This window comes from Euleptes europaea, chromosome 3 (assembly GCF_029931775.1).
Source record: "Euleptes europaea isolate rEulEur1 chromosome 3, rEulEur1.hap1, whole genome shotgun sequence".
Classification (NCBI taxonomy): Eukaryota; Metazoa; Chordata; class Lepidosauria; order Squamata; family Sphaerodactylidae; genus Euleptes; species Euleptes europaea.
In genome coordinates, this window is record NC_079314.1 from 100068444 (window position 1) to 100356801 (window position 288358).

Below are 288358 nucleotides of genomic sequence, written 5' to 3' on the forward strand. Positions count from 1 at the left end.
CTACTAATAATAATGTTTATGCAGTTTCATTTTCTGCTTTCAACCTATTTGGTATCAAGGAACAACATGTGGTGGGTTTTTTATTTTTGTTTTTTTGCACCGTGTTATCAGAAACAGGTACTCAGATAAATAAGGACAGGGTTAGGAGCACCACGCATACAAATTCCAGAGAGGTAGCCATGTTAAGTCTTTTGCTGGAACCTTGTGGCACATTAAAGACAAGTCCATTAAAAAGCTTATGCTTGAATAAAGATGTGTTTGTCTTTGAGGTGTCACAAGACTCATCTTTATTTTCCAATGCATATTTAAAAAAAACGGAGCAGAAAGACATCTGAAACTTTCCTAGAGCTGTGATCCTAGGCAAATTTACTGCAGGTAAATTACATTATCAACCTATAAATGTATTCAGAATTATCATATAACATGCATCCTCTTTTGGAATTCATCCTAATGTCTAAGATTTTGTAGTATTAGATGCATGCATTCGTTTTTTTCAGAAGCAGCATTTGGTTGTTTGATGATCACAACCCTAGTCATTTAAACTGGCTCCTCCACCTATTCTGCCTTATCTTGCTAATCCACACCCAGATTTGCATACATGGTTTATTTCCTGATTTGCCCTGGCATGAAATGAAAAAGCACCACTAAATAAAAATTGTGCTGTTTCAAATACCGTCGCCTTGTTTACTCTGGGACCATAGCCAAGAGAAGCTTGCCAGACAAGATTTCAAAAATCAGGGTTCTTTGGGGCTGCGATCCTAAGAATAGGGTTGCCAACCTCCAGGTGGTGGCTGGAGATATCCCGCTATGATAACTGATCTCCAGGTGACAGAGGTCAGTTCCCCTGGAGAAAATGGCCACTTCGGAAGGTATGGCGTTATACCTGATTGAAGTCCCCTCCCCTCCCCAAACTCAGCCATCCTCAGGCTCCACCCCCAAAATCACCAGGTATTTCCCAACCCAGAGCTGGCAAGTGGCAACCTGACCTAAGAATCTGTATCTGGGAGTAGGCCCCGTTCAATAAAATTAGACTCAGAGTAAACATACATGTACGCTAAGTCTTAGAGCTGATGAGTTAGATGGATGTATCCCAGTTACAAGTGTTAGAACATGGCTATTTAGAGGGGTGGGTGTGTTTTTTTAAACCTGTTTGTTTTACGTTATGGACAAGAAAGTTTGGTTTTCAAAAATGTCCATTTGTTAATGTGCGTAAATACAAAATGTCTAGGTTTTCGGTCTGCGTGATAAGAAGAAGTGGCATTTATTTATCTATTTAAAATGTTTATAATGCACCTAACTAAGAGTACAATCTTAAGGGCACTTTCCTGGGAGCAAGACCTGATGAGGATTCTGAATAGACCAGTTTAGGATTGCTCTCTAAATACAATAGGTATCAAATATATTAAAACCACATTAAAATAGCCAAGACACAGGAGTACCCTATTAACAGCTAGAATGATTGCAAAAAAGCTGGAAAGCAAACATGTGCCTCACAAACCCAAGGAGGTTTAAATCTTACTGGGGCTCACTCCTTTGTAAGTGTGCCTAAATTTGCAGCCGCCGTTACATCAATGGCCCCAACACTTCACTGTTCATGGTCTGGAAACCGACTAGTGCTGAAGACATTATGTAAGAAAGAGACACTTTTGGCCTGCAATGTGCCTGTTCATCCCATTATCATCTCTCTTCACAGGTTTTGCAGTGTGCCAAAAAGTAGTGATGGTCCTGAAATTCAAAACAGGGGAACTCACAACAACAAATGCATGAGAGTCTCTGCCCGTTAGCTTTTGATGCACTGAGCACAATGCCTTCCCTGCTTTTCTGTCACTGTCTCTAACCTAGGGTTGCCAGCCTCCAGATACTAGCTGGAGATTTCCTGCTATTACAACTGATCTGCAGCCAATAGAGATCAGTTCACCTGGAGAAAATGGCTGCTTTGGCAATTGGGGTGGAGGCTCCACCCCAAAAACCTCCCACCGGTGGCGAAGAGGGACCTGGCAACCCTACAAGGATGTGGGTGGCCAGCTTCTCACTGTACCTTGGTGGGGGAGAGGTAGGGTTGCCAACCTCCAGGTGGTGGTCAGAGATGTCTTACTATTACAACTGATCTCCAGGTGATAGAGATCAGTTCACCTGGAGAAAATGGGGGCTTTGGAAGGTGGCTTCTATGGCATTACACCCCATTGAAGTCTCTCTCCTACCCTCCCCAGACCCTTCCCTCCTCAGGCTCCTCCCCCAAAATCTCCAAGCATTTCCCAACCCAGAGCTGGCAACCCTAGGGCAGGGGAGCTGTTGTCGAGGGTGCCAGAAGTGCTTGTCCCGGCCCTGAGCCCAATTTGAAAAATCCAAATGCATTCTGAGGCCATTTTGGAAAATGGAGTCTGATGTGGAAAACCGGGTTTGATTCCCCACTCCTCCACATGAGCAGCGGAGGCTAATCTGGTGAACTGGATTTGTTTCCCCGCTCCTACACACGAAGCCAGCTGGGTGACCTTGAGCAAGTCACATTCTCTCAGCCCCACCTACCTCACAGGGTGTCTGTTGTGGGGAAAGGAAGGGAAGGTGATTGTAAGCCGGTTTGAGTCTCCCTTAAGTGGTAGAGAAAGTCGGCATATAAAATCCAACTCTTCTTCTTCCATCTGGGGAGTGGTGGCTATGTCCCTACAATACTCTTGGATTCAAAACATTTGCAACGCCAGGAAAAAAAGTTAGTCCAACACAATCTAATTCCAGCTTCCCATTCTGCAAAACCAATGTGGCCGTAAACAGCATCTGGTCTCGGGGAGCTGTCGCCCTCCTGAAGGCCAGGAGAGTGTTGGGCAGACAAGGGATCCTTTAAGATCCTGGAAGAAAGGACTGCTGAGGTGGGGTGTTTCCTCACAGTGCCATGGCAACCCGGGTGGAGCTGACACCGCCAAACCGGCTTGACTCACGATTTCAGCTATGTATCAACACGCTGCTTGCAACAGTCTACTCCGAGCTGGACCAAATCCCAGCCAGCCATGGCAGTTACAAAGTGCACGTTGACACATTTTGGGAGCACGGGATTGTTTCCAAGCAGCTCGGCAGAAAGCTAGCTCAGCGTGACTGACGACGGTTAAGGGCCATTGTTCCCCGCAAGTAATCTCGCGGATTTCGGTGGCATTTGCAAGAAATGCAGTCCGGTTGGGACTGCGGCTGAAGGGACAAAGCCTGGGTGTGTTGCTCGGAGAGGCCAAGAAGTAGGAAGACAAATAAAAGCTTCTTGAAGGCATTGTCAGCATTGGCCTTATAACCTTTTAGACATGCCTGTTCGGCACCACCGCATCTCATTTGGGCTACATACCTACGTCGGTGGTGTTGGGACAGAACTGATAATTTCAAGACATTCCCTTACGTTAGTCTAGTAGTGCGTTAACTTGAAGACCTTCCCGAAGGTCATATGTTCGAGTAGGCGGTTCAGTTAGTGGAGGGTGCTTGCCTGAACCTGTTGGAGTTGCTCCTTAGATTAAAACTGTTGGAACTACTCATGATTCTTCTGGTCCCTGTTTTGGAACCCAGAAACATTATGGATGGTTTCACGTGCAACTGATTTAAGGCCACCCAGCAAAGGGTTGTCAATAGGGCTGCCAGGTCCCTCTTCGCCATTGGTGGGAGGTTTTTGGGGTGGAGCCTGAGGAGGGCGTGGTTTGGGGAGGGGAGGGACTTCAATGCCATACAGTCCAATTGCCAGAGCAGCCATTTTCTCCAGGGGAACTGATCTCTAACGGCTGGAGATCAGTTGTAATAGCAAGGGATTTCCTGCTACTACCTGGAGGTTATATATGACTCTATGATAAGTGTATTTGAATGATCCACAAAGGCTACAAGGCCAATGTTACATGAAAATTACACTGGTACTACAAAAAGTACAGTCACATTCATTCCAAAAGTACAATCTTCTCTGAAGGATGGTGCACAGTGACGATGCCTAGGGAGACGATCGTTTCACAGTTCTTCATCAGTCCCGTTCCTGTACCAATAAACATATCTTACAATATTGTGCAATAAAATATCTAAACTTCTATATTAACAATATTATCAAATATCAAATCATGCTTATTTCAATATTTGAACTAAAAAATTGTATGTGGTTGCTGTTATACTTAATAAGAAGATTAATCATCATTGGAGACAGTATTGGAGCTACTGAGGCTAAAATTAAGGAATAAGTGTGCAAATATGATGACTGTATGAAATAAGCATGATTTGATATTTGATAATATTGTTAATATAGAAGTTTAGATATTTATTGCACAATATTGTAAGATATGTTTACTGGTACAGGAACAGGACTGATGAAGAACTGTGAAACGATCGTCTCCCTAGGCATCGTCACTGTGTACCATCCTTCAGAGAATATTGTATTTTTGGAATGAATGTGACTGTACTTTTCGTACTTTTTGTAGTACCAGTGTAATTTTCATGTAACATTGGCCTTGTAGCCTTTGTGGATCATTCAAATACACTTATCATAGAGTCATATATAGCCATAGTCTGTGCTTAGTTACTAACCTTAGGTATTGGTACAGAGGTGTCCTTTTGGATTGCTAACTACCTGGAGGTTGGCAACCCTAGATCTCAAGGCAAGTGGGAAGCAGAGGTGGTTTGCCATTGCCTTCCTCTGCAGTCTGAGAGCCAGCGTGGTATAGTGGTTAAGAGCGGCGGACTCTAATCTGGAGAACCAGATTAGATTCCCCACTCCTCCACATGCAGCCTGTTGGGTGACCTTGGACCAGTCCCAGTTCTCTCAGAACTCTCTTAGCCTCACCTACCTCACAAGGTGCCTGCTGTGGGGGGGGGGGGAGAATGGAAGGTGATTGCAAGCTTCTTTGAGACTCTTTTCTGTAGAGAAAAGTGGGGTATAAAAACCAACTCCTTCTTCTTCTTCCTTGGTGGTCTCCCATATGACTACCAACCTTGTTTAGCTTCCAAGATCTGATGAGATTGGGCTATACACTGCCACCTTCGCTCCTCATTTTGGCCCCAGCCCTCCTTTACAAAAACAGATTCATTTGCAGATGAACAAACAGCATTTTCCATCAACATTCTTGAAAATGATCCTACCTCTGCTCAGGTGATAACCGGTTGTGTTTCAGGGCAGAAAAGTTTCTAAATGAAGTAAGTGCAATTCTTCCTGCTCTGACCCAGATGGCCCAGGCTAGCCAGATCTCATCAGATTGCTAAAATCAGAAGCTAAGCAGGGTCAGCACTGATTAGTATGTGGATGGGAGACCACTAGGGTTGCCAACCTCCAAGTGGTGGCTGGAGATCGCTGGCTATTACAACTGATCTCCAGCTGATATAGATCAGTTCACCCAGGCAATTGAACTCTATGGCATTGAAGTCCCTCCCCTCTCCAAACCCTGCCCTCCTCAGGCTCCGCCCCCAAAATCTCCAGGTATTTCCCAACCTGGAGCTGGCAACCCTAGAGACCACCAAAGAAAACCAGGGCCGCTTTGCAGTGGAAGGCCATGGCAAACCACCTCTGTTGGTCTCTTGCCTTGAAAATCCTACTGAGTTACCATAAATCAGCTGTGACTTGACGGCACTTTACACACACACAATCCTTCCAAGATCACATAAATGTCTTAATACTCACTATGGGAGAAAACGTATGGTCTCTTTATCCTCCTTTAATCCCTGTTTCAACCAGGATTCAGCCAGGATCAAACGCATGCGTTTCTCCTAATGTGAGTTCGATCCTGGCTAAAACAGGGATGAAAGGAGGATAAAGCGACCATGAGTTTTCGCCCTGTGTTGCAAGAACAGCATGACAAAAGCAAGACCCTTCTCTGCTTCACTGTAACCATTTATTTACAAAACTATTTGGGAAAACAAGTGAAAAATACCAGTATCTGTTTCCAGCTTGTCCTTTTGGGGATTAGCTCTTCCTGTGTCCTATATATGAAAACAGCAAGCTGGATACAACTGAAAGCAGCCTGTCTGTTGCTGATTCGCTTTTGTACATTTGCCTTTTAGAGTGGCCATTATCGAAAAATTCAGCCCTTGGCAGCAGATTCAGCACTGCTTGTTTACTTTGTGGATTAAGGGGTCAAACCAGAGAAGACACTGTTTTCTTTCTTTTCTTTTCTTTTTAAAAAAAAGTGAAAATAGCAGCCAAGCAAGGCCTCAATTCAAATTGGAGCCAAAGTACATGGAAGAAAAAAGGGTTTTAATCCTTCCTTGCCTGTGCAGTTTCACTGATTGAAAATTATCTCTCCCCCAGAAATGCCAACCTCCAGGTGGTGCCTGGAGCTCTCCAGGAACTGCAACGCATCTCCAGGATACAGATCAGTTCCCTTGAAGGAACCATACAGTCTAGGAGAAATGGAGACCGAAAAGTGGCTACAGAGAGTGGATGCTCTATGACTTCCATTTTTTCTATGGTGTACGGCAGCAACCAAGAGAAACTGATGGGATTTCCCAAGTGGGAGTTGGCAGCCCTTCCCCATGTCTATTATTAACCCTGGGAAGGGGGAAGACATAGTGTTGGTGGTTGATTTCATTTAAAGAGCCAGCATGGTGTAGTGATTAAAAGCGGTGGTTTGGAGCAGTGGACTCTGATCTGGAGAACCTGGTTTGATTCCCCACTCCTCCACATGAAAGGTGGAGGCTAATCTGGTGAACTGGATTTGTTTCCCCACTCCTACACATGAAGCCAGCTGGGAGACCTTGGGCTAGGCTCAGCTCTCTTAGAGCTCTCTCAGCCCCAGATACCTGACAGAGTGTCTGTTGTGGGGAGGGGGAGGTGATTGTAAGCCAGTCTGAGTCTCCCTTAAGTGGCAGAGAAATCTTCTTCTTCTTCTGCAAAACTGAGTAGAGAGAGAAGGGTTAAATTTGCCCTCAACCCAGTATGGTTGTACTTTAAGTGAGGACCCTGTACTTAGGGTTTTCAACTCTGGCTTGGGAAATTCCCAGAGGTTTGGGGGCAGTACCTGGGGAGGGCAGAATTTGGGGAGAGAAGGGAGGTCATCAAGGGTGTGATACCATCGAGCCTGCCCTCCAAAGCTGACATTTCCTACAGGGGAACTAATTTTTGCAGTCTAGAGACCAGTTGTAATTCCAGGAGAAATCCAGGCCCCACCTGTAGGCTGGCAACCCTACCCACACCATTACTTTCCCAGAGGGATGCCAGCCTCCAGAAGGGACCTGAGGATCCCCTGGAATTACAGCTCATCTCCATTGTGGTGTAGTGGTTAAGAGTGTGGCTTGGACTCGGAGCAATGGACTCTGATCTGGAGAACCGGGTTTGATTCCCCAGTGGATGCTAATCTGGTGAACTGGATTTGTTTCCTCACTCCTCCACATGAAGCCATGTGGGTGACCTTGGGTTAGTCACTCTGTCTCAGCCCCACCTACCTCACAGGGTGTCTGTTGTGGGGAGGGAAAGGGAAGGTGATTGTAAGCCGGTTTGATTCTCCCTTAAGTGATAAAGTCGGCATATAAAAACCAACTCTTCCTCTTCTTGTTCCACACTACAGAGATCAGTTCCTCTGAAGAAAATGGATGCTTTGGAGGGTGGACTCTATGGCACTGTACTCCGCTGAGGTCCCTGTCCTCCCCAGGCTCCTGCCCCAAATCTCCAGGAGTTTCCTAACCTGGATCTGGCAACCCTACTTTCCCCCTTTCAAAAACCAACAACAAACACTATGAAGCTCTGTTTGTGGTAGGGTTGCCAACCTCCTGGTACTAGCTGGTGATCTTCTGCTATTACAGCTGATCTCCAGCCGATAGAGATCAGTTCACCTGGAGAAAATGGCCACTTTGGCAATAGGACTCTATGGCATTGAAGTCCCTCCCCTCCCCCAAATCCCACCCCTTAAGCTCCGCCCCAAAAACTTTCACCGATTATGAAGAGGGACCTGGAAACGCTAGTTTTTGGGTCATGGCATCATGCCTGACTTTGCCCTGGGCTCCATGTCTAGACTTTCTGGATTATGCATCCACCTCACCCAAATATGATTAAGAGTCTTGTTGAGTCACCTTTTTGCATTTGTTTTAAGATTGCTGGACTGAGGAGGAAGTCTCTTCTGGAAGTATCACAGCTTTCAAACCATCATTAAGTTTTATTTCAGGCACAGGCTGCTTCCACAAGGCAGAAAGCCCCCCCCCCCCATGTAAATATTCCGAGCCGGACTCCTGGGGCCATCAAGGGCTTCCCCCTGTGAAAAACCTCTTTTGATGCAGGTCAGAGAAGGAAGCACTGTGCGGCTGCAGGTGGAGCTGTTGCCACCTACTTCCATGCTACTTGCTGCTGTTTCCGTGGCAGACAGGGGAACTTGCCCCCGAGTGAGAGCAGCCCAGTCTCTACAGAATCCCTCCAGACTTTGGCAGGGGAACAGGATGTTGTTTTTAACTGGTTCTTTCCAGGAAACACAGTACTTCTGGCCTGCAACATCTTGCACATTTCCTGTTTTTAACCCCCTGAAATCTCTTACACAAATTTCTCAAAAGTAAGGCAGAATCATAACACCAGCCTGCCAAGTACTATCAGCTTCCCAGACCCTGCTCTCTGTGCAACCACCTGCAAAGGTAGGGTTGTTAACTTTATGTTAATTTGGCATTCCAAGCCAGGTGTAAATCATCAGCCCAGCATTGCCTCAGTATTGCTGTCAGGGATTTATCTATGCTGAGCCAGCAGTTTGCACGTCTCTGTCTCTCCTGGCGTTCTCTTCATAAATGCCTCCTCCTTTGGTGCAAAGACTCTGGCGACCCTAAAGGTGTGGCTGACGGTTGCTGGGTTTCAGGCACAGCTTGAGTTCATGATCTGAGAGCACAGTGCAACAGCTTGAGAGCAAGCGTGGTATAGTGGTTAAGAGCAGTGGTTTGGAGCAGTGGACTCTAATCTGGAGAACCAGGTTTGATTCCCCACATCTCCACATGAGCAGCGGATGCTAATCTGGTGAACCGGTAGGGTTGCCAGGTCCCTCTTCACCACCAGCAGGAGGTTTCTGGGGCAGAGCTTGAGGAGGGCGGGGTTTGGGAAGGGGAGGGAGTTCAATGCTATAGAGTCCAATTGCCAAAGCAGCCATTTTCTCCAGGTGAACTGATCTCTATCAGCTGGAGATCAGTTGTAATAGCAGGAGATCTCCAGCTAGAACCTGGAGGTTGGCATGAGTGATAATTTTCAGGTTGATTGACAATCCAGAAAGTTGCCACAGCCCAAACACTTTATTAGGAAGCAGTGCACATGAAGTCTCAACAATTAGTAATATATATACACAGGAAGATCCTGCAGGATTATTTTTGTGCATATGTATAAATCTGTGCATGTTTTATTTATTCATTCATTTACTTATACCCCACCTTTCCCCTCCCCAATGGTGATCCAAAGCAACCTGCATTGTTTATCATCACAACAACCTTGTGAGGTAGGTTAGGATGAGATCACGTGAGTTTCTCAAGGTTACCTAGCAAGCTCCATGGCAGAGCAGGGATTCGAACATGGGTCTCTCAGATCCTAGTGTGTAAATCATCGCCAAGAAGCCCTTTAGATCCATAAAAAATCTTTGGCTGCCATTGCCTTCACATGCTGTTTATTCCAGTATCCCATCTCTCCCTCTACGTTGTTTTGGGGTTTTTTGCTGTCGAGACACAGGTGACATGCTGACTTCATAGGGTTTTCATGGCAAGAGACATTCAGAGGTGGTTAGCCATTGTCTGCCTCTGTGTCGTGACCCTGGTATTCCTTGGTGGTCTCCCATCCAAATACTGGCCCTGCTTAGCTTCCAAGATCTGATGAAATTGGGCTAGCCTGGGCTATCCAGGTCAGGCCCCCTGCTACATACCTTAACTTAAATATTTCATCCCCCCCACCCTTTTGAATCATATTTGGTTCCACACTAAGACACGTTTGGCTCTAGAGCTATAGAAATTGGGGGTAGAACTAACAGATGACCTTCCTGATTCTTTACCAGTACAAAGGCTTCGGCAGCTCTAATGCATAAAGTTTCATTATGAATTCATAAAAGTAGCCAGAATGGAGTAGACCTGCATAGTCCTGAGTTCTTTAAAGAAAGAGGGGATACAAATAGAGTGGATGAATGGAGCTATCTACTGGTCTATCCGCACTAAAAACTGATATGGGGTTTGTATCAGTTATACCTTCCTCCAATGAATCCTGGACATAGTAGTTCGGTAACAGTGCTGAGAATCCTCTGTAATAAACCCCCCTCACTCCCAAAGGGGTTCCCTGGGGTAAGGGAATGTGTGTTTAAAGTGTGTAGTGGAGATAAGATCACTAAAAGTGATTAAGCCAAGCATGAGCAAGCTGATGGTGAACATGCAGAAGGCCTTTTATTAGTCATACAATTTGGAAAGAAAAGCTGTGACTTACAGAGCAGTCAAACCGCTGCATCTTTGGCTCACAGCATACTTTTCCAGGTCACTCTCAATGGCTGGTTACAAAAGGGGGTGGGGGAATGCAGGTCTCGCAGTAGCGCAAAGGATAACATTTAATTCCTAGTAACTGCTCAGATTACATTATTCTCCATTCAAAAAGTCTGTGAATGTGATTTATCCCTGGACTCAGCCCAAGCAAAAGGAACTCAGCCGGAGCGCCTCTCAGCCTCCCGCCCCACTTTAGCAGACAACAAGCTAACAAAGGGTTATTTTATGGCTCTGCAAATATCCCTGGCCTTCGAGGAACAAAAAGAACGCCAATCCGAAGAGAGGTAGTCTGCGTTTTTTATCTGACAAAGTGAGCTTTGACTCAGGAAAGCTTATACCCTTGAAAATTGCGCTGGTCTTTAAGGCGCTAACAGACTTGAATGTTGTTCTTCTATAGGCCAACACGGCTATCCACTTGATAAGGCATTTCAGGGGGAGGATCGAGATGTGCCCCATGGCAAGGGTGCCAAAGTAATCTGCATGATAATGTTCAGAGAGATATTAACAGGAAAGCTTCCGCGCAGCGGCCGGAGTAATGTGTAGCTTGCCTGTGAAGCTGCCGATGGAAGCTGATGAAAGCTCTACCAAGCCAGAGTTCCCCAGGCAAAGAATTCTAAATGGAGTTTTTCTTGGGTTTTTTTTTAAAAAAACGATTGCCAAGTTGGCGTGCCCCGTTTTGAGTTGCAGCCAACCTGCTCCTCTTTCAACTAACGTCTGCTCATCTGAGAGTGTGAAACTTCCCTTTGCCACTTGCGGAAGCTGCCTGTTGTTGTGATATTCTAAGTGTGCAAGCCCTACGCTCACTTCAAATGGTCTGAGAGAGAAAAGCAACACAGTTAGAGGGAAGGTAGGGACAAATGTCCCACTCCTGCCCTTCTTTATTTAATTCATGTATACCCCGCCTTTCTCCCCAAACGGGGATCCAACATGGCTTGCATCATTCTCTCCAGGATCAGAGGAGCATACCGAATATATTAGGTGCTGTGAAACACAGGCAGGTTGGTGCTGGTGCAGTCATCTTGTTTGGGGGCTTCCTGGAGGCACCTGGTTGGCCACTGTGTGAACAGGCTGCTGGACTTGATGGGCCTTGGTCTGATCCAGCACGGCTTTCCTTAGGTTCTTATGTTCTCCTCTCCTCCATTCTATCCTCACAACAACCCTATGAGGTAGGTTAGGCTGAGAGTGTGCGACTGGCCCAAAGTCACCCAGCGACTTTCCACTGCACAAATGGAATTCAAACCTCGGTCTCCCAAATACTAGTCCGACACTCTGGCTCCTGGTCCGATCTTGAGTGGGGCACCTGTGTGGGTGCAAAGTGTACAAGGAAAGGCTCCATTCCTCTGACTGTGAATGGTCGAAAAAGCCGTGTTCACAGTCACAAGGATGGAGCCTACAGTTAGTGCATGCCCCTAGGTGGAAGGGCCAGCATGCTAATTTATAATCCCCTGCTATGCATGTTATTTTCTCCCTACAGAGGACATCAGAAGAGGGCTTTAAAATTCTCTGGAGGAACTTCTTCTTTCTTTCCAGACCATTCCATTGGTGTAAAGCAGCCTATCTTGAGTCTAAATAATAGCCTAGCATTTCTTAAGCACTTTTCGAGAGCCAGCATGGTGTAGTGGTTAACAGCTGTGGTTTGGAGCGGTGGAGTCTGATCTGGAGAACCGGGTTTGATTCCCCACTCCTCCACATGAGTGGCGGAAGCTAATCTGGTGAACTGGATTTGTTTCCCCACTCCTACACACGAAGCCAGCTGGCTGATCTTGGGCTAGTCACACTCTCTCAGCCCCACCAACCTCACAGGGTGTCTGTTGTGGGGAGGGGAAGGGAAGGTGGTTGTAAGCCGGTTTGAGTCTCCCTTAAGTGGTAGAGAAAGTCGGCATATAAAAACCAACTCCTCCTCCTCCTCCAAGTGACCTCAGGTTTTACCCCATAATGCAGTTTCTACACCACATCTAACTGGGTACAGTCTTTTTACCCGCCCCCTTCCAGAGCCAGTGTGGTGTAGTGGTTAAGAGTGGTGGACTCTAATCTGGAGAACCAGGTTTGATTCCCTTCTCCTCCACGTGAAGCCTGCTGGGTGAACTAGTCACAGTTCTCTTAGAACTCTCTCAGCACCACCAACTTCACATGGAGTCTGTTGTGGGGAGAGGCAGAGAAGGCAATTGTAAGCCTCTTTGAAACTCCTTAAGTAGAGAAATGTGGGATATAACAACCAACTCCTTCTCCCACAGAAACCAGACTACTGGACCAAGAAATGGTGGACCCACCAAAACACATACTTACATTGAGAGGCCAGGCTTCCCGGTAAAATGGGAACAGCAGCTGTGTCTGCAGAATAGCTTACGCACACCCAGTGCCCACCCGCCATCCGCCCCTCAATCCAATCACATCCTCCATGGTGAAATGGATGAAGGAGTTAGGATATAATATTGACTTGGAAATATGGGAAAATTTGTGGAAAAAAGAATATAAATTTACAATTTCCAATGAAATAAGAGAAAATGTATATAAAATTGGTTCTTGTAGGTTATCCGGGCTGTGTGACCGTGGTCTTGGTTTTTTCTTTCCTGACGTTTCGCCAGCAGCTGTGGCAGGCATCTTCAGAGGAGTAACACTGAAGTGTTCCTCCTCTGAAGATGCCTGCCACAGCTGCTGGCGAAACATCAGGAAAGAAAAAACCAAGACCACGGTCACACAGCCCGGATAACCTACAAGAACCAATGAACTCTGACCGTGAAAGCCTTCGACAATATTTTTTATATAAAATATTCTATAGATGGTATATTACTCCTGTTATGATAAGTAAAATGAAAAAAGGCAATTCGGATTTATGTTGGAAATGTGAAAAAGATAAAGGAACATTTATGCATGTATGGTGGTTTTGGAAAAAAAATTAAATTTTTTTGGAGTAAAGTGTTAAAAGAAACAAATAATTTGATTAGCCCAAAGTGAAAATGGACCCTTCCTTTTGTTTACTGGGTATACCTGAAAATAAATTAGATAGAGGTGATAGAGACATATGTCAATATAGTTTTGCAGCAACAAGAATTACAATAGCTAAAACCTGGAAGCAAGTAAATAAACCTTCAATTAATACTTGGAGAGAGAAATTATGGACATATATGTGAATGGCCAAATTAACAGAGTCCTTACATGGTAAGGATATGGAAAATTAAAAAAAAAACATAGTCAGTGACCGTTGCGTATTGGGATAAACTGGCGAAAATGAACTTTACTAATTTAGTTAATGAGTTGTAGAAAATTGATTATGGTTTTTATAATGATTTTATTATAGTTACTCTTTTAAACTGTCATAACACTTCTCCGGAAGTCCAAGGTGGTGATGGGACACTATTTAGGGTGGGTGGTGGTTTTTCAGGGCACTATGAATCTTGTAATCTTTTATTATAATAAGTAGTTTTAATTGTTAAATAAGTGCTCTTTTGTATTTTCTTTTTCTTTTTATATGTATGTTATGTTTTTATGTTATAAAATAATAATAATAAAAATTAATAAAAAAAATTCCAATCACATCCTCTGTTCATGTGCAGAGACGCAGATAGGGATAAGAGGCAGAACAGGACCGATGGCTGGCAGAGCTGTTTGCCCCGCCCAGTCAAGGATGCCAGCAGTGGGGTTCTTCCTTACTGTGTCATATTTGTCTCAAGGTTATCATTCTGTTCTTCCAGTTTTCACCACAAAGTGAGCGTGAAGAAAGCCAAGCTAACCGGGACACCCAGAAGATAACAAGGAATGACTTATGCTGAGTCAGACCAACATCTGCTTGCATCCTGGGCAGCGGCAGGGGACGTGGAGTGCTGTCCATGGATGGTGGGTGCTGATCCATATGAAGAGTGAACACCTAAGGGTGGTTTCAGTGGCTAGGACAGACAGCTTTCTTGTTTAATAACCACTGACCAACAACAGATGGCAGAATGAGTCCGTGGTGACACTGCTGGGAATGTTCTTCGAGCAACCTTTACTCTGTTCTGGTTAGACCTCACCTAGAGTATTGAGTTCAGTTTTGGGCACCTCAATTTAAGAAAGAGGTAGACAAGCTGGAGCGTGTCCAGAGGAGGGCAACAAAGATGGTAAGGGGTCTGGAGACCAAGTTCTATGAGGAAAGGCTGAAGGAGCTGGGTATGTATAGCCTGAAGAGGAGAAGACTGAGAGGGGATATGATAACCATCTTCAAGTACTTGAAGGGCTGTCACATAGAGGATGGTGCCGAGTTGTTTTCTGTTGCCCCAGAAGGTTGGACCAGAACCAACGTGCTGAAATGAAATCCAAAGAGTTTCCGTCTAGACATTGGGAAGAATTTTCTAACGGTTAGAGCAGTTCCTCAGTGGAACAGGCTTTCTCGGGAGGTGGTGAGCTCTCCTTCCCTGGAGGTTTTTAAGAAGAGGCTGGATAGCCATCTGTCAGCAATACCATTTCTATGACCTTAGGCAGTTCATGAGAGGGAGGGCACCTTGGCCATCTTCTGGGCATGGAGTAGGAGTCACTGGGGGTGTGTGGGGAGGTAGTTGTGAATTTCCTACATTGTGCAGGGGGTTGGACTAGATGACTCTGGTGGTCCCTTCCAACTCTGTGATTCTATGATCTTTCTTATTTAATAACTGCTCACCAACAACAGATGGCAGAATGAGTCCATGATGACACTGCTGGGAATGTCCTTCCAGCAACCTCCTACATCTCAAGTCAAGTCGGCCTTGCGGCTAACAACTTCTTGATAGACACGTCTGCCCGGACCTGTCTGCTACATCCATCAGACAAAGTACCCGTAAAAGATTATGCTAGAATAAAAACAGGCTAGCTTTTAGGATGCTACAAGGCTACTGTTTATGATTGCCTGCATTCCCTTTGGAAGCAATTTTGCCCAAGAACGTAGTCCATTTTGACATGTCTCAATAAAGCAGCTCCTGGAAAGTCAGATTATCACTTGACAGCAAGCTTCTGTTCCTTGCCTCTGCACCTGGGGAAGTGATTCTTAACCATTCTCGCAGTGCATTTAAAGCACAGGCCCTGCCACCTTGATTGCAGCTGTGCCACGATCATAGCTGCCATCAGATACAATCCTGGATATGATTTCTTCATGTATGTGTGTGTGTTAAGTGCTGTCAAGTCGTTTTGACTTATGATGACCCTATGAGGAGCCCCGTGGCGCAGAGTGGCGAGCTGCAGTACTGCAGTCCAAGCTCTGCTCACGGCCTAAGTTCGATCCCGACGGAAGGAGGAAAAAAGGTTGACCCAGCCTTCCATCCTTCCGAGGTCGGTAAAACGAGTACCCAGCTTGCTTGGGGGTAAAGGGAAGATGACTGGGGAAGGCACTGGCAAACCACCCCGTAAACAGAGTCTGCCTAGGAAATGTTGGGATGTGACGTCACCCCATGGGTCAGGAATGACCCGGTGCATGCACAGGGGACTGTTACATTTTTTTTAAAATGAATTATTGGCCTCCAAAATGTTCTGTTGTGAACAGCCTTGCTCAGGTCATGCAAACGGAGTGCCGTGACTTCCTTGATTGAGTCAATCCATCTCTCTTTTTCTGCCGTGTTCATCTTTTTGTAGTATTATTGTGTTTTCCAGTGACTCCTGTGTTCCCATAATGCAGGGGTGGGGAAGGGCCATTTGGATATTTATATATTTCCACCAAGGGCCATTTGGATATTTATAACATCATTTGCGGGCCATACAAAATGATCAACTTAAAAATTAGCCGACCAAGCCCCAAGCAGGCAGCTGCCCCAAATGACCACCCCCCACATGGACAAGCAGGCAGGCATCCAACCAGTGGCGCACTTGACCACCTGGTGGCACAGGATGGTCTGTTGCACTAGCGAGGCATAGCTGTCCAGCCACACACCAGAGTTGCTCCTGCTCCGCATGGTCGGGGCTGAATTCTACAGCTGGCTCCTGCTACCTCCGCCTGCAGGGATGAAATCAGGACACACTGGCTAAGAATTCGCCACCGCTGCCCCCCCCCCCCCGTGCATTCTGTGTTGGTGTTTGGAAGAAGTATCAGACACCACAGCAGCGAGTGAATACAGCAGAGTCAGCACGTAGTATAGAAGTGCTATTTTATTATACAGTTACAAAATGATACGCAAAGCATCTACTTCTCACAACCCACAACCCAATACATATATGACACACCTATATACATATCTGGCATAGTCTCCCAGCCAATCAACTGTTGGCTGCCTTGTCTCCAGGACCATCTAGCTCAGTCCAGTACAAGCCAGTTTTTCTGCTCAGTCATTGAGCTGTCATGTGACACCACCAATCACCTGGCTGTCACTTAGATCTTTTACATCTTTTACATCTGCTTGCCATGTGCAGTCTTACATGTCAACATTCTGGCCCTGCCCCCTTTAACCCCTCCATTGTCGCCACTTCTGCCCCCAGCCCTCTTGTAGTACAGAGGGAATACGTTTCTCCACGGCCCAGGTGGGAAAGGGTTAACACAGTTTCTTGGGCTGTCCTAGCAGCTCCATAGCTAACGACTCTTCTGCAAGGGGGGAAAAGGTTCCTTTTCTCAACAAAACAAACTCACATCTGCCTTCAATAGAGGTTATTCCTGTCCGCAGGAGGGGGCGGATCGCCAGTCTTAGATCCTTCTGAGCTAGAGATCTGCCAGGACCCACAAAGAGCCAGACCAAATGATTTCATGGGCCTTATATGGCCCCCGGGCCTGACGTTCCCCACCCCTGCCATAATGTGACCAAAGTTAGATAGCCTCTGTCTAGTCATTTTAGCTTCTAGGGAGAGCTCAAGCTTGATTTGATCTAGAATCCACTTGTCGTCTTTTTGGTGGTCCACGATATCTGTAAAACTCTCCACAGCTGTGACCATTCTGCCTTGAGTGACCCTGCTAGGAATTTAGCTTCTTGACAGAGTTATGGTATTGCTTTCTTTAGTGGATGCCTAATTCAGCTAAGGATGGATGGATTTCCTTAACAAAAGATAAAGTGCTCTAATACTAGTAAGTATTGCTGTAGTTCATTCGCCTGGGGGGTAATTCTTGTTTAATCCTTGACGTTAACCGTTTTTGAAGTATACGAAATAAATCAAAGAGACAGCAGACCAATAACTTTATATCCACTGTATCAAGCAAAGAATAAATAAAACTTTCAAGACATATCATCAGCGTTTGTTCTCTACGGGGTTACAGCATGTCACACAAACATATTTCCACTTACAACTTTGACAACAGTTGTATTTTCCTAAAGTTTATGAACATTCCAAGAGCTTATTAATTTCCCAGAATCTTCCCAAATGTCAAACATGACTCTAGTTCTCCCCATCCAAGATCTAATTATAGTTGCTGATTCGCACCCTAGCATTCCATTCCATACTCTTCTAAGCCATTCTTCATATTAATCTTCCTGTTTTTCGCTATTAACATTTCAATCCAAATCAAAGCCCTTGTCCATTTACTCCGGTAGCAGCTCTACAGAGTTTCAGGAAGAGAAAAAAACTGCTCCTGACCACAGGAGATCCTTTGGCTGGAGACATAAGGAATTGAACCAGAGAGCTTCTACATCAGTGATATAAAATGTGGGAGTGCCCATGGACCCAACAGCATCTGCCAGTGCTCCGTGGTCAACGGAGAGGTAAAGGTAAAGGTCCCCTGTGCAAGCACCGGGTCATTCCTGACCCATGGGGTGATGTCACATCCCGACGTTTACTAGGCAGACTTTGTTTACTGGGTGGTTTGCCATTGCCTTCCCCAGTCATTTTCCCTTTACCCCCAGCAAGCTGGGTACTCATTTTACTGACCTAGGAAGGATGGAAGGCTGAGTCAACCCTGAGCCGGCTACCTGAAACCAACTTCCATCGGGATCAAACTCAGGTTGTGAGCAGAGCTTGGACTGCAGTACTGCAGCTTACCACTCTGTGCCACGGGGCTCTTAAAACCGAGCTCTTAAAACGGAGGCTACTATTAGCTATGTGTTTTTTAATGAACAAAAACAGGATACCTGATCACAGATCTGCCTTGATCATTCCTTAGGGTTTCCAGCTCTGGGTTGGAAAATGCTGGAGATTTTGAGGGTGGAGCCTGAGAAGGGAGGGGTTTGGGGAGGGACCTCAATGAGCTATAATGCCAGAGTCCACCTTCCGATGTGGCCATTTTATCCAGGTGAACTGATCTCTGTTGCCTGGAGATGTTGTAATCCCAGAAGGTTGTAATCACTGGAGGTTTTTAAGCAGAGGCTAGATGGCCATCTGTCAGCAATACTGATTTTATTACCTTAGGCAGATCATGAGGGCATCTTGGCCATCTTCTGGGCATGGAGTAGGGGTCACTGCCTGGGGGTGTGGGGGAGAGGTATGAGCTTCCTGCATTGTGCAGGGGGTTGGACTAGATGACCCTGGTAGTCCCTTCCAAATCTATGATTCTATGATATCCAGCCACCACCTGGAGGTTGGCAACCCTACTTTAGCTCTATAGGTGAGAAGGATGTTTAAAAAGCATGAGAGGCACAGCAGTTTTCAGAATGCAATAGGAATCAGAGATTTATATTTGGCTGAGCTCAAACGCAAAAATATGTTATAAAATTTTTATACACAGTTGATATACAATCAATGCAAATGACCAATGCTAGACCAGATGCGGTTCGGCCTGCAAAGGCCTACCACAGTGGTCATAAACACAGAAAGTTATAAAAAAAAAAACTCATCCGGAAATGAACCTTACATTTTTAGCTAATATTTTGTGTGGTTGGATGTAAACTCTTCACCCAAATTGTGGGTCTTGCCACATGGACAGTTGCTCACCCAATATGGTACAGAATTAGCCACGCTTCTCGATGTGTGGAAGAGCTCCATGGCGCAGAGGGGTGAGCTGCAGTACTGCAGTCCAAGCTCTGCTCACAACCTGAGCTCGATCCCGACGGAAGTCGGTTTCAGGTAGCCGGCTCAAGGTTGACTCAGCCTTCCATCCTTCCGAGGTCGGTAAAATGAGTACCCAGCTTGCTGGGGATAAAGGGAAGATGACTGGGGAAGGCACTGGCAAACCACCCCGCAAACAAAGTCTGCCTAGTAAACATCGTGATGTGACATCACTCCTTGGGTCAGGGGACCTTTACCTTTTACCTGGATGGGTGTACATCAACCTGTGGTCAAACTAACTAGCAATTGGTGCAATACCTTGCAATAAATGTAACTATTTTGTTATAGTGTATAGTTTGTAGCTCAACCTTTGGAGCTCTCTACATATTTGGTTGAGTCGTGTCCCCCCCCCTTTTTGTTGTTGTTCTATTGAGCTCAAACACAAGCCGAAACATTTGGACTTATTCTACTTGATGAACGAGCGTAGTCAGTGAAGTCCAAGGGCCAAAACCCTGAGCGTAATGCGTTAGAAAGGTCAAGCAGCTAAACAGTTCAAGGTACTCAGCAGAGACCCCCAAGAGATGGAATAGTACAATTACGGCTTTCCAAGAACAGGATTTACTGGCCCAACAGCTTCCTTTGCTACATACGGGAGCTCCCAGGGGTGTGAATATGTATCTCCCCAAGGCAAAATTCCCTCCCATTTTGTAAGTGTAGCTATATAAAAACAAATGCGATCAGCAAGATCGGCAATTAACTGACTAAAGGAAAAGTCTCTCGTTTGAGCCTGGAAAGTACGTGAGGCAGATGAACACCCGAGGAACAGCCTGCACTCAGTAATGAAAGGAACGGAGATGTCCAAGGGCAGATAAATGTGGGGAGCAGGTACAGGGGAGTATCAGATGTGTTCTGGCTGCATTATCAGAAGCCATTAATCACCGTGGCCTCGGCTCCTCAGGCAAAGCAACCTTATTGAGCAGATGGGAAACTTGCCAGACTTACAAGCCCTAAGATAATGATGGGAAAGGCAGGGGCTGGAGCCTGTCTGCCTCAGAGACGGCTCGAATCACAGCAAGAGCTTACCCATTGGTTCGAAATGCAGCTAAGATTTTTAGACTTTGTGGAATAATCCTGGCTCAAAGGCTAACAGGGTTGACAACTCCAGAGTGTGAAATTCCTGGTGATCTGAGGGGTGGAGCCAGGGGAGGGGAGGGTTTGAGGTGGAGGCTCAGCAAAGATGTGGTGCCACAGAGCCCACCCTCCAAACCAAACACTTCCTTCCAGGGGAACTGATCTCCATCATCTGGAGGTCAGCTGTAATTCTTGATCTCCAGGCCCCACCCAGAGGCTACTCCCAGATGAGACACACAACTTCAGACCTTAACACCATGGCCTGAAGAATCTGCTTTCCACTGTCCTCTGTTTTGACATGCTGTAACATCCAGTATGATGAAGAGTTACGGGGAGCTCGAAAGCTTACACGACGAGTTGTGTCCATTTGGTAGATCCTAATAAAAGGTATTACATGAATTTCATTGTTAATCAGCCGTATGCATTTCAGCCCGTGAAAATACAGAAGCAGAAAGACAGAGAGGTATCGAACAGAACCTGAACCTAACTGCTTTCAAGGCAGAGAACTCTTTTAGGTGTCTTACTAGGATTTATGACTCTCTCCTCCCCTGCTACTGCCACTCAAGACAATGCATACACATCTGCCCTCTCTCTCTCACACACACACACACTGAGTATCTGTCCTAAAACACAAGCTGCTTGCGAAAGCGTTTTACATTTCAAAAGCAACTTGTCCTCCCCCCAAATTGTAATCTCAAAGCCCTCTTGGGTCCATTTGGTGACTGGGCACTTTTGCTTAGAACATGGCTAGGGCAGGGTGAAAAGCACACATCAAGCACCACAGACAAAGTTTTCCCAGCACTCCTGGTGCTTCGGATGCTACCATAGTAGTGTTCTGGTGCTAGACATATGATGGACTACAAACAGGGCTCAGAATTAACCATACAGTTTCCTGATGGGGAGGGGGGGGAGAGAACAGCTCAGATTGTTGAGCCAAACCAGACAGAAGCCTTTTCCGCATTCTCTTTTTCCTTGTCTCGAAGTTCCTGATTCTTCGGCGGGTGTGTTTTTAAAGTTCCGCATGTGCTTTACTCCCTCTAGTGGTCCATTCAATATAGCAGAAGATTGAATCTAGTTTATTTCCCTGCTGATTTAAGCAGCAGCTTTTTACTCTTGATAAAATCAGGTGTGATATCGAATCAACCACTACAGGGAGCAAAACGTGTGCTGAACTTTTTAAAAACACCAACAAAACAAGAACTTGGAGATGAGGAAAAAGAGAATGCGGAAAAGCCCAGGAAGAGAGGGTAAGTACAGTCAGCTCATCACCACCAATATATGTTTAACTTGTAGAATTCTTGGTATCTTGTGGGGACGGGGAAGGTATTCTTCCAGCAACAACATACTGTTACTTGAGGAATGAAATACTGCTCCAGAGCACTTCTTAAAGAAAGGTAAATATACCTCTGGGATAAACAATATCTGTTGTTCTAGAAACCAATTATCTGGGAAGCATTCCTGACAGACCTCTTCCTGCTTCTCTCAATTGCCCTCACCAAGAAGAGGAGGAAGAAGAGCAAGAGTTGGTTTTTATATGGCGACTTTCTCTACCTTTTAAGGAGAATCAAACTGGCTTACAATCACTTTCCCTTCCTCTCCCCACAACAGACACCCTGTGAGGTAGGTGGGGCTGAGAGAGTTCTAAGAGAATCATGACTGGCCCAAGGACACCCAGCTGGCTTCATGTGTAGGAGTGGGGAATCAAACCCAGTTCTCCAGTCCACCGTTTGATCTCATTTATTTACTTGTGGTTCCTCCTTTTTAATTTCTACCTTATTTATGGAGAATATGCTATAAGATGCTGCCTCATCAATGGCACCTTTCTCCTGTGAGGGTTGCAGGAATTTATAGACATAGTAATGATTGCTGTTGGTTTTGTGAACACCCAAATGCTAACTTTTTGCATATGTAATGGCACTGTGATACAGCAGAGTTGTTTTGGGGAATGGGAATGAATTCATTGTCTTTGGCTTTTGATACAGATTTGAGAACAGTAGAACTTGTTTTGCTTAATCATACAGTGCCTATTCCAAAACAATATCAACTCATCCCTTTATACCTACTGGCTGCAGCAAGGCTAGCTTTTGCAAAAGTCTGGAAATCAAAGTTAAGACCACAATTTTTTTTAAAAAAAGGTGGGTTAAATAAAAGCAAAAGAAATGTATAAGCTATTAATTTTGATGCAGAAATACCAAGCTGTAGCAGGGGTTGCATGAATTTGGAATTATGTCCTGCTGAGAACTGAGACAAGTTCTTAAATTGTTCATTATATTTAAATGTGTAAGTAGCTAATAATGTGTAATATCAGTAGTAATGTAAAAATGGTTGAAATGAATGTAAAGAATTAAAAAAAAAAACTAACATATGCTGTGAGCTGGGGAGAGGGGATAAGCTGCTCTCTACCACAAACAGAAATCAAAACATCTGCATAGGGCAACTTTTATGGGTGTTTTCGTACGCCGGGTGTTTCACTATTACAAGGCACACAGTTTTCAGTGTCAACGAAGGCACAAGCAAAACCAAGCACACAGAGAATTTGTCAATTTGCCAAAAAATAATTTATTCATGTGAAACTAATTTGGGACAATCTCGTCAGAACCAAAGCATTTCCCCAACTACACAGAGCAGAAGATACTAAAAATGGGTAAAAAGGAGGAGTGCCTAACAGGCAGTTGTCAGTCATTGAATAAGGTAGGTTGGATCCTGTGGAGTTGTTCTGCTAACATCAGTCCTTTTCCAACAAGGAGCCTTTCTGCCAACACAAGAGACTCTTCCATTCTTGGAAGAGTCTCCTGCATTAGAGGAAGGCTCCTTGTGTGTGAAGGGGGCGGTGCTCGAAGATCTACAGGATCCAGTACGCTCCAAAGCACCCCCAGGACACAGTTTGCATTGCAAGTGGGAAACTCGGCAACCATTCTGAAGCAGTGTAAATTATTTCAGTCGAGACATTCGGACGGACTGAAACTTCTAACTTGGGATTCTGGAGCTGTAGGCCACGCAACTGCTTTTAGTGTGAGGAGCCGAGCTAAGCAAGTATTGGACCCTTTTTACAAGACCCAGTTCTGCACAGATTTCCTCCACTGAGTTACAAAACAGCGGGAGATTAAAAAAAGTGATTGTGCGCAGCATACCCTAAAACTCACAAAAAGCCTAAAACCTCTACAGTGTGTTGCTTCCCATTATGAAAAATCACACTGCTATAAGTGTTCTTTTGAACAGTACTTCAGTGGTAAAATGAAACCATCTGGCAAGCCAGTTTCTTTCTGGGACGAGCCACAGAAGAGCCGATATTGCCACAAAACGGGAAGGAGCAAGGGAAGAAGAGAAAAACCAATCGATGCCTTCTCTACCCCCTCACTGACTGGATGCCAGGTTAAAACCAAGAGAAGAGATCCAGCCTTTACAAAGACATCTAAAAATGAAGCAATTGCTTCTTGTGGAGATGGAGCAACACAACAGAGCAACACACAATTCAGAAAACAGTTCCAGCTATGTACAGTCAAACGGCAGCCACATGATTCAACATTTACATTCATAAATAAAAAGGTACCGCTGTACATTAAGTGTTTTTAAAAGGCATTTTTGGAATGAGAGGAAGAATCCCTTTTTTACCCCCTAAAATTTATAGCTAATTTAAGTGTTTCTTCCCCCCCTCAGTCACAGCAGCAAGAAGCCGCCGGGCCAAAAGATGGACTCTGGGAAAACTGAAACTGGTGAGGAGACGTCCAGTTCTTCCAAGGCCGCAGGTATGAGGTTCAGTTTTCCGAAGCAGACCAAGAATTGGCCCATCAGCCAAGTGACTCAAAATCCAACTCATGATGTATTTCTAGAACCTACTGACAGATGATCAACGCTGAATCTGGACCAGGAGGCTATGTGCCCCAGTTTTCTGAGGTAAGTTCACCCAAAGAGGTGAGGCAGCAACAGAGACCTATTACTCCCAACTTGATTTATAAGAAAGACCTATTAAAGTATGACATAACGCCCCCCCCTTTCAAAATGCAAGGCTGCTGCTGAAATAATCTTTCCCTTGTTCTCCATAATGTCTAGTTCAACTTGCTTCATGTCCCAACGTCACCCCACCAAGAGCTTCCCTCATCCCAGAGCACTGGTTGCCATTAGTGGGATAGGGAGACTCTCAGCATAATTTCAGGAGAGCGGCCATTTTGGTCTGCAGTAGAAGAGCTAGATTCAAGTCCGGTGGCACCTTAGAGACCAAGAAGATTTCTGAGATACTCGAAGAGCTTCGACTCTCGAAGGTTTATACCCCCCCAGTTCTTGTTGGTCTCTAAAGTGCTACTGGATACTCAGCATAATGATGCCATGGCAATGTTAATGCTACACTAGGGGAGAAGGGAGAAGCTGATAGTTCTGAGAGCATCTCCATCCTTTTTATAACTTCTTTCGCCCGCAGAAAATCTTTGGTGCAGAAGAAAGGACAATTCAGCCATATTCTCCTCCACCCGAAGGGACGCAACTTGGATAATTCCTCACTGAGAAAGTGGGCCTCTGAAGCTGCCAAAAAAAGGTGCCTCCAACGCAGACAGCAAATCGCTATTGCTGTTCAGAAATGGATAACACCTCAGGTAATTCAGAACCCCCTTTCTGTTCTACCAGCCTGTCAAGTGCATTGAAAATCGTATCATCAACGTCCACCTTAAAATTAAGGACCACGGTAAACAGGCTACTTTTTCTACGAAATACTCAGCTACACACATCTCCAGAGACACAGCCTCATCCTCACACTGCAGGCAGATCGACAGAAGAATTGATCAAGTATGGAATGTATCCACAGTGCGGGACAGAAACAGCTTGCGATATCTGAACAGGACAAATATTTAAAACCGAAATATAAAACACGACCTCTGTCTTTCTTGCGGCAGGGCAGTAAGGCCCTGGGGGGGCTGCTTCCGGAGGTCTAACATTTCCCGGCCAGGCAGGAAGCAGAAGGAAGGCAGCCGGCTTCAGTCAGCTTGAAAAAAGCCAACAACCAAGAGGCACAAAGTTGACAGAAAGTGATGCTTTAGAATCAAGTAGCAAAAAGGCCTTTTAAAAAAAAAAGCCTATTTGCCAAAGGAAGCAGCAAAGAGAGCTTTGGGTCAGTTTTGTGCCTTTGGTCACTGTCAGGTGTTCAGACACAGCAACAACAACAAAAAAAAAAAACCCCAGAAAAAAAGACAACAGTACGAAGCATTTAGGAGGGCCAATTCACACAGAAACAAGTGGTCAAAGCGCTTCCTAAACTGTACCGCTTGTGGCTTCATTTGGGGGAGGGGGGTTGTACACACAGATGCTTCCCAGCCACCAATAAAAGCTTCCTTTGCACAGACGCACCAAGCCCAACAGGAAGAAGGCAAATCTGAACTCCTCTCCAGGCCACGCCACTTTTCTGGGGGCTAGGAGATTTGTTTTGTGAGGAAACATTCACAACATATGTTCTCAGCCAGCGGCAGCCTGAAGCGCTCCAATCCAGGAATATCTTTACCATCTGATTCTGATGATTGCACAAGCCAGCCCGGAGAACATGAGGTACAGCTAAAATGAAAATAATCCTTTCTGGCCCATTCGACAAGCTCTTCAAGAATCAGACTCCGTAGAAGACCACAGTGCATCTTCAGATGGGTTTAAAACCATTCAGATGCCAACAACCGTCCTGCAGCAAATCCCCTCAGAGCAGTTTTCAACCAGCTCTGACCTCAGCGGATGGTTAAAAATAAAAAGGTATGCGCGAGCGGCTGGAAATTCCGATAACCACTCTCTCTTCGCTGGCCTTCCTTGAAGAGCTCCATTTAATGGTGACCGGGGGCAGTCAGGCAGCCAACCTGCGTGTGGACCTCTCTCTCAGGAGCGCACTTATTTCCCTCACGATCAATGGCGAGATGAATAGGACTGTCGAACTCGTCTGGGAAAAGAAAGGGGATTAAGGACCGTGAGACCAGCGCACAGTGCAGTTCAAAGCCATTCCGGCAGCTGCTCTGCGGTTATTTCACACATTAAGCTGAGGTAAATCCAGGGCTGCCGTTAGCGTATGTTCAACGAGGAGCTGCAGCCAACTGGAGCACTAACAAATGAACTGGTCCAGTACTGTGTGTGTATTCTCAATCTTTAGGTTTGCACCTTTCAGCTGTTTGAATGCATTTTTCAAGATCATGCACTGGGGCAGACCAATTACACGCTGCAGTTTCCATCTAATCCTTCACATAACTGATAGGTGGCTGCCCCAACACGAAGGTGGTGGTGCTTCTTCAGCTGTGCATGAAATTCATTTAAGAGTGCAACAACCCACAAGTGAAAAAGAAAACAAAGTCCTCACATCAAAAAATTAAAAGTTTCTACCCCAATAAGGTTAGTTGCCTTCCCCACCCCCTCAAAATGTTGAATACAACCAAGAAACTGAGATGGTACAATCTCTGTGTGAGATTTGCAGTACACTAAATGATAAAATGGTACTTTTGCACTTTAAAATATCATTCTAACTTGGAGTATAAAAGTGTATTTATTTAAAACATTTCTACAGGGCCTTTCCATCCAAATGAGAGAATGAACATTAAAATATTGCAACAATAAAAACATTTAAAATACAGTATATACACCGTAATTTAATAAAACCACGTAAGCACACATAATACCAGAACAAGGAAGGAGAGCAACAACAGTTCTTGGGGGTACGCCAAACAAAAAAAGTCTTCACCCTCTGGTGGTAGACAACAATAGAGGGAGACAGATGAATCTCCCTGGGGAGAGATTTCCAAAGTCTTGGCGCCACGACCAAGAAGGCCCTTTCTCAGGTTGCCACCTGTCAAGCCTCAGATGGCAGGGGCACCCGAAGTAGGAGCTCTAAAGATGACTGGGGTGGACGGTAGGCTCATATGGGAGAAGACAGTCTTTATGGTATGCTGGCCCCAAGCAGTACAGGGTTTTAAAGGTCCATACCAGCACCTTGAATTGGGCATGGAAGCAAACTGGGAGCTAGTGTAGAGGGAACAAGACTGGAGTGACAAGGCCCCTACAAACAATTTCGATCTACATTCTGGCCGCAGCGTTCCATACCGACTGTAGCATCTGGACAGTCTTCAAGGGCAGCCACATGTAGAACACACTGCAGTAATCTAATCTAGATGCCCCCTCAAGAAGGGCTGAAGCTGGTAAAAGACATCCCAACCACCACCACCTACTGTTTATCCAGCAAGAAAATCCTTACCATTAAAATGAAGAAATAGAAAACCCACATCCATCCCAAGTTCTCTTGGATCAAGGACACCAGGTACTGAAAGCAGAAACACAGCACGAGAGGAGTTAAAAGGCCATCAAGGGACGCATAACACACAAATGACACTTTTCCTTCCTTCTTATTGCCTTGCCACAGAGTTACCACCCCTGGTCTCCCACTCAATTTATTTATTTTTAAGCTTGCATTTATTTGTTTTAAATAATAACAAATACAGAAAGTGAAAAAAGTAAAGCAGAAAAAAGATGAGATTACTACTACACAGAAAAATATCTAGCAAATTCAAAACAAGGACTGATTTAACCAGAATATAATAAACACACTTAATACAATATACATTGAACCAATGCTGCTTAGAAAAAGTTGCAAAATTCAACAATAGCTTAGCTAATGGTTCTCGTAGGTTATCCGGGCTGTGTAACCGGGCTGTGTAACCGTGGTCTTGGTATTTTCTTTCCTGACGTTTCGCCAGCAGCTGTGGCCGGCATCTTCAGAGGAGTAACACTGAAGGACAGTGTCCTTCAGTGTTACTCCTCTGAAGATGCCTGCCACAGCTGCTGGCGAAACGTCAGGAAAGAAAATACCAAGACCACGGTTACACAGCCCGGATAACCTACGAGAACCAATGAACTCTGACCGTGAAAGCCTTGGACAGCTTAGCTAATAGTCAAATATATCGTACAGAAAATAATTAAACCGGCAAGTGAAGTATTGTAAGCCAATAGTATTATTTCTATGCTTTCTATAATTGTTTCTATTCATCTATCTCCCCCTCATTTAAAAAACTCAATACTTCATGAAAAGTTAATGCAACTGTGCAAACTAAAATTAAATTTAACATTTGGACAAGTCCAGCTCTTGTTTGCGGCTTCCTAGAGGCCCCTGGTTGGCCACTGTATGAACATACTGGTGGACTTGATGGGCCTTGTTCTGATCCAGCAGGGCCTTTCTTATGTTCATATGACAAAACCCAACAATCAGCTGCCTAAAGATGTGCAGCTTTGGAGGCAAACTCCAAAGAGTTCTGGAACACAGATATTTAAAGAACACAAATATGTTACATTTTATGTGGAAAGCATTTCTTGGCACTTTATCCCCCTTCCCTGCATCAAGTCAAAAACCTATCTAGAGATTCTGCCCTGAGGTTAGCTACACATTGTGTCACTTCCTTTTGTTCTCCAACAGTGCAAGCAGGTCAAACTGTGGGGGGAGTTACAGCTTCTCAGTATGCTTTATTTCTTGAGATTTTTCAACGCACTCCACCTGCTTGGTCCCCACCAGGGGAGACAGCCCAGCTCTTGCATCTCGGCTGGTTGCTATGGCAATGGATCGTCGCCCGAGAACTACAACCTCAGGTAAAGGAGGAAGCAATTTGTCAAACACAAAGCCCTGGTTTCTGTGGCAAGGGGGACGTGCAAAACCCGGAGAACGGGCAAGGTGAGCTTCCTCGATACGATTAATTCCACAGAGGATGTTTTCCATTGTGAGGGCCAAACAATGGCCGACGTGACAGCACTGAGAACCATCAAAGCTGCCTTCGCGCGAGGGAGAAATTGTTGGCTTCTCAAGGGAAAACCACTCCCGAGACGGTATAAAGCGAGAGGGGACTCTCCCCCCACATCACGTCCAAACAGAGAACACTACCAATAAAGTTTCTTGGTACAATTCCCGGGGCTTGTTCAAAACCTACCTGAAAACAAAGCAGCCAACTCTGTTACAGAAACCAGCAACTTCGCCAGAATCTTAATTACCCTCTTCAACCATCCAAGATTTCCCTCCAAAGTCAGTTTTCTATTCTCTGTTGGCTTGTGAGACAATGCCTTTGCACATTATGGCAATTGGTTGTCAGAAGGCTTTAAGGACACAGCTACGCAAACCATTAGTTCCTACACAAGTCCAGGGAGATTCATGGAAGGGAAGTGACATTAACCCTGCAAGCTGGAAATCCAGTACCGGGACAAGGAATCCAGCCTCATGAATCTGTGTGTTCTGAAAGTGTCATTTCAGAAAACAGCAGACAGTCAAAACCTTCCCAAGACACTAGCTCAGACTGTTGCAATAAAAAGAAATCAGAATTAACATCCAGGCTGGCATGTGATTCGAGAAAACTTAACCATACAAGTTTCAGCCCACTACTTAAACTGATTAAATTCACAGATGAGAACAAAGTACAGGATGTAAATCAAGGATGAGGCAGGCTCGTGTGTGGCAGACACCTTCAGAGGAAAGCCAGCGTGGTACGGTGGCTAGAGCAATGGAACTCATTCCGCTGCTCATGGAGAGCCACATTTCCCAATTACCATCAATGAGAAGAGCCAGAAGACAGTGCAGCTGGTAGATATCTCCCATTTTACGTGGTAAAATAGACAACGGCAATGCCTGAATTGGTAAGAAGGTGCTAAAATGAGTTTAGAAACACTCATCTCATGATTAAGTCAATCAGCACTGTACTGCATGTTACCCATTTCCAGGAAGGTCTTCAGTGGTCGTTTATGCATGGGTACTTTCATTCACATTCACCCCCGGTCTGAATTGGTTGCTCCTTGGAGTTATGCATGAGTTTTCCATCCATTAGAGGTGACCTCGTGCCCAGCCTTTGCAATGTCGGGGTCTTCCCATTCCTGTTAACCCGACTCTTCCATCTTCCCTGAGCAAAGCCGGGTGAAATCCCCATGCAGAAGGCAAAGTACGGGGCATGTAAGCTTGGTTTCGCTCACAGCCAATTACAAAGCAGCATGTCCAGAGGCGAGGATTCAAATACTTCCTGGTTCCTCGGAGCTATTTCTGAGCAGAAGAAAAGCTTTTTAAAACTGAGGCTTGGATTTCTCCTCCCCCCCTCTTTTCAGATTGCTCCATTTTTTTGTTGCTGCTGTTGTTCTTAAAATGCTTTTTATGTGGCAATTGGGTTTTTTGGGGGGTCTCTCTTCCCCAGTAAGCTCTACAAAGTAAGCCAATTACAAAGCAGCATTTAAAGGGACGGGGACTTGATCTGAGCTTGGAGACTGCTGGTGCATAAATTCCCAACAGGAAAATGTGGGCACAGCAAGCAACAAACCTCAGGTAAAACTCCCATGCATAAGTGACCTGTGAGACACAACTTTTTCTCTCAAAAGATTTGCATTCACTGCAGCTATATATACAGTTTTCAGCCTAGCAAACTGCATATGACCTAGAGAGAGCTGATCCTTCTTGGACTTTGATCCTTCCTTGGCAGAAACTGCACGGCTGCATTTTTAATCCCTCTGGATTCACCACTCTTTCTCACCTGACCCACAGCCGCTCCAATGCTGCCGGTCCCATCCACGATCCCCGTCACAGTCGCCAAAGCCTCGCTGCTTCCCTTCACCATTTCCTGACGTCCCAGGTCAGCAGAAATGGCTGAACTGATCATGTTGGAAGGACCGCCGATGAAGAAGCCTGGAGGACCGCGGAAGGGAAAGCAGAGGATGCTAGAACCGCATGGGATGGGCACGTCTTCGGATCCGACCCAAAATGTTCCTAAGTGTGAGCACGTAGCAGTGCCATGCTCCTCAGCAAATGCTTTGACGCTTGATGACACCCAGCTGAATGCGTGAACCAACCCATGTTGAAAGGGCTGGAGAGATTCCCTATGAGGAAAGACTGACGAACCACCCTCCTTCCAAGCCGCCCAACCCTCTAGCTAAGACCCCCTTCCCAAATCCTGCTCTTTGTTCCCTGACTGCAGGTGAGGTGTCAAATAGAGGCAGGGCTTTTTTAGTGGTGGCATTTCCCTTCGGAATGCCCTGCCCCTTTGGAATGCTCACCTGGTGCCTACCATATTGCCTTTCAGGCAGCAGCCAAAACATTTCTTTTTAACCAGGCTTTTAACAAAGGCATTTTATATTTTTAGCTGTGTAATGGTCTGCTTCTAGCCTGAGGAATGTGTGATGAATGTTTACACTGTTCAGTTGTTGTTTTATTCTGTCTTTATGCCCATGGCTTGTCTGTAAGATTGCTTATATTGTTGTTTTTATGATACTGTTTTTACTTGTGAGCCACCTTAAGCAGGTCTCTGGAGAGGCAGCATATAAATATCCTACATAAAGTGTCTGGGACTGGAGGGGGTGACAGAACATACTAAAGCTTCATAAAATTATGCTCAGTGGGAAGAAAGTGAACCAGGAGAACCTCAGAATACTAGAACTTGGGGACACCCAATGAAGCTGATGGGCAGCAGATTCTGGACAGCAAAAGAAAGTACTTCGTACAAGGCAAACCTCACCTGCGGATTTCACAGACACAGGATGGAGATAGTCACTAACTTAAATGACTTTCAAAGAAGATTAGATAAACGTATGGAGGACAGCTCCGTCAGTGGCTAAATAGGTCCATGATGATTAAACAAGACCAACCATGAAAGACAGTGTGATGTGGTGGTTATAGCACTGGACTAAGAAAATAGGTTCAAATCCCCACTCAGCCAAGAAGCAAAATGGCTGATGCTGGGCCAGTCACTCTCTCTCTAAGCTACTCTGCAAACATGATGTGATGACAAATGGGAGAGCAGAGAGCCATACTGCTCAGAGCTCCCTAGAGGAAAAATGGATAAAAATAAAAATATATAGATGTTCAAAGGTAATAAGCCTATGAATTCCAGCTGCTGGGGAAAACAGGGAAAGAAGAGTTGGCTTTTATATGCTGACTTTCTCTTAAGGAAGAGAAAGGAAGAATCACTTAAGGAAGAATCAAACCAGCTTACAATCAATCACCTTCCCTTCCCCTCCCCACAACAGACACCCTGTGAGGTAGGTGGGGCTGAGAGAGCTCTAAGAGAGCTGTGACTAGCCCAAGGTCACCCAGCTGGCTTCATGTGGAGGAGGGGGGAAACCAACCCAGTTCACCAGATTAGAGTCCACTGCTCCAAACCACCACTCTTAACCACTACACCATGCATGTCCATCCTGCAGACTTCCTGGAAGCATCCAGCTGGTGTGAGAGATGAACTGTTGAGTTTGAAGCTAAGAGCCTTCTAATGCTCTTGTCGGTGTTGCTCGCGAACTTACTTCTTTGACTTATCCAATCTCTCCCACTGATGTTTGGGGGCTCCAAATCTGACTGCAGCAGCCACACTAGCAAGAGGGGACGTTGGCTAGCCCAGAGCCTTGCGGGGTACTAGGATCTTACTGGGTTGCTCCATTACTAGGCCTACATTACAATGGTCCTGAGACCGCCAACACCAGTGTGTGTTAATACTGTTGGGACTAGACCTAGGGTGATGCTGAAATACCAGGGCCTGAATCTTACCTGTAACAGCCATGATAACTGCATTGATGACTTTGCTGTTTGGTGACCCTAGAGAGATGCGAGGGAAAAAGCAGAGACCCCTGAGAGTCAAAATTCATCACCGACAAAAGGAATCAGAAGCTGGTCCTTAAAACAGCTTTCCAAGGCTGTAACCTACATTACGAAGGTCTCTCTTCCCCATCCAACTCAGCCTGGACTTTACATGACAGGATATTGCAGAAAAGTTATCAAACCCTCCTAGATGGGAAAATTCACCTGTTTATTAAGGAGGTTGGTGTGGCAATAGAAATCAAGCAAGACATTAGGATGGACTGTTATGTTCAGCTGGCGCAGAACTGACCAGGAAGCAAAAGAAGAAAAGTCTTGCATTTTGAGATTTAATTTCCAAGGTTTACAGTTTCCCAAACTGTGTGAGTGAGGGTAGGAGACAGGAGATCCTCTATTGGCCCCTAAATCACTGAAGCTGTTATTTACCAGCCCAGGAAAATACTCCACTCCCAGCAGTCACAACCCCATAACCCTGGGAAAGAACAATAATGCCTTTTTCATGGATACTTGTGTGTGTGTGTGCGTGTAATGTGCCGTCAAGTCACAGCCGACTTATGGCGACCCCATTTTGGGGTTTTCATGGCAAGAGACTAACAGAGGTGGTTTGCCAGTGCCTTCCTCTGCCCAGCAACCCTGGTCTTCCTTGGTGGTCTCCCATCCAAATACTAACCAGGGCTGACCCTGCTTAGCTTTTGAGATCTGACGAGATCAGACTAACCCAGTTGTCTCCCTCCGGCTCTTCCTATCGCAGAAGCATGAAAATGTTTTACACAACATCCCTAACTTCTACTGGTGCATGAACATGGAAGCCTTCGTGGGACATGGAGGCTGTAATACAGGCTCCTTTCTTCTCTTGATTGCTCAAAAGAACGCATGTCGAGGAATGCACTTTTCTGGAAGCTTTTAACTAGTCACTGTCGGAAACAGGATGCTGGACTAGACAGACTGTGTGTCAGATCCAGCAAGGGTCTTTCTTCTTTCTTTATTAGCACACTGTCTCCCTCCCCGAGCCAAGTCTGGTTAAACGCAAAGCATGACCACCGTACAAGTTTCTCTTCTATCGCAGATTCAAAAGACTAACCTGGACAAAATGACGAGCAGTCTACACACACACACACACACAAAACCTCCCCTCCAATGCAGAGAAGCACTCACGGCTGTATCCAACGAGAGACCCAACAGCCAAGATGAGGCTAACAGCCAGCACCGGCGCTCTCTTCTGCAGCACGTCAGAGATTAAGCCTTGGATGGTGCCACCTGCAGAAACAAAGGGAACACAGAACACCTTCAGGTCAGGAACGCAGAAGGCGGCGGCAGGGTGGTGGGGGGGTGTCACGTAGAAGAAGAAGAAGGGTTGTTTTTTATATGCCGACTTCTACCATTTAAGGGAGACTCAAACCAGCTTACAATCACCTTCCCTTCCCCTCCCCACAACAGACACCCTGTGAGGTAGGTGGGGCTGAGAAGAGTGTAACTAGCCCAAGGTCACCCAGCTGGCTTCGTGTGCAGGAGTGGGGAAACAAATCCAGTTCACGAGATTAGCCTCCACCACTTATGTGGAAGAGTGGGGAATCAAACCTGGTTCTCCAGATCAGATTCCACCGCTCCAAGCCACTCTTAACCACTGTACCACGCGATCCTTAGCAGTCTCGCAATTTCACCTGGAATAAGAGACCATGGCTTTCTAGGAGGGTACACTAAGACGTCAGGAACAAACTCTGGTTTATTCTCAGGGTCATGCCCTGCCCTTCTCCCCCAGCTTCTTTTTTCCCCCTCCTTCTCCAGGCGGGACAGAGACTGAAGAGGTAGCCTTCAATCTGACCACAGTTCATTGCAACACACCAACATGGGCACTTCTAACACACTAAGGCTTGTTTCTTGCCGACAAACCAGGATTCTAGAGCAGGATTAAACCGTGGTTTAGAATTATGGTTTGAAGTTCAAAAAACCCCACACCCCTGTTAAAAGTTATACCTCTCCAGTATAAGTTATAAGCTGTAGCAAAACCAGGTTGGCCAAAATGAAGTTTGCTTCATGTACCTATAATCCCTCCGACGTCATACCAAATGGAGAGCTTGTCGGCTTCCGCCTCCTTCCATCCAAAGTTGCTGCTGAGGTAGAAGGGCAGCCAGAAGAAGAAGGAGTAGTTCACCAGTTTCAAGCAGGCGTAGGCCAAGGAATACTGAAACACACACAAAAAGGGGGGAAAGCGTGTCAGGGCAGGAGAAATGCAAGTGAGTAAAGAAGGGCGGACAGAGCACTGGCCTGGAAGCGGGGGGAGGGGCTAGTTCAAATCCCTGCCCTGCCATAAAACGTTGTAGGGTGGCTTTAGGAGGGTGGGGAGGTTAAAATGGGAAGCCCTGAACAAACTGATTGCCCTTCTACAGAAAATGTGGAGCACACTTTTTGTATGGAGAAAGGACTCTTCCCCTCCCCTAGCCCCCAGGTCAACCCTGGCCCCTCCAAGTTAAATACACAAGAACACAAGAAAAGTCATGCTGGATCAGACCAAGGCCCATCACGTCCAGCAGTCTATTCACACAGTGGCCAACCAGGTGCCTCTAGGAAGCCCACAAACAAGATGACTGCAGCAGCATTATCCTGCCTGTGTTTCACAGCACCTAATATAATAGGCATGCTCCTCTGATCCTGGAGAGAATAGGTATGCATCATGACCAGTATCCATTTTGACTAGTAGCCATGAATAGCCCTCTCCTCCATGAACATGTCCACTGCCCTCTGAAAGCCTTCCAAGTTGGTAGCCATCACCACACCCTGGAGAACGGAGTTCCACAATTTAACTATGAGTTGTGCGAAGAAATACTTCCTTTTATCAGTTTTGAATCTCTCACCCTCCAGCTTCAGCAGATGACCCAGTGTTCTAGTATTATGAGAGAAGGAGAAAAGCTTCTCCCTGTCCACGCTCTCCATACCATGCATAATTTTATAGACCTCTATCATGTCTCCCCTTAACTGTCATCTTTCCAAGCTAAACAGCCCTAAGCATTTTAACCGCTCCTCATAGGGCAGTTGCTCTAGTCTCCTGATCATTTTGGTTGCTCTTTTCTGCACGTTTCTCCAAGCATTAAGACAGACTGCCCCATTCGCATTACAACCCCCTCCATAGTAAAAAAAATCACAGTCCACTGTGTTCAGAAGAAGGTGGAGGAATTTCTTACCAATATCACACCAGGCAGGCAACAAGCCTGGAAAAACCCAATGGCCCTGGGCCGGGGGCCGCTGCTCGGATCAGCGGCCTGAATGGTATAATTCTGATCGTCTTCGTCATCATCATCGCTCCTGCCCATCAAAGGCTCGTTGGCATCTTCTTCGGCAGCCCCGCCACCAGCACCCTCTTCGCCAACCTCGGGGAGGCCTGGAACACACGGAAATGCCAAAATGAGAACGAAGGCCAACCAAAGCCCCTCTCCTCCCAGCGACAAGCCACGCTCGTTCTTTCAGGTCATCGCTCCTCCCTTCCGACCGACTCGCTCGCCCTACCGTACCTACGCCGTCCTCTTTGGCTTAGATACTCTTCTAGTTGCTGCTCTGCCGAGTCGCCAGTTTCTACCCCTGATCTTCTGGCGCTCGCGGAAGTATGTTTCTTGCTCATGCCGGCGTCGGCTCTGCCTTTTCTGAGTGTCTGGCCATTTGCGGGAAGACACAACGTATTAGTGGGTTCTCTAAGCTGGGGGTTGGATTTCCCAATGGCAAAGATCCACTTCACTGACTATATTAACTATTGGTCTGGATAACTATGGCTGCCGGCAACAGCACTAGCAGAAGAACCAAAGGGAATCTACTGTTCTCGTGAACATCGCTGGGGAACAGGATTCAAGCTAAGCGGGTGGCCAATCATAGCCAGCATTTTTAACCCAGAAGCTAGCAGAGAAAGCAAGCCAGTATGGGACCTGGTGATACTTAGAGGCTAAAAGAATGAACTGGGATCTGGGAGGCTGCCAGGTCAAGTCTCATTTCATCCACAAATTCATCAGACCTGACTGTAGGCCGGCCACTCTCTCCTCAGTGCTGGTTTCCCTTACAGGGCTGTTGTAAGCATTACGAAGCCCTCTCAGCACTAAGTGCTACGAAAACTGCTTATTCAATTGTTAATAGAGGCCATTTATGCGTGGGAGGTTTCTCCTTGGATTTGCCACAATTTCCCCATCCAAGTTCTCAAAACTCAGTAATAAGCCCCCATGCAGAGTTTTGAGAAATCGGATGGGGAAAATGTGCATCTCGAGAGCAGCAAATCCAAGGCAAAATCTCCCATGCATAAATGGCCAGAGTCTTCTTCCTGTGCACAAGGCATCCCAGCTGGCCCAGGGAAGGCATTTGCAGAGACCCTAATGTGGGCCTTGGGTCCCACGGCAGACCCTCTGGAAGTAGTTTCCACGACTGCAGAAACATTCTCCCCACCCACCCCCAATTGCTGCAATCACAGAAAAGTTCCTCTATAGCAGTTTGGCTGTAACCATGACAGGCTGTCTGTGCAAAGGCAGCTCTGGGGACAGCTTGGAGCACACAGGGCGAAAAAAACACACAGATGTCTGAACTGGCCCTATATCCTAGGCCAGGGAAAGGTTCCTGCTGCTCTGTGTGGCAAATAAAGAATGGGGCTTGATGTTGTTCACATTGGCACTGCACTGTTCCGCCAAGAACTTAAAAGCAGCCCCAGGTAGTGCTCACAAGAAGACTAGGTCCCGAGTCACTCTGCAGGGTGGCAACTTACCTAAGATCACCAGGTAAGTAGCCTAGCTTAGCAAAGATTTGAACCCGGGTCTCCCAAAGCCCTTGTCCTTCTCAGGAACTACTATGCTGCAAAGGTGCACAGCAAGCAGAGAAAAAGTGACGTATCGGAAGAGTGGCTTGTCGGGAAAGAAGCCGAGAGGGACCACGTCGTCTGCTTTCACTCACCTACTTCTTTGGGAGAAGTCACGAGGCCGAAGAAGACAACGACTCCGCCAGCAAACTGTACCGAGGACGTCACCAAGAAAGCATACTGGAGCAGGGAGAGAAGCACAGACACATCTCTTACGTGCGGCTCTTCAGAACCTCACGTTAATACAAGCCCCTGGTACCTCCTCTTTAAGTACTGTTAGGCAGATGCCAGGCTGTTGCACACAGCAAAAACCATGTTGTACAAACTCCTTCCAAACAGCCAACTGAGAAAAATCTCAAAAGCATCAGAAAAGAGAGGGCGCAATGTGCACCACGCAGCTTTTATTTTCGTGACACAACTTCTTAGCACATTTTTTTTCCTTAGCAAAGAACGCTAAGTGTGTGCAGCTGTCCTCAACCAGAGCCAGGGCTGTTTCAGCCCCGGCCCCGGCCTGGTGGAATAGTCTTCCTGGTGACATCAGGACCCTGTGGGACCTTAAGGAGTTCTACAGGGCCTGTAAAATGGAGCTATTCCGCCAGGCCTCTAACTGAGGGCAGCAGCAAGTTTATCCATCATTGCCGGCCTCCCCATCCCTCCCCCCCCCCACTCTTGCTACCTGTGGGGGGCTGTTCTGCTGAAACCCAGCCCCATGGTACCGTTTGGGATTGTTTAATGCCATCTTGTTTTGTAGTTGTGATATGATGTTTTAACTGATTTGAATGGTTTATGTACTTTTAAGAGGATGTAACCCACCCTGAGCCTGGCTTGGCTGGAAATGAGGGTGGATTATAAATTAATAAAATAAATAAAGTAACAACAGAATGCAACCAGTCCCGATCCACGCAGAAGGGACATGGCGGGCAGCTCCACCCACCTCATAGCCGTACTGCAGAACCGAGGACGCGAGGAACGCTCCCAGGATGTTGCCGACTGATGCGCAGGCGCTCCAGAGGCCAAACACAAACCCCCTCCTGGGCAGCAAAAGACAGAAACAGAAGCAAGTTTGTCCTGGTGCGGAGAAGTGAAGATTCCCATTTCATTCTCTCCTCCCTCCACAACAGGAGGTGCATGAAGAAAAAGAAGAGTTGGTTTTCATATGCCGACTTTCTCTACCACTTAAGGGAGACTCAAGGCAGCTTACAATCTCCTTCCCTTCCCCTCCCCACAACAGACACCCTGTGAGGTAGGTGGGGCTGAGACTCCCCACTCCTGATGTGGAGGAGTGGGGAATCAAACCCGGTTCTCCAGATCAGAGTCCACCGCAGTTAACACTTCATGTGTCTCTTTCCTCGACAAGAAAAACCAAAGCTGTTAGTTCAGGGCTGTTACCATTACTTATGCAAGGAGGAAATTTCAGGGGTCTGTTATCCACACAATCCCACTTGCTGTGGTGTAGTGGTTAAGAGCAGTGATTTGGAGCGGTGGACTGATCTGGACAACCGAGCTTGATTCCCCACTCCTTCACATGAGCAGTGGAGACTAATCTGGTGAACTGGATTTGTTTCCCCACTCCTATACATGGAGCCAGCTCGGTGACCTTGGGCTAGTCACCCTCTCTCAGTCCCGCCTACCCCACAGAGTGTCTGTTGTGGGGAGGGGAAGGGAAGATGATTGTAAGCCGGTCTGATTCTTCCTTAAGTGGTAGAGACAAGTCGGTACATAAAAACCAACTCTTCTTCTTCTAGGCCACACTGGTTACATTGTATGAAAAGATAAATTTTCTTTAAGCACCAATTTCCTCTCAGTCAATGAAGAAAGCAATCAGGGTGGGGGAGAATATGCTTGAAATTTTTTTGAAGAGTAAATATATACCTCTCTAGGCATGTTCTTGATAGTAAAAAGTTATACACGCTGCTAATAAACAGGCGGGGGCTGGCAATCCACATACCCAGCTTTGCCAAACCAGTTTCCCATGACAGCCACCACGCAGGGCCAGCCGGTGGACTGCAGCAAGCCATTCACGATCCACAGGCAGCAGTAAAACCATTTGTTGTAGAAGTGCAGCCATTCCGTGACAGTCCCAAAAACAAACACCTGGGTAGAAAGAAAGGGACGTTCGAGCAGCAGGTTTCGAAGCAGCCTTACAACACAAGCCCACGAGTTACTAGTCCTGCTCGTCTCAAGCATACCTACACTTGTCACTGGCATACCTACACTTGTCACTAGAGTACTAGGTAGTATGACTTTTTGTAAAAACTTCCTTGCCTGGTCAGCCGGAGGCAATTCCTGCCCAGCAAGGAAGTGATATCGATCGTAAGGATGAGATTCTGGGGAGGGGGGGGGATACTGAGTACAAACAAAAGGGAGGAATGAGAATTAACATGCTTTCAAACCTAAAAGGAAGGGATAATTTCTGGGACAGGGGTTGTCATACAGATGAGGATGAGCCCTGGCAGCTGGCTCCCAGAAGCTCTCTAGGCCATTTCTGAATGGCATACCACTACCTAGACACCTGGACAAGGGGAAAACCTGAACATTTTCTAGGTGCTTTGGCAAGCTGGCACCGGGATTTTCCCAGACAAGCTGTCGCCCACAAAGGGTTCTGATTTGCTGCATACAGAAAGGTGCAAACGGCCAGCTGAACCAGCTTCAAAGAGGTCTCACTGCACAGAGGAAAGGCCACTACAGATTTGCAAAACCTTCCTTATATTTCAAGCGCATCCGGCCAAACATCTTGAGTGCAGATTTGCAAAACACTGCTTGAACAAGAAGGTTGCTGTCAGTGGAATTAAAGGCAGTCTTCACTGTCTATATCGGGGGGTCGAACTCAATTGTTATGAGGGCCAGACATAACATAAATGTCACTTGCTTGGGCCAGGCCAGGCCTCACCAGCCCAGATTGAGAGTGGGGAAGGGAGGGCTGCCACAGCTGGCTCATGGGCCAGATAAGAGCTCTCAAGGGGCCGGATTCGACCCATGAGCCTTATGTTTGACACCCCTGATCTACAACAGGCTGTGTTTATTCCATTTTGTTCCTAATTCTGCGATCTGTGCTGTTACATGGTTTATTGTATGTAATACATTTTGCTGCATTGGCTCTCAAATCTCGAAACTGGTGCTACTGGACTCAATTCTAACTGTTCCACTGCAGACCAACACGGCTACCCTCGGAAACTACCCTGCTTTATTGTCTGTATTATAACGTGTTTCAGTACAACATCTGTTTCCAGTCACCATGGAGTGGTATGGATACGCATTTGCTGGCTGCGTGTATTATACGGTTCTTTCTGCATTGCTTTTAGCTGTAATCCTCTTTGGATCTCAGCGAGAAAGGTGAACTAGGAAAGAGAGTAACGGGAATGCCAAACTCAAGTAAAGCAGCCATCTTGTGTATCAGCTGGTTCCTTTTAACTAGCTCAAATGTTAAGGTGTCTGAAAACATGGAGTGTCAAGGGACGTTGTGCAAACTAAGGACTGCACTTAGCAACATACAAATCATAAAGCCTCTTAGGTGGGGGTCTATGCTTTCATGTAAGAATCCCGAGAATCACAGGTTTTTCTTTTAAAAGCACTGATTCCTAGTCCTCATTATTCAAATACAAAGCAAAGGCAATGCTCCCCCAAAACAAACAAGGGCGCTTAGGGGCTATGAATCTCTTCCCCTCTTGAACAGAGCCAAGGGCTCCCAACTTACCACCAACGCGGAGGAGCACATGCCGACCGACAGAACCCATCGCATATTCAGACGATCCCCAACGATCCCGCTGACAAAGAGCCCCTAAAAACAAAAATCACACAGCTGTATTTTAGAATTCAAGTGACTGACAAAACAGATTCTGGCTCAAGAAAGCTCACACAGCAATAAATTGCAGCCTTGAATTCTTTGGTGCCTTTGTTCCATAAAAACCAACACGAAGCAACTCGTTAAACTCACATTTTCTGTTTAGTGCTATCCAAAAAGGCCACATTTCATCTCAAACTTGGGACTGGGACTGAGAGACGCGGGCTGAAGTCCCTAAGCCATGGAAGTTTAATTGGAGACTTTGAGCCAGTCACACTCTCTTAGCACAGCCTACCTCACAGGGTTGCTGTGAGGGTAAAAATGGAGAAGGGAGACCGTGTGCTGCCGTCCCACGTTCACTGCAGGAGGGGTGCGATAAAAACATGCCAGATTTATCCCTGCCCAGTTATAAAGGTGGCTGGGCCAATCACTATTTCTCAGCCAAACCAACCTAAAAAAAGTGATTGCAAGGAGAAAATGGGGCATGGGAGAGGGAAGTGACCAGGTGATCCTGTGATAAAAGTGGTATAAAAATGGAAGAATTTAACACAGACAAAAATAAAATCTTACTGTCTCTAAAAACAAGAAGTGTTTCCCTTCTCTATTAACACTGAAGCGTATGATAAATTAACGATCACTCTCCCAAAATCCCAATTAAGGAAGAATACGATGCATAAGAAAAAATACAGGCTATTAAAAGAAGAAGAGTTGGTTTTTATAAGCCGACTTTGTCTACCACTTAAGGGAGAATCAAACCGGCTTACAATCACCTTCCCTTCCCCTCCCCCCAACAGACACCCTGTGAAGTAGGTGGGGCTGAGAGAGTTCTGTGAGGATTGTGACCAGCCCAAGGTCACCCAGCTGGCTCCGTGTAGGTGTGGGGAAACAAATCCAGTTCACCAGATTAGCCTCCACCGCTCATGTGGAGGAGTAGGGAATCAAACCTGGCTCTCCAGATTAGAGTCCGCCGCTCTTAACCACTACACCATGCTAAAAAGGGTATCTGAAGAACCCACAGCAAATTTTTATACAGAAAACCACATCGCAGGCAGAACTCGCACAACTTCCCTTCAAGCCCTTTCAGAACCAGGAACTTCCACATTGTCTTTGCATTCTGAGCTCACCCTTCCTCCAAGGAGCTCAGGACGGGATACTCAACCTCCTGCCCCCATTTTATCCACAACGTACGACAGGCAGAGACAGTGTGGTGAAGTGGTTAGAGCAGTGACACTCCCAGGGGCTCAGGAGCTGCGTGTGTCTTCTGGACATTCTACCTGTGGCTCTTCTGTGTCCCACTGGCCAGCACGGTACCTGCCCCATGTTTCAGGAAAGCGGGCAAGGCCCTTGCCCAGTGGAGCCTGTAGTTGGCAGGGGGTTCCCACCTTGAAACAGCTGCTGCTGGAGGAACAGGTGAGCTGCAAGCCACCCAGAGGGCCAGGCCTCATGCCAGGGACGGAAGCAAATGTGGCTCTTTTGGTTAGCAATAATTCCAAATGTGGCTCTCTGACAGCCATGGAGTGAGTACACTGGTTTAGAGTGTTGGATATGAGAGACCCAGATTCGAATCCCCTCTCTGCCACGGAAGCTTTCCGGGTGACTATGGGCCAGTCACCCACTCTCAGCCTACCTCTCAGAGTTGTGTGGATATAATGGAGAACAGGAGAATAATGTGAGTCACCTTAAATCGCCATTGGGGAGAAAGGCAGGGTATAAATGAAGTAAATAAACAGAGACAGAGTACCACGTGCCCAGTTGCATCAAGTGAGCTTTACAGTTGAATGGGAGTGACTACAACACCACACTGGCTCTACAGTTTTGGGCAACAGCTTAGATTTCAAGGCCATTCCGACCCCCTAAAGCTCTTTAGCATGGTATAGTGGTTAAGAGCAGTGGACTCTGATCTGGAGAACCAGGTTTGATTCCCCACTCCTCCACATGAGCTGTGGACGCTGATCTGGTGAACTGGATTTGTTTCCCCACTCCTACACACGAAGCTAGTTGGGTGACCTTGGGCTAGTCACACTCTCTCAGCCTCACCTACCTCACAGGGTATCTGTTGTGGGGAGGGGAAGGGAAGGTGATTGTAAGCCGGTTTGAGTCTCCCTTAAGTGGTAGAGAAAGTCGACATATTAAAACCAACTCTTCTTCTTCTTCCAACCTTCTGGTTTCCCCTACTGTGGCAGTTGACTCCAGACCCACTCCAAAATGGTGGTCACAGCAGTCCATTTCTGTTCAGCTATCCTACCAGAAGTTCTTCTACAGTCACAAAGGCTGCTTTGATAGACATGGATCTCAGACCAAGCCCACAGTGAATTCCATGTGGTTTCCTGGGCTCCACTGGTTGGAGATGCACAAAACCCCACATGCACCAAAATGAAGAATACTCTCCCCCCTTTGTGAGTTTGATCTTCACTCTTGTGTTCTGTATGGAAAGAACTTCTACCCACCACAGCGTACGAGAATAGGAAGATGGTGTCCAGCGTCCCAAGGAAGAGTGTGGCTTCTCCGGTGTCGGGAAATAAATGGCTGCTGTTCCACAGCTGCAGGAAGAACAAACATATAAAGCCATCGGAACACAAATTTGCTGGCAGGATAAGCTACCTTCACACTAGTGTACAAACTACTACGAAACCTGCAACTTAATTGCTTCAGTACTTGTGTGTGGGCCGTGCCAAGAAGCTAGCTGATCATCAAATACTGGTGGTGGCGGAAAGTGTGATTACGTTGCGCAGGGAGTTGGACTAGATGACCCTGGTGGTCCCTTCCAACTCTATGATTCTACGTTGCAGCAGACTTGTGGCACCCCTGTAGGATTTTCAAGGCAAGACACTTCAGATTTGCAATTGCCTGCCTCTGTGTCGCAACCCCGAACTTCCTTGGTGGTCTCCCATCCAAATACTAACCGGGGCCGACCATGCTTAGCTTCCGAGCTCAGATGAGATTGGGCTAGCCTGGGCCATCCAGGTCAGGGCACCATAAATGCTAGGCGTGTTCATTGGCAGAGATGCCATGGCTGCAACTCTGACTCCTGCCACTAGAGGGCAGGCCACTTTGCACTTTGGTTCAGAGCAGGCAGAGCTCAAAGGGCTGAGTTACGGAGTCCCTTGCTCATTTTTAAGACAAATGCTTTTGTCAATCTGAAAAGCCTGAATCAACTGCAGTTTCTTGTTGTGAGTACTCAAAACATGAGGCAACTGGCATGCAAATGCAGCAATAGCATGAAGCGTTTATAGAGCTGTTCGGTGAAAGGGATGCGGCTCAGTGGCGCAGCGCACACTTTACATGTGGGAAGTTCCCAAGTTCAAGCCCTGGCATGCCCACCTCAAGGGCCTCAATTAGCATGTGCTGGGAAAATATATACCTCTCCCCTTGCCGGAGACCCTGGAGAACCACTGCCAGCTGGAGCACAACATAGTGAGCTGGAGGGAGTAATGTTCTGACAGTACAAGTTCAAATTTGTAACCTAACCCAGGGAGAGGGGCCGGTATTCCTGCGGGAGTCCACCACCTAACCAAAGTGGATGCAGACAGAAGCAGTGCTACAAGTTCTTTTATTCCTCTTCACACCCTTCTCGGGAACCCCAACAGGCCCACAGCTGGCTCTATAGTGGAGCAGGGCTGTTTGCTTTTGCTCACATGAACGCATGAAGCTGGCTTATACTGAATCAGAACCTTGGTCCATCGCAGTCAGTCTTGTCTACTCTGACCGGCAGCAGCTCTCCAGGGCCTCAGGCAGAGAAATGACTTTCACATCACCACCTTGTCTAGTCCCTTTAACTGGAGATACCGGGGACTGAACCTGGGACCTTTTGCATGCCGAGCAGATGCTCTACCACTGAGCCACGGCCCCGCTCCATCGAGGGTGGGCTACTCAGCTTCTCTGCAGCTCCAGATTGGCCTGTGACCAAAGGCTGAGACACCCTCTCGCCTTCTGGCTCTGGGCCTTTCTGTGTTAGGGTTGCCCCCTCATTCGGTGCCCTCTCCCACGCCAGCCAGCCTTGCCCAGGCCTCATAAGCTTCCCTAGTTTCTTTTCAAAGACAATTCCAGTCCCTAGAAGGCTGAGAAGAATCCTACAAGGCACGATGCCCAGAAGGCAGCCAATATACAATCTCCTTTTCCCTTTGTCACAGCGACACACAGCCACTGTTTACCAGGGTAAATATTTAACTGGCTCAAGTTTACTTTCCCTAAGTTTGCCTATATCGAAGGTATTGTGAACTTGTCCCAATTCAGGGACAAGGGGCAAGATTATTGTGACTAGGAATAAGCAGGGTCTAGTCCACATTTGACACCCTCACTCCTTTGGCTGCAATCTCTGTGATGCAGACCACGACACATGTAGATTAGCCACTCAATCGGAAGCTGCCCTTAGAGTTGTAGTCGATGGATGAATGCCAATGTCACTGTGGCATCTGGAAACAGGGCTGGACTGAGACCAAACAAAGACTTGGGAACGATTTTGGCTCCACCACCCACTCTTTCTTTTAGACAACAGAGAAGGAAGCTCTGTCTACAAGTTGAAAAGGTAGCATCTCTACCTACCTGGACTAAAATAACTTGTGAAGGCAGGGAAGTGCCCTTTCCAGGCAAATCTACCCATGCTGCAAAATGACATGCTATGTAACTTTCCCAGGACTACACCCCATCAGGCTATGAGCCAAGGATCACATGGAAACAACTACCTGCATGCCAAAAACTAGCATGTCGAGCATCTAGGTTAGCCTTCTAGGCTAGCCTTCTTCTTGCTAGCTTTCTATGCACAGGGAGTTTTTTCACAAGGAAGCATTTAAAAATATAATCCCTCCTACCTGCAGTCTGACATGGTACAATCCAGGAACAGAGATAGATGATATAGTTTCTGTGATATGATTTCTGTAGATCACTTACCTTAGAGGTCAAAATAAACATACCACTACGTCCAGAGTCAAGAAAATATTACTCAGTTTATTAACTGTGTTAGTATATTTACCCCTTCATCCCATTGTTGGAAAACTGTCAGAGGATGTTAGGTATTGCAGAATTGTGGGGGAGAATATTGCTCCAACTAACACAGAAGGCCTTGTGCTGGCCTGGGCCCAATTTAGAAACATTTTTAACACTCCTTCCACTGACCTATTCCCCAGGCAGAGCACAACAAGGTCATAAAAGAATCCTCCACAGCTGTGGCGAGCAGTAATTATGGCTCTGATTGGCACACTGAGCACATGTGACATACATGAACACACATGTGAAGCTGCCTGATACTTAATCAAACCTTTGGCCCGTCGAGGTTAGTACTGTCTATGCAGACTGGCGATGGCTCTCCTGGGTCTCAAGGAGAGGTCTTTCACATCACCTGCTGCCTAGTTCTTTTTAACTGGAGATAGCAGGGGACTGAACCTGGGACCTTCTGCATGCCAAGGAGATGTTGTACCACTGAGCCAGGGCCCCTCCCCCAAAATAGCCTAGAACACAATACACATGAAGCTGCCTTCTACTGAATCAGAACATTGGTCCATCAAGGTCAGTACTGTCTATTCCAGTATTCCTTATGTCAGACATAAGTCCCGTAGGCTGGATCCAACTACATGAGGTTCTTACCTGGCCCGCAAGCCAGACGAGGCAGCCACTCCCACCAGTCCCGAACTGGGCTGGTGAGGCCTGGTGTGACCTGACCAAATGGCATTGAAGTCACATCCAGCCCTCGTAAATAATTGACTTCGACACCTCTGGTCTATTCAGACCAGCAGCGGCTCTCCGGGGTCTTAGGCTGAGGTATTTCTCAATGAGCGCTAACAGATCCTTTTAAGTGGAGATGCCAGGGACCTGGGACCTCGTGCGGGCAAAGCAGAGGCTCTTCCACTGAGCCACAGCATTCCACAGTCAATGGCCAAGATCAATTTCCCCCCCAAGGCTTCTGAGGCACGTTTAAGCAGAACAAGCTCCAGCTTTCCTGCAGGAGACAGCTCTGTGACCTTGACGCGCTACGTGAAAAAGCCGTCTCAGCTGTTGCCAGTCGCTTCACAGCCAGCGGCTCGTCAAGGCCCTTCCCTGGATTGCGCCCCTACACAAGGGACATCCACTGCTGGCTGGCTGGCTCCCCTCCCCCAAAAAAAGAAGGCCGCGGCTTCAGCTGTCCAATAAACCCGATGCCCTCACCTCATAGGGCTGAAGTTGTAGGGCGGTGTCATTAAGGCTGGAGGGGGTCCACTGGCTGGAGATGCTGATCTTGACATTGCTGAACGTCTTCCTGGAGGCGTGGAGGAGAGAGTAACTGGGAACAAAAAGAGAGATGGAGAAGAAAATCACACACAGGGTATTTCCTTGGGACTGCACAGAACACGGCTTGATTTTCTGAGGCACCCAGTGCTCTTTGTTTCTAGAAAATGGACTTTCAGGACAACTGGGTCCAGGAAAGACTACACACTGCCCCCTGCCCCCCGAATCTTGTCTCTTTCCACACAATGTATTAGAGAAAGGAGCTTCCTACCAAAGAAAAAATACCCAAATCATTCAGTCAGCCTAGATGAGAGAGTATTTCTATGATGTTTATAAGCCTTTCCTGTAATAAGAAGTCCAGGAGGATATTAGCACAGCAAAGGAGAAAGGATGCTCAGAGGGCAGAGGATAAGCTCCACCACAGAAGAAGAAGAGTTGGGTTTTTATATGCCGACTTTCTCCGCCACTTAAGGAAGAATCAAACCGGCTTACAATCACCTTCCCTTCCCCTCCCCACAACAGACACCCAGTGAGGTAGGTGAGGCTGAGAGTGTAACTAGCCCAAGGTCACTCAGCTGGCTTCATGTGTAGGAGTGGGGAATCAAACCCGGTTCTCCAGATTAGAGTCCACCGCTCCAAACCACTGCTCTTAACCACTACACCACGCTGGCTCACCACAGCGTCCTCACTTGCCTTTGCCCCCCTTCAGCCAGGCTTTTTTTCTATTGTTTCTTCTACCTGCATGCCAGCCTACACCACCCTTGACAAGAGTCAAGGTTGGTCTCCTTCCTTGAAATGACCAAAGCAAGAGCCAGATAAGGCAGATCACCAGCCATGCTCCAAGAGGCACCTCTTTGCCTGGCGGTGAGGGATTCTTTCCCTTCCCACAACCAAACACACCATCTGCTACTGCTAGGCAGCTGAATTCACTTCCCTTGGGCGCATTCCAGTTCAGCACGGACTATATCCTCCACATCAATCTCAGAAGAAGAAGAGTTGGTTTTTATATGCCAACTTTCTCTACCACTTAAGGAAGACTCAAACCGGCTTACAATCACCTTCCCTTCCCCTCCTCACAACAGACACCCTGTGAGGTAGGTGGGGCTGAGAGACTAGCCCAAGGTCATCCAACCGGCTTCGTGTGGAGGAGTGGGGAATCAAATCTGTTTCTCCAGATCAGCGCCCACCGCTCCAAACCACCGCTCTTAACCACTACCCCATGCTACACAGAGCAAATCAGAGATCCTAAGCACAGACCAGTACTCTCGCTCAGAATCACGGCCTACGTCTATTTGGGGCAGCCTTTCCCAGTAGTTTCCTGCTCAGCCGGGATTTCAGGATGCAATACAAAAGCAGCACTGTGTTCTGAACAGCTTACACACCTCACGGTCGTCACCACCTGCCCAGACAAGCTATTCTACTGCAAGGTTAACTGGGAGAGGAGTCCACACCGACACCAAGGCACTTGCAGAAAACATTTGTTCTGGATTAATACATACAAGAACCATTGAACAAAAGGCCAGGCAGATGCTAGAAAACTGTGTTTAGATATTTATACCCTGCTTTTCTCCCCAAACATCACTGTTCTGCCCTCTTCCATTTTAGAAGAAGAGTTAGTTATTATATGTTGACTTTCTCTACCACTTAAGGGAGAATCAAACCGGCTTACAATCACCTTCAGTCCCCCTCCCCACAACACACACCCTGTGAGATAGGTGGGGCTGAGAGAGCTCTAAGAGAACTGTGACTAGCCCAAGGTCACCCAGCTGGCTTCGTGTGTAGGAGTGGGGAAACAAATACAGTTCACCAGATTAGCATCCGTCGCTCTTGTGGAGGAGTGGGGAATCAAACCCAGTTCTCCAGATCAGAGTCCACCACTCCAAACCACTGCTCTTAACCACTACACCATGCTGGCTCTCACAACAATTTTATCCTCACAACAACTCTGTGAGGTGGGTTAAACTGAGAGAGTGACCCAAGGTCACCCTCCAACTTTCCATGGCAGATTGGGGACTCAAACCTGCCCCCTTCCCGATGCTAGCCCGCCACTCTAATCACTACACCACACTGGGGGCTTCGGACCTCCCTCCCCACCTTTCCCATCAATGTTGCCTCAAAGAAACTAACACAACGGCTATTGCACAGATTCAAACACACAGCCACCTACCTGAAGAATGTGAGCAGGAACACGGCAACATGGTGATGCGTGAACTGTGACACAAGGACCCTGTTTGCAGGCGGCCGCCTCAAAGATCCCGGCATAGCTTTCCTTCTGGTTTCCCCCCCCCAACTCCCCCCCCAGCCCGCTCTGCCCTTTAAGGCTGGAATGTGGCTTACGTCATCTTTCTTCTCTCTAAAGAAAAAAAAGGAAAGGGGACAATTCCAAGGGGGAACACATTCATCAAAGTGCTTAAGGTTGCGATCCTAAACATGCTTTCTAGAGAGGGAGCCTTAGCAAACAAAACAGAATTTACAGCCGAGGAAGTACGCTTAGGAACAGCTTGTAAGACCAAATACAGGTTGAGTATCCCTTACCCGGACATCTGATATCTGGACTGAGCCGAAAACTGGACCTTTCGAGCCCGCATGCAGTCATTACTCACAGGCCCTCAGCAGCGGGGTACAAAAACCAACTCTTCTTCTTCACTGCACTGATGGCAGGGAAAACCCCAAGAAAGCATCCCTAGGTGGCAAAGGCCTTTATCATGCTTGTCTCAGCCGTACAATAGGACACATTCAGCACATGAAAATTTTTAAAAGAGGCCACTTTTAAACCAGATGCTCAACTGCTGAGAACTCTGAAGCCTCTCCAGAGGCTGAGATAACAGGCAAACACACGAAGAAGCAGGAAGTTAAGTCGGTTCTCGCCTTCCCCTGTTTATCTATGCCTACTTTATCTCTGCTTTAGTGCCTTGTGTTTTCTAGGAGGGGGAAGGAGATTGGAACATCATTGCCTGTTTCTAAAAATGCATAGGCCTCCTTTCAACAATTCCAAAAGCGATGTACAGAATAAAAACAACATGGCAAAAAATAAAATAGTATTAGAGTAGCGGGCGACAAGATTCCCCCCAAAAAATCAAACCCCCGAAAGAATGTTCTGAAGAGAACACAGGTTCAAACTTTATGAAATGTTTGAAACAGTCAGAGCAAGGTGAATCTCATGGGAAACGGCACCATACTGCTCTGGGGCCACCATCCAAAAAGCCCTGCTAAGTGAAGGCAGAATGGAGCAGGGCCTTATTGGCTGTCCTCAAATCATAAGGAGGTTTTCACCGATAAGGAGAAAAGGCAGAGAACAGCACCCAGCAGCTCCTCCTTCGCCACATGTGCAATTTCCTGTCCTCTCCAGCTTTTTGTGTCTGCTGGTGAAGGAAACTTGAGAACTTCCAGCAGGTAGAAGTCTTCCCTAATAGGGCTGCACTCATACAAGAAGTGTAACATGTAGCCAGGCTCTCCTTTTCACATCACAGAAAGGCTGGGGAACAACCACTGCCTCTGCACACTCACACACTCTCCTCTCCCACTCGAGACTCAACCACCATACACTTGGTATCAAGAAATACCCCCCATTTGGCCATCAAGCCACAGCTGACTTATGATGACCCCGTAAGGTTTTCAAGGCAAGAGATGTTCGGAGGTGGTTTGCCATTGCCTGCCTCCACGTCATGACCCCGCTATTCCTTGGAGGTCTCCCATACAAATACTAGCCAGGGTCAAGGCTGAGTGTGTGTGACTGGCCCAAGGTCACCCAGCAAGCTTCCATAGTGTGAGTGGGGATTCGAACCTGGCTCTCCAAGGTACAAAAAAGGGGTTAACCTGAGATTCAGATCTCAGGTCGAATCACAGAGTTGGAAGGGACCACCAGGGTCATCTAATCCAACCCCCTGCACAATGCAAGAAATTCACAACTACATCCCCCCACACTCCATGCCCAGAAGATGACCAAGACGCTCTCATCATCTCCTTAAGTTCATAGAATCAGCATTGCTGACAGATGACCATCTAACCTCTTCTTAAAAACCTCCAGGGAAGGAGAGCTTACCACCTCCCGAGGAAGCCTATTCCACTGAGGAACCGCTCTAACTGTTAGAAAATTCTTTCTAATGGATGGAACAGGGGAAGCTCTTATGTGATATCAGCACAGGGTTAGACTATTGCCTGCAGTCTGGACAAGCCCAGCATCCTGACTGTGGGATCAGAAGAAAATTAGGCCTTCCCGATACAGAAAGCAGCTCTTAGCTTCCAGGAGTCAAGGCACCACTGGAACACCATTTTCCACAAAGGAACCCTGACTGCCAAAAAGAAAGCTGTCCTTACTGAAATAATATTTACACGGCACAAAAGCTGATTCTGGTGAACACAGGTGGAGCTGGAGAAAGCTTTGCATCTCAAAAGGGCAGATGGTCGCACTCGGTGAATGTCAGCGCCATGTGAGGAGTTCAACCTGAATCGCTCACCTTCTAGTCTAGCCCTTCAACCACTACACTGGCAAGAGTACCCAGTGAAACGGTGCAGCAGTAGACAAGTTAAACAAGAGTAACATGTCACACAACTGCAGTCTCTCAGGACACAGCTTTTGTTCATATAATTCTCTAAGCACTAAAGTCTACACTTGTTCAAACTTGCTGACCGAGGACTGGAAGCCCTGAAATAGTAATGGCAGTGCTGCCAGCACTTCCAGACATTTGCTTACGTGGAAACAGTTAGTTCCACGCAACTGGGGTACAGAAAGTCTTAGCGTCTGGTCACCGTAAGCCAGGCACCTAGAAGGCAAGTAAACAATCTAGGGTTCAAGTACACAGTTTTGCAGGAGGTAAAGGAGATTTGGTCAGGAATGAGCAATAGGAGGAGAAATCATCCTCTGTTTCGCTAGGCAACTATGGTATACACTGCCCTAAAATATACATCACCAGTAAAAGGACAGATTTACCACTGCATACACCTCCACACCAGGATGAAAGGCGGGGGGAGATAAAAGACATCCTCAAAGGTGTCCTCCCTCCTTCTCACAATGCCTGCTAACATGATCTGACATATTAGCTCAATTCAGACATCACACCAGAGATCACAAACACATGAAGCTTTCTTATACTTCATCAGACTTTTGGTCTATCAAAGTCAGTATTGTCTAATGGCTTTCAGACAGATATCATTTACAACACCTACTACCTGATCTTTTTAAGAAGAAGAGGAGTTGGTTTTTATATGCCGACTTTCTCTACCACTTAAGGGAGACTCAAACCGGCTTACAATCACCTTCCCTTCTCCTCTCCACAGTAGACACCCTGTGAGGTGGGTGGGGCTGAATGTGACTTGCCCAAGGTCATCCAGCTGGCTTCGTGTGCAGGAGTGGGGAATCAAACCCGGTTCTCCAGATCAGACTCCATCACTCCAAACCACTGCTCTTAACCACTACACCACGCTGGGACTGAACTAATGACCTTCTGTGTACAGAGCAGAAACTCTAACATAGGCCAGCCCTTCCCCATCATGAGTTTGCATGTTCATGGCTTGATACAAGCACAGTTTCGGTTATACAGGGTTAACTAAGGATAGCATTAGGAAGTATTGCTTCCAAGTCATTAATTGAAGTCAATCTGGGGCATATTTGATTAGCTGTAACGATAGTAATTCCCAGTACAGCTATAATGGTAAACCAACTGGGAACAAGTGAAGCTGCCTTATACCAAAGTAGGCCACTAATCCATTTAGTTCAGTCTTGTTTATTCTGACCGGCAGTGACTCTCCAGGGTCCTGAGCAGAGAAAGGTCTTCCGCAGCACCGGCTACCCAAGAGCTTTCAGCTAGCTATTCCAGGTATCAAACATGGGACCTTCAGCACACAAAAGATGCAATTCGGCACTGAGCCATGCCCACTCTCCATATGCCATAGTTATGGCAAGACACAAAAAGAACAGAAATCTCCTTACAAGAGAATGTGATGCTTCCATTGAGCGATCACCAGCTACAAAAGGCTGGGTACACAGCAGCTGCCAATGAAATTTACTAAAGGTTATCTTTCGTGTCCTGTGAATTGGCCAGACAGTTTATCAGGAAAGTGATACTGTTATCAGACTTGCAGAAGAGCCTCTTCTTCCCCACAAGGCTGCGGCACGTCAAAATAAGGTCATTCCTTCACAATAAAGGGCTGTTGCTAAGAATCAAGCTATTTATGAAGCTTTTTATCATCGTTCGCCCCTAACTTAACTTTTTTATGGCAGGTTTACTAAAGAACAACTCCGCAGTTGCCTACTTTTTGTTTGTTTTTTGCTTCCTCTGCTCTTTCAGTGGCATCAAACAGTATCTAAACACACATCAGTCTAGCAGATGACGTTTTATTTTTTTTTCCTGTCACGCAGATGTAACCATGGTAAACACTACAATTGCTGGTTTCCTACTTGGCAAACTACCGTTAACGCAACAGGCACAAGGTCAGTAGACCGGTTAAACAGTAATTGCCTTTGAACAGGGGAACAAAACATGAGTCGTGGCAGCTTTGAGGCCAACAAGCTTATACTCTCGATTAAGCTTGAACGGACTAGAAACGACTTCCTCCACCCGACTTCCAAGCAAACATGCAAAGGAACCAGCTGAAAATCTGCATCTACAACACCCAGAAGTCAAGGTAAAAATAAATAAACCGTCTTCATTTTTTAAAAAAATAAAATGCTCATTAAATAGACATGAGCTATCACATAAAACTAGAGACCTGCTGGGTCACACACATGAAGCTGCCTTATACCGAATCAGACCCTTGGTCCATCAAAGTCACTATTGTCTACTCAGGCCAGCAGCGGCTCTCCAGGGTCTCAGGCAGAGGTCTTTCACATCACCTACTCGGCTAGTCCCTTTGAGTGGAGATGCCGGGGACTGAACCTGGGACCTTCCGCATGCCAAGCAGATGCTCTACCGCTGAACCACAGCCTCTCCCAGTCACACGAAGCATCTATCCACCCCATCAGCCTGTTTCTTGCAGCTGGCCGACCTGTGGTTCCAAGAAGCCCACCCACATAGCAAAGCAATCACCTCCTCCCCATCGCTTCCCACCCAACGACTTCACCGTGGGTCGCCGGGTCAGTCTGTCTGCAGTAGTAGAAAAGGGCAAGAGTCCAGGAGCACCTTAAAGACTAACAAGAATATTTTCTGGCAGGGTAGGAGCTTTCGTGAGCCACAGCTCACTTCTTCAGATACCTGAAGGGTAGGAGCTTTCGTGAGCCACAGCTCCCTTCTTCAGATGCAGTTAGAATGTGAATCCATCTGTCTTTTAAGAATGGATTCACATTCACATTCTAGCTGTATCTGAAGCAGTGAGCTGTGGCTCCCGCAAGCTCCTACCCTGCCAGAAAATATTCTTGTTAGTCTTCAAGGTGCTCCTGGACTCTTGCCCTTTTCTACTACTGCAGACAGACTAACCCGGCTACCCACTGGGAATTAAAGACAGATGGATTCACATTCTAGCTGTATCTGAAGAAGTGAGCTGTGGCTCAGGAAAGCTCCTACCCTGCCGGAAAATATTCTTGTTAGTCTTCAAGGTGCTCCTGGACTCTGGCCCTTTTCTACTGCTGCACCCAACGACTGGCACTCAGAGGCAGATAGACTGCCCCTGGACACGCTCGGCCACCGCGGCTCACGGCTGCCTTCCCAATTCCCCACGCCTATGGACCCGGAGGGATCGCAGAACAAGAAGGAAAGGACGGCTGGCACCCACCCCCCGGCTCCACCCCCGGCCCCACCCCGCAAGCAGCGGCGCCCCTCGCCCCAACCCACCCGAGAGGATCCCGCCGCAGACGCCCGTCTCCTCCGCGGACCCTCACGGCTCACCTGCCCGCATCTCCACGGCAACTTCCCGGAAGTCACGTGAGCCGCCTTCCGCCGGCGCCGCTCGCCCGCCAGCCCTCCCTTTCTCCTGATGCACGCTGGGAGATGTAGTCCGCCCCCCAAAAAAATAACGCGGGCGTGTGTGTCGAGTGCCTCCAAGTCGCAGCCGACTTATGGCGACCCCTTTTGAGGTTTTCAAGGCAAGAGACTCACAGAGGTGGGTTTGCCAGGGCCTTCCTCTTCACGGCAACCCTGGTCTTCCTGGGTGGTCTCCCATCCAAAGACTAACCCAAAAATAATAAAGGGACATAAGTCTGACATCAGAAACCGCAATATTCAAAAACCAGTGGGAGAACATTTCAGCCTTCCAGGACATTCTGTTGCAGATTGAAGAGTAGCAGTTCTCTTACAAAGGAATTTCAAAGGGAGATTGGAAAGAGAAACTGCTGAATTACAGTGGATATTCAAACTAAAGTCAGTGCATTTACCTGGGCTGAATAAAGACCTTGCATTCATGGCTCATGACCAATGCTGATTTCTCCACCCCCATCTCTCCCCTGGACATCCCAGACTCTTCTGCATACCCCACCTCATCCCATCACGCCTGCTATTCACATTTACATACTGTTAACATTTACATACTAATGCTTGTCTGAATTCACTCTCCTCTACTTAAAAGACAGATGGATTCACATTCTAGCTGCATCTGAAGAAGTGAGCTGTGGCTCACAAAAGCTCACACCCTGCCAGAAAATATTCTTGTTAGTCTTTAAGGTGCTACTGGACTCTTGCCCTTTTCTACTACTGCAGACAGACTAACACGGCGACCCACTGCAAAAAATAATATTCCTGCTTATTTCCCCCCTCCACTAACAGGCCGATGGTGTGCGATGCGGCATTCCTAAAAGCCATATGCACGGGAGGTTTTGCCTTGGATTTGCTGCTCTCTAGATGCACATTTCCCCCCATCTGAATTCTCAGAACTCTGCACGTGGGGCTTATTTTGGAGTTTTGATAATTCGGATGGGAAAAATATGCATCTGGAGACTGGCAAACACAAGGCAAATTCTCTCATGCATAAATGGCCATCGATTGCAAAGAGCGGAGTTGCAGCGGGCCGCAAGGAGCCGTCATGGACGCAGAGCCGCGTTGACTTTCCAACTTTGTTGAAGTAGTAGAAAAGGGCAAGAGTCCAGGAGCACCTTAAAGACTAACAAAAATATTTTCTGGTAGGGTATGAGCTTTCGTGAGCCACAGCTCACTTCTTCAGATACCTACCAGAAAATATTTTTGTTAGTCTTTAAGGTGCTACTGGACTCTTGCCCTTTTCTACTACTGCAGACAGACTAACACGGCTGCCACTGTGAATCAACTTTGTTGAGGCTGAGAAAAGGATGGTCTGCGTTGTTCGCGTGATAGCGCGTTCACTAGGAAGTGAGCTCGGGCTTGTGTGTGCATGTGTACAGTGCGGTCAGTTCGAAGCCAACCCCCCACCCCACCCCAAAGCTGTCAAGGCAGTTGAGAAGCAGAGGTGGTCTGCCAGGGCCTTCCTTTGCAGAGTCTTCCTCGGAGGTCTATGCTTGGACATACTTCTGCATAAATATGATTAGATAGGACTTCAGTCGTAGTCTCTTAAAAAGGGGGGCTGCCATCCACACACACCCGATAGAGGCTCTGGTGGGTTGAAGGTTCAGAAATCCAGCAAGGAGCGGCGGGATCCCCGTTGCTCCAACCTGTTGTTATAGAAACGTGCAAGCTTTCGACTCTGGCAAAGCGGTCCATCCTCAACTTAGAGTGGGAAGGTTGCCACCATCTGAAAACACCGGTCAGGGTGACTGTGGCCGTTTATGCATGGGAGGTTTTGCCTTGGATTTGCTGCTCTCTAGATGCACATTTTCCCCCATCCAAATTTCCAAAACTCAACAATAAGCCCCCAATGCAGAGTTTTGAGAATTCGGATGGGGAAAATGTGCATCTAGAGAGTGGCAAATCCAAGGCAAAACCTCCTGGGCATAAATGGCCTGTGTGTATCTGGACAGCAGTTTGTAATTACCGCTCTCATGGAATTAAATGCCAGTGCCAATTTCACACTGTGTAATTAAAGGCATAGCACTGGCGCGTGCTTTGGAGTGGATTGGTTTGCTTCTGGCAGCAATGTTGCAGACAAACAAATCAGGCACAGCCAGATGCGGACTGGCCCGATGGCAAGTGGGCAAGTGGGCCCTGTGGGCTCCTGATGAAGTGGGTCCTCTTAAATATTAGACAATATGTTAAAAATAAAAATTAAATGATAGCCTTATAGTTGTGTGTGGCCCCCTTTGTCTCCTGGCAACCAATATTTTTAGACCCGATGCTTCCACCGCTGGATACAGCATCGAAGGCCTTATCTGCAGGATTTCTGCCTGCTATATATGGCTTGCAAAAAAGGGAGGAAATGGGTGCTTTTAAGATTGCAAGTCCCCCCCCCCTTTCCTGGCAGGTCTCCTTTTGCCTTTAACTGCTGGGTGATCAGCAGAAATTCCAGATCAGGTCTCTCTCCCGCCCCCGCCCAACATGCTCCTTCATATAAGAATATAAGAAAAGCCATGCTGGATCAGACCAAGGTCCATCAAGTCCAGCAGTCTGTTCACATAATGACCAACCAGGTTCCTTTGGGAAGCCCACAAACAAGACGACTGCAGCAGCATTATCCATCCTGTGTTCCACAGCACCTAATATAATATATAAGAAGCATGCTCCTGTGATCCTGGAGAGAATTACTAGTATCACATGAAGCTGCCTTATACTGAATCAGACAATTGGTCCATCAAAGTCAGTATTCATCCGTTCTTGTAGGTTATCTGGGCTGTGTGACCATGGTCTTGGTATTTTCTTTCCTGACATTTCGCCAGCAGCTGTGGCAGGCATCTTCAGAGGAGTAACACTGAAGGACAGTGTCTCGTTCAGTATTGTCTTCTCAGACTGGCAGTGGCTGTCCAGGGTCTCAGGCAGAGGTCTTTCACATCATCTACTTGCCTAGTCCCTTTAACTGGAGATGCTGGGGATTGAACCTGGGACCTTCTGCATGCCAAGCAGATGCTCTATCCATTTTTACTAGTAGTAGGAATACCAGGGTTGGTGTGCAGAGGAAGGCACTGGAAAACCACCTCTGTTAGTCTCTTGCCATGAAAACCCCAAAAAGGGGTCGCCATAAGTCAGCTGCGACTTGACGGCACTTTACACACACACACAGTATCCATTTTTACTCTATCCATTTTTATCTATTTTTACACGCCAAGCAGATGCTCTATCCATTTTTACTAGTAGCCAGGAATACTCCTCCTCCATGAACATGTCCACTCCCCTCTTAAAGTCTTCCAAGTTGGCAGCCATCACCACATCCTGGGGCAGGGAGTTCCACAATTTATATATGTTTTTTTCATATTAAAAAAAAACACCTTGCAAACAACGGGCATAGCAGGAGAAAGATTATAGTGTGTCTCTTTGCTTGTGGTGCTCATTTTCTGTTATTCAAAACTGATAAAAGGAAGTATTTCTTCACACAACGCATAATTAAATTGTGGAACTCCCTGTCCCAGGATGTGGTGATGGCTGCCAACTTGGAAGGCTTTAAGAGGGGAGTAGACATGTTCATGGAAGAGAGGGGTACTCATGGCTACTAGTTAAAATGGGTACTAGTCATGATGCATACCTATTCTCTACAGCATCAGAGGAGCATGCCTATTATATTAGGTGCTGTGAAACACAGGCAGGATGTTGCTGCAGTCGTCTTGTTTGTGGGCTTCCTAGAGGCACCTGGTTGGCCACTGTGTGAACAGACTGCTGGACTTGATGGGCCTTGGTCTGATCCAGCATGGCTTTTCCTATGTTCTTAAGAAGATTCTTTTCTTTTTTTAACCTAGAGAGAGCATTCCAAAAAATGACCCATCTCCCTGCCCATTCTATCAGCAATAGTTGCTGCCACCTTTTGCCCCTGGCCTGTCTCCGATGGGACCTGTCCTTGGGTGTGTATAAAATGACAGTCTTACTTAGGCAATACCACTCTCCTTCGAATCCTGGTGTATTCACATTCCCTATTTCTGCTGTGTCTACAGATGTCAGCAGTACAGGTGTTAGGCAAACTCGGACTGTGATCCACTGACCCCCTGCAAATCTGCTTGGGGAGCTTCTTCCACAAAACTGTGCCAGCACCCACCAAGTTCTGCAGCACACAGGAAAGAACCATGGTCCAAATCAACGAGAAATGATGCTCTGCTCTGGTGTTCTGCATGCTGGGTGACTTCGTTTCCTTCCAGGTATACAGGATGCGGTGTGCTTATCTGTGCAATTCTCACCACAGTGTCGCCTTTCTACGCCAAATGACTTCAACGCATTTCAAAGGGTGGGACCGCGCTCAGGATTGCCGTTTCAGGCAAATTTCGGGTTGCCATCTTCTTTTTTAAACAACCTCAGGTTCTACATCTTTGCAACTGCTGGAAGTCGGTAGATCGAGCGTGACTCGTCGCCCCTTAGCTAGGCCAGGTAAGTTTGCATGTGTTGATCTGCTGCCTGTGTCGCGTTGATCAAAATTCTCCGCTAAAGAAATGTGGCAGCTATATAGGGCATTTATGCATGGGCAGTTTTGCCTTGGATTTGCTACTCTTTAGAAGCGCATTTTCCCCATCCTTATTCTCAAAACTCAACAAGCCCCTGTGCAGAGTTTTGAGAATTCGGATGGGGGAAAATGTGCATCTAGAGAGCGGCAAACCCAAGGCAAAGCCTCCCGTGCATAAATGGCCTATGAAACTAGCAACTACAACGATTGACAGGGCAATCCTAAATAAATTAATGTGATCCTAAACAGATTGATGCCCTTCTAAAGCCACTTGCTTCAGTGGATTAGAAGGATGCAGCTCGACCTTTCCTCTATCAGTGCATTCCCATTCAAAGAGGAAATCTGCTGATAAATAGCCTGCGGTCCGAAGTGTCGCAAACCTGTCAGACCGCCTCGTCCTCTTGCATGTGTCAATAGGCCCAGGATCCAGGAACATGATTAGCAAAGCGACCAAGATTATTCTTTTATGCTCCTAGATATGCCTTATCTCCGTTCTCCTGCAGCATTGGGAAAACCTGTGCTGGGCTTTAGAAAGAGTTCTTTGTGAGTTTGCAAAACCTAAAAAAAACACACACTTCAAAGGCAGCCCATACAAAGAAACAGCACTTCCTTTACAGAAGCAATAAGGCTGGAAAGCAAGTGGAGTTTAATACTGGTTTAAATTGTGGGGGGGGGGGAGCTTCAATCGGAGCTTGGGTTACAATCACTTTTTGTGGGGGGGTTGCGTGGCTGGAGAACTACATTTCCCATCAGGCGGTAAGTGAGGCAGAAAAGGTGGGAGGGGACTGTGAAGAGAGCGTTACCTGTTCATGCAGGTAAGAGAAAGAGGTGAGCAACAGGTAAAGAAAGTCGGCCGGTGAGAGGAAGGGGAAGGGTTACACAGTTTTAAGGGTTCACCCATCTTGGTAATTGCTTGTGGGGTTCCCCCCCCCCCCGGGTCTCACCAAAGACAGGTAGATGGAAAACAAGAGCCCTCAAGGAGGAAAGTCATGGTGGCTCACGCGCTAAAGTGTGTTGATGGGGGAAACGGTTCACCCGGTGAGCACCTGTTGATTTTAAGCTGCAAACGGGGAGGGTGGGCGAAGAGGCAGGCAAGAGGAAAGGAGGGTGGGGGACTGAAAACCTCATTCCTTTGTGTCTACCTTGAAGTACTTCTGGGGATTCCTGTTAATGTGTTTATCTCCTGGTTGATTTTGAGTTTTAAAAGGTATTTCCTGAATTTTTTTTTGGGGGGGGGGATCAGGACGGGTCATTTTCTGCCATACAGCAGCTTTTTGCTGTAAAAAAAAAAAACCCAACAAAAAATGTTCCTGTTTATCTTGGTGCTGTGAATTGTCTCAGGCTTGTGTTTATCAGCGCTATTTTTGAGTGAGTTGATCTTGCCCTGTGATTGCCAATATGGTGCCTGCTAATGTTTTTTCTTGAGGCCCACTCGCTGCTTCTCCAAAGAAAGAGGCTGAGCTGTCTGGCCACAACCAGCTCGTGGTGACCCCCAGTCATAAGATGTTCCAAGCAAGGGATGAGCAGAGGTGGCTTGGGTTTGCCATGCCAGTGCCTTCCTTCACATACCACCTGTGGTCTTCCATCCAAGCACTGCCCATAACCGACCCTGCTTAGCTTGCAAGCCCTGATGAGCTGAGGCCAAAGTGGGCTAGAGCTAGGGTTGCCAGCTCTGGGTTGGGAAATACCTGGAGATTTTTGAGGCGGAGCCTGAGGAGGGCGGGGTTTGGGGAGGGGCGGGACGTCAATGCCATAGAGTCCAATTGCGAAAGCGGCCATTTTTTCCAGGGGAACTGATCTCTATTGGCTGGGCATCGCTTGTAATAGCAGGAGATCTCCAGCTAGTACCTGGAGGTTGGCAGCCCTAGCTAGAGCTAGTCCTGGCTTCCCTCCCCCTCTCTTCAGCACATGGTGTTCAGGAAGCATCAGGTTTTAGTTGATGGACACACCCATTCTGAAACTGTTGCCTCTGTCCTAGGAACATGGTCTGCCTCCCCACATTTTGCAATTGGCCCCTCTTCCCAAGACAATCCTTTTGTGGTAGCGCCCACTACCCTTTTTCAAAAGTGTTGGAAATAAAAAGATTTATTCCTTTAAACAGATTTAGATTTGAATAACAGAAACCCAACCTCAGGATTGAAAGCAAGAGATTTTTAAATTATTTTTGCAGCAAAAATAATGAGAGGAAAGATTTTAGCCAAAGGCCACAAAAGTGAAACTCTTCCTCTAACAAACTCCGCCTATTTCTCATATTTATACTTTTTCAGAGTTCTTTGTTCCAAGAGGATTTGAATATCTCCTCCTCTCAAATCCACCCTAACTCTGATCTCATTTCCGTGGTGACATACATATGATTTCACTTGTTATTGGGTGATACCCTGTTCCAGATACGAAAAATCACCTGCTTTGTTCAGTTTAAGTTAGACAGGACTATTTTCTACTGACTTATATAAATAACTACAGCTTACAAATATAATAGAAGAATAACATTTTTCTAATATGCTAGAATTAAATTAATTAAAATCTTACACATCCCACAAAAGTGCCCACAAGCTTGGGGACACCTCCCCCAAGACTATTCCAGTTAACCTTTCCTAATAAAAGTTGAATAAGGGGTTGAGGAAGTCTAGTTTCTGGGCCTATGATGTGCTTTCTTTAACCAGGGGCCCAAAGATTAAACCTTGGATCTTCTATGCGCAAAGCAAGCGCTCCACCCCTGAACCAGCCCCTGTAGTGTAGTGGTTAGAGGGCTGAACAAAGATGGGGGTGGCCCACATTCAAATCCCAGCTTTGTTGTGCAAGCTCAATGAATGACCATGTTATTCCTGGGGATTCCTTGGAGCAGCATTATGGGGGGCACTGTGGGCTGCAGCAGAAGGGGGGAGTCAGGGAAGTGAAACTCCATTGATAGAAATCCTTTGTGAAATTGATAGAAATATTTTAGCTGTGACTAAAACTTGCTTGCATCTGGGACCCTGTTCTGGCATGTAAAACACACACACAGTGTACTTTAGCAACGGCATGTCTGACTTTGCCAGCAGAATACAGGTCAGTTTAACTGGAGATCCTTATGAGGTCACTAATGTGCCAATAAGACCTACCTCTTAACCATATGAACGATGTTAATACAATATATTATTTCTGCATGTGTGTTTCAACTTGGGAATGGTTCCCTGCTTACAATATAACTCCTGTTGTGATTGTAATTAGATTTGAAACAACTCTCACCTTTCCTTTTCCTATGCAAATTTTATTACTGAATATTGAGTTTGCCATAAGTCAGCTGTGACTTGACGGCAAAAATGACATGTACACTTTTGGTACCCAGTGATAGTTGATGTCAATCTCTGTTTGGTTTGGGTGATTTTTACCATCCGTTTTCTACTGAAATCAAAATAGTTTGCTGAAATGCAGTGCAGTAGTGTTCATTGTCTGACAGTTGCCGTGCAGTTGGAATCTGCAAATAGACCAATTTTATATTATCCCGTTCCTCCGTTTCTCTAATTAGGAAACCTCACAGTCAGACCTCCAAATCTCAATTAATTCTTGCCAGGCTTGATCTTTTGACCGAAGTTTTCTGGCTTCTCCTCATCCAGAGCTGTAACGGCCAGGACAGGTTCTTGCTAAATGGAGATCAGAGGGGCTGTGGCTCAGTGGTAGAGCATCTGTTTGGCATGCAGAAGGTCCCAGGTTAAATCCCCGGCATGTCCAGTTAAAGGGACTAGGCAGGTAGGTGGTGTGAAAGACCTTTACCTGAGACCCTGGAGAGCCACTGCCGGTCTGAGTAGATAATACTGACTTTGATGGACCAAGGCTCTGATTCAGTATAAGGCAGCTTCATGTGTAGAAGGCAGGGAATTGGACTGCCACAGCCTAGACATTATAAAAGCCAGATCTGCTAGAGGAACAATAGAAGCCCTCTGGCAAGCTTCTGTTGCTGTTACTCGGCAATCCACTGAAATTTTTCCATTATAGTTAACAACAACTGACCTGGATAGCCCCAGGCTACCCTGATCTCATCAGATCTCAGAAGCTAAGTGCGGTTGGCCCTGGTTAGTATTTGGATGGGAGACCACCAAGGGACATCAGGGTCATGACAAGGAGGCAGGCAATAGCAAACCACCTCCCAATGTCTCTTGCCTTGAAAACCCTACAGGGTTACCATAAATCAGTTGTGACTTGATGGCACACAACACCCCCCCCCCCAAGAATGTATTATATTTTGAAAAGAAAAAGAGAAAACATTGGCTTGGCAGCAGAGAAGCGAGTGTGGTTCTTTTTGCTCAACAGGGCTTTCTCATTTTCTGCTGCAGCTCCTTTGCACCACTGGAAAAGCTGCTCCTGAGACCGTGTGTGTTGTAGAGTAGCATGGGGGGATTGGAGCTCTTTGTGGGGAGGGCATTGGTGGAAATGAGACACACACACACACACTCATTGCCTAAGTAGAAGGTATTTCTGTTCATGGAGTGGGCTCTCTGATTTCAAATGTGGTGGTGCACAATTATTTGGAGGAAGAGATCACACACACATGAAACTCCTTATACCGAATCAGACCCTTGGTCCATCCAAGTCAGTATTGTCTACTCAGACTGGCAGCGGCTCTCCAGGGTCTCAGGCAGAGGTTTTTCACATCACCAACTGCCTGCCTGGCCATTTCAGCAGGAGATATTAGGGTCTGAACCTGGGGCCTTTTGTGTGCAAAGCAGAGATTCTTCCACAGAGCTACAACAGCCCCTCCCCATATCCTAATAATTCAGTTGTATCCTTCTGATTATCTTTTGTCATCCCTTGAATTGAGTCTTCCCCTTCATGCATTCATCCAGGGCAAAGACGCTTGGAGGCAAAGAAGACCATGGCTTTCTCCACCTCTGAGATGGATGATGCCTTTGACTACTTGTTCAAGATCATTCTGATTGGAGATTCAAACGTTGGGAAAACATGCGTGGTGCATCGCTTCAAGTCAGGGAAATACAATGTGAAGCAGCAGAACACTATTGGGGTGGACTTCACAGTGCGCTCCTTGGAGATTGATGGCAAGAAGGTCAAGGTGAGTGGTGCGGTCCTCGGCCAGAAAAGCACACTATCTTTGAACTTATAGGATGTGCCATGTGGATGATGGAAACACAGTGAGATCAGAGATGGCTGTGTTATGAAGTGCAAACTAGGGGGAATTTTTCACTCCCATCCCTCGTAGGGTTGCCACTGCCAGCTCTGGGTTGGGAAAGACCTGGAGTGAAGCCTGAGGGGGCAGGGTTTGGGGAGTGGAGGGACTTCAATGCCGTAGAGTCCAATTCCCAAAGTGGTCATTTTCGCCAGGTGAACTGATCTCTATCGGCTAGAGATCCTTTGCACCACTGGAAAAGCTGCTCTCTATCGGCTAGAGATCAGTTGTAATAGCGGGAGATCTCCAGCTAGTAACTGCAGATTGGCAACCCTAATCACTCAACAGAGCCCAGCTTTCTGCTGGGGGGGGGGGGTCTGGCTTGATCCTGTGCTTTCCCTGGACAATCAGGTATCCACGGTGGCTAGAATGCCGTCTTTCCATCTTAGCCAGGCCTGGCTACTTCCCCCATATCTATCTCAGTCCGACCTTGCTACATTGATCCATGTGACAGTAACCTCTCGTTTAGATGACTGCAACTTGCAGCATGTGGGGCTATCAGAGGTTGCTTCAGAAACTTTGGGTGGTACGCAGTGTGGCTGTTCGGTGGCTGACCAAGTCATCGTGGTCAGCTCACATAATACCAATCTTGAAGCAGTTGCACTGGCTACCAATTAGTTTCTGTATCTAATTCAAGGCGTTGGTAGGACCATGTTATATCTGTCCAATATTACAAATCCTGAATATCGCAGAGCCTTTATGCTTCTTCGGCATAACACCCTGCCTTCCAAGTTCATAGATGGGATGTATAATAAATGCTATTTAAGTGTAAATTATATGATCATATCTGCACAGGTCCATTGATTCTATTATTAGTGGACTGCCCCTGATCTCTGAGAAAACAACGTCTAGCACTCCTTCTATCCCACACAATAGTTAACTTATCTGCTAGCATGGCCAGATTTGCTTGGCTAGCAATGAAAATAAGGCAAAGATCGCTTAACTCTATACAGTACCCGAGGAAATTGGGAATGTGTATTCTCAGTACTGTATTTATCTGTGTACTTATTAATGTATGTTCTTTCTGATAGACTTATTTTACCAAGCTTTTGCTATTATTAAGCATTCCAATTTTAACAATATACTGCTTTTGTTCTACTTGATATTAATTAGCTATATACCTCTCCATCCCCCCCATTTTTAAGCATCTAAATTTTAATTGTATTTTGTACTTGTTTTACTCTGTTATTCAGTTATGTAAATTCAATTTGTTTGATGGTCTATGACTGCAAATAAAATGATGATGACAAGGCGTTGGTACTTACCTTAAAAGCCCTTAGCAGTCTGGGACCCTCATTCCTACGGGACCACCTCTCTCTCTCTCACACACCCCCCCCCCCCCGTTCCCGTCATTTGTCTTCTTGGGCCTTGCTAGTGGTCCCGGGTCTCAGGGCAGCATGACTTTCTTCCGCCTTCGTGATTGTTGCACCCTCCCTCTGGAATGCACTGTTGGAAGTAGGGGTGCCAGCCTCCAGGCGGGACCTGGGGATCCCCCAGAATTACAGCATCTCTCCAGGCTACAGAAATCAGTTTCCCTGGAGAAAGTGGATGCTTTGGAGGCTGAAGCCTATGTCATTGTACCCCACTGAAGTCCCTGCCCTCCCCAGGCTCCATCCCCAAATCTCCAGGAGTTTCCCAACCTGGATCTGCAAACTGGATCTACCCTCCCCATCCCCCACCATTGGCCGGGAGGACCTGGCAATCCTAGTCGGAAGACATTTGTGCGCAACAGGACATGATGACGTTTCAGAGACTCTATAAGGCAAAATTATTCCGACGTGCTCTTGGTTCATAATATCTCCTTATTGTGAAGTATAGTTGGCTTGTGGATAATATTTGATAATATATTCCTTGCAGGGGTTCTTATGGTTTTAGGGAGGGGATTAGATTGGCTTTATGTATTTGTAATATTTTATATGATTCTATGTAATTGGATTTTTATTATATTACTTTTGTATTTATTTTGACGGATATAATTGATGCACCTGTTTTAAATGGTGTAATTGTTCATTGCTGTAAACCGCTTCAAGCTCGTAGCCGAAGATAAGTGGTATAAAAAGGAAATAAATAAATAAATAATAATAACTAAGGTGAGATGGCTATCTCAAGCTGTGGAACGGGAAGTAAAATCTGACCCCTAGAGCACAACCCGTTTGAAATTTCCTGACTCAAGTCCCGCTGAAATCATCTGGAGGTGATATTTTTTATTTAATTGATGTTTCTACAAGAGAACTTCCTATAGATTTTGCCCTATGTTAACTAGTACTAGGGCACATATTATTCAGATTCTCTACTGCAGACACTAAAATATCTTGGAATTGTCCTTGGAGATTTGTCCTGTCAAGGTGAATCTAACTTTATTTTGTGTGCAGGGAAACAATATACTCACAGATGAACAACTAGCTATCCAAAGAGTCACTGACTAATAGATAGGGTTGCCAGGTCCCTCTTTGCCACTGGGAGGAAGTTTTGGGGTTAGAGCTAGAGGAGGGCAGGGTTTAGGGAGGGGAGGGACTTCAATGCCATAGAGTCCAATTGCCAAAGCGGCCATTTTCTCCAGGTGGACTGATCCCTATCGGCTGAAAATCAGTTGTAATAGCAGTTCTCCAGCCACCACCTGGAGGTTGGCGACTCTACTAATAGAGGCCCCAAAGAGCAGCCCTTGTGTTCTCTTGGGAAAGGAAAATGGTGTGTCTTCTGTCCAACAGCAACTGTTCTTTTGTCCTTCTTTGAGCCCCAAAGGCACCAACAGGAGTGCCAGAGCAGAGCCTCTGCCGTCTCCTCCGGGCACCAACTCAACAGCATCAGGAAATAAATCTCCTCAGAGATTACCTCCAAGTGGGAGGAGTACTTCAAAGAGCTTAACAGTCACTCCGTTGTGCTTTTTTTATCCCCATGTAGGGTCACCAGCCATCAGGTGGGGCCTGGATCCAGAACAGAGATCAGTTCCCCGGGAGAAAAGGGCTGTTTTGGAGGGTGAACTCTATGGCATTATACGCCACTGAGTCCCCACCCCTCCCTAAACCTCTCCTTCCCTAGGCTCCACTCCAAAACCGCCAGGTATTTTCTGACCCAGAGCTGGCAACCCCACCCCCATGGCATTAATACAGTTAAAAATCTGTATAGGAAAATTATCTTCATTTCCTACGGTACTCGTCACCCCAGATAATGGGAGATTGCCCCAGTGGAGGCAACACAGAGCAGTTCTGTTCCCTCTGCTGACATCAGATCATTCTTCCATTAGAGTATCGGCCAAGCGTTGCCCCTCTGTAGATGCTCAACGGTTAGGGTTGCCAACTCTGGGTTGGGAAATTCCTGGAGGTTTGGGGATAGAGGCTTTGAAGTGACCTCAGCAGGGTGTAATGCCATAGAGAGCAATGCTAATTGTGTGGGGGGGCAAAAGGTGATAGGAGCCATTGTGATCGCTGCACCAGCATTAGTGCCACTTGTGCCAGCTAAACGGGCACGAACGCCAGCTCTGGGGAGCATCACGGCAGAGCAAGCCGTAGGCACCAGAGCAGCCTCGCAGGCAGTGTTCCCAGGGGCACAGCTGACTTTAGTCACCTCCCTAAGCCCTTTTGGCCCAGGAATACCACTTTTTACCCCTTTTTGCAGATGCCAAGTTAAGCCTGCAAAAAGGCAGGTGTAACCCCATGAAACTCTCCATTGAGTTCCATGGGGTTTTCTTGACAAAGTCATTTTTGGCTTGCTGCACTCGGCAGCAAGCCACTTAGGAGATGGTGTGGCTGCGCCGTCCCGGGGCGCTTCTTAACCACGACCCTTAGGATTGCACAGACAGAGTCCATCCTCCAAAGTAACCAGGGGCAATTATCTGTTTTGTCTGGAGATCAGTTATAATTTTGGGAGGTCTTCAGGCTAGATGATTTAGACATGTTTTACTGAAAGGGAACTGGCAAAGGTGAGCAGTTGGTAGTAATCCAAGTGCACAGATTTATTCCAAGTGTATTAAAACAATAGGGCAGGCTGCTGTTGTGTATATTTATTACTTATTGTGAAATTTCATGCATGCTTCTTCCTAATAAAGGACTCTCAACAGGCAGGGTTTGGGCCATGGATCATTTATGGATTATTAAACATGCCAAAGATCAATAGTGCTGCCTATGGCCTCTTTTATAATGGCTGTTCGTTGAACTCTTGCTCAGAATTGTGATATAGTTTGACTTTTTAATTATTAAAGGTTGCAAATCCTTGCACTCAGTGCAGTATTGCAACTTGCTACTTTTTTTTCTATTCCTTTCACTCCTTCTGGTCCTCTTAGATTTGGCTGTCTGACAGCTGGAATGTGGCTGTTTCATTAATTGGTGTTTCCCACCCTTCTCCCTTTCAGATCCAGGTGTGGGACACAGCAGGCCAAGAACGCTTCCGCACCATCACCCAGAGTTATTATCGCAGTGCCCACGGTGCTATTCTTGCCTACGATATGACAAGGAGGCCGACTTTTGAGTCTATCCCTAATTGGATTAATGAGATTGAAAAGTATGGTGCCGCTAACTTGGTCTTGATGTTGATTGGTGAGTGGTCAGCTTAGTCACCTTCTGCATGAGTTTCTTCCTTTCTATGTCATCTTGGTCCTTGACTTTGTGGCGATTACTAGGGTTGCCAGGTCCCTCTTTGCCACCGGTGAGAGGTTTTTGGGGCGGAGTCTGAGGAGGGTGGGGTTTGGAGAGGGGAGGGACTTCAATGCCATAGAGTCCAATTGCCAAAGCAGCCATTTTCTCCAGGGGAACTGACCTCTATTGGCTGGAGATCAGTTGTAATAGCAGATCTCCAGCTACTACCTGGAGGTTGGAAACTCTATGCTTTACCCTGTAACATTGGACAGCCCTTTTTTTCTGAAGTAGGGCAAACCAAACTGACCTAGGCTTACCAGGTCTCTTTTCTCCACCGGTGAGAGCTCTTCAGCAATTCGCGACCCGCACAATGCGCCCACGTCACTTCCGGTTTTACCTGGAAGTGACGCAGACGCTCTGTCAATCTCTGCTGAAACTCTATATATTTTCCATAGAGTTTCGGCGGAGGTTGCTAGAGCATCCACCTCACTTCCGGGTAAAACCAAAAATGATGTGGGCGCGTTGTGCAGGTGCACACGCACGCGTTGCCTGCCGGCCCTCAGGTTGTCGGCAGGCAGCCCGGTGGATTGGCGGGATTTTACCCACCACCACCAGGCACTTGGCAACCCTAATTACTGACCAAAGGAAGAATTGTTGAGACAGACTTAAGAGAAGCTTGCTAACAGCTCCCCCTTTCCCATTTCTTGGGGTAGGTTCAACATGTCACATTAAAACTGCAGTTCTAAATACCCATTGGAAAATACTGCAGAGGTCAGTGGGGTTTCATTCTAATCTGTTAGGGTTTGGCTCGTCTCCATATTTTCGGAATTTGAACAATCCGGTTAATTTTGGCTAACTGGAGCAAAATTCCAAGTGGTGAAGTATTTTTTTTGTAAACATGAAACGTCTGTCAGCAGGAGAGTAAAAACTGCATTTTGAGAAAATAAATCTCCTATTACTGTGGATTAGGGTTGCCAGGTCCCTCTTTGCCAACGGCAGGTGGTTTAGGGAGGCAGGATTGGGGGCGGAGATCAGTGTCATCTACGTGATGACGTATATCTAGCACCAACCGGGGATTAAAAAGCAGTCCCAGACGACCACCCCAACGCGTGAGCAAGGAAGGCAAAACAGGCTGGAAAACTGCACCCAGCAGATCAGCGGCGAGGCTCTGGGAGGAGTGGGGAGTGTAGTCGAGGGGAGGAAACAAGATGTGCCTTATTTCCTCCCCTCCAGCTAGGCTTCCTGCTCCTCCCAGAGCCTCGCCGTTGATCAGCTGTTTTTCCCAATCAGCTGTTTCGCACGAGGCAGGAGGACGGGGCGCAGCTTTCCAGCCTGTTTTGCTTTCCTTGCTCACATGTTGGAGTGGTTGTCTGGGGCTGCTTTTTTATCCGCAGCCCCAGTTGGGCTCCTGAGGATGGCTCCCCCTCCTTTTCCCCGACTACTTCCGCCCGCCCACAGTTGAGAGTGGGCAGGCAAGAGGAGCAATGGCCGGTGGATTACCCGCCATAAGCGGGCACTTGGGAACCCTACTGTGGATTCATGGTTATCCCATGGTTATCAAAGTGCCAGCTGTGGTTTATCAACATCACCCTGTTAGTTTATTTGTCCAAAATGTACTAAATCCTCTTTCTTTTTAAGGGAACAAGTCTGATGAAACAGAGAAGCGCCAAGTCCTGTTTGAAGATGCCTGCACGCTAGCTGAGAAGCACGGTCTGTTGGCGGTGTTGGAGACCTCGGCCAAAGAGGCCCAAAATGTCGACGAGGTCTTCATCCTAATGGCTAAAGAGCTCATGGCTAGAAATGCCTTGCAGCTAAGTGGGGAGAATGGGCCTGCAGGCAGCATTTATCTGGACACCAGGCCGGTGGTTCCCACTCAGCCTGACAAGGCTGAGTGCTCATGTTGATGGAGAAGCTTCAAGGAGAAGAAGCGACTGTGGTCATTCGGATGGTCCATATTGTTTGAGAGTTTTCTGTCAAGCCTTGGCTTGTTGTCCTGGTGTGTATATCAGCCATACAGTGCTGACCTGTTCTCCAGAGGTAGATGCCGCTCCTTGTTGCCATGGTCAAATCAGGCTGTGGTGATCAAAACGGGCAGTGCTACCCTGAAATGAAGGAAAGGGTCTCTTGGAAGCCACTAGATTACCAGAAAGGAACTGTGAAGAATTTTAACAAGAGAGGGGCAACATTTAACATAACCATCAAGATGGCAATCTGTTGAGTTGGTCTTAATTTCCAGTGGTAGCTGTGAGAAAACAGTATTGTCTACTCTAGCATCTGGTTTTTGTATGTGTATAACTCAGAGCTGCATACTTGCATTATGCATCACTCAGCTGACTCCTAAGAAGTCTTGTAATGTCATAGTAGTCTAGTAAGCCTGACTGATTTGCCAGATACCTTTGACTCTCCCAATTAATGTAACTAATTATTTAGTTTGTTTTAGAGTGTTTTCTTCACAGATAACTGTTGGGTGTGATTCGCTCCTTTCAACCAGTTGGCATGACTTCAGTCTATTTACTAGTTTTGGATTTAAAGGATTGCTAAAACTGTTGACCACTTCCCTGTCCCTTGTTTGCGAACGTTAAACTTCAAAGTTATTGCATCTGTGTTTTTTTCTCATTTCTATGTCTAAAAACTCCTTGGAACTTGTTCAGCACTTTGATCAGGATTGGTTTTTGAAAACTATGGCTGTTACCACACTAGGTATTCCCAGCAATGTATTAAGAGTTTGAAAATGTTATAAAAAGTACTGTTCGCACTTTCTATGTATTCCCACCGATGTATTGAGTTTGAAACTGTTATAAAAAATACTGTTCACACTTTGTTTGGCCCCTTTAGCTGTGAAGACATCTTCCAACCATTTTTTAGCCGTGGCATCCAAAAACCCTTTTAAAGCGATTTTTTAAATAACATTTCCAACTCTTGATACATCGCTGGGAATACCTAGTGCGGTAACAGCCTATCTATCACACAGTGAGCTGAAGCTACCAGGATTCTCTGCAATGGCGATATGAAAACGACTTTTCCACCCAGTAAATTCTGTTAGATTCAATTGCAGTAAATGGGTGTATGGAAGTTTCTTCTCGGGCTCCTGTTTGAAATTACTTGGATGCATGACATATGGACTTCCTTTAGGAGTGGTGGCTGATGGAGTTTGATTCTGTAACTTTTCCTCATTTTGATAATGAGAGGACTGCGTAAGAAGCTGATCTTTTTCTGAGCTGTTTTAATGATCAGTGGCCAAGGGAAACAGATATGCTGTTTCTAGATGTTTTGCTGATGTTTGTATCTTGCGGTCTTAGTTTGCTGGGGACTATGTCAAAGCAAAAGAGAAGAAGTGTCCTTTTTGATCAAGAAGAAAAGGGGCGGAGCAGTTGTTCTCAAAGCGGAGGACTATTCTGGATTGAAATGTAGCACTTGTAATATAGTGCTCCCCTTCTCTGTTACTTATCCCTCAAAAGGAATTTGTTACGCATAAAGGCTCTCTAATTGGTATCTAATTCTTACAATGGGTGCATATTGAAATCAAAATGACCCCCTTTCTTCAATACACACTATAACATTAGTTACATTAAAAGGGGGGGGGAGTTCTAACTTTACTATAGCTGCAGTTACAGTGAGGGAAAAAAGTATTTGATCCCCTGCTGAATTTGCCCATTTGCCCTCTGACAAAGAAATGACCAGTCCATAATTTTAATGGTAGGTTTATTGTAGCTGTGAGAGACAGAATAACAACAGGAAAACCCCCAGAAACCCAGAAGACAAAAGTCAGAGATTGATGTGCATTATAATGAGTGAAATAAGTATTTGATCCCATTGCAAAAGATGACTTAGTACTTGGTGGCAAAACCCTTGTTGGCAATTACAGAGGTCAGATGTTTCTTGTAGGTGGCCACCAGGTTTGCACACATCTCAGGAGGTATTTTGTCCCACTCCTCTTTGCAGATCCTCTCCAACTCAGTAAGATTTCGAGGCTGATGTGTAGCTACTCGAACCTTCAGCTCCCTCCACAGATTTTCAATGGGATTAAGATCTGGAGACTGGCTAGGCCACTCCAGGACCTTAATGTGCTTCTTCTTGAGCCACTCCTTTGTTGCCTTGGCCATGTGTTTTGGGTCATTGTCATGCTGGAATACCCATCCTCGACCCATTTTCAATGCCCTGGCTGAGGGAAGGAGGTGCTTACCCAAGATTTGACGATACATGGTCCCGTCCATCGTCCCTTCAATGCGGTGAAGGTGTCCTGTCCCCTTAGGAGAAAAACACCCCCAAAGCATAATATGTCCCCCTCCATGTTTGACGGTGGGGATGGTGTTCTTGGAGTCGTAGGCAGCATTCCTCCTCCTCCAAACACGGCGAGTTGAGTTGATGCCAAAGAGCTCGATTTTGGTCTCATCTGACCACAACACTTTCACCCAGTTCTCTTCTGGGTCATTCTGATGTGCATTGGCAAACTGCAGTCGGGCCTGTACATGTGCTGTCTTGAACAAGGGGACCTTGCGGGCTCTGCAAGATCTCAGTCCTTCACGGCGTAGTGTGTTACCAACTGTTTTCATGGTGACTATGGTCCCAGCTGCCCTGAGATCATTAACAAGTCCCCCCCGTGTAGTTCTGGGCTGCTTCATCACCTTTCTCATGATCATTGCAACTCCACGAGATGAGATCTGCATGGAGCCCCAGACTGAGGGAGGTTGACAGTTAGGGTTAGGGTTGTCACCTTCTCACCAAGCTGCTTGGCAATAGTCTTGTAGCCCAGTCCAGCCTTGTGCAGGTCTACAGTCTTGTCCCTGACATCCTTGGACAGCTCTTTGGTCTTGGTCATGGTGGCTAGTTTGGAATCTGATGGATTGATTGCTTCTGTCGACAGCAGAACCCTAACCCTAACCCTAATCTGGCTGGTTGATAGGAGATCAAATACTTATTTCACTCATTATAATGCACATCAATCTCTGACTTTTGTCTTCTGGGTTTCTGGGGGTTTTCCTGTTGTTATTCTGTCTCTCACAGCTACAATAAACCTACCATTAAAATTATGGACTGGTCATTTCTTCGTCAGAAGGCAAACGGGCAAATTTAGCAGGGGATCAAATACTTTTTTCCCTCACTGTATGGTATAAGGACTAATTGTGGAATATGGAGGAACCGTCAATAGCACAGATGTGTGCAGTTAGCAATTGTATGGCCCTTACAGCTAGAAACTACAATTGTCAAGTCGTCATTACAGTGAACAAGGAGTGGCTGGGTTTACAGTGTCTATCCTTTCTGTAAAAAAAAACCCATAAATACATGGGCTGAGTACTGTTTTGCTATTTGATTATCCTTACTACACTTTTATATTAAATCTTTATTGCTGTATAATATGATGGTACTTCAAACTAATGAATGACACAAACTGAGTTTTTGGCATGGCCTCTATGGTGAGGCCTGGTTGCTGCAACTTGCCATACAGGGAGGGAAAGGCCCACGGTGGGCTACCCACCATGCCTAGGCCTCACTGTGCATGCTGAGGCCTCTACTCCCTCCTTGTTCCCCAGCAATGAGGTACTAGGCGCACGTAATGAAGTCCAAGGACTTGTTGTGCTCTATTATTGTTGTTTAGCTTGAAATTCAAAACAAAAAGATTTCTTCACACAATGTTATATAGTTAAATTGTGGAACTCCCTGCCCCAGGATGTGGTGATGGCTGCCAACTTGGAAGGCTTTAAGAAGGGAGTGGACATGTTCATGGAGGAGAGCAGTATTCATGGCTACTAGTCAAAATGAATACTAGTAATGATGTATACCCATTCTCTCTAGTACCCAAGGGGCATGCCTATTATATTAGGTGCTGTGGAACATTGGCAGGATAATGCTGCTGGACTTGATAGGCCTTGGTCTGATCCAGCATGGCTTTTTTAATGTTCCTCGTGGGATGTTCTATCAGTGATCTAAAATTGACCCTGGCTACAGAGTCATTATCAAGTCAGTACATGCTCGGTCTTTCCTGAGACAATCTTGAGGGTTGAAATTGTCTGTTTGCTTCCAAGACTTTCTCCATGTTTTTTATGCAACTGGGGGTGGGGGTGGGAAACAATGACGACACACAACCACAATATAACAAGGCTTGCAGCATGCCAGTACTGCTTTCAGCTCTGTTGGACCCAGCCCATCTGCAAACTGAGCAAGTACACCGAGCAAGTTGCCCTCAAGCTTCTCAGTGCGGCCCACAAAAAGTCTTGAATGTTGTTCATGGAGAGGATGAGATGCTGCTTGTGGAAAGCAGCAAGAAGGGGAAATGGTAGAAAGCGCTGAAACTGAACTGAAGCAATTATGACCTTGGGTGGTGGCAGTTTTTGCAAATTTCCCCTTCTTGCTGCAACCCACACCGGTGCTATCCCTGGAGCTGTTTCGAAGCCAGAGGTGGTGGCAAAAACACCCTCCTTAAACCTCCTCCATTAGCAAAAGCCTTGGATCCAACCATGGTCCATACTCAGCGTCGAACCACATACTTGAAGATGGGAACTGCTCAAGAACCTTACAGTTCTAATTTGGATCATTGCATGCCCCTTCCACAGGCCAAGACAACTCAGTCAGCATCCTCTGATTCGAGACGCTGAGTCCCAATCACTACAAAGGCCAATGACCGTGGTCTGAAGTCTGGCTTTTAATCCAGCAGAACTGACTTTTCAGGCATGAGCCAAGCCAAAATTAAAAAACCCAGCAAGAATTTAAAAGGATTAAGTCCACCTAAAGTTAAGAAAAGAAACAGAAAAGATGTAATTAGTAAGCAGAGATAGGGGGAGAAACTAGCACTCATGCATGAACGAGGGAAGAGGATGTTCTCACAGGTACAATTAGCACATCAAAAAACAACTGACTAGGAAGGTATTCACCTCTTCCCTTGAGACATGTACAGAATTTAAAAAATCCTTCTTTCAGAGGTGGGAATTTCAGCACCAACTTTGGTAAAAGCCAAACGTTCCGAAGCTGTTTCTGCCCATAAGCACAAACCATCCACGGGCCTGTACAGAGATCCCAGGGAGATGATTCCTCATTCTATATAATGGCCAGAGTATAAATTTTAAACTGTGGCATGAAAAAAACAACGCATTGCATACTTCTCCTTCAAATAGTCATTGTCTTCTGAATAAGGAGGGATGGAATCCAAGTGCCCCAAGCAATCAGGGTTGGCATCTGGATTGCTACAGAGGGTAGGAAACAGTCTTTCCAGAAGCCAGATAAGAAACTTAAGGTCCTTTTTTTGGGGGGGGGGGTATACACCCTGCATCGAGTACACAGATTACTATAAGAAAATACAGGCACATATGTAAGATACAGAAGTTTCAAATGTGAATACCAATGTGCTTTTTATTTAATTTTTTTATTTGGGAAAAGTGCTTCTTACAAAAGGCAGCTGTAAAGTAACACAGACTTCAGCAAAAATTTCTGATTCCGATTAAAAGTGAAAGGAGACACAATCTGAAGGACCGAAGCAGCAGAAGAACAGATCAAGGACAATCCAGCAGCATTAAATATAATGGAAGGTTAAAATTCCATTAGAAAATTGGGGAAGAAGAGGAATTTGGTAGTATCTGGAGCTCTTCCTAACAGAACTAGAGCCTGGTTTATTGAGTGGTTCTAGAGGCAAAGTAGCATGCATATTGAATAGCCAATGAGTCCCACCTGCCCACACTAGACGTTCTGTGAGGCACCAAGGCCCCTTTTGAATTGAGATGCAGGAGTGACTGCCTAGATAAAAGTCTGTTCAATTAGCAATAGTCTACAACGTTGCAAAAACTAATGCAAAGAGATTCCAACATGGCCACGACCTACTGGACAATTGCTTAGTCTGAACCCTCTTTGGCTAACCATATTCCTACGCAGCCACCCACCAAAGGAGTGGGAGGGTGACTGGGAGGAGTGCGTGCATGTGCGCATATGCCGGTGTCATTAAGGTGCCCCTTACTACTTACATTATAGTAACTGGTTTAAAGACCATTTCCACAGATTTGGCTGAGACCACAATATTTGCTTCCCAGTCCAGTTGGATGCACCGGAGAAGAGTGTGTAGTGTGTATGAGAGAAGAATAAGGGGGGGGGGGAGTGAAAGGTTTTAATACACACACATATATAGATATATCAAGTTGCCCAGCCCTTGGGATACAACTTTGCATTTTATTTGTATATACATACATAGAAAGTTCTCCTTTCACATACAAACACGTTTGCCTTTCATGCCGAACAGTAAAAACCTGGAACATTCGTGCCTGGTTCTGGTTACACAGTAGTAAATAGTAATGTGCAAGTAAACAAGAGACCAAAACCACAAATGAACACATGTACATCGGGGGGAGTGAGGGGTGCTGGAATGGAGCTGAAGCCAGCCAAGGAAGTCGTTGCCGGCCTGAAATCTTGAAGTTTTGTAGTGTTTTTTAAAAAATTGTTTCCATAGTCCATAGCGGAAAGAGAGGCCCGTCGGCCGTATGCTGCCCTCCCCGTTCCCTGTCTACACCCCCCGCCCCCGCACGGCCACTGCTCTTATGTTTGTATCTGGGCTCTTTCAAGATGAGTGTGGAAGTCCTGTAAACATGTGAACCCTGGAACTGGATGAATCCTGTCAGGAACACAGATATGAAGCAACAAGTCTAAGCTAACTGTTTGACAGTTAAATTCATTTTTTTTACAAAAACTAACGTCTCAAAGGTTTATTTCATTTCATTTGTTTAACAGAAGGGGGGTGGGAGAAACACACTCCAGGGGCTGGGGGGAGTTGGGAGGTTGGGACAGTGCGGGGGGGAGGAGGAGACAGACCCCCGGGGTAAGTTTATCACAACAGCAGCACCTGGAATGGATAGGCCTGCCTAGGAGAAAAACACAGGCACTGCCACAACACCACAGGAAAAGAGCTACTGCCTGAAAAAATTGAGCTGCCGGTCCAAACTCCACAGAGGGGTGCTATAGATCCAGGTCGTAATAGTCTTCTAGCTCGTCGTGAAACAAGTCCCACTCGTCCTCGGAGTCTGTCAGGTCGTCCTCGCCCCCCGCCGCCAACAGCATGAGAAGCATTTCGCCCAGCTCAAAGGTCACCACCTCGTCCTCGTCGTTCTCAAAGGGATCACTGCCCTCCCGCTCCTCAATGAACTCCCAAAACCGGTTTCTCCGCTGGGCCTACAAAGGGGGGAAAACACAGTCATTGCCCTCAGGCGAGTGGTGCTGACCAAACAAGCCGGTCGGATAGCACCGCTCTCCTTTAAATGAAAAAAATTCTACTGTTCTGAGTTACCACATTTTTTCTTTTTTCTTTTTGGAATAATTTTATTCCTTTTTTAAAAGGGGTACAGGAAAGGAAAAAAAGGGAAGGGGCAGGTAGGGAAAAATTATACAATTCGTTTCGCGTCCATGCCCGTCAAAACCCGTCCACATTTCTTCTTTTATTATTATCGATTTTAATAATATTGGTCTTTTGGGGGTGCAGGAGGGAGAAGGGGAGGGGATGAGCGAGGGGAAGAGGGGGATGGGGGAATGGTGGGTGTGCTATGACCCTTCTACCCCCCGTCTAGGTCTGCACTTGGTAGTTCTCCGTGTGAACCTGCACAACTCATTGCTAAGTTTATGTTCTGAGGTGTTGTCTCTCAATAATCTGTGTTTAGTCCATCTCACAGTAAGGATCGTGGATTCTTCTTGAGGGGAAATGGGGAAATGCCAAAGACATGGGGGTGGGGAAGGGGAGTGTCCAGGGATCCTGATTTAGTGTGATTGATGCCCTCAACTGACACCCATGCCAATTCACAACAAGGAGCTAGAGGGATCATAAAGGGTTGTCTAGGTATCAGGTAGACGGTTGAGCGCAGTTCCCACACAACTGCCTTGGTACGAAACTGTAACTTAATGTGGGAAGCTGCAGTCTTGATATAGCAGGAAAAAAATGTCACATATTCCAACTAGCCTACACAACCTGTGATCCACCAAGTTGAAGACGTCTTACTGAGCCATGTGTTTATGGCTTCCCAGGTTCTGACTTTGTCCATGCTTTTTATTTTAGTTTCAAGAATGGAGCAGAACAGGAAATTTATTGAGCCTGCATGTGAACTGTGTTTGGCTTGGTGGATTGCAAGTTGTGCAGGTCCCTGTTGCATATTTCTAACTGAGGAATCCGGAAGAATTAGCTGTATTTCCAACTCCAAAAAGGAAGGCACACTGAAGATAATAGAATTACACAAAGGCAACAATATGTTATTTTTCTTCCACGATCAGGAAGGGATTTATGCCATTTCCTTTGTGCCATTTGCCCTGCACCATTTTATAAGCTGCTCACTGGGGAAGTGAAATCCAAACTGTTGGATAATATATGAGCTGAAACAAAGGGAAGACATTTCACAAAAAAAGCTCTCCCACACATTTTACTGATTGGAGGTGGCTGAGAGGGGGATGGGTACACGGGAAAAATTGTACATTCCAAGCGAGGGCAGTAAGGATTGCCCTCACTCTGACCTCTCTGGTGGTCAGTGTGTCCAGATCACGCAAAGTGATGGTATTGCTTTACTCTGCACTGGTTAGACCTAGAGTATTGTGTTCACTTTTGGGCACCACAATTTAAGAAGGATGTAGACAAGATGGAACATGTCCAGAGGAGGGCAACGAAGGTGGTGAGGGTCTGGAGACCAAGTTCTATGAGGAAAGGTTGAAGGAACTGGGTATGTTTAGCCTGAAGAGGAGAAGACTGAGAGGGGATATGATAACCATCTTCAAGTACTTGAAGGGCTGTCATATAGAGGATGGTGCCGAGTTGTTTTCTGTTGCCCAAGGTCGGGACCAGAACTAACGGGCTGAAATTAAATCAAAAGAGTTTCCGTTTAGACATTAGGAAGAATTTTCTAACAGAGCGGTTCCTCAGTGGAACAGGATTCCTCAGGAGGTGGTAAGCTCTCCTTCCCTGGAGGTTTTTAAGAAGAGGCTAGATGGCCATCTGTCAGCAATGCTGATTCTATGACCTTAGGCAGTTCATGAGAGGGAGGGCATCTTGGCTATCTTCTGGGCATGGAGTATGGGTCACTGGGTGTGTGTGGGGGAGGTAGTTGTGAATTTCCTGCATTGTGCAGGGGGTTGGACTAGATGTCCCTGGTGGTCCCTTCCAACTCTATGATTCTGTGGTTCCAGACTTTTAAATCCTAATGCATGGGTTATTGAATGCTCCATTGTGTTGACTGTACTGACTCACTATGTGTAATCCGCCTTGAGTCCCTATGAGAAAGGTAAAGGTAGTCTCCTGTGCAAGCACCGGGTCATTCCTGGCTCATGGGGTGACGTCACATCCCAACGTTCAGTAGGCAGATTTTGTTTTATAGGGTGGTTTGCCAGTGCCTTCCCCAGTCATCTTCCCTTTACCCCCAGCAAGCTGGGTACTCATTTTACCGACCTCGGAAGGATGGAAGGCTGAGTCAACCTTGAGCCGGCTACCTGAAGCTAACTTCCGTTGGGACTGAACTCAGGTCGTGAGCAGAGCTTGGCCTGCAGTACTGCAGCTTACTACTCTGTGCCACGGGGCTCCTCCCTGTGAGAAAGGCGGACTATAAATAACACGAATAATATAAAATAAACCTCCTGTAATCAAAGCTGATTAGCTATGTAACATCATGCCATTCATGTGGTTCCTGATTGGCTATGATCACTGTAAGGAGAAGCTCCTGTTTAAAAGGAGTGATGCAAAAATACAGACTGGGAAAAGAAGCAGCTGCAAGCAGCACACAGAAAAGGTAAGCAAGGCAGTCTGTGACACCCTTCACCCTTTCAAACCCACCCCATTTGTCCCCAAAAATTGTGTGCATAAAATAAGGCATAGCCCTAATTTTAGCTGACCATTGCCAAGAGCCGAGTTTAACACACACTCTACCTTTTAAAAAAGGAATCAACAAAAGCTGTGGGACTTACTCTGTATCTACTTGAAGTTCCCACTTTCTGCCTCTGGGGTTCTTCTCGGCGGCCATCGGGGTATGCGTGTTTGTAAAAACAGTTCCCTCCAAATGGGCAGCTCCCACGGCCTTCATCAAAATACCTGCATGGCTTGTTGCTGGAAAGGAAAATATCGCAACCCTTACTCACGGCATAGCCAATCAGAATTCAGTACTGCATTTGCTTTATAATCCAGACGATTTATTTTTTCCTCTTTGTTGGTCTGAAGCCATTTTAAAACCAGTTTAACAGACGTACATACAATGGACTATGTGGATGTGCATACTCGAGGAAGTGTGCACACATGGGTAGGTGCATGCAGACAGAAGACCGGCACAAGCCTGTACCATTAAGGCTAGGTGGTGGTTGGGCAGACAAGGGAGTAGCACATGAGGCTGTTTGGCACAAAGGAGAGACTGGCGCGGCTCGCATGCATCTACCGGCAGTTAGGTCGAGATGCGTTTCACACACAGAAGGAGGGTAGGAAGGAGGTATGAGAGGGCTTTATGCAACGCCTGGCTTTCGGTCCACGTATGCCCTTAATGTCTGCAGTCAAACTTGGCCCAGGGCTGCAGGGCTCATACCTCATTGCTTCCTTGTATTTCTGAATGAGTTTCTGCTTCTCTTCCTTCTCCTCCACCCAGTACTCACTTGGAATGACAAAGTTAGATGTGATCCGACATTCTGGGCAGGACCTGGGGAACGAACAGACTGCACTGCAAAATTCCACATGACCAGGTTATACACACACCACAGCATATGCCCACCACTCAAAAGCAGTCTATCGGACCTCAGACCTTTGCACTGCGCTCTTTTTCCTTTCTACGATCTAAGCTTTTCCCCTTCCCCCCTCCCCCACTCTTTTCTCAGGTTCTCAATTCTGTCGCTTTCCCATATCTGAAGAGCATCGGGGGTAAAAAACATTTCACACACAGACTCATTGTTCTTTAGATATAAATAAATTTATTTCTTTTTTTTTGTAACTTTGCTTCCTTGGATGTCCATATTGGTTTTTTCTTTTTCCTCCAAGCAGAGTTAAAAGAGGGATGGGTCACTGGCTCAATTATGAATTAGAAGAGTGAAGTCTTAAGAAATGCACATTTGGAGTTGTTCTGTCTTTCGTCTGAACCCAAATGATTGTGATTGTAACCAATAGGACAGTATGTTGCTACCATTTAACAAAAAAAAAGTATGACTTAACATTCAAACTAAGCGGATCGCGCTGACCAAGGTCAGAAAGCATATCCAAAAAAACCCCCCTCAATTCTGAATGACAACGTTACTATGTATTAAAATGCAGTCTTGGGATGAAAGAGGGGTTTTGTTGCCAGTTCACACAACATACTAAACTTCTCCCCAAGAAACAAAGCACAACGGACATGGAGAAGTGCCTCACTTTATAATCTTGCTCTCAAATTGCTTAGCGCTCCTCCACTTGCGGATGCACTTCAGACAGTAAGTGTGGTTGCAGTTGGAGAGGATCCCAAAACGGCGCTCGCTGGGGTTGGCTTTCTCGTACACCACCTCCATGCAGATCCCGCACACCATGTCTTTGCTACGCTGGACGGCGAACGAGAGCTCCATGTCCTTCTCGTGAGCCTCGATGCAAGACTGCGCCGGGAGAGAAAGGGACACACAGACAGGAAATAAGACGCTCGACTTCCCCCCCAAAAACACAAACTTAAAACTTGGAGGACGATTATCAGCATCTTCCATTAACCTTCCTTGCCTTGACCCCCCCCCCCCACCCTTTTGCCACTAAGATCTTTCTAAAGCATTTCCTCTTCTCAGATATTCTGAATTCTTAGTTCACCATCTGCAATTTTTTTCAAGGCTTTGTACTGGGTGGTGTAGCTGGGTTTTTTTGTAAGTGTAATAGCGTGTTTCCTTGTTTTAGGTTTTGCTGGCTTGCTACTTTGTTGATTTTAACTTGTTTGTGTATTTATTGTTGTAAGTTGCCTTGAACATCTTTGTAGAAATGTGGCCCCACTAAGATTAACAATTAAAAATATAACAGAACTACGAATTCTCAAAAAAAAAAGAAAAAGAAATAGTAGTCAGAGAAATTGCTTGAACATTCCCTCCCTGGAAATTAAGATTAATTAAAAAACATCAACAACAACCCCAGCTCCCTACACAGATATATCAAAAAATGAACATGTTGTACATAAGAACAGATTCCTTTCCTTACGGAAAATAAAGAGCATCTTTATAAAGGAAGGAGCAGCTCAGAGCAGCTACGTTGCACAGGAGCACTTTGGCCAATATACAATGCTGCGATCTACGGATGACAAGGCAGGCTAGGGAGATGCCAACTGAAACTCCGTATTACCAGCAGCCTTCGTTGGATTTTGTGCTAATTCTATGCCGGCAGAAATTTTGTCTTCTCCCCACAACTTACATTTCAGTGCTCCTCTTGCTCAGCTTGCCCCAAGGCCTTCCATACTATAAAGTTCATAAACACTCTCCTGCTTCTAATCAAGTGTGGCCTGCACAAGTTTCTCACTTGAATTTCAAATGCATGAGGGCAAGACATGCTTGCATCTTACCTTCCTATACCAATAAAATCTTATTCCAACATTAGCCATCACGGACTACAGCTTGCTTTTTCAGATACATCTGAGGAAGGGGGCTCTAGTCCACAAAAGCTTACACTGGAGCAAAACTGTTAATCTTCAAGGTATCACAGAACTCCTGTTTGCTTATGATACATCAGACTAACACAACTATTCCTCTGGAATTATCCTCTAACAAGTTCACCCCTCTATTTAACAAACAGAAAGTCAGTTGCCCATTCATGAGTATAATAAAAGGAATCACTACCTTCTGCCCCTTTTTTATTCCTTTCCTGCCCGACAGCCAAATCTGGAGCCAGAATTCTACTGGTCACGCACATAATGCATATTTCCCCCCCAATGACAGGCCATGGCACATAGTTGTTGCTGCCTTGCTATTTATTTATTAAAACATTCATTTATTGAAACATTTATATCCTGCCATTCTTCTTGGTTCAACAATAATAGTTAAAACATCCTCAGCTAAAACCAAAGGTAAAATAACAAGCCCCAAATCCTTCCCCACTTAAAAGATGCCTGCTATTCAAACCCCAGCCCTACTGTGGGGGGAACGCATTTCCAAAACTTACCTTAACCTTACTATTTAAATTCAAATTTGATAATAAAAGTTACTTTTTCAAAAAGCTCACTGGCTCTAGTCTCAGCCGTAGAGATGCTATGAAGTATGAATCAAGTAGAGATACCTCTACCATTCTTACAGCACAAGATCATGCTCTACAGAAAAGACTCCACATAAGTCACCCAGGACCAGTATGACACTGAAGCGCAAGGAGATCAGAATGCATCCAGTCCTACTGACCATCAGCCCTGCACAAAGCATCAGTCAATTTGCTATTTCCAAGACCCCCTAGACTCCCCCCCTCAAACCAGAAGAACTTTAGAGCACACAACCGAGTTATGCGTCTTCTTCCTCCCCACACCCCATCGCTCTTTGGTTTGATTTCCATCTTGGCTGGAGGATAAGAATGGCAAAATACATTCTCTATCCGGCTGCCTGGTAATTCCAGGGAACAGCTGTTTCCTTGAGGTTGAATGAAACAAATTGCAAACCCTGACAATAAAAGGAAGCCTAATCTCAAGCCATAGTAGGTTTTACATGCTTTCAGCACTACACACAGTTTCCAAACAGCAAATGAAGGCTGTGCCAACAGGCCATTTCTCCAGGCTAAGCCCAGCTACCAGCCCAAGCACTCTGAACAAGGTTATTAGAGAAGTATGCTTGGGCAGAGAGTTTAACTGTTGTAGGAGATGCTATTTCAAGACCCCATGAAGCCTGCAAAGGTTTCATAACAATTGACCAGCCCAACAAGAGACATGGTGCCTATGCCACTCGCCTTACCTTTATGTGCAAAGAGCGCTGGGCGGCATCAGCAGGATGGAGGACCTGCAGGCCGCACATGTCACAAACGTCACCGTGGATATAAACGCAGTTTTCTCCGTAACGGCATTCCCCTACAGCGGCGTAAGGGCAAAGTTGTTTCTTCATCTCCAGGTTTGTTTGCTGCTTCTCGTATTCTTCTTCAATTACCATTCCCTGCAAGGGGGCTTCAGTGCAGGACGGAGCAGCTGGGAAAGGCAGAATGAAGATGAGGAACCCATTATTCTCGAATGCCATTTTCCAACAACGTAACGATCTGTGTAAATAGATTTATCCAGCAGAAACAGTTCCAAATGAACAAAGCCCTTCATAATCTCTCTTCCCTCCGCCACCCCGGGAATAAAATCACCCCTGTCTGGTAATTCATTTCACGACAAACACAAATGTTTACTTCAAATCTGTTTTACTAAAAGTTGATTCATGAAGGCTCCATGTGGAAAACACCAAAAAGCATATATATGTATGTCAGCGTTCTATACAACAGGTGTCATATTTAAAAGACTCTTACTCTATGTACCAGCCCAAGTATGAACAGTGTCTTCGCACAGCCACACTGATGTGGAGATGCGGCATGTATACTGGCTGGTGCATGGGGTAAAAGAAACATTTAAATGTTATACCTGCCACATGGAGTTCAACCGAGGGTAAGCACAGTGTGGTACAGGGATAAGAGTGTTGCACTGGGATCTGGGAGACCCAGGTTCAAATTTCCAGTCTGCTGTGGAAGCTCGCTGGGATACCTTGGGCCAGTCATTCTCAGCCTACCACACAGGGTTGTGGTGAGGATGAACTAGAGAAGAGAACAATTAAAGCTGCTATGGGTTCCCCTTTGGGAGAACGGAGCCTTGACTACTTACCGTGAGGGCTCCTTCTCTTCTGAGGCGGAAGGCATCTTGTAGCTGTGGGTTGTTGTCATGCCCTATCCGGGAGGCAGGACCAAATCTAATATCCTATCGCCCCTATCGGGACAGCAGCCCCCTGGAGCTCAGTCACAGGCTTGCCTAGCTCTTAGACAGGAATAAACAAGGCATAACAGGACAAACTATAACATCAATCAACAGAACAGGAAGGAACTTTCCTATTATTTAACTGACAAGTATTAAGACCCTGCTTAGGTCTGAAATAGCTGTATTCTTGAACGTGTGGTCCATGGCATGTCGTCTTGAATCTTCGCCTGGGTGGGCAAGATGCCCTTCGCCTAAGAAGAGAAGGAGCCCTCAAGGTAAGTAGTCAAGGCTCCGTTCTCCTCTGAGGCAAGGGCATCTTGTAGCCGTGGGACCTATAAGAGCTCCCATCAGGGTGGGTTATATGCTTTCTCCCACTACATGCTGCAGCACTCTGCGGCTGAATGCTGCTTGCGCAGATGACCATGTACTGATCTTGTAGTGCTTGGCGAAAGTTGAAACAGTGGACCATGTGGCCGCCCGGCAAATTTCGTCAACCGGTGATTGCTTGTCAAATGCCGCCGTTGTAGAGGCGCTGCTGAGCAAATGGGCCATGATGCCCTGAGGGACAGGAACCTTGGAGGCCTCTGCTATGGTGTTCTTTAGGCCATAACTAATGGATGCCGCTGACATTCTGAGTCCCTTATTAGGGTTTGAAATGTTAATAAACAGGTAGTCTTTTTCTTAGATCTGCTGTTCTATTGGTGAAAATGTGCAAGGCCCGACGCAGATCCAATGAATGCCATGTCCGCTCCGTTGGACAAGAAGGCTTCGGACAGAATGAAGGCAGAGAAATGTCCTGGGTACAATGAAAAGGCGGGTTAACCTTTGGGATGAAGGTGGGGTCTGGTCTTAAAACCACCTTGTCCTTGTGGAAAGTACAGAGCCCCTGACAAATGGAAAGGGCCCGCAACTCCGAGACACGACGAGCCGACGTGATGGCCACCAGGAATAGAACCTTCATTCTAAGCAGCCTCAGAGGAACTGTTCGAAGGGGCTCGAAGGGTTCCTTCATTAGGGCCTTGAGTACAATGTTAAGGTTCCACATGGGGAAGCGGTGAACGACAGGAGGACGAGTCTGAGAGACTCCCTTGAGAAAGGAGATGATGTGTTGGTGTTTTGAGATCGTCGCTCCCTCCAACAGAGGGATCACAGTGGCTATTGCTGCAATCTGGCGACCCAGAGTAGAGGCAGACAGATTTAACCGCACTCCCTCCTATAAAAATCCCAAGATTTACCGACTCCTGGTTGCAGAGGGTTGAATTTCTTTCGACATGCCCATCTTACAAACGCCTTCCAAGAAGCCGAGTATATACGCCGGGTCTCAGGTCTGCGCGCCTCCAGGATGGTGTCCACTACCTCTTTTGAGTACCCCAGTTTGACTAGGTTCATCCTTTCAAGTGCCAGACGGTCAAACAAAACCATTGGGGGTCTGGATGGACTAGAGGCCCCCGACGAGGGATTCCCCACTCCGACGGAATCTGCCACGGCTCTTGAATTGCTAGTTGGCGTAGTGTGGCAAACCATGGCCTGCGTGGCCAAAAAGGAGCTACTAGGAGGACATTTGCCTTCTCCACTTGAATCTTGCAGATGACCTTTGGTAGAATCGGCAGTGGTGGGAAGGCGTATAGAAGATCCTTCAGCCATGGATTGAGAAGGGCATCTACTCTCTCTGCCCTTGGGTGGAAGTATCTCGAGTAAAATCTTGGAGGTTTGGAGTTGTCTGATGAGGCGAACAGATCGACCTCTGGAAGACCAAATCTTTGAGTAATGAGATGAAAGGAGTCTTGATCTAAGGACCACTCCCCTTCGTCTACTCGCTGTCGGCTCAGCCAGTCGGCTTCCACGTTGAGGGTGCCCTTTATGTGCTCTGCCCGTAGGGATAGGACCCTGAACTGAGCCAATTTGAATATTCTGACAGCCTCTTGACGCAGCACCATCGATCTTGTGCCCCCATTTGTTCAGGTGGGTGTTGGTCGTTGTATTGTCCGTCCTGACTAGGATGTGGTGATCGCGGAAGTCTGCCAAGAAGCATAGAAGTGCCAGTCTTACAGCCCTTAACTATAGCAGGTTGATGTGCTGTGTCGATTCCTGCATGGACCAGCATCCCTGGGAGATCTGACCATTGAGGGTGGCTCCCCAGCCCTCCAAGCTGGCATCTGTAAAAAGCTAGAGTGGATCCTCGTGCAAGTACTGGGTAGACTTGCTCAGATTGTCTCTGGTCGCCCACTAACATAGGCTCTTGCAGATCCTGGGAGGTAACGGAATAGCCTTGTCTCTCTTCCTTCTGATGTCCCCCACAAAGCGGACTAAGGAGCCATTGCAACAGTCTGGTGTGGAACCTGGCCCAAGGTACCACCGTTTTCAAGAGATCATATGCCCCAGCAGTTTTGCCAAGGACATTAACTTGGCCTGTTTGGACTTGGCGGCAGTTGAGGCCAGGATAGAAATCTTCTGTATTTGTTCCCGGGACAGCGTTAATGTATTTGTCCATGAGCCTATACGGACCCCCAGATGTACTAGTGTTTGTGAGGGGATAAGGGAGCTTTTCTCGAAGTTCACCAGATACCCGTGGGCCTGAAGGGTCTGAACCACTCTGGTGGTATGAGCCCTGGATTGTTCCCTGGATTGAGAGCAGATCAGGATGTCGTCCAGGTATGGGTGTACCTGGATGGATTCCTGTCTGAGGATGGCGATCACTGTCACCAGGGTCTTTGTAAATACCCGAGGGGCAGAAGCTAACCCAAAGGGGAGGGCCCTGAACTGATAATGGTCGTGGCCATGGGTGAATCGAAGGAACCTCCTGTGGGATGGGTAGATCAGGATGTGGAGGTAAGCCTCTGTCAGGTCCACTGCCGTCATGAAGGTCTGTGGTTGGAGGGACTCTACGATGGATCTTTACATTTCCATCTGGAAGTGCTTGCGCCTCATCCTCCTGTTTATATACTTTAAGTTGAGGATGGCCCTCCAGTCCCCGTTTTTCTTTGGGACAGTGAAGAAGATGGAGTAAACTCTTCATCCTCTCTCTGGTGAAGGAACCTTCTCCACGGCTCTGATTTGTAATAGATGGTGAATGGCCCTGGTGGTTCTGGCCCTCTTTTCCTTCTTTAGGGGGATATGGGATGAAAGGAAATGGTCCCGAGGACGGGAGGAGAACTCCAGGAGGTATCCCCGAGATATTATTTGGGATACCCATGAATCCGGGCTGGACCTGGCCCATATGGGACTGAATGCCTGAAGTCTCCCCCCCCCCACTCCCAGTGAGGTGGCGTCACTGGGAGTTGTTGTTCTTGGGGAACTGGCCCTATGGCCAGGCTCTGAGCCATAGGGTCCTCTGGATGGAGGTGATGGAAGCTATGGACCTGGCCGCAAAAGACATCGTGTCCAGGGATGCATCTGTCATAAGGGTGATGGCACTCAGCACTCTTTCCAGCCCTCCTACCACCCGGCAGTTATCTGCTGGAACCAACTGGATGAGTTTCTTAACCCACAAATATGACGCCCTCGCGAAGATGGATGTGGTGGTGCTTGCCTGGATGCCCAGTGCCGATGCTTCATGGGCCTTCCTGGCCAGGTGGTCTGTCTTTCTGTCCAACTGGTCACGAATGGACCCCACCCCATCAGGAATCAAACCAGGTGCTTGAAGGTCTGCCACCGGGGCATCCACTAAGTGGACCTTCAGCATCTGCATAGCATGGGGCGCCAGGCTATAATGCTTCTTAACGTGGGATGGCACTTGTTTACTGGTGGGTGGGTTGTCCCATTTATCCGTTAGAGCCCTAATAAAAAACTCTGCAAAAGGAACCAGGTTGCTCTGTGCCCTTTTCCTAGGGAAGCACTCTTTTGAACTTGGATTTGGGCTCCTCAGAGGACTGCAGTTCCTCATTGAGATCTAGGGCCAGCATAGCCTTTGCTAGCAGACCCTGGAACTCCTCCCCCGAGAACAACCTAGGTTGTTGATCATCTGGTCGGGGGGCCTCTTCGTCTGACTCGAACTCCCCTTCCTCGCGTCCTTCCCCCGCCTAATCCTGATCCGAAGAAAAGGAGTCCTGATGGCTGGGGGAAAGGGACTGGGATTGAGAGGCCGCCTGCGTTCAAGCCTTCACGGATGCCTTAGTTGGCCATGGACCGGAGGTTTCCCCTTTATTGGGACCCCCGGAGATAGTGGAACTCCCCTCCTCCCCTAGCGACTGGGACTGAGAGGTGGATGGTGACCCAGCAGTAGCCCCCCAGGGGGACTGAGGCAGGCGCAATTGAAATGCCTGAAAAGCTTTGCCTCTGCAAGGCTATATTGACCATATCGTTTGCCTGCTCGGCCGTCAAAACCCGCCCCGCAGACATTCCTGGTGTGGGAAAGGGGTTGGCAAAGAAATGAGCGGCAGCCGTCTGCTCCATAGGAATAAAGGGCCCCCCTGCAGGATCTAACAAAAAGGAAGGGAAATTAGGCGCAAACTGCCACGCTGCCTGTTTCGAAAGGGAAGGGGGTACGTTACCACCTCCTGTTGGGACTGCTTCCTTTGTCTCGTGATCCAGGGTCACGGGCAAGGCTGTAATGATTGAATCGGCTCGAGACTAGACATTGGGAACCTTCCCGCTGGCTTTCGCTCCGGCTGTGGCCTTGCCGCCGCGTCTCCTCCACTTCGAGCCGGAAAGACTCGTTGTGGCTTTTCGCGCCTTTTTTAATTTTGGCTGAGTGGCGGTCTCCCGGGCGCTCTGCTGCTCTCCTGCGTTCTCCTCTGCCACCAAGCGTCCGCTCTCGCGGCCACTGGGTGGACCGCCGTCCTCTTGGGCGAATTGAACCACCTTTTTTTATTTCAAAATCTACCAATTATTAAGGGAATCAAAATATTTAAAATTTGGAAAAAAGATATTTTAAATTTTTTATGGGGCAAAGGAAAGCATAGAATAGCATATAATAATTTGATTCAACTAAGAGAAACAGGAGGTCTAGGGTTACCAGATTTAAAATGTATTATGAAGCATCGTGTTTTGTATGGCTGAAGTCTTGGATAATGTTAGAAAATATTGAATTATTAAAATTAGAGGGTTATAATCTACGTTTTGGATGGCATGCCTATCTATGGTATGAGAAAGAAAAAATAAATAGAGAGTTTAATACTCATATTGTTAGAACTGGATTGTTCCAAATTTGGAAAAAGTATAGAAAGATCTTAGAAAATAAAACTCCGGGGTGGATTAACCCAGTAGAAGCCTTTATGAGAAGAGGAATCCATTTGAATTTAGAAATGGATATATATAGAAATTTGATTGATTGGAAAGAAGGGAAATGGGTTTTAAAAAGTAGGAAAGAACTTGACATAAAGGATTGGTTTTTATATTATAGGATATTATAGGATAAAGGATATATAAAGACAATCAACTTGGTTTTAATAAAAATAAATCAGAATTAGAGAGAATATTAATAAAAGGAAACAAAGGACTGATAGGCAGAATGTATAAATTATTAATGGTAACTAATTTAGAACATGAAAGAATTAAACCAGTTATGATTAAATGGATGAAGGAGTTAGGTTTTAATATTGATTTGGAATTATGGGAAAATTTATGGAAGAGAGAGTTTAAATTTACAATAACCAATGAAATTAGAGAAAACTTATATAAAATGTTTTATAGATGGCATATAACACCAATGATGATATCTAAAATGAATAAAGGAGACAGCGGATTATGTTGGAAATGTGGAAAGGAAAGAGGTACATACATGCATGTATGGTGGTTTTGAAAAAAAATTAAAAATTTTTGGATAAAAGTATTGAGGGAAACGAAAAATTTGATCAACAGTAGGGTAAAAAGAAAACCAATATTTTGTTTATTGGGAATACCACCAAATAATATGAGTGATAATGACAGGGTTATTTGTCAATATAGTTTTGCTGCTGCAAGAATTGTGATAGCTAAAGTTTGGAAGCAAGCGAATAAACCTTCAATTAATATCTGAAGAGAGAAATTATGGTTATATATGAGGATGGCCAAATTAACGGAATTCCTGCATGGGAATGATATGGAAGAATTTTAAAAAAAACATGGTCTAAGGCCGTCTTATATTGGGATAAGTTGGCAAAAATGGATTTCACAGTTATAATTAACGAGATATAGAAATTAGAGTAACTTTATATCTTTGTGTTATACTGTTTAGACACTTCTATGGAAGTCGGGTAAAGGGTCACTTTTTTGGTGGGTGGAGGGAGACGGGGTATCTTTTTTGAATATTTGATTAAATTGTATTAATTAAGGTATATAGATATCCTGATTTTGTATATATTTTTGTATTGTTTTTTGATTATTTTCTTTTTCTTTTATTTTTGTTACAAAATTCAATAAAATTTTATTTTAAAAAAAAGATGCCCTTGCCTCAGAGGAGAAAGACAGGATATCGGTAAAATAAATGAATAAACTTTTTTTAAAATATGTTTTTATTATTTTTCAATAATAACCAACATTTCATTTAGACATACATCCTCTATATCAATAAAGATAATCATTAACAATTCATAAAATTATTAGATGTATGTCCTCAAAATACAATCAAAAATAATTGACTTCCCCACCATCTTCCTCCCTCTCTAAAATATCTAAGATCTCCTTTGCATCCATGCATTCTAATTCATTTATAAGTCACCCTATTCATATTATACTTGCCCCTTATCCAATATATTTAATATTGATAATACTAAGGAGAGAAAAAAAGAATAAATAAGAACATTTAAAAAAACAGTGGGATAAAAATCCCATTTCCCTCCATATATTCATCTCAAAATACATGTGTAAATCTAAAAAGAAAATAAAAAAGAGGATGAAAAAAAAATAACCTTATACAAAAACAATGTTTATAGTATTTTCCTCTACCCCCCACCTTTCCCATGTTAAAAGTCAAATTAGTATGCTTCCTGCTTTCTCAGCCCTTCTTATTTTTTTTCTTCTGTCGGGAGTTTCTATCACCAATCACTTTTTTGCTTGAAGTGGTCTCCTGTCTGGAACAGTCAATGCCCTGTATTCTGTGGTATTCTTCTGCTTGTTTTCCAACAATTTGAGTTGATAGCTCACTGTTTCTTGTCAAAAAAATTTCCACGTCTTCCAATGAGTTGATAGCATATTTAGTCTCTTTATAGGTAAAGGTAAGACCTTGTGGTAGAAACCAGCTGTATTTTATTCCTTTATTTCTGAGTAATTCAGCAAAATCTTTGTATACAGGTCTCTTTTCCATCAGGTGAAGTGGGATATCTTTGAGAATTATCAATGGTATATTATCGAATCTCAGTTGATTCTCCAGTTGAAATTTTATGATAATATTTTTCATCCTGATGTCAAAGATTGAGATCAGAATTTCTTTGGCTTTTGTTTTCTGTACCCGTGTTGATAAAGGAATTCTATATATCTTGTTTATTGCTGCATTCAATTCTTGTACATTTAAATGGAATATTTCAGCCAGTGATTTGATGATGTCATCTCTGGTAGACCCAAGTCGTTCCGGTAGACTGCGTATGCGTAGATTATGTTCTCTTTGTTGTAGATCCAAAATAGCAAGTTGATCTTTCATTTGCTGTTCCTGGAATTGTATAGCATCAATTTGTTGTGCTTGGGATTTCATATCTTTTTTGAGTCTTTTCACATCTTCCGTGTTGTTATTAATTGAAAGTTCCATCTTATTCATACTCTCTTTCATTTGTGTAACTTGGTCTTTTATTGCCTTGCTCTCATTTATGACATCAGCAAACTGTTGAGTGATAATTAAAGTCATTTGTGTAACTGATTGCTCTTGCTGCTTGGAGACCTGTTCAAACTTCTTTACTAGTCCATTTATTAATTCATTTTGTTCAGCCAACATTTCCTGTATCTTCTGATAGTTTATTTCCATGATTGTCTGTGGCTTTTCTCCTTTTCCCCGACCAGAAATAAATGTAAGCAGGCAGACCGGTTCAGTGAAGTTGTGAAAAGAATCTATTAACTTTAGTGCTGTTGCTAGGCAGAACTGAAAGATACAAGGTTGTGAGCCTTCCGTGACTCTCACTCTGATTTAGGAAAGTATTTTGATGTTGCACTGAGTGAGGCACACCGGCACGACCCTCCTCTTTGGTTTCCAAGTCCTAGAGAGGTCTCTTCCTGAGTACATGCCTGGAGGACTCTTCCAAACGGGGAAAACGAAAGCTAAAAATACTCCTCCTCCCCTTCACACAGCAGCTGTCGATTGGAAGCTATCGATGCTACTCAAATCTTCCAGGTTGTTTTTGTTTGCCTGCTAATTCAGTTTGTGTTAATTAAACAGACTTTTTAGCCGGATGATCATTTAAAAGTCTGGGTGATGGGGTGTAAAGTCTTAGTTGTATTTTAAACAATTCCAGTTATTCAAATCCGTTATGATAAGCAAAAGGAGTTCACGTGACTTACATGGAGCTTGAAAGACGGGGTTCTCTGTCATTTGCTTGTACGATATTTAGTGTAATGTGAAGGAGACCACAGCTTCTGGGTCCTCGAAGCGTTTCGCGGCGATGAAAGTCCTCCTCAGCCGGCGGGACTCCGACCAACTCCTCCTCCTCAGCGAGGGGGGGGTTGGGAGTCAAACCGCTCTTCTTCGGCAGCAGGGGGTTACCTGCATTCCGATCCCCTGATTAGGATCGGAGACGGGGCTTTTGGAAAGAGCCCCAATTCAAAACGCCTCTCGGTTCCTCTGAGCGAACTCGGAGGACATGGCGCTGGGTCGGCGTCTTCACAGGAAGTCCAAATAAATGAATAAACTTTGATGACTTCCACATGGGTAAGACAACCCTTGAAGCTGCCAGGTCTTCGTAAGTGTGCTTTTCTGATGTTAGAGGATCATCTTGTGGAGTTTATTCTAGGCATCTCAGCCACTCCTTCCTAATAAATACATTGACTTGTTGCTCTAGATCAGACTGACGCAACCCAGATCTATAGACTCATTTGCATTAATTTCTCCTCACACTTATGCTTGCAGATTCATCAATGTATGACGAAAGACAGCCCATCATAATGTTTAGCTATGATGTCTTGTGGAGAAATTTAGTAATGTGAACTGTAATAGTTACAAGGATAAACAAGTTTACCAACACATGCTAAACACACCAGTAGACAAACCACCCTACTGATTTTATTGGAACTTAATTTTAAATCATACACTTGGAAAGATGCACAGGCACGGAGAGAACATGGGTCCCCCCACTTTTTTTCCCCTAATGAAAAATTTAATTTGTGGAAGAGCTGCAATAATCTAACCATTATACTGCATTAACATGAATAAGGTATAAATTATACATTTTAACTTCACAAAAATCTTACTGTTTGAAATATTTATGAACTGCATTAGCAAAATATGCAGCAAACTGCTTCATCTTATGAACATATATTTTAGTCATCAGAGGAAGGAGAGCAGTAATCCACAAGGAGGAATCACCCTGTATGCCCCTCTCATGAAGATATTGGCAGATTCTCTCTTGGATAGGGGTGTTAACAGCATAAAGCATACACAGAAACTGTTCTAATATTGTAGTTTTTAAAAAAAATGTAAAGCACTTTATGCCCCACATTCTTAGAGAGTAAAATATTGTCTTATAAACCGTTTAATTCATTCATTCCAAAACATAAGATTTCACAGGAATGTTATTTTTTCCCCCAGAGATACCCAACATTTCTAAAGTCTTGGTGAAAAATAAAACTGGGGGAAAGCTGCAGAATTTTTCCAAGCCTTCACATCAAGTGGTGAGAAGCCAAGCCACAATGGAACTAGTGAACCCGCTTGATGTATGCTGAGCCATCCCCAAGGTAATTCTTCAATGAGTCAGTAGTCAGCTGCGATACCAAGTGAAAGAACTCAAGGATAAAGAAGGCAATTAATTTCCTTTGAAACTGGTCCGCATACTTTCTTATCTGAATGCAGCCTACCAGCCCATGCATGACAACCCAACAAGCTGTTTGGAGCTTCTTTTTATGGGACAACCCCCCTCTCCCCGCTTATTAATATACCTAGTTCATCATAAGATAAATCCCAGCACAGATAACCAACAATGATAGAAAAATAGACAGTATTACTGGTGAAAATATGCAGAATAAACTTAGATACCACTTTAAAGGAAGGCACATTCAAAAGGAGGCGGATGATAGATTATTACATCTACTTACCGAGGAAGACTGGAAATATATTCAGATGTATCAGAGCATTTACTTTAGCACTCAGAGAGGGGCACAATGTGAGATCTTACACAAACGGCACCCAGTGCAAGAAGTGCTAAGCTTTACTGATACTTCCCTATTTGAACAACGCATGCTCAGTATGGTAAAACTCTTGCCAATAACCTTTGGTTATTAGCAGGATCACAACCAATAGTACCTACCTTCACTTCTCTCTCTGAGAGAGAGAAGGAAGATAACCTGCTGCTATGGCTTCCCTCGATATTAATATTACACTGTCAGGTATTCCATTGGTCTTTGAGGCAGCAGCGAGACTGAGATAAGATGTTGCCCGATCAAATGCAAACACACACACACACAAACACCCCTCTGCAAAAGACCAGAGGCATCTGCCTTGGTGGGTCACCAGGCAAGTCTCCAACACTCCAGAACAATGAATCCAGTTTCTTAATTAACACGATCTTTCCCATGAAACATTCCCGCAACAGTCCTAAAACCATGAACTGCCAGCTGACATTCATCACTATCATAGAATTGTAGAGTTGGGAGGGGCCATACAGGCCATCTAGTCCAGCCCCCTGCACAATGCAGGATCAGCCTAGAGCAGTGGTTCCCAAACTTTTCGGGCCGCCCCCCCTTGGTTCCACAAACTCAACCCCAGCGCCCCCTACCCTATCCAACAACACAGTTGAAGGGGCCCACTTCTAGCATCCCCCTGCTGCCCCCTTGACTCTTAGTGCCCCCCTAGGTAATCCCACTGCCCCCCAGCAGTTGGTACTGCCCACTTTGTGAACCATTGGCCTAAAGCATCTCTGATGAGTGTTTGTTCAGCCTCTGCTTAAAGACTGCCAGTGAAGGGGAGCTCACCACCACCCTAGGCAGCTGATTCCACTGAACTACTCTTATTGTAAAGCATTTTTTCCTGATGTCCAGCCTGTACCTTTCTGCACATAATTTATACTCATTATTGCGAGTCCTATCTGCTGCCATCACAGCCAGATGACTTACCACGGCCACAATACGGCTGACCGGGAACAAACTCCACAGCATTCACCCAATCTTCGGCTCCTCCTCCTGCAGCTGCCAGGTCTTTGTCTTCAACTTCGGTCTCACCGGTGCTCGCTTCAAGTGTTCCAGGGGGTGGGGTCACATCTGTGGAAGCTGAAGGATATGTTTTTGCAGCTGGACTTGCAGTAGTCACTTCGTCCCTTTTCAATGGCTTGGTATGTTCATATCTGAAGGGGAGCAAAAGCGAAATTTGATTTCTTTTACCCTCCCCATGAAACAAAGAAATGTATTACCGTGTTTTCCCGAAAATAAGACACTGTCTTATATTTATTTTTCCTCAAGAAGACACACTATGGCTTATTTTCAAGGGATGTCTTATTTTTATTAAGTATGGTACAACAATCTACATTTATTCAAAGATAGTTAAGTCTCCTTAACTTAACCTGCTCGATGGGAAACGGGGTTTAGTCCCCAAATCGAATCCATCTGGAAACCAACCCCGGAGGGGGACGCACTCCGATCCAGATGCAGGCGCATACACACCTCCATGCACAAGCAGAAAGAGGGAAGGCAAAGGGAGAAATGTTTTTATGTTTTACCTTGGAGGTTTTGAATTCGGATGTCGCTAATCTGCCCGATCAGCTCCTCCCGCTGAAACCAGTCCCACTCGTGGCAGGCCATGGAGCAGCAGGCAGCGGTGGGGATGGCAAGATCGCGGCTCCTGCTGCAAAAGGAGGGGAGCTCTTCGATGCTCCCCGCCCCCTCAAACAGAGAAGAGGGCGAAAAAGGCGGAGGAGAGAGCGATCGGGGGGGGGGGTGCAGGAACTGGCGGCCCGGCAGTGAGGGGAAAGAGTTGGGCGGGCAGGCGACACTGCAAGCCGCCGAGCACACAGAAGCAGCGCGGGAGGCTGGCTCAGCAAGCCCCAACACCTCACGCGCGGGAAGGTGGGTAGATGCACAAGGTAGGAAAAGCAGCCTGACACCTCTGAACGGGAGGGCCGGGCAGGCACTCTGCGAGCCGCCCTGTCGATCAAGTTTTTAAAGGGGCGAGGGAGCGGCCGAGGTTTCCCATTTGCACGCTGCGAGGTTGGCCATTGGAGTGATGCAGGCGCAGGTCCGGGTAAGAGCTGCGGCGAGGCAGGTGGGCGCACGCGGCACCTGCATAGCCACCCCTATCACCATGTCTTATTTTCGGGGTATGGCTTATATTGCGCAAATGCTTAGAAATCCTGCTACGGCTTATTTTATGGGTATGTCTTATTTTCGGGGAAACCCGCTATGTTGCACCAAGTTCAGTTATAAAAGTCCACTGGTGATAGATACACTGTATTGTTGTCTATTACTTATACTGGATGGGACAGGGGTGGTGGTGGGGGAATCCAGTAATATTTTTAAGCATCCTGGAAGATTAAGCTTATTTGATTCCCCACTCCTCCACATGAACAGTGGATTCTAATCTGGTGAACTGGGTTGGTTTCTCCACTCCTACACATGAAGCCAGCTGGGTGACCTTGGGCTAGTCACAGCTCTCTCCAAACTTTCTCAGCCCCACCTACCTCACAAGGTGCCTGCTGTGGGGAGGGGAAGGGAAGGAGATTGTAAGTTGTTGATTCTCCTTAGAAAGGTAGAGAAAGTAGGCATATAAAAACCAACTCTTCTTCTTCAAGATGCACTTTTGCCAGATTACAGAGTCTACAACATTTAACTGTTAAATGCATGGCTATCTATTAAATTGAACAATGAAAAGTATTTTGTCCCTCTTGTACCACCACCAGACCCTAAACACCCCCTTAAACAACACAGACTAATAGTTCCCTTTCTTCTTCTCTCCACACCTAGCCTCTTCATTTTAAGCATAACTTCACACACTTACATTTATAATTCAAACTTGCCTGTCAAATATTTTGTTTATTTTTCTATTGATGTACCCTATTCTACCCACAATGAGCTTTTTTGGGGGGGGGGGAGAGACACACACATATGGGTTTATTGCATTTTATCTGTACAACACACTTGTAAGGTAGGTTAGACAGCATGACGACCAAGTAGGGCTTTGACCCTCATCTCCCAACACTCCACCTGTGTGGATTCCCACTTCCCTCGCTGCAACGCCTCCATCCAATGAGAGGCATTCAGATCAAACTGGCAAAGACAAAATTAAACAGGAGTGTAGTTGCACCATGAATAACAACATTAATTCAAGCATAAGCTTTAAATGGGTATGCATGTTGTTAGTGTCAAGGCGCCAGTGGGCTCCTGTTTAATTTGGTTGAGGTCATAGAATCATAAAGTTGGGACCACCAGGGTAATCTAGTCCAACCCCCTGCACAATGCAGGAATTTAACAACTACCTCCCCCACAAACACCCAGTGACCCCTACTCCATGCCCAGAAGATGGCCAAGATGCCCTCCCTCTCATGAACTGCTTAAGGTCATAGAATCAGCACTGCTGACAAATGGCCATCTACAGATGGCCATCTAGCCCCCGTCTGGTATATGCAGTGGTGGCCACATTAGTCCAGAAAGAAAAGAAAATTGGTACTGGGATCAAGTCTCTTTTAGCTTATAGTGTGGAGGCTTTGAAGTCATACTGACCGTCACACAGAGCAGGGAAGACAGTGCTGAGAGCCACCCCAGGCCGCTCCCGGTGACCAGAAGCGGCGGCGCGGCCGGGCGAGGGCCGGGGCAGCCTCCCTGCAGCTGCAGGAGGCCGCCCCAGGCCGCTCTTGGAAGCAGGAAGCGGCGTGGGCCCGGCGGCGGCAGTAAGTTCCCCCCTCCCTCCTCCCCTACCCTACTGTATTGACCCGCGTATAAGCCGAGTTCGGCTTTTTCAGCCCTTTTTTGGGGCTGAAAAACTCGGCTTATACGCGAGTATATACGGTATGTCCCTTGCTAAATATAATCCTTTTTTTTCTTATTCAATTTTTTAAAAAAAACAGCAGTTGTAGCTTATCTAGTTAAAGCCAACACATTTTAGGGACAGCACATCTATGAAACAACTAATACTTTTGCTCCTATCCATGTAACAAGGCAACAGGCTCCTTTATATCAATGAAACAACTAATACTTTTGCTCCCATTCAGGTAACAATGCAACATCCACCAGGCTAATCCGCTTAACCAAGCTAACATTTCTTCTGCACTTCAAGGGATAAAAACAGAGGTAGGGGAATCTGCATGACAAACATTCTGGAATAACCATTCCAGGTGAGTAGGTGTGTCACAGAAAAATAAAACAGGAGTCCAGTGGTAAGCTCTGACTCTGCAAGCTGGAAGAAATTGTATTAGTCTTTAAGAAGAGTTGGTTTTTATATGCAGATTTATCTACCTTTTAAGGAGAATCAAACCAGTTTACAAACTCCTTCCCTTCCTTTCCCCACAACAGACACCTTATCAGGTAGGTGAGGCTGAGAGAGCTCTAAGAGAACTGTGACTAGCCCAAGGTCACCCAGCTGGCTTCATTTGTAGGAGTGGAGAAACCAATCTCGTTCACCAGGTTAGAGTCTGCCACTCATGTGGAGGAGCGGGGAATCAAACCTGGTTCTCCAGATTAGAGTCCACCGCTCTTAACAACTATACCACACTGGCTTTAAGGTGCCCTGTTTTATGGTAATGCTGGATTGGTATTATAATACTGTCTCAGCTGTGTTTGCAACAACTGCATTAGCATCAGTGAATACTTCAAAGAAGTTATTCCCGTGCCCATTATTCCATTTGTGGGTTTAAGGATACTAATGTATATAGCATACAAAGTTTTGGGAAGATGAAGCCATGTACAGCAAACTCGCGTTTAGCATGATGTCAGAAAAAGCCATTTGAGTAAGACTGCATCTTCTCTTGGACTCTCAGGGAAGTAATCTTTCATAAATTAGACCCTTCAATTTTTAGTTTTTTCTTTCATAGTAATTTTAGTTTCCTTCTTTGTCCTGAAGCAGAAAGTTTTTCACAGTGACACATGCAGCAAGATTTCTAGTGTTCATGGTTTCGTATGAAAGTCTAAATAATTACAGGCTGGGCTAATATTAATTTTATCCAGAACTTTCTGGCTGCAAAAGGCTTTACACTTTGTCTCTCGGTTTTGGAAACCTCTTCTTGAGCACCATGACAGCTTTCAGCAGGCGTTAACGCAATAGCGTGTCAAGGATGACTGAGACAGCATGTCATAAACACAGTTACCGCTAATCAAGCAATGGTGTAGATTCATCTAAGGGAATTTGGTTCAAGGACAAGGAACCTATTATCATGTCCATTCCAAGTAGGGCTCCATGTTTTACTCCTCCAGAATAAAGGTGGTGGTGCCGTGGTCATGAAAAGGGAGCCTTGGATACTCACAGTGAAGGCTCTTTCTCTTCCGAGGCGAAGGGCATTTTAGCTGTGGGTGTTTTCCCGCTCTTTCCAGGAGGCAGGACTAAATCAAACTTCCTGTCTCCTTGGCGGGAAGACCGCCCCTATTCTCCAGTTACAGGCTTGCCTAGCTACTTAGAGAAGTTCAAAAAAAAAAAAAACTGGAAACAGTACAAGGTAAGGTTAGGAAACAGGAACGTTAAAAACATTGTAATGAACCTGGCTGACCCTAATTGGTTAGTAGGCAAAGGTGAAAGCTAACAGAGTATGAACACATAACACTGAATCTGGCCCGCCCTGGTGTGACTTGATGTCCTATATTGGTGGTGCCCTATCCTGGTCCTTGTAATTGCACTTTTAGCCCGGGTGGGCAAGATGTCCTTCACCTCGGAAGAGAAAGCCTTCAGGGTGAGTATCCAAGGCTCCCTTCTCCTCCGAGGCAAGGGCATCTTTAGCTGTGGGACCTCCAAGAGCTCCCTATTTGGGTGGGTTACATATCATCCTCCACTATGTGCTGTAGCACTCTGCGGCCAAAGGCCGCCTGTGAAGAGGACCAGGTGTTAATTTTGTAATGTCTGGTAAAGATATTGACAGAAGACCATGTGGCAGCGCGGCAAATCTCGTCGACAGGAGCTTGCCTGTTGAAAGCTGTCGTTGTAGCCGAACTACGTAGTGAATGGGCTGTAATGCCCTGTGGGATCGGATCTTTAGAAGCCTTATAAACCTCCATGATACATTGGCGTAAGGTGTAGCTCAGGGGTCCTCAAACTAAGGCCCGAGGGCCGGATCCGGCCCCCGGAGGGCTTTTGTCCGGCCCGGGGACCAAGGAAGCCAGTCCCCCCTTGCCCCCCTCCCCAGAGCTTTTCTGGGCTTCCTGGCTGTGTACGCACAACTGGAAGCCTCCCTCCCGCCCCAGTCGCCCCTTCCCTGCTCCCTCTCCAGCCCCAAACCCCTTTCCTGGGCACACAAGGCATCTTGCTGCTTCGCGTGCCGCCCGGTCGCCCCCTTCCCCCTCTCCCTCCCAGGCCCAAAACCTCCTTTCCTGGGTGCGCGAGTCACCCCCTTCCTGTCCTGGCGTTCCTGTTTTGGCAACAGTTGGCAGCGTTCTCACGGCTCGGGGCTCTCTCTCCTCCTGGGGGTATCCTTGTGGCCTGGAGGTAATTGTAGGGGCCTCTTGGGGGGGAGGGCTGGGCATATCTCCAGGGAGAAGAAAAAGACTTGTGGCCATTTATGCACAGGAGGTTTTGCCTTGGATTTGCCGCTCTCCAGATGCACATTTTCCCCGTCCGAACTCTCAGAACTCAAAAGTAAATTCCCCACCCCCACCCCAGGGGAGAGTTTGGAGAATTTGGATGGGGAAAATGTGCATCTGGAGAGCGGCAAATCCAAGGCAAACCCTTCCATGAATAAATGGCCTTGGTTTTTACATGCCAACTTTCTCTACCACTAAAGGGAGACTCAAATTGCCTTACAATCCCCTTCCCATAGCCTCCCACAACAGACTCCCTGTGAGGCAGGTGGGGCTGAGAGAGCGCTAACAGAGCTGTAACTTGCCCAAGGTCAGCCAGCTGGCTTCGTGAGTAGGGGTGGGGAAACCAACCAGGTTCACCAGATTAGCCTCCGCTTCTCACGTGGAGGAGTGGGGAATCAAACCCGGTTCTCTAGAGTCCCCGCTCCAAACCGCCACTCTTAACCACTACAGGGGGAAGGACCGGGCTTGTAAGGAGGATGCTTTTCCGGAGAGCCCCCTCGTGCCGCCGCCTCCTCCCCCGCAACAGTCCGGCCCCCAACAGTGTTTGAGGGACAGTGAACTGGCCCCCTGTTTAAAAAGTTTGAGGACCCCTGGTGTAGCTGATGGAGGCTGCTGACATTCTTAGACCCTTGTTAGGTCTAGAAATGTTAATAAACATAGAGTCCGATTTTCTGAATTCCGTTGTTCTGGCTATGAAGATGTGCATGGCTCGGCGTAGATCCAGTGAATGCCAGGTTTTTTCCGTCTGGCATGATGGCTTCGGACAGAAGGATGGCAGAGAAATCTCTTGAGCTCTGTGAAATGTAGAGTTGACCGTCGGCAAGAAGGTGGGGTCCGGTCTTAACACCAACTTGTCCTTGTGAAAGATGCATAGGCCCTTGTTAATAGACAGAGCCCAGAGCTCTGAGACCCGTCGAGCTGATGTGATTGCGGTTAAGAACAGAACCTTCATTCTGAGAAACCTTAATGGAACAGTTCTTAGAGTTCAAAGGGGCTTGATGTAAGTGCTTTCAGGACTAGATTAAGTTTCCAGGTGGGGAAACAGTGAATTGTCGGTGGGCTGATCTGAGTGACACCTTTTAGAAAGGCAGCGATATCTCGATGCTGAGAAGTAGGAGCTCCCTCAGAGAATGGTATCACTGTGGCTATAGCTGCCACTTGACGTCTGAGGGTTGACGCCGACAGCTTTAGTTGTACTCCCTCTTGTAAGAAGTTGAAAATTTTGTTGATTCCCAGGTTGATGGGGTCAATCTTTTTTCTATGTCCCCATCTCACGAAGGCCTTCCAGGAAGCCGTGTAGATGCATCCTGTTGATGGCTTATGCGCTTCCAGGATGGTATTGACGACTTCCTCCGAATAGCCACAGTCTAGGAGTCTCCTCCGTTCAAGACCCATACGGTCAAACAGTACCACTGGGGGTTCGGATGTACTAGGGGACCCTGTTGAAGCACGTTCCATGTGGTTGGGATTCTCCAGGGATCCTGAAACGACAGTCTGCGCAGTGCTGTGAACCAGGGTCTGCATGGCCAGAAGGGTGCTACTAATAGAACCCTGGCTTTCTCCTGCTGGATCTTGCGAAGCAGTCTGGGGAGAATGGGAAGAGGTGGGAAGGCATATAGTAATCCCTGGGGCCAGGGATGAAGCAGGGCATCTGTCCCCTCTGCCCGCGGGTGGTAGTATCGTGTGAGGAAGCGTGGAGTCTTGTGTTTGGAGGCTGAAGCAAACAGGTCGATCGATGGAAAACCGAACTTGTGTGTGATCGATTGGAAGATCTGTTGACTTAGTGACCATTCGCCTTCTTCCATGGTCTGACGGCTTAGCCAGTCGGCCTGGGTGTTTAAGACTCCCCTGATGTGCTCCGCCTTTAGGGATAGAATGTTGATCTGCGCCCATTGGAAGATCTGCGATGCCTCTCTGTGGAGGGCCAATGATCTGGTGCCCCCCTGTTTGTTAAGGTATGCCTCGGTCGTCATGTTGTCTGAGCGGACTAGGGCGTGGTGGTGCTTGATGGACTTGGAGAAAGCTAGCAGAGCTAGTCTCACCGCACGGAGTTCTAGCAGGTTGATGTGAAGCTTCCTTTCCTGTGCGGACCATCGACCTTGAGCTACTTCTGAGTTGAAGGTGGCTCCCCATCCTTCAAGACTTGCATCTGTGAATACCTGGACGGGGTCGTCGTGGATGTACTGCTGGCTCTTTTTTAAGTTGAACGGTCTGGTCCACCAGCGTAGACTTAGTTTCACCCTGCAAGGTATCTTGATCAGTCTGTCCCGTTTGTGTGTGATGTCTGCCTGAAAGGGGTGAAGTAGCCACTGTAGTGGCTTTGAATGAAACCTTGCCCAAGGGACTATGGCTATGCAGGAGACCATGTGACCCATGAGCTTTGCTAATGACATTAGATGGGATCTCCTGTTCTGGATTATGGAGGAAGTCAGGTTGACTATTTTGGTCATCCTTACTTGTGGTAAAGACAGGGAGTTCTCTAAGGAATCTATGTGTACCCCCAGGTGTGTGATGGTCTGTGATGGTATCAGAGAGCTCTTTTCAAAATTGACGAGGTACCGTATATACTCGTGTATAAGCCGAGTTTTTCAGCCCAAAAAAAGGGCTGAAAAAGCCGAATTCGGCTTATACACGGGTCAATACGGTAGGAGAGGGAAGGGGGGAGGGGGGAGGAGGGAGGGAGGAACTTACCGCTCGCAGCCTCGCCTGGGCGCCTTTCTTCTGCCGGCATGGACCTTCCTGGGCCGGCAGGAGGCCCCTGCCGGCTGCGCCGCCGCCACCCACGCGCCCAAGCGCCTTCCTCCGGCCGGCAGGGGCCTGGAAAGGCCTCCTACCAGCCCAGGAAGGCCACGCTGCCGATTCGCCGCGTCTCCCGGTAAGTAGGGGGTTCAGGGGCTCTTCCCCCTCCCCCCCTTGGATGGCACTGGGGTTGGGGTGGGGTGGGGTGGGGCGGGAGGGCCTGGAAGGCCGGCGGGAGGGCGACCTGGGGCAGGGGCCCTGCGCTCTAAAATGGCGGCCGCCATTTTAGAGCGCAGCATTGCCAGTAAAGGGAATTTCTTATTGACCCTCGGCTTATATGCAGGTCAATAAGAAATTCCCTTTTCTGTCCTCAAATTTGGGGGGTCGGCTTATACTCGGGTCAGCTTATACCCGAGTATATACGGTACCCGTGATCCTGTAGTGAGTGAATGACCTTTGTTGTATGAGAGAGGGATAATTCCCGTGTTGGGGCACAGATCAGTATATCGTCCAGGTATGGGTGTACCTGGGTCGATTCCTGTCTGAGATTGGCTATTATGGTGACGAGGACCTTTGAGAAGATCCGGGGGGCAGAGGAGAGACCAAAACGGAGGCCTCTGAATTGGAAGTGTTCCTGTGCGTATGCAAAGCGGAGGAACCTTCAGTGAATGGGATGTATGGGTATGTGTAGGTAGGCCTCTTTGAGGTCATGAAGGTTCCAGGGAGGAGGGATTCTACAATGGAACGCAGGGTTTCCATCCGGAAATGTTTCTTCTGAATCCTGCGGTTTACATATTTCAAATCTAGGATCGCCCTCTAGTCCCCATTTCTTTTGGGGACTGTAAAAAATATTGAGTAAACTCCCTGGAATCTTTCCTGTGATGGTACCGGTTCTATTGCAGCCATCTGTTGCAAATGGGATATGGCTTGAAGTGTTCGAGCGTGCTTTTTCCTCTTTCTGGGAAGGGGGGAAGGTTGAAATCGATCGGGTGGTGGAAACATCATTTCCAATAGGTATCCTTTGGAAATTATCTGAAAGACCCAATTGTCTGGGTTGGATTCCTCCCACCTGTCTGTGAACGCCTGTAATCTTCCCCCCAGCCGTAGTGACTTGGAGTCACTGGTTGTTGCCCTTTGCGAACTTGTCAGGTTTATCAGATCTGGGTTATTGGCCTTGTCTGGTAAACCTATTGCCTTTGCGAAATGGCCTGGTGTTGCTATTATTACTCCAGGTTCCCTTTCTGGATTCGGTTCTATATCTGAAGGGGGTTCTGGAGTGATGAAAGGACTGAAACCCAGCTGAGCGGTTGTCCTTCTTAAGTTGCCTTGGCATAACGTGATTCTTATCCCTAGTTTCTACTAGGATCTTGTCAAGTTTCTCCCCAAACAGTCTGCCCTCCTGAATGGGGTAGGCCATTAGGGTTGTCTTGGCTTTAAAGTCTGCTGGTCAAGCCCTTAGCCATAGGGCTCTCCTAGAGGAGGTGACAGATGCCATGGATTTTGCAGTAAAGGATATAGAGTCCAGTGAGGCATCTGCCATTAGGGTGGTAGCTTTGAGGACCCTTTCTAGGCCCGCTGAAACCCGGTGGTTCTCTTCCGGAACAAGCTGAATAAGCTTCTTAATCCAGAGGTAAGAAGCCCTAGCGAAGATGGATATGGTGGCACTCGACTGGATTGCCAGTGCAGCTGCCTCGTGGGCCTTCCTGATAAGGGATTCTGTCTTCCTATCTAGTTGGTCCCTTATTGAACCAGCCCCGTCCTCTGGGACCAGGCCAGGGGACTGGAGGTCAATGACTGGTGCTTCCACTACTGGCACCTTAAGTAGGCTCATAGCGTGAGGTGCTAAGGTGTATAGTTTCTTTACAGCGCTGGGAATTTGCTTGCCTGAAGTGGGATTGTCCCACTCCTCCTTAACTGCCCGCAGGAAAAATTCAGGAAAAGGCACAGAGTTAGTTTGGGTTTGCTTCCTAGGGAAGCACTCCTTAACACCCTGTTTGCGCTTAGTGGTAGACTCATCTGATGGTTCCTGATCCTCATTCAGGTCTAGAGCTATAAGCGCCTTAGCCAACAGACCCTGGAAGTCTTCCCCTGAGAAGAGTCTGGGCTGTTGTTCTTCTGAGGGAATTAGTTCCTCCTCAGAGTCGAACTCGCCCTCCTCTCGCTCTTCTAACTCTGAGTCCTGATCAGAGGAATCAGACTCAGCCTGTATGACCGTGGCGTGTGTTGTGGCCTTTTTGGATGCTTTGGTGGGCCACTGGCTGATGGAGGGAATGGGAGTTTGTTCTTCCCGTCCCACCCTGAGGGGATGAGACGAGGAAGAGGAGGGAGAAGACTCGTGCACTGCTCAGGGGACGGGGGGAGTCTCATCTGGAAAGCCTGGAAGGCTTGCCATCGTCTTTGGTGTGCCAAATTCACCAGATCGTTGGCCTCCTTGCTAGTAAACACACGCCCACCCGTTGCTTGGTCAGAAGGGGGGGTTGCCACCTCCCGCCGGGAACATTCCTACCGGTATGCCGTCCCTGTTCAAAGGCTGCGTGGCGTTTGCAGGCTGAACCGGGGCCATGGGATTAGAAGGCGCCAAGTAGGTGGCAGATCGGGAAGAGCCGGCTCTCGGAAAGGCACTCGATTTACTGGAGCGCCTCTTTCTCTTGTGCCGCTGGCAGCGGCGCTCTCGGCGCGGCTTTTCGCACCTCTTTCTTGTGTGCCGGCGGCACAATTTCCTCCTCTACCGCTACAGTTGGTAGCGGGCCCGTCTTCTTCCCCGATGATTAGCCGGGGCGGCCATCGGGGGGGCTCTGGGCGGAGTGGACCAGCCTGCCCGACTGATAGTCTTCAACAGACAGGAGGTCGTCCTCCCGTCCCTTTGCTGCATCGGCCATCTTTGCTTCGAACAGCCAATGCCGGCCGCGTTAGAGTTTGGGAAGGGAGGGAACGGGCTAACAAAACACGGTACGAGGAACGGAGACAAAGACTCACGGAGGTAACTGACAGGGATCCAGACAAGCACGGAAGGTAGAAAGGGAATCCTAAATCTGTTGATAGCTGGAGCTGTGGTAAATCACTGCTCTCCTATAAAGGCAAGACAAAAAACTGGAGATCAGGGGCGGTCTTCCCGCCAAGGAGACAGGAAGTTTGATTTAGTCCTGCCTTCTGGAAAGAGTGGGAAAACACCCACAGCTAAAGATGCCCTTGCCTCGGAGGAGAATGGGGAATTAACTCTTTGCTTGGATCTAAATGTTCAGTAGCCATTCTGTACCTGCAACGATCTCCATAAGCACAGCATCCTCGCTGAAAATACCTGCACACCATAGCAGACTGGCTAGTGTAGAGGTCATGGGAGTAACGACAGTTGTCCCCTTCCTTGCAAACGCCATGCATGAAATACCTGAAAGACAGAGAGGTTCAAAGATGGGTCAAGTGGAAACATGGAAATGCTGCAGGGGGTTGAGGGATTCCATGACAGGTGACGCAACCAAATAAGGAGCCAGCAAAAACAATCCTATTAAAATATAGGGGGGGAAACCATCTGTTATCCGGCATTCATGGGAAATGAGGGTTTTTGGTTGCTCAAGGGGTCGTGGCTCAGTGGTAGAGCATCTACTTGGCATGCACAAGGTCCCAGGTTCAATCCCTGGCATATCCAGTTAAACAAACTGGGTGAGTAGGTGATGTGAAAGACCTCTGCCTGAGACCCTGGAGAGCCGCTGCCAGTCTGAGTAGATAATACTGACTTTGATGGACCAAGGGTCTGATTCAGTATAAGGCAGCTTCATGTGTTCAAGTGTGCTGGATACCCAAGCTCTGCCCTGCCCCCTAACGAGAGGAATCCACAGCAACCAAACCCCATCCCAGTGGAAATGCCATTGTGACAAGCCCCATGAGTGCTGGGACCCTCCCCTTTCCCCCTAAGCCCCAGAGCAGGCAAACTGCCCAGGAGTCTCCTACAGAACTGGCTCCCAACAACTCAAGGCAGGGTGAGGGGCAAGAAGGCACCCCAGGACTCACAACCCTTGCTGTCAGAAGTCCAGCAATGGCTGGAGGCATCACGCTGGCCAGCAGGTGAGATGGGAGTGGGGCGTGCATGCTCCTGGAGATGCAGTGGTACGGTGGCTGAAGAGGAAGAGCTTGTGCTCTTGGCAATGCTGGTTAGGGGAGTTTCCCGGATATCACAAGCCAGACAATGAATCTATTACTGTACTAGAATGAATGAGAAACCCCTTTGCCATGCACACTTTGTAAAAAAAAGACAGATAACATTTCCCGGGACGAAGGCCAATGGAGACAGCTGGCTGGGTTTAGACAATGTTTTTCTTCTCCATTCCCAACGCAGCAGTTAGGCACTGAGATTGCTGGTTGCCTCAAGCAAGAGCACACGTGGTATGGCCAGCTAATCGGTGCTCTTTTGCTTTCGCAGCTCAAAGGTGTCTGAAACAGGGGAGAGGGGCTGGATTATATCTGGGAGGGGAACGGAGGCAGGAGGCCACCTTCAAATTTGTAGAGAGGAGATCACTCACTAATCAGCACTCATCGAGCTCAACAGGGTGCTTGAAGCATCAACAGCTCCCTCTAGAGGAGCTGGTAGAGCCTCAGACCCATAGTACAAACTGGCCAGTCCCTACACAAAAAAACCAAAAGCATTTCAACAACTGCAGTATTCCAAAACCCACGAGAAAGAGCATTTCAATTTCCCATGGTATTCTATTCCTGACCTAGAAATAACCATTCTCCAACATAAGGCGAGATTCCAGTGAGAAGCCGCTGAGTAACAATTTATCAACAGCTTGACGCAATTGCCTCACCCCAAGGATGAACAAGATTCTTAGGATTCTTTAAACACTGTAAGTGTTAACTATCCTAGTGAAAGCTTGTTAACTGGTTTAGCAAAATTACAGTTATGGCCCATTACAGCTATTGTGAATGGTCTCGGTATTTGATCCACACTTTAATTTTACGTCATTAATCTTCATCCTGTACTTCCTGCAATTTACAGCCCATTGACCACACTATTTATTATTACTTTTAAAACAAATGTCTGCCTAGTGAGTTCCCACTACATTGTGCCTGAAAAAATGGGCTCAAGTGCACGTACGCTGGAATAAATTTGTTAGCCTTTAAGGCGGCACTACTATTTCATATTACTAAAGGCCATTCTGTTACTAGTGTGTCCCGGGTCGGGCCGGCTGGCCGGCTCCCGGGCCGATATCTCTCCCGGGCCCACAGCCCCAGGCCCGCGCTTACCCGCTGGAGAGGCAGAGGGGGTACAGCCGGTCGCCCAGCCCCCCCAGCCCCCCCCCAGAGAATCGGGGGAGGCCAGCGCTGCTCCTTCTCTCTCCCCCAGGTAGCCGACGAGACGGGGCCCAGCAACACAGGAGCGGCGCCGCAAATCCCAGGGCCCGGCGCGGCCGGAGTGACGTGGCCGCACAGACTCCGCCCCCCCTCAGCTGTTGAGCGGGCGGGCGCAGCTGGGGCGGGGGAGGGCGGCCGGCGCAGCTGAGGCGGATCGCCGCAAGACGCCGGCGACGCCCGGCTGTGAGGGGAGCACGGGGGCGGGACGGGGGTGTGGGGAGAAGGGGCGGGGCCTCTCTGGCTGGGAAAGGTGATAAGGCGAGAGGGGAGCCGCGGCCGGGGAGGAAGCCAAGAGAAGGTTGCGAGGAGGCTGAGAGAGAGGGAGCCGACAACCTGGCAACGTCCGAGAGGGGAGAAAGCTCTGACTCCCCCTCGGACTGGTCTGAGGCCGAGGAGGCTCCTCCGCCCCCACCCTTTGTCCAGGCAGAGACCCCGGGGGTCACAGAAGCCCAAAAGCGGCGTGACATAGTGTGTAACAGTAATAGGAAAGCCTTTCCCTCTAACTAATAACACTAACTTTTTTGCAGAATGTTAAATTTCCTTAAATTTCCTCCTGTATTTCAAAAAGGCATCCATATTGAGTTTGCAATACAATTTATTCAACTTCAAATCAGTCAGCTAACAATGTCGTTGACAGTCCTAATTTAGCACTAAGATAAATCTTGTATAAAAGTAAGCTCCTACTTTGTTGGGAAACAGTCTAGACTGAAATGAGGAATAAAAGATGTTTTAAAGGAAAGTAACTTGTTGTTCGCCTTAGAGAAACCTACACAAGTCCCTCTATGATCTGCTCAAAGTCTTATTCCAATTACAAACAAGAGGATTTGTTCATTTGTGGCTGGTAAGCATTTCATGAAATGGGGCTTCTTGGAAAACACTTTTTAAAGTAAAAGTTCATAAATCTCCTACTGAATATTCTTTAGACATCTACTAATCATTTCAGAATTAAGGCAATAGATCCTCAAAATTACAAACGTTAATTTAAATAGATATGCCATAACGTAAGAATTCCTATACCTTTTTTTTTCTAGCTGCACTATCTGGTTTTATTTTAAGCTATTAATCTGCCTCTCAAGCACAGCATGGAGAATGCTGCTATGCAATGAACTTGACATCTCCTATGTCAAGGAAGGAAGGGGCTGTAGCTCAGTGGTAGAGCATCTGCTTGGCATGCAGAAGGTCCCAGGTTAAATCCCCGGCATCTCCAGGAGGCAAGGGGGTGATGTGAAAGACCCTGGAGAGCCGCTGCCGGTCTGAGTAGGCAACACTGACTTTGATGAACCAAGGGTCTGATTCAGTATAAGGCAGTTTCATGTGTTCTTCATGTGTTTATGTGTCTGTGCATTAGACTGGGCTTAGATGTCAGCTCAGTTGAAACGGGAGTGCCAGGAGGCTCAGCTGGCATTATCTGCTTAGACTATATAAGCCTTCTGGGTAAGGACTGGAACACTTTAGTGTTATAATTGTGCCAAACCCAATGAGGGTGCCATGGCGGCTGTGATGGTGGTCAGTCCACAGACCATTCTAGCAGCACATACCAACATACAGTAAACATACAAAGCTGCCTTAACAAGGCATGGGCCTTAACCACAGACTCACTAATGAAGCCCACAAAGTTAGGTCACTGATCTATCTCATTTGTTTTTGTCTAACAGTGGCTGTTCAGGATCTCAGATCTCCACCTGAGATCATATGCTTTTAAGCAATGGCCCCTCCCTAACAAATATCCCATTTTTTACACAGAAAGACGCAACTGCTGTGATCCAGAAGAAAGAGTACTTCATATCCCACACACAAAACACAGAATCTCTAGTAGCCCTAGAAAGTAGGTCAAGTATTGCCCCCACACTGCAAATGTGGGGCTGAGAGAGGGTGGGCTTGCCAAAGACTACTGAGGAAGTTTGTGGTTGACATCACATTTGAGACAAGGATCAAGAAGATTAACTGAACAGAAACAGTCTCATACATTGATAATAGGGCTGGAAGCATTTGGGGATATAGAGTTCAACTTTATAACGTTGAAAACATTGACTCCTCAACAGTGCTGTCACACACATCAGAGAATATAAATTATGGGGGAAAGTCGCATTTAAACAATATATGCATGAAAATGTCTTTGTCCATGGTATACTCAAGATTATGTAATGCTACAAATTGTCAAACAAAAATAGTCATACTACACATTCTGAGTGACTAAAAACTTATCTTAAGAACAGCTTTCCGTTATGATAATTCCAGATGGTTGTGTTACTCCTCAGCAGATGCTTATCTTAAAGCATTTCACTCATCCCAAAAGAATTTTTTTTACAGGGCCTTCCCCTCCCTCCCAATACTTCTCCAAAATGCCTATTTCTCCTTTGGACAAATTGGGAGGAAAGCATCCAGGAATGGAACCTGCCTTTGATTCTGCCTAGAATTTCAGTGGGTGCAACGGGGGGGGGGGATTTTCACCAATCCCCCATCCTATGGAAGACCTGATTTCTCAGGAGAAAATACAAATTTACCACAATACAAAAATGCAGCACAGGTGTTTCACGCACTGTAATTCTACTAGTCATGCCAACCACTGAACTCAGCAGCTACTCAAACTACATTTTTGTAATGCAATCAAAAACAAAAAATCTAGTTTCGGCACTTCACAGACTATATAACATAAGAAGAGCCATGTTGGACCAGACCAAGGTCCCATCAAGTCCAGCATCCTGTTCACACAGTGGCCAACCAGTTACCTCCAGTAAGCCCACTAGCAGGATGACTGCTACAGCAACCTCCCGCCTGTACTCCCCAGCAACTGATACAAACAGGCATACTGCCTCAGGTACTGGAGGGAGTAGATATCCATCATGGCCAGCAGCCACAGTGAATCTCCACTGTCTTTTAAAGGTTATGATCTACCCTGTAACCAAAGGGGGTGGGGAGTCAGAACCTGAATGTATATTGGGGGATGAGATTGATATAGGGTTAAGAATGCACATTCAAGGTGGTAACACGTCAATAGTCCTAAAAAAAAACCAACAAAAAAGTTTATACTATCTCCAAACTCTGCAGTAAATTCCATGAAAAATAGGCCTAGCACCAGTGATATTTGAAGGGGGGGGGGGAGATTGAATTGGGTTATACCCATTCAGGCCACTGATCTATAAATATTGGCAATGTGTACTCTGACTGGCAGCAGCTCTGTAGAGTCACATGTGGAGAACACATTAATGGTGAATGGTGTTGGCCATCTTGATTTTGGGTTTTAGTTATCACTCTGCGTGTGTCTTAAATGTTACCTGTCTTGAGTTCTTTTGTAGGAGAAAGGCAGGCCCAGAATGTCTTAAATAAATATGGCACAAAGTGCGTCTTTTGTCCTATGCTATTTGACCTATGCAAATTTAATACCATGGTTCCCATACCAAACTCTGTATTGTATTCAATACAGACATTTAAAGCCAGGTGCCAGTCTGAGCCATTCCAATTCAGCAATAACCTGGGGCAAACACATAACACAGACCAGCCTGAAAATCTCAGGGTCAGAAAGATCTCCAGTCTGAGGCTGCATACCTTCATTAAGCCATATCTAAGCATATTTGCTTTGCCCATTCTGTTCACTTATCTACAGTTGCAGTTTAAAATAAACCAATAATGCATCTTCCAACTGCAATTACATTTCTAAAACAAGAACTGACGAATTTACACTATATAAATTAGATTCTACTGCACCCACATCTCTTTAATTAGTTGATACTGTTTTAGTTATCCTGACAGTTCTGTTTGAGTCCAGTTGTACCTTAGAAAGCATCAAGAGTTTCAAGAAGAAGGAGAGTTGGTTTTTATTTGCCGACTTTCTCTACCACTTAAGGGAGACTCAAACTGACTTACAATCACCTTCCCTTCCCCTCCCCACAACAGACACAGTGTGAGGTAGGTGGGGTTGAGAGAACTTAGTAGAACTGTGACTAGCCCAAGGCCACCCAACTGGCTTCATGTGCAGGAGTGGGGAAACAAATCCAGTTCACCAGATTAGCCTCCACCGCTCATGTGGAGAAGTGGGGAATCAAACCCAGTTCTCCAGATCAGAGTCCACCACTCCAAACCACCGCTCTTAACCACTACATCACGCTGAATCTCAGGGTGAAGCTTTCAAGAGTCAGAGCTTCCTTCATCAGACATATATGTAGAACAGAAGCTGAGATCCTGACAATCACCCATCATTTCACTCTTTGAGATAAGAAGAGCAGTGTGAAAACATCCCTTTCCACACAGGAAAGACTGCATAGCTATCTAGATCTGTACCCTGTTTTCTCTACTACAACAAATAAATGTGGGTTTCTGCTTAGGACTCATATGTTGTGACTTCATTGGTAATATCTGTACTTTACAAGTATTTATTCTTGATAAGCACTCCAGTTCAGACTATTCCTGGTTTACAAGCCTCTGGCAACCATTAGAGGAAGATTTGTCAGGATTCAACAGGTGAAGATAGGCACTCCATTGCTTAGTAGGTATTAACCCAGTACGATGCAGACAATAAATGCTCTACTTTTTTGTATTCCCACAATGAAACAAGCCAGGGCCAATGAAACGGACAGGCACAGACTTGGGAGCATCTACTTCCAGGAAGCAACTGCAAACTACATTGGAGGACCAGAGACCACCAGAAAATTCCCATATTTGTATTTACAGGTAAACTTGGACATGAGAGGCATCAGAGCATGCAATCTGTTATTTATCAGCTATGCAAAACAGGATTGTCATTGAAGTCCAACAGCAGGTTAGAACACTCACTAGAAAGAGGCCAGTATAATGAGTTCTGGACCTCAAGATTCCTACTTAAAGTCCCACCCTCAACCCTTTTTACAGCAAACTTTGTGTTCTGGAAGAGACCAAAGCCCTCTCATTTATTAGCATTTCCAAGCTTTCATTAAAAGTAATTAGGTAATTTATTCTCCTTCACCAAGACAGTCCAGATTTACCTCCTTCAGTTTTGCATAGAAACACATAAAACACATACAATTTGGCAGCATTTGTAGCTTACGAGCATTACTGGTTGACCAACAGAAATAAAGGAAGTGAAGAATTGCATGTTATTCAATGTACATATGATTATCATGCTGCCAGTGTGAGTGTTTAAGTGCCCGTCAAGTCACTTCATTCTTATGGTGACACTATGAATTAAAGATTTTCAAACCATCCTGTTAACATCCTTGCTCAGGTCTTGAAAACGGAGGGCCCCGACTTCCTTGAATTGTGTCAATCCACCCCATCACGATGCCAACACTAAAGTCAATTTTTAAAAATATGATCCTAGAAAACTAAGATGAGATTTCTGAATGCATTCTATGCCATGCTTGAAAACCTTTTTTATATAAAGGGAATATAGTCTATGCTACTGTGTGTTGTATGTATTATGTCATATGTATTCTCTTTGTCTTACTGCACTGTTTTCTACTTTTGCAATTCCACTTTTTGCATTGCTCGACATATCATGTCTCATACTTTTTTGCATTGTTTCTACCTTTTGTTAACCCATGAAGCTGCCTTGTACTGAACCAGACCCTTGGTCCATCAAAGTCAGTATTGTCTACTCAGACAAGCAGCAGCTCTCCAGGGTCTCAGGCAGAGGGGCCTTTCACATCTACTTGCCTAATCCCTTTAATTGGAGATGCCGGGGATTGAACCTGGGACCTTCTGCATGCCAAGCAGATGCTCTACCACTGAGTCACAGCCCCTCCAACCCTAGTCCTATTGCACTGTTTATTCAATCTCTGGTGCTAACTGACTGCATTGTTTTACACCATGTAATCCTCCTTGAGTATCAGTGTGAAAGGCTGACTATAAAGTAAACAAACAAGATGACTGTCATGTCCTGTAATCCTTTGCCGTAATTATTCAGCTGCTGTGAACATAATCCATTGCAAAACCAATTTCAAAACATAATTACTAAAACCTTTGGAAAGATTGCCTCTAATTTCAGTAGTTACACAACAGAAACACGTTAATCAGGAAGTGTTCCCTATCCACTTCCACCCCCAAGAACACCCCACAAAACAGAAGTTCATCACTTCCTGGGCTACTCTCTCCTCCTTGTCCCTCTTCTGTTCTTTGAGTTACAGATGACAACTCTAAAAAAGAGTTGCACTTACCTGTAACTGCTGTTCATTGAGGGACCAGGTGCAGACACACATTGGGATTGCGCCTGCGTGCAGGCCAACTGCTGGAAAATGTTCTTTAGTCTAAGCCCTATAAAGGGCGCTCCTCCCGAGGCACGCGCAAGCGGCTCCAGCCCAACCGTCATGCCTACCTTGGAGGTGCGCCCCTGCCCTACTCAGTTCCTACGTGCCGCCGCTAACTAATAAAATATATCAGTAAGATAGCTAGCAGCGGGGTAGGTGGGAGGGAATGTGTGTCTGCACCGGGTCCCTCGATGAACAGCAGTTACAGGTAAGTGCAACTCTGTTTTCATCTTCGGTCCCGGTGCAGCCCCACATTGGGATATTAGCAAGCTACTCACGTACCCAGGTGGAAGGGTGCGATCTTACTGGAACATAGAATGCAGTACAGCCTTTCCAACATTCGCTTCCCTTCTTTCTTGCAGGTCAATGGCATAGTGTTTCACGAAGGTTTCGTCTGATGACCACGTCGCTGATCGACAGATCTCCCCCAAAGGAACTTTTTGGAAAAAAGCTGCAGCGGAACTCTGAGCCCTAGTTGAGTGAGCCCTCAGTTCTAGAGGACAGGGAGTCTTACTGACCTCATAGGCCTTTCTGATAGTTGGAGATGGTTTGCGATGAGGCCGCTCTACCCTTTTTGGGGCCGGAGTGACAAAAAAGGCATTAGTGACTCTAAACTCTCTAGTTCTTTGCAGATAATAAAGTATTGCCCTCTTCAAATCGAGTGAGTGTAACTTCTTCTCTGTTTCTGAAGTGGGGTTCGGAAAAAATACAGGTAGTCTAATGTCCTGTTCTAAAAGGAACTTAGAAACCACCTTTGGACGGAAACTAAGTCTAGGATGGAGTACTACCTTCTCATTAAATATTTTTAGGAATGGAGGGTCAATGCGTAAAGCTGCAAGCTCACTCACCCTACACATAGAAGTGATTGCTACTAGGAAGGTAACCTTCACGGAAAGCAAATCCAAAGGGCAGGTTGCCAGTGGCTCGAATGGGTGACCTATCAGGTGAGTGAGGACCAGGGATAATGACCACTGTGGGGTTATTGTGGATAGGGGTGGGAACAGATTCAGAAGACCCTTGAGAAGCCTCTTTGAGAGTGGGTGAGAAAATACCGAATATCCCTCTATAGGCTCATGAAGAGAAGATATTGTGGCTAAATGTACTCTGATGGATGACACTGCTAATCCCCTGTGGGCTAGTGACACTAGGTAATCGAGGATCACAGAAATCGTGCATGTAAATGCGGAGAGGCTTTTCTCCGCACACCACTGATCGAATTTGTCCCACTTTTTTGAGTAAGAATACCTCGTAGAGGTCTTCCTAGAGTGTTTTAATGTCTGTATCACCCTATCTGAGAATCTATGGACTAAGGAGTTATTAGCTAGGCTGTAAGGTGAAGTCTGGTGATATCGTGATGTAACAAATCCTCCCCAACTAAGTAGGTCTTGCGTAGCTGGAAGCTGGATGTAGCGGTTGTGAGACATCTTCAGTTCTGTAAACCACACCTGGCGGGGCCAAAAGGGTGCTATTAGTATAGCGACCGAGCACTTAGCCTTCATCTTAGCTAATACCCTTGATAGCAGGGGAAAGGGGGGGAAGGCATAAAATAAGCATCCCTGCCAGCAGATCTGGAAGGCATCCCCTATAGACAGGGAGTCTTCCCCTGCCCTGGAGCAGAACGTCTTGACTCTCCTATTGTCCCTAGAGGCAAAAAGGTCTACCTGGGGTGTACCCCACATATGAAAAATGGGGTAGAGATATCTGAATTGGAGCGTCCATTCGTGGTTGGACAGGGTGATTCTGCTTAGTCGGTCCACCAACCGGTTCGAAACTCCTGCAATATGCATGGACCGAAGCGAGACACCCAAGGTAATAGCAGTGTCCCAGATCTTCTGGGATTCTCTGCAGAGGGGTAGCGATCCCGTCCCCCCTTGCTTGTTGAGGTAGAAGATTGTGGTGGTATTGTCCGACTGTATTAGGACATTGGAGTCCCTCAGGATATCTGAGAAGGCAATAAGGCCATAACATACAGCTCTAAGTTCTAAGAAATTAATGTGAGCACCAGACAGGGATAAGTCCCAATTACCCTGAGTGACTCTGCCCTTGCAATGAGCTCCCCATCCCATTATGGGGGAGTCCGTGGTCATTGTATGGTGTGCAATCCAATGTCCAAAGGAGGTACCCCATAGGAGATTGCACCTTCGTTTCCACCAATCCAATGCTGAAAGGATGGGTCTTGGAACTGAAAGGCAACGGAATTGACTGTCTAGGACAGGGTTAAATTTGCATATAAACCAATTCTGTAGGTCCCTCATGCGCAATCTTGCATGAGGTGTAACTGCTGTAGTGGAAGCCATGAGGCCCAACAGCCTCTGTATAAGGAGTGCTTGGTGTCTACGGGACCCCTGGAAGGAGGTGACTAGGGATGTGATACTGTGTGCTCGATCTGGCGGTAAGAATGCTCTAGCCTTCGATGAGTCAAGGATCCCACCTATAAACTGGACACGTTGAGACGGGATTAATTTTGACTTTTCCCGATTTATAAGTAGGCCTACTCTGGAGCAGGTGGTAGTGACCAGCTCAATATGGTCTAGTAGGTCCTGTTTCAATATTGCTGTAATCAGCCAGTCATCGAGATAAGGGAAAATCGAGAATTCTAGTGTCCTAAGATGTGCTACAATGACAGCCATACACTTAGTAAAAACTCTAGGGGCCGTGGCCAATCCAAATGGGAGGACTGTATACTGGTAGGTCTCCTGACCAAAGCGGAATCGTAAGTATTTGCGATGTGTCGGGTGTATAGCTATATGGAAATAGGCATCCTTGAGATCTAAAACACATAACCATACCTGTGGTGAGAGTAATTCCAGTACCATAGGAAGGGAGACCATCCTAAATTTTGAAACGAACAGATGTTTATTTAACTCTCTCAAATCAATAATGGGGCAAAAACCTCCCCCTTTCTTTTCTACAATGAAAATCCTTGAATAGAAACCAGAAATAGAAAACTCTGATATAACTAATTGGACTGCCCCTTTAGCGAGAAGCTCTTGGAGCAACACCTCAAATTGAGGGAATGGGTTATCCCTTGCCTTAGACGGGTGAGAACATACAGGTAAAGATTTAAATTCGAGGGAGTAACCCTCTAAAACAATCCTTAAAACCCAGGAGTCGGAACAGATCACTGTGTAGCAAATCTGCTTAGTCGGTCACCAAACTGGGGGTATTTTGTGATAGTCAAAATTTTTGAGTGTGGTGCTCCTTAGGCTGGTTAGGACCTGCTCTTGGTCTATTAGGGCCCCTACGTCTGCCCGGTTGTTGCTGGAAATTGGGCTGCTGGTATCTATTTGTAAGATACTGCTGTTGGTATCGTCGAGAATATCTAGGAGCCCGGAAGAATGATGAGTAGGATTGCTGTCTTTGTTGAAACCTTTCCCTTGGTTGATTCAGCATGACCCCTAGTGACTTCGCTGTCTGCCGATCTTTCTTCACATTCGTCAGAAACTCTGTTGTGTTTGCTGCAAACAGTGTAGGACCTTCGAAGGGGAGGTCCTCAACTTGGGCTCTCGTCTCAATAGGGAGGGCTGTTGTGCGTAGCCAAGCGTGTCTCCTTACCACGATCGCGGAAGCCATGGCCCGTGCTGCTACTTTCGCTGCATTCTTTCCAGCTGCAATTTCTTGTTTGGAGAACTTGTTGCCCTCTGACTGAATGAGGTTAACAGCGGTTCTAGCTTCATCTGGTAGGAGATGAAGGTGGGGGGCGATCTTCTCCCAGAGGAAGAGATGATATCCCCCCCATAATAGTGTGGTAATTAGCAATGCGGAAAATTAGTGGGGCTGAGGAGTAGAGCTTTCTTCCAAGGTAATCAATCCTGCGACTCTCTTTATCAGCTGGTGTAGAATGCTGCCCGTCTCTGTTTTGCTTGCATCTCACCGGCTACTATAGAGGATGGATGGGTGAGGGTGGGATTGAAGGCAGTCAAGGGTCCCCTATCTAATCCTGTATAGGTTCTCCAGTCTCTTGGTAGAGGCAGATGTAGAAGCCGCTTTTTGCCAGATAGTTGATGCTACATTAGCTAGACCCCCAAGGATGGGAAAAGCCACTGAAGATGGAGTCATTATGGAGCATTCTTAGGATCTTGTCTCTCAGTTTGTTATTGGACTCTGATATATCTATCTCTACTCGTGTGCCATGCAACGCATTTGCTCTGCATGAAGCAAAAATCTTCGTTAGATGAAAACGGTCCGGTGTCCTCTTCCCTATCCTCAGAGAAACCAGACTGTGTCTCTGAAGTCTCATCCGGAGGGGAGAGTATGTCATGTGACTCAGATGATTCTCCATATGGTACCTGGGTGTAATTTGGCTGTACCACGGTAGGTTGTGTATAGCCTGATGGCTGTACCCTATTAAGTTGTCCTTGTTGCCTGGAGCGGCAAAACTCCATCCATTCTCTCATCAGTTCAGGTGGGAAGTAAGGGAACGGTGGCTGTTGATTCCAAGGGAGGGAGGAATGGATCAAAAGGCATGTCCCCTGCTCCTTCAACGGGGGCGTTGCCCTCAAGATCAGATAAAGATCTGAGGGAGGACTCAGAGCCCCAGGATGGGGTGCCTTGAGAGGCCAGTAAAGTCTCTGGAACTGTGGCATAAAAGGGGGGGTCAAACGGCTGTTTATCCAGGTCCCTCCGAGTAGACCTCAGCTCCTTTGATTTGTCACAGTGCTTATTTTTGCGTTTATGCTTCTTTGGAGGAGGTTCGTCAGAAGCATCAGCGGCTCTCCCTGAAGGGGGGAGGGGCGGAGCCATCTGTGAGGGAGTCACTGGTATCGGATCCGTGAGCGGAACCGAGCTGGGGTCGCTTGAGCCCTGAGTGGTTTTTGGCAGTGGGGCATTAGGGAAACGTCTCGTTAGAAGATGTGGTAGATTGAGTGGGAGAAGTCTCTCTCGTACTCCCCGCACGGGTCGTTTCCGAAGGCGGAGTCAAAGCCTTTTTCCAAAGCGCTGCCTTTAAGCGTGTGGCTCTTTCAGACCGGGCTTTTGGGGTAAATTTCATGCACAAGTTGCACGCAGTCACCACATGTGACTCCCCCAGGCAGAGTAAGCAAAGCTCGTGTTCATCCGATTGTGTCATTTTGGTATTACATCGGGTACAGTGCTTAAAAAGAGGCTTGGAAGCCATCTGTTCTTTTGTGGTTGTTCCGAAAAGACGGAAAAAGGACTCGGTGGGACTAGGCCAGAGGATTCTGCCTCAGTCCTTACTCGTAGGTATTTGTAACTTTGATCTACTGTGTTAGAGCTGACTCTAAATGCTTCTTTTCCAGGCGGCAGCAGAAAAGGAACTGAGGAGGGCGGGGGCGCACCTCCGAGGTAGGCGTGACGGTTGGGCTGGAGCCGCTTGCACGCGCCTCGGAAGCAGCACCCCCTATAGGGCTTAGACTAAAGAAAATTTTCCAGCAGTTGGCCTGCGCGCAGGCGCAGTCCCAATGTGGGGCTGCACCGGGACCGAAGATGAACTTCAGGCTTCCTAAACTGGGAAAACAATTGTAAAAAGTCTCCAACTTGCCCAAACATAGCAAGTACAAAAGGAAAGATGACCAATTAGTTCTCAGGTTTGCCATGATCCTATGAAAACCCTAACAACAATGTATGAGAAGGATTTCAAGAGGTGAGCATTGTATCAATGTACAGTTCCAACTTGTAGTGATGCCACACACTACTCTTTTATGTTTTTCTTCAACTACGGTAGTTACTTAACAGTAGCAAAAGGAGAGAATACACCATGTACAAGCCTGACTAGACCCAGGAGCTAACTCCATTGTGACAGAGGCTGGGAGTCGTATTTTATTTTTCATTTCCTCCACGGGCAACTGAACTAAGTACTGGTGGTTGTCAATGGTCATTTATGCATGGGTACTTTCACTCATGTTCGCCCCCGGTCTGTCTCAGTTGTTCCTTGGAGTTATGCATTAGTTTTCCGTCCATTAGTGATGACCTCGTGCCCACCTTGCAATGTCTGGGTCTTCCCATTCTTCTGTTAACCCGACTCTTCCGTCTTCCCTGAGCAAAGCCCGGGTAAAATCCCCATGCAGAAGGCAAAGCGCTGGACACGCAAGCTTGGTTTTGCTCACAGCCAGTTACAAAGCAGCATGTCCAGAGGAGGGGACTGAAATGCTTCCTGCTTCTTTGGAGCTCTTTCTGAGCACAAGAAAGGTTTTTTAAAACCAAGGCTTGGATTTCTCCCGCTTTCAGATTGCTCCGTTGTTGTTGTTAAAATGCTTTTTATGTGGCAATTGGGTTGGGGGGATTTTCTCTCACAGTAAGCATTTCAAGTAAGCCAATTAAAAAGCAGCATTTAAAGGGGTGGGGTCTTGATTTGAGCTTGAGACTGCTGGTGCTTAGATTCCCAACCGGAAAGTGTGGGTCCATCAAGCAACGAACCTCAGGTAAAACTCCCATGCATAAATGACCAATGTTTAATATCCTACATTTAGCCTAACTAATTTGCAGCATAACATCTTCAACAACTATGGATAAACAGATTATATTTACATATGTGGGGTGGAAAATGTTCCATGAAAAATACAGAATTGAAATGTTGTCCTCAACACATCACTACCCACAACAAGTACCATTCATAAAATCTAAATCAATCCTGTTGCCAGTGGATATTAATCTAAAATACTTAAACCAGATTCTTGCAGAATAGCTTGATTACCTTAATCTCTTCTCAAAGCTACAACCCATTTTTAAGAAGACATATGCACCTTCTATCAAATCGTTGGGAATTTAAAAGCCATAAATGGAACACAACTCTCCCAACCAAGCACTATCCCCAGTTGTCTGGAATAATATTAATATACCTGAGCATCCTTAATTTCTGTTAATTAACTTATTTCAGCCACAACTACATGACATATTTTTTATCCAGAATTTTTTATCCACACAAACCCTTTGATCACAAGGGGCTCCTTTTTCTTTTATTTTTTGGCAACAGGCTAATAGATGTTCTTTTTGGACAACCCTCAAAACTAGTCTGTGAGTTTAAGGATTCAAATCACTATAAAGCTATTTTTCTTTAACTTTCTACGAGTGACACAAGCTTCACTCACTGTTACTGTGGATATTGTCCATTTAAAGAAAAGAGCTGAGTAGAATCAAGTGATTCCAAGACAGAAGAATTGAAATTAAAAAATGTACTGCTGTCGATTCATAATTAGGATAATTAAAACAGCAGCGGTTGCAAGTAGGCCTGGCCCAATGAGTCCTACATCAAAGACCAAAACGGCCCTGGACAGGGCATTGCCCCCTCCCCATCTTTTTACTGACACAAACCAAGGGCCACAGAAGGCATTTGTTTTTAAAACCTACAGCCATTACTTCTATTATTTTGGGAGGTTCTAACCCTGTTATTTTGTTTTGAGATTTCATATTTTCCTGCAAACCTGGGGCTTTCTTCAGGTTTGCAGAAAGATCTGCCTTCTCTGTTCATGGCTCCATTCTCAGGAGGTAAGTATCCACAGATCTGGCCATGCTGAGAATTAGATATGTCGATGATAAACCTCAAAACCCACAAAATAAATCATACTGCAATGGGACTGGGCAATTGATCAGAAATACCAAACATCTCTCAACAAGAACTATACCTCTCACACTTATAACAGTATCAAGCATTATTTCCTCCAGCACTGTATATGAAAAACAATCCTATCTCACTCACTAGATCAGTTTCATCCAACTAGCAGCCCACAAGCAATTATATCCACTCCCCAGTGCTTTCCTTAATTATAAGTCACAGCATGATACAATTTTGACTCCAGTTTCACAACTAAGGAAACTGTTCTCAAATTTTGTAGGAAACTTTTGAAAGAGTACACTTAAATGATGAATTTGGGTTTTGTGTGTAAACTCCACAGTTGGTTGAGCCCACTTACTCCTTATCAGTCAAACCTCTCAAGACAGATGACCCTAACTTTATATGTGGCACACACAAAGGGATCAGATATGAATGAATGGTCCCCAAATAGTACAGAAAAGCCCCGCTACTGAGCAGCATGCAAAGGATATTCTGCCCTCATACAGCAAGGAAGAAATCCGTTGGAGAAAAGCAAACAGCAACAGGACGGGACAACAACAAAGAGAAACAGTAGCCCATACCCTACTGCTCCAATGATCAAAGTTTGAATCCTCCCTTCAGACTACCGATGGATACATGTAGTAGAAAAGGGCAAGAGCCCAGTAGCACCTTAAAGACTAACAAAAATATTTTCTGGTAGGTATTAGCTTTTTGTATCTGAAGAAGTGAGCTGTGGCTCATGAAAGCGCATACCCTATCAGAAAATATTTTTGTTAGTCTTTAAGGTGCTACTGGACTCTTGCCCTTTTATACTACTGCAGACAGACCACGGCTACCCACTGTGAATTATCTTGATGGATGGCCACTGATAGTACAAGAGATCCCAGCCAGGTGGATCCTACCAGATCCTAAACAACGCCAGAGGAACAATTGTGACACCGAAGCAAAGCAATGACATCGTCCCGCTAGCCACCAGATAAGAAAATGTACCCAACTCCAAAAATAAAGAAGCAGGCAACAACGGACAGAGGCAATAGGCTGGCACTCATTCCGATCTATGCTACAGCCTTGGCCACCGGGTTTTTGTGGGGAGGTGGGGGGGGGGGTGAACAGCGGACTCGGAGGAGACCTGGCCATTCGCAAACTGACTTTAGCCCCAATTTAAAAACAAACACAGTGGGTAGCCGTGTTAGTCTGTCTGCAGTAGTAGAAAAGAGCAAGAGTCCAGTAGCACCTTAAAGACTAACAAAAATATTTTCTGGTAGGGTATGAGCTTTCTGAAGAAGTGAGCTGTGGCTCACGAAAGCTCCTACCCTACCAGAAAATATTCTTGTTAGTCTTTAAGGCGCTACTGGACTCTGGCCCTTTTCTAAAAACAAACAGGCAGCGTGACCTGCAAGCCCAGACAGAAGAATCTGTTTAAGAGAAGACAGACACAGCCAAACAATGCCTGGGATTATTATTATTATTATTATTTTTCTCCCTGCGAGGAAGATCCTAGAAAGGGCAAAAAGCCACCGAGGAAGGGGTCGGGAGGCTGGCAGCCGAGGAGCGCGAGGCGGGCCGGGGGGGGGGGCGACAGCCAGGGGAGACACGGGCGCCATCACCCGCCGCCGCCTCTGCACGTTACCTGCAGGCGACTTGCTTCGTCCAGCAGCCGCTGCTTCCTCCTCCGGCTCCGGCCTGCAGGGGCTGGGGTCCGGCTGCGGGGGGGCTGGAGGCCGTGGTGGTGATGGTGGCGGCGCCAGCGGCGGAGGGGCTGGAGGCCGTGACAGCCGCCCCTCCGGATGCCGCTCCCGCTGCTCCGCCGCCACCGGGGGCCACCCCAGCCTCCGCCATTACTGTTTACCCCACACAGCGATGGCCCCACCGGAACTTCCGGGAGCGCATCCTTCCGGCCGGCTGGACAGCGGGGCGGGGCAGAAGCCGAGGGGCGGGGCGAGAGGGGGGAGGGGCGGGGCTTGCCTGCCGGGAGCCGGCGGGGAACGGGCGAGCCGAAGGGAAGGGTGGACTCGGCAACAAGAGCTCTGATTGGTGCTGCCTGTAAGCGATGGGCGCCTATGGGGAGGGAGGGAGGCGTGGCGAATGGAGCGAGGACGTTTCTGGGGGAGGATGGGGATTGGTGGAGGAATGCCTGGGAAATGGGGGCGGGGCGGGGAGGCATGGAGACAAAGCCCCTCGGGAATTTACGGAGTTCGGCTATTTCCGTCACCGTCTGGAAGTGTTAATCTGGGCGCGTCGGAATGCTTGGAGGATCGGTCACGCGTTACTGGAAAGCGGTGCCTGTTTACGCAGGAAACACGCGTGCAATCACTTTGGCAAATCCTAGTACCCGGCGGTGCATACTTTTGTTGCTTGTTTAATGTTGTTTCGTTGTTTATGTAGACAAATATAATTCCTTACAACGCTGGAAAAAATAAATACTTTTTTTTTTTAATTATTTTTATAACAAAACGAAACAAACAAATACAATACTAAAAAGAAAATAAGAAAGAAATATAAAAGAGTATCAATTATATGCTCTGATTGTTACATTCAGGATTACAAAATAGTAGAATTGGGAAAAAAGAGAATACCCTTTTGACCCACCACCCACCATAAAAAGTGACCCATCACCAGACTTCCAAAGAAGTGTCTGAACAGTTTTAAAAATTACACTATTAACAATAAAATAGAAAAGCAATAAAACTTATTTCTATAACTCACTAACTAAATTAGTAAAATCCATTTTTGCCAGTTTATCCCAATATGTGACGGCCTTTGCCCAAAATAAATATGTTTTTAAAGTCCTGTTTGTCGCCACGAGTGTGGTATGTGTCAGCTATTATAATTTTCTGTGTAAATTATAATCTGTGCGTAAATTGCATTACAACCAGGAATGTATATGCATTGCATATAATGATGGGAGTTCTTTCACAATTGCAATGAACAATTACAATTTAATTACATTGAACAATTTGCTGCGTGTATTCAGTCATGCATACTTCCGCGCTGTGTATTTGGACGTTTCCACCACCAATGAACGAACATTTTACTGCCTCAAAAAGAAGTTTGCCACTAAGTATGCAAGGGAATTGGTTCTTGTAGGTTATCCGGGCTGTGTAACCGTGGTCTTGGAATTTTCTTTCCTGACGTTTCGCCAGCAGCTGTGGCAGGCATCTTCAGAGGAGTAACACGGAAGGACAGTGTCTCTCTGAAGACAGTGTTACTACTCTGAAGATGCCTGCCACAGTTGCTGGCGAAACGTCAGGAAAGAAAATACCAAGACCACGGTTACACAGCCCGGATAATCTACAAGAACCAATGAACTCTGACCGTGAAAGCCTTCGACAATATTATGCAAGGGAACTTCAGCAAATCCCAGCTGACAGATAGCTGCACCTTTAGTATGCATCTAATTTCAAGGTTACCAACTCTCTATTGGAAAATTCCTGGACATTTGTGGGTGGAGCCTATGGAGGGAGGGTAGAGTTTGGGGAGAGGAAGGACCTTAGTGGGGATGCCATGACAACCACCCTCCAACGCAGCCATTTTCTCTGGTTGTAATTCTGGGAGATCCCCAGGCACCAACTGGAAGTTGGCAAATCTTTTTCAAACATCTGTTTTGCCCATCACTTTTTTAGGTGTACACTTACAAAAAAAATGTGTAGGTGTACAAATAAATGTAATCTGCGAAGAGACCACACAGTGGCTCCCTCCTTACAATGCCATTCCTTGCCAGTAGGGTTTACATTGATCAAAGACATGTAATAATGAAAAACACAATCTGTTAGTTGATCATTAACTAAGGAGAGAAGGAACCCTCACACACACCAATTTGTTTCTGGCTATCTCAAAGCAGGAGTCTTGCATTATCAAACTAAAAGGATCTCTCGCTGCTGAAACAGACCAGAGAGGACACCTGTGAGGTGGGTGGAAAGATGCCGCAAACTTTAAAGAACTCTGGCTGCTGAAACGGACCAGAAAGGATGTGTATGAGGCATGAGGGCAGGAGAGAAACTCCGGGCTCCCTTTCCCCAAGATCTTAAAGCACGCTACTGAAAATCACCAAAATGGCTTCAAAGGGGAGGGGTTTGAAGGGGGAAGGACAAGTGGGAATGGGCCTGAGGAAAGAAACCCGAAGTTAACTCTATTCACAGGAATTGCCTCTATTAGCTTCACTTTGGGATCAGGGCAAAATTAAAATTCTTGTTAAAACAGATTCCTGAAAACCCAGGACAAGTGCGTGGCCGCCGCGAAGTCACTTCTGGAGCTCAGGAAATCATGAATAACTCCAACAGAGCCCTAAAGCAGTCCAGGGGAGAACGCAAGGCAAAGTAACCAAGCATAAATGGCCAATGCAGAGAAGTAGTAAAATGTACGACGGGGGAGTTCTGTCTTATTTTTATCCTGCCCTTCCTTCAAGGCACTCAGAGCACTATAGGTAGGATTCCTTGCCTTGCCTTTATCCTCATAGCAACTCAACAATGAAGGTTAGGTTGTGTTGTGATTGAGTAATCACGTTCAGACATACATGCAAGCTACATGTAGAAACTGCTGACAATAGAACTCACAGAGGCCCCCCCTTCTCTCTAGCACCAAGCACACACACACACACACACACACACACACGACAAAGGCTGGAATGTTCCCTCTCACATAAGGAGGAACAGCCTCCCTCCCACCTATTCCCCCCTTTCTGATACTTTCGCTTCAGCCTGCTAGGGAACAATAGAGGTCTATTGACTAGAAGTAGCAATGGTCACAAAGGCAGGGTAAAGACTATGACGGTGCAGTGACAAGCTACGTCGGATGTCACCGGAATGTGAATTCTCTATATAACCTCTTGCATTGCCCCCCCGCCTTGGGTGTGACCAGATAGCAGAGCTCATCATGTCTGCGTCTGTGATCACCCGGTTCGTTTCTTCCTTGGCCAGTAAAGAAAGCCGTGAAGCCCGACCCAACCTCCTGGTCTTCATTTACTCCATTGGACATCAGTTGAGAGATAGAAAATGGTCTATAAGGTCACCCAGTGAGCTTCATAACTCCATGGGGATTTAAACTTGAGTCTTTCCTGTTAACATCCAGTACAACAGCTGCTACACAGTATTGAGATTTTGTTTTTACGTTCCCATATACTCAAACACAGCATATATGGGCATTCTGACACATAACATTAAACCAGGCCAAAGTGAAGTCTCTCAGTATTTGGGGGATTCTAAGGCATAAAGATATTCTGTTTGAATAAAAGTTTTGCTGTGGTTCCATGCTGCCAGATAAATTTGAGCCTGTGCTCTATTGACTTGTAAGTCTGTATCCTAAATTGTTTGTTTAATTTTTTTTCACAGGTTTAATTTTTTGGTGTGAACCCATAAAATTGTAATTTCTCCTCAATGGTTTTCATCCATCCAGAACAAAAATTATCTGTAAGAATTAATGACATTAATCACATAGTCATCTTAATGCAGAAGACCAACACTTGGATAGCCCTGCTTATAGTGATTAAATATACAATTTACAGACATTCCCTTATATTTACTAATATCAAGAAACTGGTAATTTGTAAACTTGCCCTAAGATCACATGATCTTCATGATTTTATGATTTGAAGAAGCAAGGTGCTTTGAAGTGCATCGGGGAGTTCCTGGGATCCTGACAGCCCTTAATTTTCCCACGGAAGGAAGCCATAAAATGCACAAGGAGGTGAGCGAGAGCAGGAGATGTGTTTCTGCAAAGGGATAACTGATTGCATATCTGCCAGGGAGGCAGGATGGATAGCTGTTATAAAACATGATCTGGATGTGGAGATGTGTGAGATGTGCACTCCAGAATAATTGGACGGAGATTGAGGGCACATTTCGATGTGGACAAGTCCCTTAAATCTGGATTCTCGCCAACACCGGAAAGGAAGGATTAAAAAGGTAACATCCTTTAGTCTTTGGTCAAATGCTTTGTCCAAGCGCTTGGAGCCAGATTCTTCTGCAGAGAGCAGGAACATGGGTCTGGAAGTGCATTTGTTCCACAAACACCCAGGCAGTCTGTCGGAGGTACTGTTCTGCATTAAGTTAGCTTAGACTTATGTTTTATGTTCTTGTCATTAGATCTGTAACCTGTTTAAGAAAGCAGACTGTGATTTAGCTCCTCCTCATGAGTGCTTTAGATCACTTGCTTGCACTTAGACATGTAAAACATGCATGCATGGGAGAAGGGCTGGAATAGTTGGGAAACTCTGCCCTTTGTAATTGCTCAGAGGCAGCCTTTACCAGTGGTCCCCAAGTCACTGGCAATGTGGGGGGCTGGATTTTAACTTGGGGTGGTGGCACAATGAAGAGAAACACACTTTTACATGCATGTATGCATCCAACCTGCATGTAAGAACACATGGACCCAGAGCAGGTTAATGACACAGGGCATGGGACATTCTAAGCCCATGGTTCAGTTGATTTAGAAGTGTGTAGCTCTGCTTGTGCTGTTAGTTACTTCTCAAATTAAAGTTGTTATTAGATGTTCCCGATTCATTTACTATGCAATCCTGAAGGGGGGAACAGAGCTGCATAGGAGCCGGTGTGACCTTGCGCTGGCGTCCATGCCACTTTGCGCCGCAATAAGTGGCACCTACACTGGCATGGAGGCACTTATGCCTGCCCTGGGGAGTGATGCAGCAGCACAGGCTTCAGCTGCCAGCACTGCCTCCCTGGTGGCATACTCCTGACTAAACTCCCCGTGCTGGCATCCCGAGGGGGCGTTCCTGGGGTGGAGCTGCCTTTAGGCAGCTTCCAAGCCCCTTTTGTCCTGGGAATGCCCCTCTACTCTGCAGCATTGCTACGCCAGCAAAATAGCTGGCATAGCCCTATGAAAAATAATGGGCGAGTTTCACTGGTTTTTATTTTAAATGCTTTTTAATTTTTCATTTTCCAGCCAGGAAGCTTCTCAAGAGGCAGTGGGGCTATGTCATCCATTGCCGTCGACTGTCTACCCCCCCTTCAGAAATGGGCTGCCGTTTTTTATCTGTGGAACCAGAAATAGAGCTCTTCCTATTCCCTTATCTATCGAATGTGAGGCACTGGAATGTTCACAAATAGCGCATAATAACTCAGCGCTTGGTGAACCAGTGGCTGGGGTTCATTTCAATCCACTGAAGCTATCGCTCGCCACAACTGATATTTATAGAGAGACTGAAGACTGCAGCCTACAGTTTACTTCACATTTCTCCCCCTCTGCTGAAAAGTTTGTGTAATTTGCGGGCGGGGAGGCAAAATGTCCACACTGCTGTTTCCCTGCCAGTCAGTATGTGTTGGCGTTAATCTGATAACTTTCTACTACCTAGTAAATTTCCTAAAAGATTGTCCAAAGCCGGCTTTGACTTTCCCATGTAGATTCAAGATGTTGAAATGGAAAAGCGCAGAGGGCTCAAGAAATCACCGCTTTTCTTTTTTAGAGACTGATGTAACAACCTCCCCCCCGCCTTTCCCAAAGCAGAGAGCTGTTCCAGAGTCCCAGCTGCTTTATTCTGTTAATGATGAATGGACTTGCCCCACACGGACCCTTTGGCTGGAATGTCAGACGGCTGAAGCCAAGAACTCTGCCCTGCCTTGTTACGGCGGTGGTCATATGAAATATCCGGCCAGTGTATGGCTGACAAGACACACGCAGAGGTAAGAAGCTGACTCCTACTGATCACCTCCTTTGCTTATAAAAGGCTAAACAAAACGCTGACGAATGCGTGGAAAGCAAAACTGGGGAAAGGGTGGGAGGGAGAGAAGCAGTCAAACCTAAGAATATGTGAAAATGGCGCTGAAAATGTGGCATTTCTCATTACAAACATGGGTTTCCTGAGATGGGTGGAAAGGTTTAAAAGCCCCTTGTTAACCTGGTCTAATTTAAAAGAGGTATGGACAAGTTAAAGTGAGTAAATGCAAAAAAACAAACAAAAGGCTGCATTTGATCAAAACAAGGACCAGTTTGTTGAATTTTAGCATTTCCTTTTAGTGAGTGAATTGCTACTTAGGAATACCTATGGACTTGGTATTTTATAATGTGGAAACACAGAAAGCAAGGAATAATTTTTATACCTTTAAAAATGAAGTAGTCTCCATAGGGCTGAAATGTATAGTGAATTAGTTAATCAGATAGATAGACAGACAGACAGACAGACCTAACCATATAGGACTGTAACAATTATTGAAATAATGTATGTGAAATATTAGTAGAACTGTTTTATGTGCCTTAATAACATTTTTTTGGAATACTGAGGCTGCTTTCAATGTCCTAAGGTGGTCATTGCATTCTCATGATAGTATCCTGGGGGCTGGAAGTATATTTTACCTCACAAACTAATCTCATGATGAGTGGTCAGGCTCCCTCGCCACAATTCCATCATCTATCACAATTTATCTATTTTATAAATCATAAATTTATCAAAGAAACACACTCACAGCATTGCATGAAAAATCTAAAACTGAAAAGAAGCAAGGATACATTTTTTCCCCCGCATGTGCCACTGTGTGCTCAATTTTCACCACATCTAGATTAAACTTCGGTAGGGCCACCACCAGAGACAAGATAAAATGGGAGTTGTGACTTCTGTTAAATCTATTTATAGCTGCCATTTTATCTTTATCTACCTTCCTTTGTCGATTACGTTTTATGTATTTGCTGTTCAGTGCACAGATTGAAATCAGCCTCAGCATGAGACTGAAAGCTCTTGCAGGTCCCTCTTTACTAAGGCGAGTCAGGTGGGATAGGGGCTGCTTTGGGCAGCAACCCATTTGTGGAATGTCACTGTCAGGTATCACCTGTAGCATCCCAACAGTAAACACACTCAAGCAGGCGATCCTGAAGCAGTATACTTTATTAGGAGCAAAAAGGTGAATATAAGATCTGACTGTCTGGAAACAGGTTAAGGTTGCTAATGAGCACAATAGGGAAAGCTCTAGCTTAAAAGCACTTTAAGAATTCTCATGAAGCGTAGACCAAACAACTAGGCAGCTGCGGGAAGGGAAGTATACACAGTATTTACAGGCATGTGAACCAAGGTCACTTGACACGGAGGAGCCAGAACAGGTCAAGGGATCAGGCCTGAACCAGCAAAGGCCTGACAGTCACTGAACACCTGTTGCATATTAAATTTCAGATACCAGATAAAAATATTTTTTATTCTCCTGGGTTTGAATTTATTTTACTTCTGTCACCTCACAACAAGTTTCCCTGAGGTGGTGTGCACAAAGGAAGAAAAACAATATATAATTAAAATTAATCAGTGTAAAAAGTCATTATCAGTTTTAAAAAAAGGAAGATAGCGGTCTTCAGGAGGCAATGAAAAAGCAAGATGTTGAAAACAAATTGAAGGCAATGCATCTAGAGAGTGGTTAGTTTTTATGTGGCTGCAGTTGGTTTTCTTCCTTATTTTAATTGCCTCTTTTTGTAGATTGTACTGTTGCTAAATTGATTTTTATCAGCTGCTAAACGGAACTGTTTTAAAACTGTTAACTGCTTCCATTTTATTGTTGTTCTGCTGCTAGGATCATTATTTCCTCCAAACCTTTTTTTTTTTTTTTTGGTTCTCATGTACCTAGGATTGCCAACTTCATTTTGGGAAGTTCCTAAAGATTTGGGGGCAGTGCCTGGGGAAGTTTGGGGATGGTAAGGAATTCAGCTGGGACGTAGCTGTCATGTCTCCTGGGGAACTGCTCTCTGTAGTCTGGAGATCAGTTGTAATTGAACTCCCGGCTCCACCTGGAGGTTGGTAACCCTACTCAAGACATTTAGGTTATCCGGGCTGTGTAACCGTGGTCTTGGAATTTTCTTTCCTGACGTTTCGCCAGCAACTGTGGCAGGCATCTTCAGAGTAGTAACACTGAAGGACAGTGTCTCTCAGTTTCAAGGGTGTAGGAAGAGTAATATATAGTCAGAAAGGGGTTGGGTTTGAGCTGAGTACTGTCCTGCAAAAGTAATGTGCTAATCATTGTCCTGTAAGTATCAAGATAATGTGCTAATGAGAGTATGGTATGTTAATATGGAACCATTGTATCCTGAAGTGATCTGTTAATGTGTAATCCAAAGCTAATCTGCATGGCTATTGTTGAATGTTGTCTTTGTTAGTCTGGAGGTTTTCAGAACAGGAAGCCAAGCCTTATTCAACAATAGCCATGCAGATTAGCTTTGGATTACACATTAACAGATCACTTCAGGATACAATGGTTCCATATTAACATACCATACCCTCATTAGCACATTATCTTGATACTTACAGGACAATGATTAGCACATTACTTTTGCAGGACAGTACTCAGCTCAAATCCAACCCCTTTCTGACTATATATTACTCTTCCTACACCCTTGACACTGAGAGACACTGTCCTTCAGTGTTACTACTCTGAAGATGCCTGCCACAGTTGCTGGCGAAACGTCAGGAAAGAAAATTCCAAGACCACGGTTACACAGCCCGGATAACCTACAAGAACCAATGAACTTTGACCGTGAAAGCCTTCGACAATACCTACTCAAGACCATTATGGTTGTGCAGTGCCATATAAATTGAGTAATTTTAATTAAATAACTATAATTAGTTTGCAATCCAAAGATTTTGGGAAGTGATGATGAAAGATTGCTCTTTTCTGCCCTGCTTCTTTCAGTTTTCATGGTCTTGCTGTTTACTGGTTGATCCTATATTTTGACAAGGAATAATGGGGATGCCTATTTGTTTCTTGGGTGCCCATACAACTCTGATGGCTCGGTGTATCTTCCAAGTAAGAAGAGCTTTGCACAGTGAGTGTTTCCTGAAGAGGTCTCGGCTCTCATTTTGTTTGTCCCCACTTTCCTGCCCTTTAATCAACTGCTGTGAACCTTGGTAGAATTACCAGACATAAACCCCAGAACTTGGGGTGGGAGGTCTCCATTTAACTTGTGAAAGCAAGCATGTCTACATCAAGGGTCCCCAACCTTTTTGATCCTGCAGGCATATTTGGAATTTTAACAGCACGGTGGGTGCAGCAACAAAATGGCTTCCACAAAATGGCTGCCACAGGAGGCAGAGCCAGCCACAAAATGATTACCACAGCTTAACTTCAGTCACATAGTGTAAAACCTTGTGCAGTGGTAGCAGCTGTTGCCAAAGCAACATTAAAACAAACAAACCCTGAATAGCAAATCAAATCTCCAATAGTCAGTCAGAAGCCTTGCTGGGCAAAAGCCCTACTTGACCCCACCCACTTCCTAAAAACACTTGGCGAGCACCAGAAAAAGTGTCTGCAGTCGCCATGGTGCTTACAGGTACCACGTTGGGGACCCAACCTCTACATCAACCTCCTCCATTGTAAAGAAAAAGATTTCACATTGCAAGCAGAGTTACATTCTTCAGTGGACTTAAAAGGGTATAATTAGGGTTGTGCATATCGATATACCTAAACCGAAAATAAACCCAAAATTAGCTGTTTCGGCAGTATTTAGGTTTCGGGTTGACCAAATACCAAAACCTGGGAATCTGCTCCAAACTAAATAGGTGATTCCTGAAAAAGCCAAATTATTCAGCTTTTTCTGGTTTGGCTATTCGCCTTTGCTCAGATGCACGGCTCTGTGCTTTCTCCCATTTTTCTATCTTTTGACTGGTTTTGTTAGGGCCCCATAGTTAGGGCCCTTTTGAGGTAGGGGTTGTGTAATCAGAGCCAACTTGGGCTGACCAACCTGGCAGTGGGCTGATTTGCACTTAAAAGATGGGGCTCAGTCAGTCCCGTCCAGAGGGATATTCCCTCCAACTAAAAAACGGCCGTTTCTACAGCTATTTATTGGGCTTCTGAAGATGACTCCTCACACGTGCGGACAAGCAGTCTCCTTCACAAGAGCTGCCTTGGTCATGACTTTGGCTGGCTCCAATATCACAACCCCCTCCCCTAAGAAAACCTGTTTTCAAAAAGAAGGTTGCCCCGAGTCGTGGCTTCGTTTCCCTGTCCCGTGACCATATCTTGAAATCAGATTTTTGATGACGATAATAAAGGACTGTTCACAGGATGTCATTTGCCACCAAAAGAAATGTTTTCCATGCCTTATTTTTCTTGCATTTTAGCCTTTTTCCTCTGTTTGGAAGCTAATATGCATGGATATCATGCTATGCACCCTAGATTCGAAGAGAGCCCCCAGACTTTGAGGCGCCAGCCTGCCAATCGACTCTTTCCACCAGTCCTTGGCAATGCTGAACTTCTGAACCTAAAAATCGATGGACATCTCAGCTCACAAATGCCTAGAGCAGTGGTTCCCAAAGTGGGCAGTACCACCCCCTGGTGGGCAGTGGGATTACCTAGGGGAGCACTAAGAGGCAAGGGGGCAGCAGGAGGCGCTAGAGGTGGGCCCCTTCAACTGTGTTGTTGGATACGATAGGGGGCGCTGGGGCTGAGTTTATGGAACCAAGTGGGGCGGTGGCCTGAAAAGTTTGGGAACCACTGGCCTAGTAAACCTGGAAATAAAGCCAAAATACCACTTTACTGGTATGGGTATTCAGCTTATTCCGGGTTTACCGAAAAAACTTGGGCCCAATAAACCCAAACCCGAAATTTACATTATTTTTATTTATTTTTGCACCACCCTAGGTATAAAACTGCCTGGGAATTGCCCTGTCAGCATCTCCCCTTGTTATAAGTACTACCAGTATTTTATGCTTTATTCTAGGTGTTGGCGTCAAAGTTCACCCTTTCGTAAAGGAAGCTCTGGACAACAGGCGGCCTGTTGTTGCTTTGGAGAGTACTATTATTACCCATGGCATGCCGTATCCCCAGAATCTGAGGTTGTGGTCTTTGCTTTTCTGGGGCAGCAAAAGACTGAAGTCTGATGCATGCATGCCTATGCCACACAACATTTCATCATTTGAGGACTTATCACTTGGTGACTTGCAGCTGAATGTATGGGCTGCCTAGGCTGACAAGTGTTATTTCTGAACTGATGTCAGATAAAACATAACTGTGGTCAGTGGTATTTGCCAGCATTGGCTGCACTGTGCATTTAAGGCATTGGTTGATGCTGCAGTCCACCAACTGATGAGCATGTGTGTGTAAACTCACTTTTAAAGGGAAGGTCTTCAGTAGGGATTGTGTCTCAGTGGAGGGCATCTGCTTTGCATGCGGAAGGTCCTAGGTTCAGTCCCTGACATCTCCAGTTTTTTTAAAAAAAGGATCAGGTGGTAGGTGATGTGACAGGCTTCCACCTGAGACCCTAGAGAGCTGCTGCCAGCATGACCATGATAAAACAATGGACTCCTTCAATATAAGGCAGATTCATATATTCACATACCAAGCACTTTACAGTGCCATTTTGAGCAGAGTTGCACGCCTCTAAGTTACTTTTCTCATTTGTGATTCTCTCACCAGCAATCTGTGGCAGAACCATCTCAGGAAGTACACACACACACACACACACACACACACACACACACACACAAAGGATTTCTCTGACTGTATACATTGGCTTCTGGAATATCTAGAACTTGTGCAGAAGAAATAGCAGGTTGAGGATCTAGACATGAAAAGATTTAGGCTTTTGGAGGCCAGTACTCCTCAGATCTCTGTGTCCAGTAGATCAGCTCAAAACTGCTCATTGAAGAATCTTCATACCATACAAGAGTCTGAATACCAATAGTCTGTTCCTCAATTTTTATAGGGGCTGCATGCTGAAGTTGACAATAAGATGGCCATTCGGGTTGCCAGCTCTGGGTTGGGAAATGCCTGGAGATTTTTGGGGCGGAGCCTGAAAAGGGCGGGCTTTGGAGAGGGAGGTACTTCAATGCCATAGAGTCCAATTGTCGAAGCGGCCATTTTCTCCAGGTGAACTGATCACTATTGGCTGGAGATCAGTTGTAAAAGCAGGAGGTCTCCAGCTAGTACCTGGAGGCTGGCAACCCTAATGGCCATAGGTGCTATGGGTATCTCCCACCAATACAGTGAAAACTAGACCCATTAGATAAAAGGTTCTGTAGAGAAATTTCATAATAGTTGAAGGAAATTAAATGTATACTCTAGGTTAAGGAGGCCGATGGAATATAGATCTCAGAATAATAGGAGCTTAATTCCAGAAAGCTACCCACATTCATACTGGAATTTTTTCTAGTCTTTAAAGTGCCACAGGATACCTATTTTATTTTGCCAGGCTTAATTGATTTCTCTTATCTTGTATTGTGTTGCGTTCTGCTGAATTACTCCAGCACGGCCAGGGAGGTAGAAGAAATCATAAGAATGAATGGTGCTGTGCCTGCCACTATAGGCATTTTGAATGGCTGTATCCACGTGGGCCTCCAGGATGATGAACTTGAATGTCTGGCAAAGACCAAAAATGTAGTGAAGGTGTCCCGCAGAGACTTTCCCTATGTTCTCAGTCAGGTATTTATATCTCTCGTTGCTCTCTTTTGGTTCTACCAAACTTGTGGCTGGTGCACCTCATCTCTGCAAATGGTAGGGTTGCCAGCATTGCCTCAACAAATGCCTGAGGTGAATTGTGTTTGGAGAGGATATGACGTGACTTCCGGGTGACATTCTAGGAATTTTCCTTAATCTCTGACATAAATACCGTAGAGGAAATTCCTAGCTTAGAATGTCACTAGGGAGCCCATGTTTTTTTCTCCCGCTCTTCAGTGTCTAGAGGACCAGAGATTGAGGCCGAGGGTGGGGGATTATCTGCTGCATGCCGGCAAATGGCAAAGGAAGGCCTATATCCCCAAATAGCCAAAAGTTCTTAGACATTCCTAGGGTTCCCAGCTCCAAGGTGGGAAATACCTGAGATTTTGGGGGTGGAGCCTGAGGAGGGCGGGGTTTGGGAGGGGAGGGACTTCGATGCCATAGAAACCAATTGACACAGTGGCCATTTTCTCCAGGTGAATTAATCTCTATTGGCTGGAGATCAATTGTAATAGTAGGAGATCTCCAGCCACCACCAGGAGATTGGCAACCCGAATTCCTGCATATTTAATCTCTTTTGAAGGAAAGCATATAGAAGTCTATTTTTTTCAGTACAAATACATTCATGTACAAATTTGCAGACTGAGGGTAAACAATAATTACACAGCAGCAACCACAGGCAATTTTAGTCCCAGTGACAAATCACTAGGGTTGCCAACCTCCAGGTACTTATATAACAATAACCTGTGCTGAAACAACTATGTTTAATTAATAACAGCACGAAGGCTCAAGTCTAACAAAGTTTTACTAAGAAGAAAGTCTGCACAGTCTAAACAATTGGCAAATAAGTCTTCACAACAAATAATCCAAACTCAATACAAATAACGACGCAACGTAAAAGAGACTATCAATTGTCCAAAATAACAGAACACTGGTTACTTCACCAGAGTGTAGTGATTCAAGGACGAAGACACTTCCACTGGATAGGCAGAATTCAATCTTCAGTAAACAATGCAAAAGTTCAATTCAATCTTCAACAATCAAAACGGCCCCTCCGGATTGGTGTTCGTTTCGCAAAGACTTGCTTCATCAGTTGGTTTTCTTACAATTCATACAAATAAAGTTTCATCAGTTGATTGTTTTTTTTGGTGAGGGTACAATGACCTCTCTTGGGTGTATCCCCTCTGTAATAAATATAACATTCTTACTAATTCAGCATATCATGGACATTGAATGTACATTACAACATGCATCATAGTGGAAGCAACCCACATGTCTTACCACTTTCAAGATCTGCGGACCCATACGGGTGCTTCTGCTATTCCTGAAGTCTGATGCTAGCTATGTGACTCTCAAAGTTTAAGTTTATTTCTAACTCATCACAGCTGGGACTTGCATGAAGGAACAGTATCATTTTTAAAGAAACAGGTGCTATTTAAAGAAAACATGATAAATCAAAATGGTCTGAACAATGAATTCGTTCTTGAATCACTACACTCTGGTGAAGTAACCAGTGTTCTGTTATTTTGGACAATTGATAGTCTCTTTTACGTTGCGTCGTTATTTGTATTGAGTTTGGATTATTTGTTGTGAAGACTTATTTGCCAATTGTTAAGACTGTGCAGACTTTCTTCTTAGTAAAACTTTGCTAGACTTGAGCCTTCGTGCTGTTATTATTTAAACCTCCAGGTACTAGCTGGAGATCTCCTGTTATTACAACTGATCTCCAGCCGACAGAGATCAGTTCACCTGGAGAAAATGGCCACTTTAGCAATTGGACTCTATGGCATTGAAGTCCCTCCCCTTCCCAAACCCCTCCCTCCTCAGGCTCCGCCTCAAAAACTTCCCACCGGTGGCGAAGAGGGAACTGGCAACCCTACAAATCACCTCTAATCCAAGAAGTTTAGAGCAATCTAGGCTTCTTGTGCTTCCAGCATAGGCTGTTCAAAGTCTTCTAGGGAAACTGTACCTTCCAGCTGGCTAACTAGTTAAACATGTTATTAGGGCTTCCTGTATCAGTTCAATTGCTTTGTTTACAGCTTGCAAGTTACAAGCATTGTGTGGTTGCAAATACCTGAGCCGGTCTGATGTTGTCATAGTAGGCCTGAGAGGTGGGAGATGCCCTGGCCCTATTAGTTGCCGTTGGCTTAAGGGCACTGACGTGACAGAATATCTAACCATTCTTCTAGGGCTCGGCAGCTAATGAAGGAAATAAGGACTTTAGAACTTGAATTCTAAGATCCATGGGCAGTGTATTTATTTTTATTATTATGTTTAAAGGTTTGACACAGACAAAATATGCATTACATCAGAGAAGAGCAATTATAAACATCAATAGTCAGCCCAAGCTTTAAAAAGGTTGCCAACATTAAAAAAGAAAGGACCTTTCTGTACAACCTCTGTTAATCTAGATGCTTTTATCAGGTACCATACTTCTTGGATAATCAATTAATTAATCAATTTAACATTTCTCCATTTTTTGCAATTAACAATTTTGCAACCATTAATAGATCTTGTATTTATATTGCTTCCTGTCAAATATCTTATTTAGTTTGTGGGGAGTATTGTACCACAAATATATTGTTTTGTAAAAGTTCTCTACCATGTTAATAGTTACTGCTTTAGTAAAACCTGACCTATATTACAGACCATTTTCTCCTCATTTTCTTTGTTGCATTATTATGTAATATTTGTTCGGCCTTTTTTGCAACCATATGATGTCTCCACTGGATATTTTGAAACCATTTAATATCAGTATTTCTTTCCTTTGGATCTGCCATAGAAACACGTTGATCCATCCTAACAACATCCTAACACTTACTACTTATTGATTGACTTGTCTACTTGTCAAGCGTCAGTAGAAAAATCCCCGGGTTGACCTGGGTTAAAATCTCAGTTTACTGGGAACCCATTTTGCTCAAAGATGGAGACTGTAACCCAGGCCAGCCTGGGAATTTTCAGGACCAGATTACCAACCCCCAACCCCCAATCTTGCTTCAGTTTCCTTTTCCCGTAAAATGCTGTTTCATGCACTGCTGATTTGGTTATATTCTGCCTGGATTTTAACTGGCTGTTCTGTGACAGGGCTTGTCCGGTGGGACTACTGTGGCAGGAACTATGATTGTAGCACACAAAGCTGGCATCCCCTTGTTTGTGACAGGAGGAATCGGAGGAGTCCACCGTGATGGAGAGAAGAGTAAGAGGAACATTATACAGTATATTTTGAGCAGTCAGTTTCCACTGTTCTTTTATTCTGCTTTTCTGAGCTGTATATTTTGGGTATATAATCCACCATTTTGTCATCATTCTGCATGGCACTGGTTTGCTATTTAGCTAACAACCTCCCGGTGGGGCCTGGAGATTCTCCATTATTACAACTGATCTCCAGACTATGGAGATCAGTTCCTCTGGAGAAAATGGCAGCTGTGGAAGGTGGACGTAGGGTTGCCAACCTCCAGGTACTAGCTGGGGATCTCCTGCTATTACAACTGATCTCCAGCCGATAGTGATCAGTTCCCCTGGAGAAAATGTCTGCTTTGGCAATAGAACTCTATGGCATTGAAGTCCCTCCCCTCTCCAAACCCCACCCTTCTCAGGCTCCGGCCCAAAAATCTCCATGTATTTCTCAACCCCGGAGCTGGCAACCCTAGGTGGATTCTATGACACTATATCCTATTGAAGTCCCTTCCTTCCCCAAGCTCGCTCTCCCCAGGGTGCACCCCCGTATCTCCAGGAATTTCCCAACCTGGAGTTGGCAACCTTTGTTGTAGCAGTTTCCTCCTCTTTATAGCTTGTAGAAAATACTATTCAAAATAAATGCATGTATGAACATATGTAATATAGCTTTTCTTGGTTCGCTGCATAAGTTATATTAATTCAAGATTTTGATATTTATTTATTTAAAATATTTCTTTATTTACTTTCTGTCTTTCCCCTGAAGGGCTCATGGTGGCTCACAAAAGAATGCCCTGTGGCATCCAGCAAGAAAAGTAAAAATGCAAATAGAAAACCCTGATAACATACCACTTAATCCACACATGCATGAAAAGCAAGAGACCCCACGCTACGCCACGCACTCCAGTTCTTCTGACTCCTCCCAGAGGGCAATTCTCTAGCTCCCTTTTAAACCATTGCTGAAAAGCCCCACTCAATAACCCAGCCTTGTGCCTTTTTCAAGGAAGGAGAACTTTTGAAAGGTAGGGTTGTCAGCTCCGGTTTGGGAAATGCCTGGAGATTTTTGGGCTGGAGCCCGAGGAGGGCGGGATTTGGGGAGGGGAGGGACTTCAATGCCATAGAGTCGAATCGCCAAAACAGCTATTTTCTCCAGGTGAACTGATCTCTATCGGCTGGAGATCAGTTGTAATAGCAGGAGATCTCCAGCTAGTACCTGGAGGTTGGCAACCCTATCAATAGGTCAGCAGTGAAGATATCCTTACCTCCTGCGGTGGGCCACCCCACAGCAGTGGCTCTGCGCATGAGGGGGCTTGAGCAGAAGAGGGCTGAATCCTCCTAGAAGAAAGGGCATTTGTGTTCCTGGCTGGCTGTTTAGAGGCTATGAAAATGGATAATAGAACTGCATTCCAAACGGTGTGGTATATTCTGTCCTCTCCAGCTTTCGATGTGAGTGCTGATCTGACAGAGCTAGGTCGAACTCCTGTTGCTGTAATTTCTGCGGGTGTCAAGTCCATACTGGATATTGGTAGGACACTAGAATATCTGGTAAGCATGAACTGGAAGAAAGGAACGGGAAGTGGGAGCTGGCGATGCTGCCCAGTGTTGTCCTAACCTCGCTAACAGTGCAATCTTATGTGGAGTTACTCCAGTCTAGGTCCATTGAAATGAATGCGCTTAGACTGGAGTAACTCTCCTTGGTATGGCTGAGATCTCATCCTCTGATTCTGTGAGCTCTCAGAGACTTGTGTAGGCCATTTTTCTCATCTCCCTGTTATTTTCTTTTAACTGTGGGCCGAGTTACATATTATAGCTTTCCCCAGGTTGGGTGAAGAGGTGTGTTTTGACATTCCATGCTTCCCAGGTGCACATGAGCCCAGTTTGGAACTGTGGCATGCAGAAAGGGGTTAGGCCTTCTCCTCGCTCCATGTTCTTGACCTGTGGGCGCTATTTGCCCCACTGCAGGCTTCACATGTATTGATGAGTTACATATACACATTGCTTTCATTCAGTAATAGCACCCTCCCGGGGCTATTACGACTTGGGAAATGACACAGGAGGAGTCTAAGGGCCAAAATACATGTTATGTGTGGCACACGTCGAGTCGAGGGAAGGGTTGCCAGGTCCCTCTTAGCCACCGGTGGGAGGTTTTTGGGGCAGAGCCTGAGGAGGGCGGGGTTTGGGGAGGGGAGGGTCTTCAATGTCATAGAGTCCAATGGCCAAAGTGGCCATTTTCTCCAGGAGAACTGATCTCTATCGGCTGGAGATCAGTTGTAATAGCAGGAGATCTCCAGCTGGTACCTGGAGGTTGGCAACCCAAGTCGTGGGTGCCTAACACAACTCTCAGTCACACATTCATGTGGTTGCAGCCTTTAAAAACCTCTCCATTGCAATTCATTGCTGGGATGGAGGGTTTCAGGCTTCCCTCCTGCAGTAGAAATGGCCGCTGGGGGGTGGCCTGTTTGCCCCTTCCTCAGGCTCCCTGTATTCATCCCAGGGCACATAGAGCTTGAGGAAGCCAAGGAGTGAGGAAGCCAAGGAAAAACTGGAGCTCCTCACCCACCCCTCAGCATTTTGAACTACATGGAGAAACAGAGAAGTTTTATAAGTTAGTCCTGCGCCCCCCCCCCATTAACAAGTGATTGAGGCTGTGACCTGAATCGTGTCACATGTATTTTGGCCCCTAAGCCCCTTCTTTTCATGTGCCACGGAGGCAAGGAATCTCAGAGCATGCCTTTTCACTGAGGTGTACTTCTTAAAAAAAAACAAAAGCTGGGAATTCAGAGAACTCGGTACACATTGTTAAGTCCGCGTGGGGAGGACACATGAGGTCGAGATGGAGTTCCAACAACAACGCTTTATTGTAGAACAGAACAGAACTGAGAACTGTGTGCAACGGCCCCTCTTGTATTCCCCCTGGCCGCTTGCGGCCACTCCCCCCCGATCCGTGATGGGGGGTAACAACCCCCGGGTCGCCAACGGTGCGACCCGGCTTAGGGCCAATGGGTTGCGCTGGCTTGGCCAATAGCGCGAGCAGGGTTTAGGAGCCTTCGTCTGGGACTCAAGCTCCTAGCTCTTCCCCTGCTTACCCACCTAACTATTTACATACACAACACACATATTGTTATAATGTTATATCAATATAACAATAGTTATATAGTGCTGGGTTTTTTTTAAGCCCCCTGCTGGTGGGAGGAGGAAATGGCGGTGGCAGGGACAGAGTCACGGAAAATGCTCGTCAACGGGAAAATTGGAACTTTCCCTCTCAACACAACAGCCGTCCAGGATTTACTGAAATCTTTCCCAAAACTTTGGAGCAAAGCAGGTTTGAGAAAGATGGGAGAAAAACTGGGTAAACACTGGAAATTGCACAAATGTGGCATGATGCTGTGGGGAGGCAGCAACCCCCACCCCCCAGCATTTCCCAACAGCATTGAACCCAGGGCCCATAATCCATGTGGAAATAGCCTATATTCTCAGGGGGTTTAGCGGGCTGCTTTCGTCCTCTCTCTCCTTTTTCCTTTAACCGATTTCCAGCTGCTCATGTCCTTTTCTGGAGCATGATCAGTCTACATCAGGGTCTTTGGGTGGTATTTTTCCTTTTGGTTAATGTATCGAGGCATATTTTTCTGCACATCTGGAGAGACCTTCGAGCAGGCAGAGACTCCTTGCCTTGTCCATGGCTGGTCTGGTTTTGATGCTTTCATCATCCACACAGGGACCAGCTCATTTAGGATGCTTTTGATGGCTTTCGTTTGTTTCTCTTCCCTACTGACACCTGCAGGAAACCCAAGGGGTCTGCGTGGCCACCTTTGGAGAATCCACAGAGTTCCCAGCCTTCTTCTCCCATCAAAGTGGCTTCCAGGCACCCTATAAGGTACCAAACGAGGAGGATGCTGCTAAACTGATTGGTGAGTTACAGAAGCATAATGCGGTTGTTACATGACCGAAGTCTGGTCCTGGAGTTTGACTGGATAAAGCTTCTCAGTTTCCCTCTCAAAAGCTGCAGCAGTCTTAGCTACACCCAGTGTATCTGGGTGTAATTCCTATTGAAGTAGGGTTGCCAGCTGCAGGTTGGGCATTACCTGGAGATTTTGGAGGTGGAACCTGAGGAAGGCGGGGTTTGGAGAGGGGAGGGACTTCAGTGCCCTACAGTCCAATGGCCAAAGCAGCCAGTTTCTCCAGGGGAACTGATCTCTATCGGTTGGAGATCAGTTGTAATAGCAGGAGATCTCCAGCTAGTACCTGGAAGTTAAACCAGAAGAAAATGGGCTCTGTGCTGTGAGTTAATGATGGAGATCAAAAACCAGCATACACAATATAAATGCAATATAAATATAATGAAAAGTGCAACGTGAAAAAGTGATAATAATTAATACACAAACAACATATCATAAACAACATACAAACACACAAAGGGATCTCATTGAGGAACCTATCGGACTGTTGGCTACTTTTCCCTATTAGGGTTATGTTTGACATGATTTATTACTTGCTATGAGAATGAACAGCTGATGAAGCTTTTCTGCAAAACGGGGCTTATGATCTAGACAACGCGTCCCTGCTGTTTCCTGCTGTGCGTGCTGTGGATTCCATTCCCAGCCATTATCATCTGGACTGTGCAATTTTCCTTGTCTTGAAAAAAATTAATTTATTATTATTATATACCATAAGATTGTTACCATTTTGACTTACCTTGGATAATTGTAAATTCTTGTCCCTTCATGTGTTTTGTATGTTGTTTATGATATGTTGTTTGTGTATTAATTATTATCACTTTTTCACCCTGCACTTTTCATTATATTTATATTGCATTTATATTGTGTGTGCTGGTTTTTGATCTCCATCAGTACCTGGAGATTGGCAACCCTACGTTGAAGCCATCTGGGGTTTGCTTCTGAGTCAACACATATGTTACTGGATGGAAACTTTCCTAATTTCTCCTTTCTGTCCTCGACTTCCTTCTCCTGTTTTCAGCCAGGTCATTGGCCTTGCAGCTAGGCAGTGGAATGCTGATCGCAGTGCCCTGCCCAAAAGGAGAAGCTGCTTCGGGACAGCTGATTGAGGAAGCCATCCAGCAGGCTTTGCAGGAGTCTCAGTAAGGGCTGCTCCAGCTTCCCTCTCTTATTGTACACCCTGACCGAATCCTGAGCAGAAGACTGACAGAGCCAATTCACCACGGTACAACATTCTCACAGCTGCCAAAAGGACTGTGGATCACACATGAGCTGGAAGCAGGCTAGTTCCAGGTTTTGGGGGACCCACTTGGGAGTGCCCAGGTGTCCCCAAGTAACCCCTACCAGGCCCTTCTTGCCCACCTACTCACACAGACCCAGAACAGGTTTATGACACAAGGTATGGCAGCCTTTACCAGTGGTCCCCAAGTCACTGGCAATGTGGGGGGCTGGATTTTAACTTGGGGTGGTGGCACAATGAAGAGAAACACACTTTTACACACACACATGCATGCAACCTGCATGTAAGAACACATGGACCCAGAGCAGGTTTATGACACAAGGCATGGGACATTCTAAGCCCATAGTTCAGTTGATTTAGAAGTGTGTAGCTCTGATTGTGCTGTTAGTTACTTCTCAAATTAAAGTTGTTATTAGATGTTCCAGATTCACTTCCCATGCAATCCTGAAGGGGGGAACAGAGCTGCATAGGAGCCGGAGTGACCCTGCGCCGGCGTCCATGCCACTTTGTGCCTCAATAAATGGCACCTACACCGGCATGGGGGCTAGGGTTGCCAATCTCCAGGTACTAGCTGGAGATCACCTGCTGTTATAGTTGATCTCCAGCCGATAGGGATCAGTCCCCCTGAAGAAAATGGCCCCTTTGGCAATTGGATTCTATGGCATTTAAGTCCCTCCCCTCCACAAACTCCACCCTCCTTTGGCTTCACCCCAAAAACCTCCCGCCGGTAGCAAAGAGGGACCTGGCAACCCTACTCAACGTGCTTCTGCATTGTTCTTCTGCCCACTGTCAAGGTCTCCCACCAGCTTCAGTAACACCTGCCCACTTTACCTGAACAACCTTTCCCCCATGGTGTCACTCTTTGCTTTAGCAGCCAAGAAAATCTGGGCTAAAGCTGTTTTTAATCAAGGTGTTTAATATATTTAATTAGAATAATAGAATCATAGAATCATAGAGTTGGAAGGGACCACCAGGGCCATCAAGTCCAACCCCCTGCACAATGCAGGAAATTCACAACTACCTCCCCACTCCACACCCCTAGCTTCTTGGGGGTTAGACTGTTCTAATGTTATTTTAATGCTATTTTAATGTTTTGTATGATAGATTGTGATGGCCTTCGGCCACAATCAATAAACCTTTATCGTATTGTATCGATTAGCTTCTTGACGTACATATAGTTCTGTGACTGGGTCTTCTGTTGTCATCCAAAGCTGCCCTCAAGAATTCTTATTGTTGCATTGGCAGGGAACGAGGGATCACAGGGAAGGAGCTCACGCCCTTCTTGCTCCAGAGAGTGAACGAATTGTCTAGTGGGAAGTCCCTGAATTCTAGTATCCTTTTGTGGTTAATATCCCCCCAGACACACACCGTGACCTGCTGTATCCCCAAAAGCCAATGGCCCAATCTTCTCTCAAAGTACTCACACACTCTGGAAATCATAAAGAACCAGTATCCAGAAATCCTTCCCCCAAGTTGTTCTTTTTTAACGCAAAGATTTTAAACACACTTCTTTGATCTTTTTCCAGGAGAAGCAATGCATCATGCCACTGGGTACAAGCCATATTCTTCTTGGTTGGAACCCAATCATCCTTGGCTTCATTCTTAATTTTCGCTTGGGAGGGTTTTGAGCACAATAGTGTGGGGATCCTTAAACTAGTAGGATGCCATAGGAAGAGAACTGGGTTTGGGTATGGAAGATCCAGCTTCAAATCTCAACTCCATTGATAGTCTCAGGCACTCCAGACGTGTTACATGGCATCAAATGTACGTTGCCAGCATGTGCACACACAGTCGGGAACTGCAGACAGTTCTAGATCCTTGGCATGTTTACTGGAATGGAATGGCACAGACATTATAGTACAGTTTTGCATTTCACGTTGTGATTTTTGAGTTATTGTGAGATTTAACCATAGTTCTGGCATGGGAAGAAAGGCAGGCCAAAAAATGAAACGAACTGTTTCTTCACAGTTCCTAATTGCTTCTTGCAGTATCTTCACATCTGTCTGTCTGTCTAATATGTGTCCTGCTGTCCCTCCTAGGAGAGCCAGCATGGTGTAGGGGTTAAGAGCAGTGGTTTGGAGTGGTGGACTGATCTGGAGAACCGGGTTCGATTCCCCACTTCTCTACATGAGTGGTGGAGGCTAATCTGGTGAACCAGGTTGGTTTCCCCACTCCTACACATGAAGCCAGCTGAGTGACCTTGGGCTAGTCACAGCTCTCTTAGAGCCCTCTCAGCCCCACCTACCTCACAGGGTGTCTGTTGTGGGGAGAGGAAGGGAAGGTAAGCCCGTTTGAGTCTCCCTTAAGTGGTAGAGAAAGCGTATAAAAGCCAACTCTTCTTCTTCTCCTAGGGCAGTGGGAAGCTAGTGTTTCCTCACCATTGCTTCTTCACAGCAATCATTCGAGGTAGGCTAGACTGAATTACCTCCCTGAATCCACCCAGTGAAGTTCATGTCCAAGTGGGTGAAAATGTGGAGAGTGGAGAGCCAGCGTGGTGTCGTGGTTAGAGTGCTGGACTAGGATCTGGGAGAACCCGGTTCAAATCCCCACTCATGCCATGGAAGTTCTCTGGGGTGAGCTTGGGCCAGTCACACACTCTCAGCCTAACCAACCTCACAAGGTTGTTGTGAAGATGTAATGGAGGAGAGGAGAATGATGTCACTTTGGGTCCCCATTGAGGAGAAAGGTGGGGAAGGAAGGAAGGAAGGAAGGAAGGAAGGAAGGAAGGAAGAAAAAGAAAGAAAGAAAGAAAGAAAGAAAGAAAGAAAGAAAGAAAGAAAGAAAGAAAGAAAGAAAGAGCTTTTTTACTACATAGGTGTGGTGGCACAGATGTGACCATAGAGAAGAGGATAGCTTTGTACTTGTTCCTTCCATTTACTTTTCTGTTGGTTCCTGGGTATTTTTTTACTTTCCTTTCATCGATCTCCAATCGGACATCGCTTTAATTAAGAACAATGCCCACGTGGGCAGCCGAATAGCCATGGCCCTGAATAAGATCCAGAGGACCCAAAGGAGGAGAGATGGCCCATCTCCAAACAAAAAAGCATTTTCTGCTCCAAGACCAGTGAGTGCTGCTTCTGCCCTGTGAGGGGTGTCGCCTCTCCTAGTTGCTTACTTTGCATTAATCAACTGAGCCTAAAGCACATGGGCATGACTTTCCTGGAGGATTGGCTGAGTTGGCCTGATTTTGGGATGCATCTCAGATGTGATGCACTTCGGGGCTTGGATCGCATGAGTTGATCTCCAGGATGTGGTGCAGGTTTGGCCCTCTTTTTAGGAAGGGACTAGACTGGCTGGTCATTGGGTCTGTTCCAGCGCCACCATTTCTCATTTCTTTGCTTACGTTATTGCCCATTTAAAGTAGTTAGCATGTTAAGGCTGAACTTAGAGACAAACTGTTTGGAAGACAAAAATATCAGCTGAATCCGGGCTCTGCTTACTATGTGTAGGGGTCATTTCTGGTCATGGCTTTGGAAATGTAAGGAAGTTCTGCATGGTGATTCTATCTATATTCCCCTCCCCAATTTCAGGTGGTGATTGGTGGTATCAACGTTGATTTCATTGCCAAGGCAAAAGATTCAGCAATAGTGGTAAGCGTGTTCAGCAATATTTAGGCTGAATTATCCCTTCCCTGTTCGTGTCTATTGCATAAAAATGGGTTGGATACAAGCAGCTCTTCCACTGCCTCTCAACAAGTGAGGGAGTGTAAGGGCTAGCAATATAAAATAAAGCTCTGCAATCTTGCGGAGGCTTTGGGCACTTTTGGATTTTTGAGAACGGGGAGTGGGCTCCACCACAAACTAGGTTCCATGGGGAGTCAGTGCCCATGCACTTTCCCCCTTATAACTCTGCAACAAAAAGGTCTAGAGATTTGCTTTTAAAAAATGAAATCTGGCAATCAGTCATTATAACATCACAACACTATAGTGATCTATAGTTATATTTATTTATAAAGATATTTATATCTATATTAATTTTTAAAAAGTCCTCTGGTATGTGTGTGTTGGGGAACGGCAACTATGGGGACCTGAGGCAAGGAAAATGCGGGGGAAATCTCTGTGTGGATGAGCCATTGGCTCTGCAAATGCTTCTGCATTAATAAGAGCAATGAGAGCTACACAGAGAATTGTTCCTTGTGGAAGCAGCCTTTGTCCTGAGGAGCAGAGATGTGGAGCAGCCCGGCTCTCTGCCGCTTTAGGTCATAGATGTTATTATGATAAGAATTATGGTTGTTAGGACACCCCATGAAAAGGCAGACAGATAACAGATATCTGGACCCATGAGCTAAGAGTCAGTGATGAAACCCCAGGTGAGTGGAATGAGAAAAAGAGAAAATTTCCTACGATAAATAGAAAGAGTTGTTTGCATTACCTTGTGTCTAGGTGGAAAATGTTGGTACCGGGTGAGGTAACCTTGCTTTGGGAAAAGCAGGCTTTGTTCTGCAGCCTAATGGCTGGCCACGTTTGTGATTAGCTGACAGGTGGCTGAAAAGAGAAACGGGAGGGTGAAATGGCTGTTGCATTCAAAATGAACTAAGAAAACACATTTAAATCCTTTTAGGGAGAGGGATAAAGAGAGGGGAAGAAAGTCGAAATGGTGATGAACGTTAGCTCAGATGATCAGAGTTTATAAGTCATTTGTTTTCCAGAACATCGAAATGAAGAACCCTCCACCCCCCCGAACACACATCAATGCTGTAGAAAATTATTGATATTTGTATGGAACTGCTATAACACAGTTGTTTCCAGGTGCCATTCCGGGAGACAGCATAAATAATACGACCTTTTGATGGAATTAAAATTGAGGTGTCAATGCAGAAAAGTTTCTACTCAAAATGTATTGACCTTCTGCACCTCTTTATGACAACCTGTTTCTTGTTTTGTTGCTCCTTGGTACTTCCTCCCATTCTTAATTAATTTATTCTTTTCTAGTTTCGAACAGCAATTACCCTTTTCCCAACTCATTGTTTTGTTCTGCCTGGTTTTTCCTGTTCTTAAAAAAAAAAGTTCAAACCTGAGAGAATCCACTCCCATATTCCCATTTTAATTCCAGCCGGGACCAGAGACAATCAGGAAAGATCTACTTCTAGATCGTAAGTCAGTAAGGACACACGTCTTCCTACCAACCTTTTTTTAGTCAGCTGACTTCAGGTACTCAGGAGCCTAGCCTTGCTGCGGAGAGGTCGTTTGTTACTACTGTTTATAGAGATTCTTCTGTTTCATGGTGTAATACATTCTCCAAGGAGACCCATCTGCTTCCCCCTTCCTCCCTTTGCACACAGACAGAAGGTTGCCTGGTTTAGGACCAATCATAATTTGTTGCCACAGCCAAAGTGCAAACTTTAACCTCTGTTGGTTTTTAACCTATGAACCAAGATTCTAAGCTACTAGGAAACCAGAACCAGAACCCTGGTTTATAGGCAAGGAACAAACCCGAGGTTTGTTAAAGCACCTGATTCAAATATCGAAACAAATTGCAGATCCTTCTAAATCAGGACAATTTCAATCTTGGCATACAGCGTGAGGGGAGGGAGGACGTGTGTCAGCCTGAGGCGTGTTCTCTGTAGTGACAGAATGATGTGTTCTCTGTAGTGACAGAATGATTATTGAATGCCCTTCAATAAATGGTTAAATAAGTGATGGGGACTGCAGATTAAATGGCTACTATGGAGCAAGATGACATCTCTGGAGGGAGCACTTTGCAGCAGGAGTGGAGTATTTTTGCACCTCCTGAGAATGAAAAGGAAATTAAGCCTGTTTAAATGCAGTCCTATTGACTTCTCCTTTGCACTTGCAGGATGGAGGACAAACAAACCCGTCAACCGTGAGACAGTCTTTTGGTGGAGTGGGGAGAAATTTGGCAGGTAACGCGTTCTAATTATGCTCCTATGTAGGATCAGTTTTTAGTGGCTAGCCATTGAGAAAACCATAAGCAACATAACTGTGAGCCTGCATCTTTCTGTGGTCTGACTGAGATCTCCGCACTCAATTGTGAATGCGCCCCCCTCCCCTGGCATTGCACTTTCCATTCCATCCTGTGCTGAATCTACATGGGGGCAGGAAGATGGGCCTCTGCTGTGGCAGCTACAGCAAGTGACGTGGCAAGGGAGCAGCAACAGCATCTACACAGTCCATTCCCTCCCTGCTTGGTGCTGCCACAGACCCCTGTCCCCCTATTATTTTCTTGTTCCAACGCAACAACAATTGTACGACCCTTCTGGTCATCTGGAGTCCCCCCCCCCTTTCCCCTCTTTCATTGTCCCAGGTGAGCTGTGCTTTAAGAAGAAGAAGAAGAAGAAGAAGAGTTGGTTTTTATATGCCGACCTTCTCTACCACTTAAGGGAGAATCAAACCAGCTTACAATCACCTTCCCTTCCCTTCCCCTCCCCACAACAGACACCCTGTGAGGTAGGTGGGGGCTGAGAGAGTTCAAAGAGAGCTGTGATTAGCCCAAGGTCACCCAGCTGGCTTCATGTTCAGGAGTGGGGGGGGGGGGAATCCAGTTCACCAGATTAGCCTCTGCCGCTCATGTGGAGGAGTGGGGAATCAAACCTGGTTCTCCAGATCAGAGTCCACCGCTCCAAACCACTGCTCTTAACCAATACACCTCGCTGGCTCTTTAACTTCCACATGCAAGGATGGCTTTACCCACAGGGCATCCTGGGCAGACGTCCTGAGCTCCAGGCTGAGAAACTCCCCACCCCTGGCTCTCCCACAGCCTCGCCTCCCAATGGAGGGGGAATGAGGAGGAAGAGACTTCACCTGTGCAGCATGTCTTCCTGCCCCTTCAGGGGCTCAGGCAGTGGCCAGCTGCCACTCCCACCTGCCAACCTTACACAGGGTGAGAGATGACCCTTGCTTGACCCAGGAGTAGCCCTGGGCAATGGATCCATGAGGAAGGGGGCAGTGATTCAACATCTTTAGTGTCTTCATGGACCTCCTGGGATTTCACATGAACACATGAAGCTGCCTTATACTGAATCAGACCCTCGGTCCATCAAAGTCAGTATTGTCTACTGAAACCAGCAGTGGCTCTCCAGGGTCTCAGGCTGAGGTCTTTCATATCACCTACTTGCCTGGTCCCTTTAACTGGAGATGCCGGGGATTGAACCTGGGACCTTCTGCATGCCAAGCAGATGCTCTACCACTCAGCCACAGCCCCTACCCTTCCCTGGCCTTTCCCAAACCTGCTTTGCTGCATAGTTTTGAGAAAGATTCAACCAAAGCCTGGATGGTTGCTGTGCAGGTGGGAAAGTTCGGATTTTTCCTGTCCTGCCCACACAATTTCTTTTTTAAAAAATGAACAGTTGCTGCAAGGAGAAAAGCACCAATTAAGGGCTCCCACATCTCCTGCACAAAACCTCAGGAACAAGAACTAATAATTACCCACTGATTCCTGAGTGACATGGTCAGCCGTGAGTGAAAGAAAGTAATTAATTAAGGTTCAAATAAAGAAATACCCAGGAAAATTTCAGGGCAAACTGGAACTTTGGCTGAACAAGCCCTTACATTTGAGTAAGCATGTAGAAAGATCTGGCCAGTGGGGATGGTCACTGCTCGATTTTGATGGGTTTACATAGGGTTGCTGGATTTACATAGGCACTGGGTTTACATGGGCACTGCTGGATTTACATAGGGTTGCCAGGTCCCTCTTTGCCATCGGCAGGAGGTGTTGGGGCAGAGCCTGAGGGGTGCGGGGTTGGAGAGGGGAGGGACTTCAATGCCATAGAGTCCTATTGCCAAAGCAGCCATTTCCTTCAGGTGAATTGATCTCTATCAGCTGGAGATCAGTTGTAATATCGGGAGATCTCCAGTTAGTACCTGGAGGTTGGCAACCCTAGGGATGCAGCATTATATATTAAGTGCTGTATGGAACTCGGTTTCAGCTCCACTTGCAGCTGGCTGTGGAAAAGAAATTATTGAGCAGTTCTCTTTCTTGTTTTCAGATTGCTTAAGTCGCCTCGGGAAAACTCCTGCCTTCATCTCCGCAATGGGGAAGGATGAGCATTCTGAGTCGGTCCTACGCTACTGCAGGCATATGGTAGCCCTCAGAGTGATTATGAACTATTCTGCGTGGTTTTGGCTTTTTCGGAGGGCCACCTGATGGTCTGACGCTGTGCACGCTACCATAGTTTGGGTAGCAGACGATTGCACACGTCTCATTCACTTGATTGGGCTTGCACAGGAGAAATCCCCTAGTGTCTGTTGTCCAGAGCGTGACTGCATAGTTTGCAAATCAATTAAGTTCAAATTTCCAGCTGCCATGATGGGGGGGGGGGGGCAGGGGGTAAAGGAATGAAAATGTTGAAGGACTATTACATCTGTATTTTTGCTGTTTTGCTCAGCCACCAGGGTGCCAGTTCAAGGTTGGGGGAAGGGGAGGCAAGATTCACAGAAAAGTTGAAGGTCCATTCTTAGATCATTCACAGTGGTATCTGAAGAAGTGAGCTGTGGCTCACGAAAGCTCATACCCTACCAGAAAATATTTTTGTTAGTCTTTAAGGTGCTACTGGACTCTTGCCCTTTTTGACATTCTTAGATCAGTTGGAGATTAAATTGGGTGGGGGGGACGACAGTTAATGGAGACTTTTTTGTGCTTTTTATTTTCTGTATTAACCAGATAAGTAAGTTCTATGGAATAACCATATGTGGTCTGAAAAGCAGTGTAGTTTCGTGGTAGGGAGCTCTCCCTCCCTGACTTCTGTAAACAATGGGTTGGATCCAGCCGTCCATTAGTGAAATGCACAAATCTTTCCTGCACCCTCCCCCCCTCTTCAGAAGTCCATTCTGATCATGGGAAAGTTTTTTCCTGGGGGTCCCAGGACCATGTAGCCACGTGGGTCAGGAGAATGCAGTGGGGAGGGGGAGGGAATGAAATCATCCTTTCTTCCTCTTCCATGGGTCCATCAGCACAATGACAGGAGAGAAAGGATTGGGTGACTTTGCTACCTTCCCCTTCCTTGCTCCGGCTTTCCAACCCACGCAGCTTTAAGATAGGATTGCCAACTCTGGGTTTGGAAATTCCTGGAGATTTGGGGGTGGAGCCTGGGGAGGGTGGGGTTTGGGAAGGAGAGGGACCTCAGTGGGCAGACACATTGAGCCCACCCTCCAGAGGAGCCAGTTTCTCCAGGGGAACTGATCTATGTCATCTGGAGATCAGTTGCTGTTCCGGGAAATCTCCAGGTGTCACCTGAAGGTTAACAACCCCACTTTAAGACCATGTGGGTTTGTTGATGAAAGACACCAAAATCCATAGCAGTTGAATTCTTTATTGTACAATCCCAGGAGAAAGCAAAAGCAGAATCTTGGGGTGGGGGTGGGGGTGGGGGTGGGCGTTTACTTCTTCTGAGTACATTTAAATAGGAGCCCTGTGACACAGAGTGGTAAGCTGCAGTACTACAGTCAAAGTTGTGTTCACGACCTGAGTTCAATCCCAACGGAAGATGGTTTCAGGTAGACGACTCAAGGTTGACTCATCCTTCCATCCTTCAAAGCTCGGTAAAATGAGTACCTAGCTTGCTAGGGGTAAAGTGTAAACCAGGGGTATAAAACATAAGGCCGAGGGCCAGATCCGGCCCTTGATAACTTTTGTCTGGCCTATGAGCCAGCCGAGGCAGCCCCCCTTCAATCTGGGCTGGCGAGGCCTGGCCTGACCAAGTGACATTTATATCATATCTGGTCCTCGTAACTATTGAGTTCGACACCCCTGGTTTAGATGACTGGGGAAGGCACTGGCAAACCACCCCGTAAACAAAGTCTGCCTAGTAAACGCCGTGATGTGACATCACCCTATGGGTCAGTAATGACCCAGTGCTTGCACAGGGGGACTACCTTGACCTTTCACCTAAGTACATTTATGGTCCCTCTGATGAGCATGCACAACTAGAACTTAAAAGTAACATTTTCCATTCCTGACAGACTAAAGGCCTCTCTTTCTTGCTTTGAGGATATGAGTGGAGTCTCTCAGCTGGATGGACACAACACGGCCACTTATTGCGCTATAATCACAGGCAGCGGAGAGCTCAGACTTGGCTTGGGAGACATGGAGATTCACCAGCAGATAACAGAGCAATATGTAAGGCCCTGCTGTTTTTTGTTTTTGGTGCAAACCCCTGTTCTTGCTTCTGTTGTCCCCTCCCTTCCTATGGGGGAGGGGGTAGGTTTCCCAGAAGGGTGATTCAAAGGGAAACAAAGGGAGATCTGGAACTAGGCAGTGATGGAAGGGATTCCTGTGGAAACAGCAGAGATGTCCATTGGTTAGAGCTAGTTCATGTATCCTCTTGTTAGGCACGTCCTGCTTCTCCCAGCAGTGAGAAGTGCCAAGCGCTAGCCCTTGCCCAGGTAGGTCCCCTTTGGAGGAAAGAGCATTGGTCTTATGGCGCTTTATTTCCAAACATACAAGTAGAGCATGGGTTGAGGCAAAGAGGAACTCTTGCAGATCTGCTGCCCCACATGGGCGAGACCGTGGCTTAGTAGTAGAGCATCTGCTTGGCATGCAGAAGGTCCCAGGTTCAATCCCTGGCATCGCCAGCTAATTGGACCTGGTAGCAGGAGAGCCTCTGCCAGTCTGAGTATGCAATACTGATTTGATGGACCAAGGGTCTGATTCAGTGCAAGGCAGCTTTGTGCTTAAAATGTCAGGTAGTAGGTGATGTGAAAGACCTCGGCCTGGAGAGCTGCTGCCAGTCTGAGTAGGCAATACTGACCTTGATGGACTGATGGTCTGATTCTCTATAAGGCAGCTTCATGTGTGTTCATATCAGATCCCAGAGAGAGAGAGAGAGAGAGTGCTTGTGTCCCCATGGTGCTTCAGACAGTCCAAGCGGAGTCTGTTTGCCTCTTTGTATCCTGGGGCATCTGAACTGTGCTTTCATTTCACACACTCACAGCCCTACGCTTGGCCGCCTCCTTCAGCCAACAGGGAAAGTCACCTCCTCCAGTCCCTAGTGGCTGCTTGGCCAGAGCCATTAAAGTCACCGAATGGGATATCCACACTCCCGAAGAAACATTATCATCCCCCTTTTGTGATATAAAGATAGACTGAGCCACAGGTGAGCAGAACCCCAGTTCATTACCATGCTTTCCTACAGGAGAGTCACCCAATAAGCAATTTCATGATTTTGTAGCCAGGACCAGACAAGCTGTCATTCTAGGAAGCTTTTTTTTTTTTTTTTTTGAGCTGTCAGTGAGTTCATGGCTACCTACATCGAGTTTGTTCTTGCATTCTGGAAACCGAGGAGATGATGGAGTGCTGAAAACCATTTCTCCGTTTTCCATCGCCTCCTCCCACAGCTCTTGTGTTTCTGGAATGTGCCGCTCTGTAGAAACGAAGATAAACACTGTCTGGTTGATGGTTGGGGGGAACATTTTGGGAAACTAATGGAAGAGGTGATTAGGAGCGATTCAAGTGCAACCCCACCCTTTCCCCTATTAAGATGACTGTTGACAAAAATCAAGAGCTGATACTTAACAGCCAATGGTGTTTATTTAGGAAGACACATACAATTCAGTGACTCGTTTATCATCAATACTCTCGTTAAAGCTAAAGATTCATTCCTGGAGGGGAAAAAAGTGGTAATTTCTAACAAAATGTGGGTAGGAAAAGGGAGGAGAGGCTGTGACGGTAAAGAAAGGGAAAAAGAGGGCACAGCTATGTATTATTCCTTGGGATCCCTGTGAAACAGAACAGCCTCAGAATTTCCATCAGTCTGTACCTGTTGATAGATGCTCTGCTGTGATGTTGCCTTCAGTGATTTCTTGATGAAATACAAGATTCAAAAAGAAGAAAACCTATATAGCATAGGCCAGTAGTCTAGCCAAAATGGCAGCAAGGCTATGAAAGACCTTTTTGGACGAGCCCTTGGAGAGCAGCTTGCAGGCAGTGTAGTTTTAAACCTCTGTTATGTATCGAATTCACAACCTGAGTTTGATCCCGACGGAAGTCGGTTTCAGGTAGCCGGCTCAAGGTTGACTCAGCCTTCCATCCTTCCGAGGTTGGTAAAATGAGCACCCGGCTTGCTGGGGGTAAAGGGAAGATGACTGGGGAAGGCACTGGCAAACCACCTCGTAAAACAAACTCTGCCTAGTAAACGTCGGGATGTGATGTCACCCCATGGGTCAGTCATGATCCGGTGCTTGCACGTTTACCTGTATATGATACAAATACAAATGCCCTTCTTTAGAAGCCCTTTGGAGACAGCTGTACTCTCACGAGCCTTTTTGGAGACCTCCTGGTACTTGAGATGTTACAGTGATGCATGACAGTGGGTTTTTTCTTCTTCTTTTGGTCACTCTCCTAGATCGTCCTTGGGGAGGACAGAAATAAACAAACACACAGTAACACCTCACTGAAAGAATCTGATTACAGTACCAGGCACACTTCAGACCATGCAGAAGGGGCCACCGGATGATAGACCAGCAAATGGAAAGCAGGATTTCTGTCCACATCATCTTGTAACATGCTGAGATGCTGGAGGAGATTCAGGTCCACAACACAACTTATGCGACACCAGTCATCCCACAGGAAATAGATCCTTGTGGAAAAGAAACATCTTCTTGCTGTTGACCCTCATGTCGTTCAGGCACAGCAATGAGGCACCTGACTCGATTCCAAATTTATTGCTCGGAGGAAAATAAAAGGGAATGACAATATTTCAACACCCAATGTTACTGATCAATCCCAAATCAACCAGGGCAGCCAGAACACTCACGTCAAATGGCCAACATCCAACTCTGGATTTCTCCACTTTTATTTTAGAAAGAGGAAGGATCTGTATTCTCAGATAGGCTGCTAATTGCCAACAGTCTTCTGCCTTCCCTTCAGGTGTCTGGATTCAAAGAGAGCCTGTGCCGGGCCCCGCTGGTATGCATTGATGGGAATGTACCCATTTCCACAATTCAGTATGTCGGTCAGCTTGCCAGAGAACATCACTTGGCAGGTAAGAAGCAACACTGCGGGGCAATCCCAAAGCACAGTTTGATTTCAGGCGTCAGGCACTTTTCCCACTCACCCAGTGGAAATTGAAAGTAGCTGGCATCGTCTTTCATCTAGAGGCTATCTACATGTTATAAAATCCTCATGTTTGTTGGGAAACAACATGAGAACTTTGTAACACATGTGTGATGGGAGACACACACTGGGTCATCACTCAGGGAGAAGCAGCTTTAGACACCCCCCCCCCACGCTGCCAACTTGAAAGGCTTTAGAGGGGAGTAGACGTGTTCATGGAGGAGAGGGCTATTCATGGCTAGTAATAAAAATGGATACTAGTCATGACGCATACATATTCTCTCCAGGATCAGAGGAGCATGCCCATTATATTAGGTGCTGTGGAACACAGGCAGGATAATGCTGCTGCCGTTGTCTGGTTTGTGGGCTTCCTAGAGGCACCTAGTTGGCCACTGTGTGAACAGACACAGTGGGCCTTGATGGGCCTTGGTCTGATCCAGCATGGCCTTTCTTATGTTCTTATGATTTCACACCTGCGAAGTGCCCCATGGAACTCTTGTTGGGTCCAAGACGTGATTTTTCCAATGGGGCCAATAGGGGCTCCATGGGGCAGTTTTAGGGTGCAAAAACCATGTGTGTGTGTGTGGGGGGGAAGCTAAAGCTGTGCTGTGGCTGCAAACAGAAAAGAGCTGGTGTGTTGTTCCTTAAATGAAGCGTGAAGTCATTTTCTGCCTATATCCAAACCAAAAGGGGTTCTCCTTGATTTCCATTGACTTCTATAAGTTATATTTACTCTTTAGTTGATGTTTTCTTAGATATTGAACCTACACTATACCCGATCCACACTGGTCTGCAAATCAAAGACATACATGCTGTAACTGAAACTATATTGATTCTTTACTATTCCCAGTTGTCTTTTATAAGATATATATGCTCTTCTAGCCAACATTTTCTCATACGTTGAACCTGCACTGTACCTTATATCCCCACACCAGGCTGCAAATCAAAAGCATACACATGGTCTTAATTGATGTTACACTGACCCCAAACAGGGTCACTCAGTGGACAACTGCTGTTTTAATTTGAATTCACTCAACATGAATTGGTGAAGCTGCATTATACTGATTCAGTTCATTGGTCTGCCTAGCCCAGTATTGGATACGTTGACTGCTTGTGGCTGTCCAAGGCCTCTGGCAGAGGTCTCTTTCAGTCCTAATTCAGGGGACCATTTAATGGGAGATCCTATAAATAGAGCATGGGCCCTTTTGTATGCAAAGCATGTGCTCTGAACTGCATCCCCCTTTCCAGACGGGGTCTTGTTGTGTACACTCAAGCTGACAGCTTTTTCACCTGCTACCTAAACACTGTCTTTGCACATTTTTGTGAATGTGTATTGTAAATGCAAAATTTGCCGAAGACCAATCCAACACTGAGCCAAAATTGGAGGCCCATTTTGTTCACGAAAATGTATGTTGTGATAAAATCTCAAGTGAACTCAATAACAAGCAGAATGGTTGTTACTGTGATATTTTAATGACAGCATCTCTGAATTTTAGGGCTGTCAACTATTTCAGTACCTCTAGCTAATTATCTAATGAGTTTTAATAATGATTAATAACCATTGAATCACCTCAATCAACTCAGGTGTGGCAGCCCTAACCATTGTTTTTGATGATTATTAGCTTTGTTTTTATCTTGGCCCTCTTTAGTAGAAAAGGCAAGGGTACAAATTAGATGGACGGGTAAATAAAACACTCATCAAATTTGTTGGGGGGTACTTAACCTGACGCATTGCTGTTTTGAAGTGTATTATGAGCCGACAGATGTGGACAAGGCTTCTAAGCCGTTCTTTTCGGACTGCTGGAGGAACTTGGCATGTGTCTCTCCCAATCTACGGGAACTAAGAGCAATCAGTCAGACCTTGGGGCATCCTGTGCCGGCAGGTAAAACACCTGATACGGGGGGGGGGGAGTATTTCCCACTATTAACATGGGAAGGGGCCTTATACAGAGCTATACCTTGGCCCATCTAACCCAGTAGTGTTTATTCTGAATGCAGCTCTCCACTATACCTCTCAGCTTTGGGGCCCTTTAGTTGGAAAAGCTGGAAATTGAGCCCAGGAACTTGGACATTGGGCCTTGAATGCAAAGCTTGTTGTCTTCCTTGGAGCTGTGACATCTCCTCTGAGTTATGCCCTCCTTATTTTATTATAGTACAGACTCTTGGATGGAGACCTTTGGTTTCTTATGTCATCTCCACCTTTCCAGTTCATAGTGCAGAGGCCAAGAAAGCAGCTGGTCCTTAACACTTTCAGAATTTAACTTTGCCATACAGTGCATTGTATGGAGGTAACTGCCCTCAGTCCTGGTCTAGAATCAAAGCCATATGCAGTCAGTCTGTAGACTCAGCAATGTGACACTCAGTGGGAGGTACCAATGCACTGCATTTATGCAGATGGAGGGCTAGTCATGGCAACTGCCTAATTATTACTTTGTAGTGTATTTATTGAACGAGACGCCAGCTAATTCTTTGAATTCTGGTCTGCAAATCAAAGTCAGAATTGAGTCAGAATTGAAGAAAACTTGCATGTAAGTCGCTTATTCTGCACAATTCATTCCCTCTTCCTTGTTCCTAATCTCTCTGGGATCGAGACTGAGGTTGTTTATGCAGGAGTACTTTCACTCACATTCGCCCCCGTCTGTCTTGGTTGTTCCTTGGAGTTATGCATGAGTTTTCCGTCCATTAGAGATGACCTCCCTGCCAGCCCTCACAAATCCCGGGATTTCCCGTTCCTGTTAACTCAATTCTTCCCTATCCCCTGAGCTCAGCCCAGGTGAAATCCCTGTGGATAAAGCAAAGCACGGGACACACAAGCTTGCTTTCTCTCACAGCCAATTACAAAGCTGGGTGTAAAGAGGCAGGGATTCAAATGCTTCCTGCTTCCTCAGAGCTCTTTCTGAGCAGAAGAAAGGCTTTTAAAAAACGAAGTTTGGATTTCTCCCCCCACCTCCTTTCAGATTGCGCCGTTTTTTATTTTTTCTTAAAATGCTTTTTTATTTGGCAATTGGGTTTTGGGGGTGGGATTTTCTCTCACAGTAAGCACTACAAAGTAAGCCAATTACAAAGCAGCATTTAAAGGGGGAGGGACTTGACTGGAGCTTGGAGACTGCTGGTGCATAGATTCCCAACAGGAAAGCGTGGGTCCAGCGAGCAACGAACCTCAGGTAAAACTCCCATGCATTAATGACCTGAAAGGTTTGCTGAGATCTGTGGTTTGTTAAGACTGGGACTGCTGTGTGGTTTGCTAAGATCTAGACAAGGGATTTCTTTTATCTTCCAGTCCCTAATATATCCTAGTGATAGGAGGATGAGTTATGTATGACTTTCATGCCATGTGACCCAATTTATGACCAAGTTTTCATCCACTGATATCTCAAGATCCTCCATCCAAGCTGGAAGACGTTATCGAGACTGCTGTGGCCCTTGTCCTCCCCTTACTGAGAGAGCTGCACTGTGCAGTGGTAACCCTTGGTCAACATGGTGTCCTCGTTTGTGGCCAGAACGTGAACGGGAGCGTCTCTCTTCATCCTGGAGCTTGCAGCAGGGTAAAAGCACAAGGTTACACATACAAAGGGGGTTAATGCATGGAAGATGGGAGCCATGAATGACAGCTGGAGAGGGGAGCGTGTAATAGAAAGGAAGGTTGTATCCTTGATCATCTGTCCCTGGACATCTGGGTCCACTCATGAAATTACTGTTCTCAGGACTCCTTGGGATTAATTCAGCTATAGTACAGACTTAGATTTAGAAAAGAAAGCCAGCATGGTGTCGTGGTTAAGGTGTTGGACTAGGACCTGGGAAACCCAGGTTCAAATCCCCACTCGCGCCATAGATGCTTGCTGGGTGACCTTGGGCCAGTCACACACGCTCAGCACTAACCCTGGCTTGTATTCGGACGAGAGACCTCCAAGGAATACCAGGGGCGTGACATGGAGACAGGCAAGGGCAAACCACCTCTGGATGTCTCTTGCCTTGAAAACCCCACCAGGGGTTGCCATAAATCAGCTGTGACTTGACAGCAAAAAAAATTACACTTAGACGCTTACCAATGTGTGAGGGAAAAGGAGCGCTAAACCCAAACCGCTGCAAATTTTTCCTCGCATGGAAATGAATTGGAGGATTTCCTTTGGCATGAACTCCACTGATACCGTTGGCCATTATCAGGGTCCTTTCATCTGTAATATTTATTTGAAGAGCGGAGACTCATGCAGTACATTTCTTCTTTGGCTGCAATCACATAAATTGTTTTGTCTCATGCCCTAGACTACAGGAGGTGAGCTGTGTGCCGCTCACTATCCAGCAATCCCAGTCCCCATGGAGGAGATAGTGAATGTCTCAGGAGCAGGTGACAGGTATATTGCTTAATTGCTCAAGGTAGCCATGGGATTCCCCATCTTCCTCTGTTTGATCCTCCCCTCCCCCCGTTGCTGTGACAACATAACAGTGCATGGATGTACGCGGCATTGCTAAGGAATAATTGCTCCAAATATTTATCTGGAGGTGGCGAAAGACGGGGAGGTTATTGTAAGCTGTCACTTTCTGAGCCTTTGTGAAAGGGAAGGAAATGGAGACAGTTAAAACTCGGGAGGAAATTGGAGAGGGAAAATTTTTTCCCCACGTCTTTGGATGATATAGCAATTGTTAGAACCACCTGGGCGCTCTTAGGAGCACAACCCCACTTAATTGAGAGGGGTACTCTTCAGGCAGTGTTCAGGATAAATGGGTGGCTTCAACACCTTTGAATGTCAAGAGGAATTTTAATTGATTAGGTGACCGCTCCTGTGGATTACTTTAAACTTCCATGCTAAAAGCAGGAACCTGTGGCATTTTCAATCATCCACAGAGGTACGTCCGCACTGCACACATAAATCTATTTCAGCCTGGTTTGAACTGTCACTGCTTTCACCAGAGATCCCTGGAAATTCTGTTCATGCCCCCTTATAGCTCGGCTGTTCATAAGATTCCTTGTAGGGAACCGTGATGGTTAAATGATTTTGAAACCAGTTTTAAAATTGGCAGTGTAGACACGGCCATCGGTGCGGTCCATTGTCCTGGACAAGAAATGCAGCGTGTGAGGATAAGGAGGTGGGACAAGTTATTTATTACTTTCATGCCATGTGACCCAATTTATGACCAAGCTTTCATCCACTGATATCTCAAGATCTTCCATCCAAGCTGGATGGAAATGCAGTGTGTGAGGATAAGGAGGTGGGGCTAGTGCTGCTGCACATTGCAAGGGACCAGGACAGTCTTTGACGCAGAGATGCCATTTTCAGCAGCAGCCCTGTGTCTCTGGAAATAGGTAGCTTGACTCCCAGAGGGCTTGAGCCAATTAGCTCTTTCAGTCTGGGCACATCTTCAGTATAGTAATTATTCAAACTCTAGTAAAAATGGATACCAGTCATGATGGATACCTATCCTCTCCAGGATCAGATGAACATGCTTATTATAATAGGTGCTTTGGATCACAGGCAGGACAATGCTACTGCAGTTGTCTTGTTTTTGGGCTTCCTAAAGGCACCTGGTTGGCCACTGTGTGGAACAGACTGCTGGACTTGATGGACCTTGGTCTGATCCAGCATGGCCTTTCTTATGTTCTTAGCACATATAGTTCTGTGACACAGACTGGCATTTTCTTCTAGCTACCATTCTTGGGATTCTTTGGGGAAAGCCATGACACTGGCATAAAAGCACTTCAACTTTGTAGAACATTGGTGCACCGAAGTACTCCAGAACCTAAAATGGCCTCTTCTCTCTTCAGCTTAATGGCTGGAATAATTGCTGGGCTGCTTGCTGGTGAAGACACAAATAACTGTGTCCGAATGGGCCTCTTATCTGCCAGCCTCTCCCTCCGTTCTTATGAGCCTATTTCTCCAGCGATCAATGCCACCAGTGTGAGTGTGGAACAGGTCCAGGCTCAGCAGTGGCTGGGAACAAAGACATGGAAGCTGTCTTAGGCCTTCTGCTTGATGACTCCCATCCACTTCCATGGTATTCTCTGGAACAGGGAGACTCTTCTTGATGGGACCGCCTCTCTCCCTTTGCTCCACCTCGACGACTCCGCTCATGTCAGCAGGGGTTCCTGCAGGTGCCAACCTGCAAATGGGCAAAATCAACAAATGCCCACGCATGTGCTTTCTCCATTGTGGCTTCTGCCTTGTGGAATGGCCTGCCCAAGGAGGTCAGGTAAGCTTAGGGTTGCCAACCTCCACGTACTATCTGGAGATCTCCTGCTATTACAACTGATCTCTAGCTGATAGAGATCAGTTCACCTGGAGAAAATGGCCGTTTTGGCAATTGAACTCTATGGCATTGAAGTCCCTCCCTGCCCCAAACCCCGCCCTCCTCAAGCTCCTCCCCAAAAACCTCCCGCAAGTGGCAAAGAGGGACCTGGCAACCTTTCAGGTACTAGCTGGAGATCTGCTATTACAACTGATCTCCAGCCGATAGATATCAGTTCACCTGGAGAAAATAGCCACTTTGGCAATTGGACTCTATGGCATTAAAGTCCTTCCCCAAACCCCATCCTCCTTGGGCTCCAATAATCATCATCCTCCCGTCCTCTGGAAGCGGCGGCAGTAGCCATGGCTTCCGAGGGAATTGTAGAGTGAAGTCCACAGACGGGGGAAAAGGAAAAGGGTTTGAGTCCACAGACGGGACACAAAATGGTTTAATTGTGTGTGTGTGTGTGTGTGTGTGTGTGTGTGTGTGTGTGTGTGTGTAAGTAGATAGATTTAGGTAAGACAAATAGATAGACTTAGATAAAGATTAGATGAATGAAGGTAACAGATATAGATATTTCCCTATTCTAGCTAAGAATCTACAGCAGCTCTGCTGTACACAAGTGCAGGAGGGAAACTGGAAGCTGGGGCTATTCCCGCCCTAGGAGACAGGAAGTTAAAAATTAGTCCTGCCTCCCTGAACAGTGGGCGTGAATAACCCGAGCTGCAAGATGCCCTTGTCACTCAGAGCGGAAGGAACCTTCTCAGTAAGTAAACAAGGGTCCGTTCTCCTGGCCTTCTGCAAACTATGCAAAACTGAACTATTCAAGAGGGCTTTTCTGCACAGGTAATAAAGCCCCGTGGCGCAGAGTGGTAAGCTGCAGTACTGCAGTCCAAGCTCTGCTCATGACCGGAGTTCGATCCCAACGGAAAGTTGGTTTCAGGTAGCCGGCTCAAGGTTGACTCAGCCTTCCATCCTTCCGAGTCAACCTTTACCGAGTTAAACTTTACTCATTCGGTAAAATGAGTACCCAGCTTGCTGGGGGTAAAGGGAAGATGACTGGGGAAGGCACTGGCAAACCACCCCATAAACAAAGTCTGCCTAGGAAACATTGGGATGTGACGTCACCCCATGGGTCAGGAATGACCCGGTGCTTGCACAGATGACCTTTGCCTTTTTAATAAAGCTGCACAGTACGAAATGGTTTCACAATCTTACTTGGATAAATGAATGGGGTTTGTGGTCTTTACTGCTGTATTTAGCATATTGTAAATAGGATCCTGTTGTGTAATTTCTGTACTGCTTAATGTGTCATGTTAATAATTATGCTATATGTCTGTTTCTTTCTGGTGGTTCCAAACTTCTAATATCCTAATGCATTAGTTGTTAAATGACCCATTTTGTTGACTGTACTGATTCTCTATGTGTAATCCACCTTGAGTCCATGCGAGAAAGGCGGACTACAAATAACGTAAAATAATAATAATAATAAAATGGGCCTGTCTTTGAATTTGAACGAAGTGGGTTCCGTGATTATAGCAGAGGAGCTGGTTGACATACCCTCTTTTCCTTCCCTTCTTCGGTGGACTTCGCACTATGTGACTCCATGTGTCTGTGAGAATACCGGACTAAAAGAAAACCAGAATTCTGCACCCAGGCTGCAGCCACACATCAATACACTACCTTGTCCGCACAGGAAAATCCAGTTGCAAATGCTTGTTATACTGCAATGATAACATAATATCCACAACATAGTGTCCACAAAGATGCTCCATCTGCAGCCATCCCTCAGTTTCCCCTTTGATCTTGAGCGTTCTCTTCCCCCCCACCCCCAGCTCAGAGGAGGAAGCTTACAAGTCATGCTTGTAAGGAGCATGATGCCATGTAGAAGCTCCCCCTCAAAAAGCAGGGGCTTCCTACCGGTGGCCACATAGGCCAAAGTCCTTGTGTGTAGAAGCAGCCCTGTGTGTGGACCCAAAAATGTCACGCCCCATAAATCAGTCCCAGCAGCAATTCTTTTGCAACCACTGAGGAAATAACAGTGGCACGCAAACACGAATGAACTATATATCTACATTCATTAAGAAGATACTGTTGATATCAAGCAAGGCCTTTATTCATATCTTTCTCACACACACCCTTTCATCTAATGCAAGAATTTTTTTATTCAACTTTATTAAGAAACAACAATAGAGGAAACACAAAAGAAAAAATTTAAGTTACAATTGAGATCCAAAATCAAACAATGTCAAAATTTCTTCACTGAGACTTTCAAACTATACAAAGAATAGTCGTATCTTCTCAATTTACTTTGACTTCCCAAGCTTATTCTGGTTGATATTCCTCTGTCTCGATTATATCCCGCATTTTATGAATTACTCTATATTAAAACAATTGTAAATAGAAAAAACTGTCATAATAAACCAATACCTAAATAAAATTTGTCTTAAGACTCATAAATTTGTGTAGTCCAATCATATTTTCAAACCATATTTTAAGTTGATATAATTTTGAAATGGCATCCATGTTGAGTCATATTTATCCAGGGTTTTATCCTCCTAAAGAGCAGTCAATCCAGCGGACCCTTTGTAATCCAAAAGTTTAAAGAGCCAATCTTCCTTCTTAGGAACCTTCTAATGCAAGAATTTTAAATGCACTCACTGAAGCACCTGCTCAGCCAAAAAAGGGAGAGAGAGAAATGTTCCATTATCACAAAGATGGGGAAAGATGGCATTAGACCATCCCACTTGTAAGGAAGCACAAGGGACTTACCTTCACAAAGAAGTTGGGTGTTGCTTGTAGGAGGGCAGCAGGAATTTTCCAAGCAGCCAGGATTGTAGGTACAAGCTAGAAATTTCAGTATCACAAAGGGTGTGGGGGGGGGGGAGCTGGGGATTCAGACACATAAAAGGGCTTCAGCCCTTCGTGCAGAGAGAGAGAGAGAGAGAGAGGCTGCTTTCCCCCCTTCCAGCAAGCTCCCAGGCAACAGCATCCCTGTGCCCAGACAACTGGGAGAGGAAACGGAGCCCAAGCATGAGGCTTTTGGCATTGGCCACCCTCACAGTGCTTTCAATGCCTTTTTTCCCCCTGGCTGAAGCCGGTGGGCTGTTGGTTGGGGGAAAGCAGGCTGCCGAAGAGTGCTCTGCTGCGTCTGCTAGGGGCAGGAAGACCCCCGCCTCATCCCATGAAGGAGACGGAGGGAGAGGGGCGAGAAGACAGCCCTCTGCTGGGTTGCAGAAGGTGGAAGGAGGCGCTGGAGCTCCTCGGGACGGGAACCAGAGCAAAGCAGTGAGCCAACCCAAGCTGGGAGCCAATAAGTCGGCAGCTGGTAGCAAGAAGCCACCGCCCCAGTTGCCCCCTCCAAAAGGGAAAAGCCAAGGGCTTCAGGACCACTTGAAAGGCCACGGGAAGTTTAATACAGACACGGTGAGTAATCTCTCTTCCAGAGCCAGTAGTAGTTAAGAGCGCTGGACTCTAATCTGGAGAACCGGTTTTGATTCCCCTCTCCTCCACATGAGCGGCGGACTCTCATCTGGTGAACCAGGTTGGTTTCCCCACTCCTACACATGAAGCCTGCTGAGTGACCTTAAGCTAGTCACAGTTCTCTCAGAACTCTCTCAGCCCCACCTACCTCAAAAGGTTCCTGTTGTGTTGGGGGGCGGGAAGGAAGGTTATTATAAGCTGCTTTGAGACTGCTTAAAGGTAGAGAAAAGAGGAGTACAAAAACCATCACTTCTGCTGCTGCTCTAACCCCTTCACCATCAAGATGCCTCTCCCACAAAATAAAACAGGAGACCAGTGGCACCTTAAAGACTAAGACAACGTATTCTGGTGTTAAGTTTTTATGAGTCAGAGCTCATGTCATTTAGCTTTTTTGAGGCCTCTCCTTGGCTGTTACCGCACTAGGTATTCCCAGTGATGTATCAAGAGTTTGGAAATGTTATAAAAAACATCGCTTTAAAAGGGTTTTTGGATGCCACGGCTAAAAAATGGTTGCAAGACGTCTTCACAGCTAAAGGGGCCAAACAAAGTGCGAACAGTATTTTTTATAACAGTTTCAAACTCTTAATACATCGGTGGGAATACATAGAAAGTGCGAACAGTATTTTTTATAACATTTCCAAACTCTTAATACATCGCTGGGAATACCTAGTGCGGTAACAGCCCTCATCATTCCTTGGCAGAGGCCTTCAAGTGAGTCTAATGAAAGAACTGTATAGGTCCTACGTGGTCTAGGAACACAGCACCTTCTCTCATGCATTCCTGCCCACCTATTGAGGTCATGAACAGAGGGCCTGCTTTGTGCCCTCACTTTCGCAGGTGAGCACCATAGACTGGGCCTTCTCAGGAGTGGCACCTGTGCTTTGGAACATTTTTATTTACCCAAACATTGTAAACCCCTTACATTTGGTTTTAAGTTATGCTGTCCTTTGCTTATTTTATCTTATTTTGCTGAGGTTTTCAGGTTTTAATACTAACTTTTATGACCTCTCTTTAATCTGGGGCTTTGTCACATTCTCATTTTCCTTGCGTATGTGTTCCTGCTGCTTTGGGGGTTTTACCCCTGTTCGGCACATGTTTTACTCCCTCTAGTGATCGATTCGATATTACATCGCTTTCTGTCTGGCATACCTTCCCACGCATTTAAACTGCAGGATTTTATGCTGGACATAAAGTGATGTCATACTGAATCGACCACTAGAGAGAGCAAAACACGTGCAGAGCAGAACCCCTCTGCCCCCAAGCAACAGAAACACACAAACAAGGAAAATGAGAATGCAGTAAAGCCCATGGTGTGTTTTATCACTGGCGTACAGTTGATTGTGTCTTGGTTTTAAAGAATGAACTGAGATTTTCTGTTATTTTGAATCCTTTCACTGCTTAACCCGAGGAGGTCCACAGCAAGGATCACCAGCTATGCTGCAAAGTCAGAGGTTGCTAGGCTAGGAATGGGTGTATGAATGAGTTTGGCTAAGCCCATGGCTTGTTGAATTGGGGCTTAGAAGATCTGGCTCAACTCTTGTGGGCCTCACTGACCATCTGTGGCCAACTCACGGTCTTCCAGCCTCTTGCCTGTATGTAAACTGAGACTGACAGCAACCCACCTTGCAGTGGTGTTTGGTGAACCAACGAAGTATCATGCTGTGCAAGAAAAATGCTATTAAATATCCTAGTTAGCTCTTACCAAAATTTTTATTATGCTCAGTACTGTAGCTTAAACAGATTTCCTCCTAGATCCAGGACAAATTACTCTGGCTGTATGATAAAGATTAAGTGGATTTTCTGAGCTCATTGCATTTCCAGACATGCCCCCTTTTTGATCTCTGTGATAATGGTTCGTTACAGATTCAATCCCAGATATTAAAAAAGAAGAAAAAAGAACCCTGAAACAATTAACCAAACATCCTTGCATAGTTTTTAAAGGAACTGACCCAGAATGAGAAAGCTGGGTCAAATTCTGAGGCTAGCGTTACTATTTAAAAACTCTTTTGCTGCTTTCTGACAAGACCAAAGAGAACAGCAACGTATCCCTCCAGACCGTGAGACATAATTGGGAGCGTGTTATAGTGGGATCTGGGAAACTCAGGTTCAAATCCCCAGTGATCCATGATACTCACTGGGTGACCTTGGGCCAGTCCCACTCTCGCAGCCTGACCTATCTTACAGGGTTTTGAGGATAAAACAAAAGAACTGAAGATCATACAGGCAACTCTGAACTCTTTGGAAGAAGGGCTGGGTAAGGACTGGGCGGCAGATTTTTCAGGTGAAAATTGGGACACATGTTGACCCGGATGGCCCAGGCTAGCCCACTCTCATCAGATCTTGGAAGCTAAGCAGGATCGGCCCTGGTTAGCCTTTGAATGGGAGACTATCAAGGAAGTCCAGGATAGTTACGCAGAGGCAGGCAATGGCAAACCACCTCTGAATGTCTCTTGCCTTGAAAACCCTACAGGATCGCTGTAAGTCGGCTGCAACTTCACAGCACTTTCCACCATCACCACTTTCAAGTCCCCCAATTTGCAGTCTGCCTGAGGCTTCCCCCCACTATTGTACAGGGACAGTGACTCTCCCCCTGCCCCCATGCCTGTGCTCATTCATGCTGTATTAGCTTGTTTCTGGCTAAAGATGTAACGGTGTCTGTCTCTTCCTCACCTCAGGCAGGATCTGGGGCCGCTGCACCCCCGACAACCAGAAAAAATAATTATTATTCTGTAATAGGTTACCAGAAGTTCAAAATAATACTGACCGCTTCTACATAGGAGATGGCAGACTATGTCTACACATGCCTTCTCAGGCCGATTCAGACACTGTGGCCTCCATCTTGTGTAACAGTCACACAGGAGCTTCAGGTTCTCAATTGCCATGGGTGTCTGAGTCTGATCATGTGTGCAGAAAGAGGTGTCCTGTAGGCACTGTTTCTTCTGCATTGGCTTCCCCAGTGAGGCCAAATAATATACCTCAAGGACAACTGCAGGACAGGAAATCAGCCCCGGGGGAGCAGGTTTCCCCACATGTGCCTCAGTTGCACTCCAAATCATGCATCAATCTGGCACCACGTGTATGAATTAGAGTTGTCAAACGTTAGAATCATAGAGTTGGGAGGGGCCATAACAGACCATTTAGACCACCCCCCTGCTTAATGCAGGATCAGCCTACAGCATCCCTGACAAGTGCTTGCCCAGCCTCTGCTTAAAGACTGCCAGTGAGGGGGAGCTCACCACCTCTCAAGGTAGCCGATGCCACTGTTGAACAACTCCTAATATCCAGCCGGTACCTTTCCGCCCACAATTTCAACCCATTATTGCAAGTCCTATCCTCTGCTGCCAACAGGAACAGCTCCCTGCCCTCCTCTAAGTGACAGCCCTTCACATACTTAAAGAGAGCATTCATGTTCCCCCTCAACCTCCTCTTCTCCTGTCTAAACATTCCCAACTTTCTCAGCCTTTCCTCGTAGGGCTTGGTCTTCAGGCCCCTGATCATCCTCGTCGCTCTCCTCTACACCCACTCAATTCTGTCCACATCCTTTTTGAAGTGAGGCCTCCAGAACTGCATACAGTCCTCCAGGTGCGACCTGACCAATGAAGTGTACAGTGGATCTATGACATCTTGCGATTTGGATGCTATGCCTCTGATGTTCAAGCAGCACCAGTTGCAGCTCAGAACAAAGATACTTTAGTCTTGGGGAGAGTAGCCCAAGAAAGCTGCACATGGTCGTTTGGCAAGGGCATGCTTCAGTGCTAAGGAATTGCCAGTGAAAGAACCATCACTAGACCTAGCTGCTTTCATGTGCTTTTAAGAGTTGTGTGATATTCAACAGGTGCAGCACACATGCCTTATTCAGGAATTGCCAACATAGGGAAAGTGGACCTGTCAAACATCAGCTTGAAATACTATTATTAAATGACAGAGAAGGAGTCTCTACCAAAACAGAAACACCCACAATAGGAAATAAGATTTTATGTCTCAGAAATTCTGCAGATCATGGACAACTAGACGTTTTAGGGCTGAGAAAAAGCACTTAACTCCACACCATTTTAGAAAATAGGGACAGGTATTATGAGGAATTCTTTCCCCTTCTTAGTATTCCTGCTTCGGGATTCAGTCGAAGACCTGCAAAAGACCCTCGGACTGCGACGGCTGCTTGGGCCTCTACACCTGCAAACTGCCAAGGGGGAAGTGTGACTTAAAAGCAGTTTCCCGGAAAACAGGTACCCCATAAATTCATCAGGCAACCTTACACAGGTGAATGTGAGATCCTTGCCCTGACTATACCAAAATGTACCATGCATGTAACTTTCCCGTACAGGCTTCGTTCTGACTGGAGAAGTGATCGGGGGGGAGGGGAGGTGTCAAACACCGGAGTTTTATAACTGGATCCCTCAACATATATTTTTGGCCTCTATAGGAAAAAAGTAAAAAAGGGCAGGCAGAATTTAGGTGCCTGTTTTTCTTATAATTAAGTAGAAGAGTTGGTTTTTATATGCCGACTTTCTCTACCTTTTAAAGGAGAATCAAACTGGCTTACATTCTCCTTCCCTTCCTCTCCCTACAACAGACACCTTGTGAGGTAGGTGGGGCTGTGAGAGTTTGGAGAAAACTGTGACTAGCCCAAGGTCACCCAGCAGGCTTCATGTGTAGGAGTGGGGAAACCAACCAAGTTCACCGCTCATGTGGAGTGGGGAATCAAACCCAGTTTTCTAGAGTCCACCGCTCCTAACCATTAAGTGCCGTCAAGTTACAGCGGACATACAGTAACCCTTCATGGGGTTTTCAAACTGAGATATGAGCAGAGGTGGTATATCGTTGCCTTCCTCCGCATAGAAACCTTGGACTGCCTTGGTGATTGGTCTCCCATCCAAATAACAACCATGGCTGACCCTGCTTAGCTTTCAATCTCAGATAAGCGACAAAGGAGGGGGCGTGGCTCAGTGGCAGAGCATCAGCTTGGCATGCAGAAGGTCCCAGGTTCAATCCCAGGCATCTCCCGTTAAAGGGAGCAGGCAGGTAGGTGATGTGAAAGACCTCTGCCTGAGTCCCTGGAGAGCTGCTGCTGGTCTGAGTAGACAATACTGACTTCGATGGACCAAGGGTCTGATTCGGTGTAAGGCAGCTTCAAGTGTTCATGTGACTAGCCTGAGCTATTCAGGCTGCTATCTTTCTTACTAAGGGTTTACAACAGTTTTTTTAAATATTTGAATGGCTGGGGGGGGAGGTTAACCCTCAACATCACCCCTCCTCCATCCACATATTCCTCAGCTTTGTTAGGGCCAAGCAATATGCCCTGAGTCCTGGACTGTGCCTCCTTAGACTGTGGCAGGCAGGGTTTTTTTTTTCCCCCTTCTGCCTTAAAAATCCACATAGAAACTAGAAGTCAGAGTACCCTGGCCTTCTCCCTGACATATTATTTTTCCACATGCTGGCAGCATTTCCATATGGTAGAGCACTAAGTCACGTGAGCATTCTGACAGGAGACATCTGGTTCAGGTTTAAACATCTCAGTGAGAAGCAGGCATCCAATTACCAAATATTGTTAAATCAACCACGTCATAGTATTTCCAATATATGGGCAGCAGGGGGCGCTGGAGGCATAAATTAGTGCCATGGGTGCGAGGATTCAACACACTTAGGAATTCCTAGTCTTTGCATTCCCCTCTACTGGTTACTATTTCCCATACATCGGGCTGGGGCCAGCTGGCTCTCACTGAATCTCACCCAATTCCCCTCTTTTCTACAGCCCCCACCTCACATTACTTTTGTATACACAGGTCCCATGATCCCAAGCACAGCTTATGTGAAGGTGGGAGGGGACCCCCCTCCTTTTTCACCTGTGAAAAAGGTGTTGGATTCAACCCCGTAGCTTGTTAACTATGCAGTCAAGTAGGGAAACCAGTTAACTTTGGTGATGATCATAAGATTATCACCATTACTAAGAAATCCTACTATTATCCCAGTGGCATAGTGGAAATGAGTTTAGAATCTCCACTCACACTCATTTGTGAAGCCCCTCAAGCAGGATTGCCAACCTCCAGGTGGTGGCTGGAGATCTCCTGCTATTACAACTGATCTCCAGCTGAGAGAGATCAGTTCACCTGGAGAATATGGCCACTTGGGCAATTGGACTCTATGGCATTGAAGCTCCGCCCCAAAAATCTCCAGGTATTTCCCAACACGGACCTGGCAACCCTATCCCCAAGTAGTATTAGGAACGCAACTCTCTCAGCCTAATTTACCTCACAGGGCTGTCACAATGATAAAAAGAGAATCTTGTCTGCACAGTCCTAGAGCTTTAGGGGTAGAACAGGATGCAAATACAGCAAACTAAAAATATTATAATGTGTATGAATTGCCCATCGTGTGATAGGAAATGGGCAAAACCTAGAAGTGATACAGACCTAGCCTAACTTGGTAAGACAGTTGGCAATATCTGAGCAAGGCTGTTAATGATAGGACATTTTGGAGGTTATTAATTCATAGAATCACCTTAAATCAGAAGTGACTTGACAGCACTTAACACACACAGAAAACTAAAAGCGCGTGGGGGGGGGGAGATTTACAAAAAGATGCCATTTTAAAACAAGATCCAATAAAATCATAATTAACCCCCTGGAAGTAGTTAAGGGCTATTCTGTTGCTAAATAAAGGATTAACATAAAATCTTGTGAAATATAAGATACAATAGGAAATTACAGAGATATAGCTGAACTCATTGACATCTGTAATGGGTGGGTTATGATATTAACATCTATAGTGAACGGAGAATTCTAGGTCCCTGTTAAAAGATGCAGGGTAACTAGTCTTTAACTCGTTAATGAATTCCAATTCATTCATGTTGGATTCTCCCTTTCAAGTTGTTTTGTAGGAGCACAGTAACCTTAAGCTCAGCAACAGGCATGCCCTGGAAAATTAAACATCACAATTCTGAAACCAGTGGAGGAATATTTTGAGAGCCATTGCGGTGTAGTAAAGAGCGGTGGACTCTAATCTGGATAACCGGGTTTGATTCCCCACTCCTCCACATGAAGCCTGCTAGGTGATCTTGGGCCAGTCACAGTTCTCTCGGAACTCTCTCAGCCCCACCAACCTCACAAGGTGTCTGTTGTGGGAAGAGGAAGGGAAGACAATTGTAAGCCGCTTTGAGACTCCTTAAAGGTAGAGAAAAGCGGGATATAAAAACCAATTCTTCAATATCAGAATAGGGTCCATTTTTCCTTCTGCATATGGAATGACCTGTTTTTCTAATGCTGAGGGAACATGGGGTATGGGTTAACACATGATGGTATATATTGCATTGAAAGATGAGCAAGTGGATGAGCCAGAGATGCCATGGGTGATCTTATTAGGTTGAGTGATAATGATTGTACACTCGAGCAACAAGATCAGGTAGTAGGTGGTATGAATGACCTCTGCCTGTGACATTAGAGAGCGCTGCCAATCAGGGTAGGCAATTCTGACCTTGATAGACAAATGGTATGTGGCAGGTTCGTGTGCATGTTCACATGACTGCTCTTATCCATCTATATTTAACAGGAAGAACGCAACCGGGTTTTGAGGGTTGCATTACACCAGGCAACGACCTTCCCTTTACGCCTAGTTTTTTTCCTCTCTCTCTGCTTCAGGTGGTTTTTCCCAGAGCATCCAGAGCGGATGAAGATACGAATGTTCCCGTCAATCTGAGATCCAGCAAAACACATTCCATCAGGAGTCAGTCTTCCTAAGCTTGTAACAGTGCACTGCGTGAATAAAAAGTTAATGGGAACCCAGATGCACTGCTTAATAAGATAGCTCCTTGAAGCCACAGTCTCATGTTGTTACAACTTTGGAATAAAAAAGACTATCATTTTTTGTCTTGGTTGCTTGATTTAAGGTGCTTGACATGGCAGGAGGCCTTCAGCAAGGCACCATCTTTCCATTTGTTGGAGTCATCCCTGTCTGCTGCTGTGTCACGATCCCCTTTCTATTCTGGAACGAGGGCACCCACCGTGCCCCTGTAGGTACTCATGTTCTAAATCCAGGAGTAAGAGCAACGGTTTGTCTGCCCATCCTTGCTATTGTCCTACACCCAAGTGCAAGCAGGTTGAGGAAAAGATGGGGGGGGAGAGGCAGATGGGACTGAGCAGGCATTTCAAATGGTCCTGAGGACTCTAAGCAAGCAAACACACATGGGATTGCCCTACTGCCTGAGATCAGGAGAACTGCTGCCAGTCCGAGTAGACAATACTGATCAAGATGGACCAACATGCACCCATTCAGTCCCCCCCCCCTTGCAGAAATCTCAGGGGCCTTTAACTAGTTAGAATAAACCCAGCTTAAGCCAGCGTGGTGTAGTGGTTAAGAACGGTGGTTTGGAGTGGTGGAGTCTGATCTGGAGAACCGGGTTGGATTCCCCACTCCTCCACATATGCGGCGGAGGCTAATCTGGTGAACTGGATTTGCTTCCCTGCTCCTCCACATGAAGCCATTGTGGTGACCTTGGGCTAGTCACAGTTCTCTTCCAGCTCTGTTAGCCTTACCTACTTCACAAGGTGTCTGTTGTGGGGAGGGGAAGGTGATTGTAAGCTGGTTTGATTCTTCCTTAAGTGGTAGAGAAAGTCGGCATATAAAAACCAACTCTTCTTCTTCTACAACGTATCACTTACTGCCAGCGTATGAAAAGAACCATTTCCTCCTCTTCTTTTTTTTAAAAACATCAATCACCTTTAATTTCATCACATCATGCACTCAGCTTAATCTGAGGAAGGGTGAGAACTTGTGCCCTCCAGCAAAGGAGGGAAGTGGTAGCCAGTGGTTCTCTTCCCCCACCTTCTTACTGCAGCCCCCCACCCCCCGTTTATAACCTCCAGCCCATCTTCACATGCCCGAAGTGTCCTCATGTCGTCTCCCCTTTCTCCGTCATTTCAGGATAGCAACCTAAAAGTCCAAGTTAATGCAGCCTAGGTTTGCCCCCGTTGCCGCTTGGAGACAGGAGCACGGGCAAGTGTCATCGGCTAATAGTTTTCCTAAACCCAATATAAATAAAAGAAACAAGAAGTTTTAATAACTACTAAGTACAACCACTGTGAAGTCTGCAAAGCGCCAGTGGAGAGTCCCGAGAGAGCTTCGTCCAGTGCACGACCTCTGAAGATGCCCACAGACCCGTCCCGGCAGCATCCGTGACCCTCATGCCGGATTATCCCACAGGACAGCTTTTCACGCGAGCACAAAACTCCAGGATTTTTCTGGCTCCTCTGCTGGAGTTTCCCCTTTGTTGGAGAGGGCTGAGTGGGAATTGGTTTTAAGGGGGGAAATTTCTCTATCTTTTGTTCACTAAACTGTAGACATTCCTTCTCGCCAGCAACAGCGGCACTCTTCATTCTTACTTCTTGTGGAGGAATTTCATTCTGTTACCTGAAGGGGATACACATTGGGGAGAGGGGGAAGGAAAAAAAGCATTTTATTATTTATTTATTATTTAAACTTCTATCCCACCCTCCCTGGCCAAGGCCAGGCTCAGGGCGGGTAACAACAATAAAACCATACATATAAAACCAATAAATAACCAATAACATTAAGAAGAAGAAGAGTTGGTTTTTATATGCCAACTTTCTCTGCCACTTCAGGAAGAATCAAACCGGCTTACAATCACCTTCCCTTCCCCTCAACAGACACCCCATGAGGTAGGTGGGGCTGAGAGAGTGTGACTAGCCTAAGGTCACCCAGCTGGCTTCATGTGTAGGAGTGGGGGGAAAACAGAATTTCACTTACTGTAACTGTTGTTCATCTGATGGTCATCTATGCAGTCCCACATTGGGACTGCGCAGGTGCAGGCCAGCCATGGATAAGATTTGTCAGCTTCTAGCAAAATCGAAAGTGAGAGTGCTCCCCCTCGCCTCTGGGGAAGTGCCCCCCAAGCACAAATGGTCAAGCACAAAAGGTCACATGACCGAGGGGGAGGGAGCACTCTCCCCTCCAGTTCTCCAACCTGCCGCCACGGAACCCCCCTCGTGTATTGCGGAGAGGTCCCACAGCGGGGAAGGAGGGAGGGATGTGTGCCTGCATAGAAGACCACCAGATGAACAACAGTTACAGTAAGTGAAACTCTGTTTTTCATCTGCGTGGCTTCTATGCAGTCCCACACTGGGAGAGTAGCAAGCTCGCTTTCCAGGATGGCGGGTGTGGGACAGTCACCAAAATAATGACTGCAAGACAGCACGTCCCACTGCTGCCTCTCTAGATGAATCCACGTCGACCGCATAGTGCTTCATGAATGTAGAAGGGGTCAACCATGTCGCTGCTTGACAGATGTCCCGGAGGTTGATTTTGGACGAAAAGGCGACGAAGGCAGTGTAAGCTCTTGTGGAGTGCACCTTGATCATGTCTGGGCAATCCATGTGGGCTCGCTCATAAGAAAGTCTAATGGCTGAGGTAATCCACATTGACAGGGTCTGCGGGGAAGCCCGGTGACCCTTGTGGTGGCCACTAAAGCAAATAAAAAGATTATAATCTACCCTAAAGCCTGTGGTTCTTTGTAGATAAAAAAGGAGGGCCCTACGGAAATCTAAAGAATGCAGAGCCCTTTCCGCATCGGAAGATGGATTTGGAAAAAATACGGGTAGTACAATATCTTGGGAAAGGTGGAAAGAGGAAACCACCTTGGGCAAAAATGAAAGCTTAGGTTTCAGAACCACCCGGTCTGCATGAAACTTAGTAAACGGGTGGGAATGACAAAGGGCCGCTAGGTCGCTAACCCTCCTGGCTGAGGTGATAGCAACCAGAAAGGCAGCCTTATATGACAGAAAGGATAAATCACATGTAGCCAAAGGCTCAAAAGGGTGTTTCATGAACATATAAACCTGTGGGGTAGGTGATTGAAAGGGAACACCAGCTGAGAGGTTAGTCTCCAAGGACCACCATCCTAGAGAAGCAATAACTGATCTGGGTATAGACAGCTGCTTGTATTGAAGGTCAACATTCAGCCGGAATGTTATGAGAAACCAAGTTTGCAAGGGACGCATCCGCAAACGAGCAAAGGCCACAACCGCAGTGGTGGAGGCCATGAGGCCCAAGAGCTTTTGAATTTTGTGGGCTGTTTGGAATCGGTTTCTGGAAAACTGGCTAACCAGCTTCTGGATGGAGTGAATCCTCTGGACAGGAAGATATGCTCTAGCAGTGACTGAATCTAGGTGAGCACCGATGAAATCTATGATTCTGGAGGGGGTTAAGTGAGACTTTTTAAAATTGACCACGAGACCCAGGTCTGCTAGGACGGAGAGTACAACCTGCACTTGACTAGCAAGGGAGTGTTCAGAGGTACTATAAGCCAGTCATCTAAGTATGGAAAGATGACATATCACTGGAGGGCTAGGTGCGCGACCACCACAGACAAGCATTTCGTAAAGATACGGGGTGCTGTGGCCAGACCGGTGTACTCATAATGTTTTCCGTCGCAGAAAAACGGAGATAGCATCTGCATTCATTATGGATAGCGATATGAAAGTATGCGTCACGCAAATCCAAAACAACGAACCACATCTGCTCCTCCAGGAGAGGCAGGACCTTGGGAAGTGATAGCACGCGAAACTTCTGGACTTTGATGAAGTTGTTAACTCCCCTCAGGTCCAGAATAGGGCGTTTCCCCCCCCCCCGTTTGTCGACCAGGAAAAAACGGGAGTAATACCCACGACCCCAATCAGTAGAGGGGACCTCACGAATAGCCCCTTTTCCCAAAAGTTCTTGGACCTCCCGTAAGAGTTGGGCGGGAGCCTGCGGAGTAGTGTAAGCTGAAAGGAGGTAGGGAGGCAGGGTTTCAGACTCAATAAAGTATCCATGCTTTATTATTCTAAGAACCCACATATCCTCTGTGATGGAACACCAAACATTATAATACCCAGACAACCGGTCTGTGAAACAAACATATGTATCTAGTCATGCCTGTTTAGGCTTAGGAGGGTGATTAGGAGACGGTCTGGGCCCCTTGCGGGGTTTGTGTCTGCCCATAAACTTCCGATCCTGTTGGTTGTTTTGGAAGGAAGGACGGAAGTGGGATTGCTGTTGGAAGGCACCTTGGTATCTGTATGGCCGGAATGTTTGGTTCTGTCTACCAAAGTACCTGGGCTTATAGGCCGGTACAATAGGAGCAATGCCCAGGGATTTAGCATTGGTTTTGTTTTTCTTGAGTCGATCAAGAAATGTATCAGTTTTATCGCTGAAGAGAGAGGTGCCCTTAAAGGGCAAGTCCTCGATTCGCGATCGAGTATCGTATGGGAGGGTGGACTGTCTGAGCCATGCGTGTCTCCGAAGAACTACTGAGGAAGCCATGGCTTTGCTTGAAGCGTCTGCAACATGGCGGGCAGCCATTAGTTGCTGTCTAGCCAAGGTCATGCCTTCGCCCTGCACAGCCTTGGCCATCGGGCGTTGCTCTTCAGGAAGGATGCTAATCTGTGGGGAGGTTCCATCCCATAGGGCATATTGGTATCTGGCCATCACAGCCATAAAGTTAGAAATGCGAAGAGCAACTGCGCTGGAGGTGTAAACTTTCCTAGCCAAGGAATCCAGTTTATGTCCCTCCCTGTCTTGGGGTGAGGAGTGCGAGCCCAATCTATATTTGCCTGGTAGGACTTCGACCACCATAGAATTGGGGGGAGGGTGCTGGTACAGGAATTCACCGCCCTTTTAGAGGAAGAGGGAATCGATGCTGGCTTGGTCCAGTTAGAATTGACCACCTCCAGTATGCTTTTAATCATTGGAAGGGCAACAAGACCTGTTTCCGGGGAATGTAAAATATCCATAATTGAATCGACAGGTCTTGAATCATCAGGACGGTAATCTATATTCAGAACCTTAGCCATACAAATTAATTGCTCTGCATACAGCTTAACATCCCCCGGAGGGGAGACTGATTTGGTGTCCCCCACAATGTCCCCAGGCGAGGGTTGCGAGGGGTGGGATTCAGAGTCAGAGTCCTGAGTAGCCGTAGCATCAGACTCAGAGTGGACCGTGTCCATGACAATGGCAGGAGCCTGGAGGAGGAATCTCCTGAGGTGTTTCTTGCCTCTGCAACGCACGGTCCTGAGAAGCCTCTCGGCGTCGAGGATCAACATGAGGGAGTTGATGCAAGGAGCGATGATGAGAGTTGCCGCGGCATCTATGTCGGTGACAGCAAGGTGACCAACTTCTATGGCTGCGGTACTGTGTCAAGATCGATCGGCTATGCCGGGTCCCTCTACGACGTCTGGATCCTGAGTCGTAGGAGGAAGAGGACCTTGAAGAATCTGATCGGTACCGAGGCAGTGGGATCTTGACCTGTGCCGGTGATCGGACAGGCGATGGGATCTTGACTGGTGTCGAGAATTAGATTGGCGGTGATGATCGGACAGGTGGTGGGATTTTGACCAGCGTTGATGATAGGACAAGCGGTGGGATTGCAACCGGCGTTGATGACTGGACGGGCGGTGGGATTTAGACCGACATCGATGATCAGACAGGCGATGGGATTCAGATCGGCAGCGAGAGCATGATTGGCTCAGAGAACTTGATCGAGCCTGGGCACCATGATTGGCTCCGGAATGCGGTCTCGATCGATGGGTCAACGCCGAAGGGCTGTGTGATCCAGATCGATGGCATGCGGCGGATCCATGGGCTTGGACCTCTGCAGTGACCCCGACTGCTCCAGTGCCAGAGGTAGGTGGGTTCAGTGTAATGGCGCCAACATCGACCCTCGGAGGAAGCTTGTCCGACGTTGACAAAGGCACATCTTTATACAGTTGTGTAAGGAATTGAGTGCGGAACTGATGATCATCCTGGGACCCGCTCTGAACCGTAGCAGAGGGGTTAGCCAGGGAATCATGAGGAGACGTGTCCTCAAGAACTATTGGCGGCATTGGTTGGCACAGGGACACGTCAATGACGACCGATGATAGGCGCCGAGGAGAGTTCGATAGGTGTCAGGGAGACCTTGACGAGGATCGGCGCCAAGGCGATTTCACCGGTGTTCAGCGCCGAGGCGATTTCGACTGAGATCGGCGCCGAGGTAATTTTGACGGAGGCTTTTGGTGCTTTGGAACGACCGGGGCAATGAATGTGGCCGGTTTAATGACAGATTTCGTTTTCTTAGAGGACCGAAGGGAGGATTTGCCTCGCTTAGACGCACCTCCAGCATCCTATTGAGTCTCCTGACGAGGAAGTTTCTTTGCAAGCTCTGTGGAAGCCGAAGCCCGTTCTTCAGGGCCAGCCGGCCGTTTGAAAGTACCTTCCCCTGGATTCGGACAAAGGGACTCCATGTAAAGATGAGACTTGAGACGATCAGTCCGGGCCTTCAATGCCCTCAGAGTGAGCTTAGCACAGCTCTTACAGGCGGAAGGAATATGACCTTCCCCCAGACAAAGAAGGCAATCTTTATGGCAATTGGTTTTCGCCATTTTAGTGCAGCAAGAGTGACAAGTTTTGAAGAGAAGAGCCTTTTTAGACTCCATAATGAAGACAAGCTAAAGACACGTTCTCTCTCCGGGGAGGCAGAAAGAGAACTGGAGGGGAGAGTGCTCCCTCCCCATTGGTCATGTGACCGTTTGGGTGGGAAGGCTGCATGCCCCAAGGGGAGGGGGAGCACTCTCACTTTCGATTTTGCTAGAAGCTGACAAATCTTATCCGTGGCTGGCCTGAGCCTGTGCAGTCCCAATGTGGGACTTCATAGAAGCCACGCAGATGAACAAACCTGGTTTTCCAGATCAGAATCCACCACTCCAAACCACCGACCTTAACTACTACACCACACTGGCTCCCCAAAATAAAACAAGATGAAACGTTATTAAAACAGCAGATGGTGCTCAATTATAATAGCTGCTGAGCACTCAGCAGTCAGACAGAACCCCCCCCCCCCATGGTTCATAAACAAATAAGATTGAAAGGAAGGGTGGGGGGAGGCCAGAACTGAAAACACCTGCCGCTGCCCTCAATTGTAGACCTGGTGGAATAGCTCCGTCTTACAGGCCCTGCGCAACTCTTTAACATAAGAAAGCCATGCTGGATCTGACCAAGGCTCATCAAGTCCAGCAGTCTGTTCACACAGTGGCCAACCAGGTGCCTCTAGGAAGCCCCCAAACAAGACAACTGGAGCAGCACCATCCTGCCTGTGTTCCACAGCACCTAATATAACAGGCATGCTCCTCTGATCTGGAGAGAATAGGGATGCATCATTACTAGATTAAAGACTGCTTTAATCACTCCTAAGTAAAACTGGGACAGGAGCAAAAATGTTTCCCGCCCCGGTGTCACAGGGCCAGATCATCAACTGAAAAGCAATACAAGAAAGTTTTTGTTTACTTTCATCCCTCCACCCTGTTCCCCCTCCCCCATAACCTAAATTTAGATGGCAAGCTCCTTGGGGAAGGGACCTGGCCCTTAGCTCTGTTACTGGGTGGATCCTACCCCCATCATACCATTCCACTGAGCAAAATTAATTAGTTTATTCCAATATTTATGCCCCACAGTTCTTTTCGGCTCAAGTTTGAAGCCTTCCTCCGATCCAAGGAGCAAACCCCCCCCCCCCACAGAGCGTAAGAGGTTCTTTCATTGGCGGAAGAGCCACTTATGTTGGAGGGAGGATCTTTAGGGCTTGGAGGAAGGCTACTTGGAAAATCGTTGGATCCACCTCACTATGTATACTAAGGCTATGGATGGTGCTACATTGTTGATAAGGGCAGATTGCTCTGCGGTATTTGTCTCTAGGGAGTCTGACTGAATATAAAAATACCCTTTAAATCACATTTTTCTGTTTTGCGTATATCGCACTGTCTCTTCTGCCAACAATGGCATGAACAGAAGCTGCGTGATCTCTTACCTAACCCTTTCAGGAATTTATTCACCCCACTCTGCTCTCCGCTGGGAAGGGTTTCCAGGTACTCCTGGGCACGTAGTTCAAATAAACCTATGGGGAGAGTGGAGAAAAAAATAAATTATTCACCACCATTTGTCAGTTTCAGTTGCAATTCACCAGGCGTGTGGTATTTATATATTTTAGGAACCAGAGAAGAAATTTCAGAATATCTGCCTGTAATCTCTTTATTTTGCCCTTCTTCCAAAGCAGTCTACAGGCCTTTCCATTCCTTTGTTTCATCCTTTCCCTTCCTCTGTTTCTCTTCATTTCACCCTCCGTTTCATCCTAACCACCCTGTGAGTTAGCTTAGGCCATTTATGCATGGGAGATTTCGCCTTGGATTTGTCGAATCTCTGGATGCACGTTTTTTTCCACCCATCCGAATTCTCAAAACTTTGCATGGGGGCTTATTTTTGAGTTTTCAGAATTAGGATGGGGGATAATGTGCATTTAGAGAGCGGCAAATCCAAGGGAAAACCTGGCGTGCATAAATGGCCTTAGTCAGAGAGAGGGAGAGTGTGCATATGGTACCTTCAGCAAACCTTGCGGGTTTGAACCAGAGTTTTCCCCAAACCTGTTTCAATAGTTTCGGATAATTCTTTCAGGTTACAGAATCTGTTTGGGAAAGTTTGGTTAGAGGACTGGCTCTCAAATGTGCAGCATCTGCCTCATCCGGCTCTTTCAACAGGCATCTTAAGGCTGAGTCTCACAGCTGTGTGTGTGCATTCATGTGCAAGTACAAGCAGTTGCACTGAGCCCAGGTGTGCACGCAAGGTCTGCGGCCTCAAGATCAACCAACTAAAGCTTCCATTGGTTTAATCAGTCAGCACCATTTTGAAATAAGTGGAGGATGAGACACAATTGTTAAAGGCTATTTCCTGGAACAAGTGTTGATTAAAAAAAGGTAAAGGTCCCCTGTGCAAGCACTGGGTCATTCCTGACCCATGGGGTGACGTCACATCCCGACATTTACTAGCCAGACCATGTTTACGGGGTGGTTTGCTAGTGCCTTCCCCAGTCATCTTCCCTTTATCCCCAGCAAGCTGGGTCCGTATTTTACCGACCTCGGAAGGATGGAAGGCTGAGTCACCCTTGAGCCGGCTACCTGAAACCGACTTCTGTCGGGATCAAACTCAGCTCGTGAGCAGAGCTTGGACTGCAGTACTGCAGCTTACCACTCTGCGCCACGGGCTCCTTAAAAGCTTTGATTAGAGGAGGTTTAATATTCCTTCCAACAACAAGTGATAACTCCCCTCCCCCCAAAAAAAAATCTGTACACATCCCTTCATGGGAAGCCAGCATGGTACAGAGGTTAAAGTGTTTGCATAGGATCTGGGAGATCCAGGTTCAAATCCTCACTCTGGAAGACTGCTGGGTGCCTTGCGCCAATCATGCCCTCTCAGCCTAACCTACTTCATAGGGTTGTTGTTGTAAGGATAAAATGGAGGGGTGAACGATGCAACCCACTTCGGGTCCCCACTGGGGAGAAAAGTATAGTATAAATATCTAATAAAAATGGCAGAACTGGTTCACTCCCTCGCTTCATAATGAGGTTTACTTGGTGGACAAGTTCCCATCATCCAGCTTGCTGCTTCAAGCTCCTTATAAATTTAAAGAAAAAACGAGTAAGAGGGCCAAAATGAATGAGCAATGGCACTTCCTCACCAACTGCTATTTGCTCCACAGAGGAAGGTTTATGGGTAGCCATAGGCTTTCCCTCTCAGGCAAATATCAGCTTTTAGATCCCTGCCATTCTTGCTTTTAAAGAAAGTTTAAAGAGGTGGCAGATCTAATCAAGGATCTCCAACATCTTGTCTAACCTGGTCCAAAGAAAAGGAGAACGAGAGAATTTTCTAGGACCACAGAATAAGTCTATCCAAGCAGTACAGTGAACTTGTAAAGTGACAGTCCTTAAGACCACAATTAAAATTTCGTCCAAGTCAACAGGTTTCTTCCATTCCACAATTCTCCTCTTAACCAAGAGGAAACTCCCACCTTTGACTCCCTGTTTCCGCAACTCTCGTTCCTGAATGAAGCCCCCGAACATCTGGGTTTCCATGAAGACTTCGAGGAAGCGCCGAAGGCTCTTGGAAGAGACCGACTTCCTGAAGGCCTCCCGTTGCAGGACCCTTTCTTCCTTCTCCGTGGTCGTCATGAACAGGGAGTAGTGCCCCACAATCTCGACAAAGAAGCGGACGAACGCCTCGGACACCACTTCGTTCAAGGGACTGGAATCTGGGGAAGCATCACGGAGAAAAGCACAGTGGGGTCGGAACGAAACAGTTAATGCCAGGGGGCAGACAAATGGCTGCTTCACAACCCTGTAACTGTAATGTGCTGGCATCCAGGTTGGGACCACCACATTGTTGGGAGACCGAGGGTGGATTCAGCCTGCCATGAGCGGTGCAAAGCCACAAGCGGTTTCTGCATGGTGCGGCACTGGTCTACACACCTCCGAACGCATGGGCAAGCCCAGGATAACCCCCCCTTCCAAAGCCACTCTGAAAGCAGGGATATCATAGAATCATTGAGTTGGAAGGGGCCATACAGGCCATCTAGTCCAACCCCCTGCTTAATGGAGGATTAGCCTAGAGCGGGGGTGTCAAACATAAGGCCCGGGGGCCAGATGTGGCCCCTTGAGAGCTCTTATCCGGCCCGCAAGCCAACTGAGGCAGCCACCCCCACTCTCCCGAGGTGTCAATGATCAAAGACTATTAAATGAAAGAAAATACTGTAAGTGCTATTGTTTTAAGAATGTTTGTATTTTAAGTAAAACTAATATCATTAATTGGCTTTGCCTGTATCTTCTATCAAGTTTGTATCTCAGGTACCTAGCATTAAATTTTATGGTACACCTGGCCTGGCTCGACCTAGTGACATATATGTCATATCCTGCCCTCATAACAAATGAGTTCGACATCCTTGGCCTAGAGCATCCCTGACAAGAGCTTGTCCAGCCTCTGCTTAAAGACTGCCAGTGAGGGGGAGCTCACCACCTCCCTAGGTAGCTGATTCCACTGTTGAACAACTCTTACTGTAAAAAAAAATGTTTTCCTGATATCCAGCCAGTACATTTCCTCCTGCAATTTAAACCCATTAATGCGAGTCCTATCCTCTGCTGCCAAGAGGAACAGCTCCCTGCCCTCCTCTAAGTAACAGCCCTTCAAATCCTTAAAGAGACCAATCATGCCCCCCCCCTCAACCTCCTCTTCTCCAGATTAAACATTCCCAACTTTCTCAGCCTTTCCTCGTAGGGCTTGGTCTCCAGGCCCCTGATCATCCTCGTCTCTCTCCTCTGCACCCGCTCGATTCTGTCCACATCCTTTTTGAAGTGAGGCCTCCAGAACTGCACACTATACTCTAGGTGTGGCCAGACCAATGCAGTGTACAGTGGAACTATGACATCTTGCGATTTGGATGTTATGCTTCTGTTGATGCACCCTAAGATTGAGTTCGCTTTTTTTGTCACTGATTCACAGTTCTAACCCTTACCCTGCTTGCCGTTGAGTGGGCCCTCCTCCTGGTCGCTCGCCAGCTCATTCCTCTGCTCCAGGATGTGTTCTAGAGCTCCTTGCAACTTCCGAGGCAAGATGGAGTCCTCATCTTCCATCTTTAAAAAAACAAACAAACAAACAAACAAATTATATTGTCGAAGGCTTTCATGGTCAGAGTTCATTGGTTCTTGTGGGTTATCCAGGCTGTGTAACCGTGGTCCTTCAGTGTTACTCCTCTGAAGATGCCTGCCACAGCTGCTGGCGAAACGTCAGGAAAGAAAATACCAAGACCATGGTTACACAGCCCGGATAACCCACAAGAACCAAACAAACAAATACTTACAAACCTGAGACTATCAGACTCTGACACAACCTGTGCTTGTTTTGTGAATCTCCTTTGAGCCCCAGTGATGGACTGGTGTACACTCTATGGTCTGAGGGGAGACATGATAGAGGTCTATAAAATTATGCATGGTTTGGACAGAGTGGCAGGGAGAAATTTCTTATAATACTAGAACGCGGGGTCATCTGCTGAAGCTGGAGGGTGAGAGATTCAAAACAGATAAAAGGAAGTATTTTTTTCACACAACGCATAATTAAATTGTGGAACTCCCTGGCCCAAAATGTGGTGATGGCTGCCAACTTGGAAGGCTTTAAGAGGGGAGTGGACATGTTCATGGAGGAAAGGGGTATTCATGGCTACTAGTTAAAATGGATACTAGTCATGATGCATACCTATTCTCTCCAGGATCAGCTGAGCATGCCTATTATCTTAGGTGCTGTGGAACACAGGCAGGATGGTGCTGCTGCAGTCGTCTTGTTTGGGGGCTTCCTAGAGGCACCTGCTTGGCCACTGTGTGAACAGACTGGTGGACTTGATGGGCCTTGGTCTGATCCAGCAGGGCTTTGCTTATGTTCTTATGTCTCTGTGCAAAGACTTTCAGCCACAGAAGAGATTCGCACTAGCATGGTCAAGATCACCCAAGTATATCCCAGTATTTGAACGGCTTGCTACAGGCTCACAACTGCCGCTTGGAGCAATTCAAACCAGCCTCTGCAAGGTAGTCATAACGCAGGAACTAGCCCTAACACGGACCAGGTCAAAAAGGTGAATACCACAGCAGCAAAGGGATACTGCCATTCAGGGATGTGTATGCCTTGCCTTCAGGACTCTCCTAGAGTCCACATCACAGTTTAGTTGGTGTGCTATCTTGTCAGTTTGTGCTTGGGAAAGGGTTAAACCTGCGATGTCCCAAGGGGACACCACCAGAGAGCAGGGAGGGCTGAATTTATTAGCTTCAGATCCAGCACGGAGTATACCAATTCTGTTAGCGCTCTGCGAAGGAATGGAAATATACAGAAAAGTATATACAGGTTACAGAAAACGAAGCCTCTCACAGATCACTTTTGCTTCAGTAACTACGGAGTGTCTCCAGATTCTGCTCCGTATCCCCCCTCCCCGGTTTCTCCAGCGATAAAGCTGGACTACAAACAATAAACCAAAAGAAAAATCAAATCCTGGATTAGCAGAATTTCTCACTCTTCCTTTCAACTTGAGTAAACAAGAAGAATAGGGCCGAAAGAAAAAGTTCTTACCTGTCTTAGGAAGCGATTATTAACAAGGTCGACCACCAGGACCTGCCTCAGGCAAAGACACACACAAAAGAGGAAGAACATTAGAAGGAAAGGAGAGATCGCTGACCCTTTGCGGCAGGCCTTCCTTTTCGGAAGGGAAAGTCCTGCCTCGCCCCACCTAATCCCGCTGAGCCACAAAGAGATATGAAACCCTGACCGGTCCCAGAGCAGCTTTATGACTTTCACCACAAAAACCACAGAATGACAGCTTAAAACACCCCCCCATCCCCCGCTCTGCTCCTTGCACACACTTTCCCTTCCCTCCGAGGGTATTTTTTCCGTCCGAGAAACCACAAGGCTTCATGTGCACAGCAGGGAAGGAGAAACCGATGCAGCAAAGTGGGGAGGTGGTTGCATGCTCCTCTCTCTCTCTCTCTTTTTTTTTTACATCGGATCGAGCTTCACACAAAGCGCTGAGGCAAAAAAGGGGTGGAAACCCCAGGCCTGGAAGGGCACTCTTGGGACTTGAATAAGGGGAGGGCCAGCCAAAAGGACACTGTGGTGCTTGAAATGGAAAATCCAAATGACGCCACCTTTCCACGGACCACCGTATCTTGCTAAGGTCCCCTGCCCAAGACCCACTAAGGGGAAGCTTTGGAAGAGCCCCGCCATGCTGGGCCACAAGTGAATTTCCCGCTAGTTTTGCCCAGTGGGGCAGATTTGTCTGTCCTCCTGTGTGTTGTCCTTACGGGCGACCAAAATCCATCACTTGAGCCACTCTTCTCCACTTAAAATGGAGGGGCCGTGGCTCAGTGGTAGAGCATCTGCTTGGCATGCAGAAGGTCCCAGGTTCAATCCCCGGCATCTCCAGTAAAGGGACTAGGCAAATAGGTGATGTGAAACACCCCTGCCCGAGGCCCTGAAGAGCCGCTGCCGGTCTGAGTAGACAATATTGACTTTGATGGACCCAGGGTCTGGTTCAGTGTAAGGGAGCTTCATGTGTTCATGTGACAGCTGGAAATTCTGCCCCACACTGGAAGGGGAGGACGGTGGATGGAAGAATAAAGGCAAGAGATGTGGAGGCAGAAGCCTCACTATGTGCATTTGTGGTGTTGGAAAGTGCTGTAAAGACACAGCTGACTTATGGTGACCCCATAGGGTTTTCAAGGCAAAAGATGTTTGGAGGTGGTTTGCCACTGCCTGCCTCTCTCAGTGTGGGCAGAGAGAGTTCTGAGAGAGCCGTCCTGGCCCAAGGTCACCCAGGAGGTTTCATGCGGAGGAGTGGGGAATCGAACCTGTTTCTCCAGATCAGAGTCTGATGCTCTTAACCACTACACCGTGCTGGCTCTTGCTGTGCATTTAGAAGGTTAAAAATAAAAAGGCATAGTCACTGCTGCCAGGTGAGGACCTAGTAATCATACAATCATAGAGTTGGAAGGGGCCATACAGGCCATCTAGTTCAACCCCCTGCCTAATGCAGGATCAGCCTAGAGCATCCCTGACAAGTGTTTGTTCAGCCACTGCTTAAAGACTGCCAGAGGGGGGGAGCTCACTACCACTGTAAAATTTCCCCCCTTAATATCCAGCCGGTACCTTTCTGCTTGCGATTTAACCCCATTATTGCAAGTCCTATCCTCTGCTGCCAACAGGAACAGCTCCCTGCCCTCCTCTAAGTGACAGCCCTTCAAATACTTAAAGAGAGCGATCATGTCTCCCCTCAACCTCCTCAAGACCCCCCCCCCATCAAAGCAGGAAGTGTAGAGATTGCCAAATCTCACAATGGTCTTGCAAATCAGTTGTAAGAACCACACAATGGGACAAAGCTAGCATATGCAAAAGTAATTAACTGAGGATCAGCCATGCCAAGACAGACCACAGTTGTCAAGGGAAGGCGCCTCTTTTTCCCCAGCTGGGCCACAAAAGGAAGACCTCTGCCATGTCCTTCAATGAAAAGCAGCATTCTGCCCACCCAGAGCTGATGGATAGGATGGCCTCCTCCAGGTTGACAGCGTGCATGGAATATACAAATTCTGAGAACGGGATTTGCTAATACATCTGGCATACATGGGACACTCAGGTGGGATACTTCAGACCACTCTGGGCCTCACCTGTCTACACAGATCACTGTAGGATTCGTGTGGGATGTGCAGTGTCTGCTTTCAGCACAAGGGCCTACTGCAGTGCCGAAGTGAGAGTATAGAAGTTTACATTAACGGAAAGTGTAGCTGCAAGTCTTGTCCTGTATTTCCTACCAGACTTGCCGGTGCTACATCGACTGCCAGCAAGAGCAGGAATCCAAAGGACACAAAGTCAGTCACTTCAGGTATACCACCATTCCCTGCAGCACACAAACGCACAAAGTGTGCTTGCTGCATGGGCATAGATAATGGTGTTCTATACACAAGTACCTGGGGTGCTTAAAAATGCGCCCAAAGCCCTGATTGGGATAGGCTTTCTAGGCGCATTCACACAGGCGCTTAAAGATGCAGGTGCGCCTTCATGTGCTTGCCACAGGAAAAACACCAGTCTAACACTAAACATGAGCACAGAAAGCAGGTAAGCGGTGCAAAGCACAGAACTGCCCCAAGGGAATGTGTGGAATATGGAAGAGAATATATGCATGATAGGAGAGGAAGCCCGAGTCTCTGAAGGGAGGAGGCGGTGGTTTGGTAGAGACAGGAAGGCAAGAGAATCCCTGGGATTATTTCTTTGTCCTCAACAATTTCTTATTGGGCATGTTACGCTCAGCCCAAAAGGCGTTAACTCCACCTTGGACAGGCTAACTGGGAAAGGGTTACAATGGAATGCAGACACGTCACAGCTTGCATTTGGCAGGCGTGCGGGTAGGGAACTCATCAGAGCCGCTTAGATGCAATTAAGCAGGAAGCACCCCACACACACCCCGGCATGCCATCAGACCGAACATGTTTGGGGCCTGGCAGGCCTTCAAGCATGTACCAAGGGCACGTGGCAAACGTAACGTCAAGCGAGGGAGCTTAAAAAACACCCTCTAGGGAGAAACAAGGGCTTCAAATCTTGGCTCCCTCCCTGCCTACCACCAACACTGCACTTACAGATAACTACAACGGTCTCTTGCTAACCTCAGTTCATTAACACAGTGGATACATAAGAAGTATGTATATTTAGCCTGAAGAGAAGACTGAGAGGGGATATGATAACCATCTTCAAGTACTGGAAGGGCTGTCATACAGAGGAGGGGTGCTGAGTTGTTTTTGGTTGCTCCAGAAGGTCAGACCAGAACCAACGGGTTGAAATTAAATCAAGAGTTTTTCCATCTAGGCATTAGGAAGGATTTTCTAACAGTTAGAGCAGTTCCTCAGTGGAACAGGCTTCCTCAGGAGGTGGTAAGCTCTCCTTCCCTGGAGGTTTTTAAGCAGAGGCTAGATGGCCATCTGTCAGCAATGCTGATTCTATGAACTTAGGCAGTTCATGAGAGGAAAGGCATCTCTTGGCCATCTTCTGGGCATGTAGTAGGGGTCACTGGGGGGTTGGGGGGGAGGTAGTTGTGAATTTCCTGCATTGTGCCGGGGGTTGGACTAGATGACCCTGGTGGTCCCTTCCAATGATTCTATGATAAGCCCACTGTCTACTGGGATAACCATGGGCCTTTCCAGTGTTTTTCGGGGATATGAATGGGTCACCTACAATCCTCACATTAAGGCGCCGATACCCGTGATGACTGATCCTGCCGGCCCAGCTGGTCCTAGCACCAAAGCCAGGTACAGCAACCACAGCACTTAAAATGGTCTGGGTCGAACTTACCCTCTCCTGTTAACAAGAAACTCTGTCGAGGAACACCCCCCCCCCCCCCGCTGCTCTCAGCCTGGGGCTTCTGTGGCTACTCCAGTTATTAGGAAAGCATAGCCTGGCAGCACCCCCAGCGCTTCCAATGTTAGTACGATAACGACTTGCCCTATCTCATCTGCCCACGTGGGACTCGGGCCCAGACCTTCTGGGCTTAACGCTTTATCCGCCGGCTACTCCGGCCCTCCCCATATTCTGGTCTTACCTCTTCCACCGGCAGTTCCTTGAGGCGTGGCAGCGAACTGGAGAGCAGGCCGATCAGAAACGGGGTCGGGGAGCACACAATGTCGATCATTGACGGGGGAAGCAGAGGGATGTAGGTGTGCTGCCAGGTAAACGGGTAGAGGAGCGCTACCATGGCATGGCAACATTTCGACAAGGTGCTGGAAGTGAAGCACACGCCACCTTTAACCTTTTTAAAAAATTATTTCAAACATAACAACAACACACACACATCGTAACAGCATACACTCTGTATCAGTGGTGGCGAACCTATGCCACGCGTGCCAGAGGGGGCACTCAGAGCCCTCTCTGTGGGCACATGCGCCGTTGCCCCTGCAGAGTCTGCCTGAGTTCGTTACTAGAAAGCCAGAGGGATGCGGGGCCGGGCTGCTCCCCTCTCCATGCGCACCTGAGATCATTTCTCACATCACCCGCCCCTCTGCCCAGCAGCCCAATGGGAGCGCTTCCTCCCTCCCCTGTCACATGCAGCAGGGCGGCTCACATGTGGCGTGAGGGTGCGGCGCGGACGACAGCCTGTTGAGTCTGTGGCGAAGGTGATTCCCGTGGTGGGGTTGGAGAGGAGCTAGGCTGGAGGGCAGCATAGCTCACAGCGTGGCATAGCTGGAGGGGAGCAGAGCGCTTGGGCCACAGGGCGGGCTTTGCGGCGCCTCCCACCTTCCAGTGAAATCCCCTACTAAAAGAGGAACACCCACTTACCCAGCATGTAATTAACCTGTGGAACTTCTTGCCACAGGATGCGGTGATGGCATCTAGCCTAGATGCCTTTAAGAGGGGATAACCTCAGTATTCAGGTTACATTGCCGTGTTGGCACTTTGTGATAAATAAGTGGGTTTGGGGTTGCAGTTTGGGCACTCGGTCTCTAAAAGGTTCGCCATCACTGCTCTATATTCATGATAAGGAGTATGGCTCCTTATCTAAAACATATCTAAAACAAGATCTTCATTTACATCCCTATTAGGACAAGTACTACATTTTATCCCCCCTCCTACAAAATTAACTGTGTAACGCTTCATTATTAAACTTTGAGTTATTTCAACTACTGTATCATCTGCTATAAAGTCTAGCAAATAATTAAGTGTAGCCTGAAACACTCCTGCAGCACTGTTCACACAAAATAGTTTATCACAGAAAAAAGAACCACCACCACTTCTAGTACTTAGCACAATCCCTAAAGAGGTCTTAATCTGAAGCAGCCCCTGGCTTCCCAAGAATCTCAGTAAATTTTTAATTTTAAAAATCGTGTTTCTTGACTGTGAAGGAAGGACCTGAAAAACTCTAAGCATTGTCTACTGATTTGGGATTCATGCAGGCTGAAGCCTTCTCCCCTGTGCCATTTTCCCCAATCTGAAACAGCCCCAGAGGAGGCGCTCTTTGCATACACTCCATAAGAAAATATATTTGTATTGTGTCTAATTTTCAGCTCAACTTTTAGGTTCTTTGTCTAGTTTAGGTTGAGGTTTTTTTTCTCTTCCCTTTTTTGTTTCATCCTCTTAACCGCAACACAACGTTGGCCCTCTACAGCTTCGCTGCCATTACAACAAAAAACCCCAAAAAACACAGCTGTAGGAAGAATAGTTATGAACTTTAGCCCTAATTAATAATAACTTTGAAAAATGAAAGTTCAATAGTACTGTGCTTCTGTCATAAAACCCACATGTGTGCCATGTTAAATGGGTTTGGGGATTCTGAAGAGTTCAAGTTCATTCTTCAAAATACTGAGAGCGACAGAGAGCTCTCTATCAGTGGCGTCTAAGGAAGGTTTTCCCAGAGAACCTCCCCTTCTGTAACATCAGAAAAATGCAGCAACCCATTACCATATAAAAGGCCTCCGAGGTGGGCAGGGCCTTGGCAATTCACCAGCTCTATAGGGTTGCGAGCGCTTTGGGCCCTGTCAAGGGAGGCTCATATGTTACCAAACTGTGCACATAACGTCATTTGGTTTTATTAGCCAGGCCTTGAACGGAAAGAGGAGGGGAAGGGAGAGATATACAGTGGAGCCTAAAGGAATCGTATGGCCCGGAAACCACTCACAGCTGGCTTTTGTTAAGCGCCATGCGGGAATTTACACCAAATGGGAGGGAGAAGAGGGAGTGGGAAATCCCCCAGACTTGGAAACAACTTCTGCAGATATGCAAAAAGGGAGAAAGAATGGATACTTGAGTGTGGATTTCGAATATATAAAAAATGGGGCTGTTAATATTCAGAATACATGTGCTGCAGCTAGGAATCTGGTTTTCTTAGATTGAGCCCTGCCCCTTTTATTTAAAAGTCAGTCAGTCAGAGAGTGTGTGAGAGAGAGAGGTCCCCAGCTGAGGCCTATCTTTCCTACAAATTGTGTGTGTTAAGTGCAGTGAAGTCACTTCTGACTCATGGAGACCCTAGGAATCAATGTCCTCCAAAACGTCCTATCTTTGACAGCCTTACTCAGGCCTTGCAAACTGTGGGCTCCTTTATAGAGTCAATCCAGCTCATGTTGGGTCTTCCTCTTTTCCTGCTGCCCTCAACTTTTCCTAGCACGATTGTCTTTTCCAGTGACTCTTGTCTTCTCATAATGTGACCAAAGTACGACAGCCTCAGTTGAATCATTTTAGCTTCTAGGGTCGGTTCAGGCTTGATTTGATCTATAATCCACTACAAATTACTCTTCCCAAATTTCTCTAGAACTATCTCCTGCTAGGGTTAATGGGAATTATAGCCTTCTCAACCTCTCCAAGCCAACTGGAAGACCAAGCAAGCTACAGTTCCAATCCACCCCAGCGAGAAATCATGTTGGGAAAGCTTGGGAAGTTTGCAGAAAAGGGAGACCCTGGCCAAGGTCCAGCTGCTGTATAAGAAACCATCCTCAAGTGGCCCAGTGACTCTCTCCCCATCAAAAAAACACTGAAATTTTCTATTGGAGAAGAGCTTGGAAACATCATGGCAGTATTTCTGCAAGCCCTTTCAAGTTGGACCCACGTTCAAGAGGGGGCCTCTGCGGAAGACTAAAAAACGGGCGCCAACTTTCCAAGCAAGAGATCTCCCACTATTGCTATTGATCTCCAGATGACCAAGATCAGCTCTCCCGGAGAAAATGGCTGCTTTGAAGGGTGGACTCCATACCCCAATGAAGGGTGGGCCTCATACCCCATTGAGGTCCTGCCCCTCCCCAAACCCTGCCCTCCCAGATTCCACCCACCAAATCTTCAAGTATTTCCCAACCCTAGGCCTTTCAGGCTTAGGCATTTTCTGAATCCATATTCTGTCAATTACATTGCAGGGATCCTTTCAGAGAAAGAGTCAGCATCTGCCCTGGAGCATGAAAACATGCCTCTGCCACAGCGGCAGCAAGCAGGGCAAGAACAGGCGTGCGCACACCATCTTCACTCTGCTTGCTAGCTGGGCTCTTAGACCACTGAAGATTAGGAAGATGGCATGGGGAGGAATTTTATGCCCTCTCCCATCCCCACGGTCCTGATGCAATCGGCCCCTGATCATCGAGTTTGATGAGACCCCAGGAGATCCATACACCAAACTCCTGGCGTCTTGTGAAAGCCCGGCAGCAGAGGCCTTTAGAAAACCCTCCATTCTGAAATGGGCTCAGTGCAAAACTACTGAAAGTCATGGCTGGATATTGCGATGTTGATCATCGTATTTTGTAAAAGTCAAACTGGTCCTTTTTACAGTAAAATAAAATACTTTTATGGTTCCATTGATTTCTTGGGAGAGTTCCAGGGTAAGGCATATTGAGAATTGTTTCCTCCCTCCCTCTATTCCTCCCTCTATTCATCAATCTGACACTTTAAAATAGGCTATTTTTTCCAAGGTAAATCACCTTGTCTTCCACAATCTATTTCTGTCACGGACTGCTGGAGTCTTTCCTACTAATGATATGTTTTGGCTCATAAAGTGTGTGCAAAGATTATTAATAAAAAGATTAAGGGTGTGGATTCCTCACCCCCCACCCGCCAACGAAGACACTTTTCCTGAAATGAAAAGGAATGTTTACGCTGGTTGTTACGGCAAAGTTGGGGGGGGGGGAGAGAGGGAAGAGAATAAGAATTTTTTCCTTTCCCTTTGGCAAGGTTTGGAGTGACAGATCTCTATATAAAAGATTAATTTTTTTTAAGGAGAGAAGCAGGAAAGGAATCCTGCTTTGCTCATTCTGCAGATGGATAACAACGAAAGCACTTCACTTGTATATTTATTAGATGGTTTTGGCTCGGCTCAAACATGCTTTCACAACTCACACAGCATTTGGCAAGGGATGCTGGAAGCCGTGAAGGAGCCTCAATGAAACACAAATGTGCACACCTTTGGACTATATGTGCGCAGATGCATGCAGAAACCTGCACAGTAAACAGGGATGGCATCCGCGTGATAAACAAGTGCGCAATAAGCATGATCCAGCACCGGCCTTCGCTTCACCTACATGTGCTCACTCATTACCCTTGGCTGCATTGTCTCTAGCATCCCAAGCCCATAAGCAACCTCAAACAGCTGCCTTCGTTTAAAAAGGAAAAGAAAAAGAGTAGAGCAAAATGAGAAGCCCGCCAGATAGAAATTAAATCCCACATTCAAATCCATCCCACATTCAAATCCATTAGAACGCTATCTTGGGCCAGCCATTCTTGTTCAGCTTAACCTACTTCACAGGGTTGTTGTGAGATTAATATAGAGTGGGAGGGGGAGGAGAGAGATGTATGCTCCCCAGCACAACTTGGAGGAAGGCTGAGATAGAAATGCAAATAAATAAACCTTCAGAACTGCAAAATAATACTTTTTATTTATGTATTTTAACTCTGTTTTTTAATTGTTTTTATAATGTGTGTCGGGGGGTTTGAGTCTTAAAATGTGGTTTTATCATGTGTGTGTGTGTAAAGTGCTGTCAAGTCGCAGCCAACTTATGGCGACCCCTTTTGGGGCAAGAGACTAACAGGTGGTTTGCCAGTGCCTATACCTGTTTTAAATGGTTAGTTACCTTGGTGGCCCTTTTAAGGGCAGAGAGGTGGGATACAAATTTTGTAAATAAATAAATCAGTCTGCATCTGAAACTGTTAACTTAGGAAAGCTTTGGAGAAAAGTGTTCTGTCCCTTCAACAGAAGTTTCTTATTTACCAGGTGATGGTGTTTATGGCTATGCCACAAAAAAGCTTCAACTGCCCATTTCCACACATTGAGCAGTGGTCTCTAATCTGGAGAACCGGGTTTGATTCACCACTCCTCCGTATGAGCGGCAGAGGCTAATCTGGTGAAATGGATTTATTTCCCCACTCCTCCACACAAAGCCAGCTGGGTGGCCTTGGGCTAGTCACAGCTCTGTTAGAGCTCTCTCAGCCCCACCTACCTCACAGGGTGTCTGTTGTGGGGAGGGGGAAGGGAAGGTGATTGTAAGCCGGTTTGAGTCTCCTTTAAGTGGTAGAGAAAGTCGGCTTATAAAAACCAACTCTTCTTCTTTTTCTTCTTCTAATGCTGAAAGCAGAGATTTTTTTCTGCATTCCAGATCACGAAGTCTGTAGCGGATGTGCTCTGTCAGTTTCTGCTCCATTTTCTCATCGTCTACTTGATAGTGTGGCTCTTCCCCACCTTCCAAAACCTGTTGGATGAGTGAATTATTTGGCTCCTCTCGTGACGGAAGGCCTCTGCAGCGTCCCTTCCCCTTCATTCTCGTGGATGTTGCAGGACTTACTGGGAATTGTGAAAACAGACAGCTTGGGGGTACCGTAGGCTGCTGAAACCTGATCTCGTGCTCATAAGCATCATTACTCATCTGTGAAGTTCTGCCTTCGCTGACTTAGAGAGAAAGAGAGGAATGCGCTGGGCTCTCTCAATCCTCAAGAGTTTAAGAGGTGGCAGCCTGCCAGGCACCAGCTGCAGAAAGCCTTAAGAAGACCTGGGCCCCTTTTAGTAAGGTGTGGGTGGGAAACGGATTGTTTTTAATCGCTCACGGACCAAAAGCGAAGGGCCATCAGCACAAGAGCTGCACTGACCCATCAGACCAGGGCCTGCCTAGTCGAGCCATCAGACTCCATCCATCCACGGCCAGCCTGATGCCGCTGGGTGAATCTCACAAGCAGGGCACGAAGGAAGGCCATTCTCCTGTTTATTGCCAACATCTGGTGCTCAAGGGTATCTGCAAATGCCTCTAAGCATCTAGATTCCATTAGCTGTCCTAACTAACAGCTGTTGATAGACCTCTCCTCCACAAAACCGCCTAATCCACTTTTAAAAGCCACGTAAAGCTTATTACAGCCATATTAGATAGGACTTTAAATAAAGCAGAAATGGCTTTATTTTGAGTAGATTTACTGTGATTGCATATGTGGTGATACTTATTATTTATAAGACTTTCCCACTTAACCACTGAAAGCACATTGCATGGAAGTGCAGAGTTTAACCCTGGTGCAATATACCACCAGGTCACCCTTCAGTGAAAAACAGCAATACCCAACATCTGCATGCAACTGGGCTGCAGGGGAAGAAGAGACTTTTCTCGTCAACCACTTTCTTTCCCAAGCCTCCGATGTATCTGAGCTAGATATACACTCTCGTAAAGGATGGGGGTGGGGAAGAGAGACCGAGCTTCCAAAAGAATCATCCTACATGTTCCAGCTGCAATTTATGTGGAATCACTCAAGCTGGCTCTGCACATTAGTGTGAGTGGACAGTACAGCCCCATAGAAACCGCAAGTCATTTTACCTCCAGGAATTAGAAGAAGAGTTGGTTTTTATACGCCGACTTTCTCTACCACTTAAGGAAAAATCAAACTGGCTAACAATCACCTTCCCTTCCCCTCCCCACAACAGACACCCTGTGAAGTGGATGGGGCTGAGAGAGCTCTAAGAGAGCTGTGACTAGCCCAAGGTCCGCCAGCTGGCTTTATGTGTAGGAGTGGGGAAACAAATCCAGTTAGCCAGATTATCCTCCGCCGCTCATGTGGAGGAGTGGGGAATCAAACCCGGTTCTCCAGATCAGAGTTCACCACTCCAAACCACCGCTCTTAACCACTACACCACGCTGGCTGGTATAGTATGATAGTTTCACTCCTCTCTACACATGCAGACAAACAGAAGTGGTGGCTAATCTAAAATTTGGGCCCTCTGAGAACATTTATCAGTTGTAAGAAATAGCAGGGAACAAGATCAGAGAATAAGGTCAGAAAGGAATCCCAGGCCAGGCCTGGTCCTAATGCTCTCCCCCTTACAAGAATGCATAAAGCAAAGACCAGTACCTGAGTTTGTCTGCTATAAATATCACCCTTCTCTCCAGCAGCAGGGAAGAGAAGACTCGGCTTAAGTGCCGAATGCTGAGCGAGGAGAACAAAGAGTCGAAGTCGACGTGCTCCAGCCTCGAGTCAAGTGGCCGACGTAACTCTATTACCTGAAACAAAGGAGAAAAGAATGCAGCCTTACTGAATCAGTGGAACGAACATGGTGGGAATGGTGACCTAAAGGCCTTACTCGTGCATAGGTATGCTTCAGGGACCTTCTGCTCCACAAATAAAAAAAACCTGTACGTATTTCATGCAATTCCATACAAACTTTCAGAGTGTTTCCTACAAAATTTCAGTGCCCACCCATACCCTTCCACTTTCTCTGAATCTCGTTTTGATCTTACTTCTGTCCCTGAGCCAGGCAGGAAGTTCTTGACAGTGATTGTTCGGCCCAGAGCAGGAAAAGGAGCCTCCATGACACTCCTCATGAGGGGCTGCACCAAGGCGGGGGAAATCCCCCGCCTTTTCTCCACTTCATCTAAGATCTGAAAAGGAGAGGAAAAAGTAAGTGGAGATGAGTCTGTGACAGAGGGTGTTCGACAGAAGACACACAGCTTTTCATACTTTGGCATCTCCCTTCTCTTTCTGGACCAACCTTTCTTTTCACCTTCCCTGGTTTCCAATGGCAGAACTTCATCAAGAGAGAAAGGGGGTGGGGGCAATAATAACAAGCTTCACATGCAGAGAGCCAGTGTGGTGTAGTGGTTAAGAGCAGTGGTTTGGAGCGGTGGAGTCTGATCTGGAGAACCGGGTTGGATTCCCCACTCCTCCACATGAGCGGCGGAGACTAATCTGGTGACCTGGGGATTTGTTTCCCCGCTCCTCCACATGAAGCCAGCTGGGTGGCCTTGGGCCAGTCACACTCTCTCAGCCTCACCTACCTTACAGGGTGTCTGTTGTGGGGTGGGGAAGCTGATTGTAAGTTGGTTTGATTCTCCCTTAAGTGGTAGAGGAAGTCAACATATAAAAACCAACTCTTCTCTCTTGGATGTGTTTAAGGCTAAATTTACGTTTAAAGTATCTAAAGAGCTTTCCAATGATCATGGTTTTCATGGAGGTGGTGTAAAGCGCCATTAAGTCTCAGCCAACTCATGGCAAACCTGTAGGGTTTTCAACGCAAGAGACGTTCAGAGGTGGTTTGCCATCGCCTGCCTCTGCATAGCAACCCTGGACTTCCTTGGTGGTCTCCCATCCAAATACTAACCAAGGCTGACCCTGCTTAGCTTCCAAGAGTTGATGAGATCAGGCTAGCCTAGGCCATCCATACCTCCTAATAACTATAACAATATTTTCAACATCAGACAGTAATCACAGCTTTGATGCAAAGAGATATTTAATTTTGGCACCTACACACAGTGTCACAAGTCATTTGATTGTTCGTGGTGACCACTCGGTATGTTGAAGCAACGAGGCGTCCAGAGAAGCGCCCTTGATGAATTATTTGGGAAAGGCCTGAACCTTGAGAAAATCCCCTGCTCCCCTTCCACTCGCCCCAAATACTGGCTGCCCAGCAGGGCCTCCCCCTTCTTCAGCCAGCCCCCCTTCCCTCCATGGTTAAACCCATTTTCCCTCACCTTAGAAAAGAGGTTGAAGCACCCAAGGCGGCTCACGATGCAGTAAACTTCAGGGAGACGCTTCCCTTTCCCACTGGGCTTTCAAGAGGGACAAACATAAGACAGGCCCACACAAACATATATTAATTAACCAGAAGCCACGGGAAGACTGCATTCAACACAAGGTGCCACATTCTTTATCTTGATAAACATGGCAACTAGCTTCTAGTCCGCCTTGCAAAAGCCTGGATACATGGCTATAGTATGCTTCCAGAGACACTTAAAGCATAGAATCATAGAGTTGGAAGGGACCACCAGGATCATCTAGTCCAACCCCCTGCACAATGCAGTAAATTCACGACGACCTCCCCCACACACACCCTCAGTGACCCCTACTCCATGCCCAGAAGATGGCCAAGATGCCCTCCCTCTCATGATCTGCTTTGAAGCAGGATTCCAATTCTCTAAAAAACTTATTAAGAGACCCATTGAAGAGAGTATTGTGTGCAGTTCGCACCTGGAGTATTGTGTGCAGTTCTGGAGGCCTCATTTCAAAAAGGATGTAGGCAGAATCGAGCGGGTGCAAAGGAGAGTGACGAGGAAGATCAGGGGCCTGGAGACCAAGCCCTATGAGGAAAGGCTGAGGGAATTGGAAATGTTCAGTCTGGAGAAGAGGAGGCTGAGGGGGGGGCATGATTGCTCTCCTTAAGTATTGGAAGGGCTGTCACTTAGAGGAGGTCAGGGAGCTGTTCCTGTTGGCAGCAGAGGATAGGACTCGAAATAATGGGCTTAAATTGTGGAAGGAAAAGTACCGGCAGAATATTAGGGGGGAAATTTCAAGGTAAGAGTTGTTCAACAGTGGAGTCAGCTACCTAGGGAGGTGGTGAGCTCCCCCTCACTGACAGTCTTTAAGCAGGGGCTGGACAAGCATTTGTCAGGGATGCTCTAGGCTGATCCTGCACTGAGCAGGGGGTTGGACTAGATGGCCTGTGTGGCCCCTTCCAACTCTATGATTTTATGATTTGAAGTATTCAGAACGTGCAACATCAAGAGGAAAGTGGCTGTGTGGATTTGGTTACCAACATGGAATCGCAGCTTTACATTCTGTAATAAATATCTGTAATGCTATGATTTAGCTGTGGGATAAATGTAGGCAGCAACTTGCTGCAGAAATTTCCTCCCCCCTTAACATCATAATATATACAGAGCCGTTTCACAAGCAGCAAAGGTGAACCACTGAGAGCCAGTGTGGAACAGCTGTTGTAGGATCTGATTAGGACCTGGGAAACCCAAATTCAACAACCCGCTCTGCCATGAAGCTGGCTGGGTGACCTTCAGCCACTCACTTTCCTTCTCAGGAATCTTCACTACCCCAAGCTCCTTGGAGAAAGGGCAGGATTAAAAAAATGTATCGATGGAAAGATTTGATTGGAATATAACATGCCCCGGCTGAATGGTTCGACAGTGGAAGCAGAATGGGTTCAAACAGGTGCTGGTTTTGTTCCTCTTCCCCAAGATCTCCAAAGAAATGGTTTATACAAGTGGAAAGAAACCATTAACATTTCCTTTCCACTGAGAAATTCTGAAAACACTGTTTCATTTTCTTAGATCGGGCTGTCATCTAATATATATATAGTATCCTGAACGCAAGTCGGGTGAAGTTGAATCTATTGCACATGTCTTTTTCAGGTGCTCTTTCTAACAGGAAGTCTGATACAAGCTAATTTCCCCTCTCCTTAATCTAATAAAGGATAGCTCTGAGGAAGGGAGACTGAGGAGTCTCCTATGGGAAGGATCAGACCAGAGGGTGAAGCAAGTAGCTAAATTCTGTGCCGCAGTATATAAGATCCGTCAGACAAAGCTGGATCTTGGTAATTTAACTTAAATTTAATTCGAGATCTGTTTAAATTGTATAAACTGTCTATAAATCATATATCCTATAGTTTTAGTTATTGTATATTCTTCAATTCTGTAACTGATATGAATGTTTTTAATGGTATTTGCCGTATTAATAAATGAAGTGCAGACACATTTACAGATTTTCCATCAAAAAGAAGATTGGATAAGGAGACTTTGACTAACAATGCTAATGAACAAAATATATGTTTTTATAAAAGACTCAAAATAGTCACTTGTTAACTTCTGGAGCAATACTGTCCTGACAGTTTATAAAAAACAGCATCAGGCTATAAGAGACAGCAAAACAAGCAACGTTGGCTGTTGTACGTGTCATACTGCATGAGATTTGTTCATTTTAATCCTGCTACATCAGTGAGAACTCATGACAAAAAAGGGGCTTCCCACTTGCTGACATTTGTGCTGCTTTTAGGAGAAAACCATCAATAGTTACCAGTAGCCTTCTGCAGTACCCGAATCTTCTGCTGCCGTCTTCACTAGTCAGGACAAAAGAGTAAGTCTCACTGAAACAAAGAATTAAATAAGAGATAAAATACAAGAGAGGGGGGAAAAAACAACCCGACGCACACCCACAGCAAGGCTTTGATCTTCTCAGAGCTAAGCCAGATGTGATTTTCCCACGCTTACACTTAGGGCAAAACTAGATGCTTCCTTCTTTAAAGAGGTGGTTCCGGGTTTCCTGTGCCCAACGCAGGATCTCCACAGCCACACAGCAGCTGCAGGGAATGGCTATGAAAAGTACAGCAGAGCTCAGAATGCTGCCATGAATCCTACCTCTCCCCCAGCTGTTTTCCATGCCATAACAGTGCTGGGGGGGGGGGAGGGTATTTCTCTGTTTTTCCTGCCCTATGTGAAGCATTATGTGAACAAGCCACAGTAAAACCAGAGAAATAACTCCCCCAGTGCTGTTTTGGCATGGAAAATGGTGTGTGTGGGGGATCAGGAGCCCTTCCTCCCACTGAGGTGGCATTCCGAACCCAAACGGGCTTTACTTTATTTTTTTTTTAATATCCATTCCCTGCAGCTGCTGGGTGGGTACGGGGAATCCAAGTTGCAGGGAACCCGAACCCAACTCTTTCAAGAAAGCAGCTTCCCTTTACTATCATCATCAGCCTTCCCTTGCCGCCTTCTTCAGGCACCTGATCAGCAGAGGACAAGCCGAGGCAGAGAGCAATGCCCCCTTCCCCAGTTCCTCCCTACTGAACCTCAACCTGCTTCCAGGCCTTTGCTTTCACTTGCCTCTTCCTTCCTTCAGCAGACACAGCTGACCTCCCAGAGCAGTGCAGAGCAGGCATCAGTGACGAAGGACAGCTGAGTGGGCAGGAAGGCAGCAGGAGGTCGGACGAGAACCAAAGGGGTTGAAATTAAATCAAAACAGTTTCCATCTTGTCATTAGGATGAATTTTCTAACAGTTAGAGCAGTTCCTCAGTGGAAAAGGCTTCCTCAGGAGGTGGTAAGCCCTCCTTCCCTGGAGGTTTTTAAGCAGAGGCTAGATGGCCATCTGTCAGCAATGCTGATTCTACGACTTTAAGCAGATGATGAGAGGGAGGGCATCTTGGCCATTTTTGGGGCATGGAGCAGGGGTCACTGGGGGTGAGGGGGAAGGTAGTTGTGAATTTCCTGCATTGTGCAAGGGGTTGGACTAGATGACCCTGGTGGTCCCTTCAAACTCTATGATTCCATGATATAAATTTTGTGGTGGTGGAGGAGGAGGAGAGGGAGAAGAGGAGTTGCTTTACCTTTTTTCTCTACCTTTTAAGGAGAATCAAGCCAGCTTACAATCTCCTTCCCTTCCTCTTCCCACACCATTTTGAGGTAGGTGGGGCTGAGAGAGCTCTGACAGAACTGTGACTAGCCCAAGGGCACCCAGCTGGCTTCACAAGAAAGGAGTGGGGAAACCAACCTGGTTCACCAGATTAGAGTCCGCCGCTCATGTGGAGGAGCAGGGAATCAAACCCGGTTCTCCAGATTAGAGCCCGCCGCTCTTAACCAAGACACCATGCTGGCATTCTCTGGCAATGGGCAGTGCCATCACCAGTGCTTCTGGCTACCAAAAACAAGAGCAAATAAGAAGGGGGACAACAGATAAGGGGTGCTATTGTCTGCCTGGGCTTGGCAGGTAACACAGAGAAGAAGGGCCTAACCAACCATTCAGTGGTGAAAGATGGAATGGGCTAGCCTGGCAGCCTGGCACTATGCTTCCTATAACATGGGCGAGCACATAAGTGTGGCCTGATGCCAAAGATTCAATTCGTGGGCTGTTCCACTCCATTGAAGAGGGCAGGGAAAAGGCCTTTTTCTTGAATCTTGTCCAGGTTTATCAGTACTCAACGGGCTGTGGCTCAGTGGTAGAGAATCTGCACGGCCTGCAGAAGGTCCCAGGTTCAATCCCCGGCATCTCCAGTTAAAGGGACTGGGCAGGTAGGGGATGTGAAAGACCTCTACCTGAGACCCTGGAGAGCTGCTGCCGGTCTGAGTAGACAATGCTGACTTTGATGGACTAAGGGTCTGATTCAGTATAAGGCAGCTTCATGTGTTCAACCATACATGTACTGTGTACATGTGGAAAACATCTCACCTGGCTCGGCCCCCTCACATCCATACCTGAAGAATCAGTCATACAGAAATCCTGGGCTGTTCTGCTTCAGACAGAAGGAATTGCAAGGACAAGGAGAGCAAAATTCTGTGCATCTATGTAAAACCGCAAGCCATGTGGTTTTTTTCATATGTTAGGACTGTATTTGGACGGTGTGAAGAGGGCTGCAGAGGAAATCTTTGTCTGGGAGCCTGTGCTAACTCACAGAAGCTGGGGGGGGGCGGCGGCTGGGTCATTAACTGCCACTGAGGTGGCCAAAGAGAGGGCAGAAATCAGCCGGACTTGCCTCCGTTGTTCCTGGGTCCACCTCCACTGAGCATCTTCTCCCTCAAGGAACGTTTGCATTAAACATTGGTTATTGGTTTTGCTTGCTTTGGAGGAGGAGTTGGTTAAAGATGCCAACTTTCTCTACCACTTAAGGAAGAACCAAACCGGCTTACAATCACCTTCCCGTTCCTCCAAAACAGGCACCCTGTGAGGCAGGTGGGGCTGAGAGAGCGTGACTAGCCCAAGGTCACTCAGCTGGCTTCATATGTAGAAGAGGGGGAACAAATCCAGTTTACCAGATTAGCCTCCGCTGCTCACGTGGAGGAGTGGGGAATCAAACCTGGTTCTCCAGATCAGACTTCACCGCTCCAAACCACCGCTCTTAACCACTACACCATGCTGGCTGTCTGATTATTCCTGTGATTCCCACTGAAAGCTAAACTGTGAAGTAGAGTTACCAACTTCCAGGTGGGCCCTGGAGTTCTCCCAGAATTACAACCCATTTCCAGACTACAGAGATCAGCTCCCCTGCAGAAAACGGCAGCCTTTATGGTATTGCAGCTACCCTGAGCTCCCTCTGTTCCCCAAACATTGCCCTTCCCAGGCACTGCCCCTAAATCTCTGGGAATTTGCAAAGCTGGAATTGGCAACCCTACTGCAAAGTTTGATACATATAAAAGTTCGAGTACTCGCTTAATAAAACAAAAATTTGCACTACTATCATACTGGGAGAAGGGGCCAGACCAAATGATCTCCAACTATGCCTTTCCAATGAGATTCCCAAAGGCTAAACTACGGTTTGAGACAGAAAGCATGGATTTTTGGCCTGCTCAGGCCAGAAAACAGTTTTGATCTTGTTTCCTTGTCCTTCTGGGAAGAAACCTCTTCACCAGTGGGTTTATCTTGAATGACTTACTCGTCTCCTATTTTCCGTGGAGGTGTACCACAAGAGGAAAAGGAAGACCTTGCTGTAACTTGCCTGGTAAATTGGCAGACGGGAGCCCAGTCTTTTGCATCAGGGAAGCAGAACTGAGGAATGGCTTTCAACTGGTCCTCTGCCTCCCTCATGAATTTGAAGGAACGTTCAAGCTGGAGCAAAGGAAAAAAGGGGGAATGTTTCTGATTAGCGGGTGGGGGTGTGTGAAACGGCGTCAAGTATTTTTTCTCCATGATAAAACGAAGAGGTGATGACAGAGACCGAGCTTCTGCCTGGAACAGATTAACAAGAGCTTCTTTGTCTCGCCCACCTGACCTTCGCATTTTCTATTCTGAACCACATTCCCCCACTTCCCCACTTCAGTTTCCATCCAAACTTAAGCATTCCTTCGTCTAGTTGATTTCAGCACGTATCAAGATCTTTGGAACTGAACCTGATACTAGCTAGTGCACTATCAGGGATGACACATTTTCACAGAAATCTTAAGAAGAAGAAGAGTTGGTTTTTATATGCTGACTTTCTCTACATTTTTAGGAGAATCAAGCTAGTTTACAATCTCCTTCCCTTCCCCTCCCCACAACAGACACCCTGTGAGGTAGGTGGGGCTGAGAGAGCTCTAAGAACTGTGACTAGCCCAAGGTCACCCAGCAGGCTTCATGTATAGGAGCAGGGAATCAAATCCAGTTCACTAGATTAGTGTCCGCCGCTCGTGCGGAGGAGTGGGCAATCAAACCCAGTTTTCCAGATTAGACTCCACTTCTCTTATCCACTACACCACGCCGGCCTAGAATATAACTAGGTTGCCTGGTTGCTCAAAAACACTGCCATATGTGGAAGTGAAAGTAACTTAACCTTTTTACTGGTATGGTCTCCCTTGGGGGGGCGGGCTTGAATCAGAGGCTAGGAAGTACCACTTCGGCCGCTTTCTTACTGGTAGTACCAGCCTCCTTTCACCCCTGAAACAAGATGACTCCTTCTCCATTGAAAAAAAACCCTACGTTTTGTCTGTCCAGCATGCAACTCAAAAGGGTAGAAGCCCACGATAATATTCAAAGTCATCCCCCACCTTTAAAGGAAACTGCTGTGTGACTTCAGGGACGTACGGAGCGCAAGCCTGCTTCTTGTGCAACGACACCACCACAAAGTATTCAAAGAGCTGCCTCTCTTGGTACTCGATCAGATCCCGCTCCAAGGTTTGGTACCTGGGGGCTTGTTTCAAGCGAGACTTCACATGGACCAAGCGCTGGCTGTGAGCTGTGCGAAGACAGGGCAGGAAGGTTGGTTTTAGACCGTGGTTTTGAATACCATTCCCACAATGCACTGCAGTGCCTTTTTAAACAATGAGGTTCATCACGGTCTAAATGTTTTGCTATTCTTTCATGCCATGACCAGGACAGAAACATCTGCACGTTATGTCGTAGGAACTGCAATCCTTAATGGTAAAGGACTAAGATAAAGTGGGATATTAGCAAATGTTGTACCACGAGTTACCTTAAAGCAATGGAACACCCACAGCCCAATGAGTCAAACCACATCAGAAGCTTTTAATTAAACGGATTCAAAATTTATTTTACAAAAATTAAAGACATTTACGGAAATATGTGCTTTTGTGCTCCATCTGTGTGTATGTGCTTAGGTGCATCCCTAATTTTAAAAAACCACACTAAAAAAACGCTTACATTTTAAAATCTATAAACAGCCAGGGCTACAATTTCCACGCAAATGTGGTTTCCCCACTGTATACTAATATCCTGTTTCTATACTCAAAGGCAATGTATGAGCCACATCTTTTTACTCCAGGAGGTAAGGCAAAACAGCACACTGGGATTCGTGGGGGAGAGGGGCCCAAGACTGCAGAGGCACCATAAACACTATTAGGCCATTTATGCTTGGTAATTAGCAGCACATTCCAAGCTGAAGTACCCCGCATATTTTTTTGAGTTTTTCTCGCTGAACCATCATTCAGGAAGTGACTGCGAAGCCGGCGCATACCTTCTTCGCATTTCTTAAGAGCCCCTTTAACATGACCTTTTGTGTTTGCTCCACCCCCACCGTGAAGAATCCCCTCAAGGAAGCATACAAAATCACAGCCGCACGTTAGCTATGCAAACGGCGGTTGCTAATGGAAAGAACTAAGGAGCAGGCAAGTGAGGGGTGTGGAATTTCTCCTTTTGCGTTGGGAGCGTGAACAGGCATTTTAAAGGTCGCATTTTTAAAAAGAGCTTTGAGTGAGCATCAAAACTGACCCTGCATAAATGGCCACAACAAAATCTATTCCAGCACAAACTTTTGTTAGGGTCAGAGCTCACTTGGTCAGAATGCAGTTTGGTGTACACCTGTCAGAAAGCCAAATGTATTATTCCTTTCTCAACAGTGGCATGTCTAGGCCAGGGGCGTCAAACATAAGGCCCGCAGGCCGGATCCGGCCCCTTGAGAACTCTTATCCGGCCTGCGAACCAACTGAGGCAGCCCCCCCTTGATCTGGGCTGGTGAGTCTGCTGCAGGCAGCCACCCCCCCACCCCAGTCACAAGGTGTCAATGATCAAAGGCTTTTAAATAAAAGAAAATACAGTAAGAGTGTTAATTGTGTTAAGAATGTTGGTATTTTAAGTAAAAAATAATATCATTAATTGGCTTTGCCTCTGCCTTCTATAAAGTTTGCATTTCTGGTAGCTGGTATTAAATTTTATAGCACATGTGGCCCAGCCCGATGAAGTGACATTTATGTCGTATCTGGCCCTCGTAACAAATGAGTTTGACACCCCTGGTCTAGGCAGTCACAGAACGGACCTGGAAGTCTTGGAGGAGGTGGCCAAAGAAAAGAATTCAGTAAAAACCTGCTTGTTCAGCCCACATGGCTTTCAGAGCTCTGGACAAGAGTCAAACTGCCATACTTTTTTGTCTTTCACACATGGGTTCTCTCTCACCTTTCAGTTTCTCTTCGGTGTCACTATCCGATTCACTGTTTTCATCTGTGACTAGAAGGAAACAGAGAAACAAAAGCGATTATTAATTTTTTAGAACAAAGTCATCACCTGGATAGCAGGTAAAAACCAAGCTTTGGAGACAAGACAAGCAGACAAGAAATTTTCATTGATGTGAATCCTGGGAAAAACAGCTCCTTCTATTTGTGTATTTCCCCTTCCTGCTGCTCCACGACCACAGGAAGTAAGAAAGAATGGCTGGATGCAGCTCATAGTTCCTAAATGTGGAGCAGCAAGGATGGGATATGCACCTCATCACCTCTGTTTCAGTTCATAGAATCATACAGTTGGAAGGGACCACCAGGGTCATCTAGTCCAACCCCCTGCACAATGCAAGAAATTCACAACTACTTCCCCCACACACTTCCAGTGACCCCTACTCCATGCCCAGAAGAGGGCCAAGATGCCCTCCCTCTCATGATCTGCCTAAAGTCATGGAATCAGCATTGCTGTCAGATGGCCATCTAGCCTCTGCTTAAAAACTTCCAGGGAAGGAGAGCTCACTACCTCCCAAGGAAGCCTGTTCCGCTGAGGAACTGCTCTAACTGTTAGAAAGTTCTTCCTAATGCTTAGACAGAAACTCTTTTGATGTAATTTCAAGGTTCTGGTCAGACCTTCTGGGGCAACAGAAAACAACTCTGTGCCATCCTCTATAGGACAGCCCTTCAAGTACTTGAAGATGGTTATCATATCATCTCTCAGTCGTCTCCTTGCCAGGCTAAACATACCATGGACCTGGGGCATGAAGACAGCTGGCCAATTGTTCTAGCTTAAGCCTGCAGCCTGGTGCATTTTTTCACAGATCTAACAATCGAATCAGGACAGAGGATAAGAGTTAAGCAAGTCAAGTTGGACATTACAGTTCTCCCAGCATCTTTTAATAGCTAGAATTCAGGCACACAGGAAGCTGGGTTTAATTCTTCTGTCACTGCACAGTTTTGCCTACTGGAAATCAGCTCACCTCCCTCCACATTCCTGTCAGTCTCAGAAGATAATGATAATGGGCAAATTGGGGGATTTGAAAGATGCTGGGAGATCTATGACCTCCATCTCAGTGCAACTTGGTATCAAGCTCCATATTACAAAAAAGGTAAGGGAACTTGACACAGAGCTGCCATTTTCAGCAGTAGCCCCATGTGTAATTCTGCCCTTAGGAACTCTCTTTCAACACTGGACAGCTCTGAGGAAGGGCCGGGGATTAGTTTTATAGAGTACACTGTCCAGGTTATCAAGATCACCAAGCGCAGTTTAAGCTCCAAGAGAATCCCTATATCCAACGTGCTTAGGGCAAAGCATCTTTACCTCTTCCTGAGCTGTTCTCAGTAGACTGTGACAGCCTCTTGACTCGTTTCTTCCCTCTTCGTGCTTCATAAATGGCATTGATTTTTAACACCAGCTGCTTAACATAAAGTGGGGGTAGGGTGGGTTAGTGTTTTCCCTTTTCCCCAAGTCAGGAAAACAAAGTATTAGTTTGCCCTAATTTGTACATTTCCCTCTAATTTCTCCTTTCTCTTTTCTTCCCATTGAATGATTATCTTTCTACCTTCACAGTAAATATATTAATAAATGCAAGCCTTTCCTAAATTTCTGATTCTGTTGTGTGTGTGTTGAGTGCCATCAAGTCGCTTCTGACTCATGGTGACCCTATGAATCAATGTCCTCCAAAACACCCTATCCTTAACAGCCTTGCTCAGGTCTTGCAAACTGAAGGCAGCAGCTTCTTTTATAGAGTCAATCCATCTCATGTAGGGTCTTCCTCTTTTCCTCCTGCCTTCAACTTTTCCTAGCATGGTTGTCTTCTCCAGTGACTCTTGTCTTCTCATAATGTGACCAAAGTACGATAGCCTCAGTTTAGTCATTTTAGCTTCTAGGGTCAGTTCAGGCTTGATTTGATCTATAACCCTCTGATTTGTTTTTTGGTTTTTTAGGCAGTCCATGGTATCCGTAACACACTCCTCCAACAACATATTTCAAAGGAATTTACTTTCTTCCTATCAGCTTTCTACATTGTCCAGCTTTCACACCCATACATAGTAATAGGGAATACTATGGCATGAATTAACTTGATCTTGGTTGCCAGTGACACATCCTTACACTTAAGAATCTTTTCTAGCTCCCTCATGGCTACCCTTCCCAGTCTCAATTTCCTTCTGATTTCTTGGCTGCAGTCTCCCTTTTGGTGGATGATGGAAGCAAGGAATAGAAAGTCTTCAACAATTTCAATTTCCTCACTGTCAACCTTAAAGTTGTGTAATTCTCCAGTAATCATTACTTTTGTCTTCTTCAGCTGCAGTGCTGCTTTGGCACTTTCTCTTTTAACTTTCAGTAGTCGTTTCAAGTCTTCGCTATTTTCTTTCACATCACCTACCTGCCTAGTCCCTTTAACTGGAGATGCTGGGATTGAACCTGGGACCTTCTACATGCCAAGCAGATGTTCTACTACTGAGCCAAAGCCCCTCTATGACCAACATTGTAAATCTCATTTCCTAGCTATGGGAAGCCCTCATCATAGGCCAGTTCATATCATCAGACCCCCTTACAGGTGGGAAACCACCATCACATGGCGAAAGGTCCATGTGCCCTAAATTGCAAGCAGTGATACTTGGCAGAGTCACCCACTATCCTTCCTTCACTTTTCCCGGCTGCTGCAGAGTGGGCAGGAAAAACCACAGCGGCATCGACATACGGTTTTGGTTACGCTAACATTTCCTCATGGGACTGCAGCCAATGTGCACAGTCAGGGAGGGACTGCAGTTTGCTTCAAAAAGATTTTGGATCACACACCCCTCCCCCCGGGTACACAGATACGTGCAAGTGTTTCTCCGCAACTCTGATGACTAAAAACCCACCCTTAAAAAAAAAAATCTCGCGAAAGCTGGGATTCACCAGATGTTACAGCAGCTGGCACGTTTTACAGCGGAATCTGCTTTCTTTGCTCTGTGCGACATCAAGCAGCCATTCAGATTGGTAAACATCTCAAATATGCTAGCTTCTCAGTGCTATTAAGACTATAAAGCAGTGATACATGACTCTTGCAGCCGACTATATTCTCTCTTTCGTAACATTGCCCCCTCCCCGTCAAAATGAGAGCTACCTTAGGAATCTTCCGCCTTCTCTTGCCATTTTGAGGATCACCCAAGGAGAAGAAAGTATCATCAGGGCTGCTGGGAGTGGAGGGGGGACTGATTTTGGAAGGTGAACCCGTCCCGTCACGATTCAGTTTCCGAACGTCCAATAACTTGAAGCTACGCCGTTCAGAGTTTTGGCGAAAGAAGATGGGCTTCGAGAGCAGCTGGGAAAAGACAGAAGAGGAAAAGGGAAGCGTCAGAGTTTTTAACCACATATCCTGGGGAAACTGCATTTCTCCACAGTAAAATTAATCTCAGGCTACGCAACGCAAGAGCACAGAAGACCAGTTTGCAAGAATTCTTGGCAGATTATTGCTGGCCAAACGAAGCAGCCGCTGAAGTTTAATTTTTACAGGATGGTCTAGCAAGACAATGGGGGAGACCCCCGACTGACTTTTTGGCATGACAACAGAACTCTCCTCTGTTTGCCAAGAAGGCTCACCCCCCAACATTGCAAAAATAACTCTGCTTGCACAATCCTGATTGGGGTATGTTCTAGAAACAAACCAAAGCAACAAAACTAACCAGCAAAGCAACCACAGACCGCTGGACTAGAGAACACAGAAGCTTCTGTACCAGATCAGATCCAAGAAGCATACAGTCCAACAGGGGGCATGCCAATGGCAGCTACTAGCTGCTTAAGCAACCCTGGAGTTGTCCGAATGCCCTAACCCTGTCATTTAGTGATTGGCTCTGTTCAGTAGCAACACAGCGGCCTGGCACTTCTTCATGGCTTCCTGTGGTATAGAGGTTAGTCCTTGGGGTTTAGACGTGGGTGATCTAAGTTCAAATCCTGGCTCAGCCATGTAGCCTGCCAAGCTCACCTCCTGAAAGCTGAATGGGGTTGTCTGAGCATAAGTGAAATAAGAATGGCAAGGCGCTTCGTATGCTAGAAACTGCTACAGAAGTTCACCTTTCACGCTCAGAACCTCAAACCCAGAGTGGAAGGTCGGCACTGTCTCACATGAACACATGAAGCTGCCTTATACTGAATCAGACCCTTGGTCCATCAAAGTCAGTATTGTCTACTCAGACTGGTAGCGGCTCTCCAGGGTTTCAGGCAGAGGTCTTTCACATCACCTTCTTGCCTAGTCCCTTTAACTGGAGATGCCGGGGATTGAACCTGGGACCTTCTGCATGCCAAGCAGATGCTCTACCACTGAGCCACAGCCCCTCACCCTGGCAAGCAGCTGCGGAAGACATATTTCTTGCCAACAGTCAAATTGGCAATGCATAATGAAACTGGAGGATAAGTGGGTACTGCTAATTTGCTTTCTTTGGTTAAAAATGCAAATGCCACATTGAACACTTTTTCCGATCTTTGAACTTCTCTGTAATGAGGGTGCTGATTGGAAGAGGTTACACTGAAGCCACAAGACCACTCAACTTTTAACAAAATGTTGTCATTCAGCCTCCACTACCTCCTCCCTTGCGGAGAAAATGACCATGTGAATTCCAGTGGATTATGATCCGATAATATTTTCGGTAGAATTTCAACTTTCTCTAAGTTATTTTGCAATGATCTCAATATCCAGCACATATCTATCCACACACTCACAACAGAGACGGGGCTGCTAATTCTTCCTGGTTTTGCTCTGCCTGTTGTGCTCCCTGTCCTCATCTTACATAACCTAGGATTCCTACCTCCCAGCATGCAAATCCTATACTTAGAACATAAGCCTTTCAAACAGGGAGCACATGGGACATCTGCTCTGTGTACAGTGTTTTGCACAATGTAATGCCTAGTAAAATAATATAATAAATGTTAAATGATGATGCACCGCAGGGTGCACACCTAGCAACCTGTACTTGTTTCCCCAGTGGCTAAATCTCTGCCTTTACTCCAAGGTGCCTGGAGTACCAGTAATGGTGCTCAGCTACGTGTGACATCCAGTTCCCACAGCAGGCCAGTACCACTTCCCTTCTGTGGGCTCACAGGAAGGGGCTGCCAAGAGAAGAAATACAAGGCAGGGTTCCCCATCGGTTCAGTTGGGATGAGGAGCAGACAGTTGGCAGAGAGGTAAGCAGTCTCCACTCCTGGCTTTAGCGAGCCGCAAACTCTGGCTGCCAGCTACCATCTACAACAATCAGCTACCTTCTCCGCAGGGAGCACAGAAGGCTGGCATCGTTCCTTTTCAACCCCGATGAAGTGCCCAGGGAGCAAGAAGTTAGCTACGTACCAGTCCCTGCCAGCACTCCTTAAACTACTACAACTCAATACTGTGCAAGCCAGGACTCTTTGCCCAGGCTTCCAACATACATCCACGACTATCCCGCTTATCTCCCCTTTAAGTATTTGTAAGGGCACAGCTGTAGTTGTAATAAACTTCTGGCGATTTGAGTAGATTCAGGGCCATTGCATCTTCTTTACCAATGAATCACCTTCCAAGTTTCTGCTCTCTTGCTGATTATTCATTTTGTTGATTCATGATGACCCTTTTGCCAACGATTTCAATAACTTTAATGAATGTAGTTGTAAAATTTAAAGTGTCTTGGATCGCTGGAGAGGCAGAGCACATAGCAAATAAACGAATTTAAAAAAACCAGAAGACAACGCTACAATGCAAGCAGGGGGAAAGTTAGAAGAATGATTAGGAAACAGATTAACTAGCTGTAACCAAAGCAAAATGTGGGGGTGGGGGAAGAGGAAAAGGAGACTATAGATCTGATTCCATTAATGACGTCTTCACAAGCCCAAAGATACCCCAAATGGCTGCTGGGCTAATACTAAATAGTTCATAGCCAAAGCGACTCAGCCAAGAGATCCATGCCAATGTTTCTTACCAGCTACACAAAAGAAATCAGTTATAAGGCCTTGGTAGTGTTCTTATGTGATTTCATCTGCTAGTGGAAAGGAGACAAAGTTGCATCATTCCAAGCTCATCTTAGAACCCATCAGGATTCTGCAGGCTTAGATAGTTTCCCTTAAAGCCACCAAGTTCAGCAAAGGAAATTAACTCCATTGTGGAGTTAATCCAGGACAGGAAACCACATCAGAGAGTGAACCAGCAGTTTCTTTCCCTGCCCAACATCATTTTTCTCACCACCTCTATCTCAAAGATGCCAACTAAAACATATAGCCTTGAGGCATTGGACACTCAAGTCATTCTGGTTAGACCAGGATACCTTTGTGGGTGTGCCAGGGACAGACGAGGAAGGAGATGCTGGAAAGTTCAGAACACATTTCTTCCCCAAGCATCGACTGTTTGTCTCAATATCTTCATAGGGGTTCTCCTTTGCTGGAGGATCTGGAAAAGAAAGCCAAAACGTCATTGATAAACAATACACAAAATATTGTCGAAGGCTTTCACGGTCAGAGTTCACTGGTTCTTGTAGGTTATCCGGGCTGTGTAACCGTGGTCTTGGTATTTTCTTTCCTGACGTTTCGCCAGCAGCTGTGGCAGGCATCTTCAGAGAAGTAACACTCAGAGAAGTGTTACTTCTCTGAAGATGCCTGCCACAGCTGCTGGCAAAACGTCAGGAAAGAAAATACCAAGACCACGGTTACACAGCCCGGATAACCTACAAGAACCAATACACAAAATCATAACTCTTTTGATGTGTGTAGAACTTAGGAATTGCCATTCTGGACCACACCAAGATCCATCTAGCCTTCTCCAGGCCTCTCTTGGTAGCAGCGAGTTTTGCAGTACTGTTGAATGACACAAGCAGGCTGCCCTATAGCTTTTCTTAATTTCTATGCCAGGAAAATCTCCCTTTCCTCAGTTCTGTCTTAGGCTGTTAAATACACAGAAGCAGCCAGCTGTTTTTTTAAAGGAGGCATACTTGAACAGGGTGCCCACTGCAAAGTCCTGGCTGGGTTGCATGAGGGGGAAAGCAGCAAAATGCAGAGAAATACAGGGGGGGGGCAACGTTAAAGATGAGAAGGAAGATTATGCTAAAGACTGGGCCACGGTGGCTCCCAGGTTTGGAAAGGGTGAAGACCAATACATTAACATACTACAGCGACCATCTACACACAGTTTGGCACACGCAACCCTTTAATTTCAACTAGCTTAAGAACACCAAACACAAAGTTGAATTGTGGCCTATAGTTTCAATTCAAGGCAAACATTCACAGTTCACTTAAAGCCTATTAACCATTTGGACTACTAGGGTTGACAGGTCCCTCTTCTCTACCGGCGGGAGCTTTTTGGGGTGGAGCCTGAGGAGGGCGGGGTTTAGGGAGGGGAGGGACTTCAATGCCCTAGAGTCCAACTGCCAAAGAGGCCATTTTCTCCAGGTGAACTGATCTCTACCGGCTGGAGTTCAGTTGTAATAGCAGGAAATCTCCAGCTAGTACCTGGAGGTTGGCAACCTTATGGACTACTGAAACAACTGCTCTATGCAGAGTTCCCTCTGAAAGCATCTTGGCAGCTTCACCTGCTACGAAATGTAGCATCAAGGCTCCTGTCTTGGGTCAGAGCACCTAACTCCAGCGCTGCATCAACTGCACTGGTTACCTATTCGCTTCTTGGCTCAACTTGAAGGGCAGCTTAGTACCTTTTAAAGCCCTTCATGGCCTAAGGCCATCATACTTATCCAACTGCATCTCCCAGTATACTCCCATGCACCAGCTATGGCCTTCTCCTTATAGTGCCCTCTCTTTGGATTCTGCATGCGGCAACAGTTAGGACACAGCTGCTGCTGTGGTAGGCCCAGTCCCCTAGAATAGGATACTAGAGTAGGAGTGATGGGTGCCCTCGCTGCATTTAGGAAGGAGCATAAAACAGCTTTATTTTAGAGGGTTTGGAGTAGGTGGTTTTGTTTGGGAAGTTTTTAACATGTGAACGGTTGTTGTTTTTATCTTTGCTAATGTACTATGAGGTTGTCTCTGGTCAAAAACGCATGGCCGTTTTGTCCTGCGATTATCCCGTGAATGTAGTGAATCTCTCCAGTCAACACACATGGTCGTCTCCCGCTTGCGAGATCAACCCACCTCCTTCCGAAACTTCCCTGGGTTTTCCAATTCCTGTTTTGTCCCGATTTAAAATTAAGCGTCACAGCAGTTATGAGTGCTTTCCGGTGCGTTTCAGCGCTCAAATTGACTCCCCGCTGGGAGAAGCCACTGCCTGGACCTGGCAGCAGAACCAGCACCTTTCCGCCCCCGGACCCTGCACTCCTCTTTCTCTCTCTCCTCCTCCCCTCTCTCCGCTTCCTCCCAGCACCAGCCAGGGTTTCAGCCCATCTTCCAGCAGTCTGCAGCCCGGCAAGATGACCGCATGGAGCCTCCCCATCAGAGGTGGAGTGGCAGAAGCTCCTTCCGGCGCCAACGCCACACATTTCCAATCTCCGCCGCCTCCACCCACCGCACACTTCCAGCCGCCACCTCCACCCACCTCCACCCGTCAGAGGCAGAGCTGCAGTGGCTCCATCAGGGGCCTTCTTCATCGCCCCATGCATTCAATTTTTGGAACACGGGATTGGAAAGTGTGAGACAGAACCGGGACAAACAAATGCCAACCTAGCCATATGTTAATGGCCTCTGTGTCCTTGCAACTTATTGGTGCATCGTTTGCCACCTTGAATCTAAGGGGAGAAGGAAGAGTATAAATATTTTACATAAAAACAAAACCTTTCTCCCTCAGAGTAGGCAGATTGATATTTGGTGAACCATTTCTGGATCAGCTTCTAAGGGTGTGGTTGAGTAAACTGTTAATGTTTGCCTTGTATTAAAATTACAGCATGTGTATGTGCTGTTGTGCCTTCAATGATTCATCTGCATTTTATATAATTGGTTGAAGGAGTCAGCCAGTGTTCCGATCCTGCCATATATTCTCAGTTCTAGCTTCTGGCAAAGAGGTTATGAACGCAAAAGGAAGGAAGGGAGCAGGAAATTCACAATCAATCCAGAGCGGGATTAAAATAAACCTATCCGTCAAGGAGATCAAATAACCTCTTAACCGGTTTTGCAGATCGGAGCGCTCAACGCTCACAGTCAGCAACCATACACCACCAACTCCCTCACTCCTACCTAGAATATCTTCATAGACGTTTTCCTCCGATAAAGTGCGCGTTAGGGCCAGCTTAGTCTGAGCGTACCAATCCACCCGTCCGTTTTCAGAGGACGACTGCAACAGGTCTTCGAACTCATAAGACTTCCTGTGGCGTTGGGGGGTGGGGGGAAGAGGAGCAGAGGGAAAGGGGAGGAACAACTTGAAGGAGGACAACAGGTGACTAAGAATCATAGAATAGAATCATAGAGTTGGAAGGGACCACCAGGGTCATCTAGTCCAACCCCCTGCACAATGCAGGAAATTCACAACTACCTCCCCCACACACACACACCCAGTGACCCCTACTCCATGCCCAGAAGATGGCCAAGATGCCTTCCCTCTCATCATCTGCCTAAGGTCATAGAATCAGCATTGCTGACAGATGGCCATCTAGCCTCTGCTTAAAAACCTCCAGGGATGGAGCATTTACGACCTCTCGAGGAAGTCTGTTTCACTAAGGAACCAAACATGATCCCCAACCCCCCCAAGGCAAGAATATAAAGTGATCCTCAGCCAACCTGACACAGTTCACATATTCTTAAGTCTGCTTATGCACATAAAATACTAGTCCATTTTGCACAGGGAGGAACTTGGGCCTGTCTCACAGCAGAAGCACCATAGTGTAAGTGATACTTTACTCCCAGAGTTGTCTGGCCTCCGACCCCCTCCAACTCCAAAGGGCAAATTATGCATTTCATGGGAATGCTTGTGAAACAATGGTCCGACAATCTCTTTGCTGCAAAACACTCATGAGAGGGAATGCTATAGTGCAGAGCAAGTGGGGAAGAGCAGCTCTATCCTTACTCTGACTGATGTTTGTGCCCCTTGAAACATACTCCATCTCCCCCCTTCTGGACCATGTTTGTATGGTAAACAGGGTTCCAGAACCTAGGGGGAAAGAGGGAAAGCAGCTGGCAGCGGAGGAGATAAACTCCCCTTTCCCCCAAAGCTCCCCCATCATCCCCTCTTTGTTGCAAATGGCTCACGGGAGGAAACATTTTGCAAACAGAGACCAAACAGTCAAGCTGTCGTTATCTGTACCTGCAGCACAAAGTGTCTGCCTGTGGCATCAAATCCAGTTTAGCCCTGCAGTGCAGCCCTCCTTGCATCTGGTGCAAGCCACCTGACCATCACGACCCATCAGCTGAAAACCAGTCAACTAGTTTTCACAGTACTGACCAAAAAGCTGACTGGAAGATGCCTACAGAAGTGCAACAGCTTAGCAAAATTCGCATATTGAATCGGGAGCACACATGAACACACGAAGCTGCCTTATACTGAATCAGACCCTCGGTCCATCAAAATCAGTATTGTCTACTCAGACCGGCAGCAGCTCTCCAAGGTCTCAGGTAGAGGTCTTTCACATCACCTACTTGCCTAGCCACTTTAACTGGAGATGCTGGAGATTGAACCTAGGTCCTTCTGCTTGCCAAGCAGATGCTCTGCAAACTGAGCAGCAGCCCCTCCACTACAGCAAATGATGAAATGCCATCGTCAAGAGTACAGGTGTGCTTAAATCCCTTCTCCTCTTTCTTCTCCTGAATACTCCAGAATTCTTTAATGTTGCTGTGGAGGTCACTTTAGTCCACTTTCAAATAACTTAAAGTCACAAGAATTTGATCTGGTAGTCTCCTACCCACAGGAGAAATGGGCATGCTTGACTTAGAAACGCTCCTTGGGGAGGGAGGAGGGATGTGGCTCATACAGATTGACATCCCGGCTTCAATTCCTGGCATCTCAGGAACTAGGCTAGAGGGGGGATACTTCTGCTGTGGATCTTGAAAAGCTGCCACCAGTCAGAGTAGACAATATTGGGTTAGACGGACACGTGGTCTGACTCTACACGAAGCAGCTTTACACGGCTAATACTCAGAATTCAGACCCCCTTCAAAAAGGCAATGACTCTGTCTCTCTTCCTGAAAGAAATACTTCTCAGTTCAGGAAAAAATCTACGTGTGCCCAATCCCCAACCCTTTATTTCACAAAGACAGACCCATTCCAAATTCCCTAAAACCAAACTAGCAATTCCACAGTATGAAGGATTCTTGGTGCTAACAATCCCTATCAGAACCCTTTCCTTCCTTCACCATCTTAATAGTTAAAGGCAACTCAAGCCAAGCATCAGATGTATACTACGAATACAAGATGCCTTATACAAAATTAGATCATTGGTCTAGCCAGCTTAGTATCATCTACTTTGATTGGCTGCGATTCTCAAGAGACAGGCCCTTTCAACACTTGCTGCCTGAGGTCTTTTAAACTGGAGATAACAGGGATTGAACCTATGGCCTTCTGCGTGCAAAGCAGATGCTCCATAACCATGCAAAAACCAACCCCCTATTCATCTTTTCATATAGTTCAGCAATGCGCCACTGTAAAGTTACTACGGTTTTTCTTCAAATTTACTTGTACGCACTCTGATTTAAAGAAGCCAGATATGAACTGGTACAGCCAAGTCATTTTGTAAGTGCATAGTCTGAGTTGGAACCAAATCCAAACTCTCTGGCTACATCTTAATACCAAAACAAAATACTGGTAGTATAAGAGGCATATCTACCAACAGACCAATTTGGTAATAATTCCTCTGTAGGGATAATGGAAACTCCACAATCATGCCAACAGCAAAACTAGCAATACCTGTGATCAGCATTTGTCTTATGCTTTCCATTCCTCAGTCTTCTGCTGACGGCCGAAGGGGGAGGTGAAGAAGGGAGAGGAGGGGGAGGAACAGAGGGTAGAGGGGGCAAATTTCTCTTATTCCTAACTGGAGGAAGCCATCCCTCTTCGCCCTCATGCTTGAAAGTCCGCTGGGGCTTAGGGAGAGGATTGATAAAAGGTTTCTTCTCTGGCAGTCCTGGCTCCGTGTATACATTTTCCTCACTGCCCGGTTTGCATTTCACCCGAGACGTTTTCACCTCTTCCAGAGTCCCAAAGATCGGCTCGCTGGTTTCAGAGTCCAAGCCGACGAGATGCTTCCCTAGTTCCAGTCTGCTAGGAGTTTCCCAGCCCTCAGAGGGGCTCTGCCCCTCATTGGCTTTCTCTGGCAGACAATGTGGAGAGTAATAAGTACCTGGTAACTGAGGTTGTAGCTCTGCGGACCCTCCTTTCAAGGCCCGCTCCAGCTTCTTGACCTGACTCAGTACAGACAAGTTCTCCTTCTGGATATCCTTCAACTCACTGCCTTTCCCAGCATTGGAATTTGGCTCCTCTGCCCTTAACTTCATGTCGGCTTTTTTCTCAATAGGCTGCCCAGAACTTTTGGGAGTTCCCGCTCTTCTCTCGTTCTCTTTACTTGCCACCTGCCACTTTATAACCCTCTTTGAGTCCACTTGTCTCATTGTCACACTGTCCCTGGTTATCTTCTCCACCACACCCAAAAACGTACTGAGCTCCTCTTTAACCCCTTGTTCTTCTTCCTTCCAGGTGGATACAGGAGAAGGGCTCTCCTTTTTCCCTTCCCATTCTGAAATCTTGTCTTTGATACTCGAAGGCTTACTCTTCAACCCAACTTTCCCAACAGACCGCAGACTCTGAGCACCTCCTATTTGTTTCCTTATAATCCTGCCGCTTTCCTGTATGTTAAGATCTACAGATGGATCACCAATGATCACCTTGGAAGTGAGCATGTTCTGCTGAAAACAATCTAGCCTCGGATCCAGCATCAAGTTCTCCAGTGCTTTCAGGGTGCTCTTAACGACACAAGATGGCTCTGCTTTGTGAGTTAGTCTTGGTGTGATGACGACTCTCTTCTCCGAGCACTTTCCTCTTGAAGGCCCACACCGAAATTTCGTCTTTGGGGTTGTAATATTTAAACTTAAAAACCTGATCCTAAGGAAAGAAGGTCAAAGACAAAAATTAGAAGAACTACACAGTGTTACTCCCTATTCTGATTTTGGTCATGGGCTAGAATTATGCTAGAATAAAATTATGTCCAATAACTAAAGGAGACATTCAAGTTAAAAAGAAACGATAACAACATTTTACAATAAGCTTTCTATGACTTTCACCATCATCCCTTCAACCTTAACTTTTTTCTGGGAAGGGGAATACTCGTTTGTCTTTACAATAGAATCAGTTGCCATCTACATTTATTCAAGTGATGTAAAATCAACCAAAAGGGAGACCGTAGCCAAGAAATCAGAAGATTGAGACTTGGAAGGGCAGCCATGAAGGAGCTAGAAAAGATTCTTAAGTGTAAGGATGTGTCACTGGCAACCAAGATCAGGTTAATTCATGCCATCATATTCCCTATTACTATGTATGGGTGTGAGAGCTGGACAATGAAGAAAGCTGATAGGAAGAAAGTAGATTCCTTTGAAATGTGGTGTTGGAGGAGAGCGTTACGGACACCCTGGACCGCCAAAAAAACAAATCAGTGGGTTATAGATCAAATCAAGCCTGAACTGACCCTAGAAGCTAAAATGACTAAACTGAGGCTATCGTACTTTGGACATATTATGAGAAGACAATAATTACTGGAAAAGACAATCATGCTACGAAAAGTTGAAGGCAGCAGAAAAAGAGGAAGACCCAACAAGATATTGATTGACTCTATAAAGGAAGCCACGGCCCTCTGTTTGCAAGATCTGAGCAAGGCTGTTAAGGATAGGACACTTTGGAGGACATTGATTCATAGGATAGCCATGAGTCGGAAACGACTTGACGGCACTTAACACACATAAAATAGAACAGAGCCTGCAGTAGGGTTGCCAGTACCCAGTGGGAACAGGGCAGTCCATGCTCGGAGCAGCAGTGGGAGAAAACCAATTTTAAAAACATAGTTGTGGGGTCGATGGTGTGACATCACTTCTGTGAAAACCCTGGAAGTGACATTGGCCTCTCTAGGAATCACTGAAAATTCTATGGTTTTAGCATAGTTTCTGGCCTTTCCTAGGGAGGCACGACACCACTTCCAGGTTTTTACTGCAAGTGACGCCATGTAGTCGCTGATGACTGCCCCCAGCCCCTTGCCTGCAGACATCTTACAGGCAGACAAATTTCCATTCAAGAGTGATAGCTGTACATGGACCAGTATCCATGTCATCAAATGCATGAAGATTTACAAGGATTCAGATGCATAAAATGGGATGTAGTCTGAAAAGATTATGCTAGAATAAAAATGTGTCTATCTTTGAGGTGCCACTTTTTGTTTGTTTTTTGCTATGACAGGCATTAACACTGCTACCCTTTTGGAATACGTTACCAAAGATTTGAGTCATCCAATATAATTGTGGGTTTTCCTCCACTTATCTCCACACTGATGCATTCCCATCCGGGATGTTGGGGTTACTCAGACCAATCAAATCCAGTTTGTAATTTATTCTGAACAACTTGGACTGTTCAAAATATTGGCATAAACGTATCTATCCAGGTATCTACAATGCTCACAATGGGATTCACATATGTGAACCGCCTGCTTTTTTCCCTTCCATGCTATTCCTATCACAATTTATTTTATTTTTATTTATTTTTTTCGATTTGTAGCCCGCCCTCCCAGGCCAAAACCAGGCTCAGGGCAAGTAACATCATTTAAAATATACATCAATAGTACTAAAAACAGTAACATTCCTCAAGCCATTACTAAAACAATAAAATCCCAATTAAAATCAACAAAATCCCAGGATGGCGCCCAAATTTATATCAGATTGACTAAGACAGACACGCAGGCCACCCCTTTAGATCGAACTAATATTCATATAAGAAGGGGGGAGGCCAGCAGATATAATAGCCGCGGCTGTCTTCAACTATAGGCTTGGCGGAAAAGCTTTGTCTTACAGGCCCTATGGAACTCTTTAAAGTCTCAGTTGTGTGCAGAAACTCTGGCATGAACTGGACCGTACACAGAGACGCCCTGCAATCACTTCTGATTCAGGGATAAAGGGAGACCCCTAAAGAGTGCCACGGGACCGGGGCCAAGGGCCGCAAACAGTCTTTGCATACTGTTTGCACGTGCAACCCCTCCTTTGGTCCATCACAGAACTCTGTGTGGTGCATGAAGGGGCTGCCAGGAAGTCTCCCTCGAGCAGACCCAGACCTAGGGTTGCCAGGTCCCTCTTCGCCACCAACGGGAGATTTTTGGGGTGGAGCCTAAGGAAGGCAGGGTTTGGGGAGGGACTTCAATGCCATAGAGTCCACTTCCAAAGTGGCCATTTTTCTCCAGGGGAACTGATCTCCGTCGCCGGGAGATCAGTTGTAATAGCAGGATGCGGAGGTTGGCAACCCTACCCAGACCTAAAGCCCACTTTGGTTCAGCAAGGTCGCTGTTATCATGTGCCCTCTTACTGCATGAGGGTGGAAAACAGAGACTGTACTCACTCATGGACTTAAGTCACCCAGAATATGTTTGGATTACTAAACTTCTGTGGGATAATAGAAGATACAGATAATAAAGAGATCGTCTGGCTTTTTAAAAATCCCTCAAGCGTTTATAGATTTTTACACACACACACACACACACACACCTCTTTGTTTCAAGGTTTTTTTGTCATGCAATGTTAACATGTCAAGTGTATACAGATTTTACCAAGCAATTTTACCAAGATCCCACCACTCTGTTCAGGGAAGTTTGAAGCCTTCCTCCCACCCTAAGGAGTCACCCTCCAACCTAAGCGGCTCTTCTGCTGGAGAAAAAGCTACTTAACCTGGGGGAGGATGCTGCAGGATGGTGCTGCTGCAGTCATCTTATTTGGGGGCTTCCTAAAGGCACCTGGTTGGCCACTGTGTGAACTGACTGAGGGACTTGATGGGCCTTGGTCTGATCCAGCGGGGCTTTTCTTACGGGAAGGTTTCACATTTTGGTGAATGGAGTGGTAGCATCCGGGTCAATCTTTAAGAGAGACGGGGAAGAGCAGGATGGAATAAGCAGTACTGGGCAAGATTGACCAATAACCTGATAAGCACAAAGCGGCTTCATGAATTAATGGCAAACACATTGTTTCCCATGGTGCACTTGCGTATTCCCGACGCCCCATTCTGGACTCTGGTCAAAACCTGCTTTGTAGAGTTGAAGCACTTCAAGAAACCCATAAACATAGAGGACGATAAACAATGAGCACGATCGCCACTAGCAATGGTCCTTCTATCAGGCCACCTTTGACTCTCTGAACTATTCTGCTTCCCCAGTTCTCTCCTAAGCACGTACTGCTTAACATAACAGCCTCAGACTCCCATCAGATAACCAACAGTCATATTTTAGAAGCATGATTAAGAGCTGGAGAGACTTCGTTTCTTCCCTGCCCAACTCAGAGGGGGGGGGGAAACATTGCACCGGAGACATAACTCACCTCCCGATAGATTTGCAGACGCTGGTTTTCGGCTTGTTGCTCACGGCGGCCGCTGTGCCGGCTGTCATTGTGTCAGCACCTGTCATGGCTGCAGTTCACCTGGGAGGAAGGACAGCAAAACAGTTCACAACTAATGCCACTGACAACACGGTTTACATGCAGCAGCAACAACAAAAACCCCTGTGCGGTTGCTAATCTACACGCATTAATCACTTTTAACAGTCACGGCTTTGCGCGCTCTGCAAAAAGAACCCTGAGAATTATGGCTCGGTGGCCAGGCGGTGGAGGAGGAAGGGAGGTTCTAGGAGCCCTTGGGCTACCGTCCCCATTCAATGCTGGAGGAACCCCGGATACATCCTACGAACTGCTGTCTGGAAAGCACATCCTAGGCAGGGCCAAGAGTATTCTGCAGTCACACCATGCCAGTGAGGAATTTAATTCTCGGGATGCTAAGTTCAGCACTAAGCAAAGAGGCAAGAATTTAGCCCTCATTATTGCCAGGACTGGCGTAAGAGTATGCAAATAAAGCCTGGCCAATCTCAAAAGCAGGAGGGTGGAGCGGGACAACCAGCTGCCCGGAACAGGTTTAGGGTGATCTGTGTAGCCTTTTGGCTCTGTGTATTCATTTATGAGATTTATATCCCACCCTTTCTCCAAGGAGCTCAGGGCAGCATGTGTGGCTTTCTCCTCCCCCACTTCATCCTCTCAACAACCCTCTGAGAAAGGAGCTTCAAAGAAAGGGAACCGGCCCAATGGAGATTAGAACCCAGAGCTTCCCCGTCTTGTGCACGTGCCGTCAAGTCACAGGTGACTTGTGGCAACCCCATAAGGTTTTCAAGATAAGAGACGTTCAGAGGTGGTTTCCCATCGTCTGCCTCCGCGTGGGCTGAGAGTTCTGAGAGAACTGTGACTGGCTCAAGGTCACCCAGCAGGCTTCGTGTGGAGGAGGGGGGAATCGAACCCGATTCGCCAGATTAGAGTCCACTGCCCTTAACCAATACACCATGCTGGCTCTCTCCCCATCTTAGTGTGACACTAACTGCTACACTATACTGGCCTCTCCCTGTGGCTAGCATTCAATGTCCACTGCAGTAGTCAGACTCGCAGCAAAATGGCTATGCTTGGATTTAGGATTTGTGCCTTCAGAATTTAAGCCAGCTGGCAGGGCCTGGGCCTGATTTCTTCTTTGTATATTACCTGGCAGGACCATGACACATAGCAATTAACAGCAGCAACCACTAATCATCTTCTTCCATGGAAAGATGCTTGATCCCCTGAGGAGTTTACATATTCTTTGCATCCTGCCAACATTAGTGTTAACTTGTCTTGCCAAGTAAACCCATTAAAACACAACTGATTGGGAAAAAAATCAGGGCCTCCTGCAATTGCTGCCTATTCTTCAAAAGAGACACGGGAACTCCTGGATCTCCCCACGGCACATCTAGTTTGACCCTAAGGGAAGAAGCGCCCGCAGCAGGCAACGAACAGGACGCTAATGCACATTTACTGCACAGCGGTCTGATCAGGCGGAAAAGGCTACCAAATGGTCCAAGCTCATTCCCAGGGCAACGGTGACATCATCCACAGTGCCTTAAGGCCAAGGGTGAACACTGGTGCTCAAAAAGTCTTCTAACCAAAGGGTCGTTCAGGTCACTGTTCATTATTCCTCCCAAAGCAACTTCTGTTCCCTGTTTGGCTGGGAGTGTTTTGGCTCTCCTTTCAATGCAAGGGGAGAGATTTTTTTTTTTTTTGCATCGCTTTGAAAAGCAGTTGTGGGTCTTTGGGAAGCCCTTCTTCTCTCTCCCCCCCTCCTGTCCCTGCTTTCTCATGGATTTTCAAGAGGGCATTATACAAATCCAGTGGGTCAAAACCAGTTTTCCATGGCAGGGGAGGAAAGTTCATTGTTTCTTGCACAATATGCTGGAGGAACCCAAACCTCTGGAGCCTGTCCACTTGGCAGATCTTTATAGAGGCACTCCTGCCTGCGGTCAGAGCCTAGCAGAAAAACCAGTACAGTTAGCAGCGCTTCCAACTTTTGTGCGTACAGAAGAAATAGCCGCCTTATTTTCAAGAGTCCAAGTATTGAGAGAGAGTCGGGAGGGGGAGAGGGAGAGCACAGCAAGAATAATTCTGTGTTTCTTTTTGTGTTCCTTCCCCATATGACTCTTCTGAGTAATATTTCCAAAACAAAGATGGAACACTGGGTCAATGTAATGAGTAGAAGATTACTGTTCTTCATTTAAGGCACAATCCCACAGGGATTTATCTAGTGCAAGAGCCAATGAAATGAATAAGACTTTGATAAAACACAATCCTCTAGGAAACAAAACAGAGGGGGGGGGATCCATGGAGTGCTTAGGAAAAAAATGAATGGTGGAGCAAGGGATGTAGGATGGATGGCATTGCTTTTGTGTACAACTTAACACTAGGCTCAAAAGGTGATTAGTCCGAACACACCCATCTCCCTATAGACAGATAGTGAATGAAAGCCGCCCAGACAATCTAAATCCAACTGAGCCCTGGGGAAAAGTAACAGAATCTGACAGGGGGAAAAGGAAGCTCTGCAAGAGCCAAAAGACTCACAAGAACATAAGAAACGCCGTGCTGGATCAGACCAAGGCCCATCAAGTCCAGCAGTCTGTTCACACACAGTGGCCAACTAGGTGGCCCTAGGAAGCCCACAAACAAGACGACTGACTGCAGCAGCATTATCCTGCCTGTGTTCCACAGCACCTAATAGAATAGGCATGCTCCTCTGATCCTGCAGAGAATAAGTATGCGTCATGACTGGTATTCATTTTGACTAGTAGCCATGGATAGCCCTATCCTCCATGAACACACACCCCTACACACACCATCGCCTTAATTTTGTATGGGAAGTTTCACAAACAGCATGAGGGCAGCCTAACCTTGTGGTTAATTTTCAAGGGATATAAACGACCACAGAATAGGGCAGGATGTCATTTCCTGGTTGGAGATCTCCACGGATAACAATGCCCATAGGAATGCCTGACCGTTATTGAGAGGGGGTTGGAAGGAGACGGTGCGGCCATCTGAGACTGCTACACAGCCCTCCAGAAGAAGGGGAGTGCTCTGATCATAGGGTGGACAATGGGGAAAAAATATGAGGGTGGGGGGGGGAAACCACACAAAAAACTCAGAGCGCCAAATTCCTCTATGCTTTCTCGTCCACCAAGTTCTTCTGTGCTTGCTTGTGTGTTCACGGGCACACAAAGGCACCCGTTTCCCAGGGTCACGTGATGGGGGGGCTTCTTCGTGCCAAGCAGAGTCAGACCCTGCCATGACCCTTCTCTTCCACACATGAGTCCCTGCCCGTTGCTGTGCTTCCGAAGAGGCGTTTGTTTACGGTCCTATCACTGGCATGCAGGAAGCGGCCTTGAAATGAGCCGTAATCATCTTTCGCCAGCAGTTGCCATTTGGCTTCTTTCTAATTTCAGTTCCCTTCTCCTTCCTTCCTCCTCCCCCCTCTCTCTCTCACACACACAAATACTGCCATTTTTTTAAAAAAAAAGGTTGGCCTTGGGTTCTTTCCTCCTTAAAAAATGCAACAATGGCAAACAGAAGCTCCCAAGAAGAGCTGAGGAACACACCTTTTTTGGGAGAGGAGTGAATACTTTGATACTAACATCTCGACCACTTTTTCAAGTTGAAGCACCTAGTTCATCCCCAGGTTTTATTTTCATATGTTTGCGTGTGGTGAAACGTTCATCACTCCCCAGCTACAAGATTCTGACTAAATACATTCACGTTCTGCTTCAACATTTTCTACTGGTTTTCTCCCAAATGGGTCGCTCCTTCCTTCCTTCCTTCCTTCCCAAAGACACTGAAAATTATCCCTTGTTTACGCGTAACTCATCGAGACCTTTGGCAAGATCTTTTAAAGACAAAAGCCAGTGCAGTATAATGGTTAGGAGTGTCAGACTATGATCTGCGAGACTCAGGTTCAAATCTCCACTTTGCCATGGAAGCTTATTGGGTTACCTTGAGCCGATCACAGAATTTTCGCCCAACCTACCTCACAGGGTTGTTGTGAGGATAAAACTGAGGAGAGGAGAATGATGTAACCACAGATGAAGCTGCCTTCTACTGAATCAGACCCTTGGTCCATCAAAGTCAGTACTGTCTACTCAGACCGGCAGCGGCTCTCCAGGGTCTCAGGCAGAGGTCTTTCACATCATCTCCTTGCCTAGTCCCTTTAACTGGAGATGCCAGGGATTGAACCTGGGACCTTCTGCATGCCAAGCAGATGCTCTGCCACTGAGCCACAGTCCCTCAACCCACTTTGGATCCCCTTGGGGAGACACATAGGGTATATAAATGAAGTGAATAAATAAATAAAACCATATGGTACAATTCTTAACTGTGTGTGGAAGTACTGCTATTTTATGTATCACCACAGGGCCCCACTCAAAAAGTCACAGGATCTCAGATGATGGTGACTTAATCCTAATGGTGCCGTATTTATTGTTGCATTTATCTTGACTTTCTTCTACCATGCAGGTTCCGAAGCAGTCTCCCATACAATTACTGGTCTGATCCGGATCTGCTTAGCTTTCACAAGGTTGCCGTATTGTAAGGAGGGGCATGTTTTAAATGCAGAAGGTTCCAGGTCCAATCCCTGGCACTTCCAGTTTTAAAAAGGATCAGGTAGTATGGGATGTGAAAGAACTCCCTCTGAGACAGTGGAGAGTGGCTGCCAGTCAGAGCAGACAGTGCTGACCTTGACAGACCAAAGGTCTGACTTTTTGTAAGACACTTTCATAAGTTGACATGCCTTCAGTTGTGACTGGGACCACCTGCAACAATCCACAACCTCCATGCAAAAATCCACATGTGGAAAGGGCCTGTGGCTGAGCAATAAAGCACATCTTTGGTGAACAGAAGGTACCATATCAACAGCTGACTTGGTAGCAGGCAGCTTCATTGACCAGGTTTTCCAATAGCCCAGCACACTGAAATATATTGGTAGTCTTCCGGCTTGAAATCACATTAGTTTGCTCATCTTATCATTGGAATAATAGCCTATGGGGAGGGGCACACAGAGATTCACTCAAGCATTGTCACAATCATTAAGGGTATGTATGCATCAGTGTTTTCTGTAACCACTTCACATATGCTTAGAAATCCTTACAATAGCCCTGTAAGGTTGGCCAGCCCTGAGCTGGATAGCCTAAGCTAGACCAATCTTGCTAGATCTTGGAAGCTAAGCAGGGTTGCTCCTGGTTGGTATTTGGATGGGAGACCACCAAGGAAGTCCAGGGTCACTATCCAGAGGCAGGCAATGGCAACCACCCCTGAACTTCTCTGGCCTTGAAACCCCTACAGGGGTTGCCATAAGTAAGCTGCAACTTGACAGAACTTTCCATAGGGTTGCCAGGCCCCTCTTCACCACCAATGGGAGGTTTTTGGGGCGGAGACTGAGGAGGGCGAGGTTTGGGGAGGGGAGGAACTTCAATGCCATAGAGTCCAATTGCCAAAGCGGCCGTTTTCTCCAGGTTAACTGATCTCTATCGGCTGGAGATCAGTTGTAATAACAGGAGATCTCCAGCTAGTACCTGGAGGTTTGGAAAATTCCTTGTGGAAAATATATCTCAACCCTAACTTTCCACCACCAAGGTTGGCCAGTATGAAATAATAAATACTTCCTATGATGAATTTTGTGTTTAAACCCGCAGGCTAATTTAATCAGGATCCTTCCAGTTTGAAGCTCCCCTGATTCACCTCTCCCCAAGACACAAGCATCATAGTTATAGCAGTAGAACATACCAAGGGTCACTCATGCAAATATATTCAACAGGTAATTATAGAAACGTAGGTGCTATTATGCCACTTAAAACTACAGGCTCCCAGAAATTTTAGGAAGCGAGAAACAGCAGATGAATGACCACTCTGTTTAGTGCCCCATATCATTAAACCGGGTTCTGACCCAGTGCAATGATGCTATCATAGACATGCCCAAACAGTGAACCTCCCAGAACTTTTTCTTTACTGTACTGTTAAAGAAGAAACACCTCCTCAATTTCATAGTCAAAAGTAAATCCTATTAATATGTTTAAAACTGCCCTACTGTCAATAGGACAAACATTGCTTTTCTAGAACAGACCAGTCCCCCTAGGCCAGCACTGTCTCAGTGTCAAACCAGAAGGAAAACCAAAGAGGGGCATTTAAAAGTGTAATTCGAAACTCTATGCACCAGTCAGAAGTATGTTATAAAATTCCCAATGTCAGGCTTTAACAAATTTTCTTAGGTTCTAGAAGCCAGCTCAAAAATGTAGGAGTCAGACTCAGATTTCAGATTTCAGGGCTATGTGCCACTATATTTTCTAATTGTTACCACAAAAAAATACTATGCACCACAATGAAATTTCTAGATGCCATGGTAACATGGCACCTGGGATTTGTCAAGCCCTGCTCAATGTGTTTAAGAAACGTTTCCTCAGACACAGGTAACTTCTCCTTCAGATAGTACACAGAGATGCATCACAAACAGCATTGAGGATTTTCCAACATACCTCTGACTGAATTTCATATTACACCTCTCTGGCTTTTCCTCTGGTGCTTGTTATGGCTACCCTTTCCCTTTGGCAGCTCCAAAAAGACAGGCAGATGCCTTGTCTAAAAACACAACTAGGCATGAACAGTGATGACCTTTCTCTGCCAACACATACAACATTGAAAGATATACTGTTTATTTATTTAGAAATGTGTATGCTGCCTCTCCAGAGAACCTTCTCAAGGCAGCTTAGAAAGTAGAACATAATAAAACAGATTGAAACATCATAGAATCATAGTGTTGGAAGGAACCACCAGGGTCATCTAGTCCAACCCCCTGCACAATGCAAGAAATTCACAACTACTTCCCCCCCATACACCCCCAGTGACCCATACTTCATGCCCAGAAGATGGCAAAGGTGCCCTCCCTCTCATGATCTGCCTAAGGTCATAGAATCAGCATTGCTGACAGATGGCAATCTAACCTCTTCTTAAAAACCTCCAGGGAAGGAGAGCTTACCACCTCCTGAAGAAGCCTGTTCCACTGAGGAACCGCTCTAACTTCTTCCTAATGTCTAGACGGAAAACCTCTTTTGATTTAATTTCAACCCTTTGGTTCTGGTCCAACCTTCTGGAGCAATAGAGAACAACTCGGCACCCTCCTCTATATGACAGCCCTTCAAGTACTTGATGGTTATCATATCACCTCCCAGTCTTCTCCTCTTCAGGCTAAACATACCCGGTCCTTCAACCTTTCCTCATAGGACTTGGTCAACAGACCCCTCACCATCTTTGTTGCCCTCCTCTGGACACGTTCCAGCTTGTCTACACCTTTCTTAAATTGCAAATTACAAATTAAATTACAAATTACGCTGCCAGAATTTTTGTTAGTCTTTTAACGTTCAACTGGACTTTTGCTCTTTTCTACCATTACAAATTAAGGTATTAAAAACCCAGCCAGAGCATAAAAACAGTATAAAGCACTTACCAGCTTAAAACAAATCTCATAAAGCAGTTCTTGAGCTAGAAACAGATTATAAAAACAATCTCGAAAGATCAGCCTCTTAATTAAAAGCTTGTGGGGGAAAGATATCCTTTAGCCTGGCACCTAAATGAGAATAGGGTAGGTGCCAGGCAAAACGCAAGCAGAAGGGCGTTCCATAGACTAGGCGCCAACGCTGAAAAAGCTCTGGCTTTAGGTGTCTCCTGCCTCACCTCTGCAGGAAGAGGCACAGAGAGCAAGGCTTGAGAGGAGGATCTTAACTGGAGGGCTGGACAGTATGGGAGGAGAGAGTCCAACACAGGGTTGCCAGCCTCCAGGTACTGTTGGAGAAGGCAGAACATGGCTCAACAGTAAAACTAAAGTAAACCCAAATTGGGATATATGTATGAAAAGAACTGCAAGGGTGATTAATTCTAAACCAAAACAATATTAATACACCAACATCAAATAATTAGCATACATCAAATAATGCACAGGAGCTTGAAGGAGGTCATGTAATCTGTGTTGGAATGCACACGGAAACCTCAAACTACAAACAAGGTGAATAAGGATACAATGTATACAATGTTACAATGTATAAGCCTCAAACAAACTGGAAAAAAATGGATACAGTAAAGAAAAGTTGAAACAAGCCTCACCAGGCTTATATACAATGTATTTAAAGATGGAGACAAAAGCCTCACAGGGCTGTTATTATAAAGAACAAATGAAATAATTGGTGCAAAAGCTCAAAGTCATAGTCCATAATTCAACACAAAGAAAACCTGAGCCGGTGGATGAACAGGTGGGTACAAAGCAAGGATGCGTTTCGAAATCCTTCATCAGCTTTCCGACCACGTAATGGATTAAAGGAACCACCATTCATTCACTGAAGTTGCAATGAATCCACTGCTTTGTAAATTATTTTTCTCTTCCAAGAGGGAGACTCATCCCATACATATTTTCCTTTCTTCTCTCATAGGGAACGTTCTCAATATGAGTGCTGCTGCACTCGTCTTCTTAGTGGCTTCCTAGAAGCCACTGTGTGAACAGACTGCTGGACTTGATGGGCCTTGGTCTGATCCAGCAGGGCCTTTCTTATGTTCTTATGACTCTTCCCTAATAATTCCAAATGCTGGGTTTCCCCCCCCCTCTTTTTTGCTGCTGCTGCTCTAAAAACCAAACCTTCCACTAGGGTTGCCAACCTCCAGGTAGTAGCTGGAGATCGCCTGCTATTACAACTGATCTCCAGCCAATAGAGATCAGTTCACCTGGAGAAAAGTCAGCCCGCTTCAATATTATTGACCCTTTGATTAGGGAAATGGGCTTTGGTGATGAGGGTGAATGGACCAAAACGTTTCTGCTGGGAGATAGCTCACCAGTCACCACCCAGGTTGCAAAATATTGTGCCGTAGCAATGAAGCTACGTCACCTTAATGTACTTCCTTAATCTGTGGAAATGTAAAATTGGGAGATTCCCAATTTTGTTGGCCTTGCTTATAAGCATCTACTCTGTATGGTCAGTTTCTGTTTTACCTGTTTTATCTGGCATACTAGACACACATAAAATGTATTTGTTTACACCTCTGAATAAACTAATAGCCATTCGTTTCAAAATTTTCTGAAAACACAGACTGTGCATTGTTTCCAAGAATGCCTATTCTTACTCTTTGTTAGGATTATGTACTTGTTAATGTTAACAAAAAGGTTTCCTCTCCCTTACTTATGAATGGATATCTATCATTACAGGCCTAAATAATGTATATAATGTTAGTTTTCAGTTGTGCCAAATGCTTATTAAGATACACATATTGCATCACCGCTCTAGATCCCTATTGGGATTGCAAACTTCAAAGTTTGCAAACTGCACAACATGCCAAAAAACAAACAAAATGAGAGACAACAATAAACATATATGTAAAGGACGGATGTCCACAAGACAAGAGCTAAAAGGATAACCAGGAAGAGAGCTGGACTCCCATCTGAGAAGTTTAATCTGAAACTCCTTCCAACCCACCCTTTTCTCTATTTACAGCATTTCCTGCTATAGGGGGAGCATATACATCAATTGTTGGCCATGGTTTGCCTACAGAATCCCGGCCTTCCACTCACACAAGAATACACACAGGTCAGAAGATTCATTTCCTCCATGATCTCCACAAAGAACAGTTTGACCTATATTGTGTAGAATCAGAAAGAATGGAGCGGAAATTTCCCGGAATAAGCAAATATTCTCTTGGTGATCTAAAAAAGCCTTGGGGTGAATGAGGGGAAGACCAGAAGGAGCGAAAACAGCCTTATCCTGAGAACACTGTGAACTAATGGGGAAAGGAAGGAGTCCAGCATCAGGTCATTTATTTGTTTAATAAAACACTTTCAGCCTGCCTTTTGGCACAAACCCCAAGGGATACAGTATTTTCTACTGATGTTTTATAATGAAAAAGAATAAAACAAGACAATGGAGATCAGCACTGAAGCTCAAGGAGCCAATAGGCCCACCTGTAGAAAGCTTTCTTTAAAAACTAAGTTTTTACAGCCTACCTGGGAGCTATCGGGAATAGGGTTGCCAACCTCCAGGTACTAGCAGGAGATCTCCTGCTATTGCAACTGATCTCTAGCCGACAGAGATCAGTTCACTTGGAGAAAATGGCTGTTTCAATGGCAAATTGGAGTCTATGGCATTGAAGTCCTTCCCCTCCCCCAAACCCGCCGTCCTCAGGCTCCACCCCAAAAACCTCTTGCCGGTGGCGAAGAGGGACCTGGCAACCCTAATTGGGAAAGGGTAGGGTTTCCAGCTCTGGATTGGAAAACACTTGGGGTGGAGCCTTGGGAGGTACCTCAGCAGGGTATAATGCCAAACAGTCCATCCTCCAATGCAGCCATTTTCCCCAGGAGAACTGATCGTGGTCCTCTGGAGATCAATTGTAATAGCGGGAGATTGCCAGGTGTCACCTGGAGGGTGGCAATCCTAGCAAAGGGGCTGATCGGACCTGATGGAGGGAGGGCATTACATAATGTTGCTGCTGTTGCCACCGAAAAGACTCGATCAGGGTGTGTGTGAAGCGGGGCCTCATTAGATGATCTCAGTGTCTGAGTAGGATAATGTGAGAAAATGTTAGGGATGCCAGGTCCCTCTTTGCCACTGGTGGGAGGTTTTTGGGGCAGAGCCTGAGGAGGTCGGGGTTTGGGGAGGGACTTCAATGCCACAGAGTCCAATTGCCAAAGCGGCCATTTTCTTCAAGTGAACTGATCTCTGTAGGCTGGAGATCAGTTGTAATAGCAGGAGAGCTCCAGCTAGTACCTGGAGGTTGGCAACCCTTTAAAAAGTAGTTATTTTCTGAGATACGGAGAACAGAGGATGCTGGGCAAGAAGAATTCCCAAAAGTAACAATTTCCATCATTGGCTCTCATCATCAGCCTTATGCAAGCGAAAAGTCACAAAGCTGATTTCATTAGGACGCCACATACCGATCTCTCCTTCTCAAATATACCAACAGACCATGCACCAACTCTGGAAGGGCAGATTTAAGAAGGCGCTAATGGGCCATCCAGCAACTGCATTCGTATGTGAGGGGAGGACCCACACAGTGGTTCCCAACCTTTTTTTGACCAGGGACCACTAGGACTTTTTTGTTCGGTGCAGGGACCCCAAGGTTCAAAATAAAAATTCCAAGAATTTGAAAATAAACTTTAATCATAACTGTTAGTTAAATATTAAACTTAGAATAATATTTGAATATATATTTTTATAATAGAGAAATTTTAATTGAAAATATTAATTTATTATGGGTTTATAACTTTGTTTCGTGGACCTTAATTTAGTTCTCGTGGACCCCTGGGGGTCCACGGACCCCCGGTTGGGAACCAGTGCTTTAGAATGATGGGTGTAAGCTCTGTCCATTCCTCCATTGTAGATAGCTGCAGTAAATTGAACTGTGCAAGAGTGCTTTAGAAAGCAATGGCAAAAATAACTGCATGTGCTGTATGCTGAAAATAGCTATTAATTTCTCAGACATCCCTCAGCCTTTACCAGAAAGTAATTAAAGGGGGGGAGGAAGAGGCACTAGAGATCATATTGCAAATTTATATTGGTTACTGGAGCATACGAGAGAATTTCAGAAGGAAATCAGCTTGTTTCATACATTACAGCAAAGGTTTTGACCATGTGGATCATGAAAAGCTATGACTGGTTTTAAAGGAAATGGGTGTGCCATAGCATCTGATTATTTTGATATGTAACCTGTGCTCCGGACTAGAGGCAACTGTTAGGACAGAATATGAAGAAACAGAATGGCTTCCAGTTGGCAAAGGTGTCAGACAAGGATGTACTTTATCTCCCTATCTCTTCAGTCTATATGCAGAACATATTATAAGGAAAACTGAATTAGATTTAGATGAAGTTAGATAAAGTTACATGGAGTTAAAATTGGTAGAAGGAACATTAACAATTTGAGATATGCAGATAACACTACAATGCTGGCAGAAAATAATGAGGACTTGAAATGTCTAACTGCTGAAAGTTGAAGCAGAAAGTGCCAAAGCGGGATTACAGTTGGACATCAAGAAGACAAAAGTAATGACTTCTGGGGAATTACATAAATTTAAGGTTGACAATTAAGAAATTGAAATTGTTCACCAAAGGGGGACAGCAACCAAGAAATCAGAAGACGATTGAGACTGGGAAGGGCAGCCATGAAGGAGCTAGAAAGAAACCCTGATTACCTACCAAGAAGGTCCTTTCTGCTCTGAGGTAGAAGGGCTTCTTGAAGCTTTGGGTGATTTATGCTGGTCTTTGACAGTAATAAAACATTATAATAATAACAGCATCTTTGGGTGATTCTCATCCATTGCTAAGGGAGGCAGGAACTAAAGAACTACTTCCTGTCTCCTGGGCGGGAATTGCCTCCAGCTTCCAGTTTAGCTTTAACAAGCTAAGGAGGGACAGGTGTAACATTCATAATGTCAACAGTACACTTAACGTAAGTATGAACAAGGAACAGCAAGCAACAGTAATTAATAGGAATGAAGAAGCCTTTGTCCAGCTGCATGTGTATACCATAACCGGCTTCCAGGACTGCGGCTCTGCCACCCTTGAAATATGATGACTGCCATCTTCGAGTGGGCAAGAGCCCTTCGACCTCACAGCGGAAAGGACCTTCTTGGTAGGTAATCAAGGTCCTTTTCCCTCTCTGAGGAAAGGCCATCTTGAACCTTTGGGATGTCCAAGAGACATGAGTTTTCTGGTGAGATTTAGTCCTCATCATCTTCCACCACACGTTGCAGGATTTGCTGACCGAAGGCCGCATCTGCTGAGGCATATATATTGATGCGGTAATGTTTAACGAAGGTAGAGATGGTCGACCAAGTGGCGGCCTTGCAAATCTCCTCGATCAATGCTTGCTTGTTGAAGGCTGCTGTGGTAGTGGCACTGAGCACAGAATGAGCCGTGATTCCCTCTGGCATGGAGAGGACACTAGCTCTATAAGCTTCAATGATGCACAATCAAATGTATTTACTCAGCGCCTATCAGGACATTCGTAGCCCTTTGTTGGGTACCGAGATGGAAATAAACAATAATTCCAATTTTCTAATGACTGCTATCTTCTTGATGGATAGCAGGGCTCTGAGTAAACCGAGGGAGTGCCATTCCGGTTCCTTGGTGGTACTAAGAACTGACCCCTCCTTCGTTCCCAAAGTCAGCACCCAGTTCCATAGCATACAAGAGCTAGAAAGGATTCTTAAATTTAAGGATGTGCTGTTGGCAACCAAGAAAAAGTATACAATGCCATAGTATTCCCCATTACTCTATATGGGTGTAAGTTGGACAATGAAGAAAGATGACAGGAAGAAAGTTGATTCCTTTGAAACATGGTGTTGGAGGAGAGTTTTTCAGATACTGCAGACCACCAAAAGACACAAATAAGTGGGTTCTAGATCAAATCAAGCCTGGACTCTCCCTAGAAGCTAAAATGACTAAACTGAGGAGATCATACTTTGGTCACATTATGAGAAGACAAGCGTTACTGGAGAAGATAATATTAGAAAACGTTGAGGGCAGCAGGAAAAGTGGAAGACCCAACGTGAGATGGATTGACTCAATAAAAGAAGCCACGGCCCTCAGTTTGCAAGACCTGAGCAAGGCTGTTAAAGATGGGATGTTTTGGAGGGCATTAATTCAAAGGGTCGCCATAAGTTGGAAAACGTGATGGTCCTTAACACACGCACAAATAAAGTCTTATCAGCAGGATTGTTAACAAGCCTAATATTAAGGCTTTAGGTATTAAAACTACTAAGAACTGTATATTTGATAGGTGCCTTCTGGACATACTGAAGTAAGAGCACTTGCAATTTCATTAGCAAAAACTACCATTCAGTTAGAAGGAAAAGACACCTTCAGCATAATTCCCTATTATTTGCTTGATACATTTTTACCCCACCCTTTCTTTAAGGCGCTCAGGGAAGAGGACACAGGTCTCCCTTCTTTCATTTTTCCTTCACTACAACCCTGTGAGGTAGGTTAGGCTGACAGTGTGTGTGACTGGGCCAGGCTCACCCAGTGAGCTTCACAGCACAGCAATGATTTGAACGTGGGTCTCCCAGATCCTAGCCCAACAGTTTAACCTGTACACCAGGGGTCCTCTACTTTTTGAACACGTGGCACCATTGGAGTTCTGAGACAGGGTGGAGGACACAACCACAAAATGGCTACACAGGAGGTGAAGCCAACCAAATGCCCAGAGGAATCATAGAATCATATGGAAGGGACCACCAGGGTCATCTAGTCCAACCCCTGCACAATGCAGGAAATTCACAACTACCTCCCCCACACGCCCCAGTGACTCCTACTCCATACCTAGAAGATGGCCAAGATGCCCTCCCTCTCATGATCTGCCCAAGGACACAGAATCAGCATTGCTGACAGATGGCCATCTAGCCTCAGCTTAAAAACCTCCAGGGAAGGAGAGCTCACCATCTCCCAAGGAAGGCTAACTTCTAACTGTTTGAAAGTTCTTCCCAATGTTTAGACGGAAACTCTTTTGATCTAATTTCAACCCACTGGTTCTGGTCCAAGGACAAAGCAAAAGAGGGATAATTTTAAAAATACACTGGGAAAGAGCAATGAGATAGAGAATAAAATCAGTACTACGGTGGTAGATGCTGCAGAAACAATGTCATTTAAAACTGCACAGTCAAGGAAATCCACAGAGGCCAATCAGAATGACCCCAACCCACTTTCTGAAAACACATGGTAGGTGCCAGGAAGGGTGTCAGCAGGTGTCACGGTGCCCACAAGCACCACGTTGGGGATGCCTGCACTACACCAAACAGCCAAGGCAAGGTAACTCTGAAAAACCAGCTGCTGAATCCCTAATTTCACATAAATTTAAGATTTCTCTCTTCAGCTGATTAATATACTGATAAAAGCTTTGAGGGCCAACCTAGCAGAACAGCTTAGAGTTTCAACACTTTTTTTTTAAGGGACAAAACTTGGGTTGTGTGCGCGTAGGAAAGTACAACCGTATATCCGAATAGTACTATCCCTCCCCAGAAACAGACAGCCATCTGCTACTGCCAAAAAGCAAGTGCTCCACCCCCCACCCCTTTTCTAAGGAATGCAGCACTAAGAACCACCGTTCTCCCTACACTAGGGAGGGAAATATGAGAGCGGGAGCCGGGCCAGGGCAAAGGAAACGTGGGGGAGGGAGTGTGCGGAGAGGCTGAGAGTTAACTGGGTCATTGCGCTGATGGTCAATAAGGCAAAAGCAACATATAGCGACCAAAAAGGGGGGGGGAGAAGGGTCCCTCCTCTTCTTCTGATCACCTCCTTTTGAGCCTTCTCCACGCAGTATCCCAAATACATTGAGCAATTACGTGTGTGTGTGTGTGTGTCCCCCCCCCATAAACAACCAGCAGGGAACAGATTACATCAGTGTTAGAGCAGCAAAGCCCTTGAAATAGGAAAACATAATTTGGGGAACAGGCCTGGAGAAAAGGATAGCTTTTCAGCTTTCCAAGTCTGTGGTATAAGACCCGGTTTAAGTGCGACAGTGACCAGGCAAAAAGGGTTGCCAGGTCCCTCTTTGCCACTGGTGGGAGGTTTTGGGGGTGGAGCCGGAAGAGGGCAGGGTTTGGGGAGGGGAGGGATTTCATAGGGTCCAATTGCCCAAGTGGCCATTTTCTCCAGGGGAACTGATCTCTATCGGCTGGAGATCAGTTGTAACAGCGGGAGATCCCCAGCTATTACCTGGAGGTTGGCAACCCTACAGGCAAAAGGACTTAGATGTGCAACTCTGAGCTCACCCTGGGTCTCAGGTTGCTACCTTTGCAAAGTGGCTACACCTGCTTAGTTAGCACACCTGGGACCGGGAGCCCTGGCAGCGGCTGTGCTAGCACTACTAACCAAGCGGATGTAGCCACTTTGAATGGGTGGCAGCCAAGAGGAAACAAGACACAGTCCAAGGGCAAATTCGCCCAGCTAAGTTCTTCTGTCCCACCAGAATCGCATTTTAGGAGGGTAGGGAAAACACCAGACCTGCTCACCTAACATACTGCTGCTCTCATGCCTTCTGTTGCCCATCTGGAGAACTGATGGAGGGGAAATATTCAACTTGTGATAATAATCAGCATCCCTTAAAGGAGAGATGTGATCATGAAAAGGTGGATACTACCCATTTTGTCTGGCCTTCCCACTAGTGAACGATCCACTCAACTAATGAAAATACTTTCAGATAGGAATAATGAGATAACCCATAAAGTTGCCAAATATGCAAGGTTAGGTATCAAGCATAGACGTACTTGGTCTGACTCAAATAAGCGAAGTGGACTATATCACTGAACGGGTAATATTAAGTAAATATTTAATTCTATTGTAAACATTTTACTTTAAATGGTATTTTATGAATGGATATATTGTTATATTAATCCCTTTGAATATTTGCTTTGCTGGCCAAAGACGGTAACATATTGAATTGAAAAGGTGGAACCAGTAAAACCAGGCATGGCCAGGTTTCCTACTGTACAAACAACATCCCAAATGAAGGGGATATAATATCTTAAGTATACAAAGAAAGACAATGGAGGTTACCGCATTATGTATTCCCAGCGATGTATTAAGAGTTTGAAAATGTTATAAAAAACATCGCTTTAAAAGGGTTTTTTGGATGCCACGGCTTCACAGCTAAAGGGGCCAAACCAAGTGCGAACAGTATTTTTTATAACAGTTTCAAACTCTAAATACATCTCTGGGAATACATAGAAAGTGCAAACAGTATTTTTTATAACATTTTCAAACTCTTAATACATCGCTGGGAATACATAATGCGGTAACCCCGAATGTGTGAATGAGACATAACTTAGGCCCTACATATTTAGGAAACTGCAATTGGTTTCCCATCCCTAACTCAAGATTCTCAGTCACTGCTGGCGTAATTGCGCACCATGCAAGCTGACTCCAACCCACAGCCAGGCAGCTGGGATCGATAGCAGTTTCTGAATAATCTTCAAGGGAGGTCCCATGTAGAGAAGCCGTAATGCTGCATCCTCTTCACTCGCTCCACATTTCAAATCCCCACGCAGCCATGAAGCCCTCTGGGCAACCTTGGGGCCATCACATTATCTAAGCCTAACCTACCTTGAAGGGGCTTTTGTGAGGATCTAATGGAGGAAGGAAGAACAACATAAACTGACCTTAGCTCCCTGGAAGAAGAGCAAGATTAAAAAGAGAGAGACAGAGAGGATACACAGCACCCATGGCCTCTCTTACAACCACGAATCATCCTGATTATAAGACGTGCCACATCTTTTTACTAATTCCAGTGGAAAGAGTTATACCCATTTTCCCTCTCATAGGCCAGCTCCCAAGCCTGCCAAGTCCTGCAAGGACTCGCTTTTTGCAGAAGCTCTTGGCTTCTCTGTTCCTGGTTGCTCAAACTAACTCCCACTGCAGGCCTTTGTGCACTCGACCACAACTTCCAAACCTTGGGTATGCACCAGCTAAAAAGGTCTCCCCTGCTTGGAAGCCTGCTGACAACCACCTCAAAATGCACCCTCTGCATCGCACACACCTTCTCCCTTTCTATGCCAGCTGGGCTGTTCTTGATTACCCTTTAACCATATGAAAATCATGTGGTATCAAAATTAACCCCTTCTGCATTCTGGTGGTTCAGATACTATTTGGGCACACCAATTCAGCATTCTACTGCAACATAAACTTCATAGGATTAGAATTCACTTTGAATATATGGAGATGTTTGGATTCATTTAGTTGCTGGTAACTTTTTAGGAACCCCCCCCCCAAAAAAAACCCCAAAGAAGAGTTCCAGAAATTCTTATCTTCCGGCTATGCACTAGTGACTAGAGCATTTCTAAAGGTAAAGGTCCCCTGTGCAAGCACCGGGTCATTCCTGACCCATGGGGTGACGTCACATCCCGACGTTTCCAAGGCAAACTTTGTTTGCGGGGTGGTTTGCCAGTGCCTTCCCCAGTCATCTTCCCTTTACTCCCACCCCCACCCCGCAAGCTGGGTACTCATTTCACCAACCTCGGAAGGATGGAAGGCTGAGTCAACCTTGAGCTGGCTACCTGAACCCGACTTCCGTCAGGATCGAACTCAGGTCGTGAGCAGAGCTTTTGACTGCAGTACTGCAGCTTAACACTCTGCGCCACGGGGCTCGTTAGAGCATTTCTAGCACCTTATAAATAATGTTTGGTTGAGGCTGGCTATTAAAGAACATGCATGGAAACCCCAGAATTTGCCCCATGAAGTTTGAGCCATTCCACGTCATGACATTTTTAAAAAAAGATTAAAAATTGGCTTTTGCTACCATTTAAAAAACAAACATCCCAAAGCATTAGCACCCAGCGGACTTCCACCCTTCCTGCTTTGTTATATTATGTATTCACAGATGTGTACAGACTCTCCTCTCTGCTTCTACAAAACTATTGCTTGGCAAGGAATCAACTGAACATCTGCAAAGAAGGGGGAAGGGATTACCACCCCCTTCTCCAGAGCAACTTTAGCGCTTGTACCTTGATAAAGATGCCTCTTGAAGAAGTAGAGCTGCCAGCTCTGGGTTGGGAAATACCTGGAGATTTTGGGGGTGGAGCTGAGGGGGGCGGGGTTTGGGGAGAGACTTCAATGGGGTATAATTAGGGTTGCCAGGTCTTACCTGGCCTCCAGTGGGAGCCTTTTTTGCCCGGGTCTGTGGGCAGGCTATCCAGGCACGGTGCAATTTCAGCACTTCTGGGTTTACCCCAACATTGCCGGAATCATGCGGGACGCTCTAGCGATTTCCTCCAAAAATTCTATGGAAACCATAGAGTTGGGGGGGGAACTGTTAGAGCATGGCCGCCGTCCCCCTCAGCTGTCCTACTTCTGCCCACCAGCCAGTTGAGGGGTGGCAGGCAGCCCAGTGTGTTGGCAGGCAATTGCTCGCCATTACCAGGCAGTTGGGAACCCTAGGTATAATGCCATTGAGTCTACTGTCCAAAGCATCCATTTTCTCCAGGTGAATTGATCTCTGTTGCTTGGAGATCAGTTGTAATAGCTGGAGATCTTCAGCCACCATCTGGAAGCCGGCAACCTGTGTAGAAAACGTGTGCTAGTTCTACATGAACAAGCTGTACAGTGCCTCCCCTCCGCCATCACCCCGTTCTAACCTAATAAAACTAGCTCAAGTTATCAAAACATCTCTGGCATTCAGACCACACGAGGGCTACCCTGTTTCATTGATTAAATCAAATTACAAGGCCTCTTGGTAGATTGTTTTTTAATGCACCCAGTTCATCAGGCAACAGACTGAAAGAAAGTATTATTTTTAAACACAACCACCTAACAGGCAGTTTTCCAGGCTATTACCTGCCCCCCCCCAAAGCAATTGAGAAGCAACTGCACAGTGTATTTTCACCCGTTTCCCAGCTCATCGCTTCTCCACCCCAAATTGCCTCCCTAGATGGCTTGATGGCCCTTGTAAGGGCAGAAAGATGGTATATAAATTTTGTAAATCAAAATAAAATAGCCTTTACTGCACAGTGTCCGGAACCTTGTCAGGTGGAAGAAACAGCTTCAGGAAAAGGATTCTTCCCCAAATACGTTCTTCCAGTCTCTACCCCAAAATCACACAAAAACTGCCCTTGGAGTTTTCTTACGTGTTTCATGTTTAGTTATGCCCTCAAAACTTCATTGCTCCCTAGGTAAAAAAACACAATGCATGTTGGATGCAATAGCCACTCCTCCGTTCACTAGCCAGATTTTTATGCCCATTTCAAATCTCTTGGTACACGTTCTTTTTTCCTCCTTAGGCCAATGACCTGAATGGCTTTGGGTGTGGCCGTTTCAGAGCACTGCAATTAACTAATGTCTCCTCAGCTACACCAAGCTGCAGGGAAAGAACCATTTCTCATATTAAAAATAATGTGACGCAACAGCATATTAAAAGCAAAACACAAATGGTGTTACTGTGAAGCTTTAAGGCAAACTGTGAATGTATTTCTTAAGGAGGAATCTTCTTTTCTGTTTTGCCTAACTGATGGCCAGCTGACCCCTTGCTTCGTTTAAAGGCACCAGCTGTAACTGACTTGCCAAACAACCGAGTTTTTGCAAGACGTTTCCTCTTTGATCTAGTATTCCAATTTTTGCAAAGCTCCTCTTGCTAGGGTTGCCAGCCTCCAGGTACTAGCTGGAGATCTCTTTCTATAACAACTGATCTCCAGCCGATAGAAATCAGTTCACCCGGAGAAAACGGCCACTTTGGCAATTGGACTTCCCTCCCCTCCCCAAACCCCACCCTCCTCAGGCTCTGCCCCAAAAACCTCCCACCGGTGGCAAAGAGGGACCCGGCAACCCCACCTCTTGCTCACCTTAACAGCGAATACTTCTTAGGAAACAGCACTAATAGTGGCGTTGGCCATAGCTCATCACAACTCCTGGAGCAGTTCACTGAGGCAGCAAGAGGAGCATGTGTGGAAACTCACATGAACACATGAGGCTACCTTATACTGAATCAGACTCTTGCTCCATCAAAGTCAGAATTGTCTACTCAGACCGGCAGCGGCTCTCCAGGGTCTCAGGTAGAGGTCTATTCATGTCACCTACTTGCCCTTTAACTGGAGATGCCAGGGATTGAACTTGGGACCTTCTACACGCCAAGCAGATGTTCTGCCACTGAGCCACAGCACCCGTGTGCCTAATGTCCAGTACTGCTGAACAACACCTGAAAAGGACAAGTGCAGTATGCATGGACAGTTACACCTGTGCTGGTCCAAGCTGCTCCAGCCACTGGCTGGACATTTTCTTGCACAGTGCTACTCAGGCACCTGTCTTTCAGATGATAAATGCCAAAAAGAAAAGAAACTACCAGCAGGAAGCTGCAATTCAAAAGTCAGAGAAGTACATCAACATAAATTGCATTGATCTTCCTCTTAAGGAGGCAGCATCGGCAGGTCCCTACCTTTTCATTCAACATTCAACATTAAACAGGATACTGGTCATGATGCAGACCTATCCTCTCCACGATCAGAGGAACATGCCTATTATCTTAGGTGCTGTGGAACACAAGCAGGAGGATGCTGCTGCAGTCGACTTGTTTGTGGCTTCCTAGAGGCACCCGGTAGGCCACTGCGTGAATAGACTGCTGGACTTGATGGGCCTTGGTCTGATCCAGCAGGGCCTTTCTTATGTTCTAACATACCAATAAGCTGATGTATTCCCTGCTACCTGCAAGCCTGTTCATACACAGTCCTGGAGGAGTATCAGTACAAAGCACCACTCTTGCCTGAGCAGCTCCCAATAATGTAGTTTGTCAACAAAGAACTTATCGAGTTAATAGGAAGTACAGCCCTGCTCCCTTTTATGGATTTGTAAACAGAGGTAATCAAGGCACACAACTGAGATGGAAGATAAGGCGCATATACTTGGACAGACATTTGCCTCAACTGTTTTGCCAGTCCTGACTAACATGAACATCAGAACATAAGAAAAGTCATGCTGGGTCAGACCAAAGCCCATCAAGTCCAGCAGCCTGTTCACACAGTAGCTGACATTGGGATCCGGGGAGTAGCCCTTCAATGGGGACAGAGAGTGGCGCTAGGGAAGAGGTTTCGCAGCAGCACCCTTTGGTGTGTGGGGTGCGGCAAGGTGCGATCCTCTCTCCCATGTTGTTTAACATCTATATGCACCCTCTTGCCCAGCTGGTTAGGAGCTTTGGGCTGAGCTGTCATCAGTATGCTGTTGACACCCTGCTTTACCTGTTCGTGGACGGCCATCCAGACTCTGCCCCGGACACAATGGCCAGGTGCTTGGATGCCGTCACTGGATGGTTGTGGAAGAGTTGGCTGAAACTGAATCCATCAAAGACTGAATCCTGTGGCTCGGCCAGCGCGGCTTAGGGGTGGGGTGCTCCTGGCTCTTGAGTTTAGCATCTTCGTCCACCGTCAGGAGTCTGGATGTGATCCTGGAGGCCTCCTTATCTATGGAGGCCCAGGTCACAGGAATGGTCAAGGCGGCTTTTTCCCATCTCCCCTGGGCTCGGCAGAAGAAGAAGGGTTGGTTTTCATATGCCAACTTTCTTTACCACTTAAGGGAGACTCAAACCAGCCACAAGCACCTCAACAATGTTCTTTTCCTCCCTTCCTTCTCATAGCCTGTCATAGGTGTAGTGGTTAAGAGCAGTGGACTCTAATCTGGAGGACCGGGTTTGATTCCCCACTCCTCCACATGAGAGGCAGGCTCTAATCTGGTGAACCGGGCTGGCTTCCCCACTCCTACACATGAAGCCTGCCGGGTGATCTTCGGCTAATCACAGTTCTCTGAACTCTCTCTTCCCCACCTACCTCATAAAGTGTCTGTTGTGGGGAGAGGAAGGGAAGGAGATTTTAAGCCAGTTTGATTCTCCTTAAATGTTGTGGGGAGAGGAAGGGAAGGAGATTTTAAGCCAGTTTGATTCTCCTTAAAAGATAGAGAAAGTCGACATATAAAAACCAACTCTGACCTGGATGGCCCAGGCTAGCCTGATCTCGTCAGATCTCAGAAGTTAAGCAGGGTCAGCCCTTGTTAGTATTTGGATGGGAGACCACCAAGGAAGTCCAGGGTTGCTGTGCAGAGGAAGGCACTGGCAAACCACCTCTGTTAGTCTCTTGCCGTGAAAACCCCCCAAAAGGGTCGCCATAAGTCGGCTGCGACTTGAAGGCACTTTACACACACTTCTTCAACAGATTACAAAATAACCAGAACAAGTACCATGTCAGCAGGCACAATGGACTACTAAAAATTGCCTACTCAAGCCAGACTTGCATGAAAGAGCTTCGTTTTACATTTTTACTCGTTTTCTTAAAACACATTACCATCCTCAAACTTGAAAAAAAAAAGACAAAATAAACATGGGAATAAATATAGAATATAAAGAAACTGAAAACCCAGACATCTGCCAAAGACCCTCAGAGCTAATCAACCCAAGAGAATGAAAAAAGAGGCAAGCACGTGGAACACAGAAACCCCTGCAACTATTTAAAACGTTGTCTGAGTGGTAGGGCTATGATGCAGATAGGAGTCACTTTACCCTTGCTTCTCTATGGGGCAAGTCCAATCAGTTTTCCTTGGCTGTTGCTCAAATGACTGCATCCAATTAGAAACTGGAAGCGTTGATCAAATTGCACTGGGACCAGAACCCTTCAATGAAGCCTCTGCCAGGTTTCTGGGCCTGCTAGCCAGATGGCAGGAAGCATAGGCAGGTGCTCCCACCCCTGGGGTCATGGCACAGGGCCTTGCCATTCCAGAGGAGGCCTTTATCGAAAAAATTCCAGGCCAACATATGTTTTGCAGTATCTAAATATTCCTATTATTTCCCCCAAAAAATGCATTTTTGCATATTAGTATTTCAAGGCATCCTAGATACAACTGTATGTGCTCACAAGCGCTTCAAAAGCAATGAGCACTGGGCTCAACATAGGGTTGCCAGGTGTCCGGTGGCGGCGGGCAAACCCCAGCAATTTGCCCCTTTGCCCGCCGACCAGCTGACAGTCGGCGGGCAAACGTGCACGCACATACATGCCGCTGCAGGTCACTTCCCGTTTACAACCAGACGTCCTGCCTCAAGAGAGGCCTTATGCCACTCAAACTCTTAGTTGCCGCGCGATCCCAAGCTGTGCCTTAAAAGTCTCCTGCTGGAGGAGAGGTAGGACCTGGCAACCCTAGTTCAAAAGTGAATTGGATGCCTTTAAGAAAGCCATCTGGAGTTTTTGTTCTGCTGTGGTCTACTGTAAGGGACCCCGCCTAGGGTTGCCAGCTCTGGATGGGGAAATACCTGGAGATTTTGGGGGTGGAGCCTGGAGTCGGTGGAGTATGGGGAAGGGGAGAGGCCTCAGTAGGGTACAATGCTATAGACTGCACCCTCTAAAGCAGCCATTTTCTCCAGGGGAACCGATCTGTGTCACCTGGAGACCAACACAGTTGTAATAGTGGGAGATCTCCAGCCCCTGCCTGGAGGTTGGCAAGCCTTGAGCAGCCATATACAAGTCTAGACCTGGGTCATTCCCCCTTCGACTCAGGGAGGATGCTCAGGTCGATTACGGGAGCTTGCGCAGCAGCCAGAGCTGGGTAAACCCGGAAGTGACGTACACCCGTCGAGCGGGAGCATCTGCACACGTTGCCTGCCGTACCTCAGCTGGTCGGTGGGCAGCCCGGTGGATTGGCGGGATTTTACCCGCCACCACCGGGCACTTGGCAACCCTATTTGGCTGTCATACTCCTGTTTTCTTCTACCCAAAGAGAGCTCAAGAAACTGGAGCAAGGACTAGGGTTGCCAACCTCTAGATAGTAGCTGAAGATCTCCTGCTATTACGATCTCCAGCCGACGGAGATCAGTTCACCTGTAAAAAATGGCTGCTTTGGCAATTAGACCCTCCCATCCCCAAACCCCGCCCTCCTCGGGCTCCACCCCAAAAACCTCCTGCCGGTGGGAAAGAGGGACCTGGCAACCCCAGCAAGGACAGACTTAGGCAGTTCACAAGGTCTGTAGCCACAAGGTTCCTGGTTCATTCCCCGAACCTTCAGACACCTACATAGATATGGAAATACTTCTGTCTCTACAATTCGATTTTCTTCCCTCTCCCATCCTCTGCGGCAATGGTCCCCAGCATGGTGCCCATGGGGGCCACGATGCCAGCCAACACCTTTTCAGGTGCCCGCCAAGTCTTTTTTTTTTTTAAGTGGGCAGAGCCAGATGGAGCTTCTGTGTAGCAGCATTAATGGTTGGATGTGCAGATATATTTTTTTTAAGTTGCTTTGGCTGCGGCTGCCACCATAGCGCAAGACTCTTCACCGAAGGTAAGCTGTGTTTACGCGAGCAAATAATTTAAAACGCTAGGTTCATTTCAAAAGCATCCTGTCCAACAGAGCTTCTGTCTGACATGTCGAAGAGTTGCTATTATGCCTAACCTCACTCCCTGGCATTTTTCTGGCCGCCTCCGCCTCCAGCGGCAACCATTTTTTGGCCGCGTCAGCATCCCCAAGGTGCCCGCAGGCTCAAAAAGATTGGGGATCCCTGCTCTGGGGCACAGCGTTGCCTACAGCCCCTTCCCTCCCCAAGGGCTTCCTCGCACACCGGAGCGTTCCGTCATGGGGGGAATCAATTCCGGCACCAAGCAAAACTCTTACAAAACGTGTGAACTTCTCAAGGACTCGAGAGCACTTTCTGGACTGAAAGCAAACGGAAAGCTCCGCCAGGCATCCCGTAGGCTTTTGCTTCTTCACCCCCACCCCATCGCCGTTTCTCTTTCTGCGGGCCTCTTGTCCTCACACCCACTGTCCCGTCACGTGAGCAGAGTTTCCAGCATGGCTGGCTTGCAGCCAGTGAGAGAGAGAGAGAGAGAAGAGCATTCGGGAAAAGCAATTTTCTGCTCCCTTTCATCATGTAAACGTCACCCCTCCCCTTTCTCAGCTCATGAGACTCGCGCGGCGCAACGGCTTCTACAGCTGTCTGGAAAGCTTAAGGATCCCACTCCAAGCAAAGCAATGAGATCACTCACCCCTTCAGGGGCTGGTGAGCAGAGCAACATGCTGGCTGCAAGGCAAAACTGCCTTTTCTCAGGCCTCAAAGTTGCTCTCCAATCCACATGACCACGCCGTTGCTCTCTACGCAGCAGTGGTGAAGCCAAATCACATCGCTGCCGCCGCTGAATGTCGTGTTGCTGGAGCTCAACAGAAAAGTTCTTTATGTAAGGTATGTGCATCCCCAGGGTTGCTGACCTCCAGGTACTCGCTGGAGATGTCCTGCTATTACAGCTGATCCCCAGCCGATAGAGATCAGTCCACCTGGAGAAAATGGCCACTTTGGCAGTTGGACTCTATGGCATTGACGCCCCTCCCCTCCCCAAACCCCGCCCTCTTCAGGCTCTACCCCAAAAACCTCCTGCTGGTGGCAAAGAGGGACCTGGCAACCCTATACATCCCCCTTGTCTTCCTCCCACTCCAAGGCGATTTATACATAGGGTTGCCAACCTCCAGGTACTAGCTGGAGATCTCCTGCTATTACAACTGTTCACCTGGAGAAAATGGTCGCTTTGGCAATTAGACTCTATGGCATTGAAGTCCCTCCCCTCCAGCGTGGTGAGAGCCAGCAGGGTGTAGTGGTTAAGAGCAGTGGTTTGGAGGGGTGGATTCTGATCTGGAGAACCGGGTTTGATTCCCCACTCCTCCACAGGAGCGGCGGAGGCTAATCTGGTGAACTGGGTTGGTTTCCCCACTCCTACACTCGAAGCCAGCTGGGTGACCTTGGGCAAGTTACATCTCTCAGCTTCACCTACCTCACAGGGTGTCTGTTGAGGGGAAGGGAAGGTGACTGTAAGCCAGTCTGAGCCTTCCTTAAGTGGTGGAGAAAGTTGGCATATAAAAACCAACTCTTCTTCTTCTCCCCAAACCCCGCCCTCCTCAGGCTCCGCCCCCAAAACCTCCCGCTGGTGGCGAAGAGGCACCTGGCAACCCTATTTGTACACACATACCTAAGCCAATATGCAGGAGGGAAGGTGACATAGTGTAGCCCATCTCACCAGATCTCGAAATGAGATTTCAGAAGCTAACCAGAGTCGGTAGTTGGAAGGGAGACCACCAAGGAAGACTAGCAGTGGAAGGCAATAGCAAATGACCTCTGCTTCTCACTTGCCTTGAAAGCCCCTTGCTTGGGTCGCCATAAGTCAGCTGTGACTTTATGGCACTTTACACCCACACATGCCAGCATGCATACAAAACACAAAAGCAATATAACCACAATCCAATTGCTGCTTACCCAGAAGTTAACAAAAAGTTAAAGTTTGTGAGAGGGTGAACAAACTGTTTCAGGTTTTACAAGAGAGCTCCACCCTCTGAGTTCTGGCTGACCCCAAGGATGTCGCTGCACAAAGAATGTATAAACTATATATAAACTACGTGGATTCAGTCATAGCTTCCCTGAATTTCCCATGATTCATAGTTGGGTGACACTGCAATTGTGAGAACCACAATGAAGCAATGGCTGTTAATTGTGTGGGTGGTGGTGGGGGTGATCCCCAAAATATTTGCCATTTGAATGAACCTCTAGGGATAGCTTGGGGCCATAACCCAATAGTGCTCTTTAGCAGGTGACTCCAACCCTTTGCCTCCCAAGTAGTTCTCTTTTATGGAAGGTAAAGAAACCTCTGCGCAAGTGCCAGTTTCAATCCTTACACTTCGAATTCAATCCTTACACTTAAAAACAAATCCGCAGGAGTGAACTGTGGCCAGTCTCACTTTCAGCTACTTGGCCTCGGAAATCCTACTGAAGATTTACGTAAAACGCAGGCTAGACTACAGCAGCCTGGGACCATGGATTACTACGTCCGTGCAAAGATGGTTTTGGAGAGCCATCGTTTGGTTCATGCTGTTCTTAAATGTTTAAAAGCATCTACAAGTCCAACCCCTTACCTGAAAGGTTATTTAATTTGCAAACTTGCGGTTTCTAACAATACTACTTTGCCATACACACACTCTCCCTTTCTAAGCCCTTATGTAAAAAGGTTTCTCTAAACCTCACTCTAGGAGTGGCCACACATTATCATTTTATCACCACTTGTAAAGTGTAATTAGCACTGGAATTTTCCAGTCAATACAGAAACTGTAGTTAAGGCTTAGCTGATAGTTTCCCCTCTGCAAACATAAAACCACAACCAGTACACTAGCAGTGCCATCCTAAGCAGAGTTATGACCTTCTGAGTCTCTGGAAGTCAAAGGGTAAAATTGAGTTTAGGATAACACTGTTAGAATATTAGAAATACCTACAGTGCAGCACAGACAAAACTGAACCATAGTAATTAACCACTTGTGTAAACCTACGATGTAATCGTGAACACATGAAGCTGCCTTCTACTGAATCAGACCCTTGGTCCACCAAAGTCAGTATTGTCTACTCAGACCGGCAGCGGCTCTCCAGGGTCTTGGGCAGGGGTCTTTCACATCACCTACCTGCCTAGTCCCTTTAACTGGAGATGCCGGGGATTGAACCTGGGACCTTCTGCATGCCAAGCAGATGCTCTACCACTGAGCCACGGCCCCTCCCTCATGGGGAGGGCCTTTGCCTAGGAGATTAATGGGATGTCAAACTCTGACCGTTCAGCCTTGGCATTATTCAGAACCATGTTTCCCAAAAGAACTCTATCATTCATGGTTGTCTACATAAATTTTTGACGGGCTCTCACATGCTGGGTGGAAGAGGTTTCAGAAAGGCAGAAACTTGCATTTAAAGTGAAGATGAGGGAAAGTGTAGGGACTTGACAGGCCCAGAAAGATTTCCATCCTGAGGAGTAAGAGCCCAAATGCAAGAGCACCCTCCTACCATTAGTAATGTTTGGAACCATCTCAAGATTCTGATTCAGCTGTAGGAAAGTGGGGTGATACCAGATGGTGGAGCAGGGGTGTTTTAGCAGGCACAGGTGACAAATACTTGCTCCTGTGGTGCATTTTCATAGTTAGGATTTGTTTAAAATATGCCTCCATCTACAGTTTACTGGGTGGTCAGAATGGGCTGACATGGCAGTGTTGCTTGCTTCTAATAAGTTGGGCACGAATTACTTGCAAGCCAGGGAACTCTGTGACATTACAGTAACACACCACTCTGGGAACCATTCTTCTATCAGGCCCAGTGTTACCCAGTGACCTTCCATGGCAGAGTGGTGATTCAAACCTGGGTTTCCCAGATCCTAGTCTGAAACTCTAACCACTATACTACACTAGCTTTCATGGCACAGCTGCTGTTGAATAGTAGCAAGCAGCTGGGCCTGAGTGAGCCATGCAAGTCACCTGGTGATGATGACAAGCCTGGTCCCAATAAGTCCTCGGCTTCAAAGGCCAAAACAGCTCTGGAAAGGGCCCTGCCCCTCCCTTGCCTTTTACTGACAGAAGCCAAGGCTTGAAGCTAGCAGTACTGTTATAGTTGCCTAGCAAAGGCCACAGAGGGTATTCGTTTCTTAAAGCTACAGGCACTGCTTATATTATTTGGAGGGGGATGTTCTGAGGTTTGTAGAAAGATCTGTCTTGTCTGTTCATGAAGTACCTGGTTGTCTTCTAGAGTCCAATAAAGACAACTAGGAGGAGGTTAAAAGCAACAGTTCTTTATTTAGCTAAACAGAGACCCTGGGGGGAAATAACCCACAAATAAGATGCAGAGTTACTCACCAGAGAAACAAAGGAAGCTTACTATCATTTATGCATTCGCATGGGGCAGGCCCATGGCTGCTGACAAGCAGATTGATACACAAAAGCACCAATGCACATCAGGTGTCTACTCCATCTAATTAGCATAGCCTATAGGTATTGCCCGAAGGCGTTTCTAGGTCTTGTGATCTTGGAAGTAGAAAACACATTCCTAAGGATGAAGGTAATTCAGAGCTCTCTACCGGTGAAAGGCCGTACCAGGCACAGAGAGCATGATTTGTTGGTTCATGGCTCCCGGATGCCAACTTCCCCAAAGCTTCCATGTGTGTGCATATGAGTACATAGTATTTTATACCAGCCCTTATATCTGGGCATTACATTGATAGGTCAGATATCCAGATTTAAGTATCCACAGATGGGGCCACGTTGAGAATTAGATATATTGATGATACAACAGTCCTTAAACTAGGAGCGGACCATAAAACGGCTAAAAAATATGACTCCTAATTTAAAAGCTTGGGTAAAGAGAAATATTTTGGCCCGATGCCTAAAGGAAAGAAGCATAGCTGCCAGGCAAGCCTCAAGGTAAGGAGCCACCAGTGAAAACACTCTGTCTCTTGTTGCCCTCCACCTTACCTCTACAGAGGCAGGAGTCCTGGCTGGTGGGCTGGACAATATGGGAGGAGGCAATCCTTCCAGTACCCTGGCCCCAAGCCTTTTAGGACCCTATCAATAAGAACCAGTGCTTTGAACTGTTCCTGGAAACAGTTTACTTGCCTTTTAACAAAACACTGTTAAGTGCTCTTTATTATATATGTGTACTTTCTGGATCACTTTTCCAACTTATTTCAAGTGTTCAAGGCAAAATACAAATCAACACAACACATCCGTTAAAATTGCTGAGCAGCCAATTAAAACAGAAATCAGCAAAAAAAAAAAAAAAAACCCTGACACAGAAAAATATCAGCAGGAACCACTGTAAGCAGTGGACCATGAAAGGGTTTTAAACAACTAAAGCAAGATTGTGGTGATATTCTTGGCATAGCCCAATGTTAACTTTGTGCCAGATACAGAACCTTCTGCCATTGTGTCCTGGTCAAGCTTTACACAATTTATTCTGGGTTGTGAACAGCAAGCAAAAGTAAAAGAGAACACATGAGAGTGCTAAGGATGTCCTGTGCTCAGTTTCCCTGTAATAAATGCAACGTAGCAACTTGCATTACATATCACATGCATACCTTTCCTCTAAGCATTTAAGGGTGGCCCGCATGGTGCTATGCTGTTTCATCCACAGAGGCTTCCTGTAGATTAGGTGGAGAGATTACAGCCACCCAGGCTGAACAGGAATTTGAACTCAGGTCTCCTTGGCCAACTCTATTTCATAATGGTTAACAGAGTATTTTTAAACAAGCACACCACCAATATATATATCTATTGTTTGGACTTGAGGTATTTTATGTGCACGTTCACACATACACAAAAAGATTAAAAACATAGACCTTTGTTCCTATTCACAAATATTCTTTATGGCACACAGGAATAAGGAACAAAAAACCAACCAGGGCCTTTAAGATCCCCTGGGAGTCGTTCAAAAGGACTTTGTGGCCATCACTCGGCCAAAAATAAAGCAATTTACTAAACAGCTCTGCAACATACAGCCTGAGCTTGTTTATTCAGAAGTATTTCCAAGCAGGCGCAGGATTGAAACTTTCGAGGTCCCAAAGGCAATTTTGAGATGCACAATCTTTTGGGATGCCGAAAAAAAGAGACCCGTTCTACAGTTTTCTCTGTGTCTTACCATCCTTGAAGCTTTCCTTATCAATGCATTCCTTGCACAAAAGTACACATAACACCAGAGTTCCACAACTGCAACGTGGGACATGCAATTTAGTCCTAAAAATCAATCTTGAAGGAGGGTTGAAATGGGTCCGGGCCAAGTTGCAGAGGAAGTGGTGAGGATTAATTCCTCCCCACTGCAGTTTTCCTGCTTCAGAAAGCATCCCCTAGGCCAGTGATGGCGAACCTGATAGAGACCGAGTGCCCAAACTGCAACCCAAAACCCACTTATTTATCGCCAAGTGACAACACGGCAATTTAACCTGAATACTGAGGTTTTAGTTTAGAAAAAACAACTCATACATTAACATTTTTTGTCTTAAAAGAAAAACACAATAACAGAGCTTTCAATGATACAAACAACTTTTTAATGAAAGGTAAAAGCTTGCATTTGGCATGCTTTTGAACAATTAATGTGATTTTTGCTGTTGTATGCATGCTGATAATTTGTCTAACCTTGGCTCATACTTTGTAAGTTTGAGAGCAACACATGCAGCACTCAGGTCATCTGTTAGTCTGTTTCTGGTGTCAGATTTGATAAATTCAAAGCTGAAAACAGCTGCTCACAAGCATAAGATGATCCAAACAAAGTAAGGAAAGCAATCTTTTAGTAGGGGATTTCACTGAAAGGTGGGAGCGCTCTGCTCCCCTCCAGCTATGCCACGCTGTGAGCTATACTCCCCTCCAACCTAGCTCCTCTCCAACCCCACCATGGGAATCACCTTCGCCACAGACTGAACAGGCTGCCGCCCGTGCTGCACCCTCAAGCCGCATGTGAGTCGCCCTGCATGTGAGCCGCCCTGCCGCCTGTTACAGGGGAGCCTTTAAAAACACACTGCAATGAGATGTTACACCAAACCAGAGATGTAACATTTCCAGAAATTTTGAAGCCATGAGATCCCTTCCTCTGGAAAACATGGAGATGGGGTTGTCAAAAGGAAACAATGGGAGAAAAGTTTATCTGCCCAATTTTCCCCAGGCCTTCACGTCATACCCAATCCTGTTTTAGTCCTAGTTTATAAACATTGTTTGCAATCAAGAAAGAAAACTGTAGCTGACGGTTTACATGCAATGATGGCTTGTCACAAACCAAGAAGCCTTCAATACCTGGATGCATGTAAGGAAGAGGAAGAAGGATATATCGAAGCCCAAGGCTCATTCATGGAATGACAAGCCACTTTTTATCATGTCCAAACGCAGCCTTGATGTTACCCCTCATTAATTCCCTTCCTTTGGGGCCAGCACAACAACAGAATATACAGGGGCTTCCTCGGTGCTCATGTCATCAGCTGCAGATCTGAAAGCAAAAGCTTGCCACAGATATTAATAAAAAAAAAAAATAACCAGCAATGGTTGATGGGTCACGAAAAAAGCATTGGACAGTTCCAGGCCAACTTGCACTGATTTGACTCGGCATCAGCTACTGAATTCCTGGGGGTTCATGGAAAGTAGCCCATAAAGTTTTTTTTTTATTGGGACAATTAAAAAAGCCATCCAAAGCATACTCACTATAAGCATCAACGAAGGAGAAGCCACAGAAGCTACCACAGGAGTATCAACAAACATTTGTTAACCAGTCACCAGCCAGTTCCAAACAGAGCATCGTTTGCGGTTTCATTAGCCCAGAGCGAAACTTTCAAGGTATTAGAGACTTACAGCCCATTCCTGAGCCTCAAGGACAAAAGTCCTTTGGAGGGAAGGGGCTGCGCTGGCGTTCGTGCCCCCTGTGCCGGCGCCTGTGCCACTTATGTTGTCCAAGGTGGCACGGATGCCGGCAGGGGGACCCGGATGCCGTTCTCCCGGTGCTGCTGCAGCAGTGCCGCCGGCTGGGCCTTCCGCCGGCGTCCCTCCAGCATAAAGCCCTGCGTCAGTATCCCAGGGGGTGTTCTCTGGGTGTGCTGGGGATGGAGCTGCCAGTCGGCAGCTTCCTGTCTCCTTTGAGCCCAGTACGCCATCATTGAGAACAGCGTTGCTGCACCAGCTTTTTGCTGTTTTCAATGGAGCAAAATGACCCATTAAAAAAATTAAAAGCTTTTTAAAGCCTTTCAGCTGCCGGGGAATGGCTTTGGAAGCACCGCAGCAGCCACGCCGTCCCTGGCCACCAATGACTCAGGAATGGGCTGGGGTTTTTTTTCTTTCCCAAGGAAACCCTCAGAACTGTAGTTCTGCGAAGGAAGCTACAGAGTGCTAATTCTTGGCAAACAACAATTCCCAGGATTCTTTAGGATGGTGGTCATGAGAATGAACCCACCAAAGAACAGATAAATTTTCCCCATCCCCATCACAGTATAAAATGATCTCTCCAAGATTATCAAATGCCAAACTCAGCAAAGAATGTTCTCTCACCTCAGATTTACAAACAATCGGGTCTGAAGTGTGCTATCGTTCATGCCAAACAGACCCACACTTTCCGGCATATTTTTTGCACTAGTTTGTGAAATTATTTGGAAGGTGAACAGGTAACATGTCCTCTATAGAGGGTCCTTCCCATGATGCAGTCACATAGTTGATTAGTTGTGGCAGAACGTAGATGAAGAGGTCGTTATTTATCAATGGGATGTGCATCTGAATATGCAGCCCCTTCTTGTCATTCATAACCAGAACAGAATTGGGGCAAAAGGTTTGTGCTACAGCTTTGGAAGACTATCCTTCTAAGCAGAGTTACACCCTTCTACACCCGTTGATTTAGAAGGGTTTACTCTGCTTAGGCCTGCACTGAAAGTCTACCAATGCAGAACTGCTTGCCAGGAAGCATTACCTGGTTGCCTAAGCAATAGAAACGTCTTCTTAAAAACAACAGGAAAGCTTAGCTTGCTCCTGCGGATATTTCCACATGACTAAATTTGATTGGCTATGCTGATGGGAATTCCTGATTTGCAGGGACTATGCATGGATAAAGAAAGAAGCTCTATTAGGGGCCCCAGAGCAGCAATGTTATCACGGCTTAGAACTGAAAACACACACAAAATGAAAGATTTTTTTGGAAGGACTTTTCACTTCTCACAAAAGCATACTTCTTGCATTAAAAAATCAAGCTGCATGAAAATTTGGCACAGCAGCAAAGGAGCATTCAGCTTCTCATATGCTATTTCGGCAATGTGTGCCTATTACAGAACAATAGATAATGGCTGAAAGGCACTTTTAAATTCAACATATGAATCACAGAGTTGGAAGGGACCATCAGGGTCATCTAGTCCAACCCCCTGCCCAATGCAGGAATTTCACAACTACCTCCCCCACACACCCCCAGTGACCCATACTCCATGCCCAGAAGATGGCCAAGATGCCTCTCATGATCTGCCTAAGGTCATAGAATCAGCATTGATGACAGATAGCCATCTAGCCTCTGCTTAAAAATCTCCAGGGAAAGGAGCACTTACCACCTCCCGAGGAAGCCTGTTCCACTGAGGAACCACTTTAACTGTTAGAAAATTCTTCCTAATGTCTAGATGGAAACTCTTTTGATTTGAATGTAAACACCTCCTAAAAACCATTTAAATAATTGCTTATAGATTGCGTCTAAGGATTTGCTTAGCAGGAGGGAGTTTTTTTGATCCAACCCCACATCAATCAAACCGGAAGAAAATGCTGTCATCAATCACCATCTATATAGCATTCCTAAAGTGGTTTCATTCTCGTAAGCTCCCTTAAAGAATCCTGGGAACAGGGAGAAGCACATCATTTGCGAGGGTGCCAAGAATTTAGCCCTCTGACCGAAGCAGAGTTTCTTTAGGGGGGAAAAGATGACAGTTAAATTAGTTTAGGTGTGCAGTGCAGAGCTATCCCAAGACAAGAAGAGAGGAATAAGAAATATTAGTCCAAAGCATTCTTTAGAGATCCCAAAGATCCACATGGAAAGAACCAGACTGTGTCCATCTCATGCACTGAGGCTAGTAACCCAATGACTGAGTTCCTAGACTAAAACAGTTAAGACTTCTATATTCAACCTTAAAACATAGCAATATAAAGCATCAACAAATTTAGGAATGTGATCTAAACCAAAATATACAGATAATGGCTTTCGTCACGAGGGCCAGGGAATAGAGGCCTTTACAGTCAGAGGGAAGGGACTAATCTTCCTCTTTTGAACTGCTAAAATGTTGGCAGGTCCTAGAGCTTTAGAAGTCTCTCATCACATCGTAACTTCTGTTTCGGATCCATGTTTATTAGAGGTCTAGCAACCATAGTGGAAAGCAAAATGCCACCCACAAAGTAAATTGGCAAGGGGGAACCACTACATTACCACAAGCTACTCAGTCATGCCAAGGACAGGATATTGCCTTAACTGACCATGCCAACTAACGGGGCAGGCAACAAAGAACTGGGAATGTGGTCTCTGAAAAACCTACTAAAAAGTACCCACCATGCAGACTCCAAACAAGTGCTGTATACAATTCACAACCTTTATGTAAAGTAATAAGGAAAAAAAAAACCAGCCAGGCTAAGAGAGGAGTGCCTGCAATTAATCAAAGAATCAGAGTCGGAAAGGGCTGTACAGGCCATTTAGTCCAACCCCCTGCTTAATGCAGGATCAGCCTAGAGCATCCCTGACAAGTGTTTGTCCAGCCTCTGCTTAAAGACTGCCAGTGAGGGGGAGCTCACCACCTCCCTAGGGAGCTGATTCCACTGTCGAACAACTCTTACTGTAAAAATCTTTTCCTAATGTCCAGTCGGTACCTTTCCGCCCACAATTTAAACCCATTATTGCAAGTCCTGTCTTCTGCAGTCAACAGGAACCCATGGGATGATGTCACATAATGACATTTACTAGCCAGACTATGTTTACAGGGTAGTTTGCCATTGCCTTCGCAAGTCGTCTACACTTTACCCCCAGCAAGCTGGGCACTCATTTTACTGACCTCGGAAGGATGGAAGGCTGAGGCAACCTTGAGCTGGCTACCCGAAAACGAGTTCTGTCAGGATCGAATTCAGGTTGTGAACAGAGCTTTGACTGCAGTACTGCAGCTCACCACTCGGCGCCATGGGGTAGTTGCAGAGCAAAAAATCACAATAAAAATCCATTAAAATTGGTTTTTCAATAGTGCCACCCCTCCATCACAACATTTTAAAAATTGATTTAAAACCCAAACACTATTCTGGATTTCCTTGGAGGAATGGCAGAATGTCAACGTGACAGATAAAGTATTGTACGTCACGAGAATAAAAGTATTGTACGTCACGAGAATAAAATAGTGCTGAAGTCAGTATTAAGTCTATCATATATTCAAAGCATCTGCTCAGTGCATAAGTCAGGCTACTACTTGGGGTGTCTCCCAAAGCGCCTTTCCCCACGAATGGAACGATGGCCACTGGCATAACTGGCTTTAAAAGAGGATTCAACATATTCTTGGAAGATAAGTCCATCATTGGCTACCAGCCATGGTGACTAAAGGGAACCTCCGTAGTAGAAGGCACCAAACCTCTGAACACCAGTATTAGGAGGCTGTATCAGGGGAAGACCCTGACCTGGATGGCCCAGGCTAGCCTGATCTCGTCAGTTAGTATTTGGATGGGAGACCACCAAGGAATGCCCAGGGTTGCTGCTCAGAGGAAGGCACTGGCAAACCAACTCTGGTAGTCTCTTGTGCAGTGGCTCTGATTGTTCCAACAAATCTATGCACAGAGGGATTTATTACAGACATTCAGCTGGCTGCATTAACGTCAGAGACAGAGGGTGCGATCCGGTTCCACTCTGCATTCAAACACTGGATGTGTAGAGGAAAGTTTGAAGACAGCTATTGAAAGTCATGCTTCTCTCCAGAATGAGAATTCTGGGAGGGAAAAAAAACTAAATAAGAAATAGTGAGTTTAGTGAATTTACTACACCCCTCACCAAATCAGAAGACAAGAGTAACTGGGAAAGACAATCATGCTAGGAAATTTTGAAGGCAGCAGGAAAAGAGGAAGGCAGCAGGAAAAGAGGAAGACCTAACAAGAGATAGAGATTGATACTATAAAGTAAACCATGGCCCTCAATTTGCAAGATCTTAGCAAGGCCATTAAGGATAGGACGTTTTGGAGGAGACTGATTCATAGGGTCGCCATGAGTCAGAAGCAACTTGATGTGGCACAACACACACACATTCCCCCCAAAAGAAAAGGGCCAAGACATACTGCAGGACACTAATTCTTGTCAGAACACCACTTAAAATTAAAAAGTTTGGAAACTGGCAATTAAAGAGGAAGACCAGGGGGAAAAAATACTTTTCCAGAAGTCTTTTTTTTAACCTAGATGATTATTTTATTTTAATCCAGACCTGTTTAAGGCAGTTCACAACAATAAAGCAAAATCAAGCAATACAAAAACAAATTATACATAGCATAAACTGGTGTGAATAGGACACTGGAATAGATGGACCACTGGTTTAATCCAGCAGGGTTCTTCATATGACAAGACATATGGTCTTGTCCATCTCATGCACGGAGACTAATGGTCTCCGTTTTCTTAGAACGGAGACCATTAGAGATACCAGACTACGTCAACATCAGTCTCAAATGAAACAGCCTATCCAAAGTACATGCATTCTAGGAGGGCCAGTTTCTTAATTGCAGTTTTATTTCATACCGCCTTTTGGGGATAGACAAGGCCACATCTCACATCTACCTCTAGCTTGAATAGCTGCTGCACACACCAAAGTTCAGGCTGCTGTTGCCACATGTTGAGCAAGACATGTGAGGGCTGCGGACCGATGCAGAATTCTGCATTGCTTTTAGTGTGCTACTGTGAGCATCGTCACTCCCAAAGCAGCACACTAAGAATGAATGTACACAGGCTGTCCGCCTTCACATTACACCCTCCACACATGGCACAGGATTGCAACATGTGCAGAAGCTACTAAGTCAGAGAACATACCTGGAGGGCGTCTGGCTGACCAGTGGGATATAAATTACGAAGATAATAAATAAAAACGATCCCTCAAATAAATCCACACTACAAAATATAGCAAAAAGCCCAGTGATGATTGATCTTTCCCCCCACTCTTAAGCATTTTTATAAACTCTTTCCTGGATCAGAAGCAAAGCTGCAGATTATAGAAAAACAACAGTCACTAGTGATGAAAAAGGAACAGAACAATTTGGGGGATCTCAAAAAGATAAAAGTCATCCAGCCTGAGGAAGAGTTCTTAAAAACCCAAAAGCTTGCACACTGTTTCCTGATGCATGCTTTCAAAAAATATTTCGGTCTGAATAAGAGACATTCCGTGATTTTGGTTACTGAACCTTTTCCATGAGAGCGCAACCTGAAACGTTCAGCAATCTGCACAAGGGAGATCTTTCCTTCTGTAAGTAACGTGGGCATTAAGCTAAATGAGAGTCTAAGCACACGGGCATTTTTATTAGTAAACCATCTCCTAGATTCAGTTACACCCTCAATTATCTAATGCAGCCAATGAGAAGCAAGCTGATTTTCCAGCATGTCCAAAAGCTCAACACATATATATAGTATGGGGAAAAATAGAGGCTGCTTTGAGTTTAGATCGAAAGCTATAGCAGCAGGAGGATGGAAATGAGCCATTACTACAGCCCTCAGCTCTGAGTCTGGGCTTCTCCACACAAACCCTTCAAAATTTATTACTACTTTCCCTCCCTATAATTTAGGCAGGAAAAAAACGTGTGTCTGTGTCAGTTGTTCCACTTGGGAATCCGATCCTGGAAATTTAAAGCTTTTCAAAACTTGTGGAACATTTTATTTCTGTATCCAAGAGGGTCTGTTGTGATGAAATGAAAACAATATCATTGCAGTTTTCCAGACAATGGAAATTTGTCTCTGATTGCTTTGAATATATATACAGTATTTTCCAGTATGGAAAATTTGCAATCCTTTACAGCCATATAGCAGCCCTCTATCTGTGGTCAGTTATCAGTTCTGCAATACAGCTGAGGAAGTGAGGCCAAAGGCCTGGAACAGACAATCCAAATAAGCAACTCCAGGGGGAATAAAATTCTGCAATAATGTCCATTTGAAAAGGTACCCCAAATAGGGTTGCCACCAGGTACTAGCTGCAGATCTCCTCCTATTACAACTGATCTCCAGCCGATACAGATGGGTTCACCTGGAGAAAATGGCAGGTTCGACAACTGGACTCTATGGCATTAAAGTCACTCCCCTCCCCAAACCCCGCCCCCCATTCTCCGCCTCAAAAACCTCCCGCCGGTAGCAAAGCGGCACCTGTCAATCCTAACCCCAAAGCCTAATCTAAGGGTTGGGGTGGTCCAGAGACTAAAGGATAACGTTTCACTTGTACAAGTTGCAAGGCATGCCATCGAGACCCGCTTTGGATGACAGACTAGAACCCAAACTTAGCTCCTGTTCAAGGAATGACCCTGGCCTCTGTGTGCTAGAAGGAAAGGTTGCATGAGGAGTTGGTGGGAGGGTAAAGAGAGCAGAGAAATTGTATTTGTACAATTGTTTGACAGGAAGTAAAAACGACATTATACAATCTATTTCTACATCGTTCTCAGACTATGTAGTTTTTGTTTGTCATTCAGTATTAATTGAGAAACTGATGATTATGCAACTTATATACCTAGCAATTCTGTTTCAATATTTGTGAGGTTTGTCCAAATTGGAACATGCAGACCTTTTTAAGTCAATGTCAAAGACACTGAAAACGATCCACGATTTACACCAAGCTCATGAAGATCGTCGGCAAGACCTTTTAAAGAAGACAACCCTTCAATTGTACCCGTAATATAAGCAGCATTTTTTCACCAAGGATAAAATCATCTACGTTCCAACTCAAAGGGGATAAAAAGAAAACCATGCAGAAATGAAGAATCAGCAGTTTAAAAAAATGCATATACGTGCAAAAGTTATTATGGTACTGCATCACGAATTTGGGGCGGTCATTAAGTTTGAGGTTTCTGTTTGACTATGGGGAGGGGTAGCTGCTGTCAAAAAGTGAATTTCCTTTGGAGACTGCAGGCCTGGGGCAGAGTTGTGCTGGGAACAAGATGCCCAGTGAGGAGAACCAATTGTTGGGATGGGTCTCTTGGAAGTACTAGTAGCTTCCAAATGAAGGCGAAGCCCTTGACAGTGAAGTAGGGGAGAGGGGGTCCCTTACCAGGTATACAGGCTGGATTTTAGGGGAATTGGTGTGGAGGCAACAGTGAACAATCCCTGTCCCCTTTGCCTGAGAGAGCTCCCATGCTCACAGAGGAATGGAGAAAAATATTTAAGTATAAACAGCCTCGATGCTGGATTTCTTTTCTTTTGGATTTAAAAAACAAAGACTACACTATGGACATTTATGCACGGGAGGTTTCGCCTTGGATTTGCTGCTCCCTAGATGCACATTTCCCCCCACCCAAGTTCTTAAAACTGAAAAATAAGCCAATGTGTAGAGTTTTGAGAACTCGGATGGGGAAAATGTGTATCTATAGAGCGGCAAACCCAAGGCGAAACCTCCCATGCATAAATGGCCCAAGAGTTTTGAGCGCGCTGGGCCTATTTCACATGGTGGCCAATTATGCATGGGCGGTTTTGCATTGAATTTGCTGCTCTCTGGATGGCCCAGGTTAGCCTGATCTCCTCAGATCTCAGAAGCTAAGCAGGGTCAGCCCTGGTTAGTATTTGGATGGGAGACCACCAAGGAAGTCCAGGGTTGCTGCGCAGAGGGAGGCCCTGGCAAACCATCTCTGATAGTCTCTTGCCTTGAAAACCCCAAAAGGGGTCGCCAGAAGTCGGCTGCGACTGGACGGCACTTCACACACAGGGATGCCCATTTCCCCCCCTCCAGATTTCTCCAGACTCAACCATCAGCCCCCCGTGCAGAGTTTGGAGAAGTCGGAGGGGGGGGGGAAATGGGCATCTGGAGAGCAGCAAGTCCAAGCCCGTGCAGAAGGGGCCGACGTGTCTTCCAGAACAGGGCTCCGCAAGCTGAAACCCCGCTGGCCGTCGCCCCCCCCCCTCGGCTCCCTCCCGCCCCGATGCCCCCCGTGCCACGAACCCCTCCGGCCTCTTGCCCCCACCGCCAAGGCAACAGGCAGACCTTTGCAAGCCAACGTCAAAAGACCCTGAAAGCGACCCACGATTGACACCAAGCTCATGGAGATCGTCGGCAAGACCACCCTTCAATTGCACCCGTCTCATAATCAGCATTTCTTCCCCAAGGATAAAATCATCTACGTTCCAACTCAATGGGGAGAAACCCCCAGGGGGGCACCCATGCCCAACCGGCGAGGCGAACCCAGACCCCCCCCCCCGGCGCCTACCTGGCTCGACGGCAGTAGCCGGGCTGCCCCCCGTCCGCCGGCCGTTCTCATCTTGGGCAACCCCAACCTCAGCCTGGCGGCAGCAGCAGCGACCAAAGCGGGCTCCGGTTGCATCGCTCTCTGGCTCCCCCCCCCCCTTTGTTAGCAGAGTTCCTCGCAGGCCATTTTTCTTTTAAAGGATTCCTCTCCCCTCCCCTCCAGAAGGCTCCGCTTCCCCCCTGCAACCTCCTCCAGCGTCTCCAGTTTCTGGCCCAGCAAGCCGGCTCTTTCCTCCTCCCCAGACCACCCGTCCCTTATCGCCCCCACCCCCTGCTCCCGCCCTTTGCAAAGGGCTGGTTTTCTGCAACTCCCTCTCGCTCCCTTTCTCTCCCTTCTCTGCAGAGTTTGGGATGTTAATACGCTCCCCTCCCCCCCTCTCCTCCTCCTCCTGTGTCGTTCTTCTTCCCACCCTTCCCTAGGCTGACCCATCCTGACTCCTTTCCAGTGAGCTAATCTGCAGCTGGCTGAGAAACAGGCCCCATTGCCATGGGAACCCAAAATACTTGAGGGCTTGGGGAAAGGACAGCAAACAGGACTTTGGGTTGGACAACATTGGTGGTGGGGGATTAACCCATTCTGCCCTGCTAACACCCCCCCCCCCCCAATTCTTTTTCAAAGTTCCCCAATCAATTTGTCTTAACAAAAAAGTCCCTTTGTCTCGCGGGCCCAATTTATCCACACGGTGATTTTAAAAATGACTTAGAGAGCAATCCTAAACAGCTCTCTCTCTCTCTTTCTCTCTCTGTTTCCTAGGCAGACTTTGTTTACAGGGTGGTTTGCCAGTGCCTTCCCCAGTCATTCTTCCCTTTACCCCCAAGCAAGCTGGGTACTCATTTGACCGACCTCGGAAGGATGGAAGGCTGAGTCAACCTTGAGCCGCCTACCCGAAACCAACTTCCGTTGGGATCGAACTCAGGTCGTGAGCAGAGCTTGGACTGCAGTACTGCAGCTTAACACTCTGCGTGTTAAGTGCCGCCAAGTCGCTTCCAACTCATGGCGACCCTATGAATGTCCAAAATGTCCTATCTTTGACAGCCTTGCTCAGATCTTGCAAACTGAGGGCCGTGGCTTCCTTTATTGAGTCAATCCATCTCTTATTGGGTCTTCCTCTTTTCCTGCTGCCCTCAACTTTTCCTAGCATGACTGTCTTTTCTAGCGACTCTTGTCTTCTCATAAACAGGTCTACTCAATCCCATTTTATTCCATTGAACTGACTCCCAAAGAAACTGTTTTTAAGATTGCAACCTGAGCATTAAGCGGGGTTTAAGAGTGGTGGCAGAATCCGTATTGTCTTTCCCACCACTGATTTTTTTTAACATGTGGAATAATTAATGCAATCAGGGAACATGACAGCCAGCATGAGTCTCACCAGAGCCCACCTGCAACACCATCCAGACCAAACCCCATCACTTGAAATTAAGCTCACGAGAGTTAGTTCATGGTCCTCAAGATTGGTCAGGACCCCTGGAATGTAGTCTCCCTAGGTTCCTCCTATGTAGTCCTGGATGCAATTCCACAGACGTAGTAGAGTTATTCCTTTTTATAGCTGGGAAATGTTTGTACATATAAGAAATAATGAAGAATTCCATAACCCAAGATAAATGCGCCCATTTATCAAGTGACAGTTTCCCAAAATTTGTATGGAAATAAATAGTCATCTGCAACTTCTAGCCAAGTAGTTAAAACTATTTTTCCTCACCTGGTCAGAAATTCAGTCTGAGGAGGCAAACAGAGAATTATGGTAATTCTCATCCCTTGGAAGATCACTACCATTAGTTTACCAAGTGCTTACACATGCCCTGAAGTACATCATCCAATAATACAATTGTAGTACATCAAGGGTAGAAAACTTCTGGGCTACCATTGTTGCTCTACAAAGCTTGAAAGGAGAAGGGCCTTCAATTTCATCAACCTTATCAGTTCATCTACTTCTCACCCTTTTAATTGGCTAATTTGGGAGTAATTAATTCCCTACCTCATTTCATTTTACCCTAATCAAATCAATTCCCACTTACACATTGCTAGCCTTAAAATATGCAAACCTGAGAAAGAACTCCAACTGATTTAAAATCATGCCTGATTTATGAGCACCCCAAAATGGCATCCACCTCATTATTAATTTCCCTAAACGTAGGCCTTCTGGCATGATCCTAATTGTCTAGGACGGTGGATGGATTCTTGTCACCAAAGTACCATTATCATTACCCTTCTGTGGAGTCTGAATAGGTTCTATGACTGCCACCTATTGGACAAAGAGTGTTTTTCATTTTATTTTTATTTACGTTATTTATAGTCTGCTTTTCTCACTAAGATTCAAGGCAGATTACACAGTACAAATCAATACAGTTAACAAGATAAAACACCCAATAGACAGTGCTATAGGATTAAAAAAAGGTAAAGGTCCCCTGTGCAAGCACCGGGTCATTCCTGACCCATGGGGTGACGTCACATCCCAACGTTTACTAGGCAGACTTTTGTTTACGGGGTGGTTTGCCAGTGCCTTCCCCAGTTATCTTCCCTTTACCCCCAGCAATCTGGGTACTCATTTTACCGACCTCGGAAGGATGGAAGGCTGAATCAACCTTGAACCGGCTACCGGCTACTGACTTCCGTTGGGATCGAACTCAGGTCGTGAGCAGAGCTTGGACTGCAGTACTGCAGTTTACCACTCTGCGCCACGGGGCTCCCTGCAATAGGATTAGGATTGCTGAAATTCAAAACAAAACTGAAACAATGCATAAGTATTAACGTGGCATGTTAAACAATGCAGAAATTACATAGTAGGATAATACATAGAGCAACAGATAGTAAGTACTATACACGTACATACTATACACAGTCCCTTTCCCTTCTTTACAGCAACTTTCTGAGCCATTGCATTATAATATAGCCCTACTACCTATGTAAGAATGCCCTCATGAATAATTCAGTTTTGCATAGTTTGTGGAAAGCCAGAAGAATGGGGACTTTCCTGTCTTCAGCAGGGGGCAGCCAAAACAGAGAATGCACATGTACAGGTTAATTCACAGTGTACAGGTTAGTTGTTGATCTTGCCAGTTTGCAGGGTGCCACCTGGAGAAGGCATTGCTCAGATGAGCGAAGCTGTTGTGGTGGAGCCTAATGGGAGAGATGGTCCCACAGATACGAGGGTCCAACACCATGAAGGGCTTTGTATGTGATAGTCAATACCTTGAATTGAACCCAGTAAATGAGGGGCAGCCAATGTGTAGTGGAAACTGCGGAGGAGGTAGATGGTGATCAATGCCGCCCTTCCCCATGTGAGAGCAATCTCAGATCATTAGGGAGTTAACTTTCACACAGCACTGTAAATGATGAGCACCTGGTGATGGGGGAAAAGGTTAGTTTTCACTTTCTGTTAAAAGAAGGGGAGGGCTTCAGATAAGGAGTCAGCCAGGAGGAGGGCGTCTGGAGAATCAGGACGGTTGCCAGAGAAGAAGCAGCTTGCTTGCCTCCCAGGAGACAACTTCCCATCCTTATTTCAGACTCAGCCTGGATAAAAGGTTATTTTTGTTGAAAGATTACTTAGCTTGGGTAAGAGGGTGTATTTTTTGTTTAATAAAACTGCGTACTTTGTTTTCCCCAACACTTGCCTGTTGGAATCATTTCTTTACCGAACCATGGGTAATACACAATGGAGTGACTATAGAAGGGGAGTAATAAGCATGCTCCACATGGCTCCTGATAATAGCCAAGCTGCAGCATTCTGCACCAACTGGAATCTTTGACTTTGAGGAGAGACCTATGTAGAGTCCATTACAGTAGTGTAGTTTTAATGTCACTATGGCATGGATCCAGTTGGCCAGATCAGCCAAGTCAAGGTAGGGGACTATCTTCTAGGCTAAATTGAATTGGAATAAAACTTTTTTTTTTCAGGTGCATTAACTTGTGTCTCCAACAGTAATGCTGGATTTAGTATGACCTCTAGGCTCTTAATTGAGTCAGCAAAATGTCAGCTGAACCCCATCAAAGGTGGGAATCACAGTGTCCTTTGAGATCTTTGCCTTCCCAACCAGCATTGTGTGTGTGTTAAGTGCCGTCAAGTCACTTCCGACTCATGGCGACCCTATGAATGAAAGTCCTCCAAAATGTCCTTTGACAGCCTTGCTCAGATCTTGCAAATTGAAGGCTGTGGCTTCCTTGATTGAGTCCATCCATCTCTTGTTGGGTCTTCCTCTTTTCCTGCTGCCCTCAACTTTTCCTACCATGACTGTCTTTTCTAGTGACTCCTTTCCCAATGACTGTCTTTTCCAGTGACAGAAAAACCAGCATTAGCTCTGTCTTTTCAGGATTTAGTTTCAATGTGTTCACTCTTAGCCATTCAGCAGACAGGCAGCAATTCAAGGTCTATACTGCATTATCAGGTGATGTGGATAAAAACATATAGAGCTGGGGAATGTCAGCATATTAATGACAGCCGCCCCCAGAACTGCAAATAATTTGTCCTAAGGCCTTTACATAGAAATTGAATAGTATGGGGGATAGGAGTATGTCCTGTGGAATCCCACAGGGTAGGTCCCACATTGATGATAACTGGTCTTTGTAGACAATTCTGAGTCTGGGCCGTGAGGAATGATTTGAACCAGCACCCCTCCTGACACTTATTTCCGCTCCCAAACACATCGACAAGATGGCATGATCCACTGTATCAAAGGCTACAGATAAATCCAGAAGGAGCAACAAGGAGGCATGGCCTTTGTCTACATTCAGACAGAGGTTATCAGCTAAAGCTACCAGGGCCGCCTCTGTCCCACAGCCCTGCCTGAAGCCAGACTGAAAGGGTCAAGGGCAGATGAATTATGGAAGAAGACCTGATGCTGGAGAAGGCAGGGGAGGAGGGGAACAACCATGCTGCCTTAGAGGTTTATTTTAGTACCTGAAAGGCAAGATATAAAATTTTCTAAAATAAATAAAATGTTCCCACTCCGCCCAGCAGTCCTCAAGAAACCAGCAAGACTCATACATTTGCTGCATTGCTCCTTGTAATATACTACAGGGAAAGGGCTGCTATCCCTGCTGAGCAGAGTTGCCAGGTCCCTCTTCACTACCAGTGGGAGGTTTTTGGGGCAGAGCCTGAGGAGGGCAGGGTTTGGGGAGGGAGTCCAATTGCCAAAGCGGCCATTTTCACCAGGTGAACTGATCTCTATCGGCTGGAGATCCGCTGAGGAGCAACCTTCTGTCTGTGGGTGGGGAAAGGATGACTAAGTAACCATGCTGAACATCCTCTCCATTTATGTGTCATAAATTATCCTTAGTAGGAATGTGCAATATAAAATAAAGGAGGGGGGGAAATCACTGTACATAGGATTGATTATCACTGAAGGGTGTTACCTAGAATCTGTTTCAATCTGTTCGATATAAATCCTGTGATTGTCTTCCCAGTGAAATTTGCAAGACTATGCTTTCCCAAAGAGTTTCTGTGCTGTGTTAAAGGCTAGCTTTCTTTTTGTAGGCCAAGATCTTTGGGGTGAATACTATATTGCATATTGTCTAACACGATGGGGTCTTTGTCCCTGATGCTTGGGTCTCTCGGACACTGCTCTATAAAATGAATCTCAAATACTGCAATACTGAGTTTGAATGTCATAGACATGGAAATACGCCATTGTGTTCCAGTCACAAATCTACCAGAAATGTCTCCTGAACAATGAATGGGAATTGGTTTGTAGTTGTTTTTTAAACAAACAACCACAACAACCGTGGTCTTGGTATTTTCTTTCCTGACGTTTCGCCAGCAGCTGTGGCAGGCATCTTCAGAGGAGTAACACTGAAGGACAGTCTCTCTCAGTGTCAAGTGTGTAGGAAGAGTAATATATAGTCAGAAAGGGGTTGGGTTGAGCTGAATCATTGTCCTGCAAAAAGTATCAAAGGTAATGTGCTAATCATTGTCCTGTAAGTATCAAGATAATGTGCCAATGAGGGTGTGGTATGTTAATATGTTACAGGACAATGATTAGCACATTACCTTTGATTCTTTTTGCAGGACAATGATTCAGCTCAACCCAACCCCTTTCTGACTATATATTACTCTTCCTACACGCTTGACACTGAGAGACACTGTCCTTCAGTGTTACTCCTCTGAAGATGCCTGCCACAGCTGCTGGCGAAACGTCAGGAAGGAAAATACCAAGACCACGGTTACACAGCCCGGATAACCTACAAGAACCAATGAACTCTGACCATGAAAGCCTTCGACAATATTTTAACAACAACAACGTTTATTTAGAAAGAAAATATCATCTTACAAAAGGAATAACTAACAAACTTACAAGCTTAACCCGATCTTATTAATAACAGAAGCAATCAAAAGACAAAGAACACTTCCATCTGTGTTGTCTGAACTGAAGTGGAAAGGTCTGTTTTTGCAGGCTTTAGTTTATGTAGGATTTGTGGGTGATGAAATAATTGATGATATAGCTAAGAAAGCTATATGTAGAAAAGCATTAATATGTAGATCTGACTTGCCTTTGGGGATCCTAGGAATAAAAGATATTGTTAAACGGAGGATTAGGGCAGAGGTGCCAGGTGTGTTAGACAAAATGGGACAATTGCATGGACAACTTATCCCAGATTGCAAATACTGTGATCTGTAAGAGGTTCAGACAAGTAACTGAAGCCAGGTATTGGTGGGCCCTGGGCAGAGAATGCCCACATGTTCCCAAACCTGTATAGTGGGCGTCTTCGAAACGTCATGCCGTGGCAACCCCCCGGGGGGATTTATGTGGGCGGCCATAGGTAGGGTTGCCAGCTCCTGGTTGGGAAATACCTGAAGATTTCTGGGGTGGAGCCTGAGAAAGGCGGGGTTTGGAGAGGGGAAGGACTTCAATGCCACAGAGTCCAGTTGCCAAAACAGCCATTTTCTCCAGGTGAACTGATCTCTATCGGCTGGAGATCAGTTGTAATAGCAGGAAATCTCCACCTGGAGATTGGCAACCCTATACCTAATGTGTTTCCTGGAACCCTCCTAGTTTGGGGATAAAATATAAATGGTCTGGTTGGCTAACAAGGTGCTTAAGTGAGCCCAGGCAGTTTCATTGCACCCTCAGCTTAGAGCCATACACATGTTCAATTTTTTTTTGTCCCTGAGCTTGGAAACATCTCTGTGTGGTCCCACAGGAAGAAACCCCTCCCCTTTCTTTGAAAACGGAAACCAAGCTATATCGCTTTCCCAAGTCTAAAAGCCAAGACCCCAACTTCCCTACACTTCCTTGTTGCGTCAGAAGGCATCACATTTCCAGGGACTACCCATTTGGAAGCAGCTGCCTTGGTCATAGGAGGACTCTCGGCTTGAAACTTCCCAGCCTGTGGCTGGCAGCCATATTCTGGCAGCACCCACTGCACTTAATCACCATCCACAGACTCAAAAATCTCCAGGTATTTCCCAACCCAGAGCTGGCAACCCTAGCTCAAGTCTCCACTGAGCCATGAACTCACTGGGTGACCTTGTGCCAATAATGGTCTCAGCCTAACCTGCCACAAGCAGGCGTTGAGAGGATAAAATTGATGAGGGGAGAGCCATGTACTCTGTAAGCTGCTTTCAGGTTTTTGGGGGAAGAGTGGGGGAGGGGTGGAAGATAAAAGTAGATGGTGTGCAAAAATACCCAGTGCTAGCCAGTGGAACTTCTCACTGCTCAGAGAAGTTTTAACTTGTAATAAATAGATTTTTTTTTACCGTTTCAAAAACCCTTATGATCTGAAGCTCTTGTGGTGCAAAAGTAACTAATAGGTGTGTCCCGGATGCCTCTCTCAGGGGTGCCCCCCAACCATTGCCTGCCTCCAACCAGGCAGCAGAGTGCTTTATGTGTGTAACATGTAAACAGGCAATTGGAGCCCTGTAAAGAAGTAGAGGGAGACAGCGTGGTGTAGTGGTTAAGAGCGGCCAACTCTAATCTGGAGAACAGGGTTCGATTCCCCCACTCCTCTGCATGAAGCCTGGCTTGGGCCAGTCACAGTTCTCTCAGAAGAACTCTTTTTGGCCCATGCAGAGGCAGGCAATAGCAAACCACCTCTGAACGTCTCTTGCCTTGAAAACCCTTCAGGGTCGCCTTAAGTCAGCTTGTCTTGATAGCACTTTATACTCAAAGGAGTAGCAGAGGGAGAGAAGCAAGGGATCTAGAACAGGGAAAGAGCCAGTCATGAAAGTACTAAACCCTTCCCTCTTCTCTTGCCTCTCCATTTGTTACCACCCAACTTTGCCTCTAAAGCTTCAGGTCAACAGACCTTTGGATCATAGAATCATAGAGTTGGAAGGGACCACCAGGGTCATCTAGTCCAACCCCCTGTACAATGCAGGAAATTCACAACTACCTCCCCCCACACCCTCAGCCACCCCCACTCCATGCTCAGAAGATGGCCAAGGTGCCCTCCCTCTCCTGAACTGCCTAAGATCATAGAATCAGCATTACTGACAGATGGTTATCCAGCCTCTGCTTAAAAACCTCCAGGGAAGGAGCACTTACCACCTCCTGAGGAAGCCTGTTCCACTGAGGAACTCTCTAACTGTTAGAAAATTCTTCTTAATGTCTAGGTGGAAACTCTTTTGATTCAATTTCAACCCGTTGGTTCTGGTCCGACCTTCTGGGGCAACAGAAGGTTGGATGAATGTATATATCACATAAAGTGTTGTTACAAACATTACTTCCACTTTGATGAAACTGATATTGTCATGAATCAGCCTGCAGAGAGTCAGCCTGCAGAGACCTCCTCTGACGAAGAGGAAGTAGAGGCCAGAATAGAGGATCAGCCAAAGTCAGGAGATGACTCACCATGCCTGCAGCCTGCCAGCTCAAGGACTCCAGTTGGACCTGACACCTTGCAACATGCAGTGTCTCCAGAGGCCTCGCCAAGGCCACTGGAGCAGAAAAGAAAACAGGTTCGTCTGGCAATGCAGCAGAGACGGCAGAGTGCTAGACTGAAGGCTTTACACAGGAACCTCCCCAGTAGCAGTGATGAGGAAGAGCATGGCTGAAGCACCACCTGTGAACTCAGCCTCATCAGCATCAGCTGGCTCTGCTACAGCAGCAGGGGAAGGGATTTAAGCCATCAGTTAGGCTGATGTTGTGCAAGCAACTTGTCACCAACCTCCTGGTGTACCAGCCTTGTTTCCCTGCTATCCTTTGGATTCCTGGTATCCTGACTTCTTGGACTGGCTCTGACTAACACCTTGGACTTCCCTTGCCTGTATTGATATCTCGGACTCTGCCTTCACTGTGAATGACCTTGGACTGTTCCCCAGACTACGCTTACAGCTCTCGCTCCTCTCCTGCACCACGACAGATATTGAGAATACTGTTCTGATGTGAATTAGGAAGGGATGGACCTTGTCACTGATTTCAAAAGGACCAAGAAATAGCCCCATACATATAGTAAAAAGAAACTCAGGATATCAAGGCAAGGAAGCCTATAACTCAACCTTGTTTCCAGTCTGGTGTGCACATGTAGTGGAACTATTCCAAAGTTGTTTGATTTATAAGGCCATTATTTCATACAAAGTTTTACAAAGGCTGAACCTCAAAACATTTGATAAGTAGATGCTTTGGGGGCTAACTAATTATGAAAGAAAACATTGGACTATTTTATTCTGGCATCTGCAGTTATGACTCAGTGAAGTCAGAAAGGGTCCCCCCCAGTACCCTAACATAAGTTCATTGTTCCTTACCACTTAGCCTGGGGCATCAAGGGTTACCATTAGAATCAAGATTGTGGACATAAATGAGTAGAAAGAATGCCCCCTTTGGTCTCAGGGTCCAAGAACCCGCTAAAGATCTAACCAATCCAAATAGTGAATACTTGGCAAGAGCAATGATCCAAATTTAAGGGGGGGGACACCTGGGAAAGACAGCCTCCTAGCAGTGATGCTGTGCTACTGCGTTTCACATCACCTACTTACCTAGCCCCTTTAACTGGAGATGCTGGGGATTGAACCTGGGACCTTCTGCATGCCACTGAGCCACAGCCCCTCCCAAGCCCAAAGTCTTTTGTTAGGATCAAACCACTGAGCTAACTTTTGAGTTCTCAAGAACTATTGACAAGTTTGGATGCCAAAAAGAAAGGGGGAGGGGAGAGATGTTTCCTGTCTGATCCAAAGCCCTGAACAACTCAAAAAGCTTGCAAATTGCTTTGTATTACTTTGGTTGGTCCTAATAAAAGTATCTAATGACTTTTGGTTTTGGATGTTTTTGGGGTGGGTGGGGAGGGCATGTCATTGTCAACAATCTTAGTCTCCCTGTTTATTTGCCCCTGAGCACAACATTTTTGTTCCTGAAGGAAGGATGCCAAAATCACATGAACGCATCACTTTAAAAGGGCAGCCATGAAGGAGCTAGAAAAGATTTTGAAGTGTAAGGCTGTGTCACTGGCCACCAGATTAATTCATCAAAGTCAGTATTGTCACATGGCAAACATAACCAATGATGAGACACACACACAGTTTAATAAAATGGCCGCTTTAGCAATTGGACTTTATGGCATTGAAGTCCCTCCCCTCCTCAAAACCCACCCCAAAATCTCCAGGCATTTCCCATCCCTGAGCTGTCAACCCTATCTGGGACGCTGTTATTAGGTTTACGCCACAGTAAATATATGTTTCTGTTGTCATTGGCCATTTATGCATGGGAGGTTTTGCCTTGGATTTGCCGCTCTCTAGGTGCACATTTTCCCCATCCGAATTCTCAGAACTCTGCATTGGGGGCTTATTGTTGAGTTTTGGAAATTTGGATGGGAAAATGTGCATCTGAAGAGCAGCAAATCCAAGGCAAAACTTCCTATGCATAAATGGCCAAGTTTAAGGTGCCAAAAAACTCTTTGCTGTTTTGGCTGCGCCCCGGATTTAGGTTTGATGAGGCCCTAAGCTATTGAAGGTAATGGGGCCCTTTATATGTCCAGCTGTCCTTTGTCAACAACAAATTGTCGCTGTTTTTTGTGTTGAATATATGCTATATGGTAATTTATGGACCTAATAGGTATCTAAAGCCATTTGCACTTAACAAAATATGTATTTTATCAAACTAATTGTTGAACTGAAATACAATTAAAAAGAAGTATATTAATAGTGACAAGTTTTTATCTTATATTTTGGAAGTATCTTATATACCTGGAAATGTACATCTAGGTTTTTTGGGGGGGACCCCCAAGAGAGTGGGGCCCTAAGCTATAGCTCGTTTAGCTTATACGTAAATCCGGCACTATAATACGTATAGTCGCTAACCCTTTGGACCGGCTTCCTTTGACAGATGGGGGTCCCCCTCAATACACACCCTACACTCACTGCAAAGCGACTTACCACACTTTGTATTCCCAGCGATGTATTAAGAGTTTGAAAACGTTATAAAAAACATCGCTTTAAAAGGGCAGCCATGAAGGAGCTAGAAAAGATTTTGAAGTGTAAGGATGTGTCACTGGCCACCAAGACTAGATTAATTCATGCCATCGTATTCCCTATTACTATGTGTGGGTGTGAAAGCTGGACAGTGTAGAAAGCTGATAGGAAGAAAAGAGATTCCTTTGAAATGCGGTGTTGGAGGAGAGTGTTACCGATTCCGTGGACTGCCAAAAAAAACAAATCAGTGGGTTATAGATCAAATCAAGCCTGAACTGACCCTAGAAGCTAAAATGACTAAACTGAAGCTATCGTATTTTGGTCATGTCATGAGACGACAAGAGTCACTGGAAAAGACAGTCATGCTAGGAAAAGTCGAGGGCAGCAGGAAAAGAGGAAGACCCAACAAGAGATGGATTGACTCAATCAAGGAAGCCCTAGCCCTCAATTTGCAAGATCTGAGCAAGGCTGTCAAGGACAGGACATTCTGGGGGACTTTCATTCATAGGGTCGCCATGAGTCGGAAGCGACTTGACGGCACTTAACACACACACACACACACACACACACACACACACACACACACACACACACAAAAGGGTTTTTGGATACCACGGCTAAAAAAAATGGTTGGAAGACGTCTTCACAGCTAAAGGGGCCAAAAAAAAGTGCGAACAGTCTTTTTTTATAACGTTTTCACACTCTTAATACGTCGCTGGGAATGCAAGTGCGGTACCCCACCGCCGACACCGACGCTGTCTCTTTAAGAGGAGGCGCCTCCGCCTCCCGCTGCGTGTGCGGAAGGGGCTGGAACGGGAAAGCCTCGAACGGGTCTGGTCCTCCCGCCGCGTTCCGTGGAATCATTACGGAACCCCTCGGGGACCACGTGGAGTCCTGGGCAGCTGCTGCGGAGCAGAGTCAAGTCTGCTCTGTCCGCGCGAAGAGTGCGCTGCGGATGAACGCATGCATGCATGCATGAATCGATGCATGCATGCATGCATGAACGAATCGCTTCCGAAAAGCAACCGAGGCCGGAGATCGAAGCGGCAAAGGACGCGACCTTGGGATGCGCGGCGTCCAGGCGAGCCCAGGGCGGAGGAGGGCACCGGCGACCCTCTGCCGGCTTAGAGGCGACCGATGAGCTTCGCGGCTCCAAACGTCATTCATCCTGCCAGAAATCGGGCCTGCCGGATCCTGATGGCTGGAGAGCCGTGTAAGGCAGCCCATCGGAACATGTGTTGGGTTGTGCTATGTCAAGGCAGATGTTGGTAGTGACATGTCCAGGGAGTGGGTGGGGATAGCCATTAATCGCAACGTTGCCGCCTTCTTCGGCTGTCGACGCTTAAGCTGCTTTGTTCCAGAGCTCTTTCTCAAATATTTTTTCACAGGGCTGGCGTCTGAGTCAGCGGCCTCCCCTCCGCTCTGGATGGCGCTTGTCCAGATGTCTCGCTGGCAATACGCTGCCCGGGTTTTCCTTTCTAACGTCAGAATCCTCCGCTTGAGAAAGTGGTCGTGTTTTGGAAGGGAAAGGTGGGGCCCGGAGCCTGCCAGGTTCCCGTCTCAGGAGGCACGCGGACGGGTCCGGCCCAAAGCCTGGGCGAAGATCACTTTAGTGTCCTGGGGGATCGGAGGGTTGTTTGGGGGTGTGAGGTGCGAAGGTGTACCCCATGAAAGAGCCTGGGTAGAAGTAGATGTACACGTTCATAACGGTGGGCCTTCAAGTAGCTTCCTCCGGCATATTGCGGCAGCTGTTTCCCTAACCATCCGCGTCTGTCTTCTGTTGCTGAAGTTTGGCCCTTTGCTTTGGCTTTACCCCGTCACCTACCTGTCTTCCGGTTTTGCGTCCTTCTGGTTCCACCTGCTTCTAAAGGCCACGGAAACCTCTGGCCCCACGTACATCAAGCTGGGCCAGTGGGCCAGCACTAGGAGAGACCTCTTCTCGGAGGAGTTCTGTACCAAGTTTTCCAAACTCCACATCAAGGTGGCCCCTCATCCTTGGACTTACACCCAGGGTTCTTTGCGCAGTGCGTTTGGGGAAGGCTGGGATCAGCTCTTCCGTTTTGAAAGCCGGGAACCCGTCGGCTCCGGCTGTGTGGCCCAGGTATATAAAGCATACGTGGACGTCTCTGCCCTTGGAGAGCCGCTGCGTAAAGAGATCTCAAGGAATTTGGCGGTGGATTCTGTTGTGGAAGCCTGGCAGGTGTCTGGGCTCAGGGGACTCTTCATCTGGCTTTCGAAGAAAAAGCATGAGGAAGCTTCAAAAGCGGGTGGTGCCCATTATTTACTTCACGAAGATGGTCGCCGTGGAAGTGATAATTGGAGCAAACATTCTCAGGAGCAAAGGTCCAGTTATCCCAGCATGCTGCCATCCTCTTCCAAAAGGAATCAGCTTGTTCCAGTGGCCATTAAAGTAAGTAATGGCTCCAATCCTGTGCATACTTATATGCTTTTAAGAGGAGCAGTGTTTTGTAGTGGTTAGAGTGTTGGCCTAGGATCTGGGAGTCTCAAGGTTGAAGCCCCACTCTAACATGGAAGCTTGTTGGGTGACCGTGGGCCAGTCAGACACACTCAGACTAACCTACCTCACAGCTTTCTTTTTAAAAGTAAGTCTCTAGCCTTTTCAGCGTGATAAGGGGGAAGGTACTGACTGCACATTTCAATATATAATGATACAACAAAAAAGGCTAGAGACTTCACTTTTGAAAAAATGAAATCTGGGAGCTAGCATATTGTTGCAATGGATCATTATAATGCTATATCTATCTAGCTATTACTGATTTACTTTTTAAAAAATCAGAAAAAAGCCCTTTGAAAGAGGAGAAAATGGTAGGTGTGGGGATTGAGGCAAGGAAAGTGCAAGGAAAACTTCTGTGTGGATACTCTCTTGTTACTGCAAATGTTTCTGCATTCACAGCAATAGCAAGCGTACATGGACAATTGTCTACATATGGAAGGAGCCCAAGATTGTAAGTGGTTAACAGAACAATCATGATCCTTATGTAATGACTGGTTTGTGGATGCTATATCAGTATGTATTATGTGCCCAAAGTAATAATCTGTCTTCATGTATTCTTTGCCTAGGTGCTGCATCCTGGATTAGTTCATCAGGTTGAAATGGATCTGTTTCTGATGAAGATAGCTAGCCGATTCATTGAGCTTTTTCCCGGGCTCAAGTGGCTCAGTCCAACCGAGATTGTGGAGGAGTTTGAGAAACTCATGACTCAGCAGGTAGAAAGATGTTTCGTATAGAGCAGGCGACCGTTTTTCTTTTGATCTTCCGCAATTTGGGGCTTGTTCACCGGGCCAAATTTCAGAACCTCATGTTTGCTGAGCTGCCTTCCTGGTGTCATAGATCATTCTGTTCTATTATGTGCATTTTATATAGTATGGTATAATATAATATTCTCCTCCACAGGGTTTTTTAAGTTGGTGAACCAGATTAAAATATTTTAAATCATAGCACCTAGCAGTGATTAGCAGCATAAAAAAGTGTTGACCCACAGCTTTAAATACTTTTCTAGTCAGCTGTGCAATGATTAAAAATGGCATTAAAACAGAACTCAAATACATCTCAGCACAGATAAAATGGCTGAATCCTGGATCTAAGTAAACTGATAAAGCAGTCAAAGGGGAAAGAACTGACCTGATGAACATAAGAAAGGCCCTGCTGGATCAGACCAAGGCCCATCAAGTCCAGCAGTCTGTTCACATAGTGGCCAACCAGGTGCCTCTAGGAAGCCACAAACAAGATGAGTGCAGCAGCACCATCCTGCCTGTGTTCCACAGCACCTAAGATAATAGGCATGCTCAGCTGATCCTGGAGAGAACACGTATGCAGCATGACCAGCATCCATTCCAACTAATAGCCATGAATACCCCTTTCCTCCATGTCCATTCCCCTCTTAAAGCCCTCCAAGCTGGCAGCCATCACCACATCCTGGGGCAGGGAGTTCCATAATTTAACTATGCGTTGTGTGAAAAAATACTTCCTTTTGTCTGTTTTGAATCTCTCACCCTTCAGCTTTAGCAGATGACCCCGTGTTCTAGTATTATGGGAGAGGGAGAAAAACATCTCCCTGTCCACTCTCTCCAAACCATGCATAATTTTATAGACCTCTATCATGAAGCAGTCAAAGGGGAAAGAACTACCTGAAACTGACATCCGTCGGATTCGAACTCAGGCCAAGAGGAGAGCTTCGAAAGCAGCCACAGGGCTCCACTCTGCCAAAGCTTCAGCTGCCCATTTCTACACATTAAGCCTGTATTAAAGGGAGAGGAGATTTTTCTCCAGGCCTGCTGGCAACCCCAAGTCAAATGGGAGTTGGTCCCAGTAGAGAAGGCCTTGCTCTCTCACCTCTGTCTCTGATGCTGGCAAGTCAAACAGTTGCTGATAGCATCCGCTGTGGGAGGGGAGAAGCCAAACAGTAGCTGTTCCAAGGCTTTCCCCTCTCCTTCTGCAGTGTTCCCAGGAACCTAGAGAAAAACTGTCTTGCCCCTTTAATTTAATGTGTGGAAGTAGACTGTTGAAGCATTTTATGCCTGCTGTGTGTGCTATACCACAAAGACGGGTTTGCCATGCTACAGCCCTCTGCTGTGAATTAGGTCACCCTGTACCTTCTTTTGTCGATTGTCTGCACAGGAGATCCAGTTCTGAATGAGCGCTGTCGCACTACCATAGTGCAGTATTCCAATAGTGGGTGGATGTTGTGTAAGTTCATCTTTTGTTCAGCCAGTATGTGAGCGTGTCTTTGAAGGGAATAGGAAACACCACCTGGGAACATAGTCCTGTATACTCACTGAAATGTCAAAGGCTGTCCAGGGATGATTGTCACAAAAGGTAAAAGTGTATTAGTCTTTTGTGGCGTATCGTTCAGCCCGTATTTCTGCTTTTCTTCCTGACTTGCTCTTTAGATTGACTTGCGCTGTGAAGCGAGGAACCTTGAGCGTTTTCGCCTAAATTTCCGAGATGAAGATTCTGTGAAGTTCCCCGTTCCGCTTCGCCCTTTTGTCACAAGAAACATCCTAGTGGAGACATTTGAGGTGAGAACATCGCTGTAGAGCAGGACAACTTCTGCACTCCCTGGACCCTTCTGTTATCCAGGCAGGGGTCCCCAATCTTTTTTGAGCCTGCGGGCACCTTTGTAATTCTGACACAGTGTGGTGGGCACAGCCACAAAACGGCTGCTGCAGCTTATCCTCAGTCACACAGTGAAGATCCGAGTGCTGTGGTGGCCGCTGCCGCCAAAGCAGCCTTTTAAAAAATCTGCATGGTCAATCAGATCTTCAACAGCCAATCAGAAGCCTTGCTGGGCAAAAGCCCCACCTGGCCCCACCCACTTTCTAAAAACATTTGGTGGGTACCAGGAATGGTGGCAACGGGCACCACATTGGGGACCTCTGCTCCAGGCAGTGGTCAAAGTGAAGGAAGTGTATCTTGCTGAATATGCTAGCCATTTTGTATTTATTTAGATTCTGCCTTTCTTCTTTTCTTAAGTTCTTCATTGAACTTAAGGCAGGTTAACAAAAAAAAGATTCCCAGAAATCCTCCTACCGTCCAGATACCAGCCAGATCCAGCCCTGCTTAGCTTTTGCAAGGTAGCTGTATCCTGTGGTTTCTGATCTTGTGCTGGGCCTGTGAGAAGTCAAGCTCCATAATACAGTTGGTGCTACCAAGGAGAAGTTTCACACTCAGGGAACAGTTTGGTGGTGGAACCAACTTATGGTGACCCTGTGGGATTTTCAAGGCAAGACACGAACAGAGGTGGTTTGCAATTGCCTGCCTCTGTGTAGCAACCCTGGAATTTCTTGGTGGTATCCCATCCAAGTACTAAACAGGGTAACACCCTTCTTAGCTTCTGAGATCTATCTGACAAGATCAGGCTAGCCTGAGCCATCCAGGTCAGGGGACAATTTAGGATTATGTTTATAGACAACCTTTCAGACATTGTCTCAAAGTGACTCACATTAACCAGGAAACACAGACCTTTTCATGAACACATGAAGCTGCCTTATACTGAATCAGACCCTTGGTCCATCAAAGTCAGTATTGCCTACTCAGACCAGCAACGGCTCTCCAGTGTCTCAGGAAGAGGTATTTCACATCACCTACTTGCCTAGTCCCTTTAACTGGAGATGCTGGGGATTGAACCTGGGACCTTCTGCATGCCAAG

At 46.3% G+C, this 288358-nt stretch overlaps 6 protein-coding genes across 10 annotated transcripts in view; 3 read left to right on the forward strand and 3 right to left on the reverse strand.

The window, feature by feature from the left end:
• Positions 1-26114: 26114 nt before the first annotated feature.
• Positions 26115-49999, reverse strand: SLC37A3 (solute carrier family 37 member 3). Its single transcript, XM_056846898.1, has 14 exons — positions 49889-49999; positions 47662-47776; positions 43971-44063; positions 41437-41520; positions 39691-39836; positions 38677-38773; positions 37838-37922; positions 36100-36296; positions 34961-35102; positions 34076-34177; positions 32873-32920; positions 30873-31024; positions 27581-27646; positions 26115-26281 (listed from the first exon to the last, which is right to left on the reverse strand). Exons 1-14 carry the CDS (start codon positions 49981-49983, stop codon positions 26189-26191), a joined length of 1515 nt encoding a protein of 504 aa, XP_056702876.1. The 5' UTR covers positions 49984-49999; the 3' UTR covers positions 26115-26188.
• A 10927-nt stretch (positions 50000-60926) lies between these two features.
• RAB19 (RAB19, member RAS oncogene family) lies at positions 60927-71768 on the forward strand. 3 transcript variants are annotated; one of them, XM_056846067.1, is made up of 4 exons: positions 60927-60988; positions 64956-65179; positions 69642-69825; positions 71503-71768. In XM_056846067.1, the coding sequence occupies exons 2-4, from the start codon at positions 64985-64987 to the stop codon at positions 71766-71768; spliced, it is 645 nt and encodes a 214-aa protein (XP_056702045.1). In that variant the 5' UTR covers positions 60927-60988; positions 64956-64984. The 3 variants fall into 3 exon arrangements, with proteins under 3 accessions (XP_056702045.1, XP_056702046.1, XP_056702044.1); XM_056846068.1 differs by having other exon boundaries at positions 60929-60947; XM_056846066.1 differs by having other exon boundaries at positions 60940-60960.
• Positions 71769-78636: 6868 nt separating this feature from the next.
• Positions 78637-127000, reverse strand: MKRN1 (makorin ring finger protein 1). 3 transcript variants are annotated; one of them, XM_056847111.1, is made up of 8 exons: positions 126895-127000; positions 109447-109575; positions 97857-98083; positions 85705-85931; positions 83186-83400; positions 82374-82484; positions 81769-81907; positions 78637-79008 (listed from the first exon to the last, which is right to left on the reverse strand). In XM_056847111.1, exons 2-8 carry the CDS (start codon positions 109566-109568, stop codon positions 78796-78798), a joined length of 1254 nt encoding a protein of 417 aa, XP_056703089.1. In that variant the 5' UTR covers positions 109569-109575; positions 126895-127000; the 3' UTR covers positions 78637-78795. The 3 variants fall into 3 exon arrangements, with proteins under 3 accessions (XP_056703089.1, XP_056703090.1, XP_056703091.1); XM_056847113.1 differs by having other exon boundaries at positions 78781-79008; positions 82441-82484; XM_056847112.1 differs by lacking the exon at positions 82374-82484.
• Positions 127001-135907: 8907 nt separating this feature from the next.
• On the forward strand, positions 135908-178431 carry LOC130474885 (uncharacterized). Its single transcript, XM_056846579.1, is given in 20 exon segments — positions 135908-136010; positions 137904-138018; positions 139429-139603; positions 142703-142814; positions 144231-144337; positions 146574-146700; positions 147767-147887; positions 149231-149318; positions 150921-151049; positions 151516-151575; positions 153782-153848; positions 155931-156025; positions 157931-158059; positions 160808-160922; positions 162739-162876; positions 164372-164538; positions 165257-165345; positions 174798-174924; positions 176451-176513; positions 178333-178431. Coding segments are annotated over 20 exon segments (2205 nt in total). The 5' UTR covers positions 135908-135928.
• A 1579-nt stretch (positions 178432-180010) lies between these two features.
• DENND2A (DENN domain containing 2A) lies at positions 180011-229681 on the reverse strand. The gene is made up of 19 exons (XM_056846580.1): positions 229614-229681; positions 224968-226158; positions 222309-222436; positions 219461-219582; positions 216301-216498; positions 214509-214602; positions 213150-213200; positions 211289-211476; positions 210261-210374; positions 206855-206920; positions 204526-204603; positions 203296-203436; positions 202910-203058; positions 195663-195840; positions 191654-191695; positions 190056-190173; positions 188559-188798; positions 186528-186614; positions 180011-180100 (listed from the first exon to the last, which is right to left on the reverse strand). Exons 1-19 carry the CDS (start codon positions 229679-229681, stop codon positions 180069-180071), a joined length of 3285 nt encoding a protein of 1094 aa, XP_056702558.1. The 3' UTR covers positions 180011-180068.
• Positions 229682-283629: 53948 nt separating this feature from the next.
• The window catches only part of ADCK2 (aarF domain containing kinase 2), a 12175-nt gene continuing 7446 nt past the window's right edge, over positions 283630-288358 (forward strand). Inside the window, exons 1-3 of the mRNA XM_056847120.1 lie at positions 283630-284598; positions 285270-285416; positions 287100-287228. Coding sequence (XP_056703098.1) covers positions 283630-284598; positions 285270-285416; positions 287100-287228 — 1245 coding nt within the window. The remainder of the gene's footprint in view (positions 284599-285269; positions 285417-287099; positions 287229-288358) is intronic.

Coding starts and splice junctions, on each gene's coding strand:
- MKRN1 (XM_056847111.1), bottom strand. CDS start 109,568: ATGCATGGCGTTTGCAAGGAAGGGGACAACTGTCGTTACTCCCATGAC. Junction 82,485..83,185: donor TTTGAGAGCAAGATTATAAA/GTGAGGCACTTC, acceptor TTCGTTCCCCAG/GTCCTGCCCAGAATGTCGGA. Junction 81,908..82,373: donor AAATACAAGGAAGCAATGAG/GTATGAGCCCTG, acceptor TTTCCTTTCCAG/CAACAAGCCATGCAGGTATT.
- SLC37A3 (XM_056846898.1), bottom strand. CDS start 49,983: ATGCCGGGATCTTTGAGGCGGCCGCCTGCAAACAGGGTCCTTGTGTCA. Junction 47,777..49,888: donor TTCCTGCTCACATTCTTCAG/GTAGGTGGCTGT, acceptor TTTTGTTCCCAG/TTACTCTCTCCTCCACGCCT. Junction 35,103..36,099: donor GCCTGCCTGGTGTGATATTG/GTAAGAAATTCC, acceptor TGTGTGTTTCAG/TATTCCTTGGCCTACGCCTG.
- RAB19 (XM_056846066.1), top strand. Junction 65,180..69,641: donor TTGATGGCAAGAAGGTCAAG/GTGAGTGGTGCG, acceptor TCTCCCTTTCAG/ATCCAGGTGTGGGACACAGC. Junction 69,826..71,502: donor CTTGGTCTTGATGTTGATTG/GTGAGTGGTCAG, acceptor TTTCTTTTTAAG/GGAACAAGTCTGATGAAACA.
- DENND2A (XM_056846580.1), bottom strand. CDS start 229,681: ATGACAGCCGGCACAGCGGCCGCCGTGAGCAACAAGCCGAAAACCAGC. Junction 203,059..203,295: donor TGCCTGGCTCAGGGACAGAA/GTAAGATCAAAA, acceptor CCTTTGTTTCAG/GTAATAGAGTTACGTCGGCC. Junction 190,174..191,653: donor ATAATCGCTTCCTAAGACAG/GTAAGAACTTTT, acceptor GTTTTTTTAAAG/ATGGAAGATGAGGACTCCAT.